The sequence below is a fragment of the Falco biarmicus genome, chromosome Z (assembly GCF_023638135.1).
Source record: "Falco biarmicus isolate bFalBia1 chromosome Z, bFalBia1.pri, whole genome shotgun sequence".
Lineage (NCBI taxonomy): Eukaryota > Metazoa > Chordata > Aves > Falconiformes > Falconidae > Falco > Falco biarmicus.
Window position 1 is genome coordinate 19,469,748 of NC_079311.1, and position 288,358 is coordinate 19,758,105.

At 38.7% G+C, this 288,358-nt stretch overlaps 3 protein-coding genes across 15 annotated transcripts; all 3 read left to right on the plus strand.

The window, feature by feature from the left end:
• The first annotated feature begins 20,324 nt into the window (after positions 1 to 20,324).
• Positions 20,325 to 105,746, plus strand: DMXL1 (Dmx like 1). 6 transcript variants are annotated; one of them, XM_056323721.1, is made up of 45 exons: positions 20,328 to 20,517; positions 29,658 to 29,783; positions 35,303 to 35,386; positions 37,378 to 37,456; positions 38,055 to 38,187; positions 42,025 to 42,091; positions 45,402 to 45,574; positions 47,051 to 47,240; positions 48,519 to 48,687; positions 52,071 to 52,283; positions 52,965 to 53,218; positions 53,314 to 53,998; positions 54,529 to 54,650; positions 55,208 to 55,297; positions 55,616 to 55,718; positions 57,779 to 57,895; positions 59,184 to 59,408; positions 60,063 to 61,754; positions 62,328 to 62,438; positions 63,811 to 63,980; positions 65,148 to 65,245; positions 65,915 to 66,080; positions 66,839 to 67,091; positions 68,717 to 69,807; positions 70,055 to 70,252; positions 71,496 to 71,572; positions 71,753 to 71,880; positions 73,633 to 73,881; positions 74,258 to 74,371; positions 82,538 to 82,701; positions 83,713 to 83,852; positions 84,158 to 84,243; positions 86,106 to 86,307; positions 87,321 to 87,438; positions 88,682 to 88,744; positions 90,394 to 90,480; positions 91,143 to 91,264; positions 91,377 to 91,518; positions 96,114 to 96,174; positions 96,733 to 96,860; positions 97,030 to 97,122; positions 97,581 to 97,672; positions 98,585 to 98,637; positions 101,474 to 101,691; positions 102,056 to 105,746. In XM_056323721.1, exons 1-45 carry the CDS (start codon positions 20,431 to 20,433, stop codon positions 102,278 to 102,280), a joined length of 9,258 nt encoding a protein of 3,085 aa, XP_056179696.1. In that variant the 5' UTR covers positions 20,328 to 20,430; the 3' UTR covers positions 102,281 to 105,746. The 6 variants fall into 6 exon arrangements, 5 of the variants coding, with proteins under 5 accessions (XP_056179696.1, XP_056179692.1, XP_056179693.1 ...); XM_056323717.1 differs by lacking the exon at positions 74,258 to 74,371; XM_056323718.1 differs by lacking the exon at positions 74,258 to 74,371 and having other exon boundaries at positions 59,250 to 59,408.
• Positions 105,747 to 106,722: 976 nt separating this feature from the next.
• On the plus strand, positions 106,723 to 172,977 carry TNFAIP8 (TNF alpha induced protein 8). Of its 8 annotated transcripts, none has more exons than XM_056324918.1 (4): positions 106,723 to 106,857; positions 107,387 to 107,610; positions 169,999 to 170,201; positions 171,122 to 172,977. In XM_056324918.1, exons 3-4 carry the CDS (start codon positions 170,195 to 170,197, stop codon positions 171,685 to 171,687), a joined length of 573 nt encoding a protein of 190 aa, XP_056180893.1. In that variant the 5' UTR covers positions 106,723 to 106,857; positions 107,387 to 107,610; positions 169,999 to 170,194; the 3' UTR covers positions 171,688 to 172,977. The 8 variants fall into 8 exon arrangements, with proteins under 8 accessions (XP_056180893.1, XP_056180896.1, XP_056180899.1 ...); XM_056324921.1 differs by having other exon boundaries at positions 106,748 to 106,857; positions 107,412 to 107,610; XM_056324920.1 differs by lacking the exon at positions 106,723 to 106,857 and having other exon boundaries at positions 106,869 to 107,610.
• An 11,943-nt stretch (positions 172,978 to 184,920) lies between these two features.
• Positions 184,921 to 252,930, plus strand: HSD17B4 (hydroxysteroid 17-beta dehydrogenase 4). The gene is made up of 24 exons (XM_056323996.1): positions 184,921 to 185,075; positions 188,027 to 188,080; positions 191,629 to 191,736; positions 192,263 to 192,322; positions 193,332 to 193,353; positions 193,467 to 193,513; positions 194,283 to 194,367; positions 197,235 to 197,422; positions 199,838 to 199,929; positions 200,544 to 200,568; positions 202,128 to 202,256; positions 210,687 to 210,793; positions 211,194 to 211,427; positions 211,854 to 211,905; positions 213,199 to 213,270; positions 214,771 to 214,874; positions 218,664 to 218,729; positions 231,524 to 231,593; positions 234,907 to 235,013; positions 235,327 to 235,413; positions 239,210 to 239,299; positions 241,268 to 241,406; positions 250,601 to 250,728; positions 252,511 to 252,930. Exons 1-24 carry the CDS (start codon positions 185,018 to 185,020, stop codon positions 252,598 to 252,600), a joined length of 2,214 nt encoding a protein of 737 aa, XP_056179971.1. The 5' UTR covers positions 184,921 to 185,017; the 3' UTR covers positions 252,601 to 252,930.
• The last annotated feature ends 35,428 nt before the right edge of the window (positions 252,931 to 288,358 follow it).

Consider the following 288,358-nt stretch of genomic DNA (forward strand, 5'->3'; position numbering starts at 1 on the left):
CTGTGAGGCTCAAGGGCAAAAGCTGTTTGTTACTGTCTCTGTTCTGGAAGGTGCCATACTGTAATTGATTTACAATGCAAAAGCTGGGAGTAAAACATAGTATCGTTTGCCTGGGCAGCTAAGGATTGCAGGTAAAAAAGAAAAAAAAAAGAAAAAAAGAAAAAAAAGAACAGGGAAACCCATACACACACCAAAAAAACCCAATGAAAAGTATTTAGCCATCCAGTACTGAAAAATTGATACTATGGTAAGAACAGTGTAACAATCATGTACGCTACATAATCTTACCTCCTATCTGTTGAACCAGTGGGCTTCAGACATTACCCTGTGGATAACTGGCTAGCTGAAAAGGGTCACATAGACATAGTCCAGCTGGCTGGACAAAAATGCACATCGCTCTCAGCTTATCTGAAGTAAAGCAAAAATACACCATCCTTGGCTGTCCTTGTTACGCAATAACAGGAAGATTTTGGTGGGAAAAGAATATTGCAGGTGGAACAGATAACTACAGAAGAGAAACTAGGGGCAGGCTTGGTATTTAGGCAACTAACCAATAATGAGCTTAACTTTTGTAATATGTATGAGCTAACTATAACAAGGCATAAAAGGTGACTGTAAGGTACAATAAACGAAGTCTGCTGATCACTCATATTGAGTGACTGTGTCTTCCCTCCGTCGCAACATTACCCGTTCTATTTGAAGCCTTTGGATTTATCTGTCATTCGTGATAACTCACTGCTTTGTAAAAAATGACAGCAAGTGACTTGAAAAACACAGAATTAATTTCAGGTATTTTAGTCACTACTGGGTGGTTGGCAATGTCCTTTACATAAACTAGAGAAACAGCAGCAGTGATAGAAACATCCTGTTTGTAACTTAATCTTAATCTGCATTTTTATCTGTTTACATAAGAACTAAAATTTGTGCAATCATGTCCAGAATGCTTTGCAGCACTGATTCTGTCTTTACTCTGTCTGATGAAAATTCTTCTGCAGAGCTGACTTGTTCTTTAGTGCCTCTCTTCTGTAGCATTTGCCAAAAGAGAAATACTTTCCATAACATGGTTTCCTTCTCAGAATTGCAGGATTGGAGTATAATAATGTTCATCCACTATAACTTCTTTCTCCACAGCCTAGAGATAAACCTGTAAAGAAGTGCTATTAAGAACTATTTCCATGTGAGGAAACAGCTCAAAATAACTATTCCATGCCAGCTGTCTTACGCTAACTCCTGTGTAGACACTTCTGCTTTTGGTTATAACAGCACAAATGAGTCACCATGAAATAAAGAGGGGTTTACTTTGCAAGGTAACTACTACAGCACAAAACTGTTAATGTGCATGTTTTCACATGCTGTTAATACTATTGTTCTTCCTCTTTCTCCCTTCCACTTAGGGATAATTACCTGCCATTTTGAAAAAGTAATAGTGTAAACAATACATATTATGAGTATATTCATATTTCTTTGCTCAGTCTTACAGCACTGAAACCTTTTGGGTAATACACTTTGGAATTTCAACTAAGTTATATAAAGGTACTCACATTGTAGTATTTTTGTTCCAAGAAGATGGAAAGTACTGGGGCAGGACAAGTATCGATACAGAACAGTTTTGGTTTCGAAGTGTCACCCAGGTTAGTCTAAGTGGCTTAGATAGTTTAGCCCCATTTTGAAGAGAGAATCCCTTAGGAGGCTGAAGATTGGTCTGCAGCTACATACTTCTACAGGCATCATTCATCACTTGCAAATATATTTTACCTAACACAGCTATACTAGCGGAGACCAAAGCCTCTGACATAGATACAATTGTGACAGCAGATATTATTCAGAGGCAGTTTTTGATCATTTTGGTGGCATTTTTTGCTATAAAATGTTACTAATTAGACAGAAAGATCACTACTCCAAATTAATTTAATAAATACTGCAGTACTTGCGTGGCTGTTTGCAGTCTATCCGCCCTTGGAGTTCATTCTGCATTTGGGGGGCAGATGCCAATGGCTGTGCAGGCAGTTGTGCCTGATAAGGTAGTCACTTTTAATGGTGGATTAATGATCCCTTCTCCTAATGAGAACTGTCAACAAACATTAGCATATTGAGATCTCATAAAATAATGTTTGCTTGTTCCAGCTCAGAAACTGGTAAGTGCTGGCAGTGTGGCAGGTGTCACACAATGCTGCTGTAGGCTGCCTCCAGCCAATTTCCACCAAGCTCAAATGAGCATGTTGTTCAAGCCTACATATATTTAGCAAACTTTAAAAGTCACAGCATATTTCTAAATGCAACAAATAATTTGAAGGCATACATAAATTGTCACTGCTGCTGAAGGAGATGATCTTGCCTTTTTTCCCACCCTCCCCATCTCCCCTGGATCTAACGCAAGTCATCATGTGCCCACACACAACCCTGCAAGTTTCTGTCTCTTGTTCATGTTCAGATAGACAAGCTTTGTTTACCTTGTGCCTAGCCAAGCACTAGTGCTGGCACAAGTGTACCAGCAGGAGGAATGAGGAGGAGAAAAATGTCCATCTTTCCACTGAGATCTCTAGTGTCATTAAAAAAGTAAAAGATCAGTAAAAATGTAAAAGCTGGGAGAAAATTACAGCTTTTCTGGTGTGCTGCTGGCCACAGGGGCTGGCCTCGGTACCCCATCACCGTCTCAAGTGTGGGCCAGCCCTGTGCAGGGTACAGTCATAATCTGCTAGAAGGGCAAATGGCAATATATCCAAGTATTGCCAGCTAAAACCAAGTCTTTGTGGCAGCTTCACTTGTAGTTTTTTTTTCTGTTACCCTTCCTTTTGCGAGCTGCCGTTTCCTCTCCTGTTGCTCTGCCACTGCTGCAGCGCCGGTCTTGTCTGTGCCATGGTATGCTATGAAGCAACACGCCAGCCTGCTGCTGAGGCTGCGCTCCCTGCCAGCATGCCACATCACGCGGTGCTGTGTGTCTGTGATGTAGAAAATTCTGTGTACACTAGTCATTGTTTTGCTGTTAGTGGTTAGTTGCAAAAGATGTGGAAGAGATTAATCTGGAAAAATACAATGAAGTACTATTTCAGTTGCTAAAGTTGGCCCATGAGTCTGGTTGTTTTTTATATTTGTAAAAACTAACTGCCTTCTCAGTTGCTTTCAGTTTTATCTACGCCAAGCAGATTTCACATTTTGCATAAGAAACTCACATGGAGTTTCATAAAGGTATTTTATGAGGTCACCTGCAAGCATCATCTCCCTTGCTGAAACAGCTTAGACCAAACATCTGAGATAAATGAAATACATTATGTGACAGATCATTCACTTCCATATCCTTCCTTTATAAAAGAAAAATTTGAACGTTTGTAAAATGTAAACACGTTTGCAAACAGTCTTTTCAGTGCTGATCTGAAATATTGGTAACAAGGCTTTTGATTGCATCATGTCCTCACGATACTGGGCTAGTAACAGCAGTAATTGTAATCACTAAACCTATAATTGCAGCCTGTGATTGCAACTCTTTTGTCCTGGAGCACATCACATGTGTAGAAACTACTCCCTGTTCTTTAACTAATCTCCCACAATAAGAATATTGCATTACTTTTGGTCTTAACAAGCAAACAAGCAGAAACCTTTAAGGATGAGAGAAGTCCAAACTGTACCTGTCTTGCAATGTAACATTCAGTTTGTTCACTGTTCCCTCTATCAGAATGGTATAGGCAACCAGCAGAGATAACCAGTGTGATTTATTCTTGGCCACAAGAATGCACATCCAAAAAGGAGAAGTACCTCTCTCTCCTTACGCCCAAGAGGATCTGGTCATTTGGAAAACATGGCAATGCTGAGGGGAAATGTCAGGGCAACTTTACTAATGCCCATGTGCTTAGCAACATGTTGCCATTGTTTAGTTGGGCAGTTGCACAGAACAGATGTACAATAGATTCCATACGATCTGTTTTCCTGGTTCCGTAAACAATTTCCTAGACAAGTCTACATCAAATAGAGTAAAAGCCTAAGGTTACAGCAATAGCACAGGAGATTCAGCTGATATTTTTTTTTTTAAGAAGAAGAAAATAACACTGTCAGTCTGTAAAATGTGAGCATCTTGCAGTTTCATCTCTAGACTGCTTAAGAAAATTATTGACAGATGTGAAAGTGCACAGCAAGCCACAAAAGCTGTCTTTCATGCAGTACAGTTGTCCTGGATTTATAGACCAAACCCTAAACTAGTATTAAATAATATATATTGCTATCTTCCACTCTACTGTAGAATAGGCTGTAGTTTGTAGACTGAGTAAAGTGTGAATGGGGCGATTATGGAACCAGAAGTTCATCCTGTGTGGTAAGAGAGCAGAAAACAGTATGTGACATGGAAAGAAAGGTGTATTTATGAGACACATATTTCCAGCAGAAGGAACTTTGAAAAAAATTATGCCTTAGACAGCAAAGTATACAGCACAGCAGATCGTTTTCTCCTCTGTGCTAGCAAGTCCTGGCAAATGCATTAAGAGCAATGGTTCTGGATGCCACCTGGGCATGGACGGGACCTTTCTTGGATGCCTCCTGCTCACTGTCACAGGGCAAATCAGCCCTCAGCATAGGTGTCCCAGACCTGCTGCTTTTATTAGGTACTGTTTCTTGTCCCTGTCTTCCACATTGAGACACACTGTATCTATCATGGCCATATCTTCAGTTTATATTTGTTCTTATGGGTAAGCCTGAATTGTTAAATGGATGCATATGAACAACAAAGATTATCTTTAGACAAAACTTTAGTGGTGATGCATGATGTAATTATATTGTCCCCCAGAGTTACTTCTGCTGAAACATCTTGGGCTTTGTGATTCTGTTTTTGCTTTGCTTCTGATCATTTTGCTTACTCTGGCAATATACTTGCTAATCCTTCATCATCCCAACAATATTGTTAATGGTATCAGGCATTTAAGGAAGTTAAGTTGAAGTTCATGAATATGTTTCTCCTACAAAGAGTTGTTTACATAATAAAAAGTACTGTCAGGCAAAATATGCTTTTTCTCCCAGTAGTTAGCAAATCAGAGGGAGTAAAAATAAACTGCCTTATCTATTTTAGAAATCCCTCTGTTTTGCCAAGCAGTCAGTTTCCTTTTTAATAGCCTAATTTGAATGCTTTCCCAGACCCCAACCAAATTCTTTTCCTTAGACTGGACTGATTCTCTTTTCCCAAGAAGTTTTAACTTCTAAGGAAGATTTTGAACAAAGCTAAATAAGTTAAGTACATAGTTAAGTGGCCTAGCATGGTAAATAGTTGTGGTAGTGCAGGTAATTTTGTATTACTGCAGCTCTACTGTCTGCTTGTTAGATAATGTAGTAGGCAAGATCAATGCCTAAAATAATTACGTCAGTAGAAACCTTGATGTAATGTAGACAAATGGCCCTACAATAGACTTCCTAGGGCAGTCCCCAGACAAAGACACAGCGTCTATATTGTCTTTCATTTGCAACCTCAACCTGTCTTTTGGCAGTCTACAAAACCCCTCTGGCCTTGCAACAACTCACAACAGGGATCTTCTGAAAAGAACGCTGGGATTATTTCTCCCTGACGTTGTCTCTGCAAGGACAGCAACCGGTGCAGAAGTTAAATGGAGTGATGGGCTGTGCTTAGACCCCTAAGCAGGGCGGCCTCTATGCAGGCATCCAATGTGTTCCTTCAAGCATGTAATGTAGGTAATTTTAGTCCGGCTGGGGGTGGGGTGGGGGGTGGGGATGTGGGAGACACAGAGGAGATATATAGCACTTGTAGGTGCCAGGCCATCAAAAACATTAAAAAATAACAGGGGCAGGGGGATATGTGGTCATTGTAAGGTAGGTCTCTGCTTCAGAAACACACAAGCTGTGAATGAAAGGTGTGTATTTGCATTTTATAGTGTTGTCTGGTAAGAGGGAGAGTGGTCACTCATGCTGTTGGGCAGACACTCCCGTAAGGAGCGTGTCCTCAGGCAAATCAGAGCCAGCTTTGAAATGAGTGGGAGCAGTGAATCCCAAAGAGCCTACTGGCATCATTTTCTTTCCAAGACCCAACATCTGATTTTGTCCTGAACGAGTCATCTGACATAGTCTGAAAAGCCACTCTCTCAAACCAGCGTAAAACCACTATGAGACGTGCATGTGTAAGGAACAGGCTGTTGTGGAACTGTCACAGGCCCTGTCACCTGTGTATATTTGGGGAAGGCTGGCAGTGGCCCACATGCACCACCCTCCTGTTTGAATATAATACTATTAAGCCTTCCCTAATCTGTATCCGATTTCAGCCCTCTGCCTCTGAGGAATCCCAGCCACTGTTCACCAGCAGCAGTGGGATCCTCCAAGAGGACTTTTGGCATTAAAAAAAAAAAAAAAAAAAAAAAAGGGTTGGGTCTTACTCAATGTTGTGAAATCCTGGGGAAAAGGTAACAAGGCTTTTAATAAGCTGGACAGAAGGAGAAAGAAGACTCACAGAAACTACTAATTTTGTTGAATATTGCTGGAGTTTTCAACAAATCACGATGAGAAGGCAAGTAGTGAGCTGTTACAGACAGTAAACTGAAGCATAACTGCATTCCTAAGAAAAGTTACTTTTGAAAAAAATGGAGATTTCACACCAGACTCCAGCAGGAAGGAGAATTTGCTAAAGAATTTTTTGACTGAACTTCAAATAATCATTCAGACACACTTCATCATATTCCTCATATTTGTCTTGATTACACTTATTTGTTTTCATACAGTAATGGAAATTAAGAATATGCAGTGTGGAAAAGACTGGTAGAAGATACAGACTAGCCTTTGTCAAGCTGTCTAGGTGTGTTAGATGAAATAAGGAAATTGGCTAGAAATAAAATGCTAGTGAGAAAAGATACAGCTACAGTAATTAGACTGTCCTCCAAAACAGGAGCTTGGAAAGCTGGAAGATGTTCCAAAACAGAGTCTAGAGCAAAAACAGGGGAGTACTCACAACTACTAACAATGAAACATCTGAAACAATGAAGCATCTGAAACATCATGCAACAGTTGCAGAAAGATGTAAACATTTTGCAAGAATTTGTTGTCAAGAGAAAAAGAATCAAAAGAAATAGTGTATCTTTATCCCTATATCTTTAATAGCAGAATAAAAGTGGCTGTGGACTCTGTGGAATACCAAGTAGCTGTCCAGGGACTCCTCATCCCAGAAGCATTCCTTTAGTCATGAGACACTCAAAGCACAGTGTAAACACCCTTTTACACTAGAGGTAATTAGCAAGAACAGAAGATCCTATTAATTATGGCATGTAAGAAAAAAGAATGACAGGTTCTGGCTGTAGTGCTTGGGGGTAATCAAATACATGACATTTATTTTAAGATATTCTTAGTGGTAGAAGCAAATTAGAAACTCACAATATCCACAGGAAAGGAGAAATAAACAGACGTGCCTCCCAAAATACAACATACTTTTTCCCTCCCAGATGTTACCCTATGTTTCAATAATAAAGTGTAAACAGGGAAATAAAGATTGATGAGACATCTGATAATATTAATGCTTTCAGAAGTATTTGACAACTGTATTTGAAAATGATTGGCTTTTATACCTAAGAAATTTTCATAGATTATCCAGTCTTAGAAACAATGAGGAATAAATTTGCAGCAATTGCTGCAAAAGATGAAACATTGCAGGAGCTCAGTAAGGTCATCCCAGTCACGCAGCCAGGGAAGTACAAGCTGAGCCCCTTATTACTAGCTCAATTCACAGATATACGTCATTGATGTCTACTTAAGGTAATAAAATCATGTCAGAACAGGTATTATAGCAGGCTTCAGAAAAATACGTGGAGGTCACATGGTATAACAAACCATAAAATAAAAGTCTGTAGAAAGAGAAAAATATATAAGAAGTATGAAACCTGTAAAAAACTGTGAAGTGGATGAATGCAGTTCTGAATGTGAGGAAGCCAAACCCTAAAGTACATTTTCTGGCAAAGGTGATGTTATAATGTTGTGTCAATAGCCTGAAATTACACTATCAGAGACTCTAATAACAAATCATGTTACAGAACACCATAAATCTGTGTTTGTCAAACAAAATTGATGTGTCTACTAAGAGTTCATCATAAATGGCCAGGATTTTAAAGAAATAGTCAAGGATTAAAGAGTTAAATGAGAAACATAAATTCCCAGATATTATCCACTAAACTGTTTATTGGGAAATGCAATAAAGAGCAAACAGATTTTCCAAAGTTTAGCCTTGACAAAGGATCCAAGCTTGGCTCTGCTGAACTTCAGAACAGTGCCTTAAAACACAGACAATCCCCAGGAGAGCTGTTAATTAACAAGAATCAGTAGCCAGAAATCTTACTTTAACCAAGACAGAAAAAAGCATCATTTTCCCCAATTAATTAAAACCATCATAAAAACACAAAGAACAGTAAAATGGCTGGGGTTCCAGGATGCTAAAGCCTCAGGATGGTATTTACACGCACAGTGGCATGTGGTATGATCAAAAGGCTATCGTAACTGAGAAAACTGTTCACATCCCTGTGAAATGTAACCTTTTTAATTACAAGCTTTCAGGAAAAAGCTGCCATTTCCCCTTTTCTTTATCATTAGTGGGAGATATGAAAGAGGAACATATAACAGTGAAGTAAAGATGAAGTGGAACAAGTGTAGAAATCTGTCTCTACCACCTCTCCCATTGAAAAAGGGCTCACCAGCTGCAGCAAGCAGGAGGGAGAAAGAAGTGCTCATTAGGGATCTGCTTCATCACTCTTGAAAGGGTTCCTAAGCACTTTCAAGACAGTTGATATTGAAAGTGCTTGTATTATAAAATGGCAAGGTTAAATATTTTTCTGTTAATGTCAAGGATAAGCTCGCCATCATTAAGAGCAAGCAAGGACTAGGTCAAGGGACCATGGTGCCAGAGGATAATCCAGGTGAGGAGGGAGCTTGGGACGTGCATTGCTCCCAGCAGGGTCAGCCATGGGGGTCAGCCCAGGCTGCTCAGGGAGGGAAGGAGCCTGCACAGCCCCTGGGCAGCCTGTGCCACTGCCCGCCTACCCTGTCCTGCAGAAAGGTTTCCTTACAGCTGTCCCTCATGGTGCCTTTCTGAGAGATCCCAAGCTCCCTGACGGCCCCTCATAGGCACTGGTGGCTCCTGGTAGGTGTTCCCAAGCCCCGCTTTGTGCAAGCTGAACCAGCCCTGCTGCTCCAGCCTCGGCTCACAGTGTTGGAGCAGGCTGGGAAGTGTGTCCTCCGTATGTCGCATCCATGGAGCCTCTCCCAGCTGCTGCATTGTGCTCAGTCACATTTGAACTGTGAGTCTGGCTATGGGTCTGCTCCTTTAAAAAGCTTGAAACATCCCCATATTCACCTTGTAAATGCTGAAAGTTTTGTGGGAAAAAAAAAATCCAAAGGATAAAAGTAATATAGAAGGCTGTATTTTTCCATTTTTTCAGGACTTGGAGCCATCTTGCTAAACAGACCTAAAATAATCACACTCTATCATTTCCTATGACAAGTATGATCTGGAGCACAGAGGTGTTCTGAGTCCCATGCTACAACACTGTGGCTCACAGAGTACTGAGAACCGCTGTGAGATAATAGGAAAAGATGGCTTGATGCTCTTCCACTGAGATCAGTAAAAAAAAATCAGCATGCACTTCAGTGATGAGTGGGAAATAGGCTGGAAGGAATAAACCTTCTGCACATTCAAGGCCAGCTAAGATGACATCTACATGGAAAAAAGATCACAACATCACTGTGTCTATGCAATGCTGAAAGAAAAGCCAATTAACATCCAAACAATACAAATACTGGAATTAGTGCATCTTGTGGCTGGACAGTATTATGCAAAGCTGCACATTTTAGTTTTCTGTCGTTTGAGCTGCATCTGACACCAATTTTGCTGTTGTGTATTTGTGTGATCATGTGCAGCAAAGGTCTTTGTTATGGTGCTGGCACCTAAAGTTATGAAACAGAGAAAGAAAGGGAAGACAGCTGTAGTATGTCAATTTTGTATACCCTTCTCAGGTGTAAAATTAGTAAAACAACCTCTATATTAAAAAGTCTGTGTTGATATGAACAAAGGTGACAAATTCTGAGGTAGCTTGTGACAAGGTGACAAATGTATAGGTTTATCTTCAGATTACCTTGATTTGTACCCAGCTTGTTTACCAGAGTGCAACAGAAATTGTGTTGGTGTGATATGTGTACTGCAAAGTCAGAAAGGTGTACAAACAAGTACATTAAGTTATTGCAAACATGCATTTACACCACCTGCAGGTGCTCAGTGTGTGCGCTGCACTGCATAAACTCCTTTCTGTACAGGTAGAGAAGTGTAGGCAGTTTTTAATGGAGAGTAGCTAATGGTAAAATAATCTAGTTTGTATCAATCTGTGTATCACCTGATTTGTCCCATGCCCACAGCCCATTTGTAAGGATATTGAAAGTGGCAGCAAAGGGACTTGCGCATGAGCCTGGACAGATGTGACAGGTTTATGCTGCTGACCGCTGCCGCAGTGAGGCCTGTCAGCAAAGCACTGGAAGGTATGTTTAAAAAAAACTTGTATCTCAATAATGGCACCTGTGAATAAATTTAGTGTCCCAACCATCTTAGGCCAAGAGGTCACATATTTCACTAAACAGTGGTAATGGAAAAGATGGGGCACACTTCTCTTTTTACTCAGTTAATTTATTCCTGTCACTGTACCTTGTGATAGTCTCCTCTGGGGGCTGTTTCCAAATATTTGCAGTAGATGGGCACAAACACCATCTTTAGAGGCACTAGTGACCTTCTCAACCCACTCCATTGGTGGGTTCCCAGGCATATTGCCTGGTAAGGTCTTTCACCAATATTTATATACTAAAATATTCTTCAATTTCACACCCCAAGTTCAATGTCACTTTTCTGATTTACATAAAAAAGGATCATGTTCTTATTTTGTATATATTTAATATCCATGAAAGAGTTTGGAAAATTCCCAGGTCATCTCTCAGTTCCTTCCTCTCATCAGTAAATAAAATCCGCATGAGTGAAAATAGGATCACTTGCCTTAGGAAGGAATGTAATTATTTGTAGACATTTTTCTCATTAAATTTCTCCCAAACTGATAAAATTAGCAGCTGATACTCTTAATGCATTATTTGCATTGTGCTTTAATTTCCATTCTCCTTCCTGTCATCTGACCAGTGGGCAATATACAATAGTGCAGCAAGTCTGCTCAGTTTTCATTCTTTTATGAAACTTTAAATTTCTTGTAATTAATTTATTTTATTTAATATTATGCAAAGTGGCCTTATAATGATTACTATTTCCCAAAGCTAAAATGCATTTGTGTTCTTTATGCAGTGTATCTTCATAAAAAAGAATGCAGTGATAGCATATAAGTTGGAACCCCATAAATTCAAAACTTTCATGACTAAAATCAGTTTAGAATTAACATGTAAGTTACGGAATATGAAATCTGAACACTTCATGTTTTCCCCCAGAAATATCTATATCCTTTGGTAAAATGGGTACATTGCTTTGTTAAAGTGTTCTAGTTTTTTGGTTGATTTTTTTAGGGGGTTTTTTGAGGCCTCTTTTGCTTATGGTTTTGTAAGTTGTAGAAGACAACAGGTTTAAACTGTTTAAACAAGCAGTACTGAAACCAAGACAATATACTTCACTGGCGCTTTCCTGACAGTTATTTTTACTTACATGTATATCAACCATTCAATGGAAAATGACAGCTGTCACAGTAAATTTCACCTAGCTATGACAAAAACCAAATTGGTGATTTTAATGGGTTTTACATCTTGTTTTGTATTTTAATGTTGCCTCTTATATAGCACATTAAAATAATGAAATATTGATTTGTCAAATAGTCATTTGGTGTTAATGCACAAACTGTAATCCTACATCTAGGAAAAAAATCACATTATATTAGACAGTACTTCTTACGTAGTATGAAAACACTGTGAATTTTTAGAATGGCAAAAATCTTGTAAACCAGAGTAATGAGCTCTTAGTTGAATCATCGAGCAGTAGAATAATTAAAAGATTCGTATCTTGTCATATTTCCAGTAATCACTGCTGATTGCTATGCATTCTGAAAATGTGCCAGGTAGCATGCATTAGTGATGATTCATACCCTCTGTCTCTTACACAAAAACATCCACATATCTGTATGGTTCAAGCAGATTTTGTGTTTTTAAATCACTGCCTGAAAACTGGGCAGAGCAAACTGCTTACAAAAAAATACACTCAACGTGGAAGAAAAGACTGGAACAGCCTTGCCTGGATCTCAGTCTGTATTTACAAAGTCATTTAGTGTATCAAAGCAGAGTAAGAGACCAGCTTCTTGATGGTGGTGTATTTCATTTCTCTCTTACTTCCTCTTTGTTTGGTTCCTTCTGAGGTGTATGCTTCTGGTACAACAGGGATCCCTTCTGTTCACACAAAATCCTATTACTTGCTCTGTAGGGGTAGAACAACACTGTTGAAAATACATCTTCCAGATTTTGTATGTGTCGTGCCTCACACAGTATTTCCCCATTGCTCAATCAAATCCTACAGGGCTATTGCAAGACAAGCAATAAACAGTAATAACGAAGGCCCAGGCAAATATAATACTGCCAGTGTCCTTCTCACCCACCCTCCATATATGAGAGGAAAACCTTTCCTGCTGTCATCCCCGCACAAGCTACCACACAGGCAGCTGCTTCTGCCTCTGGCACTTGCCCCAGTAAGCATGACAGTGTGTTTTCCCCCTTCCAGTGATGCTGTTGCTGCCTGCTCCACCAAATAGCTATTGATGTGTGCTTATCAGCAACATCAAATAGCCCTTTATCTTATCAAAATACCTGAGATAATTCTCTGCCATAGGTTTTCTGTAGTCATTTTTTTCCCCTCATATATTAATTTAAATGCACTTTTCCAATTCCACTTGCTAAGAGGAGCTAGGACATACAAAGAAATACTGGCATTATCTGTGCCAACTCTCATCTGTGAAATCAAGTGTTTTATTCAGCAAAAGTTTCCTGATGAGTCTCTGCAATAAAATACTAAAATCCACGTACAAATAAATAATGTTATGCTACAAGAAGAATCAAACTTTAAATGAAAAACTGTGATATTTCTTAGAGCAGCTCTGTTACACATGATTTCTGCAATCAGACTTTCATTCTAGCACTTCGGAGGGTTGAGCACCCTTAACTTTCACTAGAAACTCATTGAATATAACAGGATTAAAGCCTAAATGCTTTAAAAAGCTCCTGGTACTATTCATTTGCTCAGACAGGGATTAAAACTACTGCAGGCAGTAGCAAAGTGGTAAATATTGACTCAGCTGTAAATAAAATCAGTCCATTGAGGTGGAGTGTACAATACGTGGTGGAGGAAGAGTCATGAGAAAACATTGTTGCTCTTGGGCAGATTAAAAGGTTTACACTGAAAAACCACATGCTGTTTCAGGAAAGTTGCACATAAAACACAGTGACACTTTACACTTACAAAAAAATTTGAACACGTAAATTGCATGGGTATTTTTTTAATATAATTAGTTTAAAATTTATTTTATTTAGTTGCAAAACAGATTAAGTCTGGCACTGGTTGACAACCCACCACCCTTTAATGTCTTAAAATGTGCATGTGTAAATTTTAGATCCTGTCAAAACTATTTAAAAAATCCTACAATGTTATTTATAAAATGGAGGATGTTTCAATACCATTTTTCCTACAAAAACACAAACACTTTATTACCAGTTGAAGAAAAACAGATGACATACAGGTGATCAAGTGATGAGAAAGCAGGTTTAATAGCTCTTTTCAAGCGTTGTTAAGTGTGGTTAGTTCCACTCAAAATCAGTAACTGCAATGCCATTTTCTACCCAGCATATAACAGTCAACTATGCATCTACTACCAGGCCAAAATGTTACTGTTTCATTAGTCTGAGAAACATTATTAAAAAAAAATAAATAAAAAAATGTTTCTACAGAGCTATGAATATGCCATCAAATGATGGAAGGAATTTGCAGTAACACAAAGATGAGGTCTCCTTCATTGAGTTGCCTTTTCTTTCTCTTCTCTATTTTGGTGGATAAAACCAATATAAAGAAGGTAATACTAATATTAAAAAAGCAGGTATGCCTAACTAGTCAGGCACCCTGCTTATGTGTATATGAATGCCTGAGCCAAGGAACATGGCTCCATTACTGAAATGTAGCAAGCAGCAAAAGAAACAACGCAGGAGCTTTCACTGCATACCACTAAAACTGCTGGCAAAAGAACAGAGGCTCCCTCATGAAATGGCTGTGAGATAACAGGGGTAGTATGCATTTGAGGGGAAAATAGTTTTCTGTTTGAGGTATACTGCAACAGGAGAGAACAACAGCCTGGTGTGTTTCATAATTTCCTTTCCCAATACTCGAATGGGCATCTGCCCATAGGATAAGAATCAGTCCTCTGTCACAAACTCACACCATCCTCCTATGAGGTTCAAACGTAAACATCAAGAACCTTAAGAGGTAAAAGGTTGAAAAAAGTAGCATAAAATCACCTTCTTTTGTCAGGCTAGCCCTTGAGCATCTTAAGCCATTTTAAAGGCCTAAATGTAAGCATCCATATGCAATAGATTTCTGTTTTGATATGCTGACACTGAATTTGGAAACATATACATCCAAACACTTGATATAAACATGAAAAGAACTCTAAAGCGATTGCATTATACCTCACGTACATTTGTTAGGGACACCTGTAAAGGGTGCCACCCCTCTAAATATGATATGGAAAACATATGTGAAAGTTCAAAATATATGATGTAATATTCTTTAGTAGAATAGATTGGCAGTATGAATAGAATATTCATTACATGTGTGGAGTCTATGTATTTATTTACATATAATTTAACATTTCAGAGTAAACTATAAAATAAATACTTGGCAGTATACTCACCGTGAAATTGACAGTATCTTAGAGGAGAATAGACTTACTGAATAATTTAGGGTTTATATAAAAAGGACAAATACATTCTGGTAAATAGTACTGCATAATGCATATTTCAATAGCCTTTCATGTGAATTACAAGTAACAGACTATACATGAGCAGCCTAATCAGAGCTCAGTGCCAGCAGGTGAGTTGTCAGAGGAACTTCTCCAAGGCCAGATGGAGTCTCTCAGGTTTACACAAAGAACCTACCAATGAAAAGGGCATCTCTGTATGGGTGGAGAAAGCCTGGCTCAGTCATTTCCAGCATACTGACTATCGCACCGTGGCACAAAAAGTACCCTATGCACAATGAGACTGATCACATTTGAAAACTGACTGGTGCATCTGGAAATTGGCACGGTTCAGCATCTGCAGTAAGGCAGGACTACTACATACCATGCAAGTTCACTCTCAACCACATGCCAGAGTCCACCAACAGGTATCTTGCACAGCAGCTCCATGCCAAAGCAGCCTGCTTGGCTCTCATAGCCCTGCTGCGGTGCAGCCTTGTGGCCTGGCAGCAGCTTGCTGGGGAAGTGATGGGGGGATCCATGAGAAACCCCAGGGCCACCCCGCCACCCATGCTTGAAAGGCAGAGTCCAGCTCAGCATCATCAGGTGTTAGTGATCACTGATCCTTTATAAATAATACAGGGAAAGAGCAGACAGTTTGTGTATTATCCACCAGCCTTTCATGTTTTTCTTCAAACATAGCTTTAATCTCAGCCAGTGAAACAAATGTAAAACTGAAGATGAATGGCAATTTTAAAAGCTTGTTGGTTGTTAACTGCTAATTTGAAATCCTGAAGGATCTAATAATGGTTGGCTTTTACCTTGAAACAGCTACTGAAGATAGTGGGAGCTTGTAAAACAGAAGTATCAGGAAAAGCCAAATAAAAGATGAACTGAAGAAATCAAAACATCTTTACTAATCTCTTGTAAGAAACCATACCAGTCAGCATATATGTCCTTCACAAAGTAAACGTTATAATACATGCAGTGAAAGAGAATGTGCTGCACAGGACATATTAAGAGATGTGACAGCAACATGAGCTGTTAACAAAATGTCTTTCACCACATGGCAACAGTGGAAAAAAAAGAAGCAAATATCACTCTAACCTGCAGGCTACAGATACAAACCACTAGGTACAGAAGACATGAACAAAGCAAGCTTTTTGCAAAGAAAGGTTTTGCAAAGCAGTTAACTGTTTAGGAGTACTACTAAATGTTAGTGTTTATGTATTTATGCATTTCATGCTTTCCCAAGAGGTCATGCTGTGTTTTGACTCTTTTTACACTGCTAAAATTTACAAAAGCTCAAAAAGAAAATCAAGTGCTTCCTCAATTTATTCTCAATGTGGGCACAGAGGGGGATTTCCAGATCTTAGGGAGATCAATAGGGTTTTTTGTTCTTGCCCTCACCAAGGTCAGACTGTTGTCTTGGGTATTCACAAACCAAATAAGCCCTGCAGTAAGATCAAGGGCAGCAAAGACAAGGTCGAAGAGTATATGAGACAGAATAGTTGTTCCCAGTAGTAGTACATTGTTTTCAGACTAAGTAAGTTAAAATGTGCTAAACTGGGGGGGGGGGGGCAAATTCGAGGGGGGGCACTGCTGGGGGACGGCAGCAGGATTCCCTGCTTCTTGTTTATTATTACAAAATCAGGGAAGAAAATAAAATTTTTTAGTACTGTAGACAAACTATAAACATGCCACTTAAAATGCCAGCTTCTTTCAAAGCTGCCTGTGTATCCTTGACATAAGTGAGCTCACTGCTGTTAATGAGTGACTCATGGATGTTTGTTGTACAGAAAGAACACAAAGTATGCCATTGTACTTGTGCAAGTGAAATAATTTACAAATATACATCGATTTTCTACTGCACTACACTGAAGAATATTGTTAATATGGATTTGCTTTGCAGAGGTGAAATTCTGAATTTAGAAGAGACTTGTGGGAGTATGATTTAAAATTAGACTTTCCTTGGACATTATTAGGGAAATACAAACAGGATTTACTGATAAAAAAATAGTATGTATATACCTGATACTGCTTTTTGAAGTATTCAAAGGCATCATTGTTATTGAAAAAGTAATGCTTTGGTCAATAACCAAAAAGCAGTAAATCATTCACTTCCAAGCATGCACAAATGCTGAAATTCTGGCAGATTTTCAGAACAGCCACAGCCACGCTATGTTAAAATATTGGGAAGTGATAGTTTTTCCTGTCTTCTGCTATTCTGGTATTGAGAATATTTTGTATAGTGCCCCTTTAAAAAGCCAAATGCAAGGACTGAATGAGCATGTTAAGCAGCAGTTGTGAATGACAGGAGGCAGCAGCTTGTGAGAATTACAGCTCCTGGAGGACTCAAAGAAGATTTACTGAGGTTAGGGGGCTAAACAACGGAAAGGAGCTTGTGATGGATGGCATTTTGTAATCCTGTTGGGCAAACTCAATGCCTTTTCTGGTTTTTAGATACTTCTGAGTGAGAGGTGAAACAAAGGGTTTTTTGGAAAAAAATGTTTACTGAGAAGGTAAGGAAAATATGCAAAATGAACAAAAAGCACATGAAACATTTTTGTGGTGGTTATGAGCTTTCTGAGATTTTTTTTCTTTTTACCTTCCAATAACTGTCAGGTTTTGAAATTCCCAGCAAAACCAACCTCTGTGGTTTTGTCAACAAGACAGTGTATAAATATACCTTTAATCATACTGTATCATTTTAAGCTTTTTTTAAAAAATGCCTGCAGTATGAAATTGCACAGGCCGGATTTTAATTGTATCAGTGTCCAACAGCATATTCACTTTGATATTATAATAACATGTACAATGCATAATTTGTCTCTGGCTGAATTCACAGATGTTGCAAGAGAAGTGAGAAGGGGCACCAAACTGAAGGACATGTGCCCAAACCCCACTTCTGGTGGCTGCCCTTAAGAGGCACAGCAGCAGTGTTGGGAATCAGCAGCAAGGAGAGGTCCTGCAATACAGCTCACTGCCGGCAGCAAATGTGGGAAGGGGACGGGAGCCAGCCATATCATTACATAGGCTCTCACTCTATCCACAGAGGAGAAGATAAAAAGTACTGTCCCTTCTGTTACGAACTAAGCCAAACATATTAATCTGAATAGTCACAAAAGTCAAATTTACTTAGCAAGGAAAGGAGAACTTCCGTATTTCCTTACCATATCAGCAGGTTAGGGTGTGTCAGTTGTGAACATACCATATCGTGTTGTAATTAGATACAGATTAAAAAGCAGTTATCGTTAAAACTCTTCCTTTCATTATTTTACTGGGTGTCCAGAGATTCCCCTTCTTCCTGAATTCATCTTCCTTAGACTGGGGTCTCGGATTGCTTTCTAATGTTACCCTATCTTGTCATACTGCAAATCCTGTGTGCTTTATACCTGTGGAGTGAATAAGGCTTGAAGAACCAATACAGGATCTCTGACCTTTTCTGTCCAGCATATTCTCGAGCAGTCCCTGTGGGAAGAAGTATCAGCTGGCTGCAGCCAAAGCCAGAGCAGTTCACAGCCTCAGCCCAGAAGCAGACAGCTGTCCTGAAAATCACAGCTAAGGGCCTCTTACTGTTTTCTTTCATAATTCACTTTCTTCCTTAGAACCCAATGAAAACATTTTTTGTTAACTTAAACATCCACTGAAGATGCTTTATGAGATTCTGCAGCTGACAGAAGGATCAGCACTCCTGGCAAGGGTAAGATCACTATTCATTGATAGGATAATTTGATAAGCTTTTTGATCCTTTGCAAATCAAAAGTGGTTAGGGTGCTAGCAGTTTATAACCATCATGAGAAAACTATGGCTCTTTGAAGGAATGCCTTTACACACACAGTGATATTTCACACATCAGAAGGCTTTAGAAAATAGGAGGAATCTTTCATTTGCATGAATTACTGCAGCTATCGATGTTATGGCGAGATGCTTTCAATCTCACCATGATACTTTTCAAAGGATGTGAGGCTTATATTTACTAAAATGATGCGTGAGACACCATGTCCGAAAGGGTATGAGCTTGACCTTGCTTACACAAGGACTAGGCAAGTAAAATGGAGAAAAAGCATTGCCACATACAGATATGTACTATCACCTCCTAAATACTGTGAGATGTGACACACAAAGTTATGCCTATACATCATGAAATGATTTTGATTTTACACTCTTTCTTGGAACAGCTGGCAGGCAGAAGGAGGCTCTAATATTCAATACTGGGATAATTTAAGAATGAAAACCAATGTGGGAGCTGTGATTTACAAGAGAAAACACAAGTAATGCTAAAGTTTCTGTGAGAAATTGATGGAATACTAAAAACTAGTTGCAGTGGAAACAAATACTGATAAAAAGACGTGAAGTACTTTCAGTATAGCAGAGAAAATGGCCATGCCTTCTCACAGCTGGGAGACATCTTTCAGCGCATTTAGACGCAAATTGCTACTTAAACGGTGAGGTGCCCTGGTAAGATGGATCAGAAGACGTTCCTGTCATCCGAACATGCAGGTTACACATACTGCCTGTCACACTTGGGCCTGACTTGTCCTTATCTAATCTCGTTGGACCAAACAGGCCTCTACTATTCCCCTGCCTAAGTTGCGTGTAAAGCGATACCCATCCTAGATAGCTCTCATTTTCTTTTTTCTCGTGTTATGAGAAAGGTAAAAAATCCAGTTGCCTGCAGCTGGCCTGCTGTCCCAGGAAGGCCTCATCTTCATTTCCCAAACCTCAGGGAACTGCAGCTCCCACCACCAGATGCTGCCTCTTGTAACGGCCCGTGGAAAGGCTGCAGGTGAGTCCCTCCACCTGTGAAAATGCATGGACTACAGGCGGGCGTATTTGGGGCTACCGACTCCTGTGAGGGCTACCGACCCCTGGGTCGCTCCAGCGAGGCGGGAGGAGGCGCGGCTGGCTCTGACAGGTTTTGAGTCCCCCTCCTTCAGCCCACGCGCCACATCGACCCCCTTGCCACCCAACCCAGGCCGCGTCTCCCAAGGCTGTTGGAGCAAGCACATTAAAGCCGTCCCCGCGCCACACCGCCCCGCTGCCCGCCCTACCGGCCGCCAGCACTGCCGGAAAGCCCGGGCCACGCCGCCGGACAACAGCCCCGGCCACGCCGCCGGACAACAGCCCCGCCGCCCCCGGCCTGCCCTGAGGGGCGGCACCGCCTCCGCCCCACCCCCCGCGGCCCGGGCCGGCCGCGCATGCGCAGGCAGCGCCGGTCCCTGTCGCCCCGCTCCCTTGGCGGCGCGTGCGGCAGGCGCGCATGTGCGACGCTCGTGCCGTAGCCCGGTGTGCGGCGGCGGCTCCGCCGGGGCGTGCTCTCGCGAGAGCAGGCGCGGCGGCAGGGGGCAGGCGGGCGACGCGGCCGGTGGAAGGAGGCGCTGCGCTCCGCGCCCCGCCCGCCCGGCGAGGCTCCGCCCCTCAGTATGTGCCACCACCTCCTCCGCCGCCCGCGGAACGAGCGGCGGCCCAGCGGTGGGGGCCGGCGGCCCGGCTGCGCCCTGTCGACATGAACCTGCATCAGGTGCTGACGGGGGCCGTGAACCCCGGGGACAACTGCTTTTCCGTGGGGAACCTGCACGACCAGCCCTTCACGGTGAGGCCTCCGCCGGGGCCCGGGCGCCTCCGCTGGGGCCGCGCCTCTAGCGCCGCGCTCCCTCGGCGCCGACAGCGGCTGTGTCAGGCGCGGCGGCGGCTGCCGGCCCCTGGAGCGGGGCGGCTCGCCCCCAGTGACGGCAGCGGCCGGCAGCGGCAGCGCCCGCCGCCGGGGGAGGGCTTCCCCGCAGGGCCTGCAGCACACCTGCCCGCCACCAGCCCGCCGCCGGCGGCCGGGGAGGCGCGCAAAACTTTGCCGGCGCGGCGGCGGCGGCTGCCGAGCTGAGGGGCGCGGGCAGCGCCGGGGGGCGGGGCGGGGGGCGCGGGGCGGGCGCGCGCACACACATGCCGCTCCGGCGGCGTTGGCTGACGCGGGAACATGGTGGCTCGGGGGAGAGGTTACATAAACGCAGCCGGTACGTGCGCCGTTCTGTGGCGGGGCGTAGTTGGAGCCCTCACTGGTCACAGCTGAAGCAGATCTTGAAACACGGTGCCCCAGCGTTGAGGTTTTAAAACCATTTTCGAACTGCCCGTCGATGTTTATGCTTGGCGTGGAGGAAGAACACGCGCAGTATTTAGCGAACGTCAAAGCCCTTTATTAGTGTTTATTTTCTTCCCTTTCACTTCTGTTTTGTAAACCGACTTCTGTTGTGTTTTTCATCCCACCCTCCCTCCGAAGTATACCTTTCCCACCTTCCGTTTTGGGCTGAAGAGGACTGAAATAAAAACACAGCAAAGTTTATCGGTGCACTACATCTAAGTATTTCTAACCTTACTTTTTACGGCTGCCCCTAATTGCTGCATAGTGTGGTTTTGGGTTTGTAGGGGAACGACAGACAGAAGTGCAAGAATTCAGAAGCCTACCTTTTCCTGTCCTGTCTGGTGTACTCGGTTAAATCCAGCTGGGTGCTTGCAGCTTTGCTCTGCGGAGCGGTGCAGTGTGAGCGCGGGGAAGGTGAGGTACGGTCAGCGCTCGGGGCAAAGCACTCGAGAGCTGCTTTCCCAGAGTTAGGCTGTCTTTGCAACGTCTGTTTATCTGCAGCCTTGTCGGGTGATGTGCTTGCTTCCAAAAGATGAATGCTGTAAATAAGTTTGTGTTGGAAGATTTCTGCAGCAGCTGGGACTTCAAATTCCAGCTGTGGTCAACTTCCTGATTTTGCATATCCAGAAATGTTAAAGACCCATCACTGTTGGGAAACCATTTGGTAAGCGACGAGGAGATGTGCTTTGCAGTGAAGTACTAGTAAGCTCTCAAAGTATGTTCTTGTTAGGTCTCCCATTTTGAATCAATTCTTTTTCAAGGGAAATTGAAGTGTCCTCTCTCTCTGTTATGGTGTAACTTTTTATCAAAGGTGTTAAGAGGTCCCCAATGGATAAGAAGAGTCTCTATTTGAAGAGAAAGGGACTGCAGTTTTCAGAAACAGTTGCTGTGGTCCTTTTTTTACAAGCCCTATTTTGACATAAATATAGTAACAATGTTTCATATAGACACATTCATCATCCTTTGTCCTTTTCCCCAGAAGGTCGTTAATAAATTTCTTTTCCTCAGCTTTAAAACCACTAACAAAAATATCCTTAACTGCTTCAGTTTTTTTTGATTGTTGCTGTTACTCATTTTATAATGCTGAGTTCATGAGATGGCTCAGAAGGATTAAGAAGTGAAATATACTGAAGCTAACTTCTGCCTTGTTGGAAATAAATGGTGAGCTTAATCTTTAGAAGATCTGACAAGAAAAATGGACTGTTGTTTCCTCATATCTGAAGTTATGATGTAAGCATTAATACTGTTGAATGATATGTTTGAAATGGAGAAGAAAAATGTCTCGGCAAACACCTATGCTTCCAGTTTTTGTAGCTGAGAACTCGTAGGAGTTGGCATTTCAGGGTTATGTACTGTACAGGTAGGATGAGTTAGCTTTGTCTGACAAGAACTTGATCTGTAATATCTTGATATTTTTGGATACTGTATGATTCACAACATTGTCTGATAGGCTGTACTGGATATTTAAGGGGAAAAGTTTTAAAATATTACCATTTTAGGCCAGAAATAACAAGTGCTATTGTTATAAAGTGTTCCTAAGTGCTGAAAAATTGGAAGCAAAACTAATAAAAAGTGTGCATACCCACTAAACTGGTATGCATCTTTTGAGTTGGTGAGGTTCTGGTTTAAGGTGGTATTTGAGATACTTGTCCTAATGGTGTGCAGGTTTGTTGTTTGGGCCTTCTTTTTTGTATGATGTGAAGTGTCAAGTGGAGCATGAGCCTCCTTGAAGGGAACACTGATGAAGAGGGTTTGCCATACCTTTTATTTAGGTATTTATTTATATAGGAAAAGGCTCATAACCATCAAGACATCATAAGAAGCATGCCTGTTGTTTATCTGCTGAGAGCAGGCTTTAGTAACGTATGGCACACTAAATGAGTGAGAACTCAGCCCTCAAAAGTCACACTTCAACTGTTTACTCTGTGTGCTTCTCCTGAAATAGATTTTTTTTTTTTTTTTAATTTTCCCTCTACTTGTTCACGGGGGAATACATCCTTTGCTTTCTCATGTTGGTCTTCTGCTCAAATATTCCAGATCTGAAAACATTTGTTTAGTAAGTTCAGGGAGTTCATCACATGGGATACTACTGTACTAGTTATTACTTAAGTTGTATTTAAGGTATTGGGTAACCAGCACTGATACCACTTTTGTGATTGCTTCGCTTTGTGCATTTTTGTTTATTCAGTTCTGCTTTTGTCATATAATAATTTTTCTTTTTGTTTTTTTTCCAAAGTATCAGAAGGGAGTGGGGGTGGTGGAAATCACTGTAAGCAATAGCGACTTTACAACCACAGGTCCCAAGACTGGTAATGGAAGTGACAAAAGAGTGATTTGATTGTTTGTAGGGGTAAAAATTTGGAAAACAAATATAAATTGCATGGTTTATTTCAGTGCAACCAGAATATTTTCTGTGCAGACTTCCTCTCTGTGTGTGGTCAAACTCATCCTGGACTTTGTATGATTGATAAAACTGTGAAGTTCAAATGTTAAGTTGAAAAGCACTTGGAAAATGTGTTTTTTGGATAGCTTAGTCAAATTTTCCAAAGTTTGTGGGTTGTGATACAAAGATTTCCAGCTTAGTAAAATTTTTTTTGATAAATAAAAATAGATTCTGTGGCTCAGTAAAATTACTTGTCTGTATAGAAAATATTTAACATTTTCTTTATATTTAGAACTCCATGCAAATCTATAGTCAAGAAAATAAACTTAAGAGTCACTTAACTCAAGAAGTTACACTATTTATACCTGCTTCTTGGGAAAAAGGGAAGGAAACCTTTTTGATACTTCTTTATCCCCCGTGTTCTAGTTAACCTATTCTGAACTTAAGAAGTGGATTTAACTGAATAACAACAAGAACAATAAAGGTAAAACCTCTTTACACTTCAATGAAAAATGCAGTTAGTGAAACTCGAATGCAAGTGCGAGACTGACCAGTTTGCCACTTACAGGAGTAGATTAGTTCCAGTACTTTTGATAGATTAGAAAGTTGTTGTTTTTCCAAACATGAGGAAAGCATGATTTAAGTGTTTCTTAAAATTATTTAATCTTCTTGATTAAATATTATTTTTTTTTAAATAAGATGTTTACATGTAATACATGGATTGGTGTAAGTTTTGACACAAGGGGGTGGGGAGAGACCGTGCTAAAAAAAATACTGCAAGTTTATGTCTGCATGGGTGAGATTTTTTTTGTAATAGAGCAATTCAGTGAGGTACCATGTGTATCTGCTCAGTCCAGTGGAAGAAACAGGTACCTGATGTAATTTATAAAGATGAATTTTTCTGTATTTTTTGCTAGTAAGTTTTTGTTCATAGTTTACAATGCTTTTCTTTGGACTAGGTGGTTTTGTTTTTTTTAAACTGGGAAATGAATTTTCCCTAAGGTATAATGGTGGTAAAGGTCGTAAAAACAGCTATTGTAAACTTCCACTTTGAAACATTTGATGGAATTATTATTCAGCTGTTACAGAATTTAGAGAAAATATTTTTAATCTTTCAATTTGATTGTGATCCCTGGCACCCTGACCTTTGGGACTTGCTTGATTTCGTTTGCAAGGGACAAAAGAACCCTTGAGATCCATCAGTGATAAAATTGGCCTTGATGTGGCTTGAGAATTACTTCCAATACAGTAAATGAATCAGCGGCAAAACAAAAGAAGCAAAGTTAAATGTGGGTTCTTGTACCACTGAGCTTCCAGTGTAGCTATAGCACGGAGAGAACATTTCCAAGTTAGTTGCTGTGAACTGTTAAATGTAGTCCTTGATCTGCTTCAGCTAGTGGTTCTGTATGCCCTTGGGTCCAGGGCAGAGTTCTGCCTTGAATTTCTGGTCTGTGTGCTCATCCTATATATATTTGTGTGTGTGTTTATATATGTATTACTTTATAAATGCGTATGTGTGCATACACATACTACTGCATTCATCTGTGGATAATAGCTGGCCATTTGGTAGGTGTACTTATGCCCTTCATGTAAGAGATGTAGGTAAATAAACTGTGCAAGTTGTACAAGATAATGCGTCAGTCCTTATTTAACTGTAACAGAAACTATAGGAAAAAATTTGTATGTATGTACATGGAAGTATATAGAGAGGGTCAAGTGTAAGGGAAAGAATTGCTTTAGAGGTGCTATACTATGTAAGAGGTCAAGACTTCTGCTCATTTGCTTTTCTTCTGTTGAGAGTAGAGCAATTTGCCAGTACCATTCTGTTTAAGAGTTGTGTATATCTTGAGAAAGAAATTAGAATTGTTCATATAATTGTCTATACTAATTTCTGTTGAAACTAACATGCTTTTAAAGCAGTATTATTGTGAAAAATCTTTTCCGAATAAATATGATTTTTAGAAATAAGATCTGACATCCGAATAAAAGAATGGGTAGAAATTGTGGGGAAAAAACCCCATGCAAAGTCACATTTATTTTCACAGGTCTGAAACATCTTTCACTTCCTAATTTCAGGCTTGTTTTGCTATGTCACCAGCTAGTGAAATCCATGCTCTTGCTGCTTGAACTAGTTCTGTCTTGTTTATTTGTGTAACAGAAGAACAAAACATTGTTTAATAAACATTCCAAGAACATGATAACGTCAATATTATCTGCTTGTCCCATTGTGCAAAGACAACTTTCTTGTGAATACTCTAGGACATTCATAAGGTGAAAGGCTTTTACGGCTTGCCAAAATCAGCCTTAGAGGCTCTGGTTGCTTTGAAAGGCATCTTGAGGCTGGTTTTTTTAAAAATTTTAATATAATATTTATTTAGGAATTCTTTCCCAGTGGAACTGCATGGCACCATCTTGTGCCCCCCCTTCTTGTCCCCCTGCAAGGGCCAGGTAATGCAGACAAGTGTATAGATACGAGAAATACTTATTCTCTGAAATTGCTTCTTGCCCTACACATAATAAACACTTGAATTACCTTTTTTCCTAGTTTCCATAGCTTATAAAAATGCAATCTCAATAGCTTCTATCAAAATGAAAACTAATTACATATGAACTATTGTTGACAAGTCTTGCAGTATAAAGCAGGTAAAGTTGACTGGTAGGCAGAATTCATTTTTGTTATACCTGAGAGACTGTTAGGGTATAGAAAGTCTCTCTTACTCCTGAGTACTGACTTCCATTTTACTGTGCTAAAATAACTCATATGAATTTCTCAGGTGAAAAAAATGTAAGTGTAAAATTAGTCCAGCAGTAAGTTTTGTGCTCTTTTAGAGAATTGTCTTTATAGGATACTGCTACTTAGAAACCTCATTCAGAGCAGGAGGCTGGGTTGCAGTGAGCCTCTGTGAGAATCTGACTTCTCTGCACAGAGACAGCCTAATGGGGATGCAGTGGGGACAGCAAAGAACTGAAGGACGGACACCTTAGGAGGAGGGAAATGCTCAAACTTCCCTCCCAAAGTGTCTGGTCAGTGTGAGGTGTAATGGGATTTGGATGGTAGGCAACAGTAGAAAGGGAGCCTGTTGCAGTTTCGTTTGCCAGACAGCTTAGTTACCTTCCTTTCAGACACTTGTTTTTTCTTTGAATATATATAGCTTCCTTCCCCTCTGCATCCCTTCCCTTTTGTCTTTTAAATTTTTTCTTCTGCAGGCAAACATTGACTAAATGTCAAAAATAGCCTCCAAGTCATCATCCTTCTGCTTAGCTGCAGTTATATTTGGAAGCTCTTTGAAAATGGTTTTGGTGTTTTGGTTGTGGGTTGGGGTTTTTTTTTTCCTTCTTTCTACCTCTTTGGGGTCACATCAGCTCTACGGGCTTAGGAGCAAGTCAGTGGTTCTGCAGCTTATTGGGGATCGAGAAGTCAAAGTGACCAAGTATGATATAATCCATCTTAATAGATTGATGTCAGAAGTGATTCTTTTTTTTTCTGAATGTCAGTTTTTTCAGGTGATGTGGAGAATTACAAGAATGTAAGGATGGAATGAATGACTGTATCTTTCTTCCAAGTGTAAGATTTTAAAAGGGCACTCCTCTTACTCCCATCCTGGTCTGGATTCTTACAAGTGCAGTTACAATTACTTGTTAGAACTGAGAACTGCTAGGATGAGAAGATACTCCCCAGTTTTTCTTCAGAAGGTTCACCTGGATTTCACAAACTTATTTTTCAACACACAGCATATGAACTTGGGCAAGAAATGAGTATTAAAAATAATACTCAGGTTTAATTATAGCAAAAAGGAGGAGGAGCTACAGCTCTTAGGCATGAGCTTATATTCATAAAGGGTATGTTTTCAGGAAATGGCTAGTTACTGCTGTTTCTACAAGCACAGCCTGGTCTAGCAGGAGATAGCCTGAGTTCTGATACTATTACTGTTAAGTCCCTGTTCCTGATACATTGATGAATATAGCAGTTCCTAAAGACTCCATTGTGTAGTGTTTGGTTGTTACTTTAGAGTTCTTTCAGTACAAAATGCCAAGTGTACTCGGGACTTTTTGTATATGTTGAAACTGGTAAAGTTCTTGATTCATTTCGAATGCTTAGTTTATGAACTTCAGGATTGCTGCTAGTAGAATGTGGTACTATATATGCTAGTTCTTGCTCACCATGATGGAAATACTGCAGTGTTGTGGTGCTACATGATCTCAGGCGTGCCTCTGAAGCCGGAAATGGAAAGAACCAGATGGGAGAAATCTAAGTCTGTAAAGTGCTGATGAGGCCTTGAGGGGCATAGAAAAGAGCAGGTGGGCTTTGTGCAGTCTTTGACTCTTCAGTCTTCTAAAAACATTTTTAATAAAACCATGTTATGTCTTTAAAGTGAAGCACTTTCCCCACCCCCATCCCCCCTTTAAAGTTGCCTCCATATAGAACACTACATTCAACAAAATGGCTTTGGGAAAATTGTGTAAACTGTATATATGGTACTTCTGAATAACTTTTACCTGGTGGACCAAGGACATTAATCAGTAAGTCACCAGGTGAGATGGTTTTCAGCTAAAGAAAGAAGTGTTCTGTGAGGAACAGGCCAAAAGTTCATGTCATTGCAATATCAAAGTAATCACTTTAACATTTGAAGAAAGTACTACTTGTTCCAAAAGAGGAGATTGAGTTTTAAATGAGACTGCTTTGGAGCTGGTGGTTTAATATGTCAATTTGTACTAAATGCTGCTCTTTTGACAGGAGGAATTACACTGCTTGAACCTCTTCTTGAAGCTGAAAAGGTGACAGGACAGGAAGGGGCTCAAAAACCTGACATAATAAATGATCATAAATAAGTATATGGTTATATTTACTTTGCAGAGGCATTATAAGACAGCATTTTCGATTATCAGGTTGTTTTAAGAGTGGCTGGTGCTCTGCTGGTTGGAAGGTAGTAACTGGATATTGGCTGAGAACGATGATAGCAGTCTTCTTGGTAAATTGTTTAGTGAAGTATTACTGAACTCTGTGGGGAAGACTGTATTTGGTTGGAAATCTCCGTATTTTTTTTATTTATTTATTTTAATATATGTAATAGTATGGTAGTCTAAGTCAGGCTTGGTAAAATACGAAACGCCTGAAAACATATTCATTAGATTTTGAATTTTCACATCTAGCATTCAATTTTTCTTTTTTCGAAGTCAAAAGTTTTTAGTTAATACACTAGAAATTAGTAGGGTTAGTTCTAAGGCACAATCATTTATGTTAGTATACAGAAACCCTCTGTCGGCAGTCTTTGTAAGACTGTTCTGCTCTTGAATCTTTTGGCCAACTTAAAATGACACTTTTTGGCCTTTTATAGTTCTCTCACTCTCTACCAGAGTACTGTTGTGTTTGCTCTTAATTTTGTTGCTGGCTTCCTGGCTCTAACTTTCTAATGGATGTGGATTCCTTATTCTAGGACTTCCCTCCTTGAATACTATATTCTGTATGCTTGTTGGATCATTCTGCTCACTGTTGTTTCTGCAAGTTTCACCAGTGTTTAATCTTACTCTCCATTTTAATCTTTGCTCAATTTCTAACAAAACTTGGTAAAGACAGAAAGAAATTTTGTCTCAGATATTGCAGTCGTCAACCAGCTGGCTCTGTGAATGTGTTACATGTATCAAATTAAGTAGTGACAATATGAATTTGAGAGAATAAAACTAGTCCATGGAGTGCAAATAACAGACTCAACTAGTCTGAAAGCAGTTTTGTTTTTCTATAACTGAGCTTCAATGTCACCTGTTTGAATTTTTCATTTTCTGCATTCCTTATTAAATGCTTTGTACCATTTTAGCTCCTCAATTCTATTCCCCCTTTCCAAAAATTTATTTTTAAATGCCTCTGTCTCAAATCTAGGGAAGTATATTACTTTGTCCTAGTTTGTGTAAGCTTTGTTCTTCATGCTTTTTCTTTTCTCTTAGATGTTTTCATAACTCCATCTTTTTTGCCTCTTCTACGTTGAACCACTGTTGCTTGTTACATGGGTGTTGTGATGCACTTGTAAGCATGGAAAAGAGTAATTTGCCACCTCTGCTACTTGATTTTAATTGTAGACATCTATTTGATCTCTGCAAATACCTCTGTACTTGTAGTGCTATTCATGGATAGGATGTATGGACTACTATACTGTTTTGTACTTCACTGATATGCTGTAAGTAGATAAATCTACTTAATTCTTGTTTCTTTTTTCTTTTTTAGGCATATGCATCGGGATGTGATATTGTAGTACTGGGGACTGACTTTGAAAGATTACAGATAATCCCTGGAGCAAAACATGGAAACATTCAAGTGGGATGTGTGGACTGTTCAATGCAACAGGGGAAGGTATTTAGAACAGTGTTTCTAATGTTCTAGCAATGTCATGTTAAGCACCTTCTCAGATAGTGGGTACTTGCAAGTTAAGGCAAGTACACAGGAGTGAATAGTAAAATGGTTGATTGTTTAATGTCTATTTGTGGTAAGCAGCACAGTGAATGTGATATAATAACAGTAGATACCAGATTTTAGAAGATAATGGGGGCTGCACAGAAAGGTATAAATATGCACAGGGCTGCATAGATGAGATATTTGAAAGATGAGTAAGGAAGCAAAGGTAATTTATTCACTATGGCTTCACACTACTGGGCATGTGGTCGACATCCTTTGTCATGGTAGTGGCTGGCAGCAGATGAATGCTTCCACAAAAATCACTTTCAGGTCATCCAGAAAAACTGCATCCCTTTCAAGCAACTCATAAAGGCTTAAAATTGCTCTTGGACAGGGTTTTGTTTTCTTGAATTCTTAGCTTTTCTTTTTTCTTATGTAGGTGGACTGGATCAGAAATGTTGTAGTTTAGAAATTGTTAGGTTTCAAGTGCTTTTTACAGAGATCTGTCTTAATTGGTCTCTCACAGTAAAAAAGAAATAACCAGGTAACTATCCATTGGGATGTCATAGTGTGATTAAGCTATTCAGCAGCTGAGTGGGAGCTCTGTCTGGGTACATTCTGGGAAACAGAAAAGGTTTTTTCTACTTTCTTTAAGCTTGTGGTACTGAGAAGATAGTGTAAAACTTCTGCATATCACTACAAGCCTTATAAGTTGTTGAGAGCTTTGGTTAGATTCTGGTGTCCATTTTGAGACAAGACCTCTGTATGGAAGCCAGTTCATGTTTACATGTGAAGTCTATGATGATGATTCCCAGCCACTCTCTGTTCCTGCTTTTTAATGTTCAAGTGATGAACTCATTGTAATGGTAGTGAAGGAATATAAATGAAAATGAGGGAATGTTCTCCTCTGTCTCTGGTACCTTGCAGCTGTAAATACTGCATGTGTTTCTCCATTGACTACTGTTAAATAGAAAGGTTTTTTTTAGTTCATTGGCCTTATATTAACAGATGGTGAAATACACATGCAGGTCACATATCACAGTCAGTCTTGCATAATTTTTCTGCAGATATGTGAGGTTATCTTGACTGCACAATACCAGTTCTGTTTGCATCTAAATGACAGACTGTCCTTGAATTGTACATTAACACATACGAATATTATCAAACTTACAAAGCTTTAGAATTTTTTCATTTCTTGAGTGGACCTGTGTGGTCATTTTGATTCTGCAAGTTGATACTGTTTGCTGTTAGCAATTAGACTAGATGCATTTGCAGAGCGCTGAAATACTGAGTTACAAATGGCTAGGAATCTACTTATTGACCAGACTGATCAATACATTTCCAGTTCACTGTTGCAAGGATACAATTTCTTCTTACATATCTTCATCAGTATAGACACACAGATTACTCTCCCGTTTACCTTCAGATTATTCTTTGTTGTCTAAAATCTGTAAGAAGCAGAATGCAAATAATGCAGCTTATTTAGGTTGCAATTTTGAACCTTTCTGAGAAGCATCCAGTTATAATTGGTAGTATACAAATTACGTACCTTGTCAATCTTTTACTTTATGGAGAGCTGCTATCAAGCATGTTCTCCATAATAGCTGGCCTTTACTGTCTTTGAAGGATCTCCGTTATTGTTGCTTTGGATGACAGAATTGGTTTGTAAAAGAGTTATTTCTAGTTATGAAAGTAATGAGTTGCAATTTTTCTCCCCTCTTGTGCCCTAAATCTAATTCTAGTTTATAGGGAAGCTAGTGCCTTGTGAAGCTTCTTTGAAGTAGCAACAGCTTAGGAGTTCATTTGACCCACCCTCTCCCTTGGCTTTGAAGGGTGAGGGAACATGACACCATCTTTTCCTCTTTCTAGTATGGGTTTTGAGATAAATTTCTCTGTCTCCAAGGATGAGATAAGGGGGAAGAAATGGGTAAGGATTATTAAACATCCCAAGTAAATATGTATGTGTATATTTACATGTGTTCGTTGCATATGTATATAAACTTTCTAAAGAAGTCTCCCATAGATTTGCAAGGACTAGTTTCACAAACAGGACAACTGAATTTTAGGCCACTGAATGCAGTCTCTTGCCTCTGGTTGTGGGCAAGTTGATAATCAGCAATCTGTTCGTAAGTGGGTACAGTGCTTCATCTTACTCCACGTGATGTAAGCTACAAGCCTCTTTCCACTTTCTCTACTGAATGTAAAAATTAAGACCAAAACATCTAGTGATAACCTGACAAAACTTTTAATTGTTTTCATGGTTTGGCTCGTACAAATATCTGACAGGATACAAGAGGATGGTTCTAGCTTCAGATCATTTGAAATGTTTAATCAAAGTTGTTTACATAATGGCCGGTGACTGCACTGTTACAGTGTATATGAAGTGTTCTCTTTATGGAACAAATATTTTACTGATTTCAAAGAAAATTGTACTTAGTTTACATGCTAATAGGTTACCTGTAGAAAATTGGTAAGTAAAACCAGTAAGCTTGTTAAGTAAGGTATTTTTAAATAAGACCTTTTTTTTCATAAGTAAACCTACTAATTATGCAAAAGCTGTTTTGAATCCAGTGTTTATAATTTCATGAACTGTAGTATGGTGGGGTTTTTCGTTTGTGTTTTAGGAGGCAGTCTGTGCTTTCTTTTCAAAGGAACTGTCATTTTCTTTTCTGCTGTTTGGTAGTGAGCGTAGTGAGTGATAACGTAACTTAGTACAAGTTACAGACCTGATGAAAAAAATATTGAAGGACTTCTGTGCAATACGGAGACCTGGTGGGAAAAAATGTAAATGTATCAAAAGCCTATTTGGATTATACTAAAACTTCATAAAATAAGAACCTGATGCTGCCAGTTATATTTGTACTTGGAACAAAGCAGTGAGGGTAAACAAAGTTGTTGCCCCAGGGACTGATGCTTTTATTTTTACATAGTGGTGCATGAGTTATGGAAACATGAATGGTTTAGATTGGAAGGGACCCTTAAAAATGACCTAGTTCAACACTGGTCACTATATCACATTACTCAAAGCCCCATCCAGCCTGACCATGAATATTTCCATCGATGAGGCATCTACAGCCTCTGTGGGCAACCTGTTCCAGTGTCTCACCATCCTCGTTGTAAAAAATTTCTTCCTTGTATCTAATATATAGATATATCTAATATATCTATCCTCCTTTAGTTTACAATCATTGCCCTTTGTCCTGTCACTGCAGGCCCTGGTAAAATGTCTTTCTCCATCTGCAATAAGGTCTCCCCAGAGCCTTCTTCAGGATGAACAACCCCAGCCCTCAGACTTTCTTCATAGTGGAAGTGTTCCATTCCTGTGACCATTTTTATGGCTCTCCTCTGGGCATGCTTTAAATATGTATGTGTCTTTTGGTGCTGGGGGCCAAGCTGAATGTAGTGCTGCAGGTGGGGTCTCACTAGAGCAGGAGAATCACCTCCCTTGACCTGCTGGTCATGCTTCTTTTGATGCAGCCCAGGATGTGGTTGGCTTTCTGGGCTGACTCTGCATTGCTAGGTCATAAGCCTACCATCGTCCCTGAGTATTTCTTAGCAGTGCTGCTCTCAACCCATTCATCCCCCAGTCTGTATTGATCCTGGGTATGTGCAGAACCTTGCACTTGTCCTTGTTGAACTTGATGAGGTTCAGGTGGGCCTACTCCTCAAGCCTGTGAAGGTCCCTCTGGGTGGTATCCCTTCTCTCAAGCAAATCAGCAGCACTACTCATCTTGGTGTCGTGTAGACTTGCTGAGGGCGTACTTACTACCAGTCTATCACTAGGAATGACTATAACCTCTGTCTTACAATTTAATAAGACTTCTCTGCACATCTCATTTTTAACAGGACTTGGGACTGCAATAGACATTTGGCTGGTGTCTGGGTGATTATTGTGGTAGTTTGGGAAGTTCTTCATCACAAATTTGAATTATTCTTTTTGGTTGCATGCTGCTCGGTGAGAACTAGTCTGAGTGGCAGTGGAAGCCTGTGGAAACTTTGAGGGGGTAGCAGTTGCTCTGGATGCTTTAGCATTTTAGCATGCTAATGCTACTTTGTCTTAAAAACCCACTAATCAATAAAAAAATGAAAGAACTGTCCACGCTTGGAAAAAAGGAAAAATCTGATCAATATGAATTTATGTAAACTATTGCTTTGGGGTGTGGAATGGAATTATGAGAATAAAAGAGTAAGTGAGGTAGTTAAAGAGAATTTGAGAGGGCAAATATTAGTCTAAGATGTAAGGAAAAAGTTTCTTCAGGCACTTTGCAACTGTGACAAAATTATTCTTGGCATTTTTGGGTCAGGCTGATGTGTAGGCTTGTTAGTGTGATAGAAAGTTATTTAACTATCTGTTCTTTTTAATGCAGAGAGCTTTGAAGCCACAGATGGGGATTTTAGGATCTGTATGCTTCTGTACATTAGTACATCTGTAATTTATGGAACTGTAAATAATAACTTAGGTATGACAGTTTAGTGCTTTTATTTTGTTAAAGCTGTTGTGGCTGATACTAAAATAAAAATGTATTTTATAAAGTGACTCTGACTTTCTTTAATGTTAAAGGAAAACTTCTAAGCCAGAACTTCACAGAACTAGGAAATTGACTATTACAGCATATCAAAACTGTAAATGTGCTGCTCCTTCTAGGGTTGAGCTTCACTTCAGAATGCAGATTGTCCATTATGCATGACCTATGCAAACTCCTTCTTTTTTTATAAATCCTTATTTCAGGGTAGCTTAGGCAACACTGCCTTGTGAATGCTGTTTTCAGGCTCTCTGCCTGAGGTCTTTAACATACATTTGTCGTCTTTTGGCTCTTCCTAGCAAGTCTTTTAAGCTTGCTTTTATATAGATATCTTGAGGTAAAATACTCTTAATTTTGTCTTAATGCAGGTTTGGGGTGGCTGATACCACTGATGGAATAAAACTTTGGAATATTAATTAAAGCTGACCGTACTGTAACTTTTTTGAAAGTATTTGATGTTAGCGTTTAGTAGTGTTTCTGGTTTGCAGTTCTCTGCACTGGGTGTTCAGCTTGTGTAGCTCAAGTCTTCTGAATTAAGTTTTTATAATGTATCATGTTCTCATGCCAGGGAAGCCCACAAAAGTACCCTGAACTGGTTCCATTTTTGAGGATGTGAACTCTGTAGACTCCTTGAGTGTTTACCTCATTTGTTGTGGAAAGAATATTGATAATAGATCTGATTTAAAAACAAAAAAAAGCTCATGCCCACCTGTACTCTCAGTAGTTCATCAGGACTAACATGTAAATAAAGAACTATATTTCTGTTACTGTCAACGCTTGCTTCATGATTTTTGCTAGATTTCATTTTTCTGTTATTGAAAGGGGATGTGGGTGTGAGTTTCAAATTTATCTATGAAGAGGATTAAAAGTAAAATCAATAATTTGCATTTTATTCTTGTTTGTTCTATAGCTTGTTTCTTCTCTGTGTGTTTACATACGTATAAATTTCTTTAGATTGCAGCTTCTTACGGAAAGGTGATTTCTATCTTTGAGCCAGTTAGCCTCTTGAAGCAGAACAGCAGTCATAGTCATTGTAATGTAAGTAATTCATCACTCCTTAATTCACTTACCCAGTTATAAAGCCTGATTAATTTTTTTGGTGTCTTTAAAGTTGAAGGGTTTTTTTTTATGTCATCTTTTAATGCTAGAGTAAAATAGAGGCATAAGATGGCCCTTGGGAAGTCAAAACGGTAGAAGGAGGGCAGAGACATGTTATTTGAAATGGTTTTACTATAATACTTCATATTACTGATTCATCTGACCCTACAACTCATAACTGAAATATTCGAGAACCCAAAAAGAGATGCAGACCTCCATTCTCCAAAGAGTATAGCCATTACAGTAGGAACTCCTTTTTAACCATCCTGTGTAGCCTTCATGTCCTGATGTGTTTTACAGTTTCATAAACCAAAGTTAAAACAGTAATTGTATGCTCTTGGTTAAATCTGTAATAGTTTCAGAAAAGCTGTGACTTTTTTAGAATATCTGACTGGATGCTTATACTTCAGTGTTACAATGGTGAATAAGAACAATATTTATTCTCTTGATAGCGTAGCTTAGGTTCAGTGACAATGCATTAGTGAGTTAGTGTACAGATTCTTAATTTCTGGGTAATAATATGATTTAAAGCAAGTATTTAACCATGCTTCTTACATGGAGAGTATTACTTGTTTAATTAGAAGTGTTAGAGTCTAATTAAAGCCAGTTTGATGATATGAGAGCTTTGACAGCAGTTGCTCAGGGAACTTCTGTCTCCCTTTTCAGGGGTTTGGTCTGTCCATTTGTATTAATAAATCAGATATATATGGCTGTGTAGTGGATTACCTTCTTTATACTAGCCAGCTTAGTCATATGGTTCCAGGTGTTAACTGCAAACAAATGGTATTTTATATATAAATTAAATAGCTGGCATTGAATATATATATCACTAAAAAATAGTTAATACTACTGGAAAGCAGTGGAATAAAATAATGGTAAAATGGGACTTCCTATGCTTTTATGAACTTTTTAGAAGTACTACTGTCTTGTTTGGTTATTGGGGCTCTTGAATCCATCCTGAGTATTTTTCTGTACTAGTAAACAGTACACTGAGTTTGAAACTTTGAAGAAATAACTCTGTTACTTTGTTCTTGCAGTTAACTTCGATGCAATAATGTCTAGCATATTTAGGTTGCTGTAAGACTGACACTGTCTTCACTTTACTGGAATGTTCAGGATCTTAAAAAAAAAAAAAAAGTCAGCTGCAGAAATATTTCACTTAGATCCTTCTTAGATGCGGGTACTTCTTACTGTTTTCTACCAAACTTCTGAAGGGTTTAGTTGTCATATTTTAACTTCCATTTCTATTGGATTGATTTTTTTGAGTGAGGGATGATTACTTTAAAAAAATGTCTTTGTGAATTAAGAAAAAAACCTTTTTGCCCTTAATATTATTTTCAGTAGTGATTTCAGTTCCTTTTATAACTCAAAGCATCAAAAATTTGCAGTCTCATATGAGAACATACCAGATGAATATTTTGTGAATTTAATCCTCAGCTTGTTAGAGTGAATGAAGTAGTAATGCAAGATCTGAAGATAGTTGACACTGTTGTATATAAAAATAAAAAAGTAGCGTCAGGTATGTTATGCTGACCTTACTGAAAACCTTTAATTCAACAGTGCTACTGGTACCAAATACCAGATGCATTTAGTGTATTTAATTTCTGATACATCTTTTATTTTTTCCGAAGATAAGATTGGACTTGCCTTTAAAAAAAATCTTAGATTCCGATGGTGATTTTATATACTGAATTTTTTTCAGGCCACATTTTAAAAATAAGAAGCTTCTAAAATTAAAAATCTCTATTTGTATGGTCAGATTAATGGAAAACTCTTGTTCAAAATTTGAATGAATCAATTTTTATTAGATAAGCAGTAATTTATTCTGAATTTGGAGAATGCAGTGAGGATGTACTATTTCTATTACAAAATAGGAAGGGAGGGGAATTAAATGTTTTCTGGCTAATGTTTGTGAATACTTAAAATTTCAGACGTTACATTATCAGTGGCAGAAGAATGCTCAAATATTACTGGACACCATAGCACATAATCTAACATGGGATCCCACAGGTAAGAATAGAATAAAAGAAACACCTGTCTATTTCATACCGCAGCTAATTTTTTATTTACATTTCACTGTTCTTTGGTGTCAAGGAAGAGATTTTTGTTTTGTCTTAGCATAAGAGAACACCAAAGTGAGTGAAACCTACCTTTTGTCACTTCTGACAGGAGAGCCAAAATATTAGGTGCATTTGTATGGTCATAATCAATTACCCTAATCTCAGCAGTGTCTAATGTTTAAAAATATGGCTTAAATATTAGGTATTTGTTGTGAAAAAGGGATGTTTGCCGTAGCTCCAGCTGGCTTTTTTAGTGAATAACTTTGAATATTTGGTGAATTTTCACAGTTTGAACTGTAGATACTGAAATCATAATGTTTATAATATGTGAGAGTATCTTGCAATTCTGACCCAGTCTGTATCTATGTAGGGGAATGTGTAAAAGGCACACTGCTGTTATAATAACTTTGCTATAGAGAAGGTGTTAAGATAATATCTGCTATGTTTTGTTCTGCAGTTTCAGCTTTGTGAAACTTTTTTCTCTGGTCATAGAAATCTGTACTTTGCTACTTGTTTTGTAGTTATATTGTTACAAGTATTTGTTCTAGGCACTCGCCTTTTGACTGGTTCCAGCTGTCTTCAACTTTGGTCCAATGTTCCTTTGGAAAATCCTTCTGATGATGACAATACTGAAAGAACAGATGTTGGTCTTGGAGAATGGAGTTGCATCTGGCAATGCAAGTAAGAAACTTTTTTAAAAACAAGTAATTCCTTTTTCCGCGCTGATTTATATCTTTCAGATTAAATACTTGTTATAGTTCAATGAAATCCTATCGTATACCGTTATTTGATAAATATTATTGATGTGTGATAAACTTGAATCATACTTTCTTTGATTATGTGACATTTCTTTCTTCCTACAGGATCAATTTTAATTTTTTTGGGGGGTAGTTTTTATTCTCAGGAAGTTATTCAATGATATTGAACATCAGTGAAATACTGAGGGAAGGCAGCTATTGAGTCTCTCCCAGTAGATCCTTGTGCAAGAAGTAAGATGAAAGCTGCATATTTGAAAGTTACTGGGCTTGCAGGTCTGATTAAAGTAAACTTCCTTTTATGTCCAGTACTGCACCTTTTCATATACCTTTTACTTTCTCTGTGTTTCTTCTGGGTATTTAGTATAGTTACGCAGAGATTGATGCATTGTGTTTTACTGCATCTCTAAGTACTCTTGCATTCATGTTGATTTTGAGCTTTGTGTCTGTGTATTGGTACATTGAGAAGAGTTTTAGTTTACTATGTCAGTTTATGAGACAATTTAAATCACGGTCCTTTCTGCTAAAGGAAGACTTTTCTAATACATCAGGTGCACTGTTCACTTGGGACCAGTGTACCATATGGCAGTCATCTTAAAGAGTCTCCTGAAGTGGCTGGCTGGAGGGACCCACCTGAAATCATTATTTATGAAGCATTGTTGGGTAATTCCATGGATGTGCTTAAAAAACCGCTTTTTAATCCTTCAGTTGCTCCTTTTTCTGTGTACTTGCTAACTTTTATCAAGGATATGTTTAAAATCCCAAGATCATCCAAATGACAATTGAAAAATTTTCCTTTAATATGGTGAACTTTCTAAATAAATGAAGACTTAATTTTTTTGAAGACAAAACCTTTGGACCCTCATCTCTCAGCTTAGTAAGAGTAGTCAGCCTGTAGATAGAATGCCATTAATATGGTTTTAGAATCTGGGCGTGTGGTAACAGTAGTAAAAAATCATACAGATACTGCTTTTCCTCTGTCCCTCTAGCAATATGTTTTGCATTTGTATCATAAACCTTCCAGAAGTTTTCATAGCTCTCCATCTGTTTCCCTCTTTTTGTCACTTGAAGAAGAGGGGTTTCCTCAAACCCTTTATATTTGATCAGCCTGTCAGTTTCCCAAGCAAGACAAGCCCCTTGTGCCTGACCAGTCTGTCAGCCACCTGACTGCGTTTTGACAGCCCACTGTATCGGGGTGATTCGACTGACCTATTCAGGGACCCCTGCTGACAGTATCACTGAGTCACGTTCCTTACAACTTACACTCAGCTCTCCAGAGACTTACACAAAGTGAACTTCAGCTGAATATTTTTATTGTACAAAATGCAAGTTTGTAACAGAATAAGGTTTCAGACATTGCCAGTGATAATACACTGACTGCAAAACAAGCTTAAAACAATACACCCAATAATGGCTAGCACGAGTTAGTCATACAATAAAGTTCTTACCCAGTAGGCATTCCTATGGGGGAGGAGACAAGTTCAGCCCATCAACTGATCCCAGAAGTTACGGTGGAGTCTTCCCTAACTTCTCCCCAGCTTTGCTTACTTTTAATGCTTCATAGTACATTGCATATTCATTATCATACACAGGATTGGTTACAAGCTTCTCGCTTCTAATGCAAATTAGTATGCATCCTCAGATAGGACTGCTGAAGTTCTTCACTAACTACGCGTGCTCCACAAGTGGGGTTTTTTCCTTCTTTTGGGGGGGGCTATTTGAGTCGGAGGTCGCTATCTCCCACTACCACAATTATCTTTGTCCTATTTTCAACTATTTTTCTGTTGATGCTAGTGGATTGCAACACCGTATCAGCTTGTCAAGTTTTAAGGCAAGAGCATTCCTATTTGAAGGCTTCTTTCTGTGTAACTTAGGTAACACTGTTCTTTTGACTATCTGCTCTTGGTTTCTCATCCTTCCCAAGGCTGACTCACTTGATTAGAAGTCCTTTCGTTCTTAACAACTTTAGACAGTGGGTCAGCTTTACCTAGCTTTGTGCACAGATTTGTTTAACATATAATTAAACACTAAATCAGTGTGGTAATTCAGGAGTTTAGACAACAATTCCCCCCTCTTGGGCTTATTTCAGTCCAAGACCAGTCCATTTTCTTTACATTTAGGGGGAGCTTTAGTGACTCTAGTCATACATATTTTTGTTACTGATTGTTATCGCATGCCCAGTGAGGTGTGGTAGCACCTTTGAGGCAAGTAACTTTGGAATGGGGGTCTGAGTTGGTATTACAATGAGATCATTTAATCTGAGGAAAGTGATTTTGCCACAGTGGTTGGCTCAGCAGTGGACATCTTCTCACAGTCTCCATTTGGGAACTGCTGTGCAGCTTGTCAGCTGTGTGGTGCCATCAGGTCCCCCTTCCTGCAGGGAGTACCACAGAGCCTGGCCATGGGGTCTCCACTCGGCTCCACCCTCCGTTACTCCTATCAGCAGGTGCTGGGATGGCAGGGTGTGTTGCTTAGGGAGCTGTGGTAAAGTAGGTCCTGTGCACGCCAACCATCCTGAAAGTGATGGTTTACCCTAAAAACCTTCCTGTAAATTGCACTTCTGTTAGGTCCCAGTTTTCTCTAATTTCCCCCCAAAGTAATTTTCCCACAATTATAAACTCTCTTGTGGAGGAGAGAGAGCTGAGTGTTGTGTACTTCGAACTAATACAACCTGGAAAGGGTCAACAAAACTTGCTTTGTCAGTTTACCTTTTATGCCTGTATGTTTTCTGGCATTTGGCCTTCAGTTAGATTTAGAATAGATTTTTCTTAAGGAAAAGTTTGCAAGATAGTGATTTTGCAGTACTACTCTTTGCCAGAATAATCTTTAATGTCCAAAGGAGGGGTTCCCAAATGTCTTCATACTGGCTGTACTAGGAGAATGTTGCTTAGATCTAGGTGGAAATTTACTTTCTTTGGTGTATGTCTTTTGTAATTGACTTGTGGTTGCTACTGCACACACTAAATGCATCATGCTTTTGTTGACCTGATGGCTAACTTAATCCTTCCTGAAAGTCGGGCCTTTACAACCTGTTAGACATGTCTAATTAAGTCACATTGAAAATGTATACTGTACTTGTGCTGCAGAATTTAATTCTTGTATGTTCTTGTTGCCATTAATAAGACTGTCACTTAAGCAATAGCTTTGATGCTTCAAAACCTATGAAAAAAAAAGCTCATTTATTGGTATTTCCAATGAAAGTAAAACACAGCAAAAATGAACCACATACTTAGGGTTTAGATTGTTTTGGTGTGGCGTCTTTACCAGTGTGGCTAATAATGTGAAATTTCAGATATTACTTAACTACATTATTGGTTTTACACCTTTTTGTTTTCTTGAGTTACAACTGTAGGAAGTGTGAAAAATGGAGATGTCTTTCAGGTAAGTTGGAAGATAATATGGGACAGCAGAAATAAATTGAAATTTCAAATGATTGTGAAGTGGAAGTAGAGCATATCTGCGTACAGTTTAATCTGTTGGCAGCTGGTTTTGTCATATAATATTTTGGAATATTGAATATTGTAGCGCCCTCAGCTGTAGCTTTTTGGCTTTGTTTTTCCTGTGCGGCCACTACTATGTGTTGTACACAAGTTTGCCTACTAGTCCTGGACTTTGTTAAAGCTGAAGTTGTTCCACACAGTACGATGTACACTTGCATTTAAGAATTAAATCATTTTTATGAGTTCAAGGGCAAAAAAGGTTTAGAGTCCTGAAAAAGTTCTTAAAACTTATTTTCTGTTTTTAATTGTCTTTTATTTCATAGAACTGCTTCTCAAATTTGTTTAATGAAATTCTCACCAGATGGGGAGTTTTTTGCTACTGCTGGAAAGGTAAGCATTTTTTTCTAATTATTTTGCACTAACTCAAATAAGCTATTAAATGAACAAAACAAAAGACACAATTAAAAAAATAAAAAGCTTTTTAATGAAAATTTTCTTTTTTATACTTTTTGCTTAGTATTTCCTGTAATCCCTCTGTGCACATCTACGTTTTGGTAAATATCTATTTGGGAAAAAGGTAGTATGTGGCAGGGTGCCCAACAAATACTCAGTGCTTACACTTTTAAAATACCTATTTTTAATCAGTACCCAATTATAAGAAGTCAGAAAGAGAAGAGTTTTGGGGAATGGGGGAGACGTGTGGATAAGCTCACTGCTGGATATTCCTCTAGTGAGAAAATATATTCAGTGTTTGATTATTATTGTGACACTATTAATAAAAAATAGCCCTTTAATATATTTTTGCATAAATACCTGTATGCCTGTTTGTGTACATAGAAGATAATTCACATTCCCCGCCACAGGTATATTCACACATAATTAATGTCCATGTTTGTGGCCAGTTTTGGAGATCAGTTCTGTGTGCTCAGTATTGAGTGGTTTATCAGAAAAAGCAAAAGCATTGCCAAAAAAATGCAGGGGGGTGGGGTGGAGTGGGGGGAGACAAAATGTCACCATCATATCTTTTCACTTCATTAAACACTAATGAACTAATATTTTCTGTATACTACAAAACTTGTTGTTCAGGTTTTGTAAGAGAATATAACATAACAAGTCAAAGCAGAAAAAAAATCAAGATCATGTAGAGGGTTCAGTGAAAAGGTGTGACAAATCCATACAAGAATTTATATGACTTGTTAAGGGATATGAAATGAGTAGTTTTCTGCAGATAGCACTGTTGTCTTTGAGGGGAGAGTCTCATTGACATTGGTCAAAAAGTTCCCTTAAGAATGTCCAGATCCATCTTTGAGAATTTATGGCATTATCAAAGTAGATTGTAGGAAAAAAAAAAGGCTTTCAGATTACTATTTAAAAAACAAGTTTCCTGTTTGGGTTTTGTTTGTTTAACGGTATAAGCAGTTTTAATACAGATTAACAGATGCAGGTAAGCATAAAGTATGTGCTACCAACTAAAGAACCTAGCAGAGACTGCAGAATTATTACAAAGGAAACAAAATGCTAGTATGTAAGGTTATGTGGGACAATGCCGTTGATGAGACTAGTGAAAACCTGTTGTAAGTGTAACAGACTCCAGAACAGTGTTAACCTGACAGAATGAGTTTCAGACTTAAGAATGAAAGACAGTTGTGCAGTTTGGTCTAGTCTGCATCAGAAGTGTGATTGAAAATTTGGCACGTACACATAAAGATTGGTTAGAACAATGTTTGATTTGGTAATAGTGTGTGGAACTTTGCTGGTTAGATCATAATGTCCTGGTAATACATGCTTGAAGCTGTTCAATCTGCAAACAAGTCTTGCTTGTAAAAGGTAGTTGTCATCTATATTGTCATGATTCAGTTGTGTGCATCAAGAACAGATGAGTAACATACTTTGCTGAGTTGTAGGTGTTTAGTTTTTTCCTCTAAAGCTTGCCATTTCAGATAGTTATGCTTGCTTAGAAGGCTAAACTTTTAAGGCATCTCCTATCTTTAGGGAGGAGACAAAGATGTAACAAATCTGTAAAATAGTCTAAATTTCCTTTTTCTAAATGAAGTGTATTCTATAAACTAAACTGACTAGTTTCTAATACTTGAAGTGAAATACTAGATTTCCTTGATAAACTTGATTCAGAATAATAACTAAGCAACAAATTCTTACGCTCCATTACTTTTTTGCTTGTTTGGGATGCCATATTGCTTGCTAAATGTTCTGCGGTGTCTTTAGTGATTTACTGGCTGAAAGGAGATTTATTCCAGTCATGTTTAAGATAACTATTACTTAGAAAATTGTTTGATTACAGGTTTTATTTTTTAAAAAAAGTATTTTGTTATTGTTGGCAATATGTACTGTATGTATTTCACTGTATATTTTTTTTGTTCAAAACGAGTTTATTTTAAAGATCAGGTTTTAATGGAGTCTAATGTTACAATTGAATTGTAGGAAAATAAATTAATCTGAAAATAGCTTTTGTGGGGTAATATTCTTGCAGACTTTTTGACTGGAATATTTTATATCCTGTTGTGTCATCTTAGATTACAAACTCAGGCAAAGCACAATTACTAAGTAGGAAAATGAGTAATGGGTTTTTTTATCATAAATTACTAAGTTAATTACCTGTCTGCAGAATCTTTAAAATTAAAGAAATATGACACAGAAAAAAAAGTGCATTTTTTTATGAGAGAAGGTGCTGGTCAGCAAAACAACCTCCCCTCAAGAGGGTTATGTTAAGCATACCAAGGTTAATATAATATTTCACTACCATTCATATTTAATAGTTTATCAGCAACTTAGGAATCTAGATCCAGATTAATTTATCTAGTCACAGAATCACAGAATGGTCAGGGTTAGAAGGGACCTCTGGAGATCATCTAGTCCAGCCCCCTGCTAAAGCAGGTTCACCTGGAGCAGGTTGCACAGGATCACATCTGGGCGGGTTTTGAATGTCTCCAGAGAAGGAGACTCCACCAGCTCTCCGGGCAGCCTGGTCCAGTGCTCTGTCACCCTCAAGGTAAAAATGTTCTTCCTCATATGCAGATGGAAGTTCCTGTGTTGCAGGTTGTGCCCATTGCCCCTTGTCCTGTTGCTGGGCATCACTGAAAAGAGCCTGGCCCCATCCTCTTGGCACTTGCCCCAAAGCTATTTGTGGGCATTGAAAAGATGCCCTCTTGGTCGTCTTCTCCAGGAGAAACAGGACTAGTCCTTTAAAGGCATCAGAAGTAGAATACTGGGAATATGATGTTTTCAATTTATATATATACATATGTAAGAAAAGCAGGCTGAGTAGTACTGAGCTTGATTTTTTTGAGGTGTCTTCTTTGACCTTTGTTTATATTCCTAACACTTTAATATGTGTGTGTAGGTTTTGGGGGTTTTCTGTCAAAGTACAATTAATTGTATTAACATTTGAACACCAGCTCAAGCCAGCACAGCTTGCATTTTTGTGGTTAAAAACTGGCAGCTGTTCAGAAGGAGCAAAATTAAATCCAAGTTAATAATGGCAAGAGAGATTAAAAGAAAGCTCTGCTACCATGTTTTCTTTAAGATCAGCTTTTGAAGTTCTGTTTACTGAACTGACTTTCTGCTGCCAGAAAAGTTTTCTGCTTAAAAGAAAAAATACAAACCCAGGAGACGTACCTAGAAGTACATGAAGTGCATCATATTCTTATGCAAGGTAGTCTTACTGTCTTTTTACTTTCCCCAGGATGATTGTCTTGTGAAGGTATGGTACAATACAGACAGTTGGCGATCAGCCGTAACACCACCTGGCACAAGTCCAGAAAATGAAGCAAAAATTGATTTTTCATTTGTGTATTTGGCTCACCCTCGATCAGTAAACTCATTTTCATGGAGAAAGACCAGTAAATTCATGCCACGGTCAGTAGTTCTAATAATCTGATGTTTGTAAAATGCCCCAAAACCCCTAAACTGTACAGTCTTCCCAGCTGTGCAGTCAACAGTCACACAAGTTTTACAGTTTACTGAGGTTATTAGTGTTTGCAGACCTTGTTTATTGTTTGTGTGTGTTGGTCTTAATTCTTTTACACTGAAGTTCTTGGGAGATTGGTAAGTATCATTTTACCTGGGAAGGAACTGGAAAGATAGAAAGGGAGTCCCACAAACTAGCTTAGAGATTGGACTAAATGTAAAATTGGATATTGTAAAATTACCTCTCCTTGCATCTTTTTGGTTGCTCTGTCTTAAATGACCATACATGCATTTGATGTCAGCTTGTTCTGTCTTTTTGTGTCCTAATGGAATCAGAGCAGATTAAAACTGTCATTTCTCATCTTTCTCGTTTAATTGTTTCTGTCTTACTTCTCTACCTAGTGTAAAACCGGACCCCTGTCAGAAACAGTATCTGGAGATTTTATTAAAATGATCATTTGGAATTGATGTTTTGGGCCTGGTTCATTTTTTTTGCATGTATTTGGATGATTCCTAAATAACCTGTCCCTAGTTTTCAGTACTAACTGCGATCTCAAACTGGAGTAGTATTAGCAAGTTTGCAACCGTCTTTTTGCTGTATTATTCCAAATAGTAGCCATTTGAATTCTGCATACCTTAGTGTGTTTAAGCAAGTTTATCCTCTTATATAAGAACCTTTAAGTAGAAGACTCCTTATGAAGCCATTACTGTAATCCTTAAATCAGTTTTGGAAATTCACCTCCTCCATGATGCCTGAGGAAGTTTACTGCTGTATAGTCCAGTCAGATGATCCATATAGTTTTCAAGTCTTAGCTAAAATCAGTTTGCAAACTTACATGAACTGGAAACTGGATGATCTGCATAGGTTTTTGTAGTGCCTAGTTTAGGTTAATTTTTTTTTATGTATATGTAACACAAATTGCATTTAAAAAAATAGTTATTAAGAAAAGTTTGTAGTTTTAAATTGGCTGTTTTATTCCTGGTGTTACTGTGGTTTCTCTGGTTTGGCTATAGAATTTTGTAAGTGCTGTATAGCAGTAAGATCTGGAGAATTGAGAACAGGTATCCAGAATAGTTTTTTTTATGTGCTTTTTTTATGTGAAGGACTTCACAGAATTAGTCATAGCTGGAGTAGAAAAAGCCTACGTTTTTAATTTAGAATCAAGATCCATGATTTGGTGTTGCACAGTTGTGTAATGAAGTTTGCGGTAGTTCATATTCAGATATTGAATAGACAAGGAAGTAGTTCATACATAATTTGTTTTCCTAAGAATGGATTGTTGAGTTTTTGTTTGTGTACTGTCTTTAAATTACTTGGTGCAATTCTGGAAACTGATAAAGGAAAACTGGAACTGTTGCTTTATGTTGATATGTGACAGTAAGCAGCTAAGCAGCTTCTTCACGCCTTAAATTTTCTTTCATTAGTGGTGCTGTCTGCAATGTACTCCTGACTTGCTGTAAGGATAATGTTTGTCGTCTCTGGGCAGAGACTTTGTTACCCAATGACAGTCTGTTGTATGGTGGAGGATACAACAATTGGAGTGGATCAGTGAACTTCACAAATAACTTCAAAAGAAATACTTCAAGTAAGGAGAAAGTGCAAAACGCTTTAGAGGTAAGAAGTGAAACTGAACAGAGATATTGAACACATATACACACACATGTAATTTTAGACAGGATTGTAATTAATAGCTTGAACAGGTATATTAAGCTGAAATCCTTTATGCCATAGATATGCATAAAATGTTACAAAAGAGTGAATTTAATTGAAATCTTCCTTGGGAAGATTAATCTGATGGCCATCCTACTGAACTTTCACTTTAGAAGACACACTGTTCTTATGTCACTACTGCCTGTCTTGCTCTGGTGACTGAAGCAAAGTGCAATCCAATATGTAGTTCACAGGACTAGGAACAGTATGGAGCACATATTGTATATAGGTTATGTGAAACCCGCTAATGATACTGCTTTAAAATATATGGTAGGGGCTCAACTGTTACTTCTGAGGCTGAGATGTTCTCTGGCTTCTGCAACTGCAAAGACAGTGATAATACAGAGGGAAGAAAGGTAGCCTTTGTTGCCTTTCTGCTGTAGTCCTCCAGTAGAGCACAGTGCTTGTAAGCTGTATCTGTAAGGCAAATGATCCTTACCAGACACGTGTTTTCTAATCAGTGGGAAGCAGGGGGAAGGTGAAGCATTAGTGATCTCCTACAAAACTGTATGTGTGGGCATTGTGGGCTGAAAGGCAAAACACAAGGAAGAAAAAATATTCAGAGAGGGGAGAGGAAAGGAAGCTGGAGACGGTTCTGTGTTCCTGTTGAAAATAAGAGGCAACATTAGACATCAGAAATAACAATTACATGAAAATGGAGAGAAAACTATTCTATGTGAACATGTTGTGGTAAGATGCAAAGGATAGCAAGTAAAGAGGAATAGCAAGAGTGTAATACAGTCCTTAATATAAATTGTATACCACCTTGTATCTTTTGGTGCTTGTGTAGGTATCTACAGGTCAGTGGGCTTGAACTGTGCAGTATGTGGAGTGAGACAGTCTCTGAAATGAGATTATTCAATTTTGCTGCTTTGTTAGTTCCACATAGTATTTTCTGTCAAAGTATAAAAACTGCATGAGCATTGTCTGGAGACTGAAATATGAAGCAGTTACTATGTTGAGGTACTGTATGTGCCTTCATAAATGAATCTGAAGGCACTAGTATGTCTCTCCTGCAGACACAACCTGCACAGTGTAATTTTTCCGAGAAACTCCAACAATGGTTTAAAGTAGCTTTTAAACTGAAAAATTTCATTTACTAATATCTAGAAAACATCTTACAGTTTAAATCTGCTTTTTCTTTTTGAAAGGAATTAAAATGACACCTTATTCTTCATGCAGTTAAACCTGAGGCACTTTCGACGAGGAAGGAGGAGGTCGGGTGCTGTTGTAGCACATACTGGATATGCTCCACATCAGCAAGACCCCCACGAAGTTCACAGGAACATCCCTCCTCATGCGAATGCACTTTGTCACTTCCATATTGCTGCCAGTATCAATCCAGCCACAGGTAAGAACTGTGTTAAGTCTTTGCTACAGGGTGAGCCACAATTTCTTTTAGGTCTGTGTTGTCTGTGTAAGCTTGACTGGCTCAGATGTGTTTGTACAGTGTTTACATGATTATGCAAAATTACTAGCACGTTGGTTTCATTTAATGGATGACAGAACCTTCCTTCTACAGTCATAGAATTATTTGAGTAAATTTTCTCTACAGTAATCCTGTCTTTCATTTTTGATCATCTTTTAACTGAGATTGACAGTGGTCTGAGATGCAGAAGGCTAAGTATTTGTAACTGGAATTACAAATTCACTGGGAATTGTGTATGATACTGGGAGCATGCTGATAAATTAGTGTCCAAGCTTCTTAAAATGAGTACCTGACACTTAAGTGTCTGAAGTAGGCAGACATCCCTGTACTTCTGTCTCTAAACCAAGCAAAACACGCCTTCATCTTTTGTACCATGAACTTTATTAATAATAATCTCTTGCACTCAAGCAGTATCATGATAGGCATTAAGCAAAATCCCCTATACTTGCTAATATTTCTGTCTCTGTAATCATTTGTGTCTGCTGTAAATGAAGCACGTCTCCTCGTTGAAAAACTGAATAGAAGTGCAATATTGATGACCTTTCATTAAGGTTTTATTGCTGTGATGTGATTTCCTGCATCTAGACTTAATGAACAAACATATTACATAATCCTTTTCTTGAACTAGTTAAGCTCTGTCTTACAGTATTTTTAAATAGTTTAGGTTTTTTTGTTCCTGCTTACCCTTGTTTGAAAGGCCAATTTTGACCTAAAGCCATTCATGATTAATTCATATTTGTAGCTGTATAGTGTCTGGTATGATTATAAACAACTGTTGGTTTCCATTACCATTTCTGTGCTAAGCAAGCTGTAAACACTTCTTCCTGTAAGATTAATCTTCACCTTTTTTAGTGTTGTTTCATGGTTCTTTTAAAAGATATGACTAGAATCACATCAAGCCTATCAGAATCTTCTTGCAGTTTTGTGCTGTACCATCAATGTTATCCTATTTCTACAGGAAATGCCTCCAGTCATTACACATGTTACAGCCCAGTGTCATAGAGGAAGATTTCTCCAGATCATCTTGGAGTTTTGTAGTTCTCTGCTTTTCTGCATCTTAAAATTGCACAAGGAGCTAGCTAACCTTTTCATGTGCATAGCACATGATCTTTCACTGTCTTTCTCTTACCTGATCTTAATGCACTTCTTTCCTTGTTTGTTTGTACGTAGTAACTAAGTAAACTTTAATTTAGCTTTTAGTTTTTGCAATATAAATGTGCCCAACAGCAAATTCACAGAATGGGAATAAAAACATTTTGGAAAAGAATGGTAAAAGATTTTCCTAGGTGTCTAACACTTGTCTTCAGTCTTTTTAATCTTTTTTCCTTCTACATTATCTGTATTAATATTATCTATCTTGATACTGTCTGTTTCATCACTTGGTCTTTAACTTGGTGGCTTGAAGGGTAATGGATTGTTCTTACTTCAGAGGTTCTCCATGAAACTTTCCCATCTTAAATGTTAATTTGCAGAAATATCTGTCCTCGCTCACAGTCAAGTCCTTAAATACCTTGGTCTAACCATATTCTTTAAGTAGACCTTTTAGTTTGCCCTTTTAAAATGAAATTTAATCTGAAAACCTAATTGTATTTTCTTTCATTTATATCAGTTTATGATCTTTTACTTGAAAATTTGCCCTTAGACTATTCAGAGTACTTGATAAAAACTAAGGCCAAAGCAGCTTTATCTCTCATCCACTTGACTTTTTTAAGAATTAATGCTATCATATACAAGAATAGATGTCCTCTTAATTTTTACTGTATTTGTGTTCTGTTGTTTAATTTTGAAACTTACTTTCTTATAGCAACAAAATCCTTCAGACCTTCTTTTATACTGCAGTGTTACTTATACTGGTATTCAGCCTCGGTGGAGTTCTGTGAAAGGAATAAGCAATGGTTGCTAGGACAAAATTATCTGTAGGCAAATCTAGAAGAATGTATTGAATTTTAAGACCTTAGTTTCCTGGAAAGAGTGAATGTTGTTTATGAAGCAAATAGAAATTCACAAAGGATTTTGTCCAGACCTAAGCACCAGTTAGAAGTTGATAGTTTTGAGGCAGGAGAAGGGGGGGGCGAAGTGATTTCTTTAGTGATCTTTTGATACATATTCGAAGTACATAGATTTATAATCTAATCTGAAAATTATCTTTCTAGTTCACCTTCTTATTCACATCTGCTGTAGCTTTGACTTCCAAAGAGAGGTCAACAGAATTCTTCCCTCTGAAGTTCTGTTTTTGCCAAATGTATTACAGTATTTTTGAGACTGGCGTTAATTGGCCTTTTTAGGAAGACAGACTGTATTTATTAAATACTCTGTGGTCCTCTTGCCCCCTTCTGCTATTGCATTTCCTCCCTGCATTGCTGGTAAGCCCTGATGGTCCTTTCTTCTATCTGTGTGCTCTTGGTTATTGTTTTCTTAAGCTATGCTGGAGGGTAATTAATTCAAAGCCATTACTGCCTTTGAAAAAAAATCAAAATCCAGAACTGGGGTAAAAAGTATTTTGTCTCCCAGGGCATGGAATTTAAGTAATGCTGCATAAATAGGGAATAGAAGGGAATGAGAAGTCTGTATGGAGACTTCTAGGTGGGAATTAAATGCAGGTTGAACTTGTACAATGTTGCTGTATGGCTCATTTGAGGAAATTGCAGTAAATAATCTAAGCTGCTTTTTAGCACGCTTAATTGAGATGATGTTACTCTGCAGCAGTCTGGTACTTGCTTCCATCACTTACTTTGTGACTAGTGCTTTATTTTTCACAGCCACTTGGGACACCAAGTAGCATCATAGGGCAATGTAAAATAGTAATGGAATCTACAGGAATCAAATTCTGGCTTTTATGTGATGGTGTTAACAGGGGACCTCAGCTGGTCACTGTACTGCTTTTTTGCTGGTGTAAGCCCCTGTCATATGTGGTCCCTGATTACAGCGTATACCTACTGCAACCTCCATTGTAGACTAAATGTTGGGAAATTAATGCTTAAATTATTTGATTCACACTGAGATGTAGAAGCAAAAGACAAGGTAAATTAACCTGCAAGACAGTGTTACATCTTGAAGATGTTAACAGTGCAAGGCCATACGTAATCCTAATGCATACCCAAGAGCCTTCCTGTGGAACATGTCTTGTAGTAGCAGTCAAGCAATTTAATACTGAAGGTAGATGATGATGGTGGAAGGAATGACAAGTGGCAATACACTTAGTGTATTTTTGCATGGTAGGGTTTCTGCTTAAAAGCAGTTTATCTGAAATTATTTTTTGACCAAACTACTTGGTTTTCAAAAATGTAAGCATCTTTTTCTTATAGATATTCCTCTACTGCCTTCTATCACATCTCTGAGTCTTGGTGACAATGAAGAAAAAAGTGGACCTTTTGTTGTCCACTGGCTAAACAATAAAGAACTTCATTTTACCTTATCCATGGAAGTATTTTTGCAACAACTTCAAAAGAGTTTTGAGCATCATTCTCCTGAGACTAACACCGAAGAGTCTAATCAAATGGATGGCAGATCAGAAGAAGGTAGAAGTCTTATCATAGACAAATGGCTTTCATTTTATGAAGTAATTTGTAGTTTTCTTTCAGGTGAAGAAATGGGCAACTTCTCGTGTAAGGATATGGACAGATTACAGTAGCATTTCTATGCATTTCCTTCCCTTATGCTGGAAATACCTAAGTGACATTTAAAAATCTGTATCTAGAAATTCTGAATTTGTTTATGGTTGTTTCAGAGACTGAATTATTTGTGCTGAAAACTGTTATTTATATAAAACTCCAGGCTGACCTGGAGGCCTTTGCCTGAAAATGTGTACTTTTAACATTTTTAAGGAAGGAAGTGCAACCTTAGAAAGAACTTTTTTAATACCAATGTGCACCTAATTTAAATATCTTTATTCTATAATATAGTACAGTAAATTAATTTAAATATATAGAGTTTGGAGGTGACTGCTTTTGTTCTACCTATGCATGCAAAAATTTATATAAAATGGGGAAAAAAAAAGTATTTCAAATTAAGGTACAATATAAACTACTTTGTTTTTTTAGTTATTTAGGTCCACTAGAGGATTTCTGGTTAAAACTTTCATTATTTTAAATTTGTGCTTATATGAGTGGCTTATAAAAGGCCTGAAAGGTGCTCCAGTAACACTGCTTGTTATACTTCTGCTTTTGAATATAATAAATATATATCTCTATGTGTTCTAGAGGTTGATGAAAATGGAGATGAACAAAAAGGAAGTCAAGAAAAGAAGGAATCGGGGGATGAAAAAACTACTCCAAATTCAAGCCTTGTTCCTTTATCTTCTGCTATTATTGATCATGAAATTGAAGTACTACTTTCTGAATGGAGTAAAAATGCTGACATGCTATTCAGTATACATCCTATGGATGGTTCACTACTGGTATGGCATGTGGACTGGCTAGATGAATACCAGCCTGGCATGTTTCGCCAGGTGCAGGTACTTTTATTTTTTCTGGGTTATGCATTGTTAGTCAGTGAGAAGTATGGTGAGAAAATAACTTTACTTTTTTTCCCCCTTTCAAAAAATTCCAGGTGTCGTTTGTCTCGAGAATTCCTGTTGCATTTCCAACGGGTGATGCAAACTCCCTTTGCAGAAGTATAGTGATGTACGCTTGTACCAAAAATGTTGACTTAGCTATTCAACAAGGCAAACAAAAGCCTCCTGGCCTTACACGATCCTCATCTATGCTTATCTCTTCTGGACACAGTAAATCAACCAACAGTTTAAAACTAAGTATCTTCACGCCTAATGTTATGATGATTTCCAAACATGCAGATGGGTCATTGAACCAGTGGCTAGTGAGTTTTGCCGAGGAATCTGCTTTTTCAACTGTACTCAGTATTTCGCATAAATCGAGATATTGTGGTCACCGTTTTCATCTGAATGACTTGGCTTGCCACTCAGTATTACCACTGCTGCTTACAACCTCACATCACAATGCTCTAATTTCACCAGATGTTGAGAATGCAGAACAGGCAAATGATTCTTTAAAGTCTCATGAGTCACCAGTAAGACTTCAGAGTAGAGGCAATGCAAATGTAACATCTCAGGATCCCAATGTGGTTTACAGTGAACTTATTCTTTGGCGAGTTGACCCGGTTGGGCCTCTGTCCTTTTCTGGTGGAGTTTCTGAACTTGCCCGGATCAATTCTCTCCATGTTTCAGCTTTTTCTAATGTTGCATGGCTGCCCACACTTATACCCAGCTATTGCCTTGGTGAGTTTCATTTTCTGATTTGTGAAGTGTTCTGGAATAAAAGTAATGTAATGTAATAATGCCGTTAAATAGATAATTTAGATGTATTTTAATGCATTGGAAAGTTTTAAGCATGAGTCCTTTATTTCACAGATTTCCAAGCTGCTACTTGGAAATTATTTATTCCAGTGTGAAGAATTCCTGTGTTCTTCTGCCTTCGTTTATGTGTTTGGTATTTTAGAAGCTAATGCAATAAATTACTTGGATGTTAGTGCATACTACAGAGCATGTTGAACACTTCAAAAGCACAGGCAGATTTTGCTGTGGTTTGTAAATGGGATTTTTAATTCCTTTCCTATACTTTGACTTGCTTGCCGAGTGCAGCATTAAACTTCGTAGTTTTTGCTTGTGAACATAAACTAGGAAGAGAGAATTTTTCTTATGCTGTATTGCTTTCTTTCATAACTTCAAAATTGCCTTTTGCCAAAAAAAGAAGAGAGCAAGTTGGTGTTTGAATATTTTTAGCACTTCTTGCATTCTCATTTTTTCAGGTGCATACTGTAATTCTCCAAGTGCCTGCTTTGTGGCTAGTGATGGACTGCATTTGAGATTATATCAAGCTGTAATAGATGCTAAGAAACTTTTGTGTGAGCTCTCCAATCCAGAAATTTCTGTAAGTAAAAGGCTGAAGGTTGGAACTTCATTCAGTAGCACTAGTTTTAGACTTGCTGGCAACTAAGCTGATTGCTGAGGATTTTGCAGGTTATGATAGTTTAGTTTGGCTTGTAAAAACAGATATGGTAAAGATTTTTAGCATTGTAGCCATACTGCATTCCATTTAATCTCAAACTCTGCATATTGAGGCAGGTCAATGGTTGGGAAGTACCTCTGAAACCTTTGCACTACAAGGAGTAATAACAGCAACAAACTGTGTGTGTGCATTGTCCATCCTAAGGAAAAGTTGAGAAGACAATGCAGCTTGGGGAAGGGACAGTAAACGGCTGAATGTGAGTCTTTCCAAATGTTCTCATCATCTTTCAGCCATCGAAAGCAATGCGGCTCTTGATAAAACTGGGAATGTTACCTGTGTTCTTGGTGGATTGTAATCAGTGTATTTTTAATACTTTAGTTAATACTTGCTTAGTGGTATTGCACCTACCTCGAAGGCTGTGCCGCAGCAATGCACAAAACTGAGTTAACAAGACCACCCTCCTGACTCTTTTTAAACAGAAGTATGTTGGTGAAGTTTTTAACATCATAAGTCAGCAATCTACGGCTCGCCCAGGATGTATCATTGAACTGGATGCTATCACAGAGCTTGTAAGTTTCTTTCCCCCCTGCCCCCCATACTCATTTTATACCATAATTAACTTGTTTAAAAAGTTATAATAATAAATGCTATACCTGTAGCTCTGCATCAGGAAAAGATAAGGTATGTAAAGTTTGATTTTGACATACACCTGCGTTTGGTTTCATAGTACCTGTAAATTAGAAGGCTCTGAATAATGAAGGTATGTTTTCTTGAGAAATCTTTCATTGACGTGTATGATTTATCAAGTTAAAAGCTGCCATGTTCGAGAGCAATCTTAAACAGTACACTCCATGATGTTCTCTTGTTGTGTGTTTTTACTTTCATAGCATGGCAGGAAAACGCAGTTATTGCATGTTTTTCAAGAAGAGTTCATTTTACATCACCAGGAGAAGGAAGTACCTGAAAAGAAGAATAATTTATCAGATTGTGGTAAGTAATTCTTTTCATAGAACATTGAAGACAAAGTATATTTTTCATTCCACAGAGGAAACGGAACTTGTTTTATACATCTTAGCTTTTTAAGGTCAAACCCCTTACCTGATTTGAGATCTTTATATACCAAAGAAGAAAACCTAGTCTAATGAAACTCACAGGTGTTTCACTTCCTTTAAGAGTAGTGTGCAACCAAATTTTTGATAAAGTAGCTTAAATCATGAGATACCCATCCTGTAGTGTATTTTGCTGGTACCTTTCTTACATGTATGCAAAGGGTTTTAAATGTAGAGCCTGTAACTGTAGGGTATGACACAGACAAAGCTTATTGCATTCTTTCATGGTGAATGTTCATCCTTTACATCAGCTAAATACCATTTCTCAGTCCTTGTGCGGTATAATAAATTACAGGTCAAACAAATCCCCCCCAACCGAACTGTAAAACACAATACTGTGAGTCGTGTATGGATTTGTAGGTCAGATATGAATTGCTGTGGAATAAATGATCAGTTTTCCTTGAAGTGAGTCAGTGGTTGTGTTGCAGGCATCTCAGCTTTGTTTTGCTCTGTTCCAGTGAAATAATGTGGGAAAAAAAAGGGTCAGAGTAAAGTTTGTGATAACAAGTAATGCTGAATAAAAGGAAGCAGAACTGTGGAACAGTGTCAAAATGTTGCATAAGAACTTGGTACTCAACATTTGTTTTTGTTAAAAGGGAGACATCTAGGGAAGTATTACCTGAACTGTATATACATAGTGATCAATTCTGAATTAGCTATTTCTAGTCCAGAAAGAGATTTGGAGTAATGGACATAATGAAAATGTCAACTCAATTCTCAGTGAAAGTAAAAAAGTGCAAACAGGATGTTGAAAATTAGGAACAAAATAGAGAACAGAAAGAAGTGTAACTCCAGTGTAAATTTGTCATGTTTGCATCTTGAGTATGATATACAGAGAGGGCTTTAAGAGAACTATGGAAGCTATTTGATCTTAGAAAAGGACAACAGTTTATATATGCATGTGTTCTGAAGGTCTCTGTGGATTGTTCCATGTAAGAACTTGAGCTAAATGGACCGTTTGAAAAACTTTTAAATTAGAAGTGTATCATTTGCATACTTTGTAATTTGAAAATATTTTCTAGTACTTTAAAGCTTTTTAGTTTTAAAAGCTCCCACTCTTTCCTCTTTAATAAAGCATATAAGTATTCAACTCACATTGTTTTTAAAAAAGGAACATACGAAATTGTGTTTTTTCTACAGTACCATAAGCAACCCAATGTCAAACCCACGGGGCAAATACATCTTATTCTTGATGGTGTTTTATGTAGATGCACACCTAAAGAAGGGTTGAAAGAATCGTGGAGGGAAGATGGCCACTAAACAACTATTCCTCCTTGGCCGTAATGGGTTTACTTTGGTGCTGAGGAAGGAGAATGGCTTGGTGCATGCTCCAGAAATGGGCTTCTACTGATTATTGCAACTCATGTTGTCTTTTCTTGGGGTGGACCTATAGCGGATAATTTCTTAGGAAGAAACAGTGTACTGCTTGTGCATTCCAGGCTATGTAGTTGGTCTGCTGGGTTGTGATCAATGAGCCTGTTCATTAGAGCAGGCTGTAACTTCCTATCTGTTGAAATGGCATTTCTTCTCTGGATGTAGTTTGTATACTTTTTATACATTAAAGGACAAACCTCTATCTACCTCAAGGTTTTAACAGTTACAGTTGCCCGTAACAGGCATCTAAGGGACAAACATGTAAAAGACAAAGGTGTAGAGCTAAAAGTAAGTTCTGTGATTTAACCCTAAATATAGTCAATTCAGGCAGATATGTTGTTCTTTCTAAAAGAAAACATTGACAGTTCTTCATGTGAATACCTGTAATTGTAGTGGTTATTGCTTGTGATAAAACACTGAGAAAACTAATGTAGCAGAGTTGGATGCAGTCATACCATTGCATTTCAGTATGAGTTCATGATAATATGATTATTTTCAGGCTAGCAAAATTTAGTTCTGCTTTCAGGTGAATAACTTCTAAGATCTTCCTGTTCTGAATTTCATCAGGAAATCAGCAGAATGGATTCTCTGAAAAATTCTACTTAATAGTAATAGAGTATGCTCAGAACCATTCATTACTACATATGTGGCATTTACATTTGAAGTCAATTCCTGTTTCAGTAGGTAAGCCCTCTTCCTTATAGTTTTCTGTTTTAAGAAAAGTCACTATCTGATGAATATATTGTCTATTCAGCCTGTTCTAAATTGTATTTCAGCATTTTGAAAAGAATCTGTGATTCTTCGATTACAAGCTTTCATCACAGCCTATTCTTTCTTGATTACTTATTAATCTTCAGAATGCTGAAGCTTTTGAGTTCAGCCTGAGCTCAAAGTTTGGTATAATTTCTGCATTCTAAGGGCAAATACATTTATCTGGTTTTAATAAGGCCTACAAGTTCAGATCTTTCGCTTCTCAGAAGTTTTTGTTCTGCAATTTGCGTTTACACATGTTCTAAATAGGACTGTAGTCTGAAGCACCTAAACTTCAGAGATACTTTTACAATTATGAATAGTTTTGAAGTTCTGAAAGCTGCTGGTTCTCTTTCAGACTAGCAAACTACCATAAAACTATTAAACTTTTAAAGTAACCTATGATATACTTCAGTAGTTTTCTGTTAACATTTAAAGATTTTAAGAAAGTGTAAACCTGGCATTCACCACATAACAAAGGAATCTCTTACAACATTCCTGTCACTTAAACCAAACTGCTAGTTGTCTTACTCTTGCTTTCAAAGGCAGAATTTCTTCAGTTACTTTATTGCAATTAGTTTATAAGTTGATGAGAAGACTAAAGATGAAAATTTTCTGATCTGCTTATATGATGATGACGTTACTGATAAGGCTTTTCAGCCAACCTGTTGGCAATTTTCATGTTCCAGAACACATCAAATTTATATTTCAGTTGTTGAGTTTTGTTAAAAAAAAAAAACCCTAATAATGAAGCATTTGTGTCATATAATCTCAAAGATCCTACATTTTAAGCAAATATTAACAAAACATTTCTGAAAAAATAGTTTTCCACAATTTGTAAGGTAAGACATGGAGATCTTAATTTATTTTTCTCTAGCTCGGCTATTTTGTGCTTGATGAAGCATTATTTTCCATATATAACCACATACATACCTCTTTGTTCTGCAGTTTTGGTCTTTCTGGTTATAGTTTGATTTTCTTTTAATTCTGAAAAGTTTAAGCTTTAACTTCTCAGCAGTTCTAGAATTTCAGAAGTTTTCCATCTGTGGTGTGCTAGCATTTCTCCTTAAATCTGAATGTGGGAACACATTTCATTAAAATGAAAGTAAAATTTTAAGTCATGTTTTAGCTGTCTTTTTGGAACTTTTAAGGTGAGTAAAATTACTTCTTACTTTAAAAGACATAATTGACTTTTCTAAATTAACAATGCAAACTTTTTTAGGTGAAAAAATAGATTCAAATCCACCTGAAGCAGCAACACAAACAGAAAAATTGCATTCTTCACCAGATCCAGAGAAGATCCAATCACCTTTCACTCAAAAATACCAAGCCTGTAGAGCAAACCTTCAGAGCACCAGCTGGCTTAGTCTGTCTTCCAAAATGGTGTATAGTCAAGAGTTGAATTTACCAGAAGGAGTAGAGATAATAAGTGTAAAGCCATCAGCAGGTTTGTAATCTATTTTTTAAAGAATCAAATAAGGAATCTTTTCTTTTCTGACTTTGGTCTTAAAATAGAAACAAAATAATAAGAAGTTTGATACTTGTTAAAATTTAAACAAATTAGGTAGATTCAAAAGGTTTTTTAAAACTTGCTCTCCTGAGTTTATATCTCCATCTTGGAGTTAACATTAAGAGCTTTTGTTTTTTATAAGGTATAATATTTACTGAATTCCAGATTCTTGCAATAAAATGTGTTTTAGAAACACAAATTTGCTTTTGTAGCCATTCATGAATTTTTTCATAGTATCTGTACTTGAATTTTAAGGCTTCTATCAGCAGTCTTTCCAAAATATTTTATAAAGATTTTTAGATTTCTGAATGGGAAATGTTTGTTTGATGAAAGAGATGATAGATATAAATATTCAGGTTTAAGTCGTATAATTTGACTCCTCTCTAGAGTATGAAATGGAAACAAAGGATAAAACAGTTTCATAGTATTTTTATGTTGTCTCCTTTTGTGAGGACCTGCAAACAACCCTCTTTGTGAGGAAGTGACAATATTTTTTTTTGTTTCAAAATAGTAAAATAACTGAATAAAAATGTCTTTACTCTTTTACTTTTAATATTGCCCTAAGTAAAAGTGTATTTTATTTAATTTTAGGTCATCTAAGTTCTTCTTCCATATATCCTGTTTGTCGTGCACCATATCTGCTGGCCACTTTGTGTTCTGATGGGAAAGTTCGATTCTGGAGATGTAGAGTTACCACTGAATCATCAGCTTCTTCCATGCCAGGATATAACGCACACAGTGATGTTACATATGTATGGGAAGAGTGGCCATTATTGATTGAGGATGGACTTCTTAGTAGTAGTGCTATTAATGTTCCAGGAAGGCCAACTGAAGTTAGCTGTGCACACACAAACAGATTAGCAGTAGCGTACAAGCAGGTAACATCTAAAAATAGTAGTCTTTCTCAAGAATTTATAATGCATGTTAGTATTTTTGAATGTGAATCTACAGGGGGTTCTTCTTGGATTCTAGAACAGACTCTTCATTTAGATGAGATAGGCACCACGTTAGACTCTGGTGTTAGTATTGATAGTAATTTAATGGCATATAACCAACAAGATGTTTCTCTGTCTCATGGTGGAAATGTTATGCCCAACGCTAAGCACTTGGTACGCTTAGATTGGATGTCTAGAGAAGATGGTTCACATATTCTAACAGTGGGAATTGGGTCAAAACTTTATATGTTTGGCCAGGTGTCTGGGAAAGTGCAAGAACAAAATGATAAGGAGATTTTAGCAGTCTCTCACAGTGGCAGTATGAAGGCTACAACCCTTTCTGGGTTTGTTCTGCTGCGTTGTGTTGACTTGGTTTCATCTGTAGAGGGGTCACCTCCTTTTCCAGTCTCCTTGTCTTGGGTGCGTGATGGCATTCTTGTAGTTGGAATGGATTGTGAAATGCATGTTTACTCCCAGTGGCAATCTTCTTCCAAGCAGGAACTAGTTAGTACAGACTGCGGAAGTATGCCGTGTATAACTAGCTTAATGAAACAAAGCCAATCAGCTGCCTCAGCTCTGCATCCACCAAAGCGAACCTTGACCAGATCTATGACCAGCCTTGCACAGAAACTTAGTGGGAAAAGATCTGCCTGTGATCTGTCTCTGGAAATGGAAGATTCTGGTCTTTTTGAAGCAGCTCATACATTGTCTCCCACTTTACCTCAGTACCATCCATATCAACTGTTGGAACTCATGGATCTTGGTAAAGTACGTAGAGCAAAAGCCATTCTGTCCCATTTGGTGAAGTGCATTGCTGGAGAAGTTGTTGCTGTAAATGAATCTGAACCTAATCATGATAAGAGGCTTAGATCTCTGACCATCAGTGCTAGTGGAAGTACTGCAAGAGATCCCAAAACATTCAGCAAAACTGAGACCACAGACTATATTGAAATAGACTCTGTTCCACCGTTGCCTTTGCATGCTCTACTTGCTGCGGATGATGATTTATCTCATTCCTGTTCAGAGAAGTCTAATAATCAGAATAGTCAAAGTAAAAAAGATACACCCAATGAGAATTATGAAGATCTCTTTCAAAATACTGTTATAAGTACAGATGAACTTGTTACATTTGATGCAGATGAAGACAGTTCGAAACCAAAAGTCATTGATCTTTCTCAGTACAGCCCAACTTACTTTGGACCAGAGCATGCTCAGGTTCTTTCCTGTCACTTGCTTCATTCAAGCTTGCCAGGTCTGACTAGGATGGAGCAAATGTCGTTGATGGCCTTGGCAGATACAATTGCTACTACCAGTACTGACATAGGAGAAAGCAGAGACAGAAATCAGGGTAAGATGTCTCTTCCCAGTTAAACATACTGCTATGCTTCACAACCTTTTTTGGGAGTTTTTCCTATTTTGGAGTATTTTTGTGACCTGTGAAAAGACTTCATAGTTTCATAGTGTAGCTGGTATAATTTACTGTGCCGTTGCATTTACTGTTTTAACTAAAGTTTCAAGACTTCAGACTTTGATAAAATCAGATTTTGTATTGCTAACTGTTAATGCCAGTGTTAGTCTGTCAGTCCACGTACCATAATTGTTTCTAATTCATTTTTAGAGACAGCTTTCTTAATGGCCAGTGTTTGTTGCAATATGTAGAGAAACTGAGAAACGATTATGGAATTTTTTTTATATGATAACACTTTTTCTTGCATTAAGAACAAATAACTTGAAAACTTGTATTTGAAATTTTCCTCTTTCCCTTTCCTTAAAGGGAAGAATTATGGATTAAGCTATTATATGTATGAATTTAAAGCCTTACTTAGTAATCACAGAACAGTAAAATATTTCTTCTGTTAAAACACCCAATAGCTACTTCTAGTAGTTTATTTGAAGTGCATATAAAAATATTTAATTCCAGGTGGAGAAACTCTTGATGAATGTGGTTTAAAATTTTTATTGGCTGTTCGGCTTCATACATTTCTAACAACTTCACTTCCTCCTGTACATCGAGCTCAACTGCTTCACCAAGGTAACTGATAGGTTTTTTTAGATGAGGTGAATCTTTGTGATGTAGCTGTACATATGATCACTGTGCTGTTGACATGCCTCTGCAGAATCAATGAATTATTGTGTTGGGGTTTTTTGTGTGTTTGGTTTTTTTGGTTTTTTTAATTGTTCAATATGAATGTATGCCAAAGCAGAAAATGTCTGTTGTATTTTAGGTACAGGTCTTGGAACTAAAAGTGATTTTTTTAAAACACTTTTTTACTTTTAGTTTTTTTGTATTTCCCCAAAAGATCTGGCTTTTCTGTATTTCTAGGACCACGTTGTTTCAATAACCTTCTGCAGCAGTAATGCAGTAGGAAATATAGTATGTGTTTACTCAGTTTTTTAGTGCATATTTGGGAAAAAAATCTCATACAGTCTACTCAAGAGTGAAATGTTTTTTCATATGCTTACTGTAATTACCCAATGAACTATTTCAAATAGTTTTCTTTGGTATAGTTTTAAGTAGTTCCAACCTGATACTGCAGATGACAAAAGGGATGGATTACATTAGATTTGGATTGATTAGGCCTAGTCAAATCTGAAGGGCTGGCTGTGATTGCTTTGTTACCCTTTCATTAGTCATCATGACAGTCATGCACCCCTCAGCTGCATCACAGATAAGAATTTGCTCTGACTGCCGCAGCAGAGCCCTGCTGAGTTAGCTGTCTGATGGAATACTTCTAGTTGAGATACTTGTGCTTCTGGTGAGCTCAGAGATTGGTGAGAGTAAGAAGTGCCTCCAAGGGATCTGTAGAGCTGCAGCTGAGTGCACCTTTGTGCAAAGAAGCATCTCCTGGCCCTAACTAGAATTGCAATTATCTATAGCTGGCTGTGCTGCTGCTTAGTAATTGCTGTCTTCCTTATGTGTTTTTTTCATTTTTTCCAGTTTTTTTCTGTATCTCTATCCTCAAACCTGTTTCCTACTGTGATTATCTGAAACTTTGCATGTTTTAATCTAAGTCAAAATAGTGAACCTACCTTTCAAAACTTTGAAAAGTTTAATCAGTATGTTGCACTTCATCATGGCTAATCTTAACGCCACCCACTATAAGTGTATTTTGAGCTTCAGTCAGTAACTGTTCCTTGCAAGCTTACATAAAGAATTTGCAGGTGAAAAATGCTTTCAACGCAGTGAGCTTTCTTTAATATTTGGTATGCAGTGCTTACAAATATTCTTAAATTTCTATTGGCTTACCAGAAATGCATTTCAAAGTGTTTGTTTTGGATTTCTACCTTCTTCCCTTCTCCCTTTCCCACCTCTTTGACTTAAGATTCTGGATTATTTTATTAGTGAATCTTTCTTCTTCTTTTTTTTTTTTTTTTTTTTTTTTTTTTAATGGCTTATTACATAGGCTTATCTACTAGTCATTTTGCCTGGGCATTTCATTCAGTAGCAGAAGAAGAACTATTGAGCATGCTCCCTGCAGTGCAGAAAGGAGATCCATCGTGGTCAGAACTCAGAGCTATGGGTATAGGATGGTGGGTTCGAAATATCCATAGCCTACGGAAATGCATAGAAAAGGTAAACATAACATTCTGAAACAAAATTGCCAGACTTTTTTCAAGCACCTGTCCTCTGGTGTTTACCTTCTATTTATGTGTTTTAAATTTTCAGATATGTTCAGTGTTTCTGAATGTCTTGTGCTGTATTTTTTTGTACACTTGGTTTATGGTATGAATATGAACTTAGGTGTTTGATGTTTTTGTAGTACTTGAGGCTTCAGATTCCAGTGTGAAGTACATCTTGGGCTTTTAAATACTCCCATTTTAAAGGTGGCAGTGTACATTGCTTATTGTGGATGCTCAATATACAGATGAAGCATGTAGGGTTTTTTTATAGCAAAAATAGGAAACCAGTTACAAAGAAGATTCTCCTTTTACCCCACTTCTGATAGGTTTCTACGAAGATACTGTACATCTGTTCGCAAACCAATACATTTCAATGATAACAAACCCTTCTATTGTTATATTTTAGCTTGGATTTGGGTTTTTTTGTATGTATTTTAATCATCATAGGTGCAGCAATAAGCCTAGCCTCATTATCACTTGTTTTAAGCTCTTGGAAATGGCAGGTGCATTGAGCTAGAAAATGACATGCACAAGATACTTTGACTACAAAGCACCAAGTGCTAAAATGGATCTCTCTGCTGAAGATTGAAAAGTAAAAGTAATTAATTATCACTTTATGAAACTTACCTGCCTTGCAATTAAGAAATTCCAAATATTCTGGGCCTGCATTTAAGGTTACCTTACATGGGTCTTGGACTAGTCTTGCAGCCACTTACCCCTTTTTCCTTTCCAACCTCCAGAAGTAGTCTCCTGTAAACAACTTCTCCTGTTGTGACTAGTCCCAGCCTGTTCTTCAAGACTCCATCTGTCCTTTGATTACCAGAGCAACTAATGAATTAATTTTGTTACGATTTCAGATGTAGGCATTCCCATTAAATCTGCCAAAAAGCTTCTAGAACTGGAAAAGCATTAGCTAAATAATACCAAACAGAAATGAGGGATTGAAGCTGTGGTATCTTCATGCATTCTTATGTTAGACTTAGAGTGAGAGGAAAGATCCTGTATTAAAGAGACCTCCCAAGCACTTTGGGGCATGGGATACCAGAAGCAACAAGAATCTCAGAAATACTGTGAGTCATTTACATTTTGATTGGTTTTTGCTGTTGAACTGTCTTCACAGGTGGCTAAAGCAGCTTTTCAGCGAAACAATGATCCACTTGACGCAGCTATTTTTTACCTTGCAATGAAAAAGAAGGCTGTGATCTGGGGATTATACAGGTAGGAGACATGCAAGCTCTTACATGGAATTTCATAATGTCTGGTATAATTTCGGGAGAAAAATTGCATTTGGTGGTAATCCAAAAGAAGCACAAATTCTACCATTTTAACCTGAGATTCAATTTTTAAATTAATCACTAGATTTAACCAGTAGTTCTTGCATTTACTGAGGTAATTCGGTTGCTGTTTCTGAAGGTACATACTTCAAGTTTTAGTCTCAAATCTACTGTAATTGCAATCACTGCTTAATTCTTGGTTCTGAAGGACTGTCGGTGTATTGTATGGAATGGCATGTTATATTTTTGAAAAGTTTGTTACAAATTTTACTTCTAAGTTCAGAGGTCTGAATTATGTCTCTTTCAAACTGGCATTTTGTAATATAATCAACATTGCCAACTTTTAAAAAGTAGTATGCATTGTCACTCTTGAGAACTCACCTGAGAAAAATGAGCTTTTTATATTTGTATCTGCTTAGCTGAAAATACCATTAGTTTTTGTATACTAAAGTTTTTGTTACTTTAAAATATGAAGCTCCCAGTGTGGCTGAGAGCCTCTGTATTTCCTAATGAAAAGATCCGTGTAGAGTTCTACTGACATCTGAGACAAATAAGAGTTGTAATGTATCTATTAAAATATGTAAGATTTTTATCAATTATGTTCAATATGCAGGTCCCAAAAAGATACTAAAATGACACAGTTTTTTGGAAACAACTTTACTGAGGATAGATGGCGTAAAGCAGCATTAAAGAATGCTTTTTCTTTGCTTGGCAAACAACGTTTTGAACATTCTGCAGCATTTTTCTTGTTGGCCGGACACCTAAAGGATGCAGTGGAGGTAATAAAATGATAAACTTTTTTTTTAATGTTTCAGTCTGTTATATTGTCCCAAACTTACAAATGTTTTGAATGTTACTTGCATTTTGCTTTAATATGACCCCTGAAGATTCTGGGATTTTTTATTAATGACAAATATAAAGCCTTGATCTTTATGTTTTAATCCTGTTTTAGCTCTCATATTAGTGATAGTAAGAAGTCCCACAGTTGATTTCTCCATAACAGTGTTAAGATACCTACCTATCATTAACTTGCTTTCAGATTGTCTTGTCGTACATGAAAACAACATAGTTTTTCTTTAGGAGGTTCCAGATCTGAAAACGAAGGCTGTTTGGCAGTGATGTGGGTTGGCTATGAGAATACCTTCACAAAAAAAAAATATTTCCTGGGTTTGTTTGAATTGAAAAGTTGGGAGGAAATTATTTGCTTCACTAATGAAGGGTTTGTTCTATAAAGCTTCGTAACCAAAACATCTAGCTTCAAAAGGTAGTATGTGCACACTAAAAATGATTTATTGAAGCCATTTGATTTCAAAGATCTGTTGTCATGTCAGACTTCAAATGAGCAAATTGCAAATCAGATCTTGCATATAGTAGTTGGTCGCAGCTATTCTGAATAGTTCCTGCTGATTTATTATGGAACCGATAGACCTGTTTACATTGGTCTGAACAGATTCATGTCACTTCCTGTCTTGTGATCCTTTTAATTAAAGGAGAAATTATAGTGTTTGATCTTGTGAATATATTTATTTTCAATTAGGTCTGCCTTGAAAAACTGAATGATATTCAGTTGGCTCTTGTAATATCAAGACTTTATGAGTCGGAGTTTGAAGTATCTAGTACTTACAAATCTATACTACAGAAGAGAATTTTGGGAAATGTGTTTCTGGGAAAAGATTGCTCAGGAAACATGCATTGTGACCCTTTTCTGCGAAGTATGGCTTACTGGATTTTGGAAGACTATAGTAAGGCTCTTGACACCTTGATTAAACATTCTGTTGAAGATGAAGGAGGTAAGAATATGAGTATTTTGCCCGTTAGGTTTGGTTTAACTATTGTTCATTTAGGTAGCAGTTTCTTAAAGCACAATCTGAATTAAGACTAAGTTCTGCACAGTTGCTCACTGCTGCTAGTAAATAGTTTGCTGTTCTAATGTGTGTGGTTTTTTGTAGTAGATGTGGTAACTGTGTTCCTGTTTTCCTGTATCCCATGAATGCATACTTAATTTGGCCTTTACATATGTGAATATCAGGATAATGAGAATGACTCTGCAGTGATGCAGCTGTTTTTCCAGTAGCAGCTTAAATTTGAAGAGACAATTTAACTTAATTAGTTAATCTGACCCCATCACAACCTAGGAAGAAAATTCTGATTGCACAGTTATGTAGCAGAGTCTGGAAGACATGGTGTTTTGTAGCTTTTAGTCCTTTGGAAGAATGATTGATCACAATGATAAACTGTCACAGAAGAATTTTTGGTATTTACTATGATACAAGGATGTCCATGTGATGCCTGAAACAGTATGTAACTCTCCTAAAGTGATTCTTTTCCCTGATCATTTGCTAGCTTTATAGGCGTTCATAGAATCAGTTGTATTATTTCTGAAAGTTAATATTCTTAAGGAAGTTACATGATTCAACTCCCTAGTAGTTAGCACGCTAGCTGGTTTCAGTTCTGGATACTGAGAGAAACTTGATAGGGATAAATGAAGACTCAAGTCCCCAGAGTTGTGTAATTGATTTTAAAACCTGATTTCAGTAGAAGTTACATGCCTCAGGATAACTGAGCAGATGAGCAGTATAGTGTTCAGTTGTTTCCATCTTCGTCACACCCTTCTATGTAAAACAATTTTTAAATTTTACTAATTTTTCTTTAATCAGTTCAGTGGCTTGTTTGTGGTGTTTTGCTTTAATTTTATTACTTGAAAGGTAATCTTTCACGTACCTGTTTGGATTATCTGTAATTAGCTGTGCCATAACTCCTGATACAGTAAGGGTCTGTCTCAGCTAGCCTAGACTCATTGAAACCTGTGTGAATCATCCTTTGCTGATGCTCATACCTTTTCAGGGTTTTCCGATGTTGTGGTTTTGGGCATGGAGAAAAAATGTGTAGGTGGTTCATTGCTGTATAATAGATTTATTATTACATAATACTGATAACTATGTATTAATGTTGTGAATTCCCTAGTTTTATTAGAAGTTGCATTTAAGAGATAAACTAAAAATACTAATCCAGAATTTTTACAAAGACCTTTTTCTAAAGTAAAAATCTTTAGTAAGATGTAACATCTGATTGCCATTTAGCAATGGAGACTTTAGAAATCTAAACTGAACAGTAAATGTGGTCTTGTTGGACTGCAGTAGAACTGGCGTGACTGCAAGGAAAAGAAATGGCAGCTGGTTTAGATTAAAGGTCTTACCTACTCTCCCACTCAAACTTCTCTTTTTAGTAGTCATTAGGTTTGGCAATGTCCTCCCTCCTAGGATATTCAAATGATAAAAGTGAAAAGGAGGGTGCAATGAAGTAAACAATAGAATAAATATTAAGACAAAGTAGCCTTCTGATGAACTTAGAACTTTGCAGATGGATTATTTCATGCAGAATGGTAGATTTTCCTCATGATGCAATATCTTTTCAGATGAAAGAAGTGGCTCATCAAGTTGTAACCCTGCAGTGTTTAACTTCTATAACTACTTAAGAACACATCCTCTCTTGTTGAGACGTCATTTTGGCTCTTCTGATACATCTTCCACACATATTTGCCTAACAGTAGAAAATGGATTAGCTGACAAAATCAACCTAGGTGAAAGACGGCTGTTTTTTACCACTGCATATGCTCATCTAAAAGCCGGTTGTCCTATGTTGGCCTTAGAAGTGTTATCAAAGATGCCCAAAGTTGTCAAGAGGTCAAAGTCATTCTGTAGGTCCCCTAGTTTAATGGATACTAGCAAAGATTTCTCACCATCTTCTCCAGTTAAAGAGTTGGAAACAAAAGACCAGTCTTCCAGTGTTGATTGGTCACAGCCAGTACTGAATAGTCTAGGTTCATCTTCAGACGGTTCATCAGGAAAACATTCAAGTTCAACTATTTCCTTTGATTGGAGCCAGCCAAGTATGGTGTTCCAAGATGAGCACTTGAAACTACAGTCAGACAGTGATGACAGTGATGAGAGTGAAGATTCTTCCCTGGTAATGAAAGAACTAAAACCTCTGAAGAAAACTGAAAAATTGTATGAAACAAGTTCTAGCTACACAGAATCTTGTAGTGTAGTTGATGACAAAGATATTCTGAGTCCATCAGAAGACATAATTTCAGCACAGCTGAAGTTTAGAGCATGCCTGAAAATTCTTACTGTAGAGCTTCGTACGCTGTCCACAGGTTATGAGGTAGATGGTGGGAAGCTGAGGTATCAGCTTTATCAGTGGCTTGAAAGAGAAGTAGTAGCTCTTCAAAAGACTTGTGATTATAGTGTGGAAGTAGAAGAGATGCAATCAGGAGTTAGCGTGGTGTCAGAGGAAGCTACATTGCATGAAAACACTGAAGACTTTGCTGACCAACAAAAAAATATGCTACAGAAAGATGACTTCCAGAAAAGACGTCAATGGCTTCTGAAATACCAGTCTCTCCTAAGAATGTTCCTTAGTTACTGTATACTTCATGGCTCTCATGGTGGAGGTTTGGCATCTGTCAGAATGGAATTAATTCTGCTGTTGCAGGAATCTCAGCAGGTATGTGGGAGTACTGTCTCTGCTTCAGCTTTGTAGATTTTTTTTTTTGAATGTGTTTCATGTTATTGTTGAAATTTTCCTGTTATACCCTGAACCTGTTTTATAAGTGTAATGCTGTTTATAACATGTTACATATTCTGTAGGTTATGGGTTTTTTGTTGCTTAGAATCCCCTTCCCTGTTCAAAAATTCCTCTGTTCCCTTTAGGAAGCTGTACTATCACTTAGTTATATCTGTCTTGTTTTTAGGAGCAGTCGATACAGATACCTTCGAGCCCTAGCCCTCTACCAGAGCAAAGCTCCATACCTCTCCTATTTGCTTGCACAGCTAGTGCCAAAACAGTGGTGGCTAATCCGTTGCTACATCTTGGGAATTTAACTCATGATATATTACATGCCATAATAAACCTTGATTCACCACCTCATCCAGATACTCAGAACAACAAGGTGTGTATCTTTTTATAGTTGTTTGGGGTGGTTGTTGTTGTTATTGTCCAGTTTGCTGAATCTTTTTTTGACAGCGTGAAAGCTTTCTGATGTGCTTGCCTGTGACAAGTAATAAAACTGCGGAACACAAATATTTGCTGTAGTACTTATCTTGGGCTGAAATAATATCCACTGGTTATTACTTTACTGTTGAGGTGCTGAGCATCTGGCTCAACAAGCTGAAGTAGATTGGCATCTCTCAGGACTGGATCCTTGTCCAAGATGATACCTGTTATGGAGAACATGTACTACACTATCAGTGTCACATCTGTCTTTATGACAATATTAACATTACTTCTGTTACATTAATAGTAGACTCTCAATTGTATGTGCATCTCAATTGTAGACCTAAGTAAAATTAAGTTTTTAAAGTATAAAAACTGTCAGCAAAGTGCAGTAAATCCAGACCTTTTTTTTTGTGAAGTGGTATATATGTTCATATAATAAAATATAGTCTGTTAATGCAAGTTAAATTTCTGTAAGGTTTTATTTGTGTTTAACCTTGGACTGGAAACCAAACCTAGTGTTTGGTTATATCTTCCCTGAAGTTTTGTATGTGTTAGGTCCCAAATCATGTTTACTTTTACTAGGGTTTTCTAGAGAACACTCAGGAGATTGCTAGGTGTCTAGTTCAGACTTTGTTTCAGAGGGAGCAGGCAAATAAATACAGTAAACTAATTTTTTTAAACTGAACCTTTTTTGATCAACAGATTCTTTAGTTCTTGGTGATACATTGAGAAAAGCATCAGCTATGATAAAAGTACTGACCTATGTGATAGTGACTATATTTTGTGTGTGCCCAAGTAAACTAAGCTGCATTATAATTTTCATTCTGACCAAGGACTTTGTATTATGAGCCAATATATTGCTACTGTCTTAGGGTATAACCACTTACGACTGCTGTATAGAGGTTTAATATGTTGCTGTTTCTTCATTGAAAACATTGCAGCTAGCGTTGATCTGTGATTATTGGTTGGTAGGGTGAGTGAGTGCTTCCCCATCCCCTTCATTGCAAAGTGAATTGATTTATCTGAAGTGAATTCTGAAGAGACTGTGTCTTTGTAAGTTATTTTTGCCATCAAGTGCTTATACCTTCTATACTCAGTTCTTGTTCCACTGTTAGAAATCTGTATGCTTGAAAGGCTATGATACTAATCACTGTTTATCTTGAGTGTAATATATTCTATAAAACTTTGTCTTACAGATATATGTAATGCATACCTTAGCAGCGTCACTCTCTGCTTGCATCTACCAATGTCTTTGTGATGGCCACAGCTACAGGTAAATGTCTATACTTTTTAGAGAATGGTCAACACACTAATTCACTGCAGTGGTAGTATAATAGTGCACCAGAAGGCAGTGCGCACGCCTGACTACATCTATAAAAGGCTATAACTTAAGTAGTTTTAAACATAACTTTTTTTTTTAATAAATACAACATCCCACTTTTCTGTTTCACAGCTTACTTCAAGCAAATCAGTTTACTGGAACAGTGTATCAGACAGTGCTATTAACTCAGCGCCATTCTCTAAGAACAACAAGCTTAGAAGAAACAGCGACTCCTAATACATCACCTGCTCAGTGGCCAGGTATCTAGAGTTGATTTGTTTCTTCCCTCTTAAGGAAAACTTAATTGTTTGGTTCCACTGTAAGAGCATGTAGCTATGCTCTGAAATTTTCAGTAGTATTTGTAACAGCTGTGTGGTAAAAATAAGTTACTGTAATAAAATTTTATCTTTATTTTTTAAAAGCTGTAAGCTAGTGATTCTGGTTATGTACCAAGTCGATTTATATTGTTTTCTCTTGCTAGAAAATGTCAAGGGGGCTTGAGTGTAAAGTGCAAGTAAACAAAGTAGGATGAAGTGTTGTCCTGTGCTCACTTGCTCTCTCTGGAGGCAACAGATCAGTCTCACCATTATTCTACTTCTTATTCTTGAAAAGGAATTGAAAGGCTCTTAGTTTGTGCTCCATCTCAGAACAATTGTAACTTATATACAGCTTTTGGACTAACTTGAAACTATTGACGATGAGAAGTTTATAATTAATCATGTGGGTAATTCAGATAATTCTTGATGTGTGCTGGGATCTATGCTGTGAAGCTATACTGGTCACATTAGAGGGAGTGTAAGCTACTTAAGATATGTCTGTCTGAGCTTCAGTTTACAGCACCAACTTCAAGTGTAAAAAAACCCATGCTTTCATATTATAGGATTTCTTTTTCCAATAAGAAGATTCCAGATTAAAAAAAATCTTCTGGAGAACCTTAAGCAGTTTTTGTGTTTAATACTGTACTGGTTTTTTTTTCTTCTGCAAAATGCTCTGTCACTGGATCTACAGATTTTAGAGAGAAGCCAGATTTCTCCTTATTTCATTAGCTGCAGAATTAAACTTGTAATAAATGAGGCAAGGCGTTGTTAGCAGTTGTGCTTTTATAGGTAATGTCACCTTGAACTGATTTATATATATATTTTTTAATAGCTTCACATGCTTTATGTGCAAATGGGAGAGTATGATACAAAGGAGAACTTTCTGGCCACTGCTATTTGTATTTTCACTTGTGTGCAAAGTGCACAGTCTGTCACAGTCGGAGCCACACCTACAACTTTTTGTGGGAGCATAAAAACTGCAAGATGTTTAGTTCTTGGGTGAAAGAACACTTGTCAGACAATGAATAGTTCAAATTGATACCTGTGATTTTTGGTTGGCTCTACCAAGTGAGAATATAGCATTTCAACTTAGATTTATAACTCCTGCATAACACTAACTGGTACAACAGGCACCACAGGAAAGTCAGAGTAGATTAGTATTTTTGTTTTAACTGTAAGATTGGAAGCTATGTATTGAATATACTGTGCACTGAATTAAAAGGAGAAAGTAAAGACCTAACCTTTTGCAAGAACTGGAGTCAGAAAAGAGTGAGTTTGAGACATGGGGGGAAGAAAGGTTCATGTCAGTAACGTAACTAAATGTTGTATCATAGAGTTTCAGTACCAGGGAGTGGAATTAAAGCTGCCAGTAAGATATATCCCCCAAATTGAGTGCTTTTTGTAATTATTTTTGTTCCCCTTCTCATTCTTGAAAGAGTTGCTGTGTATTTCTTTAACTGTTAATCCAAAACATGAAGCTGAAAAGCTATAATAATCAGTTAAAAATAGATGCCATGCCATTTTCTCCTGAAGTTTTCAATTTCCTCATAGTCTTTTTCTACACTAGAAGGTACTAAATAACATAGGTTGCCAGTCAAAATACCCGTGATAATCCAGAGTAGATTCTCACACACATATGTGCTTTTTCTTTTTTTTTTTTTTTTTTCCTCTTCCCCCTCACCTCCCTATAAACAGGAATAACAGCTCTAATACGTCTCTTGAATTCTGCTGGTGAAGAAGCTCAGCCAGGTCTCACAGTTTTACTTTGTGAAATTCTAACTGCGGTCTATCTGAGCCTGTTCATCCATGGCCTAGCAACACATTCTAGCAATGAGTTGTATAGAATTATGGCTCATCCACTTAATAACAAAATGTGGTCTGCTATCTTTGGAGGAGGAGCTCATACGCCCAGCAGAGGACAGCTGCAATTAAAGACAAAAACTGGTTAGTTCTATTGTATTACTTACATTTGTCTTCTGGGATTTTTGACAAAATGGTGTGACTGCTGGAAGCTTGCGAGTAATTTCTTTAAATGCAGTGAGAATTCAGTATGGCTTTATATGTGCAAAAAACCCCAAGGATCTAAAATTATTGGTATAGATATTGTGTAGTAGACAGGAGGAAGCAGAAGTGAGTGGTATTGAAATAGTTTCCAAGTAGCACAACTGCTGTTAATGTGAGGGTCTTAAGTTCATCTTAAAGAGAAAATTTTCAGTACTATTACAGCCATTTTCAATGTTAATTTTAAAGCTTTCCATTTCTCTCATAATAAGAATATATTCCCATTTTACAACTACAGTATGTTTTCTCTCTTTGGCAGGTAGGCACTTCCCAATGCCTAGCCCACATCAGGTAGTAGTGTTCTCCATGGAATGTGTGGGATTTTCCAAATCCCTTACCGCCTTCAGTACTCATAGTCCTGCCAAACCTTCAGGCAAGATACTAGATTTAGTACTAGGCCTCTACATGCAGTTTGCTATGTGTGATTTTTTTGCGTATGTAGAAAGACAGAAAAACTTCTGTTTGCAAGCCATGACATCAAAATTTAAAGTGAAGTTCTGTAATTAAAGCAGCAATTGAATTGGGCCTTTTCAAAAAATCAGAAGTGCTGTTGTAATCTTACTATACTTCACTTGAAATCGATATTAAATATAAAATTACTTTGACCATGGTTTGAAAGGATCAGAAGTGTTTCATATCTTTGGAGAGCTGCTTGTTTTGCTTTTCGAATATAAGCATTATTATGCATGTGGATTTCTAAGTGTTCATTCTGTATGTTACAAAGAAAAGGTTTCTTGATGGTCAGTTTTGATAGTCTGAGAACCCTTTAGGAAAGCATTCAACCTTCAGGTGTTAAACTCTAATGATTATAAATTATCCCGAGGTCTAGAATGAATTCTGTGATGCTTTTCTTTCTGGAAGAGGTTTGTGCTCTGTAATTTAGTTGGACTGTTATAAAACCAAGAGCAGCAATCCTACAGATTATCTATTTTTTAAAAAAGAAAGATTATGTAAAGATAAATTTATTTAAACTATGCTGATTTTGTACGTTACATCTGAATATGTATATAAAAGTGTAACTAACTATATAATTTTTATTGTTATATTGTTATTATTGATATTAGATGAATGTTACATATAAGAATGCCTTGCCTTTCATTTAAGGACAACTGAAAATGTAGTCTAAGTACAGCCTTTGTCAGACATTATTTTCAGAGTAAAGATCAAGATTGATTTCTTATTCCAGATCTGATCCATTTTCTCTGTGGTATTGAATAAATACTTCATCACTTTATTAAGGCAAATATGTTCACCATATCAGAATTGTTGGAAGGCGTAACTGGCTTTTGTTGGCAATTATGTTTCTTAGGTGTTGGTAACTGAATTCTGAGGTGTGTTAATGCTGCTGCTGCTACTGTTTTAAAATTATAATAATTTTTACATAGAAATGTGTTCTGAAACATATACTAAATAGCTGTCTACTGCATGTTTTTCTTTAAAAAGGATGTTGGCTGTCTGATGGCAGAGATAGTAAAACTTGCTGGAAGAATCAAGACTAAAAATTCAAGGGAAGAAAGGTCCTTTTTAAATACTAATTTGTGGGGATAATCAAACACTGGGAAAGGGGCCTAGAGGGGTTATGGAGTCTCCATCTTTGGAGCTATCCAAAACTTGAAGGCCATCACTTCAGTAAGCCCTGATCTGATTAAGGGGTTGGACAAGTCCCTTCCAACCTACATAGTTCTAGGATTCTGTAGGTCTTTAATTTGTTTTCAATATGTATTTATCTGGAGCAAATTTCGTGGAAGAGAATTTTTGAGAAACATCTTTCTCTGTCACTTTAAATTAAAAAAAAAAAGGGGGGGGCGCGGGGAGAAAGGGGAAAAAATAGGCCCACATTGAAGCAGTGGAGTCAGGTTAAAATCAAATATATTTTTGAGCCTTTACTGTGATCCCTTACTTTTTTTTCTGACACCCAGAAACGAACACTGAGAAGTGACCGGAATGCTTGTTCCAGTCAGCTAAGGCATGCTATTCCATAATAAGATTTAGTTGTTTTTTTTATAGCTTCCCATTTTGTTATGCATAACTACACTCTTTTCTCTTCAGTTTATTTTTAGACTTTTGGAAAATGTCTTTACTCTCCAATGGAGATCAAAAGCCAAAAATTCTCAACATTAGAAGTTCTAATATAATAACACTATATGTCTGCATGTCTTCTCCTCCTTGCCTTTCCACCCCCAGTCCTTTAGCACTTTATCGTAATATGGATTTTGATCTTCAAGTTTCAAACTTGTTTTAAGAGATTATAGTATTATTTACAGAGCTGGCCAATAAAGTTAAGTGATTTCCCTTTCTGATCTTTGCTTTAGTTGACTTGAGCGTATAATAGTTTTGGATATAAAATTCCTCTTAAATAAATATGATCTTTTTTTAGACACAAACTAAGAATCAGGAACCAGAAAATAGTTCCTGGTAGTCTTGTAAAATCCTGGCCTCTGTTAAGAATTAGTTTGTATGAAAAACTATTGTTTTATTGCCTCTTTCATAGTAAAGATCAGACAAAGCATAGCAGTTCAAATGCTTTCTGGAGCTGCCTGATGTGTTACATTTTCCAGATGTGTTTCTTGGTTTTGCAGTTGCAGCAAATGATTTTGACAAACTGGGTTAGCATTTGAGAATTTAGATTGTGTCTTAAAATTATGGATAGGTTTTGTTTTCAAAGAGGCAATCAGCATATGAAAAATAATGCTATTGTTGATAATAGCAGACCTTTTCAAAATCATATTTACACAGTTTCTCTTCAAAACTGTTTCAGAAAACTGTTTTGTAATTTTGTAGATTATGTAGAGATGGTAAGTTATCTATAATCTAGAGGGTTCTTGAGGAAAAGTCTAAATTTTGCTTTAACAGTTAGAAATCCATAATTTCATTTCATATATTCAATTATTCCATGCTACCAGAGTAAATTAAATGCAAAATTACTTCCTAAATTTGAGTATTTTAGAAGTACACTTTATAGACCTAAAGTTGTCATTTTGGGTTTCAGATGTAGATAATCAAAAATCTGGTAATAATGAAGATGAGTTAGTTTTGTCCACTAATTGTTCTAACTTTCCAAGTAATTAAAGTTGTAACACAAATATTTATATCTGACTACTTTTGTAGGGAGAAACGATAAACTGTCAGCTCTTACTGTGGTGAGTTTTGTCTAACATGCCAGAGGTTTTGAGAAAAAGATGCCTTGAAAATGAGGATATGCAGTCTTATGTGTCAGTCTTACGCGTGCGTTCTCTTGTTACATCCTTGTGGTGGGTTGACCTTGGCTGGATGACAGCTGCCCACCAAGCTGCTTTGTCACTCCCTTCCTCAGCAGAACAAGGGGGAGAAAATAAGATGAAAAAAACTATGTGGCCATATGGTATGGAATACCCCTTTGGTCACTTTGGGTCAGCTGTCCTGGCTGTGTCCCCTCCCAAGGTCTTGCCCACCCCCAGCCCACTGGTGAAGGGGGGAAGGTCAGAGAACAGCCCTGCTGCTGTGGGACGCTGCCCAGCAGTGGTCAGAACACCGCTGTGTTATCAGCACCCTTCTAGCTACCAGTACAAGCACGGCCCTACAAGGGCTGCTGCGGGGCTCAGCCAGACCCTACACAATGCTCTGAATTAATTTGTAGCTTTTGCTTGCTTTCCACAAATTATTATTCATGTCATCCTAGAAGACATATCACCACTACAGGTTTTATAAATGTTTGACTTAAGAGTAACAGAGCATCTATGCAGAAGATGAATTTGGTGTTAGCCAAGTTTTGCTTAGGCAGTTATAAAGAATAAGCAAACTCTTAGAGCTTTTGCATTTATGTACTTGCTGTACCTACTGTGAGGTGGGTTTCATCCAGAATCTAAAATAAAACAAAAAACCATGAACTTGCATTAGTAGTGCTTCATGCTAGGAACACTCTGCTTCAGGATAGATCAAACAGTGCTATGTATCTACTACTCAATTGCAATGTCAAATCAGAAACAATAGTAAAAAGCCTTCGTATTTAGACTTCATCTCCAGGAATGGCTTAATCTCAGAACAGATAAAAGGACACAGATTCCTCAAGTTTTAAAGCCTTCCAGCTTGTGTAAGGAGCTACAACAGCCATGCCAAACTATTCTTTTTTTAATGCAGGACTCCCTGCAGTATTGTTAGAAATGGAAATGTTGATGTCAATGTGAGAACAATTACCTTGAATTCCAGCTCAGAATTAAATTGCAATGTTTGGCTTGTTTTCTAACGGTATTTCAGAGTACAGAGTATTTCATTACTTGTGTGGCCTTTCTATTCTATATTAAAGTCTTTATCTTCTCACTATTACTGTTATATTATTGGTTAAGTCAGCTATTAAAACAGATTAGAAGTTTAACTTGAAGTTTTTGCACTGTGAATGGTGGAGTTGTTTTGGTTAAGTAGAAGTCTTAGATGATCAGAACAAGAAATGTCAAAAAAAAGTTTGTGTATGTCACCAAGTATTTTGTTGTGCTTATCTAGTTTTTTTAGGAGATTTCCATTGACTGTTTATTGAAATGCCCACAAAGTATATAATGTCTTCAGAAACATCTGAGAGTTCAGTATAACTTGCTTTGAAGATTCATTAAATGATGCATAAATACAACAAAGAATTTACAGTCTTGCATACATATAGTAATGAAACTGCAGCCTATGGAACTTAATTGCAATTGGTACTGTTGAATGCGAATTTACTAATTTCGTCACCTTGGCCACACAAGCTATTGCTTGTGATTAAGCAGAATATCATGTTGAAAACTTAAGAATTTAGGATTTGTAACCTTGCAAATTGTTTTTAGGTTTGAAGTTGTAACGTCCAGCAGTGTAGACTTTTACCATGCTGCTGTTCCAGTTGGCTTTCATAGCTTCCCAAAATTACAGAAATCTGTGCAGGCCTTTACACTTGCTAAAGTAGTTTGAGGTGTTTCAAAAAAATCGGTATTTCTTTGTCCTGTTTCTTGTCATTCCACTCTTTTCTGGACTTCAGCAGTGCTGATACTTGTTGATGCCTGCCATCAAGGATGATTCTTCTGTGAGAGGACAACTATATAATTTTACAGCTCTTCATGAAGACTTGAATTTTTCATAGGGTTGTTGTGGTGTTGATGCTTCATGCCTGCACACAGTCTTCAATAAAATATAGTAACTCTGACTTGCATATTAGTTTTTTGGGGAATTGAGAGAGATCTGCCTTTTAGCTCTTCCTTGGAAAGTGGACAACAGGTCTTTTGAATATCATTGCATGTCTTGGATCTTGGCAGAAATAGAAGCATTTTCCTTGTCTGAAATATTCTAATATTCTTGGAAAATAACATAAGATTTATATTGGTCTTATGAGTAAAATGGGACCACAGATAAATGTTTTGAATGTAAAAGTTTTAACTAGAAACGTATGAGAAATTTGAAAGTGACTATAATTGATCTGAAATCCCAAATGACAGACTTTTAATGAATTTGTTAAAGATCTCTAGAATGCAAAAAAAAGTTGGCATTAGTACTATGTATTTCAAACCATTCTAGATGGTTGTGCTTTCATTTGCCTTAAATACTGACTTTTTGTCCTGATGGATAGCCTGCATAGTCTTAAAAATACAAAGAGTGATCCAACAGAATGGAAAAAGAAAGTACTGTTTTAATGTAAAGCATTTGCTTTTTGAATTCTGCTGAGAAAAAGAACTGCAAGCATATACTTGCTTATTTCTGTATCATGCAACATTTGCTCCTTATTTCATGCCTAGTTAATTTTTTTTAAACAATTGCTAAAAAGTCATAGTGATGCATGTGCATGCTCTTTCTTAGCTGATGAGCTTTAAATAATGAAATGAAAATGCATTGTACTGCAGCTATTGTATTTGCGACTTTTAGTACAGGTAAGTGGATTTCAAATAATATCTCTTAACAGGAAGAAAACCTGATACAGTATAGTAGTGCCACATGGACTGTTAAAATTTTCAGTTTCAAAATGAAAGATGAGATGTTGTCTTCAGATTTTATTAGATGCTATATATAAATTATTTTATAGTTCAGCTGGTTGTAATGGTAATGGTAGTCTTCTTACATGGTCAAAACTTTTTGAAAATCCTTGGAAAAACATGGGGTTTTCCTGGTCCAAAAATGACCAGAAATTAAGAAGAAATTCTGTCAGCTGCTGTGAATATAGAGGATTTGCCCATTAAAAAAAAACAAAACAAAAAAAACAAAACAAAAAAACCCAACCAAAAAAGATCATAGCTGTAAGGTATAAAAACCCCAAAGTGTGGTGGTGTGTTTTGTTTTTTTTTTTTTTAAATCAGCTTAAATCTTACCTCCCTTAGGGTTGACAGTTGGCTCAGTTTGTGTTAAGAGAATGCAAGTCTAGTACAACTGTTCTTAAATGAGCACTGATTTTCTTTTGTGCAGTGTTAGACCTTCTGTTTTCAAGTGATTGAAGTACCTGTAAGAGTTTTGAAGGAAATAGTCTTTCAAGCATCAGTGAAGAGCAGAAGTCTCCTGTGGATAAAACATGTCAACAACAAAAACAAAAACAAAAAAAAAAAAAAAAAAAAAAAAAAAGGGGGGGGGGGTATAGGAAATACTTCTTTGTAGTAGTTCACTCCAGGTGTGCATGGGGATGCTGGCTTTTTTTGTGCCATCCACACCATTATTAACAGGAGAAAGTTAATTTCAGAAGCTTCAGTGGAGTTTAGTTTTGTGGGCCCTTGGCAGCAGAAGTGATTAAGGAAGGTTAAAACAATAAAGAACTCATTTGTGTTCATGATGTTTGTATTAGTTCATCCTTGTAACCTGTCTGGCCCAATGTGTTGATGCTTGAACTCGATGACAGGGATATCTAATCTCTAGGTCAGCCCTTCTAGCCTGCAGATTGCTTTCTTGGAGTCTATTTATTACTGCTGTTAGATCAGCCAAGGACTCAAATTGCAAGGCAACCCATATTCCCCTTTACTTAAGAGATGAGTAGATGAGATCTTTTATGACTAGCTGCCTAGTCTCATTATTGCTTTGTGTGAAACAAAAAACCCACTTAAACAAGAAACAACCAAGAAATTTTTCTATACTTTTATTGCCCAACTGTGGGGTTTTTTGCATTTAAAAAAAAAAAAAAAAAGACTGTGGTGGGGTGGAACTTTTAGTGTGTTCTGCGATTCCTTTGGGTGGTGCTATAGTTTTCAAAGCTTCAATGGAGAAGGGAGATTTTGAAAAGCTTAAGAAAAAAATAAATGTTCCGTACTCGGTTAAATAGGTGTTGCAAGCTTTTGGGACTTCAAAGGATAGTTCAGAGAATCATCTCCCTTTCAGTCTTAGTGGTTTAGCTCTCTGTGTTTTACCTGTCTTGAACCTATTTAATTATTTTGTTATAGAAACTAATCTCCATGCATTACATGTATCTATCTAAAAATAAATAAAAAAACTGTAACAGATTAGGAAATGGATTCAAATGCATTTTGTCTTTAATGGAAGGTGAAAATGAAGGCCACCGTGTTGTAATAAACCTCCAAATATGATTCCATTTCTCCCTTGTCTCCACTTCAGAAGTGTTCCGGAGAGCCAGAACACTTAACTTACTGCTCAGGGCCTGTGACAATCTGTATGGTTCCCCCTCTACTAACAGAAAGGCTGTACTAGAATACAATTCACCTACCAAGATCCGGAATGATTTCAGGTTATCAGATGGCTATGTGAGCCTCTTTTTAAGTAAGCCATTACTTTTTCCGTATTTATGAACTTGATACTCTTCAATTAACAAGAAACTATAAGGGATCTGAAATGAGACTTGTTCATTAATTTATGACATAACTACACTAAGATATTTCTGATAGCTTGGATAAGCTGTTTCCTTAAGTACTCTAATCATCAAGAATGTAATTCAAATAAGTCTCTCAGACATCTCTTATTCTGACAAAAGTCAATGTTGGGGGAAGTGAGGGGACCCCTCAGCTTCTAGGAGTTAGTGTTAGTAGAAATAAGTAGTCCTTCCCTGTTTGATAAGGTATATATCAGATTGTATTAATTAAAGTGGGATCTTTTTTAATATGCTGGAGAAATATATTGTCAGGACATAGGGATTTATCAGAACTGTATCATTTAGAAAAGAGTACAGACCTCTGGAAGGAGGCAAAGTTAAAACTTGGAGTAGGAATGGCAAGCTTAGATATTTGCACTATATATTCTGAAAGAAGATACTTGGCTTGTGTTAAAAAACAAGCACAATCAGTGTCAGTGGTGCTTATTAAAGTAATTTAGTTTTGCAGTGTTGTTGCTTGAGCAACAGTATTTGCCATCTTTGTTATAGGAAGAAAGCTTCTAATGCAGTTACTAGGGTAGTTCTTTATTTGTGCAGGGGGGTTGCTGCCTCTGCAGTTCTAGTTATGTGTTAGTTTGGAATATTTGAGTATTAATGTTCTCTATGCTCATTTACTACAGATCAAATTTTAAAAACTTGTAATGAGGAAGACTTTTACTTTCTGTTATAAATCCTCTTATTTAAACCATCAGGGAAGTGAAGCAGACAGTTTAAAGCAACATACTGTATTTTCTTCCTGTGTAGATGATGGAGAGAAACAGCAAAAACGTTACAGGCTTTCACCAAAAACCTCTCCAAAAGAGAGTTCTGCATTGCCTGCATTGCCATTGGTAGACCAGGAATCTCCATCTTACAAAGAAAGATTTATTCCTCCTGAGCTTAGCATCTGGGATTATTTCATTGCAAAGGTAACTTTTTGCTATTATGACAGTTAAATATCTTCTTTAATTTCTGGAATGGTAATTTTTTTTTCATCTTAGTCTTTATTCTAGATACAGATTTAGATGTTTGAAAGAAGCTGCCTGGTGTTATTACTTATATTTAGCTTTTTCTAGAGCTAATAAATACCTCTACAGCCTGGAGGTATTTTTGAAACATTTTTCTTAAATAGTTGTTAAGAAAAAATTTTTTTTTCAGATAATAGCGTTAACAAAACATGTTGCTTTTTACATGTTGCAGGGTACAAATGTATAGGTGATTGTGGATCAGCCATTTAGGTGAACAAGGGAACTTGAGAAGCTTTTTATCATCTAATTCAAATGGGTTAAATGAACGTGTATACTTACTAGAAATTGTTATGTTGCCTTCTGTCAAGTCTCTGGCATATCATTGTGGAAAGTTATATAATTGTATGGAGCTGTACAGCACATTTCTATATTTAAAATCAGCTATATCATCAAAATAAATATATAAGCAGTATTTTATGAGCAAGGACAAAAAAGAAATTGTGAATACTGAATAACACAGTAAGGCATGAATGGCAGGCTTACCATAAATACTGAACTCTGTAGGCAAGGTTTAGGATTTTCTTGTTCTTTAGTCCTCTGAGCCCTTGGAAGAACTAGAGAGAATATACACTGGTGGTTTTGGCTTCTCTGACAAAGCTTGTGTGTCCTGTGTGTGGTTTGATATATCTGATATGAAAGTAAAGAAAATAATAATTGGAAAACTGCTAGTATTTTCATTTTCAGCATTAGAATATTGAATAATGTAAAAATTAAGTAAGCTGTTAAAATATGCAATGCTTATGGACAGTTAACCTTTTCATGAGGTACTCCATCTTACTCAATTTAGTAACATTTGATATGTCTTCTTTTTTATACAAAGCATTAAGTATGATATTGATGTATATTTTAAAAGATAATTTAAAACTAGCTGTTGGCTGGAAGATACTCAAGGAATGTTGTTTAAAATTTTAGCCTTTTCTTCCACCACAAAGTAGAGTGGAATATGATTCAGAAGAGAGTCAGGAAAGTGGTGAAGATGATGAAAATATTGATAGAGATGTGTTTGCATCAAATTCACATAATCAAGAGCATTCTAATTCAAATTCATACAGGTAAGTAACTCTTTAGAACACAAGATGGCTGGACTTGCATTTCTGGCCTTTTGAGATAATACACCAGTTACTTGATACTTTATGGCAGTATATTATCCAGACTTAGTTAACTTGCAATTATTATTTTACTCATTAATACATGACATAGTGATGTCTGAATTCAAAGTATCTATAATAATCTAAAATACTGTTTGTAGTTTTCAGCAGTTTATAGAGAGGATTTAAAAATCGAAAATTAAATCCTAATTGTGAATAAGTGAGAAAAATTTCCTATAGTAAATGACTTACTGGTGCTTTCTTGTTAGTTGGTCACTGATGAGATTGGCAATGGTTCAGCTGGTACTTCACAATTTGAAGATTTTCTACCCTTTGGCTGGACACGATCTTTCAGGTAATATGAAAACACAACTCTGCTGCTTACTTAATAACTACATGTAAATGTAATGTGTTGAATGATATATATGTTGAGGCTTTATTTTTAGTTTACTAATTTTTCGTGATCTAGGAATAATTGTTCTGATAGGGTTTATTTTATAGGTATATTTATGAAATAACATAATTAAAATAAAAAAGGTGGGTGGGTAAGATGAGTGGGTCAGAAGGAATGCTCAGTAGGTGGCAGAAATCTCTATAATTTTTTTATTGTTTGCCTCTTAGTCATACAAGAATGTTTACAACATCTACTTCTTGGTGGAAACCCTGTAGTTTTTTGTAATTCAAGTTACATCATTCCTACTCCTTGTTTTATAGAATCATGGAGTGTTTTGTGTTAGAAAGAACCTTTTAAAGATGATCTAGTTCCAACCCCCCTGTCATGGCAGGGGTGTCTTTCACTGGATTGTGTGGCTTAGAGCCCCATCTGACCTAACCTTGAGCACTTCCAGGGATGGGGCATCTACAGCTTCTCTGGCAACCTGTTTGAGTGTCTCACTATCCCAATCTTAAAAATTTCTTCCTTATGTCATCTCTCTTTTAGTTTAAAACCATTACTCCTTGTCCTATCACTACAAGCCTTGGTAAAAAGTCTTTCTTCGTCTTTCTTCTAAGTCCCCTTTGAGTATTGAAAGACTGCAGTAAGGTCTTCCTGGAGCTCCTCTTCTTTAGGCTGAACAACCCCAGTTCTCACAGACTTTCTTCACAGGAGGTGTTCCATCCCTCTAATTATTTATGCAGCCCTCCTATGGACCCACTCTAATAGGTCCATGTCTGTCTTGTACTGGGAGCCCCAGAGCTGGATGTACTCCAGTATGGGGTCTCATGAGAACAAATGAATTAGAGGGAGCAAATCACCTCCCTCACCATACTGGGCACCCTTCTTTTTATACAGCCCAGAATGCAACTGGCTTACTGGGCTGTGAGCAGACACTGTCAGCTCATGTCTAGCTGTTCACCAGTATCCCCAAGTCTTTCTTAGCAGGGCTGCTCTCAATCCATTTGCCCCTCAGTCTGTACTGATACTGGTGATTGCCCCAACCTAGGTGCAGGACCTTGCACTTGTCCTTGTTGAACTTTGACAATCGCATCAACCCACTCCTCAAGCATGTCACGGCCCCTCTGGATGGCATCCTTCTAGCAAATCAGTGGCACCACTCACTTGGTGCTGTCTGCAAACTTGCTGAGGGTGGGCTTACTACCACTGTATTAAATTATGAAAGATCCTGAACAGTAGGGGTCCCAATATTCACCCATGAGGGACACCACTCGTTACTGATCTCCATTTGGACATTGACGAGTTGACTGCAACTCTTTGGATGCAGTCGTTCAGCCAATTCCTTATCCATTGAATAGTCCATCCATCAAATCTGTATCACTCTAATTTAGAGGTAAGGATGTTGTGTTGGACAAACACCTTACAGAAGTCAAAAGTAGAGGACATCAGCTGCTTTTTCCCATGCCCACTAGTGCAGTCAGTCTGTCATAGAATGCCACCAGATTAGTCACGATTTGCATTTTGTGAAGCTATGTTGGCTTTCTCTCATTACCTGCCTGTCATATGCCTTGAAATAGCTTCCAGCAGAATCTGTTGAATGATACTTAATTTCTGTCAGCATCGGAGGAGTTTGTTCCTGTATTTAGCAGTGCTAGCATAAAGCAGTTCATCTTTTTATACTTGCAAGTACCAAGTTGAGCTTTTAATAGAGCTTATTTTTGGAGATATTTGAGATACACTTCAGCCTTCGGCTGTGGAATTATTGTAGTCAAGTTTATAATGTAGAAGGAAGGGTTTTCATTATTGTTTACTTGTCTTTCTAGAGCTTCCAGTGAGCTCCCCAATATGCCATGCAGTTTTGAAAACACTACAGCGCTGGGAACAAGTTCTTCTCCGACGTCTTCAGCTATATGGTGGTCCACCTCAACATTATATTTCAGTTCTTGCTTCTGAAGATGCCCTAGCTGCTGGGCCTGCATTGCTTCGCCATAAAACTTTACTTGAGCCTACAAACACTCCATTCAAGTGAGTCTAACTTCTATATACACTGACTATAGTACCTTTAATATACATCAAGCAAATATATACATCACCAAATATACAATATATTTGTATAACAAAATATACATTGTTAGTGCATGTGATAGACCATAATTTTGGTAACTACGTAATGCCAGTTTCTAGGTTTTCTCTAATCCGCTGTGAAATCGTATGTACATATCAAAATTTATGCATCTCTGATCCAAAGCAAGATTGGGGGTGGGGTGGGGGGAGGAAATTATTGCTTCTGATTTAAGTTCTTTTATTAAACCTTAACATACTGATTTTGAGTGTGTGTGTAAAATCTACAGGGGAAAATAAAATAAAGAATAATAGATTTGCCCTGAGAGATAATTAAGTATGAGTGACAATGAGTTAATGGCCTCATCTTTGGAGGGAATAAAATTATGTTCTTATCAGCATTTTTTCCTGAAATCAGAGAAGAAATATTTACTGTTTGATATTTGCATAGTTGTGACTCCACATAATTGCGTGTTTAGCCAGAAAAGTGTGCTCAGTTCTTGAACTGTTTTTAAATAGGTTTTAAATAATTTCTGCCTTTTTAATCTTACTATCACCTGTGGTTGCAGAAGCATCAGAAAGCTTGTATTTTTGTTGTAAAATACCTCACAATTTTCTTAGTTTCAGTAACTTGATTAAAAAGCATCCATGTTGTAAAAAATGAGGTGGCCTAATAAATAATCTGTATGCTGACCTTATTGTTGTCTAATCTCTTGAAAAGATTTTTCTTCCTAATCCCACAATAGGAGGTAAAAATTCTGCATTCTGTTCCTTCTTCCTTTTGCGCCTCTTCTCACATGTAGGTTTGTCAGGAAGATGGTACCAGAATGCTTCCAAATAGGTCTTGTGCATTGTTCAGAGAGCTGTAGTTTTGCTTCAGCATTTCTTCTGACTATAGTATGATTAGAATATTAGATATTGCTGTCTCGTTTAAGTATGGGCATGATTAAAATATTTATTTTAACTTTGTTCTGTAGATCTAACAGTCATGTTGCACTATCTGTGAAGAGGCTCTGGCAGTACTTGGTTAAACAGGAGGAAGTTCAGGAAACCTTTATCAGAAATATTTTTACAAAGAAGCAATGCCTAAATGAGGTTGGTGTGGTATATAAAACACATAAAATGTCAGTCAGTCTATGATCTTTTACTTAGGTTAGTTGGCTGGCTTGTTTACTTTCCGAAGCATGAATGGATAATATACTATAACTCTGAATCTACATTATTTCATAATAAAAATCTTTGTCCATTGCTTTATTGAAAACAAATAGTCTTTGACTGTAGGCTGACAGCTAACATCACTTAGATACAGTTAGCTTCTTTGTGAAGATCAGTATAAAATCTACCTGAAAAGAGTAACAGACATTTTAAAATGAAAAACAGTGATCCAACCAAAATTAAAAATGTTCGAGTCATAGCCATCCTGGGTTTATCAACTAGTTTTTATTATGTTATGATTCAATTTTAATAAGAAAATAGTCATACAACAGTTAATATTTCTGTCCCTGATAACTTGTGCCAGCATCTAGCTGGATTCCAGGTTCCGGGTTCTGTTAAATGTTTTAAAGTTGTGGTTCTGTAATGGAATTTTGGGGGTTTTCCTCCCTCTTCAGTTACTCCTTTTCTTTCCTACTCCCCCCAAAAATCTATTACAGAAAAATTAAGGAATAGCAGAAACAGGAGAAAGAAGATCCAAACAAATGAAATGTGCAGCAGAAAGAGTATTCATGTCTAGTAAAGCCATGGCAGCAAAGAGTTCTGTATGAGCTAATCTTTGTCGTGTCACAACTAGAATATTAACCTGTTGGAGTATTTGTGGCCAGTTGTGTTCACTACAGGCTGCACTTAAAAGGAAAATTGTTACTTTTGTCTTGTCCTTTGAAGATGCACCATTTCTGATCATGTCATGTTAATGCAGCCGTGTTGCTATGCTGTACAGAAAGGTATTTTGGAATATTTTAGATGTGTTTTTTATGTTTTGAAGTAGAATCACTGACAGCCTTACATGGCATAGGTTTGTTTGTTTTATTTTGTATTGTCTCATTACTGATAAATTATCAGTGGAGATCGCTTGTTTTCCAAGAAATTTGACTTTTGACATGGACAAGATTTTGCTACAGTACAGAATTGGTAAATCAGTGTCTTCTGTACTGAACTTAAGGTTTAGGATTTGATAATTAGTTACTACATAAAATACACATGTGTATGTGTGCAAACATGCTGTTGTGTTTCGGTTTTTCTTTGTTGGGGTAAACAACAAGGAATTAAGCATTTCCTTGATACTTGCATGTTATGTCTTATCTTTATTCTTTGTTCTGTGGTGGTTCTTTCCTTGGTGAAGTCGTTAGACGAGCACAATGAAACAATGAAGAATACTGTGGTGGAGGAGCCTATCATCAATAAGGTACACAGTAGTAATGCTCAAGTTAATTAGACCTTACATCATAATGAAAAAAATCCTTTTTGAAAAGATGCTGATCTCCCTGAAAAAAAATATTTGCTGACATAGCAAATAAACATAAAAATTCAGTTTTGCAAGAGACTGAGTTAAACTAGTATGTTTATACAGCCTATCTGAAACTAAACATATCTTAGAAAGCTGGATTAAACAACCAGGTAATAACAATATATATTATCAAATTCCTTAGCTATGCCAAATGAAGAGCTGAGGCTGAAATTTGCCCAAGTGACAAAAATTCAGTACTACTGTGGGAAAACAGTACATACAGGACCTTTCACCAGTATGAGATGGCTAGAATTGTTCCCTACAAGTAAAGGTAGTTAACTGAAGTTAAAAGTTAAGTTTATTGGCATGATACATACTAGTTTGCTACCCAGAATATTCACTGAGTCTTTTAAGATTGATACAAATGAACTGATATAACAACTTTGTAGCAACTTTCTTGAAAGATTGGTGTGAGACACTGGAAGGGTGTAATACTATGTCAAGTTCAGCAAACAAATACCGTACTCTTCAGGTCATCTTTTACAAAACTAGTGACAAGACAGAAATGAAAACACCCTGTGATGTGCTTGGACTACCTTGATATTAATTATGTGATAAAGCAGTATTAGCAAGTAGGTAATTTGAACTGACTGGGGAAAAAAGTAATCTGAAACCTTGTTTAAATCTTTTGAAGACAAGAGAATTTAGAAATTGATGGATAGCAGCTGGGCAATGGTGGTTCTGGAATAAATCTTTTAAGAAAATACAGAATTTTACATTTGTAATTCAGGTTTGAATTAGTATGTCATTTGTCTGGCATTGCTGTTTTTTTTCTGTAGAATTATTACAGCAGACCAGAGCCTAATCTATCAGTTTAATACTTGCAATGCTGAGATTAATTCTGAACAGGAGTACTACAGTGCTGGTAGAGTTTAGAATTTTGTTGTGTGCTGACATATGCGTGAATGCATTTCTAAAATACAAAAAGGTAGACAAGATTCAAATACAACATTAGATCACATTAAGAAAAAAAAAGAAAATGTGATAGTAAAAAGTTTGTGGTACTGGAATGTACAGGATTCCAGAGTTATTTAATTATGGAGAATGATGAGTAGATAAGCTGACAAAGTTCAAATCTATTTTCCTACTGAGAATCTTGGCTACGTGTTCTTTCAGGCTATTTCGTCAGTTTCAGTGGCAAAAAGCGTTTGCTAAGAGCATGAAAAGACTTAGCAAATTATTGTAAGAACAAAACATCAAGACTCAATTTTTTTACTATCAGTATCCCCCAAGTGTGCATGTGGCCTTGCTGTTTTCAGCATCCCTTAAAAACTTGAGAATGAACACAGTACTGTGACTTCTGTGACAAATACACACTTTCTGTGTTGCTGTCATAATCTCAGCATGGCAGTGGGAAGCTAGATTATTATACACGAAAGAGGTTTACTGTAAATATTACAGGTTATACTTGTCTCATTTTCTTAGAAACAAAATCAAGACAAAATGCATGACATCTCAAAATACTGTGTTTGGTCTCTGAACTTCCAATAAAAAGTAAGGTTTGCATAGAAATTTGCATTTAAATGTGCTTTACTTTTTGAATACAGATAGAAACTGATAGGGGATACCCAGGAGGCAAGGCAAGAATAATCCATAAAGAGTCTGACATCATTACTGCTTTTGCAGTCAATAAGGTGAGTATAACAGAGGTAGGATAATCTAATTGTTGTACTTCCACCTGATAAACAGGTGGTGGTCCCATTGTGAATGGGTGAGATATCCTTTGCCAGCCATCCTGCTACAACTTAACCTCATAGTGCTCCCTTCTATAAAGCACTTCATAATTATCTTTTCCTAATTAAATAGTTTTATTATAATTTTTTTTCTATTGTGCAGTGGCTTGAGGGACAGGAGGGGTGGCCTCCACTTGGTCTTTGAGCTTGTGTGTGGGAGTATTTTTTGTTCTCTGTCTAAGACAACCTGGAAGTCATCTTTTCTTCTGTTTAACTGTTTACACCTTAAGAAGCTGAGGAGGGGAACCTGTTTGCAAGCACTGTAGTATAGTTACCTCATGTTTATCCTTTGAGGAAAGCAAAGAAAAACTAGAGCTGCTTGAGAGAGGTATAAAATACAAATAGTGTGTCGTGCTGTCCCAGATGCAAAGAAACTTTTAACAGGGAAATGTCAAGTATAGACAGTTTAAGTATATAGATTTTTAGACATAAATGTTTGAGTTTTTTAAATTGATTGAAGTGTATGTTTTTGTGAACTGTACTATAACCAGAGAAAATTGTAAAACCTACCTTTTTGAGTATTCCTTTTTTATCTGCCTTTGTGTGTGTTACTTTTTTTCCAGGCAAATCGGAACTGCATTGCAATAGCATCAAGTCATGACATTCAAGAATTAGATGTTTCTGCGATTTTAGCTACACAGATCTATACCTGGGTTGATGATGATGTGGAAATAGAAAATAAAGGGTATACTTTCTGTGTTTCCAATATCACAGCTTGACTGTGTATAAATCAGTGTAACAAAGCATGGTGTTTAATATTGTTGTTTGGAATCTAACTTATATTGTTTCATTTATAGGGCTGATGATTTCTTAGTTATACACGCTCGTGATGATCTGGTAAATGTGCAGGGAACCACTCCTTATACTCATAGTAATCCCGGCACACCTATCAATATGCCTTGGCTTGGTAGTACACAAACTGGCAGGGGTGCATCTGTGGTAAGTCGCTTATCAAAGATTAGCCTTTCGTACTCGTATCTGCTTCTCTCCTTTTATCTGTTTATTGTTGCTGATTATATTTTACTGTTAGTGTGTAAGTAAATGTAGCTTTTCTGTGTAATTAAGGCGAGATGGATTTTTTTTTTGTAGGTTAAAATGCTGCACAGAATTTAAGATACCACCAACTAAGCAAGTGAAGTTTTTAGTCAAGCCATATATGCTTTCTTTACTTTAGATACATTGTTTAAAAATAAAGAATCAGAGTTCAGGTAAGAAGTTGCTGCTTAAATTGTTCTTGAATGACTTGAAGCCAAACCCTGTATCAAAGAAGCATATATTCAGGAGATTTCAAGATATAAATTGGTAAAGACTGGGTAGAGATACTCGTGTGAAATACCAACATAGCTTTTATTTTAAGCATAAGCTTAACTTTCATTCTGCATTCCAGACTATTCCAGTTTTTATTTGAAAATAAACATAAACAACTGTTCTAATAAAAATACCTTTGTAGTGCGCTGTATACTGGTATGAGCCTGTATTGTAGAAAGAAAAGCAAATGAACTCCCAAAGCAGATTTCTCTGGCAGGACAGAGGCTTCCAATGAAATCAATTAAACTCTGGAAACTGAGTGACTTAAACTTTGGGAAAATGGGGATTCTTTGTCTCATAAGAAAAATGAGGAGGGCAGGACTGCAGAAATAGGGCCCAACTACATAGATCATGCGTAGTTTGAACTACACGTCATGCTGATGTATGACTTTATCTCCAAAGCTGTTGTCAGCTATGTCTGTGAAGTGCTGTGCAGTTTTGCCATAACTCTGCTGAGCAGCATTATTAAATATCTTGCTTCTGAAGATGGTGTTTTCGAGGAAATAATGAGTTTCACTGTTAGGCATTTCTGAAATATGCTGGAGTGAGGGACATCCACTAAAGTGTGACTATGTCCATGTGAGCAGATTGATCCTTTTTATCATAGAGGTGACACCTGCGCAAGGGTAGGTCTTACTTTCAGAAATAGATTCTGTGTCTGGAGTGAAGCTTGACCCTGAGCAAAAAGCTGTTAACTCAGATTTAATTCAGATCAAATGATGATTCTAGTCTGGCCATTGACATACTTACTTTAGTTCCTGTGCGGCATAGATGCTCTCTAATAATGCAGATCTGTTGATTACTTAGCTAGGAGGTGCTTATTTGGAGCCAGTTAACTGGGCTGAAACGGTCATGCAATACACCCACATCTCTCATCCTGTCTGCACAGATGTGCAGTTTTCTTGGATAACTGAATGCATTAAGTCTTGTGACTTGGCTGGGCTTTGGGGCATTTAACAGGTCAGAACAAGTTATTAAGTGGTGGCAGAATGAAATAACCATGTGTTAATTCATATTGTAGTTGATTTTTTAGAAAATATTTGATTGTTAGGAGGAGTAAATAACAAACGAGCATTATAAGAACAATAATGTTATCCATACAGGGAAGTGCATATTGTTGCAGTACCTACACCTCTATCTTCTGTGTGCTGATCCTAGTCAAATGTTTTGCCGCTCTGGTATCACGATCAGGTCTCTTCTGCAAGTAGGCTTTGAATGCCTTTGCCACTTGCTTCTCTCACTTCCATTTATACATACATACACACACATTGTGTATTTCTCAACAAATTAATTACACAATCTATTAATGTAAACTATTCTTACGTGACTTTCCATTTTATATGTGGTAAAACTTTCTTACCTAAACATATATGTCTGTGCTTGTGTTGAATGCATTTGCTGTTAAACTTTGGACCTAAATTTTGTTTGTCATGCTGGTTGACTGTGGCAGAGTAGAGAACCAACCACAGCACAAAAAAACACCTGCCCACTAGGAAGGGGAGACAAAGGTATTGAATAAAGGCAAAGTAAATGAATGAAGAGATAGGGATTCTTGGGAGGAAATAGTGTTACTGTGGAAGGACTCAAATCTGGAGGAAAACCAGCCTCACCAAAATCTTTCTGTTGGTACTCTTTGTTAATTTGTTCCTTCACATACTGCTTTTGATCCTTGTTCTCATCTTTGCTTTTCCGTGATTTGCAGCCTATTTAGTAGGTAGTCCGCTGTTCTTCACGATTACTGGCTTTGCAGTCTTGTTGTCTCTGCTTCACTTCCATCAGCAAGGGATTCTATTGGACTTATGATACTCAGGCAGTTAATGTTTTATTAGCTCTAAGGTTTTTCTGTTACACTTCTTCACTGTTTCCTGTTACGCAGTTTATGCAAGGTAAGTAAGGAGGCGCTCCACCATATCCTTCAGTACAGTGCGTTTGCACAGTTCTTACAGGACGTGTTTGTAGAAGAGCACTGAAGTAAGTAGTATGTACTGTCAGCTTTGAAACTCAGGTAACATTCAACAGGTTGTCTTCCAAGCCAGTACGATTGACACCAATATTTACCAGTTTAATAACTGGTGGGTCATATCTTAAGCTTTTTTATTCTTCAGTATTAACTGTACTTCAGGCCCAAAGCACCCAGCTTTCCAACAAAGCAGTGTTCTAGCTGTCAGCTGTTGTTAAGGGGAAACTGAGGGATAGCAGTATCAAATGTCAGTTACATTGATAATGGAAGTGTTTGCGTTTAATAATGATACTTGGCTTCTAAATCAGAGACACTGCACCAGAGAGTTATGTTAGCATAGTCTTAAGCTTGCGTTTTTCCAAAGCACAATCCTGTAGAGGTGAGATCATGATGCATGCTTCTCTGTTGAATGAAGGAAGATGATTTCCACTGACTTCTGGGTAAAAGTTAATGCAGTCCTTCATTTTGGTGAAGAAATAGAATGAGCATGAATAATTTTCTTTTACTTAGACATAAAAGATAAACTGTTAAGTTTAGAGAGCAATGTATTGCAGTTATTTACTAATTGGTATATGCACTAATGTTTGAAGACTTACCCTCTATTGTCTTGTCCCAAGTCTTGTAATGTATATGTTGTTTTATTCACCAATGTTTACCAAACCGTTGAGCTTTTTTCTTTGTCATTTAAAGTACTTACAGGAAAAAAGGAAAGTCTGTATTTGAATTTTTTTTTTTTTTAATCTTCAGGGAAGTGTTTTGAAATAAACATGGGTAACTAAGAAGCATAATGCTTTGTCTTCAAAAATAATAAAGCTTTGATAACTGAAAGATCTAAATCTGCTTCCAGAATGTAATCAAGAGGATCGCAATTATTCCACTAATCCAAACTGTGGGAAATTGAAGAAAATCAATTATTTCCCTTCCAATTGCTGTGGGGGTTTTTTTTCCCTCCTTTGTATTTGCAAAGTGAAAATTGGAGAGCATTGCTTTTCAACTCTGGATCATATTTAGTCACATAAAGCAAGTAAAAGTTTAATTCCTATGTCCTTCCAGTTGACACCCTGATATGGTTGGAGTCCAGGGCAGAATAGCATACTTAAAATACGTGTTTCGCTGTCTGCAATTTCAGTGACAAAGCAGTGGCAAAATATCATGCAAAATCATAGCAGCTGAAAGTCATGGTTGGACATAATGACCTTAAAGATCTTTTCCAACCTAAATAATTCTATTTAGGCAGCTTGCTATGGATGTGTAGTAAGTGGTAAGCTGTTGTGTTGAAAGTGAGTGCTCTGGCAACAAACTTACGTCTTGCCATTTAAAATTAACACCTGGCATGAATATGAACTTATGCCCTCTTCTCTCTCAGGTGTTAGATAAAAAATACATGCATGAACAAACTGATTCCAAGAATTTTCAGAGGAAAGGCAGTCCTCAGTGTAGCCAGATGCTTTTGTGGAGAGCTAAGGAAAATACATACGCAATTTCCCTATCAAAAATCCCTACTGTTTCTTTCCTGTTGAGGGTTGGACTTACTATTTAATTAAATGAGGTTTTTATCTTAATTGTCAAATGTCTTCAGTCCTCTTCATGTATTGAACTCTTCCCACTTAGGGGTTAGTCAGCTAAGAAAACAGCATTCTTGGTCATGTACCTTGCTCCAAGCAGAGTTTGGAATTTAGGAGCAAAAGTACTACTAAAAGTCCATTGGATCTGCATTTGAACAATTATAAATGCTTTTGAAGAATTTTTTTATTTACTAGTTGCTAGGTGTATTGCTTATTTTGGATGGCCACAAATAATCACCTTTTAATCAATGACAATAAATTAACTAGACTTGAAAATAAATATATTCCTTCCTATTCTTTTACTTCTGTTAAAGTTGTTTACCTCTTTCTTTACATGCTTCTGCCTCTCTCTCTTGCTTATCTTACAATGTTCAGGAATATTCCAATAAATTTAATGGAATCAGAAAGGAATTGGCAAGAAAAGAGGTAAGACTGCAGTCTAAGGAGTGTTTATATTTGGATCCATAAATCTCTGAAGCAGAGAGTTAATATTTACCTAGATGTGTAAAGCTGCAAAAGCATTAACATCTACACTGGTCTTGGAAGAAACTGACTTCTATCTGACTTTCTAAACCTGGTACTTGCTTTCAGTAGGAATTTTGATAGGAAACAACTCTCTGCGATCACTATTTATTCTAGTTCAGTAACTTTTGTTCAGTAGTATTGTTTAATTAGTTTTTATTATTTTGTATGTTGAACAGATGCTCAAGAAGGCTATTAATAATGTAAGAAGAATGGCTTCTCACCCAACATTACCATATTGTAAGTTCAGTTTTGTTAAAAAAAGGAAGAAGTTACCTGAAGATTGTATCTTTACTTATTGGCCCTGTTTCTTAGTATGCTGCTGTTTTTTACTAGCACAATCTGTTAGAAGTTTGAGAAGTTGCTTATAAGCCCTATTTTACTGAAACTATTTGTCATTTTTCATTTAAAAAAAAAATACCGGGGGATACAGCCTTTGGAAACAGTAATTTATTTTTTATATATTTAGCAAAAAGTACTGTATTTCTGGTTTTTGTGACTTGGATGAAAAATAGTAGGAAAAACACATTATTATCTCCAAGCTTCATATTTCAGTACCATCTAAATACAGTTCTTAATTAAATAATGAGTAAGTGCAGTTCAATATTGGTTGAATAGCACAGGTTTAAGTTAAAGTGGTACCCACAACTCCTACACTATGCCAGATGTACTATGTCGCATATTGTGCCACTGGTTATTCTGAGGATGATGTGAGCTGGTGTGAGATTTCATAAAATTTTGGAAGCAACCTTCCTGCTACAACACCTGTGAAAGTTGTGTAAATATTTTCTGTTGCAGACCTGACAGGTGCTCAAGATGGTAGTGTGAGAATGTTTGAATGGGGTCATGCACAGCAAATCACATGTTTTCGGTCTGGTGGCAACTCAAGGGTAACTCGAATGAGATTCAATTACCAAGGAAATAAGGTAACTGACAGAATGCTTCTGTACTCTCTCCCCCACCCCACCCCTGCAGAAGCATCCCATTCTTCAAATCTAAAGCAGTTTCTCTGATCTGTAGATAATTTCTCTCTTTTACATACACGTGTGTGTATATATATATATATGTATCTACAATTACTATGTCTTTTTTCAGTTTGGAATTGTTGATGCTGATGGATACATAAGTTTATATCAGACAAATTGGAAATGTTGCCCACTTACTGGAACTTCACCTAAACCATATTTGGTAAGTCGAAGACTAAATTTGCTTCCATATGCTTGTGCTGTGCTCTTTTATTTCCTTCCTCCTTTATAATAGTTAGGAGAGGGTAGGGATTGTGCTGATAACCAGTATTAATGAAGATGTAATAATATTTTGTTGTTATCCTGTGAAAGGTGTGACAGACGAGGTCTTAAATCCTAATCATACTTACTAAGTTGGAGAGCAGAAAATGCAATGTTAGACTTGAAATAACTTTAATGTTCTTTGAGACTTGTCAATTGTTAATTAATTTTCAATAGCACAGGACTGGAAAATACACTTCCATGAAAAATTAAGTGTATCAGAAGGCATACACATAGCTTTGTATCCTGTGTTCTTTGAATTGTTTTTGAAACAGCTTACCTTCTCAAGGAAGTTTTAAGATTTCATGCTTATGCAAAATTTGTTTGTTTCTTAATAATTTCTAAACTGCAATTTTTCAGACTTGGCAGTGTCATAACAGAACGGCCAATGATTTTGTTTTCATCAGTTCATCGTCTTTGATAGCAACAGCAGGATTGTCTTCTGACAACAGGTAAGAACTGCTGCGATAATTCATAAAAATGAAGTGGTGCCCTATTTCCCCTCCTTTCCCCCCACCGGTGTATTTTTGAGGAGTCTCCTTAAGCAGTTTAAGAGCAATGTGCATACTTCTTTCTTTGTTTGTGAGAGGGGAAAAGAAGTAATGTTTGCAGCTGAATTCCATGTGCCTATTAAAGGAGGTTCCATAGGGAAGCCCAGATCCTCTGTTTATGTTCCATGTGGTGGTGGAGGTGAAGTGGAGGGAGAGATGCTGATCTCTTTGGTATCCAGTGTCAGGACACAGAGGAATGGCTCAAAGCCACATCAGGGAAGGATCAGGCTGGACATTAGGAAGCATTTCTTTATCAAGAGTGTGGTCAGGCATTGGAAGAGGCTTCCTAGAGAGGCAGTCAATGCCCCATGCGTGTCAGTGTTGAAGAGGTATTTGAACAGTGCCCTTAATAGCATGCTTTAACTTGGTCAGCCACTGAAGGGGTGAGGCAGTGGGTCTAGGTGTTCCTTGTAGTTCTAGATCTTTCTGTTCTATTCGTATAAGCCTGTCTTAAATTATTTTTATAGACTTAGGAAGTTGTGCATAGCTCTTAATTTAACATTTTTTTTCTTAAGTTTTGATCAAGAAATAGTAAGAATTGCTAACATTCAGATGTATTCAGCTACAAAAGACTGTAATCTCAATATGAATCTTTATGAGAATAGCCAGTAGTAGAATGATTGTCCAGAGGTCATGTTCTTGCAGTGTATGTATAACTGTGAAAGTAATTTGTCTGCTCAAAAGTAATTATTGAAAGTGTTTAGAAGTCCTTTTATGCCTGAAACGATCTTTCTAAGGTTAAGAAGACTTTTCAAGTGTTCAAAATACTGTAGAACAGTTGTTCCTGAATTAAAACATTTTTTTTTCCTACAGAAATATTTGTCTTTGGGATACTTTGGTTTCGCCTACAAATAGCTTGGTGCATGGTAAGTAAAAGACAACCAACAAAATAGTTGATCACATAAAAAAAAATATGTGTATGTCTCTGTTTTTCTGTGGAAGTTATTGTGGGAAGTAATTTTCATATTGGAAGTAAAGTACCTTTCACTGTCCTGTATGAGTGCATTAGCAGAAATATAAAAAATGATTCTTGAGAAATTATTTGCTGCTATATATATGAAAGGCTGGTTTCGTGGACATGAGCACCTTGCTTTTCATAGCTTGTATCTTTACACCGCAAGTGCAACCCTTGACAGCCAGACAACTGTAATTTCTGTTCTTTCTTAAAAGATTTTGAGCAACTCCCACTTGTAGTAGTGTTGTGTTAACCCTGGCTGGACATCAGGTGCCCACCAAAGCTGCTCTATCGCTTCCCTCAGCTGGATAGAGGAGAGAAAATATAATAAAAGGCTCGTGGGTCAAGATAAAGACAGGAAGATCACACAGCAGCTACCGTCACAGGCAAAACAGATTCGACTTAGGGAAATTAATTTATTACTATTCAAATCAGAGTAGGATAATGAGAACTAAAAACCAAAACTTAGAAACACCTTCGCCCCACCCCTCTGTTCTTCCTGGACCCAACTTCACTCCTGGTTTCTCTGCCTCCTCCCCCAAAGCTGCACAGGGGTGTGGGTAATGGGGGGTTACAGCCAGTTCACCACATGTTGTGTCTGCTGCTCCTTCCTCCTCACACTTTTCCCCTGCTTCAGTGTGGGGTTCCTTCCGTGGGAGACAGTCCTCCATGAACTTCTTCAGTGTGAGTCCTTCTCATAGGCTGCAGTCCACGAACTGGTCCAGCACGGGTCCATTCCACGGGGTGCAGTCCTTCAGGAACAGACTGCTCCAGCATAGGTCCCCTGCAGGTCCACAAGTCCTGCCAGCAAACTGCTCCAGCGCAGGCTTCCCATGGGTCACACCCTCCTTCAGGCATCCACCTGCTCCAGTGTGGGGTCCTCCACATGCTGCAGGTGGATATCTGCCTCACTATGGACTTACATGGGCTGCAGAGGAACAGCCTGCCTCACCATGGGCCTTCACCATGGGCTGGGGAGCGAGAATCTCTGCTCTGGTGCCCAGAGCACCTCCTGCCCCTCCTTCTGCATTGGCCTGGTGGTCTGCAGGGCTGTTGCTCTCAGACGTTCTCACTGTTCTCGTCCACCACAATTTGTGTGGTGCAGGGTTTTCTTTCCTCCTCTTAAATGTTATCACAGAGGCGCTACCACTCTCACTGATGGGCTCAGCCTTGGCCAGCAGTGGGTCCATCTTGGAGCCGTCTGGCGTTGGCTCTGTCAGACACAGGGGAAGCTTCCAGCAGCTTCTCACAGGAGCCACCTCTGTAGCCCCCCTGCTACCAAAACCTTGCCATGTAAACCCAGTACAGGTGACTAGCATATTGGGGAGACAATAGCTGTAACACTGTCAAAACTGCACTTTTCAGCACACTTAAGAGATACATACTTGCAGGATATGCATCCACACCCTTGAACTCAAGGTTCCTATGGCTATCTCCTCATAAATCAGAGGCGCCCCACTCCGAATTTGATCAATTACATGTTAGACCAAATAATGATACTGTGAAGATGGCATTGGGCACTTGCAGATACATTATCTGTTTGGCGAATATGAGAGGACATGTTGTTTATGAACTGCTAAGTACTTCATTGTCTCTGTGGAAATCCTGACCTTGGAGACTCCATGATTATGAAATGGTTCTCTGAAGATATGTATATGAATAAAAACTAAATTTTCTAGAAAATATTAATTGATTTTTTGTTAATGTATTGAATAACAGATACACAAATTAAGATCTCATAATTATATAGTAATTTCCAGAGTTTAACCAAAAGATGAACTTAACTGCTGCTATATTCGTAAAGTGGTGCATTTTTTGCTTTCAAAGATTGTCCAGGTCTGTGGCACTTTATGTATTATGCTAAATACTGTGGAATGATTTAAGTGCTTTCTCTATGTGTGTGTGCATGTATGGATTTTGACATACAGTATTACAAAAATACTTTAGAAGAATTATTCCCATAAATACGCTTTTTGAGATGTAATCAATATTTAGTGGGGTTCCATTAACTTTGTTACTAATGTTTTGTTGCAGTGGAAGAGAAATACAGTCTGAAATACAGAGTTAGGCTCAGAGAGAGTTGTGAAGTCCTTGTAATTGAAGTATGGTGAATGCTTAAGTTTATGTGTGAGATGTGTGAAATTTCTCAATGTAAATTTAGAAAACCCTTTGAACTGCGAGGACAATGTACTACGTGCCACCTGTTAGGATTCATAGTGTCTAGTCTCAGACATACTGAGCTTTGTCCTGGTAATGTTAATCTTCCTTCACTTCCTTCACTCATTTGAGGGAGTAGACATACACAAAAAAATGTGAAAAGCAGCAAATTAAAACAACCAGTGGAAACTTAGAGGTTATTTGGGCAAGTGATTTAGGAGGACATTTCTTCTGGCAAACATATGCCTTAAGGTAACAAGCATTAGAGAGTTTGAAAAGAATCTGTTTCTGGTCAAGGCTTAATAGTTTGTGATTACACAGGAACAGAAAAGAAGGATATAATTTTCTTTTCATACAGACTGTAATTGCTTAATATCAGAATACTGCCACTACAGAATGTCTGATGTGAACCTGGGCTTGCATATATATGGTACTGCAATAGACTGGTTGTGGTCACTTGGATTACAGCATCAAAGCCACTGTTGCTACTGTCTTGAACCATTAGAGGCTGACAGTAAATTAAAGTTAGTACTGTGAAATTGGTGTTAGTACTGTGTGTTTTATTTAAATTGCTTTACTTTGGCTTTCAGCTTTTATCTGTCATGATAGTGGAGCAACTGTGCTTGCATATGCTCCAAAACATCAGCTGTTAATATCTGGAGGCAGAAAAGGCTTTACATGTATAATTGATCTTCGCCAAAAACAGCAGCAACAGTTACTCCAGAGTCATGATTCTCCAGTCAAAGCAATTGCTGTTGATCCTACAGAAGAGTATTTTGTCACAGGATCTGCTGAAGGCAACATAAAGGTATTAATGAGGGGGAGGGGGCAGAGATGAAGATGGTGATGATGTGTAAATTCAAAAAGAATCTTGCATAGGAATCAGATGTGTCCTATATTCCATATTTGTTCTCAGCGCTGACTTTCACATTTACTAATCTAATTATGAAATGTTAGTCTTACCTTAGTCTCTGTATATATTCCTTTATTATAGAAAATTAATATTATATAACTGTGCCATTACAGATTGCTACATATCTTTTGTTTTACAGTTAGTGTCAGAAAAATGAATGCAAAATGTAGGCCAACTTCTCCATGAGTTATTACTGGTGAGTTTTAAGATCATGGTAATTACCCTTACAAGAGATTGATGGTTTTGATGCTTTTTCCAGGTGTGGAGTCTGTCTACATTTAATCTTCTTCACACATTCATCAATGAGCATGCTCGACAGTCTCTCTTCAGAAACATTGGGACAGGAGTTATGCAAATTGAGACAGGACCAGCAAATCACATATTTTCCTGTGGTGCTGATGGAACAGTGAAGATGAGAATCTTGCCTGATAGATTCAGCCCTTTAAATGATGTGTTAAAAAATGATGTGAAATTTATGATCTAAGATGTTTCTCAGAACAGTGTATAACATTCCCATTCTGCCAGCTCTGAAAATATTTTTTTCTTGAACTAGCCAACAAAGCAGATACACAATGATAGCTTGTGCCACAAAGATGCTTTCCACCCTCCCCCGCCTCTATGTACTACCTGGAGCTTTTAGTCCCTGATGCACTGATGCCTTAAAGATTAACAAGGTCCTTCAGATTTTGATCATTGCCTAAAATAAAAGCTATATATGACTCTGAATTACATAGTTACAATATTACTAAGATGTTGCTGAAGTGGTTTACCCTTCCTTTTGAAGTTGTTACACTCCCACCTGGAGTGTACCATCTGGGCATGGCCTCTGCCTATATTCAACACCTGGCCACCTTCTAAAAGCAGGGCTGTCCAGATGGAAACCATAGATAATGTTAGGCTTTCACTGTGGCAATCATAACTGTCTCTCTTCTCAACTTAAGTCAGTTGACAATAAAAAGGTATACCTAATGTATAAAGAATAGAATAAATTGTGTAGAAGAGAAACAAAGCCTGTATGAGTAGATACTTCTGGCCATGCAAGCATAACGAGCCACTGTCTGTCTCCATTCCTGGAATCCAGGCTGTTTACCTCTCTAACTTGCCTGATCTCCTTCCTCTGATCTAGGGTATAAGAAACTGAAGTATGTTCTGTCATTTGTCTTTTATTCTGTAGCTTGAACCACTGCCATCAGGATGGCAGGCTTACCTTTTGAAAAGAAATATATTTTTAACCCTGAACACTCCCTTTACAAAAATATGTAAATACTAATGGATATCTTCCTAGTAAGATAGTCAAGATTGTGTGAAGCTTTAGTCTTGATCAAAAAGATAGAGGAAGATACTGTTTTAGGATATGGCACTAGAATTTCTTCGAAGACTATTTATTTACCTGTCTGTAGAGGAAAAATAAAACCAAACCCCCACCTAATTTATTTGTACGTTTTTTCCAGTAAGACTTTTATTTAGCCCAAAGACACTCAGCTCATTTTTAGCACTTACGTTCTTGTTTTTCTGCTTTTCCTAAGTACTTTAAAAAAGGAAAAAGGAAAAATGTTCAACAGCAAAGTACTTTCATATTGAGTCTGTGTACTGTATGTTTACATCTGGTGTAAAATGAAAGAAAAAAATTTTGAAAAGGATAGATGGAATTTTTTTTTGCCAAAATAATAATTACGTAACTTAAATGTTTGACCAAATTATTAATGCACAAAGCCTTGACATTATTTTTTTTTAGTCTGCTAAAAACTGTTTCTGTAAGTATTTTGGTTTACTTACTTGAGAGCTTGACAGAGATTTAATTTGTAAATTAGATGTGAGGTTGAATTACTTGAATGCCAGTAGTGTACTTTTTGCTAAAAGATATTTTGTGAAATATAGCACCATGATATTAACTGTAAAATAAACTTGTCAAATTAGGAACTATGGGGATAAATAAAGCATAGCAGAAATGAAGGGCTTGCAAAATGAACTTTGTAACATTCTCAGGATGCCTTTATCTTAAGAATATAAAATTGTTTAAAAAGATTTTATAAAATGTATTAAGGTCATTTTAAATGTATGTTTTGCAAGTTGCAGTGCAAACACTATGAAGGTTTTCGTGCACATAACCTGAACCTACAATTTGTGCAATAAAAAGAATGTGAATATTTTGCCATGAAGAAACATGTGACAGCATTTCAAACTGGTACAGCTGTTCAGTGATTCAATTTTAATTTCTTCCACAACACTTAATTGAAATCAAAATTGATATCAAAACAGTTTAAGTACAGTGATGGACCAGAAAAGTGACTGACTAAAAGTGACACCACCTTACAAAACACACTTGCCCGATGCGTATGTTATATCTGTTCAGTGGCTGAGTTTCTAATATTCCTTATTCTTTTGAAAGAAGGAAAATGATCAAATTGACAGTAGCACACTCCTGGAGAATCAACTAAAACCCTGACTTTGTAGCTGCTTATATACACGCATTAGTTTTATGTACCAACTGAACTAACAAAGTTACATTCAGAAAAGGAAAATGTGCAAAAGTCATGGCAATGTTATATAATGATGTCCTTGATGTTTTGTCCTTAAATATTTATCTCTCATTAGCTTTAATATTTCAAGCTCAGTTTATTGTACTGGCAATCACAACTGTGAACTCAGCAGATTTTGTATGTAATTTGCCAAGACATACACTGTTGTCTTTTTTCAGAGTAGAGCTGCACTATGAATAATCCTGGCAAACTTACGCTTATACCAGAAAAGTACTGACTGTGAGCAGACATTTTCAATAATGTTTATAGTTACCGTAAGCTACTCTCAAAACTAAATTATGTAAAATCACCATGTATTTGCCACACCTTCATAATCTTCCCAATAAATCCTGCAGAAACTCAACCTTCTAGAATTCCATGTTGCTGCTACTTCATTTGCAAATCAGTTGTTTGCTTCTGTAATACTGTTTGTTGATGTTTAACAATTATTGTAAGTCAAATTATTGGTAGTTTTCTTGTAATGATGGAATCAAAATACATTAACTTTCTGTTGTATCTGAAACTTCTAAAGGGACATTCTCAACTTTGAAACTAGTCATTGGGAAAGAACTGAACTCAAAACTCTTCCAGCTGTTGCCCTTAACAACTACCACTGACTTTTGTCCTGCAGCAATTAATGCTTTCTCCCTGTTGCTACGCAAGTTACTCAAACAGAAGGGTAATAGTGGCTACCCAGGGTTCTGTGCTTGAAGCAGCCATGTGCACAAATTGAACTTAAAATTTGCATTTACCAGTGCATAACCAACAATAATTTCATGTCCAGGTGAAATAGCTTGTAGTTGATAATGTCCCTTTTAAATACCACAGACTAGCAGTTGTGACTTGTGTTTGTCTATGCAGCAATACATAATGCAATCAGAGTGTGTCATTCTTGTGTTGCTAATTGATTCAGTTACCTCGAACTGATAGGCAATCTAAGTTCTTTACTATTACTTTAGTAACTTGTGATCACGAGTTAAGACTCTGGCCATCTGGGTACTTAAACTGGCTTGTTGTGTGACTTTTACCAGAAAATTCTCAGCTGACAGCTGATGTTGCAGGATGTTTATGGAGAAAGATGGAGAGTGAAGTAGATGCAGGTTTTGTACCATGCTGCTGTGGCACAAGGTGAGCTTGTGAGTGTCCTACTGCATTTTAGGAACCTTGCTACCAGTTACAGGAAATGAACTGTTGAGCTATCCTACTTAGGTACCCACTCCCTTCCTCTTAAGAGCACCCAGTGTTAGGTTAGTTGCAATAGGTATGAAAAAGTAACAGTGATTAAAAGGAAATAAGCTTGGAGATGGTATATTCACCAAGGTGATTTTTTGAAATGTTTATTTTTACTAAAAATAGCAAAACCACCTCTAATGGCAGGTTCAGCACACTGATCAAACTTCTTTCTATAAAATAAAGATACTGATTTACCAAGCTTCTTGGTGTTTCTTATTCCTCCCCATTTCTAGCTCTAAAATCTGGATGGTTTTGATCTTTCTCCTTTCATGTCTTACACCCCTCAGTCGTCCCCGTGCCCCCCCCCCCCCTTCCTTCTTCATGCCTTCATTTTTCCTTGTATTAGCTTTCCAGTAGGGGGTGGGGGGTGTTTTTTGTCTGAGGGGTTCTGGGTGGGGTTGAGGTTTGTTTGTTTTGCCCGCCCCCCCCAGTGCAGAAGTGTCAGTTGTAATCAGTTCCAAGCCATTTCCCAGTGGGATGGAGCTGATGGTGCTTTTAGTCATTTTCTTCCACAACTAACTTTTTTAACCCTTTTTCTGTTTCATGTAAAATTGAAAGCCTGTGAAGATCTTAGGGAGCTTCACCTCCCTACTTTTCTCACCTCTAGAAGAGAGATGAAGATGAGTGCCCAAACTTTAGTCGTACAGGAGGCAGCTTAGCTGCTGCCAGAATTAAAAATAGCTCAGCGTGCAGCTCAGTAGAACGAAAGAACGGGTTGGTTTGGGGATTGTCCTTGCAATATTTGTAGCTCTTTCTTGGGCAGCAAGGCAAGAAGCAAAGAAAACTGTACCCCAGAGTCAGGCACTGGGACGGTGCTGCCCTTCGCAGGCGTGTGTACCCCCCCGAAGCTTTCCCCGGCCTGTGCCCTGCAGCAGGGCAGCCTCGCTGCGCCGCATGCCCGCCGCGACGGGCCGCTCGCCCAGGTGCGGGGCGGCGGCAGTTCGAGTGGGGCTGAGGGCCGGGGGGCTGCCCGGCCTTCCCGAGCCCGCCGCGGGGGGCTGCCCGGCCTATCGCCGGCCCGCCGCAGGGGGCTGCCCGGCCTTCCCCCGCCGCGGGGGGCTGCCCGGCCTTCCCGAGCCCGCCGCGGGGGGCTGCCCGGCCGTCCCCCGCCGCGGGGCTAGCGGCGGCGCCGGGCCGCGGAGGGCAGAGCCGCCCCTGTCCCGCCCGCCAAGGCCGCGCCCCGCCCCGCGGCGCGGGGAGCCGGGGTTGCCTCTGCCGCGCCCGCACCGCCCCGGCAGTGCCGCTCCCGCCGCCGCCGCCGCCGCCAGCCCTGAGGAGGCGCCGCCGTCCCCGTCCCGTGCGCACACAAGTAAGTGCCCGCGCTCCGCGCCGCGGGGTCCCGCTCCCGCCGCACCGGGCGGGCCCTGCCCCTGCGCGCCGCCGGCGGGAGCGGGCAGCAGCCTTGCCCGCGGACAAGGCGGGCCCGCGCCCGGCAGGGCGGGTAAGGCCTGGCCGCCCGGCGGCGCCCTGGCATCCTCCCCGCTGAGGGGGCGGCCGCGGGGGTCCGGCTGCCCGGCGGCTGCAGGTGCCCCTGGAGGGCAGAGTTGGGCTCCCGGTGCCGTCCCGGAGTTACTTCAGCGAGGGGGGCGAGCTGGGGCGGCCGGGGCGGGACTCGGGCAGCTCCCGCGGGGCCGGGGCAGGGGCCGGTGGCTGCCGCTCTCCTGCCCCGGCGGCGGCCGGCGCCGCGGAGCCCCGGAACCGGTGCGAGGCAGCTCCCCGTGGGAGCGGCCCCGGAGCGCTCGGCATGGAGCGCCGAGCAGAGCTGCGCTCGGTGAGAGCGGTACGCGTGCCTCTGCTCGGAGAGGCGCAGCGCCGGCCCCTGACGCCCGTCCCGGCAGCGGGGCAGCTTTCTCCTTTTTTCAGAGATACCCCTGCTTTCGCCCGGACCGAGCCGTCGCCCCCGTCAGGGTGTGCTGGGGCACACACGGAACAGATCTGCGGCTCTTGAGCAAAGGCGACAAGTGTGGTCACCCAGCCGAGCTCTGCGTGCTGCTGGTAAAAGGCAAACTTTCCTGAGATACGCGAGGCTGCTTCTGAAAGACTACCAGCGAAAATTCTGCTAGTAAGATCAGTTTGTGTCTTATTTACATCTAATTAAATAAGAAGGATCATAGTTCGTTGATTTAGATTTAATTAGGTTTTTTTCAAAAAAAAAAAAGCTTTTTGCTTTTAGAAGACTGGTTGGTCAAACTTTACGTGCTGAAGGTCTATGTGTCTCTAGGGGTGCACGTTTGCCATCTTACTTTATCACACATATGGATTGGTAAAGCAAAGTGCAGTCCAAACGGTGTGTTGCTCTGCACGTGCCTTGTTTCAGTTACACTCCTTTGCAAATTATTTCCTGTAACCGACTAGCAAAACTACTCCTGTTACAAACTGCCCAGTCAAAACTGCTCCAAGCAGTGGTATGCACCAGGTGAGGAGCTGTTAGTTACACTCACTGGCTGGGTTGACTGCTGCCAGCTCTGCTTATCTCTTCTCAGCTCTAAATAAGAATTTGCTTTGAAAGCGTGGTGATAGCAGAGCCAAGCACTTGCAGCCTTTGGGGTAGCAGATGAGCCTTCCAGGTACCACAAACCACAGGTCTGGTCTGAACCTAATCACTTGTGGGCATCACTGTGAGATCCAGCGTTACCATTCTTTACTGGCAGACCCAAGCTGGGTATAGCAGGGGCAGCACAGGTCATGCTGTGCCATATCTATAAAGGAGTCCCTGATCTCCTGATCCTGCACATCGTGGCTGTTCTGTGGTAAGCACATTAGGTTAGACAGATGTTGTTTAAAAACATAGGAAAATACATTGATGCTCTGTATTGCTTATAACGCTTCCGTTTAATGGCTTTCGGTGGGAATCTTTGTTTGTGGTAGCTTTTGATTATTATTTCTACCTCACAGTGATTAATGAGCATTTTGGTAAACTTTGTAGACCCTGGAAGTCTGAGCTTTTAAAACCTGAAACAAGGCTGAATGCCTTCCCTTCCTCATCATGCTACTTATATTGTTGATAGGCATGAATAGTGCAAAAATGTAACGTCATGAGTTTGCAGGCCTCAGGGTTTTAAATAGTGACCTGAAGTTGCACCAGGGGATATTTATATTGGGTATTAGGAAAAAAAATCTTCACTGAAGGGGTTTGAGCACTGGAACAGGCTGCCCAGGCAAGCGGTAGAGTCACCACCCCTGGAGTTATTTAAAAGACATGTAAGCGTGGCACTTAAGGACATTGTAGTGGTGGGCTTGGAAGCGCTAGGTGAATGGTGGAACTTGGTGAACTTAAAGGTCTTCTCCAAATTAATCAAATAATGTACTGAATGTTATATGTATGGGTACCTTTGCCTCATTTAAACAGTGATAATGAGGAGGGGAAAAAAACCCCAACCATCCTGTAGGGAATCAGCTTCTCAAGTATTAGGCTAAGAAGGTGTTTGGATGTTCCTCACTACTTCTTTCCAAAAGGCTTATTTTCTAAGAGGTGGGAATCATCTACTATCTCTCAAATAAACTGCATAAAATTTTGCTGAGGCTATAAACAGGAACTGGTAGGGGATAAAAATCCAGAGAGTGAGACTTTTGCAGGGGAAGGAGGTCTGAGACCTTTACTTGGAAGACAAAATTTGTTGAACTCGGTACATGCTTAGGAGCAGGAGGAAGTGACTAAGATGGTCTAGTGCATTTACATGCCTATTTTTATTTAACATGGAAGCAAATTTAATGTGGAATCTTATCAGAAGAAAAGTTGTGGCACAAATCTTTGTAGGAGGATGGAACACTGAGGCTTGCTGTAGACGTTACTTGCTGTTTGCCCTGACAACAGGAAGCTGCTCATTTCCGTTAAATAGTAACAAGCCTAATCTGACTAAACCTAGATTTCAGTGTACTTTGTGGCTTAATTGGCCTATTTTGAGTTTTCTTTAAATACTTGCTACTAGGTAAATAATAATTGCTGCTTGAAATGGCTGAGGAAATAATCGAATGGTTGAGAAATCTTAACGTTGGTCAACTTATTTCAGCATGTGAAGTCCTCCAAGTGATGGACAGTAAAATGCCTAGTAATCTTTAAAGCATATAATGCATCCCTACAGAGGTTTTTGTACAAATAAAAAAAATACTCAATAACAGAATATGGTATGTAAACATTAGCTGGTTCAAGAGAAGTTACATCTTTATGATGATTTTTCTTCCAGATTGCAGATGTTCCCTCTTGCGTTTACCTCTCAGTAGAGGTTTTGGCCTACAATTTCGCTTTAGTTGTTCTATTAATTCTCATACATGAACAGTAAAAAGATAAAAAGGGAAAAAAGTTACCAAGTTATATTTGTCAATATTTTAACATTGGATATATCTACTTGAATTGTCTGCCTAATCTAAATGGTTCATACTATGTTTTCCATAGTTTTTACTATATTGATTGCCTTCTAGCAGCTTTGACTACTCTCTGGGTAAATTGGGTTTATAGCTTCTTACCCCACTGAGATATAATACAAAGCATTTGGATTGTACTTTGCTTCGTTTCTGTCTTCATCACCACCACCACCTTCCCCCAGCCTTTGTAGGTATTTCTTGCTATTTCTTGTATTTTCCCACCATTAGGCAAATTGTTCAAGTTACTTTCATCTTCCCCCACTGACAGATTTCTTATGCTTTAAGTTAGGTTTTGTGGATCCGATTTGTCTGATGAACAAAACTAAATTTAACTGAAAATGAAGTATATAGGAAGAATTTTCTCACAGGGGAAGTACAGTGTGTCTACAATATATCCTGAACAGTGAAAAGACATATTCCAGTGATATGTATCTCAATTTAACAAATTCTAGTGCTTTTGTCTTTTGTATGAGGTATTGACACACAGAATGTGGTGCTACAAGAGTTGATGATTTAATGGGAAAGTAACTTAGGGACTTTTTAGAGTTGGGGGGGGGGGGGGGCTTGTGTCTATATACTCACAGGCATGAGCAGCTGTGTTGTGTATCTGATCTGTAATAGAAATGTTTGCAGCATTTTTCAACTGTGATGTAGCAGGAAATCCTCTTTATTTGAGACTGGCCTTATAATCAAAGAAAGTAAGTATGGCTTGAAATTAGTTATGGGTTATTTTTTTCCCATATGCCTCCAGCATCTCCAGATCATAAGACCCAGAATAAATGTTATTTGTGGTCAAGTAGAAGTTAAGATGGCATTTGATCAGTTAAGCAAGCAAGCAAGAAGTTTTACTTTGCATTTTTACACTCTCTTTCTCATGTAATGCTTTGCTTAAACAAGAATTTCCCTTTTTAACTTGAAGATAGGCTGACCTCACCCCCACTGAGAAGTGTGAACTCTGTGCCCTGAGACTGAGGTATGTAATTTGCAGACTAGTGGCACATGCCTGTTTCATTAGTGTCTCTAACAAGTCTCTAAGTAGGGGAATAGCACAGAATACATGATTTAAATTAGAAGCTGATTATCCTGTGCTTCAGGTGCTGTTTTCTGAACCAGTCGTTGCTGCTGTCGCTTGCAGCCAAAACATCAATTCTTTCTTTTTCTTTTCTTTCACTGTGGTGCTTCCTGGGATCTCTGCAGCAGCCCTGAATACAGTAAAGCAGGTGTGTGAGTCTGAGTATCAATCAAAACACATACCCTTTAAACAATGCAAGTTAAAGCTAATCCTTAATTTCAATTCTGTTTTTATTTAGAAACCCAGATGCTGAAAAGTAAGTGTCTTAGGTCTTGAGAAAACTTTACAGGAATTTTGCATGCCTTTTAAGTGACAGTTAGCTGTCATTGGTAAGTTAATAAGATCTATGTTGGAGGATTAAGTCCAGAAGATATCAGTACCAAAATCTGCATTTCTTTCAATGCTTCTCATTAACTAGAAGTGTATCTCCTAATAGGTGAGGTTTAGTATTAAATATGCCTGGCTTAATCCAAGGTCTCATTTTTCTCCAGAAATAGGGTTGGGTATTTTTAAATGTCTAGTTTTGAAGTTCAGTGTATGTTACAGGATCAACAGAACAAGACATGTTAAAACACGGCATTTTTTCCCAATTTATAGAATAATGCAGTAGTGTTATCCTGTGGAAGTCAGGCTAGATGCAGTCATTGGTGGTGGTAGTTTCTTGGATACATGTCTGACCATGAGTGATAGTTGTTAAATCATCTGGAGGAGGTGTGCGTGAGCAGTGGGCTGGGCTCTCTGCATCCACAGCAGAGTACGTGGCCTGTTTCGTGTCTGTGTCTGGAGGCCCCAGGATTCAGAATGAATTGGTGGAAATGATGTTTGCCTTATGAGTTTGATATTTATTACCTGGGTCAATAGCAAGGTGTTTATTGTGTGGTGTGCTTAAGCCTTCCTCAACTAATGGCTTATTTTTTGCTTTAGTGTCGCAGCTTTATGGGAGCATGTCTGAATACTGTGCCTTTGCTAAGGAGCTGGTCTTCAGAGATATTCAGGAAATGTAAGAGCCCAGCAAACTGTTTTAAACAAAAGTGGCTGGTGTTCAATAGTTGAAGACTTCACATGCTTACTTTCTTTTAGTGTCTTCATCTGATATTTATAAACTAACTTTCTGCTAATCAAATATTTCTATAAAGGCAATATAATTTTTCCTGTTTGGTGTTTTGTCAGCAAAAGTTACTGGGGCTTACATAAATATATTCAGGATTGGTTGTCCTAAATAGCTAAACTGATGAAAACCCCATAACTCTAGTCGATGTTCCTCCACTGGGTAGCAAATATGTGTATAAGGGTAGAATATATTAAACTGTAAGGTACTGACAATAGGGAAAATAAGGTCTAAACTGAGAAAGCATACCTGCATGTGGTTATCTTCAAACACGTTTGTCTCTTGAGCTTTGAAGTTAAATACCTAATTTGTGAAGGAAGTAAAAACCCTCTAGTTACCAGTAACTGATTTTCGAGCCCTTTATCTTCTCCAGCATACATACTACACACAGATAACATAATAAAATAGGCTGTCTTGAAAGGCATTTTAAGTAATAAGTGGTCCAGGAAGGCAAAGAAAATCTTTCATCTGATATGGAAAATGTATGTTCAATAAAAGGAGATAATAATTTTGTTCAAAGACATTCCAAAGTGGAGTTTATTAAAAAAAAAAAAAAATGCTACCACATTTCAGTGATGGATTAGGAAATATGATTTCTGTAACCATTCTTGATTCTCCATGAAGATTAATTTCTCTTTAGTTTCTAGCTGAAGTAAGTTGTTTTGGACCCAGTTCCCATACAGCAGTGCTGGCCACTTCCGACTTGATGGGGTCATACTGAGCTATCAGAAGTATGTTGGCATTACTGCAGAATATTATACTTGCTTGAAGAACTTCTTACCTACAAGTACAGCAGAAGTTCTGGAAGTTAATGTGGAAATCCTGAAAGGAAAAATATGAAAATGTAGATTTCAGGTGATGAGGAACGTTCTCTGTTAGAAGTCTGTTGGGTGGGTGTGATAGCTAGCACTCCGGGCATAAATATATTGTTTCTGTCACTCAGTCCTAAAAGAAACAAAACCTTAATTTCTGTCTTTCACCAGTTCTGTGGGAATCTCAAGAATCTCAGGTCACTGGTGTCACTAATATTGGGGTGGTGGTGTGTGTTTATAAAATAATCTGTACTGTTTTCTTATGGACATGGACATAGAAAATACCGATCTTTATATTGGAAGTTGGCCACTAAAAGAGAAAAGATTTGTCTGGGCTCATGGAACTGCTGTGCAGTTCTGATTTCAAAACATGTGTTACACAGCAGATCCTTTTTATCCATAAATGGTCCACTGTGTAGCAGAAGGCCTTATCCCTGCCGGACATAAATAGTGAAATGCTCCTAACGTATGATTCAACTTTTTTGCTACAGTGTCCGAAGTAAATAACTGTGTCTCGACTTACTGAAAGCATTCTAGTGTTACTGTTATAAAATAGTTACGAAAGGGGTTTTTGTGCTGCTTTGCTCTGAGGAATGAAGAGGAAGTTGCTGCTCTATTAATTACTATTAATAAAGCATCACAGTTCTATATGAAGCAGTCAGGTTTTAGAGCTTTCTTGGTATATTATGGTTAACTAATATGAAATAAGTTGCAAAACCATGCCACCATTTTTTGCAAAACATTTTGTAGATTTTTTTGATTATTTAGATACTGTGGTTTCAAAATGTAGAGAAATACTAGTTGGTACTGGAAGGTACCTGTGACTTTTTGACTCATCTTCTGCAGGAGGTACTCCAAGTGGTATGTATAGGCATAAAAAACATAGGCAAAGTAAGTCTAATTATACAGCCAGTAATTAAGCCCCAACTCTTGAGCCAATTTTGAGTATTCACAATTAGATATGTGGTTTTTTATGCTATCCTGCTACCTTCTGGTAGAAGAGTATTTGTTTTGTCTGTTTGCTTAGCCTATTTTCTTTTGTGTTTTAAAGTAATTTTCAAGTACAGCGGAGGAAGCTTTGCCCACCTTCAGCTCATTCCACGTCCTTCTTCCTCAACTGGGAATACAAACTCTGCATTTTATCAGCTGCTTTTCAGCTGAATTTTGTATTTCATGTTTCTTTACAAAGTGAAACAAAAATCATCAAAAATTGTTCAGCAAATACATTTTAAAAAATTTCCAGCTCATCTTCATGTATTATAGTTAATAAATGTTGATACTAAGATTTTATCTAATCCTGCTGTGTATAGTACTGTCTTTTATGACTACTAACAGCAGAATTGTTTGGGGTTTTTTGGGTTTGTTTTTTGGTTGGGTTTTTTTGTGGGTTTTTTGTTTTGTTTTGTTTTTTAATTTTGCTTCTGAGGATACTTTACCAACCTACTTAGAGCTTTATGTCCTTGATATATTTTAGTTGTCAAGTTTATGTTGAGGAAAATAATTTGCTGCTGTTGGGCCTTCAACCTGTAGTGTTTGGGATTCCAGACATAAAACCTGTCCTTCAACTAGTGTAGACTTGGTCTTACTTACAGTATTGCTAGCACTTCTAGCTCTGTTATCTTTCTGGCATGATTGGAATGATGTTGTAAACACCTACGGGGGTTTAGTGGCATGTGGAACTTCATTACGCTTTTTATGAAATAAAAAATTAGAAGCCTTGTGTGTAAGATACAGAGAAGAACAGAAGAATGTCAGTAGACGGTAGAGCAAGAGAGACAAAGCTGAGCTTATTTTAGGAGCCTTGAAGTTTGCTTAGCTGCCCAAAACTTTGCAAGTCAAGTTAGAAGAAAACAGATTAGAACCTGTATTTTTAGCTGTTTAATTATGGCTATTATTACAGTCAAATATGGAATAATACAGCTCAAGGACTTCTTATTGTGCTGTTCTTGAAATTTTTGTATAACAAAAATCATCACAGCATTTTTGTGTAACAATCAGGAAGTTGTGTTGTTTTATTTTGTTACCTTCGTAATGCAAACTGACTCTCTTGCATTTGAGCTACAGGACAGATCTACGTTGGTGGGATACTGGTTTAATACTTCTTATCCCCCCCCCCCCCCCCCAACTTCTAAGTTAATAAAATCAATTATATAAAATACATGAGGTTCATTTGTAGGGATATCTCCTGCTGAAGTCTCAAGTGGATTCAGAATGAGTGTAGCAAAGTTTTTCTGAACATCTATCTGTGCTTTCCAGTGGTTTCAGAATAACTTAAACACACTGAAGGGAAGCTAATTGGTTTTTCTCTGTTTGACTACAGTTTTCTTTTCTTGTAACACCCAGTAGTATTCAGTGTTAATAATAATGTGGATAAATGGCAGAATGATTTAGCTTCCTGTCTGATGAAATAATGAAATAAGATAATACAGATCTGTTACTATAACCTGTATAGTGGAAATCTTGATACTTTTTTTTTTTTTTTTTTTTTAAGCTGCCAGCCCTTTTTTTTCCCAGGAGGTTGACAACATATTGATAGATGGAAGTGTTTCTCATTTGAAGATGTCATTCTAGAAATGGTTTATACAATACTTCTGCATTTCCATGAATTTCCTATCAAGTTCTTATCTGCTACTCTGTGTGAATTCAATAGATTATTTCCAAGCACATCCACTTAATTTGTTATCCATTAAAATGTTTGTTCTAGTTTTTTGGTGTATTAGATTAGCCTCGTGCTGAAGAAAAAAAAAATCTGCAAATCCATTTTTGCTTGGAGCTCCTGAAAACATTAAAAGTTACATGTAGCATTGAATAATAGCAGAAATGTGATTAACCACTGAATTGTAGAGAAATTTGTGTAATCTAAGCTACGAATTTGTGTTGTACTGGTCTGCAAAACACCACAATGTTCAATGATGCAGAAAGTACGCTGATTGCATCCAAATGCTTTTGTGCAGATTTTCTAGCAGTATTTGCTGTACAAGTGGTTTTGAATATGCAGGTGGATAGTTTAAAGTCACTTGAAAGGTGAACTTTGTTGTTAATACCAGGAGGATAATTGGGGAATAGATGAGGAGTACTGAATGTGAAGTCAGCAGTAGGCATTAAAAGACTGTGTACATTTTTATTCATTTATCCCTGTAAGGGATTCAAATGTAATCTCAGATGACTGACAGTTTATACATTTCTTCCACTTCAGATATTAGGCTGGATAGGAGAGAGTACTGGAAGTCTGGGTTATTACAAAAAGATCCATCTGTTGAAAGCATGTTCTAGGTGACATACAAAGATGAAGGGCACAGGACATGGCCCTTGCTATTACGCGCAGTTTAGACAATTCTGTCCATCTCATCTGGCACCACTAAACACTGGCTGTTTGCCTGTGTTTTCCAATAAGCTTGTTGTATGTTGGTTTTTGTTACCTGTAGCTTTTTAGAAGTTTCTTAGTATTTCAGCATACTCATTTTCTAATCACTTGCTTTAAAATCTAAGATCTTTAAAAAAAAATAAACCCCGTATTTGTGTAAATGTCCTACTTTACAAGAAGTACCCAGTCCTATGTATCAAGCCAGGTATTTAGTTTTTGTGATTACAGAACATGGTTTGTTGAAAACATTTTTGGAGTGTTTGGGTCCAGCTGATGAATAGTCAGCATTTGAGATGGTAAAACCTGCAGGAGAGTAAAACCAGAGTATGTGCTGCTGCTACATACACAGGAAACTGTGTCACAAAACCAACCCTATTTTCTGCTCAAGCACAAGGGGTTGTATGTAGGTTACTGAGTTTGGGGAAGGAGACTGTATCATTGCAGTGTACTTTGAAATTTAGATTTAAAATGGCAGAAAACCAGACCTCTGTACTAGCCAAGCTTAAATGCAGCATGCACCATCTAACAATCAGTTTTGCAACTGTATATGAGAAAAGTATTGCAGGAGTCCATAGCTAAAAATGCAGTTATGACTGATTTCACCTTTATCTGCCTTACAACCATGTTTAAAAAGTGAATAGTTACAGCACAAATCTGAAAGTTGGTGTTCTGTATCTTGATGGCAATAAATACATTGATGGAGAAGAATGGCAATTAACAGATAGGCAAAGTAATAATAATTAAATGATTAGCTAGGAGGAGTAAATTCAGATCTTAATCAAATAGTGGGATAGATGTAAGGAGAACTCTCAAGAAGTTCATTTAACCTCCTCGAGACCAAAACCAAAAGACTGGAAATAAAAACTTCATGTATGTTTGAGGTTTTTATTTTCTTAATTTTAAGAGCTGGATAATAGCATAATGAAGTAACCTAAAGCTAATCAAAAGCATTTGACAACAGTGCCAGGAAGAAAAGAGGTCTTTTTCAAAGCCTCTTTATACTACAGAAGAAATGGCTTAGATACCCAGTGTGACAGTCCAAAACCATCTGACAGTGCAGGTTTTTTCTGTGCTCAGTGAACCAAGGGCTTCCTATGAGAAAGTGGTAGAATTGGTGAACTAAAACTTTTCTAGATTTTATTTCTGTTTTGGGTGGGTATGAGCTGAAAATATTTCAGGGAATTTCACCACAGTAAGATTGCATTGAAGGCTCAGTGGCTGTGAAGTGCACGCTTGCATCAATAAAAGCTGGCAGACCCCATCTGTACTGTTAATTGAAACTCACAGCTGGGGCTCGGCTCTTTGTACGTGTCAATAGCCGGCATGGTGCCTTGGACCACCAGGCCATGTGGAGCAGAAACACCTGATGGGCTGAGGCTGTGGTGCACAGCCCATGTCTTCTCGGGGTGGCCTGCAGGGGGGCGGCCACACCACATAATGTGCCTTGCAAAGCCCTCACAGATATCACAAGACTCTGGTTATCTACCAAAAGTAAACGTCCCTCAGCAATGCTCCATATTCAGAGAGGTATTTGTCTCCTGTATTCATTCGAACAGGTGAGAAAGTACAAATCTTCTGAGGCTACATGGCACAATTGAGGGAAACATTTGTCAATTGATGCTATGCAAATGGCGTGAAGAGTGGTGACCATTGCTTAATTTCCTCTGCTCAGGTAAATTCAACTGAAGTTCCCTCAAGGGCAGTGCTACTGTGCCTGACTAATTTGGAGGCAATTTGTTCATGTGCTTAGTGAGCTGCAGTGTAACTCTGAAAACAGCATGCCTTAAGCTTGTTTATACCTTGAACAAGACTATATTGTAATTACGATTTTCGAGCTATGGAGCGAGTGCTGCTTGCTGAAAGCTATTCATCCTGCTAGCAGAAGCCCCTCAGATTCAGGGCTGAGAATCCCCATCCCACTCTCAACCCCTTTTATTGAAATAATGTACAGTAAAACAGTAACTTTCTCCAAAATTAAACATACCAAGACCTGTTAGACCTTGCTAGAATTTTCAGTTAAAAAGCATGTTGTGACATTATCCACTCTGTGTGGCCACAGAGCATCTTTGACCACTTGTCCAAGTCACCAGTGCTGGTCACCTTAGTTTGGATTGTGGTCCTTTATGAACAGCTAAAGGCTGTATCACCTAAATGTATCTGCCTGAGGAAAAAATAGCTTGCAAAGGACAATTTGATGCTATGTCCTGACTGATACAGCCATTGCTGTGTCTGTCCAAATAGCATGATGGTAGAGAACTAGCTCTCAGAACTTGCCATACAGAAGTTGTATCCACATAGAGTTGATTTGAGAGCTGGAGCATTGATCTGTCTGATGATAGTTTTAGGAGATGTGCCACTGAACATAACCATGTGGGAGATGGTAGAGATACATGGTAGATGGTGGGAGGATGCTGGGGTATGTCTGAGCATGAGGGGCTCCTACAACTCCTGTTACTTCCAACTTAATGGGACTCTCAGCATGTGCCAAGCTGCAGTAGAGCACAATGCCAGGTAATTGTGTCCCAAAAGTTATGCTCCTGTATCTGAAAACTTCAGCTGAATACACTGAGGATTGAAATAGGAAATAGCTGTCTGTATGAGCGTGATTATTGCGCAGCAGTTATTCTGTCATACTTAATGTGTGGCAGCTTATAGCTAAACAAACGCCTATTTTGGATCTGAATCTTGAAAGGAAACTTTCAATGCAAGATTGTTTCGAGGGAATAAAAGTTGGTCAAATGCTTCAAAAAAGTAACCCCCTTTTTTTTTTTTTTCTCCTTTAAAATTATTTCAAGGTGTGGTATTGATGTGTAATTTCATTTTTAGCTATCGACGGGCATTGATGGAGTAATTCAGATACTTAAAATGGGAACCCTGAGACTATTCACAAATCTGTGTAGTTTAGGGAAAAAGTTAGAGCAATGATATTTTGGCAGCCCAGCTTAGCAACTGAGAGAAAATGAGCAGATAATTTAATGAAGTTATTCTAACTTAAATTAGTGAAATAAGATGAAATTCAAAAACTGTGGAAGGACTTCAGGCAATAACTTGCCTGCTCCCTTAGTACCCTCTTTTTTTTCAGCGCTGAAAAGGAAGTAAACTAATTTTATACCCATCTCTTCTTGTAGTGCCTCTGGCACTACACATGTGCATATGTACATCTAAAGGTTTACTCTGGCTAGCGAGTTTTGCAGTTCTTGTTTGTGTGATCCTTCCATACAGGACTTGTACTAAATTCTTCTTTCCCATGCTGCTCTTCTCCAGAAAACCCCTGGAGATATTTGAATAGTGTAAAATGAAAGCAGCCTGAGATGTTCCAGTAAGACATAATCATCACAAAAGGAAAATGGGTTCCTTTTTGAGTACAAAATCTTCTATTGACAGTAGAGGTGTGTAAGTGAATTATTGCTCGTGGCTATAGAGCTGGTTGTGTGATCCGGGGAAAATATGTTTATGGATGTTGAAGTGTTGTCTGTTTTGAGCAAATCTAAACTAAGCTGAAAAGAATCTGCTGGAGGAAAGCATTCTTAGAAATTTTAAGCTCCTTTTGCTCAACATGAGTTAGAAGAGTTCAGACTTCTCTATTTGGATAAAACTTCTTTCCACATTGCCCAATAGAAGTACTTGATTTTTATTGTGTTTTGCAATCATTTAGATTAGTTTTTAGTAACTGGTAATATTTGGTCATAAGTATAATTTGAGATAGTTTTCTTACATAACACACAACCATTTCTACACACAGTTTAAGAGGTGATTCATACAAAGCTAAACCTTGTTATACACAGAAACATTTCTCAGACACCTGGTTTTAATGCTTGTTTATTGAGTTGATTCATAAATGCAAGGTGTTTTAAAGTTGTCTTTCTCCCTATGATTTATATCTCTTCACTAAATTTCTCTGTAATGGCTGCATGTAGATACATGTACATCGAGTAAGTGTACTGTGTCTGAACAGTGTTCTCCTCTGCATTTATAACATACAGAAATTACTGTGATTAAAGCTTCTGAGTGCTTGGGACCACAATTTAAATTGCTTCTCAAAACCTCATTTTTTTCCCCCTTGTTCTTTCAATGTATCAACATAAGACTGAAGGAAGTGGCTCAAGATATTCAGACCTGCATGTTCCTTCTTAACTCTTTAAATTCTTGTTTTAGCAAAACTTTAACCCTGAATTTTCTTGGGAAATGCCTAGTATAGAGATAATTGCAGCATCATATCATTCTGATTTTTTCCTTGACAGTGTGTTCCTATTTTTATCAGAATCATACAATATTTTGGATTGGAAGGGCCCTTCAAAAGATCATCTAGGTCCAACCCCCCTGCCATGGGCAGGGACAACTTTGACTAGGTCAGGTTGCTTTCAAAGCCTCATCCACCCTGAGCCTGAACACTTCCGGGGATGGGGCATTCACAGGGGCAACCTGTCCCAGTGTTTCACCCTCACTGTAAAAATGTTCTTCTTTATGTCAAATTTAGACCTAACCTCTCGGCTTAGTGCTGCTACCCCTTGTCCAGTCCCTACAGGTTCTGGTAAAAACTTTGTCCCCATCTTTCTTATAAGGTCCCTTTAGGTATTGAGAGGCTGCCAAAAGTTCTGCCTGGAGCCTTCTCTTCTCCAGGCTGAACAACCCCAACTCTGTCAACCGTTCTTCGTAGCAGAGGTGTTACAGCCCACTGAGTTTTCAGGGCACTCCTCTGGACCTCCTCTAACAGGTCCACGTCGTCCTGTGTTGCAGGCCCCAGGGATGGACACAGTATTCCCGTGGCGTCTTAAGAGAGTGTAGTAGAGGGGGAGGTGATTCTCTAAAGGAATTCCCACCCTTAATCTTATTTAGTACTCTTAGGTTATTTATAACTCTTGTTATTTAGTATTTAGAAATCCAAATATCATTTTGGCATATTTCTAATACGTGTAAGTACAGAATATTACCTTTAAATCCTTTATTTTTGGTGACAGTATTAAGTGACACTTTAAGAGATGGTTTATTTATTCTGCAGTTGAAAATACAGCAGAACTGTCTGGTTGTTTAAGCTGTTTTCCTAGCTGCTTTATCATAATGAAGAAAGGACAAAAAAGCTTGCCTTTTGTAATTTTCCCTGTTTATCTTTTAGATTCCCTTGCACATGTGAAAACATATTTATTGTTCCCATCACAGTTCTTAACTGTGTGGCTAAAATGTTACAGATAGGCAATAACTGGTTCCAAACAGAAAGAAAGACCTTGTAATTACAGTCACAAGTTATTCTGCTTTAAAACTTGCCAGTCTGTATTATTTTCAGTATACTTAATTTTACAGAAAACAGTGCATGGCCTTAATCCTCTAGGAAAGGCAAGTAAGGTGAGAAAAATGAAAGCAGTCATTTAACTGGCAGGTGACAGTCTCAATGGCTTTGACTACATCCCAGTGCTTAAGAATTTTCAAGGAAAATTTGATTGTAATTATGGTTTCCCCTGGTTTAGCATGACGTATGTGCATGTGGAATAGAGTCCCATGTCCGAAAAGAGATATTCTTAGCTAATGCAAAAGAAGATGGAGGTTGTATGAGGCTTAATTCATTTAACATTTAGCAGCGTTTAGCTATGAAGCTTCCAGATTGTTGTGACATCATGTAAGTATTTAAGAATATTCTATTTTTGTGAAAAAATTCAAATCTAGATTAAGATTTCTAGAAGCTTTAAATAGAAGGGTGTCATCTATTGAGATCATTTAGAAGAAAAACAGTTCAGTGCAGAGTACTACACCTTTGAAAGGCACTTTTTAAAATTTATATTCAGAAAACTTATTTTTGGTCCAGTTCTATGTATTTTTACAAGTATTACTTATTCTGGTGGGGGTTTTTTTCCCCTACAATTCCTGTTTCTGTGTAAAGTACAGCTTGACTGCAGAAACACAGGCAGCAACTCCTGAAGTATGACCTTCACAGGTTCCCCTTTATAGGAAGGTGCTACTTCAGAGAATGCACCTCTCCTGTCTTGGGATAACACCTTTTTTGTTTGTCAGCCATGGGAAATGAGTGCTTTCAGCCCTTTCAAGCTTGCTTGGGTAGCATATGTAGATTGGGAACCTGTTTTTCAGAGGTAAAATTATGGAAATTTGTACCCCTGCTGAAGTTATTTGCATAGCCTAGAATGAAATTCTAACAATAGCTTAGAACAGCAATTAAAACACCTTCCTTGTGTTAACTACATCATCTTGCAAAAGATAGCTGTAAGGAAGCATACTTTGTCAATAGCCATATAATAAGGAAATCTTATAGTGTCCTTTGGCTAACGTCATCTTTTGTTTCAAATGCATAGAGCTTTGCTAATATTACCTGGCAGTAAAGATGACTAGTTACAGCACATTCCAGGAAGTGCAGCTGTTTGCCCTCTTGCAAAATAATGAATATATTTGTTGTAGCGACTGCGCAAGGAGATGAATCCCTTGGTGACAGATACTGCTTTCCTTACTGGAGAGCCTGAAGCCAGGAATCTGAACAGTTAAGAAACTGCTTCAGCTAATGCATGTTAAAACCAGCATAAACATTTCCAGTCAGAGTCTGAAACCAACTCTCATGCAACATTCATCAGCCTTTTTCACTCAGATTCTTCTCTTCCATTGTTTTTCAAATAGGAACTATAAAAAATGTCATTCCTCAACCTTCTTTCCTGAAAGAATAAACTAAACGTATAATATTTGAAGCCTGTTAAAATAATTTTTGACATGGCAGAAGTAGAAGAGTGTCTATGACTTTACTAAATGCTGATTTTTATTGTTTTAGGAAGATAAATTTGAAGAAATTTAACTTAAAATGTGAATTTGTAATATCAAGTGAATCAGAATAAAAATAACGATGGGCAACTTTGTTGGTTTTGCTGCCTGTGTAGTTTTTATGTTAGGTCTCTGACATAAATTTCACTGCTGTTCTTCAAATAATATTGAATACTATCCACTTTGATTCATAGAAAATATTTTCCAGTGTTTTATCACTAATCATGTTGGGATGCATGCTGTTTGCTAATCTTTATGCTGTTAGCTTGAAAAAAGGTGACACTTGCCACAGTTTTTGCCTTTAATTAAGACATCCCCTAATTGTTTTTTGTAAGATCACATTTAGAAGAAAGCGGGTTTTTTGCTTTTGTCCTGGTCCTGTATACATTCATAACAATTTCATTAGATTGGTGGTGGCTGTGTTTTAGGAAGAGGTAACTGGAAGAGGCCTGCCTTTTGAATCACGGGCTCCAGGTCCCCCTGCAGCAGGCGCTGTCTCGCATGTTGCGGTCAAACCTCTTTTTTAATTCTGCACAGGTGCTTACACCCTCTAGAGAGGTAAGTGGAGGATTGCTCCAGTACTGGAGGCTCCCAAGGTTTAAAGTTTTGCTTGTTTTTTGGGGCTGGTCTGTTCCTACTTGTTTTTGTTTCGGCCTGTGAGCTGAAATAATTCTTTCCCTTACCTGCTGTTCAGCCCCTGGATGTTTTTATAGACTAAGGTCTTCTGTAATGAACTTGATTGTTGAAGGAGTAAATATGTCAAACTCTTCTGTGAGCTACTGCAGAATGGGTGCTCCCTCCCCTTGACTGCTATGCTTTTCTTTTGTATTTCCTCTGGTTTGAATTCTGCTCTCCTGAACCATGTAGGTACATACATACATTTGTTTATATACATACATATATGTCATAAATAGCATCTTTACATAAGAGTTATGTCTCTGCTGGAATTACTTCTCATGACTTCCCCCCCCCCCCCCTTTTCTTATTGGACATAGACTGGTGGGCTCGTCTCTAAGGGTTTCATGGTGCCACAGGCATAGATACACCTTGGCATTAACTGTCATTGTATTGTGGCAGCATTTCTGGTACAGTTTGGAAGACTAATTGTCAACATGTAGGCTCGTCTGGCTGTGTTTCCCTTGGATTGTTATGCACATTATTAGCAAAACAGATGGCAAGATATGTTTTTTTTCTCCATCCTTAGCTGTGAAAGCTGCTCTGACCAGTGTGTGTGATGGTGTAGCAGATGCTTTTGGAGCTTAAGGGCATATGGGGCTGTGAGGTGCAGGGTGGATTCAGCCCTGGTGCATGCTCAAGGCTGTGAAGTTCTGACTGAAGCAAAGAGATGCAGAGTGTTTGACCTCTTCACTTTCTGCATGTGCAAAACAGTACAGACCGCTTCGCTAGCAAATGTTGGCAGGATTCATCCATTTAAGCTAATAGCTTAATTCACCTGTGGGCAAGTGAAGTTATCCTTGTTTCAAGTGAAGAAGGTTAAGCAGTATTTGTTTTGAGCGTGCACTGCCAGGGTAAGCTGCTCATCTAGAGTTGGCTGAGAGTGAAGGTGGCCCAGTTTAGTAAGATAAATACACAGTCAGCAGGAGAGAAGCTCAGTGATGTTTATTTGTATTGAAAAAATACATTTCAAGCATCAATAGGTGTCAGGATTGTGGGTATGTGAGCCTCAAAGGAAGCCTGTGGGGTGAACATTGCACTGGCATGATCCCAGGCTGTTGTGGGGAGTGGTTCTGGTGTCATCTTCCTGTCCACCTCCACCACGAGAATTAGGTGCTGTGCAATGAAAGAGGTGGTTGTTGAAATGAACAGGATCAGTCACTGATAAGGCAGGTATGATGCAATGATAGCTAGGCTAGGGATGTTGTCATGGCAGGCCTGAATTCAGGTCTTGAGATGGTCAAAATGCTGGCAGGCTGGGTGTAGGGTCAGTAGATAGAAAGAAATGTGGTGCACCTAGGAAAAGCTATTGAGGGCTGGTAATGTCTCTTACTTACCAAATATGCTTAATGCTTGAGTGAACGTAATGGAAATTTAGGCTGAGAAGTAGGCTATCCAAGAGCAGTATTTCTGTGAAAGTGAGTGTGTGAGTGTTACTTAAATGCAGGTGTTGCTGTGTAATCAATCAGTGAAGGATTGAGCATGAGAGATACAGCTTGAGCACGGGGCTGGTAGCTGTGCTCAGTAGCTGAATAACCAAAGGAACTACTGTAATGTCAGCTAATAAATTTTCAACCTTGAAACAAGAGACAAGAGATGACTGGAGCCATTTTTTTACCTATGTGGTCTCTTGTTAAAGGGATTATGATATTTCCTTATCATGGGGTATGGGGTAAGAAATAAGGCATCCTTAAGCCCACACAATTCGTGCCTTCTGTGAGTTTCTGTAGAAGAGCTGAAGCTGTAGTTTATTGTTTGTTTGCATACCAAGTGTCTGTGTCATCTTTTGTATGCAGGTAAGAGTGTGCATCCCACCATTGTTGTCTTATCTTTTTCGAAGCAGTAAGAGATTGTTTGATTTGTCATGATCTTGTGGTGCAGGACCTTTTCCTTTTGTTTCCAGTTGATGACATCTCTCTTTGCTGAAGGATTCAAGCGAGTAAGCACTAATTTTACACACATGTTTGCTGCCAAAATGGCATTCAGTCCTGCTCCCATGCCTCTATTATGTCCTTCCTGGTGTCAGCAGAAACATTCATGTTCATCAGACTGGGGAACTCGATCACAAGATAGGTTAGATTGCCGCACCCCCCCCCCCCCCCCCCCATTTTTTTCCCAGTGAATCAGTTCTGCAATCCAGTCTGCTATACAGCTAAACAGATGCTTACACTACCACAGGGAGCTCTTACGCTGGGGTGGGAGGGGAAGACAGAGCTGGTATAACGTGTCTGAGGGTTGGGAATTGTGCAACCACTTCATTTGGAGGCAATGCTTAAAAGTTTCTGTTCATGAAAGTGTCTCATTCTGACTTTGCACTTAGAAATACAGGTCTGTATCCTATTCCACTGAAACTAGTCCTGTTCAGGTTTGTTAACTTTTTCCTGCGTGTTTTGTCTTTCTGTGTTAAGGATGCCTCTCAGCTTTGTGGGGGGCATTGCACAAACGCTCACGTTCTTTTGAGCCAAGTTTTATTGATGAAGTTTTGGTTAAGTATGTTACAAGGTTTAGCCTTACCTAAGCTGCAGAAGAAACCTTCTTTTAGCCTGGTGTTTACCCTTCCAGTTCTCTGCGTTATCATTTTTCCTTTAGCAAGTCCTCTATCCAACTAATAGTCATCTGTTGTTCACTAGTAGTTGTCCATATAAGTCATCTAAATTGGGAAGTACAGTAGGTTACTTTGACAATGACCTACTTTTGAAATAACCATTTCTGGATTTTGTTTGTTTCATTGACATCTATTTCTTTAAAATGCTTTCCATAACCTGAAATGTTGCTGTAAACTAAAAGGCTTATAGTTGGTCAGGTCACTTTTTCCCTTTTTCCATTCCCCTTTGTTGTTTGCTGTTTTGCAGTTTTCCTGTGTTACGGTTGTAATTTATTAAGCCTTAAATCAATATAATCAACATCTGTGTATAACAGTTTTTTAGGAAATTTTGTGGAGTGTTTGGATTCTTAAATATTTCTAGGAAAGGTGTTTGATTCTATTGAAGGCAATTTTTAAAGTGTTTTGGGTTGGGTTGGTTTTTTTTTTGGTTGGAGCATTGAGTATTTGAATACAGCTTGGCTTTGTTTCTCAGATGTAAACTTGCACACCTGAAAAAGTTGCCTCTGAGTAGCGTTTATGATCCATAACATGTATGTTGTGCCACTGTAGTAGTGTTTGGCATTTATTAGTGCAACTTGCCAAGTCGAGTGGGAGGTTTACATTGGAATGCAGGGAAATTTGACCCAGAAGCATCTAAGTGCAATAGATGTACAGAAAACAAAAGATAGCAGACACTAAGATTTTTTTCATTAATCTTAGCCTTTCTTCATTTATGTACAGTGATATAATTTTGTAGTTACCTCTTATGAATATCTGTCTTCTCAGTGGCAGCAGTGGCACGGTTGCATTCCAGGATGTATATGAAAAGGGCTGATACAGCATCTGCAATCCACATGTGTATATACTGTGTTTCAGATAAACCTTTTGCTGTAGAAACAGCCCAGTAAATAAATGTTTAGCGACATATTATGCATGTCAAAATATTATGTTTATACTAGTAACCATACAGAGTTTTAAAAATATGATTCTTCAGCAGTTGTTTGTTTCTGTACAGGTTTTTTTCAATGCCAATGGCAAGTCAGTGTATGCAACAGAAGCAATGGAATTTTAAAAAACATTTTAAATGCCAACTAAGGGAGAAAAACTGGTGGTATTTAATCCTTATCTGCGTTCTCTTTTTCAAAATACATGAGAACGTTGAAATGATACAGTTTCTTAAACTGGTTAGACTGAACCTTGAGTTATTTGCTGCAATTCTTCTCTGCTTCGCTAAAACCCATAATACAGAAGATGAGTTAAAATAGCATTAGTTGTGACAGATATTTGAATGAATAAAGACAATGCATGGAAGCCAAGATGCTGTGACTTGCTTCCCTTTTACAATATTGTATTTTTGTATTTGTTCCTGTATTTTATTATCTGCTGAACCAGAATGGTGAAGGTTTGGAAGATGTAGATGATTTTACTGTTCAGGATTTTTTTTCAGCTTCTTCAAGAGACAGCTGAAGGGTACATTGTTTAGAATTTGTAACATGTCTTTATTGAGCAGGCTAAGGTATTTACTGATGATAGTTAAAAACAGGGGGACGGCACACATAGTTGTGGCTAGCAGTGAATATCTAGATCATGTAATCTGGAATCAAACTCAAAAATTCATGTTTTATGACCCGATATCCTCAGGTAGAAAAGTAGAAAGTATCTAATGTAGTTGGTGGGACATAAAACAGGAAGTGTGATTAATGCACATACTTTCTCATGCTGCTGTGTAGACTCACCCTACTAGTTTCCTCATCTGTCACCACTCAGGTAAAATAAAAAAATAAATGCCATAATAGAGATTCTTTTGGGTGATTGAAACAGCCTGGGTTTTTTGAGGTGTTTTCCTGTGGATTTTTTCATCCTAATTCTAAGAACAATTATCTGGTAGTACACAATATTGTGCTGAAGAATTTTTCCCTTCTTTATGTAAATTTTATTTGTCTTAACAGTCCTGATCTGCCCTGCCCCAAACTTTTGTAAAAAATGTGAAGGAGGACAAATGCAGTGGAAATCTGTTGGATGAATTTTGGCTTAGAAAGCAGAGCCCTGCAGAGCTGATCTGTAGTAGCTGAAGTGGATGGAGGTAGTAGTAATAAAATGAGTTCCTACTAATGAAGCTTTTTAGGCCACCTAGTCACTTGCTCACTTCCTACCAGCAGTAGGGGAGAGAATCAGGACAAAAGTGAGGAAAAAACCCTCAAGAGTCAAGATAAAGACAGTTTAGTAGGTGAAAGGGGTCGGGGGAGAAACAAGTAATGCAATCATTTACCACCAGCAGACCAAGGCTCAGCCAGTCCCAGAACAGTGGATACTTTGGAAAAACACCTGCCCTGGCCCCACTCGAGTTTTAATGCTGAGCACAGCATGGAAAATACCTTTGATCAGCTGGGGTCAGCTGTCTTGGCAGTGTCGCTTCCTGACCCCTACCTACATATGCAGAGCTGGACAGAGTGAGAGGCAGAGGAGACCTTGATGCCACTCAGCAATAGCCAAAACGTTGGTGTTATCAACAGTGTTTTTGTCACAAATTCACAATACCATAAGTGCTACTGTGAAGAAAGTTAACACCATGCCAGCCAGACCCAATACACTTCTATTGACTCACCTATAAGGCAGCAAGTACAGTAAATCTTAATAGGTTTATTAATTTTGCTTTGAAAATCCAAATATTCTACAAATTCATGGTAAAGGCAGCACTCTGTCAACATTTTAATTTTACTTTCCAAATTAAGGATTAAATTCTAATGCCCAAAATGGACTTCTCTAGAGCTTATATCAATTATCTGTTAATTCCTCATGAGCTCAAGCCTCCCATCTGATGTCTTATTAAATTAAAACAATGAAAGCTGCTGTGAATGAAGTATTTGAATCCTCTTTCTAACAATTAGACTTTCCATTTTCTTGCTCATTAGTTCATGGTTCTTGAGAATGAATTTTGGTAATGTAAATCAAAGTTAGCTGGTACTTTTTTTGGAGGGTGTGTGGGGTGAGTGTTTTGTTACTAAGAAGCTAACCTCTTTGGTTAAAATTATTCTTGAAAATGTTCAGTACATTCCATATGTCTGAATTTATTCATGTTTGTATGAGTAACTCATGATGTTCCAACATAGCATTCTGCTGAGGGCTTGAACTGTTTGCCTTCCATTACATACCCTGTACTGTACTGTTCTGTTAACAGCAGCAACTGAAATTTATTAAAATGCTCAAGAAAAGGAAAAATAATTCTTAGAGTGTGGAACCCTAAATCTTCTCCCAGACTGCAAAAACTTTGATTTAGATTGTCTCATAATTCAAAGAAAATGCAGAAATGCAAGTGAAACAATTAGCTTTGTGAATCGGATCTAGAATCTAGTTTTATCTATGGAAACTTGTATCTGATGGACAATATAAAACCTCCAGAAAATAGTTCTTACCCCTGTCTATTGTTGTGAAGGATTTCCATAGATGGATTCATTTGTAAGCAAACAAGCATGTGCCATCCTTCAACTGACAGGATGCGAGAGGCTGATTTGATTCAAAAGGTTGAATTAACAAGCCCTACAAAATGTGTCCTCCAACAGTACAGGCAGATTGTTTCATAAGCTTTTGACAGATTTTTGTGATTAACAGTTGCTCCTTATGAAAAGAATGTTTAAACACTCAGTCTGTGGGGACATGCGTTTTGGAGTCCTCAGTCCCAGTGCTAGCGGAAGCACCAAGTCGCTTTCATAAGAAATCTGGTGGTTTACTTGTCCATCAAAACACCTAGAAACTCATGATGAACAGAAGCTCTCAGTTCTTTGGTGAGAATATTTTGCTTGCAATTTTTAGCAACTGAAGATGTAGTTGGGGTGTCTGTCCGTGGTGCTTCTTCAGTGCACTTGTGGGGTAGGGTTGTTGCGCGTCTACATATCTGTTCCAGGAGTTCTGAAAGCCCTTTGGAGATCGCAGGAGATTTTCCAGTGAATTACCCTAAAGCCTTTGGGACACAGCATTATTTTGCAATGCTGTTTCTAAAAAGTAGATCTGAGCAGAATAGATTCAGGTTGGTTTGTTACCCATCAAAAGAGGTTGTTGGAGCCTTTGACAAGCATTTGCAAGATAAATGCTGTGAGGCTGTGGAGGTCCACAGTACTTAATCAGCAGTTAGGAGAGATGAGTAGATACAACAATTGCAGTACAGTCCCCTGGCAGACCGAGTTAATATATAGCATCATGATAGTGTCTAGACCAGTTTTCTTTTCTGATTTCAAGTTTATTTTTACAATATAGATAGATAGATAACTTCTGTTTTTTTTAGGACCCTTAATTTAAGTGCTAGTCCTTAAAGACTAAAAATAAATTTGGTCTGGTACTGTAATAGGTAGTTCTGCTTAATTCCACAGAGGAGCAATATATAAGAAATGTAGATAGGTTGATACTGAGACTGGATCCAGTAAATAAGAAATAAAGCATTTATAAGTTTAAAACATGAAAAATTTGCACAAATGTTTGAGTATATCCCATGTAAATCCTTTAAGTAAATGTTGACATTCTTAGTGATTGATATGATGTTGTCCTTTCTTATTTACATATTAGTTATACAAGCTAAAAGCTTTAATCTAATGAGTTATGAAATGCATTTCCCAAGTTACAGATTTATGAATGCTTAAATGTGTTCCTGATCCTGCCTGTTTATATTTTTCTCTATTTTTATTTATTAACTCCAATGCTTTCTCAAATTCTTTTGTGTTGCACATGGTTATATACAAGCCACCCAGTGGATCCCAAGCTGCAGATGGTCACCAGGGTGGCTAGTGGCAGTACTGCTATAGATGTCTTGTGCTTTTCCTGCTTTTCACCACTGAGTGTAGAGTTCTGGGACAAACAGACCTTTGGTCTGCTCTGGTGCAGCTGCTCCTTGTGTTTGCAAGTGATTTCTTAAAGCAAGGAAAACTTAGCTGCATTTTAAAAAATATGTAAGTTCATGGCGGAAAAGCCACTCATGCGTATGCTTCACTGGTAGCCTTATTTTTTGCAAACATCCAGCCAGACCTTCAAGTTTGAAACAGTGCATGAACTGGGAATTTTTTAGTGCTGTAGGCACTGTGTGTTTTGCCTAATGTGTTCTGAGGTTTAAAGGTAGGGTAAAGAAAGAGTCAGATACTGACTGACACATACCACTGGATCTTTCACTATTATGAGGAGAAAGAAAAAAAAAACCCAAAAAACCCAAACAACTATGAATTGTGACTTATGAGAAGATTCCCCAGCTCCTTCAGGGGTGGGTAAGATTAACTCAGATAGCAGATAGACTTGTCCCATCTCATAGACTGTATTATAGTATCTCCTTAAAAATCCTGGCAGTCCTGCCGATGATGATTGTAGAAAAGAACTATCTGAGAAACTGAAAAAGTCTGTGCAGCCAAAGGTCTCCGAGATCCTGACAAACCTCAGGGTATTAGATGTTCCCTTTTCACAGTCAGAGGCAGCTTTGGCTGCGGTGGCCATAAGATGGTGAAGTTCAGGATCTGAAGAAGAGAGAGCAGAGGAAAAAGTAGGACCATTGCTTTGTATTTCTGGAGAGCAAACTTCAACCTCTTCAGGGATCTGCTTGGAAGAATCCCATGGGATATGGCCTTGGATAGAAGATGGGTCCAGGACAGCTGGCTGATGTTCAAGTATCACCTCCTTGAAGCTCAGGAAAGACCCATTCCAACAAGCAGAAAACCTGCACAAGACAGCAGGAGGCCTGCATGGATAAGCCAGGAGCTCCTGACTGAACTCAGACTTAAAAAAATGTGCAAGAGATGGAAGCAGGGACGGCGACCTGGGAAGAGTACAGAGCTGCTTTCCAAGTGTGTAGGGATAGCATTAGGAAAGCCAAGGCTGACCTGGACTTCACTCTGTCAAGGGGTTGGAAAGGCAACCAGAAAGGCTTCTACATAAACAGTAAAAGGAAGGCGAGAGAAAATGAGCCAGCTGCTGAATGGGGCAGGGGAACTAGTGACAAATAAAAGACTGAGGTACCCTACCCTTGCTGCACACTTAAGCTTAGGGAGCACTTAAACAGATTGGATGTACAAAAGTCCATGAGGCCTGGGAAGTTGCATACACATGTGCTGAGGGAGCTGGCTGATGCCATTGTGAGGCCAATATCGTCTAAATTCTTTCATGGCAACTGAAAGAGGTTCCTACAGACAGGAAGAAAGCAAATGTCACTGCTTTTCTGCAAGAGGGGGGATATGGGCAAGTAGAGGCAGGTCAGCATCACCTCAGTTCCTGTGAAGATGATGGAACAAATCTTCCCAGAAAGCATTTTCAAACACATGAAGGATACGAAGGGCATCAGGAGCAGTCAGCATGGATTTACAGAGAGGAAACCATGCTTGCCCAACCTGGTGGCCTTCTACAGTGAGATAGCTTGGTGGATGAGCGGAAGGCAGTGGATGTGATTTACCTCAACTTTGTTAAGGCCTTTGACACTATCTCGTTCTCCCATAACATCCTTTTAGACAAGCTGACAGACAAAGTACTGCTTAGTTGAGTGCATAATGAGGAGGTTTGAAATCTGGCTGAACAGCCAGGCCCACTTTGTCAGTGGGACAAAGTCCAGCTGAAGGCAAGTCACTAGTGATGTACCATAGGGATTGATACTGAGGCCAGTACTGTTTAACCTCTTCATTAATGACCTAGATGCTGGGACAGAGTGAACCCTCAGCAAGTTCAGAGATGATAAAAACTGGGAGGAATGGTAGGTGCACCAGTCGGTTGTGCTGCCATTCACAGGGACTTTGACAGGCTGGAGAATTAGGCTGAGAGAAGTCTCATAAAGTTCAGCAAGGAGAAATGCCAAGTCCTGTATCTGGGGGGAAATAATCACATGCACAAGTACACACTGATGCCTGTTGGACTGGAAAGCAGCTCTATAGAGGAGGACCTGTGGGTCCTGGTGGACACCAAGCAGACCATGAGCCAGCAGTGTGCCCCTGTGGTGAAGGCTAGCAACCTTTTGGGCTGCATTAGGAAGACACTTGCTAGCAGATCAAGGGAGGTAGTAATTTTTCTTTTCTCAGCACTGGAGAGGCCACATGTGGAGTGTTGTGTCCACTTCTGGGCTTCCCTGTACAAGAAAGATATGAACTTACTGGAACAAGTCCAACAAAGAACCACAAAAAGTATTACAGGACTCTTCATGTGAGGAGAAGCTGAGAGCTTGTTAAACTTCAAGAAGAGAAGCTTTAGGGGAATCTTATTGATGAAGAAGAGGGACCCAGATTCTTCTCTGTAGTGCCAGTGACAGGACAATAGGCTTTGGACACAAATTGAAATGTATTAGGTTATCATCTGGACACAGGAACACACTTTTGTACTGTGGTCAAACAGTGGAATGGATTGCCCAAAGATGTTGCAGAGATATTAAAAACCCAACTGGATGCTGTCTTGGACAACCTGCTTTAGCAATGGCGTTGGTCTAGGTGATCTCAGCAGATGCCTTCCAGGCTTAACAAATCTGTGTTTCTTTGATTTTGGTGACTACTGCAGTAACAGTGGAACCAAATCTGATACTGTATTTTACCACAACTCATCTTAGAATTTCATCGGAACTTTATATTACCTCTCCTGCATCAAAGAGTATTATACTCATAAGAGGAGACCTTGGCTTTTTGAGCATCAGCACAAAAAACCTGTAGCCTCAGGAGACATTCAGGTCTCCCTGGTGATATGTTCAACAAGAGAACACAGCATCCAGAGTCAGTATGGTCCTTATTGATGTATGTCAGCCTCACTCTGCTTAAAAATAGTGTAAAAAATACTAATTTTTAGTTTATTTGTATTCATACAAACTCAAGGTGCTTCCCCTTTCACAGGGACAAGAAAAGATGTAACCACTTGTTGTTCTCAATCTGCTGCAGACATCTCAGATAGTGTCCTCCCTGCTGCCTCAGTCAAGGGTAGCATACTCCTCCAACATCTGCTGCTACCATGAAAGATCTTTGGCCTTTTCCCAAAGCTGTTGAAATGTGTAGTGACAAGTTTGAAGAATCTGACAAAAGCTCTGATGTTTTCTCCTGGTATCTGACTGCTATGGAAGTCAGCGTAGGCTACTGCCAGATGTCGGAAGCAATGAATAACACTGTATTTTACCTATACGAAGTTCTTGGGAAACACAAGTTTGGCATGGTTTTACTGCTTAACTCAGTGGCTTCTTCTTTATCCATCTTGAACTGACTTCCCTCATTACTGTTGGCTATGAAAAATAACTGACAGCTTTACTTTGCTGCTTTTTTTTTTTTTTTTTTTCATAAATCTGTGTATGTCCTGCTGCATGTGATAAAACTGGTATTTCCAAGCTACTCTACAGATTAGCACAGTAAGTTGAAATTGTTTCTGTCAGCATTAACAGTTTATGTTCACTAGACTTACATGTTTAAAATAATTCCATTTTCTCAAAGAAATAAGCTGATTGCATTACTATTCCAGAAGATCATCTTGCTTTGAATTTTCCCTACAAGAGCAGTCACAACAGCAAGGACTTAAAGATCTGCCATTTTTGGAGCTCCTCTTAATTTTCTTCCCTGTCTCTGAAAAAAGCTAAAACGTAATTTAGTCTTCTCTAGAACCCCACATTTAGCCTCTGTTATTCAACATTATGATCACTTGTACTCATCCATATATTCAGAAAAGGAAGCAGTGTTGTTGCTGATAAGGACTGTCTTTCTGTCTTTGCTTCCAACTGTGTCTCACTACATCATCTCTGAATTATGTGGGTTTTAGGTTTTTTTCTTCTTCCTCTCTTCTGCATTTGGACACAGACTGTACATTTTCCATTTTACTTACAACAGTGTCATCATTAACATTACGTATGTTTATGATATCCTGCCTAACTATGGTGGAATGTGTGATGTCATCAACTGACATAGAGTCTCATGCCATATTCCACATAAATTGATGCAAGGCATCAACATGAATACAGCAGTGATTGCAATCCTGAGAATTTTAAATTCTTTTTGAACGATGCAAGGCTAGACAAGGTTTTGGGGAACTGTCCATCCAGATTAAGATGACATGGAAGTCACTCTCCTCAGTGTGGTAGCACACTTGGATGGTTAAGGCACAGCATTTCCGTATACCTCTGCACAGCAGCTCAATGCAGTACAGAGGGCTGTCTAGCATTTTCCCACTGAGTCAACAGCTGTCATGCTTTAGTGTTGACAGTTAACAACCATAATGTATCACATAAACAGAAGTATGAGATCTTTCTCCTGTGTAAGGAAGTCATTGACTTTTGGGAGATCATCTTACAAGATAACTCAGTTTGGTTAAACATGTGGGCTGCTAGTGAGAGGCTTAGGACAAAAGTTCAAGGTAACACATGTTGAAGTAAGAATTCCCAAGTCATACCTGTCTTTTTACTTTAAGAAGTGATGGCTTTTCTGTTTCTGAGCCTATTGTTTCCCAACATTGCAATTGGATGCCTTCCTTCCCCCCTCAGTCTAAGGTACTCATTTCTACTGAGCATTTCTGCCACTTCAAAATCCCTAGAGTGCTGGGACAGCTTCCCTTCCCAAATCCTTCCCCTTCCCCTTTTGTCATCTGGATTGTTTCAGCCACATAAACATGTGGGCTTCTCAGCCCCCTGAGTTGCACTTCTCAATTTTAGATACAGTGTTAGTCTATGCAAATGATATTCTGTGTTTACTGTCAGGCTTCCATTGGGTTCCTTAGTATTTTCCATTGATCATCAGTTTCAGAGGGCGCCTTAATTAGGTATCAAAGTCTTTTGCAAATGAGCCTTTCAAGGCTGCAACCACGAGCGTTCTGGAGGAAAAGGAGGGTGAACATGAATAAGCACTGGCCTGAAAGAGACATGAAGGCTGTTTATTAATCATTAGAGGTTATTCCAGATATAGTCCATATTCAAATTCATAGTTTTCTGTCTTTCTGCCTCAAGTGCTGTCTGAGTTTGAGATTCAAAGATTGTAAGGAAGCTGAGAATGCAGCAACATGTTCCAGCTATTTGTGTCCTCCTGGAAGGAGGAGATGTGAGCACATCTCCAGTCCCGGCAGCTCTAGTCATGCTTAGTGATAATGTGAGTGGACAGTATCTCTGAAAGGAATTGGTTACTGGTAACACACATTTAAGTATATAGCAGAGTTGGATTTAGAAAGCACTATGGTTTGTGGGTGAAGTGTGTATGTCTTAGGAATATTTCTGAACCGCATACCAGGTAGGCAGTTGTTTAATATTGCTGTCTCATTTTATAATACATCAGGGTTTATAAAAAACAGAATGATAGCACAGGTTTGGGGTGGATGCTGAATATATTCACTGACTGTTAGCATGCAAAACAAGCATTTAGACTAAAAATAAATCCTTGATTTTTGTAATGAAACTGGTCCCCAAAACTTTCTAAACACTAAAATGCATATAAAAATAAAATACATATTTCATTTTGAGGGAATATCAGGTATCATAAATACAGTTAAACAAGAGCCTTGCAAGTGCCTTCACTGATGCTAACTGTTGATGTTTTTTGTTGCTACCTGGATTTTTATCTTTCACAATGTTACTAACCTTGTTTTTGATGGAGGCATATCAGACGTTTTCATCAATAGCTAGTCTCTGCTTCAGTGCAGAAACAGGTACTATTTGTTTGTTGGGGGCTGACAGTTTCGCTCAGATACAGAACATATAGTTTCATTTGTCTTATTTAGTCAAAATAACATTTATGTCTAGTTTGAGTTTTAGTATAAAACACCTGTGAATAATTAACTTCTCTGTACAGCCAATTTTAGTTATTTATAGTTACAGTGTTTGTACCCTAAGAAACCAGTACTATGTAAAATCAGAAATTTCTTGCTTTATACCTTGATGGCTTTGCCAGAAGAGACTAGGGGAGGAAAAAGCTACTGTCTTATTCACTAGGGATTTCAGCACACAGCCTGAGGTCAGATGTCAGGGACCCCTGAAAAGAGCTGGCCAACTGACTTGGGATTCACCAGTAGGTTAGGTGAGGACTTGCCTGAGCATCAGTAGGAGAAGCTGACATGCGTGATGTCCTAGTTCCTCTTTGGAGAGTGACACCCTACTTTGAAGGGAAAGGCAGTGTCTGTGTTGCTCCAGAATATGTATCCTGGAGCTTTCACCTCTGAAACAAGCCCTTTTGAAGCACGGAGATTGCTAATACATGAATCCAGACTAAATATCAGTTTTGGGGTTTGGGGTTTTTTTGTTTATGTTCTGAAATTAGGAACAGCTTCAAGATGATTAACAATTCTTATTTCAAGTCTTAGTCAAGGCTGAGCATCTCAAACGCAGTTCAGTTCTAGTTTAATTTAGAAAACATTTGGTGAAAAGCTGTAAGTATCTCTGAAGCTGAGATCAGATAAGAGGAACATAAATCTCTGTGGTCATCAAATATTTTACTGTTTTTCAGATCTTTGTTGCACAAACTTTACAAACTATGAGTGGTTTCTGTTTTTTATTGTGCACATTGGCCTGTGTGCACCTATAGTTCTGCAAAGAGTTTTAAAGCTATGTTTAAAGGAAGGAGGTGGTATTGATGTGGAACGCTTTTTGAAAGGTAAATAATCATAGATACCGTATTTCAAAGGATCTGGAAAAATAGATAGACAGTAGGTACCCCACAGGTGCTCTTGAGTGTGTGTGCATGGATGCATCATCAATGAAGGTTCCACAGAAACCTGTGTCACCCAGACTTGTGCAGGGGATACTGACATTTGCTATACCTTACCTCTTGAAAACACCATGTTTCATGCTGAGCGTACTTGGTTCTTAGAAACAAGAGAAATAAGAAAACACATCCACTTCACAACCCCAAGTCAAAGCAGCAGTGTTACCAATTGATCATTGCAAAATACCAGTTCTGATTAGCAATGTTTTTTAAAACTTTTTGACACTGATTTTCTCCAAACATTATATTAAGACAGATACCTTTATTGGTGTTAGATACATGCATGTTTTAGTGCAGTAGGTTCTTTTTTTTTTTCTTTTCATTAGTTCTCTATTCATTTACTATTAAAGTGTTTGTATTTCACCTATTTCTGATTAGTATTAGAAAAAATGCCAGGGACCCTCTATGACAAATAGGAATTTTTGTTTCTTCCTTGCAGTGCGTAGGGTCAGACCCCTGTAACTACAGATGAGATGGATGTCCTTGTCTTTTTTTGTCATGCCTGTGATTTTTACAGTGAAGTTTTTTCTTCTCTACCCTTGATTCACTTTGTTTGATAAACTGATACACTTACTTCTAGATTTCCAGGTATCTGCATGTGGAGTCTACTGTGTTTAAATTCCGTAAGAATTTTTAAAAGAAATTAGATTGTGTAACGACTGTTGAAGAGCTATCTTGAATTGGTCACAAGCTTGAAGGTCAGTCTGCATTTACACTGTAAACTGAAGTAAAAACCACAGAAGATTGTGAAACCAAACTCTCAGGAAATGGGGAAACATGATGGCTTTAGTATTATGTTGCCCAAACATGTTTGCTGTTTAGTGTCAGGTAAGCTTCTGCTGGCTTTTCCCTGATGTTAAAAATAAGTTATGTTATGTAGGTGTTGGAATGATCTGTTTTGGGAAGGCATTGTTTTAGCTTTGAGTCAAATATATTTGTAGCCTGGCCTCATAATGCTACATTCCACTTCGGCTTTTCTGTCCATCGTCTAGACTTGCTACTGTTTTCTACCCACAGTCAACTACGCTAAGATCAAGTAAGCCAGTTTATACAAAAATCCAATTTCAATGAGACAGCTGTATGGCCAAGTGAATGTACGAGCATTCTGCTGAATAGATGATGTTGTTCTGCTTTCAGTTAATGTGTTCTTTGGTACCATTCTTCTAGTTTCACAGTAAGACAATCATGTCATATCTGGTATTTGATAAAGAATAGAGATATATTTTTTCAATTTTACTTACAGAGATGAAAGGCTTGATAACTCTACATCGGCTTAAATATGGATCAAGATGTTGGTGAAAAATCTTACATGCTTAGATAGCATTGCTTAGAGTAATGGAAATGTTTTAAGTGGTGGCAATTCCTGCTTCATCTTTTTTCATGGGGAATGTGAATGCATTTTTACATACATTTAGGATTAAATGCTTTAAGGCAACCATGAAGTAGAAAACATAGATTCAGTATTTGTTTTATTTTCTTAGACTTCTGAAAACGTGATAGGCAAGTATCTCTTCCCAACACTGATTCAACTAGAATATCCTAATTTATCTTACTGCAGCTCTGTTAATATAATTTAAGTGCACTTTTTTTTACATGTCTGCTAAGGTTTTCATTGACATGCAGAAAAAATACAAGTGACTAATACTTGGGGGAAAAAAAATTGGGGGGGTGGTCCCCAGATAATTGCAGTTTTACAGCATACACAGAAATTATTACTGTTTTCTAAATTTCTGTAAACCGTCCTTTCTCCACCATTTAAGTGGCTTTTAATTTTCAAAGCGAAAAATTCTTTTGAATTTTTGAATTCTCACAGAATTACTGAGATTTTGCCTTTTTCTGGAAGTGATATAAAGGAAAAGATTAATGCTTGGAGATGTTTTGCAGGCTTAGTGAAGTGTGTATGTACAGTCTTTATGCATGGCATTCCTTGGTTATGATGGGCATTTTAATTCTGCCTAGTAGAGATACTTGCGACTTCTTGGCATCAGATCTTGTATCACTGCTGCACATCAGGTAAGAGGCCATCAGGATTCCCAGTGGTTAGATGGGGGCTCGGGCTCATTTCTCCTTTCCCATACCGACCTTCCCACTGCACTTTACCTCATCTGTATCTTGCTGGGGACCTAGGACCTGTTTTGGCATGACCTCTTCTTCACATAGGTGACTGCAGTGTGAAGAGTCCCCCTTCTCCTATTTTAATTACTGAAATAGGAGTGACCTGCCCCAGTCCAGACCCCTCTTTTATCCACTGTCCCCCTGAACATTATCTACTGGCTTCGCATGCACAACAGTCCTGTGCTTCAGGTGAGACTCCACTGACTTTGGAGCTGGGAAGGTGAGTTATAGCTATCTCAAAACCTCCCCTCCCAGGCGGACAAAAAAAAAAAAAAAAAGGTTGCATAATCTCATTTCTGGAAAGGCAATGGCAGGATGGCAGGATAGGGAGGGGAAAAACATGCAGGCAGAGCAGGGCTGAACTGGATTGTTGCAGGCAGAAACTGGGGGCTAGGGATGAGCAACAAGGGCTGCACAGTTGTGTCTGTACCTTGAAGTGATACTTGAAATTTTAGTATGTTTTTAAGTTCATGGAGCCAAGTTGTTACCGGTGTATCATCCATTATATTGCTGTCTTAATTTAAGCATTCTCAGATAAACGGAAGTCTTTTTTCAAACATACCTGTGATTTAGGTTGGAAAAAAATGATAGATGTTTGCTGCTGCTGCATGGTGTGTTGATGACCAATTTCAGGCAATGGCCACTGTGTCAGAAGCATTTAGTTCTCCAGATTTACCATTCCAGCATGTACAGATGAAACACAATTTCAGCCTTTTTCTGAGCGTCGCAATTTGAGATGTTAACGTGGGGCTGTACGTGAAGCCGCTCGACTTTTTTACCCGCCCTTTGCTTCTGGTCCAGCTCTGTCCCCTGAGGCTGATGCAAAACGCGATGCTGAAGACCTGCTGGTTTTTTCTCAGGGCGCTGTTGCCACCTCGTGGCATTCGTCAAAAACTGCATCAAACGCTCCGTGAGCTACATCAGTCAGCCTGACGGATGTTAGGAGTGAGATGGATGTGGAATGCACAGGGGGGAGTGGGTGGGTCGTTTTTGAGGCTTTAGTTCTGTGCAACACTCAAAGGTTGTTAACGTGGGATTTCTAATAAAAGAGCCCATCCCTTGTGTGCCAACAGTAGCAGAGCCGGTGGTAGTCTTTATTCTTTCCCTTGTTCCATTTAGTTTCTAAAGTAGGTAAAGATAGTAATTATTGTCCATATTGAACCTCAGATTTTGGAAATGCACTGTGAAGTCCTCACCCTTTAGGAAGAATAGCAGTAGCACAGCCCCAGCAGACTGGCTGCCTCAACAGTATATCTTATTAAGTATGTGCCATAATTCAGCTTTCAGCAAACAAAATGTTGAGCAAGAAGACTAGGAAGTCTTGTTCAGATCTTGTATGCACATCTCTCTTTTTTAAAAAAATCTGAATCCTTGAAATAGTTCATGAAAGACTTGCAGTAACCCTGTGAAGTGGTATTCAGTTTGGCCTAGCCCCAGAGAGCAAACTGTTATTGTTGCTAAAGCATTTCAAAGCTTAAGTATGAATTCCCTGTAAAGCAGATAAAATACTTGAAAGGTTAGACATGCTTCTACTAAATAAACTTATCTGGGCTCAAGCAAATGTTCAAAAATTCTGAGTTGTTTTTTTTTTAATTAGAACTCACAGCAATCCATAAAAATCTAATACTGAGTTTTTAATGTAATGCTAAAAACCTAAACAGAGTTTACACCTGGAATTTTCTTACATTGCTTACTAGCATAAGCCTCCTTAATATAGGGAAAAATGAGCAAGGTATGGATTTTCAATTGTCTTAACTAGGTTAGAAATCAACCAAGCCTTTCTTTTGTAAAAGAAGTATTATTTTCAGATGCAATAAATTTATTAGATATTTATTTTTGAAAAAGAGAGCTATTTTAGGTTAAAATTCTTCTAGGCCAAAAATAAATATTAAAGGTTAGCTGTAACCGGGATCTTCCTTAAGTGGATAGCACATGCCTATGCTGGCACGGTAGGTGGAAGAGGAAGGTGATGCTGCTGTGTTAGACACTCACTCTTACTTGGACCAGCCTACAGTGCTGATCTCCCAAGTGGGTTTTATTTATAAAAATGTCACCACAGGCCAGGGAAAGGAAGTCTAATGCTCCCATAAATAATGAGTTCTTAAATTTGTTTGGGTATTGGGAACTGACTTTTCACCACTTGTTCAGTATAGTCTTAGTTAAGATTTTCCCTGAAGAAATCCAGTTCTTGCAAGTATTTTTCCAGATTCTTAATGTGACTTCAGTCTAAGCCTTAGGCAAATAATAAACCGATTTAAAACTGATTTGGAACATGCAGAAATCAGTGTGGCCCTTTGAATGAACAGCACTTAATTAGGTACATCTGGCTTGTGATTGTAAACTATAGCTGAACTGAATTTTTAAAGAGCAAACTCAGCTTTGGTTTAATATCCATTTTAATCCCTGTTTTAATCTTTTTAAATTAGATTTCCACTAAAAGGAGATTATTCTCATACCTTGGTATTTTTTTGTTCTGTTTGATTTGCAATTTTATCTAGATAAGATTGTGTTTGATATGCAAGTGTTATTTTGACTTTTCGCATGATTAATGGCTTTGGCATCTACAAGAAAAAGGGCATAGTTTGATTGTTACGCATTAGCAAAACACTAGGATCATTCTTTTGGGACTGGAACACAGCCCTCGCAAACTGAGACACATGTGTTTTCCCATATGTACACTGCTTTTATATGAGCAAACCCCTTCCTTTTTTAAGGTAATAATTTTCTGTTCTCTCAGCATCACTGCCATACCTTTTAAAGAAAGGAAAAAATGTACCTTATTAGCCATACACTCCAGCAGCACTGTTTACAATGTAATGTATTGAACAGTAGTTCAGGCATTTTGTTTTCAAGCTCTTTTTTACTTTTGTCTATGTGATATCAGATTTTCTGGTTTTAATTAAAATATCCATTTCCAATAAAAATTGTTCAGGCACTGTGTTCTGATGCATAACTATCTGGCAATACTTCTTTTCTTATGTCTTGCTGAGAGTGGATCTGATGTAAGTGTCTCTTCTCACGGCCTGTGGTGACACTGTCAGTCTCTGTGTAGCACATTGACTCCCCACTCATATGGGGAATCTGAGACGCTTTGGTGTGATTTCTGTTTCTGATGCAGGGCTTTTTCATGTTTATGTTTTGGCATTCTGCCTCTCAGATTTCTTCTTAGACCTTTCATTTTTGCAAAGGCTGCAGTGCTATGTAATAATACAACCACTTTGTAAGAATTTTATCGTAAACTATGGAAGCTTATTTTTCTATGTGAAAAACTAGCTTAGATCTGCTGTACTCTTTACCAGACTGGAGGACTGCATCTTCCTACCTCTGTTAGTGCAGTTCTCTTCATCACTGTGTGCCTTCAGTGCTGCCTTTCGCTTGGCATAGCTGTATCAGCAGTAGCAATCTGTGTGTGCTCCTTCTAAAGGAAAAATTAAAATTATGAGGGAAATTTTTGGTATCTGGAGAAACAGCGCTATAAGCCTGTTGCAGTCCTTGGTGCAAGGCCCTCAAAAGACAGATAACCTTTAATTTCTGTCATGTCCTCTATGAACTCCTGAACTTTCAGCAACCATCATTGATTATCACCTCTTTGTGGATAGCAAACAAGTCATTGAATGTTACTTAGCTCTTGAGAAATTGTTTTATAGTTGCTCCTGCACTGAATCCTTGTCTTCAGTAACTGGTACCTGCTGGATAAATAAGAGCCTCTCAGAGCATGGTGTATCTACGTGGCTACGGTAAATTTATCATTATTATTAGTGGCTTTTTACAACATGATACCTATAGTCAAGGCTACAGAGTTACAGAGTTCACATTTCAGAATTCATGGTGTTGTTCTGTGTGTGAATTTGCAGAGTTGTTTTGAAAGAAAAAAGGCAAGCCAGTGAAACCTATTCTGAGGTGAGAGCAGCCTCATACCCCAGCAGTGTGCTGTTCGGTGACAAATGATGCTCATCTTGAGGCCAAGAGGTAGGGATCTGTCTAAGGCAGCATCCCAGTCTTATGCTGAGGCTGTGTTGTGGTTGAAATGTCTGATAATTAATGGCAGATGCAGACAAAGCTTATGAAGAAAGCTGCATTTTGAAGCTAAGTGAGGGTGTTTCCTCACCTTTTAACCACAGGGATTTTGAGTAGAGGCAACAGCCCCTGTTTTTAAAAACAACTGTTGTCACTAATTGGAAGCCAGCAATCTCAGCATGTTTGTAACAGGCAGACAGGTTCGGAAGATGCACACTGCACAGTAGTCCTGATATTTTGCAAGGTGGTTACTATTAGGTTGTCTTCTTCGGCTGTCGGCGCTGAAAGTACATAGACCTGATTGTGCAGATGAATGTTGTAAACTGTACTGATTAGACTAATGGGACTTTCAAATTGCATAGCAAAATTGTGTTCAATTTAAGCAGGTTCAACTTTATGCAGCCTTTCATGCATGTATCTTCCCACCATCTCTCTGTCCATTTTCTCTCTGGGAGAGAAGAGCTGAGGCGAGGAGCCTCTGTGATGCAAGTTCTACTGCATCCAAATGGAAACCAGGACCTGTCGCTTACATGCTGCTGCGTCTTATCCCTAACTTGGTGGGTTAATTGTGAATCGATTTGTCAAGTCGTACTGCTGCTTATTCTGTGAGTTCTTTATCAGAAAGGAGCTCTTTAGACATACTTTTGTGCGGCTTACTCTAAGGTGAAGCTCTGGGTTTGGCTTACTTTGACTGAAGGCCGCACCAGCAGCGTGGTGTGGGTTTGTATGACACTAGGTTTGCCATATATTGCTCTGGCTATTTGGAAATGGAAGAATGGACAATCCTCAATAAACCACAAGCAGGGTGGAGAATGGAAGCTGAACAGGAGGATATAGAAATATGTGAGGACAGCACAGGGGAAGGGAGGGGGAATAGGATGAAGTGCTGGATGCCAAGCATGGTGCAGAAGCTGTTGAGGTGTCACCTGATCTCTTGGAGCTCGACTTCTTATAATTTCTTAACCACATGGTAGAAACAAACACCCAGGTATCATTTGTGGGTCTGCCCAATAGGTGGAAGTATTGTGAGTGCTTCAGCAAGTGCCACAAGCATTATCTGAATTGGTCTGAAGTCTGTTGTGCAAAGGGGAAAAAATGAGTTCACAATAAGGAATAGAAAGCAGTGACAATGAGGCCAAAACCAGAAGTACCACTGCTCTTCAGATCTGGCTTATAGATCAACCTGCTAATGTTCTGGTTTAATCGTCTCTCTAGCTTTCAGTGGACTGAATTTTCCTAAGATATAAATAATACCTTGTATGTTGTTTATGCATGTGAGGACAAATTGCTTAAAAATTCTGCTCCATAGATCACTGAATCCTAAAATCGCTTAGGTTGGAAAAGACCTTTCAGATCATCAAGTCAAGTCCAGCCGTTAATCCAGGACTGCCAAGTTCATCATTAAACCAGGTCCCAAAGCACTGCATCTATGTGTTTTTTAAACTCCTCAAGGAATGGTGATTCCACCACCTTACCACCTCCCTGGGCAGCCTGTTCCAGTGCTTGACCATCCCTTTCCATGGAGAAATTTTTCCTAACATCCAGTCTAAACCCCTCCCTGGCACAACTTAAGGCTGATTCCGTTTGTCCTGAGACTTGTTATCTGGCAGAAGAGACTGACCCCCACCTGCCTACTATCTTCTTTCAGGTAGTTGTAGAAAGCAATAAGGTCCCTCCGGAGTCTCCTTTTCTCTGGGCTAAACACCCCCAGTTCCCTCAGCTGCTCCCCACAAGACCTGTGCCCCAGCCCCTTCCCCAGCCCCGCTGCCCGTCTCTGGACACGCTCCAGCCCCTCAATGTCCCCCTTGCAGTGAGGGGCCCAGACCTGAACACAGGGTTCGAGGGGCGGCCTCAGCAGTGCCCAGTGCAGGGGGACGGTCACTGCCCTGGTCCTGCTGGCCACACTGCTGGGGACACCAGCCAGGGTGCTGCTGGCCGCCTGGGCCCCCTGGGCACACTGCTGGCTCCTGCCCAGCCGGCCGTCACCCAGCACCCCCAGGCCCTTTCCCACCAGGCCCTTTCCAGCCGCTCTGCCCCAGCCTGTAGCGCTGCGTGGGGCTGGTGTGACCCAAGGGCAGGACCCGGCACTGAGCCCTGCTGAACCTCACACAACTGGCCTGGGCCCATCGCTCCAGCCTGCCCAGGTCCCTCTGCAGAGCCTCCTGCCCTCAGGCGGGTCAACACTCCCCACCTGAGTTGGTGTCACCTGCAAACTCACTGAGGGAGCACTTGATCCCCTTGTCCAGATTGTCAATAAAGATACTAAACAGAACTGGCCCCAGCGCTGAGCCCAGGGGAACACCACTTGTGACCAGCTGCCAGCTGGATGTAACTCCATTCACCACCACTCTTTGGGCTCGGACAGCCACCCAGCTTTTTACCCAGCACAGAGCACACCTGCCCAAGCCCTGAGCAGCCAGCTTCTCCGGGAGAATGCTGTGGGAGAGAGTGACAAAGGCTTCACTAAGGTCCACATAGACAACATGCACAGCCTTTCCCTCATCCTAGGGAGGTCATCTTGTCACACAAGGAGATCGGGAGATAACTGAGATGTTAAGAGTTGGGCTGTTGAGTGCTGTATGCTGAAAACAGTATTTCTGACATCAGTCAAAAACTGTCTAGGTTATCTTGATATATGTGTGTTTTATGATAGAAGATAATAAATAAAAAAAGGAGCGAAGTGTAGCTACAGCAACAACAGATGTGGTATTGTACCAAATCCTTTTAGTCACAGAATTGTATAAACAGTGCTTTTAAAATCACACAGCTAATCAAAACTCCTCTTTTTACTCTAAACTATTAAACCTCAAATTAACAAAATTGCATAAGAGTTGGCATTTGTTTTTGCTGTGCTCATGCTACACAGACAGTGCATATTGCACTGTCTTTTGCAATAACAGAAGTAACACAACTACAGATGGTGTTGCTCTACCTCTGGGTTAGGAAATAATCTTAAAATAGCTTATTGGTTTGCTAATTTGAATGTCTGTGCAACTGTTTAAGTGTATAACTGAAAGCAGAACAACTTTGATACAATGCAAGAAAACTGAAATTTTACTTTTTTCTGTGACTCTGTTCCCTTCTCTCCACATCTTTCTTCTCTCCTCCCTGTGCACCTTCATGTACTTGTGATGTCTGGGTGCACCTTCGCACACATGTGATGTCTGTGTGTGGCAACAGCAGAAAGCACAAGACAGCAGGTCAGGGCTGCACTGTTTGGCTCCTGGGAGGATGCCCGGTAGGTGGGTTTCTGCATCCTAGGAGATAGGTGGTGCTGGGGGAAGCATCGTCATCTTGCTTTATGCTGCAAGATCTCAGTGCTTGCATTATGTGCCTGTAATCCACACCCACTGAAGAGTGTCCGAAGTTGAAAATGTGTCAACATGAAACCCCTTGTAATCAGAAATAGGTACAACTTGGGGCTACAGGAGAGAGGTGGTGTCACCTTTCTGTATATTACTGCATGATTGCTAAATGGCAAAGTTTACATAATCCCTAGGTTAAATAAGTGTGGTATCATTGAGTTTACTCTGTGAAAACAGCTGGTTGAAAAACTCTGTTTGTGGTAGGACTGTAAAAGCCAGTACTTTGTTTAGCTATACAATCTTACATAGGACAGTGTAGTGCAACACTTCTACTTTCTCATCATTGATCCACACAACGTTCTCCATCTTTGCTACTTCATGGGTAGGAAAATCTCTACAGCATGGCTATTGGCATCGCATAAAGAAACCATAGCTGCAGTTATGTGTATTGTGATATTTCAGGGTACTTGTGTACCTCTGTCTTTTGTCTCACAGTTGGGAGTAGGGTGGGAAACCCAGATTTCCTCAGCCGCCGTCAGAGTTCTGTCATGTGGCTTCAAGTAACTCGGTGCAGTTACAGCCAGCAAAAGACATGTGGTTGTCTTGGAAAGAGACAATGATTGGTGGCTCTCATCTGTAGCAAGTTGGCATGGACATTATTTTTATTGTTTAAAGGTTTGCAACCCATTGAACATGACTTTTTCGAAGAGCAGAAGTTATCAGTTAACCAAACACGGGAGAGAAATTTTTTTACAAAAACCCACATGAATATGTAATACCTGAAGTGTTACATTACCACTTCCTTCTCTAGAACTGCTCTAGGGCTGTGCAGGGTTGTTTTTTGCAGTAGATTTAGTCTGGCTTCCATGGCAGCTGCCTCCTCTTGAAAGCTTCTTCCTGATACTTTCCATATAGTAGTGTTGCTTCCTCTTTTTTGTGAACCAAAACATTACAGTCTTTTTTGACATTTCGGCATCGAGCTTCAGAATCTTCTTGGCACTGATTTTAGCACCATTTTTGGGCTACTACGATTTTTATTATTTATTTTAAGTGTTTATAGAAGATGTGATAGGATTTGCCACCTGTGTCTCCATTAAGAAAATGCTTCTGTAAACAGAGCTGTCTCAGCATACATTCAGACACAAAACATGAACAAAGTTTTGAGCTGGGCTGGGGATGTGCTGACACAGCTACTCATCCTTTCACAATGCTCTGCGTGTTGCTGTAGTAAGCCAATGCCTGGCTACAGCCCATTCATTCTGTGGTAGCTCTGCCTTGGAGTTACCAGAAATAAGGACAATTTGCAAATGATGAGCTAAAACCCAAACTGAACCAAAACAAAACCAACTAAGTTTTTGGGGTTGTTTTGTTTTGGATTTTTTGTTTGGTTTTTTTTTTTTGGTTTGGTTTGGTTTGTTGTTTTTGGTTTTTGTTCTTTTTTTTAAAGTAAAACCAGAAGGTTTTTGTTTCAGCAGAGAAGGGTTTAAAGGACCATAGTTCACTGTACCCAGCTTTGTGGCTTTTAGACTTTTAGCCACTTAGTATGTAAACCCATTTTTTTGTCTGTGCTACACAAAAGATGTAATTTTTCTTTGGGAATTCTGGCCTTCACTCCAAGACACCATCTGTCCAAATGCGTGTTGGGTTTTCTGCCTTTCATTTTAGGAAGTTACTTTTCTTTTCCCTAACTGAATCTACCCTGTTAAATTTAGCTGTATCTATCGATTCTATTTTTAGAGGTTTTGTCATTCTTTGTTTTGGCCTTCCTACACTGCATTACATGCACAGTTTACTATGAAAGAAGGTTTTCCTTAAGCTTCCAGCCTGTTTACTCATCAAGGTATCAAAAAATCAGTCTGGATGCTTTGATAACTAACTGGTTCTTCCTGCAGGTAAGGTAGTGCCATCCCTTACCTGGGTTCCAGCATTGTCCATGGATTCTGTTTACTTTTTGCCTGCCTTATTCCATTACTTTTACTGGCCTGCTAAGTAAAATTATTGGAGTTCGCTGGGTGTAAACTCTGAAGAAGGTGATAATGTCCTCATGACTGAATGCCGGTACAATTCACCACTTAAACTAAGGTCAGAAAATTAGCTACTTAAGCACTCTTCAGTCTGGTTGGGATCTTTTCAGCCAATGCATGTGTTTTGAAGAAGCATAACAACCAAAATGAAACATCAAAAACATTTCTGGAGTCTTAGTTGAGACCTGTATGCAGGAGGAACAAGGCTGAATGAAGAGATGTGTTCTTGGCTCTAGGGGAGAAAGAAAAACCATTGGGGTTTTGTTATCTGTGCAGAGAGGTTTAAGTTTCTTAGATACTTGAGAAACCTTAATTTGCAGAACTTGCTGACATTTAACCACAAGGCTCATTATCTCTGTGTCTGCCCGTCATCTAAAATAACAAAAGGCATCCATTTATTGTGTAAGTCTATTCATGCAGGGCTCTTGATACTGGCTTATATTATGGCTATTTTATCTCTCTACCAACACTCCCTTTGATAAAAGGTCCCCAAAAGCTATTGCAGTTCATCTTGACTAACACCAGGTTTCTTCCTATTCCTCTTCTTATTCTGTGTGGGTTTTTTTGAGTGGTTTCAACCTCCTAAACAGTAATTACCCCAGATGAATAATTTAAAAAATACGTTGGCTTTTTTTTTTTTTACTTGAAAATGTGGCTTCTTTAGCTAGTCCAATGTTGTAATTAGTTTAATACTATTTTTTTTTAGTAAAATACTAATTAATAAACTAATAAAATAAAAATATTTCATTCTCTGTGCTTTGAGGGATGTAGCTGCTGTGCTTTGCCACACTGCAGGAAACGATGAGGCCTGTAGAAGACACCTAGCTTCTTGAAGAATGTCCTTCAGGAACCCATTGAGCTGTGGTATTGCAAAAGAACAAATCACCAGTGTCACCATGAGCCTTTAACTAAAATGAGATCTGCATTTCTGAGGCATGGGAAAAGTACCGAGGAAAGAACAGTCTTTATCATTAATAAAATCACTCAAAATAGGACAAAAGTTGCCCACATTCTTAAGTATTATTTACCCTGGTTCCACAGCAACTTTGCCGTGGCTGAAAAGTTCATACCGCCTTTCCTGATTCTGTACCTTTTACTTACGAGACCATCCTACCGATTTACAGTCTTCCCATAAGCTTTAATGAATACAGCTGAATGTTACAATCTGAAATGTTTACTTATTTTTTCTCCTATGTGCCCCAACTTTGTGCAGCTAACATCTTTGGCTCTTTCTGACTTCATCTTGAAATGCACATATTTCTTCTACTTGGCTCCAGTAACAGGCTTGCTAACTGTTAATAGTATTACTTTCACAAAGACCCTGACAACCCTTCAGGTACAAGCATTTAACCTCGTGAGGGGGAGGTAGGTGGGATTTTGGTTGCGTGTTGGAGCTGACAGCACCATCAGGACTTCTCCTGAGATCACACTTATCCTTTTGTCTGAGCAATCACGTTTCCGTTGAGGTTTTGTCCTGCTTGCTGTCCTAAAAATGTATTAAATGACTAAGTAGGAAGAGATGGTTCCTTTTGACAATGATTTTACTGGAGGCTGTGCCAACTGGAAAATAGGCTTCCAAGTAGTTCCCCCCGACTTTGCTCTGAAGGCATGCGTGATGCAAGTTGGGGGCTGGCTGCAAGAGACCCTGGTTCTCTTGCTGTGCTGTGAAAGTGTCATGTAATAGTTAAAAATAATGATCTTTTCTAGGACGAAGGAGGGTCTGTAGCACAAAGAAATAAGTTTTTCCAAGGAGAAAAGTTGAATTGTTTCTTTCAGGGCAGATGGCACCATGCACTGAGCACGCATGGAAGAAAAAATAACTATTTAACTTACACTACCTGAAAGATGCTGCTTCTCGTCTATTAAGTGTGTATTTAGTCGTCCTATATCAGCCAGTGTTAATTATGGAGGCTACAGAACTACTTCCAGCTAATAACCAGTGTTGGAATGTACAGTTCAGGCTTAAAAAAATAACTTATTTCGATAGATCTTCCCGCACGTTAAGAGAGCCCCACCCCGGCGGTCAGTCGCGCAGCCGGGCGCTGCCCGCTCGCAGGGCTCGGGCCTGTCGCGGTCGCTGTCGCGGTCGCTGTCGCGGTCGCTGTCGCGGTCGCTATCGCGGTCGCGGCGGGAGCCCGCCCTGCCCACGGGCCGGCGGCAGCTGCTCCCAGCGAGGCGCGGAGCCCGGGAGGCGCTGGCTCCCACACCGGCGCTGCTGTGCCGCTGAGAAAGGGGCGGGATCCTTTTCAAGTAGCTTAGTCGTGATTTGCTGAATTCATAGACTTTTCCCCTTAAAATCCCAACCCCCTCCACCCCCCCACCTTTTTTTTTTTTTTTCCTTCTTCTGTGAGAAGTTGACTTGCGGCTGCTTCCCAGCGCGCGCGCCGCGGTAGGCTGGCGCCCCGTGCCGCGCTGCCGCCATGAGCTCGGGGGCTGACGAGCCCAAGGAGGGTAGGTAGGGTGGCTGGGCGCCTGCTGCGCGCGGGCAGGCACCGCGCACCCCGCGCCGCCAGCCCGCTCCGGTGCGCGCGGAGGGGGGGCCCGGCGCCACGCAGCGTGCTCGGAGGGGAGGGGACGGTGCCCTGGCACAACGGCCCAGCCCCGCCGAGGTCCCTGGGCACGGAATGACCGCTGTTGGCACCCAGGGGTATCCGTCCGTCTGGGCAATGGCCATTTACTTGCATGCGGACGGCTGTTAGGCGGGGAGGAATGGTGTTTCAAAACACTGGTAGCAGAAGACCGAAAGAGGAAGATTTGTTTAATTTGGAAGCACTGTATTTTTCCACAGAAGAGGAAGTTGCATGGGGGAGAAGTGAAAGGTCATTATTTTGGGACTTGGTGCCACTTACTTCCCTGTCCGAGTGAGTGTGCATGCATGCATGCGTGTGCGTGTGTTAAAGCTGAGGAGAGTGTGCCAGAGCTATAGGGTTTCATTTACTGCTTCTGGAGTGGAACGTGTGGAAGAGCTGGAACTGCTCCAACAAAAATACAATTATTCCCTAGTGTTGATTGGGAGGGGGTGCGAGCCAGAGTAAGACAGTAGGGAGTAAGCGGGGGAGGAGGAGGGCAATTTCCTGAAAGTGCCAATATACAAAAGAGCATTTATACAGAAGAGGGAACAGGGCAGTGGTGGGGTTATACACTGGATTTCTTAGAACAGAATTGATGTTTCATGATTATGAATAGTGCTTAGGGAGATTCAAACTTACGGAGATCCATTATAGCTCAGAAAAATAATTTTAAAACCTCAACAGATAAGCAAGCAGCAGGGCAACCTGAGGAGTTTGCATTTGATGAAAACAATAACTTTTCAGAATATTTCAGATGGTTTTCCTCTCACACTCTGTACAACTTTTCTCACTTGAAGAGTAACGTTACCAGGGGCCTCTATCTCCTTACTTGCATAAAGCAACTCTGTTGTTTTGCAGAAGAGTCAGCTTGGACTGAATCAAACGTAACACTAATTATACTGATAGAACCTGGTTCGTAATGAAGCATGATAGCCTGTGTCTGATAAGAATTACAACAGTGCTGTTTTCTTTTTCTTCTTTCATCTCATTGAATGAGCAGGTGAACTAAAAGGCGTTTCTTTTTGTTTTCCCAAGAAGATTCTGTAGGACAGATTTATCAAAAAGCAGAGCTGCAAAAATATTTCTCTATAGAAACTGTTTGAAAAAGGGAATATGTGAATAAGAATATGAAAATGTGAGCATTCTCCCTCAGTTTTACAGTAGCAGAGATCAGCATGCATGCCGTAGCATGAAAGATCATCTAGTTTCATACAGGAAGCTGCAGCCAATTTTACCAAGTTGGCTTTGTTTGAAATGTAGATTTTTCTTGTTGAAAGAAACCTCTTACCTTTTTAGATGACTCATATTCTTAAAATCCTTTGAAAATATTTTTGCCTTTCTGTACATTTCTTTTGAAACAATTTGAGATGCCAGGATCTTCATGATGAAAAAAGCACTTGGAGCAGGTGGCTGAGACTGGAAAGAAAGGGTAGCTTTTGGTTTGTTATTTTTAGCTGGGAAAATACTTGGGTATTGCTGTCCTGTGATTTTAATAGGTTAGAATGGAAAATAAAAACAGTAGCCGTTGTGGGAAGATGAGGTACAGATGTCACTGAGGTGGTTTTTCAGTCAGTCCGTAAATGTATGGCTGGTAATACACTCCCACTTGTAAAGGAATAATTTAGAAGATGCAGAAGAAAAGGGGGGTTAGTGTGTCTGTGAATAAAGACTGGGACTAACAGGTAAATACGTAGAAGTGCAGCTTTTACACTGCTTTGCCTAGTCTGATTGAACATAGCATGAAAGGTCACTGATCAAAATACTGAAAAATACTGTCAAAATACCTGTGGATTTCTCATGGTCCAGTGTATGTGGCATAAAACAGGCATTCAGAGTCTTTAAAGTAGCTCTGTTTTGTCAAGAAACTGCTTTTTGCATGAAGCAAATTGATGCTTCACAAATTCAAACTGAATTTGGGGCTAAGGCTTTTGACACTGAACATAAATAATCTGAAGTGGTTTACTAAAGGGGTGGTGGGTAGTTTTTCCTTTAGGTGCAAGACTGAATGTCACTCTAGAGGAGAAATTCCGATTTACCCACAGATTATGAGGTTGAGCTAGGGAATTAGTAGGTGAAGGCCTGTGACACTATGGAAGGGGTAGAGGGTACACTTGGAAAATTATAAAGTAGTTACTTTACCAGATTCTGTACATTTCAAGGCCAGAGTTAGCGATGAAAGCATAGTGGTTAATCTGCTGCATGCTAAAAAGTGAAACAAGGACAAAGCTAGAGGAAAAATATTATTTTACTGTTGTTTGTAAACAAAGTCAGAATTTTTCTATTTTCCTTAAAGCAGACATGCTCTAGTGGCCCGGGCAGCATCACTGGCCAGGAGCTAGTGAAGGGATATGTGTAAGGAGCTCTGAAATTCGGTTGCAGCTTCCAGGCATGAATCTTAGACCATGTGTTGGAAGATCAGTCTGAACAAAAAGGAGGTTTGAGGGTACAGTAATAGCATCGAACATTGCGTGTGTTCTGACAGTGAACTGGTGCTGAAGTGAGCAATACTTCACTTCCAGCTACTTTATGCAATCGAATCACAGTATTTGGAGAACATTGGGATGTCTATAAAAGTAGGTCTAATGGGTTAATATAGATTTTTTTTTTTTAAATCTGCATAACAAGATCAAAGTTCATTTTTACAGTAATAAAACCTTTACCTATGTTACAGTGAAACGCAAGGTCAGGGTCAATTTTGAATGGTGAACACCTGAAGATTTTCTTTTTTATACTTAATTGAACAAAGATAGAATCTTTGACCTCAAGTTAAATCTTACGTTTTTAGCAGGAAATGTGAGAAAAAAGACTGTACTAGAAAGACAGTCATTACCACACTGTATTTCTTACTAATTGCTGGATATGGGCTATGTAGCAGTATATCTAAGCTTTCCAGCTTGTCTTTGATCTCTGCGTGGTCTGTATTAGAACAGTAACATGAAACAGGTTTTTTTTCTTCCATCATGCTGCTTAGTAACATTAGAACAGTCTTTGTATTCATCTGCATACCACAGTGCCGTGGTAAATGTATTTGTGTGTGTTGGTGTATGTATGGCATCAATCTGTACTGCATTTACAGATTCCAAGAACTGTCATGATGTGAATAACCCTGGGATATTTTCTTGTAGTTGCTTTTGCCCTGGATGAAACAAAGAGCATGGTAAAGAAGACTGTAGCATTTCAACTGCCAGGCATAATTTCAATCTGGTGTTGCATGGTGGCATGTCATGTACCAAGGAAGGTACCAAATGGTTTCAGGCTGTTGACTCAATTCCTTTTTGAGATACGAAGGCAACGTTCTTAATGCTGTCATCTTAAAAATATGTATCAAGAATAAACCTTTTCAAATATATGATAATGCCAGTTAAAATTACTGTGGTGTTAACGAATTTTTTACATGGTATTTTTCAATAGAAGGAAATAGTAATATATGTTATGCTCCAGAAAACTTCAGCTTCATTCTACAGGTTTTATGTTGTATATTTAGAAAACAACTGGGGATAAATCTAATGTCGAAAAGGAAAAATAAAATAATAACAGGTATCAGAGTGAATGTAATACATAGCCTATGAAATGATGGATATTCTGTTACAAACCTGGAAGCAGTGCATTGCACCTTTTATTGTGCTTAGTTTTAAGTACCGTGTTTCGTGGGAGAGAGAGATCTCTGCATTCCTGCAAGTGCTCACAGCTTTTTTAGACACAATTCGTGTTTTTTAATCCGAGGGAGATTACTGAGGAATGAGCTCACCTGTTTTGTTCCTTTTAGAGTGCAGCGCAGACACAGCGGTTATAAAATCACAGAGCGCTCACTGTTTTGAGAAGTCAGTACTCCCTCCCGTAGGTAGTCATGGATTTGCTTTGACATTTTGTAGTCACCTGTCATTGTGTCAGAGTTTTCCAGGGTAGAATTGTGTTCAGTTAGATAAGAGATTTTCTGCTCTTGTGCTCCTACAGGCCACTTACTCCATCCAGAACATAGATGGGAGTCCATAATGTATGATCCTCCATCTCACTGTCTTCAAAACTAGCATTTATTAGAATCTTTTATGCTTTTGTGACAGTGAATGGAGAGATCCAAACTGTGCAAGCAAAGCATTATCCATACAAGCAACTAGTACAGTACTCCCGTATATCAGACCCGCCTTCTCTCTCACCCCGAAGACTAAAAACGTGAGCTTCCTTTGTTTCACCTGCTCTTCGCCTACCCTCCCTTGTCAAAACAACAATCTCCATAAAATATACAGACCAGTGAAACAGGGAGCTTTTGTTGAGGGTAGTCTGAAAAATTCAGTTTGGGAGCAGGAAGAATCATCTGGCCCCAGTGAATGTGTCAGAGATCTGGGTTAGTCAATTTCAGGACATCTTTATTCCTCCGATAACTTTCCTACTGCCAGTGAAGAAATTAAAAGATTACAAGGGTCATACATGTGTACACAGCTCTGTAAAGCTGAGCAACGCTTAACAATTTGGCATGTCTTGTAACGCCTTCTATAGGCTATTAGAATTGAAGACTAATAGGACAAGCTAAAGGCAACATAGATCACTTTTAGCACAGAAAAGAAGGAAAAAAAGATGTAAGCTTCTGAGACATTGGAAAGAATTACTGCTAACCAGACCCTTTAATACCATATCACATATGCATGGGGAAAGCATTGCCAGAGGTAAAAATAGTGGGGGTGGAGCAAGATGATAACACCGTAATGAGGAAGGAGCAGTGGGAAATTTTGATGAAGTATACAGGCAAGTTAGAACTGCTAGATATTTAAAATGTAGTTTGGAGGATTGTACTTTTAATGAAGCAAGATACAGGGTTTTGACAGGAATACAACTGTCGTGGTTTGTAGTACAACTGCTGCAGCTCCATCTAGATGTAGGCACTAGAATCTGTCAGTAAGAGCACTGACTTAAAGCTGTTCAAGACCATTAGACTCTGGAAGCAGCTCTGCATCTCTCCCCTTAAAAATCGAAAGAATGGTTGGTTTTATTTTCCTGGGCAAATCAGAGTAACCTTTATGATAATCTATCCGGGAATGGGTTAGGTGGCCACTCTCATTGCTTCCTCTATGGACTCAATTGAATGGGTTGAACACCTGTTTTTTGTTGTATACCATGTTTGGAAGTCAATATGGAGTAGTTGTCTTCTGCAGAACCCTTTGTACTCCATGTATTTGGCTATCTTTTCCTTGTGCAGCTGGAGCAGATGAGGAAGCTAAGCTAGGTGATAATTTGAGCAGAGGCCATGGGATAAGCACTAGCTGTAGCTGGTAGGTTACTGCAGAGAATCACTGGAACTATTAACAGGTTAATAATTTAGCTGCAATTGTTGGGTTGAATGCTAGATTGCTTTGAGAAAATTCCATTAATATAATTATACTTATGCAATCAAATATTTTAATCCATTGCAAACTTCAAGACTCATACCTTTAACTTCAAACAAGATGCAGTCCTTTGAGCTGTCTGGTCAATAGAGAGAATCATAGACTAACTGAGGCTGCAGGGAGCTTCTGGAGCTCATCAGGCACAACCTTCCACTTCAGGCAGAGCCAGCTTCGACGTTGGATCCAAATTCAAAGTTAGATGAGGTTGCTTAGGCTTTCTCCAGTCAAGTTGGTAGCGTCTGCGAGAGTGGTGGTCCCACAGTTTCTCAAGCAACATGTTCCAGTGTTTGACCACCCTTGCTACAAAGGTGGTTATTCCTAATGCTTGTGTCTGTTGCCCCCCGTTCTTTTGCTGTATATCCTCAAAAAAAGCCTGGCTCTGTCTTCTCTGTAACTATTCAGTAACAGGTTAGGTGCAGTGGTTAGGTCCACATTAGCCTTCAGGTTGAGCAAACCTAGAGCTCTCAGCCTGTCCTCGGTATCATGCACTGCAGCTCCCTAACCATCCCAGTGGCTGTCTGCTGGACTCACTTCAGTTTGTCAGCTCCTTTTTTTGGGCGATATGGTGGACTCCAAAACTGGACACAGTACTCCACATATGCAAAGATAGTACTTTGTTTTGAAATTCTGTCAGTCTTTTCCATCATGCAGAATTGATTGTTGCACTGGAGACTTAGTTTCCCTGCCTTCCTTCCATTTATCAGTGGATGACAGCATGTGCTATATTATAGTACTTCTTAGACCCTTGGGTTATTTTTTTAAGGAATTTGCAAACTTTGCACTGTCATAAATGAGAGAGACTTTAGAGATCAGGGAGGAAAAGTCAGTGAATTCTGGAGAATCAAAAGAAATATCTGGGTAAGGGAAGGGCCTTGCACCTCCATTTCAAAAGGCTGTATTCTGTGTCAGGATTCTTTCTAAGTGTAGCAACGGGCCAAATCAATGGCTTCTAAGAATAATGAGATGTGCCAGGGCTAACATAAGGAAAATGTAACGCTCAAATACTAATTGTAATTTGTAATTTTTATTCAACAGCATACATCTTTCCTTTAATCAGTAATGATTTATCATTTGGTCAAGTCTTCTGTCAAATGTAACAGTTTCATAAGTGTTCTTAAATACTGCTTTTTGAGAAGCAAATTACTTCCCCTCTCCACTCTCTCCTCATGCATTTAAAGTCTCTATAAACACATTTGGGTAATAATTAAAGCAAATTAAAACTGTATTGCAGGTGTTATTTCAACCTTCTGGAGCAATTTTTTCTTACAATTAGATTGCAAAATGTGGTAAGAGGAGAACATATCATAAAGAGGTGTGAAAGAGCTACTGATTTTTCTGCTACTTTATGAAACAACTTCTGTTTTTCTGTACCTCACACTCAATAGAAGAAGTAGTGTTTCATCAGTTTCAGAAGAGAACAGTTTCATCAATTTCATAATGGCGTTAAAGCCAGAATGACTTGTTTTTCATGTTTAAGGCTTAATTTTTCATGTTTGCATATTAGGTAGATACTTCGTAGATCCGGTGGTAGCACTGTCAGTAGTAACAGTTGCTGTATATAACTCTGTGAAAGATTTTGAGTGCTTTGACTGTTTCTGCATTAATAAATAGCACCAATCTGATTGTTAGTCATACACGCATTGACCTTAACTTTTTTTTTTTTTGTATTGTGGGAAATCTGGAAGTTACAGGTTTTCATGTTTTCTCTGTCTGCATCTGTGGTTTTTAATGGTAGGTGTACACTTTTGTGGATGCATCTCCATCATGACAACTGAATACACTGTGGGTTAGCGGTGTAAATGCAACTGCCAGCAACTTGGTAATTTTAACCAGAACATCAGCAAAAGCACAAGCCTTAAATCTGCTGTCAGTTGTACACAGTCTTGTTTTGAGTGACGAGGAGAGAAACTGGGAAAGCTGTACTTTGAGAGTTTCATTCTACATTAATCTGTTTGGGATGTTTTTTCATGCATTTTGTTTTTCTTCATAAGATTCCCTGCCTGGTTTGGGGTCTGGTTTGATTCAGTTTCATCATGTGATTCTGTGTCGCACTTCTTTTTTGTGGTTCATTTCTAGTGCTTGGCTGGCTAGCAGTGAGAAGTAGAGAGCCTGCGTTTCTGCATGGCGTGGCAGATTCAGGCTGGGGAACTTGGGATCCAAAATCTTCACCACAGATCTGTTTCAGCAGAAGCAATGTAGAGGACTGAATAGACACTGTATAAACTAATGTATTTTTCCCTACCTTTTGCTGAATTCAGTATTGATATTTGTAACTATACAGATCAGTAATGAAAGATCAAATAGTCTGTTTTGCATTGCAATGGAGGAAACCTGCACTTCAGTTTGACATACGATATACAAATGCTAGGGTCTCTGCAGAGGGTCCTGTTCCTGCTGGCAGTTTACAATAATGAGGCTATAATGCTGTAAAGTGGCAGTTAGCATTTAGTTTATTTGAGAGCATTTATCCTTGAAAGGTTTGTAATTTGAAATCCAGGGACATACTCTGAGATGTATTTTGCATATCTATGAAGGTCAGTACTGGCAGGTTTCTCTAAGGCATTGGTAGCTGACTGGTGATTTCAGTGGACCTCTAAGAATGTGCTACCCTCAAGTCTTGATCCCAAAATGTTTACGTTTCACTTCATACAGGAATTAACAAAGCACTGAATCACTGCATGCACAGACAAGCTTCCACTTAATTAACTTCATTAAGGTGTGTAGAAAACTTTGACTTTGAAAAATGCAGAAATTCCATTGGTTTAAAACTTAAAGCTTTTGCTTTTACTATGTCCACCTTATGAAACTCCCCTACAAAGATAATTTTATTTATAGAAGGAAGAAAATTTTGCTTTAATATTCGCAAAAGCAAGTACACGACACTTGAGAACATTTCAGCTACTGATTCGAAGGGCTGCTTTTTCCTATGGGCAAAAGAGGAAATGAATGAATATTCCTGTTCACTTAAAAAAAAATTGTAATAAAAATATTCCCTTAGAAGTAGTGATTTAGACTTTACTTCAGAAACTAACAAAGAACGTGAAACAATGAATTGTGAGTTTGAGCAGCTGTGAACAGAAATAGTGGGTACTTCAGGAAGGGGTAAGAATAAAGTTCGGCTGTGATGTCTACATCTGTGGTAAGATGTCTTTGCCAAGCCCACAGCTTTGTCTTCGATGCTGGAGATCAGAGATTTAGAAGTCTGTAATGCAAGGTGTTATGTTTAAACTAACCTTTCTTTGCAACAAGCAGTTGTTTTTTTGTAGTCAATGGGAAGAGACGTAAATTGTGGTGGATTTTGATCAATGCGTTTTGGCTTGTTACGTAATGCCGTGCGGTATGGGAGATGAGGGTAGCAGTATCATGGCGGGGTGAAAAGAAGCTGTTATTTTTATTTCAGTGCAGAATTGGTGGTGTTTAACCACCTAAGGCCTTTCATTCTCCGAGTTCAATTCTGCATTCCCTCCTTCTTACTTGTTGGTTAATAATCATGAAAATCTCAAGCAAAACAACCTTTCCTGGTGGTGAAATCCCTTCATAGCTGATCAGTGCTGTTCGTCACCTACTTAAAAATGCCATTTGATGCCAGTGTACAGTACAGAAGCCAGACATTTAAATTCTGCAGTAGTCAACGGCTGTAAAAAAAGTACATTCAATCTCCGGCGCCATGCCCTAGGGAGTGAACTACAAAATAGATGCAGGTTTTACAGAATCACAGAACAGTTGAGGCTGAAAGGGACCTCTGGAGGCTATCTAGTTTTAGTCAGTCAATATATTTGCAACATTTACAATTAAATAGGTTTGCTAGTGCTCTGCTAAATATCAAATTTCTGTTTCCGACTAATACTACTTCCTGACATAAAAGAAAGTAACAGTGTCACACATAATGTTTAACAAGAAGATACAATTTATAAGAACAAGTTGCTAACATTAGTAAAAGACCTGTTTTTTTCTCTTATGCTTTAAATTCTACTAGGATTTAATGACATCAGTGAAAGCAAAACCAAACTCTTAAGGCACATGGGGAGGTGGACCTGTGCTTTGACAGTCTTAGTTTATGCTTGAGAGTTTAGATGTTGTTAAGGCAAAGATTTTAAAGGTGGGGTTTTTTTTTCCAAGTAAGTGTTACAGAAGTACTTTGCATACTTTATCAGATGTTCTGAGCATTGGTTTCAAATTGGAGATGCAAGGAATAAAGCAAACCAAGTAAAACAAACAGGAGTCAACGCAAAGCCTGCAAAAGATAGGTTGTGCATTTGAGCCCTGGGGAGCCTGTTCTGAACTGACAGCAAAGGGGGTAAGGGAATGAAGGAGATAAAATACTCTCAGCTTACATTCTGGCTTTTGTGTGAACCAGTGTGGCCAGCAGGACCAGGGCAGTGACCGTCCCCCTGCACTGGGCACTGCTGAGGCCGCCCCTCGAACCCTGTGTTCAGGTCTGGGCCCCTCTCTGCAAGAGGGACGTAGAGGGGCTGCAGCGTGTCCAGAGACGGGCAGCGGGGCTGGGGAAGGGGCTGGGGCACAGGGCTGATGAGGAGCGGCTGAGGGGGCTGGGGGTGTTTAGCCTGGAGGAGACTTCAGAGGGACCTTACTGCTCCCTACAGCTCCCTGCAAGGAGGCTGTAGGCAGGTGGGGGTCGGTCTCTTCTCCCAGATAAGTAGGAACAGGACAAGAGGAAGTGGCCTCAAGTTATGCCAGGGGAGTTTAGATTGGATATTATGAAAAATTTATTTATGGAAGGGGTGGTCAAGCACTGGAACAGGCTGCCCAGGCAGGTGGTGGAATCACCATCTCTGGAGGTGTTTCAAAAAGGCATAGATGTGGTGCTTGGGGACATGGTTTAGTGGTGGACTTGGCAGTCCTGGGTTAATGGTTGGACCTGGTGATCTCAAAGGTCTTTTCCAACATAAATGATTCTCTTATTCTATGATTTCATTGCTGGAAGTTTGCATGAAAGTCCTGGTAGATGTACTATGGATACAGAGGGAACAGGCTGCAGCTACTAAATACTGGGGGGGGCGGGCAGGGATTAAAACATAGAGGGTGCTTTATTTTGCCCTTTGTGGAAAAGGAAAATAAGGGAAATGCATGTTAGCAGTGGCAGCGGAAAAGACCACTATGGCCACCAAGTGTAGTCCTCCATAATCACAGGTATCATGACTGACTGGTGGAGAAGAGTAGACAAAGCATATATTGTATGTACAGTCATGCATGTAATGCCAGAAAACTTACCCTTCATGCTATAAAACAGGAAGGCAGGGAGTGAAAAATTTACAAACTGCAAGAGAGATAAAGGGTGTCACTAGCGTCCCAGGCCAGAAGAACAGTCAGTATCTGATAAGTAAAATTCTTAGATGGCATATTTTCTTGTTTTTTAGAATCTGTTTCAGTGTTGATACTGAAAAAAGAATATACTAACCAGACACCTGAGACTTGAGTGTCCTGGGAATGATTACTGGTTTTTTTTGTCTATCTGGCCTGTAGCTGTGGCAGTCTTCACCATCTCAGAGGTTTCTTTGGAAAGACAGAAATCAAATTATGTGCCTGTGGGGCACGTGTCACTTAGTGTCTCAGGGCAACCAGTGGAAGATACAAGACTAAAATATATATAAACAAAATGTAAGCTAGAAATCCAGCCTTTTTTCAACATTAAAATGAAAGAGGGATACTGGGGGACTCCCATGCCATCTGCAAGAAACAGACAGGGTGGCGTACAGGTCAACATTGAGAACAGAGAAGCCCAACTAGAAATGCATGGAAAACATTATTTTCGAAGCCTTTGCAAGATTATTCACAAACCTGTCATGTGAACTCTCTGAAGCCTCTGCTGTGGCTTCCTTTACATGCTATTGAAAATATATGCCCTTTGCATTTTGACAGTCAGGTTTTCTACCCGATGCTTGTAAATTGAGTTCCCCGTTCCTCTCCTGCCAGATTGCCATCTTGTCCCGACCTTCCAGTGAATTATATTTTTGCTACATATAACTTAAACTTCCTCTTAACTTCCTCTCCTGCCCCTTTGTCAAATTCAAGTCTCTGCAGTAGATTCAAAGTTCCCCAGGGCTGCTGGTCTCAGGACTTTCCCTTCTGCATTAAAGCCAGACGCTCTCCTGTTACACTCTAGTTCCTGTGTCTATAGTTAAGCGTTTTTTGTGAGAAGGCATTCTTTTTGCCAGGGTGGTTGTAAGAGCAATTAAATGCCTTTTTTAAAACTTTAACTTTTGATAAAACATTCAGTTCTAATGACCATATTATTTTATTGGAAGTGCCACTTGGGTTAGTAAGCTTGGCACTGTTGCCTTGCTGCAGTTTGGTACGTGTTTCTGCAGGCTGGATTAAAAAAACCCAAAACAGTACCTGTGCCATTTGCTCGATAAGAAGGACCTAATGATGCTTTATTTCCTATGAAAAGATTTGTGCAGTATTACTGTTGAGCGTGCAAGGACACCTGGTAGATACAGAGGAACTTGATATAACCCTGAAATAGCCAAAACTGAAATACACAGGCTGGGTGTTTAATACCACAGCACCTGTTGTTACATTCCAGCAAGGATAACAAATGGTGGCAAAGGAGTGAAATACCAAATTAAGTTCATGACCCCTCTCTGTGTGACTGTCATTTTCTCTGTTTAATGTCCAGCATATTTTAAATTCTGCTTCTCTTAAGAGCAATCATCAGAAGTTAATCTGATGTTTTTTCTTCTTGTTAAAGCTGCACTGTTCATTAAAATACATGCAGAAGCTCTAGGAAAAATGGCTTTTAAGAAAGCTTTTAATATTTCTAAATCAGCTACAGTATATGTATCATGTGATACACAGGGTGACTGTGGGAAGCACAGGCATGCAAAACCAGAATAACTTGTTGGCACAGACTGCTCTCATGGGACTGCAAAACTCTGCACATACATTCAAGTTGGATATAGCATCTTTCCTTGCCACACTACCCAGCCTTAACCTCTAGGTACTTTCTTTGGCAATTCTTCTCACCTCTTGATCAAAAAAGTATTTTGTTTTCCATTTTCTCATGGTTTGTTTTTGGTTTTGCAGCTAGAATGTGGGTCATCTTTTGCCATTGGTCAAATTTTGGACATTTTAGTACAATAAAGCTAGGATTAAATAGCAAAATCAGGAAGCATATATAACAATCTATGTGTTTTGCAAACCTACAGGCAATTACTTCTTCAGCACTTAATCTTGACTCGATCCCACAGGTGTTTGCTAGTTTTTCTTTTTTCTTGCCCATGTTCTTGCTGGTGAATGTATGCAGTATGATTACAGATTAGACATGCAGTGGATTTCAAAAAAATGCTTGATTAGCCAGATTTTTTCCAAAAATTGATTAAGTGTTGCTTCAGAGTGACTTGCAGCCTCAGAGCCGACTTCCAAATTCAGTCAGCCTGCTCATGCAATATTTGCTATGCATTAGGTGTGGCTTCAGATTGGGTATTTTTTCTTTTGAAGGTCTTCCAGTGTGAATGTTAAAATTGGTACACATTGTTTGATGTATTAACATTCTCATAGTATGCTCAGTTTGTAAAGGTTACGGTGAGTGAGAATTTAGTACAATTTACTTGTGCTCATTAAGAGAACTGTAGGCAAAGGTTACTTACCTTTATGAATGAATGCTTTGTATGCACTGAAAATTTGTTTCAACTGTTTTCTGGTTAAAATTGATACTGATATATAAATTGCCCTTTTTTAAAAACAAGGTGCCAAATAAAATATTTGCTCTTCAAATAAGGAACATGTGTACCAGACTCAAAAAAGTAGAGATGTTATGTGTAAGAATTAAGTACTGTATAGGGCCCTTGTTTGTTGGGTTGGGTTTTTTTCTACTTCTGCTGTTTGCCCTCTGGGTTTTCCACTGCCTGATCATGCTTGCCTGTGCTATCTGCCTTGTTGCAGTCCTTTTCACAATAAACTCTGTGGCTGGTCTCTTCTAACCCCTGCCATCAGTCAGCTTAGAAATTGCAATCCCAGTGTCTGAGGCTGAAGAGTGAAAGCTGTCAGAGCACTGTCTGGTCTTGCAGGTCTGGTACAACCTTCAGTTTTCATCAGCTTTTGAAAAGCCAACAAGTGAACAGATGCTTGCAAACGCAGAGACTGGCCAGTATGCTGAAGTGGCTGTCTGGGGACTGCTGTGTTTTTGGAATGATTTCTACATTGCATCTACTGTATCTGTGCTTTTAGAAAATGTAAATGTGTAATGCATCTTTCACCCAGGAAACTTTGAAGCACATGGATAAGAATCACAACACTGACTCTTCTGTTTAAAAAAAACCAACAAAACACACCACCAAAAAATGTTCTTTGAAACTGTGACTCACTCAGGTGGTTATTAAGAAGCAGCTACAAATCATGGTGGCAGCTAGAAAAATCAGCTTACCTTATTCATATCTGAAGAATTCATAGTCTATGTCCTATCGCTCGTTTTTTTTAAATCTTATTGTCACATAATAAGCACATTATGAAAATTGTTACAGCTCTGGTAATAGGCATATGACTCTATTTTAACTGCCTGTTCTGTGCTTCAGGACTTGTTCATTCACTGATGCTAGCTCTTGCAGTTTACCACCATTGGAGCTTTACCTTACTGAAGTCATGTGTTTATACATGAAGTCATATATTTATACACCTCAGCTTACTTACTTTTTTTGAGGTTTCTGGTCTTTATCATTCCTGAAAACAGGGGTAGCTCTGTAGAGACCCAGAAAGCAGAAGGCACAAGAAACAGTAAAAATTCAGTGATTATTTTTTTTTTTTTTTAATCCCTTGATATCTAGTTGATCTAATGACTTTGGAGGTGTATGACTCATGGTCACATACACTCAGAGAGAATAGCGCTGTCAAGTAAGCTTGATTTCAAGTTGCCTCCCTCAGGGAAATGATGCTTTCTCACTCCAGGAGTCTGACTGAACATGGAATTCATATGGCATGCGCGGGCTTTCAGCTGTTGTTCTCACCCACGGCCTGTAGAGAGGCAAACACACTTGTCCACACAGGATGCCTGGCAGGAAATGCGTTGCCACATTTCTCAAAAGCTACACGATACAGTCTTTTAAATGTTGCCTGAAGTGCTGTTGCTGCTCTTACCTCATAATCCCATGCAAGTGTCCTTTGTGCCTTGCCCAAAAAATCCTGTCATTTTTGGACCTTGCGCTCCCACGTACTGGTGCAGTACATGGTGTGCCAATCACTAAAATGAGAACTGGGTCACATGCAGCAGTGATTATTAATTGCTTCACAGTACATTTTCTGTTCCACAGGGACTGTTGTATCAACATACCAGGTACGTACACTAGAAATGCAACTCATGTCAGAAGGCTCAATTCTTGACTTGCCTGTGGAATGGAAGTTTTTACTGGGTGGTTTTTTCCTGGTCTTTCTGTATTACAACAAGCTTAAAAACAGTCAGTGACTCAAATATTCATTGTCAACGTACATGAGTTTGAATACACTCAACGGCAAGTGATGTTGAATCTACCATCAACTGTTATCTCGTGGAAGAAACACTCTGCCTTGATTTAAGGCAGTGAAATCATCTGAATCAACTTTTTTTCTTTTCCAAATACTTTTTTAGATCAAACAGAACCAAGATACAGGTGGTTTGGTAATAGGCATTTGCCTGAATACAATGGGAGGTGTACTAGCTTCCATGTCAGGGAAAAGTCAGCATCACAGCCTTAAGTAGTAGCGTTCTTGTACTTCTGTACCAGTCTGCTGAGAGTTTATTAACCCACAATTCTCAATTTTCACCAGAAGTTTATATTTCCACCACAGTTTTAAGGAAACTTAAAAAACACGTCAGGTAAAATATTTTGAGGAAAACACATCCGGAATGCTACATGCCCAATATTTATTGACTTCAACATGCAAGATACTGATGTTAAGCACCCTGCTGTTGGTTGCAAAAATTAAAAGTTTCAGAATTAATGACCTCCCAGCTTTCACAGGAGGCAGTCTCTAGCAACTTGTTCACTCCTCTGTACCATAAATCAGAAGACTTTGCAGATGTGCCCATTATCGCTAAGATCCTGTATATTTTGAAGTAAAGGAGGCAAAGTTTCCTCTGAGAGCCTTTCGCCTTGGACTGCACTCCCCTGTGGAGGGCAGCTCTACTGAAGATAGTCATGTTTATTTGTTTACATTGGACAAAAAATGACATCCCATTGATTTCAAAGGGGTATTTTTTGATGAAACACTTTTTAAAAGTGAAGTGTAAAACTGCACAAGAAAGAAATAGGAAATGTAAAGAGCGGTCATGAGGAAAAACTATCTGTGAGATAATGAAAATTAGTGGGATTACCTGCTTTCATTCTGGGTCTACTGCAGGCCACCAGAGAAGTGGCACGATTTGAGTTTAACGTGCAACGATAGGACCTGTCAGCACAATAGGTGTGGTCAGAGGTTTGTACATGCTGGCCAGCTACTGTGGTCACTCTTAAAAACTGACTGCGTACAGTCAACCCTAAGCAAATGAGGCTGGTTTAAGTAGTTCTCTGCATGTGGATTTACAGCCTTATTTTTTAGGTGCTCCGATCTGAAATTGTAGTTTGAAAGGTTTGAAAGGGGGTTCTGGGCTGTGCTCACGTTGGGAACAGGGGGCTGGTGACAGGTGCAGCCAGTGGCCACCCCTCCCCAGCACCCTGTGATCCATGAATCAGGCATCTTTGATACATGCAAGTGTCTGCATTTGCAGATACCAGGTTAATGTTTTAACCTCTTCTTGACACATCCCTTGCTCTTCCGAGCCACAGGACCTCCTTCTCCGCCATTTCTGCTAATTGTCCCGGCTGTCAGTTAGCAGTAACAGCTATTGGTGTTGCACTAGCTTGCTCAGCAGCGCAATTTCCTTTCAGCTCTCTTTTCAAGGAAGTGAAACCACTACGATGTATTTTTGCATTCTGAGGTACCAAAGCAGCATGAAGCACTGCAGGCGGGAGAGAAAGGTAGCTGAGAAGAGCTTCTGTTATGGTGAGGGGCAGAACCCCACGTTCACTCTGTGATAGCTTCTGACAGCATTTCAAAGCACATCATAAAGTGTGTGCTGGATTTAGCAGAATAAATAAGCCTCACACCTGAATAATAATTTAGCAGAATAAATAGACCTCAGCTGTTTTGCCTCTCTTTCTCCTGTGAGCGTTAACAATTGCAATTCCTTTTGATGAACAAGTAAGTAATAATTTTATTCATTTTTAAAGAAGTATGTATGTTCAGTCTGAAGGAGCTCCATAATCTTACTGATTAAACTCAGTTTTATTTAAGCAATTGACTGAAATACATTTTAGGTTTTTCTGCTGTTGATAATGAGGAAAAATTCTGATCATAAAATACACATTCCTTTTTGGATTGACTGAAATGCTCAAGTATGAAATGTACGTATTTAGCGACTGAATTAGAACTCATGTAGCAATATAGGGAAAATGAGGGTGACCTCTGGTGTAGATAGAAAATAGCCCATGCTGTGTAGTCCCAAATATTGGGACAGTTTTTAGAGACATACCGTTGAGTTTTAACACCTCTTGTAAGTGAACAGTTCCTGTTTTGCTTAGCGATGGTAATTAGATGTGGAGCTCTGCTTTGTCAAATGTTAAATTACATAATGTAAGGAGGTTTTGTTGAAAAACTGTAAAACTTTTAGAAAACTGTCATCATGTTTTCAGTTTCTTGAATTTGATACTTTGCAGGCTGTTACTTGTAAATTGTTAGAACCGTAGCTTGCATGACTCAGGAGGCAGGTTGCAGATTTCTGTTCAATTACAGTGGAGCTTCTGTGTGATACAGTTAGCACTTTATAAGAACATGTGCAGAACATTTTAAAATACGTATATATTGTAGGGGGGGGGTCTTTGCAGATTTATGGAAGGTACTTTGAAACAACTACTGCTATTAGTATGAACATCTGTATAACTTTGTGGACTGTCAGAAAGAAGATATCATGAGCAATTAGTAAATTGGAAGGCTTTGAGAAATAAAAGTTATGAAAGAACTATCAATATGCCTGTTTTGGAGGGAAAAAGCTTTTGTTCATCTATAGATTTTTGTAAAGCATTGGCAGTTGAGTTCTAGTATTTGACCACCCTTTGAAATACTTTGTTTTATTTGAATGGTAACAGTTGCAGGTTTATGTTTAAAAACACAAAAAGTGAATCAAGTATTTTCAGTTCTGATTGACTACTTAGCATCTTCAACGGCTTCCTGTATCTTTGTGGTTGAGAAACATGCCAGTCTTGTGATCTTGAGTGCTTTGCCCAAGATAGTTAACAATGGGTTCTTTGGTTTTTGAGTGTCCTCATGTAGTAAAGATTTTAAAAAATGTACTCAAACACTTCATGCTTCAAAACAAAATGCATGTATGCACTGAAAGTCTTTAGAAATAAATCCGCTTGAAAGTTTCTGAGGTAACAAAAAAGGAGCTTGTTGTTAAGTTTGTCAAAGCTATTTTTAAAGAAAAAAATACAGATTTGTTTTACATGTCCTGAAAGACAAGTTCCTTCTATTTGCTGGAACCCTAGAGGCACCCTGTGTCTCAACACGCCCAGCTGCCCAAATACAAACAGTTAGGAGAAAACCTTTTCCAAATTCAGGGGCTAACTGTTTGGCATCTGCATAGTTTTATGTTTTTATTAAAAGAAAAAAAAATGATGTTTCCAGGCGCTATGTTTTCAAAGCAAACCCTCCATATGTGAAGTAGATGTAAGCAGATGAAGCTGGAGGCTCCAGGAAAGCTGCAGTATAAAGGCAGCCATCTCCCACACCATTCAACCCCAAATATGAATTCACATGTGCCCTAGTGGAGAAGGAGCTGCAAAAGGAATGTGCTGTAAATAGTTGACACTGGCAACAGAACATGAGTGGTAACATTTCACAAAACAAGCTTCTGAAAGAACGTTCTGGGTCTTTTAAGTATTTAAAGAAATTACAAACTGGTCATTGGGTATATTGGTGCAAGCAAGCATAGTCTGGGAGGTGGAAATCTTTTCTAGGATCTACTTTATTGGTCTAATAAAAGGTCTAAAGGAGGATTTCTGTATAAGGTTATGCTAGCAAGTGTTAGGGCAGTACCTAGACTGTTCATTTTTGGCTATTTCTGCATTGAGTATAGGACATAGTGTTACTTTATACGTGCTTTCTTTCTGAAACGTAGCTTCTTTACATTGCATCCAGAGAATCTCGGTATTGTTTGCTGACAAAGGATTTTTGTGTTTGTATTATATTTTTAACATATATCTGTACATATGTAGAAATAGATAGATAAAAATATAATAGATATGTAGGATCTGAATTAAATCATGTAAAATGCTAATAAGGAAAAAATCTTACAATAGTTGATTCACTGAATTACTGTCTCTAATGGAGTAGCAGTGGTAATTGACATGACATTGGGATAGTCATGGCTTCAGATTTTGTTATGAATATGAGAATCAGATCAGACTTAAAACTCATTTGATCAAATATGGCAGGTTTATTCCCTCAATTTGAAATCACATGAATCCATACATAGGATATAAATACACAAAAAATATTTTTTAACATGTTCTATCTCATTATGTGTTTTCTCAGAAGTAAAACGCTCTAAAAGAATGTAAACCTAAAGACAACAGAATTTTGGGGATTGGAAAGATGGGGGTTTCTGCAACTATGTACATAAGTTTTGCATTACTTTTGTGCACTTAGTAGGACTAATACAAACAGATAGACATGCAAATATTCCTGAATTTACTGTCCATAATATGTCTAATATGAAGTATTGACTGCATACCTTTCCCCTCCGCAGTGGCCACAGATGTCTTCAACTCCAAAAGTCTGGCCATTCAGGCCCAGAAGAAGATCCTTGGAAAAATGGTGTCCAAATCAATAGCAACTACTTTGATCGATGATACAAGCAGTGATGTTTTAGATGAGCTCTACAGAGTGACAAAGGAATATACACAAAATAAAAAGGAAGCGGAGAAGATCATCAAAAACCTCATTAAAATAGTCCTGAAGTTGGCAATTCTCTACAGGAACAACCAATTTAATCATGATGAAATAGCGTTGATGGAGAAATTCAAGAAGAAAGTTCATCAGCTGGCTAAGACTGTGGTCAGTTTCCATCAGGTGGATTATACCTTCGACAGGAATTTTTTGTCCAAACTGTTGAACGATTGTAGAGAGCTACTTCATGAAATCATTCAGCGTCACCTAACTGCGAAGTCACATGGACGCATCAACAACGTGTTTGATCACTTCTCTGATTGTGAATTTTTGGCTGCCTTGTACAATCCTTTTGGACCTTATAAACTCCATTTGCAGAAACTTTGTGATGGTGTCAACAAAATGCTAGATGAGGGGAACATATAAGTATGCCTGTGCATTATTTGTAGATGGCACACTGTTGATTTATGAAGGAATAAGGGAGCATGCAAAAAAGGTTTTTTACATTATGAGAAATATTTCCAAAATATCTTTTATTAAATTGATTCCTTATTATGACCTATATGCACAGTCCATCTGGAAGAAAGGCTGCACATGACTTTTTTTACTGTGCTTTTCCTATAGAAACAGCTGAATAAAGAATAAAACAGAATAGTCCAAATAGAGTAACAGTCTGCAAGATAGATACACAGAACAATATGCTGTCAGACAATCCACATCTTTCATAGATGTACAGCATTATTTCTAAACTAACAGAGTCCACTAATGTTAGTAAGAGACTATCATGGTGATGGTACACTCTATAATTTCTTTATATGTGAAGTATGTATATTTGATTGATTTGTAGTCTTTTATGCTCTCTGCACAGATCATAGCTTCCTAGTGTTGCTCTTACGAAGCAGTCAGTTCTAAATATTATCAGTGATGCTGTCATGTGGAGTCTTCACAGCCTTGTTCATCTCTGGCTCGGTGGTGTCTCCTGTCTGCAAGGGAGAATCTGCCAGAGATCCTTATAGGCCCGCACAGATGCTTGCTTCTTTGATATTATGGGGATATTTGAGGAATAAGCTACAGTAAAATAGCCTAACTGGGGAAGAGTGTTCCCTAGAAACCACCTGTGGTACATAATTTTAACTCTGCCTATGATAAAGTAAACCATAGTGACTTATCTGTGCAATTCCTTAAGATACTAAGAATACTGCTAGTAGAATAGAATCAGTCTTTTGGGTTGGAAGGGTCACAATTCTTTTTTGGAAAGGTGTGAGTCAGTATATTTTATATACTAGGCTGATGTGTATGATGATGTGAATTCAGAAAGCTTGATCATCTGAAAATAAATTCCAAGCTTATTTGCTTTGTGTACAATGAAACTAGAAACAGAAATTAGTTTTATTGTTGTGTTAGATACTATTTAACTAATGGAAAAATGGAATCTTGAATAATCTTTTTTTCTTCTTTTCTCCTCTCCTACATTTCATCCTTCTTTTTCTCCCTCATCTTCTCCCTGTCTTACCTTTGGGGGATAAAAAAAAAAAATGTGACTTTCTAGACACTGTAATGTACTTAAAAGCATGAAGTTGATACATTTCAAATACCAGAAGGCTTTTTGTTAGGAAGCATATAAAGAATTTGCTGTTTATTTAATTGCCAGTGTTCTTGCTGTTTGCTGTGTCCTTTTGTTTTAATAAGTAAACCAAAGAATATTTGCACTCTGAACTTTTCATGCCTTTTTTTTTCCCCTTGTTGCATTTTAAATTATGAAAAGCAAACTGGGCCTGTGCAGGCAATGAAAGCATTGCAGCCTCTGACATATGGCTTAAGCATTACTTGTGATTTTTTGAGAGAGAAAATTCACTTTTATTCATGTATGTTTGGTCACTAGGCTCTGAATATTCCCAGGAAGGTGCCAGAAAGGTGCCAGAGAAATGTGTGTTCAAAATGTCAACTCATTTTATACAAGCCACTAGTGTCCAGCAGAGAGACAAGGTTAATGTACTACTAGGCTGGAACAACTGGGAATGTAAGGATAGTACACTGGAACTTGCCAAGAAACAGATTATTAGCTTGACATCTGAAGGAATACCATTTTAAGATCCCTTCCCTATGTTTTACTTAAAACAGTAAATATGTTGTACTTTTGTCCATCAGAAGTCATGTATAGGAATGCAACGTCATGAGGAAAATCCCACATATTGTAAAGTTTCTGATGTATTTGCTCCACCTATTTCTTTTATTTCCCACCTAGAAGGAGAAAGCTGTTTGTTTTCTTTCCAAAGTCTTCTCTGAGGTGAGAATAAGAAGGAACTTGACTTCTAGAAATTGGAACCATTTTCTTCACAAGTCCTGTTTCTAAATGGTGTTTTGATTCTCCAAAATAGCATAGTTTATAGTGAGTGGTAGCAGCGACTGAAAGTAGGACAGGATAGCACCTTGTTTAGAATCAGACATAATAATACGTGTAAATAATAAAATGGTGTAAACCATGACACATCTTCTTCAGCCATGACCCAGAATATTTTGACTGCTCAAATCGGAATTTTCTCTGAGACAAAAATTGCTTAAATGGTCTTTGTACATAGTTGGCGAACACCTACTTACATGTGTATGAGCCATATTGTATTCAAAACTATGTATATTTTCAGTAACACAGTAACTTCTTACTCAGCTGCATTATCTGGCCATTTACTTTCTAGAAAAAGTAAAAATTGTGCATGGAGATCTGACTATAAGCATAAAAATTTGACAACTAGTATTATATTTAGCTATCATTATATTTAGCTCGCAATTTAGTTGTATTCTTCTGAGATGCTGTAGGTATAGTTCTTGTCTGGCATTCATTTTCAGTTACAAAGAAGTGACTTCTGTAATCATGAAAGAAAAAAATTGTACTGGATTTCCAAAGACCTTTATAAATAACACAACATAGCACTCAAGCTGTGTACTTTTGCAGGTTTTTTTCCCCCTGCAATACACATAAGTAGTGGCTTTAATTATCAAAATTCAGAAATAAATTGATAGCATTTTTCCTTGTAATACACTTGTTGTATTAAAACATTGACCCTGTAGCAGAAAGTTAACATGAGTTTAGAAAAGGTTACAGTAGTACTGTTTAATTATGGGTAGCATAATGCCATTATGCTGTGTTGTAAAACTGATGCAACACTGTTTTAACAGGGTAAAAGTTACTAATATATTAAAATCCAATCATCATGGATTCATTTTACAATAGGCTTTTAAATCTTAGTACCCTAGGTGGTTTGTATTTGTAACATCCTTTCAATGTTTAGCTAATATGTAGGGCCTAATGCCAACAAAATGTATGTTGGTGAAGCTGTGGAAGTTAAAACTAATGTTACAAACTTGTAGATGCATTGAAAAAGTGGTAAGGCAGACCCGGGATACCTTTTGCAAGACATAACTGTGCTCTCAGCCATACAAAGAAAAGATACAGGGAGGTTGTCATGGCCATTTTGTGTGTACCACCTCAAAAGGGATTCACTAGAACTTTTGCCCACCCCTTAAGTTAGTGTGTATTTGTGTGTATGCACAGACAAACAAAAATATACAACTGGGTAAGTTACAAGCCTTACTCTTGAATTCCCTTGAGATTTATTTCCATTTAGAAGGTACAGAGATTATCAGGATTCTGGAAGCTTTTAGCAACTAGTGTGTTGTGGTTTTGTTTTTTTAGGGTTTTTTTTGTTTTTTATTCTTTAGGAAAATACCAAATCAGATCTCATGTAAAAAAAGATTCACCGCCACCCATAAAGGAAATTCCTGTAAAATAAAGGAGTGAGGAGATAGCTAATCGCTTTCTCACATCTCTCCCTAAAAAGATAGCATTATTTCATGGAAGCAGTGAGCTGATTTTGATGGCAGTTGGCTTCAGTTGCTTTCCAGCCCCTTGTTGTAGCTGTAACAGCTATAATGTGACTATTCAAATGTAAACGAGAATTCTGCATGAACTTATCAAGGGACCAGAATGTGTCATGATCTAGCAGAGGAATCCACACTACTCCCAAGTACATCATTGTCAAAGATGACAAGCGTTGTAAGGAGGACAGATAAACTGCACGTTGTATGGGTTTAGATAATAATCTCTGTGATGAGTGTTCACCATCTGGTGACTTGCTACCATAGCTTTCCTTTGGCCTTACACGGTTTTCCTGCCCTTCCAAGCAGAACTACTCTTCAGACAGGTCTATTCCTTCCCTACCATTTCACCCCAAGATTATATTGCAGTGCGTGTGCATCTAAGGAGACCAGTAGATAGAATATGTTACCCACTTAATGAAAAAAAAAAACCAAAACCAGCTTAATACCAGTTCCACTGGGTTTTTTTCCCCAATGTAACTTGAAATCTGAAAGAATAATCTACATCTTGATTCAGTTGTTAATGCTGTTTTGGATATAATTTATATACTCCTTAGTACAGTAAGCACTTAGCTGTGATTTCAGCACCTGCATATCTGAGCCTTTAAAAAAAAAGGTTGTGCATTTTAATGTTTTACAGAGGGTATACTTCAGCATGATCATGAAGATTCCTGTTTGCATAACCATTTGCAGAGAAGCTTTTTTACAACTGTTTTTCATTAAGATATGGGCAGGTCAGCCAACATTCATGGTTAAGTGGCAAACATCTGTGCTCTGGATAAAACAACTGTCAAAGGAGATTATCGTTGTCCAGAAAGGTTCTGTAATGTCTTGTTTTTATGTTTTGCACATAAATGGAACTTCTTTTGCAAGTGGAAAGTTTCCTATCTATCTAGGGAAAAAAATAATTGCTACCCAAAACCATGCTGTGGCTATTACTCAGAAAGTTTAGACTAAGTAATGTAGTTGTTATTTCCAATTTTTAAAAAAAACCCACCACCCTTGCATTCACTGTTACAGAGAACGAAGTTCTAAAAAATGAATGCATACTAAATTATTCAGACTGAAGTTTGTATACTGCTCTTGAAATTATATTGCAACTTTGTCACTTATATTTATAGTATTAAATATTTTAGGTTTACACATGATTTGTTTTCCCTCTATGAAAATAAAGGAGTAGCATTGCCTTACAGGCTATGTCTAAAAGATCCCTCTGTTACGGTAGCACTTGTTCTGTATTGCAAATGAAGGTTTTTTAATGTTTAAACCACAAACTGCTGAAGGGACTTACCTTCTCTTAGTATTCAGTTTTACTCTTTAATGTTCTTGTTCCCAGTTTTAAAGCTGGTATTTACAGGCAGGACATTTGCCAATCAATACCCGCTTTTCCTTGCAAGCTTGGAAATGAATGAAACTGACATAGATCCAAACAATCTGTAAATTTCTGCTTGCTGTCACAGTTTCTGGAGGAAGGTTCTTTACATCATTTCTTTCTATCAGGGAGAAAATTGAAAAGAGGTAGTTCATAGCTTTGCAATGTCACATAATTACCCGGTATCAAGCAAAGCAGCAGCCTATAATGATTAAGAATAATGGAATTAGGGAGGTAAATGACTTGCCCAGCTTTCCCAAGCAACCGAAACCTGTTTGCTATTTGTTGTTCTCCCCTGTGGGAAAGTCCTGGTATGGTAGGTGGAAGACAAAGGTGGAGTTTCCTACCGTTACTGTGATTTAGATATAAATTACTTTTGCCATCACATGTAAGACCTTCTTCCACTGTCTACTCTAAAAATCATTAACACTGGATTTTAAAATCATACTTTCCACTGGCTTCATGACAAATTAATTCCTATTTCAGTTTGTATTAAATACTTAGGTTTTAAGTATGCTTCTATTATGCACATAAATACAAGCTGAAACACAACAGAAGTCAGCCTTGTGTACTCTATCTGATTTTCCTAGGTACCTTCTTTTTTTCATCAGTCAGTAGATGTTCAGTGTGCTATAAAGAAACAACTTGGTCAATGTAATTCTGAAGGTTTTGAGAAAATTGTTCGTTTTTCACCCAGTTGTTGTACAGTTACTGCTGGCACCTTTTCAGAGTATCAACCCCACTGGTCTTTAAACATGGCAACCTAAAGCTTTTCATTTGCAACACATCTGTGGGGCATTTTGAATGAAGTTTTTCAGAATTCATTTACTGTTGATTGTTCTGGCCAAGCCACAAAAACATTGTTACATGTAAATCATGTAAGGTTTTTTAATACAAAGAGTATGATGGTGTAGATGGAATAAAACATCAGGGCCCGTATACCACCAACCCTTCTTTTCTTGCATGGGAATGGCAATGAACCAGTTCTACTCATTATGGAACAGTGTTGAAAAATTACTTGCCATTTGTGAGCAGAATTTAGTTTCCTTTCATTAGAGAAATCTATTTCAGTAGCCAGGCTTGGCTTGGGTCCTGAGAAGAAAGTCCCCTTGCTGTTTATAGACTGCTGTTAATTAAGGGTTCCTGTGACATGAAAGGGTTCCCGGGACAGCCTCTCCCCATTCCAGAAGCACTTAGATGATGCTTTCAGTTTATTTCACTGACTGGATTTGAGATACTGTGTGTTTTTGCTTTGTTTGTGGCTCAGTTTTATTTTGTGGAAAGTCAAGACCTGCAGCGTTATCATCTGCTAGGCCTGCTAAGAGATTGCAGAAATAAAAGACTTTGAGCCGGGGGGAGTAAGTGCTTTGGTCCAGGGACATGACATGAGATCAGCTGTTGGTTTCAAGAAAGCTGGTTCTGTATCTCAAGGATCTTGATAATTCAGCAACAGAAAAGTGATCTCATCCTTGGAACTAAACTGAGTGTCTTTGCCTAACTGAAAAGCTATCATCTCAGTTACAGGCTGCCTAACTTGATTTCAATGGTATGGACACTCCCAAAGGTACATTTGCTGTGCCATCATGTAAGAAACCATTACGGAAAAGTGGTAAGGAAAGCTCAGCAGTTTTCTGGGACAAAGGGCTGTGATCAGACAAAGATCTCATTAAGTTTGCTTTGCCATCTTCACCGTGATAAGGTCTACTGCCTGCTGTAAGCACAGGCATTTGACTTTGCCTAAGACAGTATGTTTAAACTTACAGTTCCAGTATCCTATGCCACTGCAACCCCAAAGCTAGAGTTGAGAACTCATGCTGCAAAATATGAAACAGGGAAGGACGCCCTTTACAAAACAGTATCAATGAAAACTAGTTTTTTGCTACTCTTTGGAGCTGCGAGAACCTTGGCTGAGGAATTCAGACCTCCCACCTCATTCCTGATAAGCAAAGCAAGTGCTGAAGGGGTGGGGCTCCTACAGGAAAAGGCATTGATGTTGCTACTTTCTTGACCAGCTGTTCTCCATCTACCCGTCTTGATTCTCAGTGGGCTATTGCATACTTCACGTATTCTTGACTAAAACTGCTCGTTACTGCAGGTTGGGGAGGAATTCTCACCACAGAATATAGTCAAGCTGAACCTGTGGTGTTTGGCTTTCATTTGCATTTTAAGATGGCAGAGTGGGTATTCCTGAGAGACAACTGGAAGTCTGCTATTTATCTGGGGCGAATGAATATGTGTGCTGTTGTGCGCACAGAAAGCTTCTGTAACATTGGGATTAAGACCTCTATAACGCCCTTGGTGGCAGCTTGAGCGAAGGGGCTGTTTTAGGAGGCACAGTTTAAAAGTGGCTTGTGTGTATGTTTTCTGTTTATTAAAGAAGCTGCCTGATTTATTCTATGAGCAGAACCTCTTGGAATTTTTGGCTGTTCTAAAGCTCAATATGGCTGTTAACTCAGGAAGCAACTGCACTGAATCAGTTTTCTCAGGAGGCATTTCAAGTCTTCCATCTATTCATCAAAGCTTCAGCTCATCTGCAGAGTCTATTTACCCGTAACTTGGTAGTGGTGCCAGTATCCATCTGATTTCTGCAGAATGCGACATATAGTTATATGCTAGTCTTTTTACCTCTTAATGTAGTCCATGTGGTTTTAATTCTCCTTTTTTTGCCTTCAAGGAGACCAAGTTAATGGATTTTTCATGAAGAAACATTTAGGATAAAATGGAGTGGTTGTGTTACAGGAGCAACACCATAACCTTTTGCTGGCACCTCTCTAACCTGCACAAGATGTATTTTCAAAGCTGTATATGTGCACAAGCAACTACTTTCTGCTTAGTGAGTTTGTTCTACTAATGTGTTCCTACATACCAGCTCAGCAGTCCACCAAGCCCTGACTGACCCAGGGCTTCAGAGTCCCTTAAACCCTAGGTCTCTGATGGAATAAAATGGAGAGTTTCCATAGTGCTCTGCTTGTGCCCCCAGCATGGATTTTCCACTTAATTGAGTGGTATGTGCAACAAATGCCAAAATTAACGTTTCTTGCCAAAACGGGGATGAGACCTCCTGTGATGTGGGTTGTTGACGAGAGCTACAAAAATGTTTGCATTTACATTTGCAGTTGGTTCATAAGAATATACCTGCTCTTAACTACAGAGTAGGCTGTTCTTAAACATCGCATCAGGCAAGCTGCTTTGCCGGTTCTAGGAGTGACATACAGTGGACTCAGTGGCAAGAAACCCCCCCACGTAATAACTGCTGTAGGCTCAGAGGAAAATAAAAGAACACGGAAGAATGCAAGTTGGAATGGAAATACTATTTGCTGTTCTACAGGTGAGAAGAACCAATAAAAACACTATATGCTAGCTATGATGAGTTCCTCGGGGGCGTGGGGGGTGGTTCTATCACCAGTGAGGGGGTCTATCACATAAAATACTACACCTAATCAAAGGAGTTTTCTCTAACCACTTTCACTGGGAGAGTAATTAGTCGGGTGAGCTGGGATATACGGTTGGTTTGTATGAGATGAACATTTGTGGCCAGCTCAGGGCTGCGACCTTTCAATGACCTCTCTGCACTGGCAGCCAGAGGATGGCTGCAGAGAGAAAGGAAATGGGGACAATGACCTGGCTGCACGTGAGGCCTCTCTGGTCACAGGAGAAAACTTGATGTCTTCAAAATCCAGGGCACTTCTACAGCACTAAGGCTGTGGGGAAGTACCATCTGTTGTAGGCCATACTTTTGTAGTGTTCAGGGATGGGTGGTACAGTTTCTAAAATGGATTCAATATCTAGTCGTCGGTCATGGCAATAAACATCTGTTTGCCCCCTTTCCTCACATTTGTAGATAAATCTTTGTTCCCAGGAAAAATGCCTCTAAAAATCTCTGTGAGCAAAACCATTCACAAAACAAATAAAATGAGCCTTGAAAAATGAGCCTTATGGTCCAAACAGATCTTTTAGCAATACTGAAAAATAGAGTAAAAGCAAGGCAGTCAATTCTTTCATTCACCCTGAAAAAAAGGTTCCAAGGTGCTCACCATCTATAGCAGCAGACAGTAGAAAACATTTCTTCAGTCAGATTAAGACTTCTACAGTATCCACAAAATATGCAAACCCAAGTTTATAAATGAGGCAAAGCCAAAAATACCCCCGATTACCTAACCTGTTAGTCAAAAAAGAATTACTTTAGAACATAAACCAAATTTATTTTACTGCACAACATGAAAATTCCCTGTTTATCGAAGAATTTACCTGCTCTAGGCATTGAAGCGTAACAGAAAAAACCATAATCATACTCAGTATTACAGGATTCTGCTTGGGGTTTTTGGCAAATATTTGCTGGTGTAAAAAGCCTGCTGTATAAGTGAGTTAATGACAATTGTATGTTAGGTCACACTGCTCACTAAAAGACCAAATAAAGTGACTTGATCTTCCTTTTTGACTCACTTATTTTGCTACCAGTTTCAACCACTTTAAGCCCTGTCTGGCTGAGTTTGTAATCTGGATATTCTGCTATTAATCTCCCATTATAGCTCACTCATTCAAAAGTTGGACACCTGCTATCAATGTGTGGCTTGACACCTACTCCATTCAAGTTTCCACCCAACCTCACCCCGCTTGGTTAACAGTAGTGGTGTTTTGCCCTCATACTTTGTTTCAGACTGATGCAAATATTTTCTGATAGCTGTATGACTTTGGGACCAATCAGTTCTGACTGTTAAAGTAACCCATCAAACCCCTTTCCATTCTGAGTGGTTCTGTTTTGGATCTGTTTAAAACCAGACAGGTTTAACTTTAAAAAAATAAAATATAAACATGATGTACTTTCACTCCAGTGCTCTTCCCGTTGTGTTTTCAAAAAAAAAAGTCTGTTGATGAAACTTCAATTTTATGTATTGTTTTGAAGTGTGGGCTCTTTGCTGATTCTAATCCCAGTCTATGCACAAAAATGAGGAAGCTATGAAAGATTCTGACTTGTTGAGAAGGCCTGTTTGTTAGCTACCTAATGAATAAATCGTGCCATAGAAATACCTCAGGGCCTGCTCAGGGTCTGATCTTACTTGGGGCACATGACTACTAGCTTCCAGACAAATTCAAGAGCAGAGCCTTTTCCCTGAAGAGCCCATCCTCTTAAAAAAAAAACAAAAAGAAAAAAAAAAAAAGGACAGGCAATACTACAGAACTTGAAAGTCTAAAGCTGAAATGGCCTGTTCAAGATCACTGAAGAGGCCATAACCAGCACCAAAAATGAACCAAGTTCTCCTAGGACTAATTTATAGCCATGTACACAGAGCTATACTGCTTTAGATAGATACAATTACATAAGGGATTAAGCAAATAAATTTGGTGGTGTAAGAATGACCACATTAGATCCTGTTTTTTGTCTGAACTAGATGTTTCCAGGAGTGTACGCACAGTTGACTGAGAATTTGTGCTGTTTGTTTGCGGGCATCCCCCTACCCTAACAAATTACATCCTAAACTTGCTGGACAGTACAGAAACATGCCCCTAACACTTCTAATAAACACGTGCGAGTAAGAGTACCCAACACTCAGCAGATAGCACGCTGGCTACACGCTGCATCAGTGCAAGGCTCTCTTCTGTGCACTGTACCTTTAAAGGTACACGGTGTGTCACGGCCCTGTGGCGGGGCCAAGCCGGGTGGCTCTCCTAGCAGCCAGCACTGCTCTTGTCCGGTAGACTTCCCTTCCTTTTCCCAGGTGCGAGCCCAATCCCACAGGGTAGCAACAATAAACAAAATATTCAGTGTCGAGGCTGAACTAAAGCTCACCGACGGTTATGAGCTCAATCTGTTACTTCCTCAGGAAGAGCAGTCGCGAACTGACTCACAGCTCCGCTTTCCCGGGAAACAGCTTCCTCTTACTGTGCAGCGCAGTACAGACACATGTTTTTTGTCTGTATTTGTCTGTGTATTGCAGTCTCTCTGCAATACACAGCGAACTGCACCGGGCCTCCTACTGTTGGGAAATAGCTCTTGAGTTCGGCTGCATTCAAATGAAATAGGTAAACTTTGGAAGCGTAACTAGTTATGAGGCTATTTTGTGCTGATTAATACAGTGCCAGAATAACACACATCCAGTGCAAGGGGTTGTTTCTGTGCACATTCAACAACACTTCCCACACTTAAAACTTACGATTTCTTGTAGACCATTTATTTGTCCTGTACCTGCCTCCAGAACAATTTCTTGTAGTTTCCTATATATATGAATAACGTGCCTATACAGCCGGAGGAATGCCACCACACCAGTGCAACTATTGGAGAAGTAAGACCACTGTGTGTTAAAAGCAGTGTCCCTTTGACTCCATCTGTGAGTGAGCCTTTTTAAGGTTCGTTGTATAAGAATTTCATTACTTGTGGTATGTAGATATATGTAGATAAATTTGTCAGTTTTACTGTAGCACAATGGTCCCTCTAGTGCCCAAACTGTAAATTGCAATTATAGTATTCAACCCAATTTCTCCGGTGAAACTGAACTCCATGTAATAAAATCACAGGCGATACATCTTGATTCCTAATACTTCTAAAGGAGTGAATGTTACAGACTATATGAGGTCAGAAACGCAAATTTCTTCTAGTTTAGAAGTCTCCAAATAGCTATCACTTGGTTACCTATCACCTTCCTTTAGTGCAGACAGTAAACCATTTGGCAGCCAAGGATATAATCTCCAGCAACACGAACAATTTTTCTTTCTACTAGCTCCAGAAATAATCTGAACTTTACAAACCTTACAAGAAAGGTTAATAAGGAATTAAAGTTCATCTGTGCAGAGGAAGTAGCCAGATGATTTCCCCAACCAAATAAGCTAGTCAGTTGCTCTGAATTCCGGGCACTCCTTACACCATCCTCTGGTGTTCCCCAAGCACCTCCTAAATTTAAGACAGACAATGCAAAGAAGCAGGGAGTTTGCAGCTCCCAGAGGCTCAGGCTTATGGTGCTCTCAGCCAGGAGAGTGAGCAAGTAAGAAGGAACAGCTGCATAAGATCCCTGCCCATAGTTCAGATAAAGTTTGTCATCACTTGAGTTGTGTGGGTATGACTGGGAAAATCTGAAATAAATCTACTGCCAAGATCCAGAGCAATGGCCCTATGAAACTCCAATACAATCACATTTTAAATGACACGGTCTCATATTAGACCGTGCCTGCAATGACACAATCAATAGTCATGTTCGTTCCTAAGTAATCCACCAGCTGGCTCCATGAGACACAATCACCCCTGCAAGCTTCCTTCTCACACCGTTCCCCTGCCTCACTGGGGTTTCGCCCCCATGGGCTGCAGCTTTTCCAAGAACTGCTCCAGCGTGGCTCCTCTCCATGGGGTGCAGCCCTTCAAGAACAGACTGCTCCAGCGTGGGTCCCCTGCGGGGTCGCACCTGCTGCCAGAAAACCTGCTCTGCTGTGGGCCTCTATGGACTGCAGGTGGAGAACTGCTCCAGCATGGGGTCCTCCACAGGCTGCAGCTGGGTATCTGCTCCACCGTGGGCCTCCACAGGCTGCAGCTGGGTACCTGCCCCACCACGGGCCTCCCTGGGCTGAGGGGCACAGCCTGCCTCACCGTGGGCTTCACCACAGGCTGGGGGGAACCTCTGCTGCGGCCCCTGGAGCCCCCCCTGCCCCTCCTGTGGCGCTGGCCTGGGGGGCTGCAGGGCCACTGCTCTGTTTTCTCAGGCTTCTCCCTCCCAGCTGCTGTGCAGTGTTTCTTACACTTTCTCAAGTATGTCCCCATGAAGGCACGGCCACCTTGCCTGCAGGGCCCGGCCGTGCTGCGGGTGGGTTGGAGCTGGCTGGAACTGGCTGCAGCCGGCACAGGGTGGGCCCAGCCTCTCCTCACAGGGCGGGCCGGAGGGCGGTGCAGCCTCCCACGCGGGGGGGGGGGGCCGCAAAAATCGGGGGGGCGAGAAGGAATGTATTTTGCGTTGTATCTTGCTCAACCTAAAGAACTCCCACACCCAGGGCTGCAACGGCTGAAAGCAGTGATCTGAATTGGGAAACGGTAAATAAAGCCAAAGAAAAGCAACCATAAACCAAACAAAAAACACCCTCAAACAAAAACCCAACAGAAAAACAAACCACCACACAAATAAAAGCCGTAAATAAAGATCAACTTTAAGCGGAGGCGTGATGTCTACATTCAGGCTGCCCGAGTTGAGATCCACCCTACTTAGCTGCAGCCTCTTCAGACACCTGCGGCGATGTGCCCGCCATGCAGCAGGGCAGACCGGCCCGCCTGCATTTCGCAATGCCTGTATTTCACAAGCAGCTCGCCTTGCCTGCCGAGGTGCGGGAGCACAGAGAGCGGGCGGGACCGGAGCCCCAACGCGGCCCCGCTCCCGCCCCGCCGCGGCCGCCGGGCCGACACCGCAGCCCAGACTACGTTTCCCAGGGGGCGGCGGCGGCGCATGCGCCGTGTCCCCTCGGCGCGGCCTCGCCCTGCCCTGCCCGCCGGTGCCGGGCCGGCGGGCTGCGCAGTCGGGCGCAGGGCGGCGGAGAGCCATGGCGGCGGGGCTGCGGTTTGACGGCCGGGTGGTGCTGGTGACGGGCGCCGGAGGAGGTGAGCGGCGCTGTCCTGTCCCGTCCCGGGGCGCGGCGCGGTGCGCGGGGGGGTTCGTCCCCCCGCAGGAGGCGGCTGGTTCCTAGGGGAGGCCGGGCGCCGCGCCAGCGCCGCTGCCCTCGGCCCTGACAGGTGCCGCCGTGCCCGCCGGTGGGACCCGGGGGGCTCTGTGAGGGCTTCGCCCCTTGGAAACGGGTTTTAGCCCGTGGCGAGGCGAGGCGCGGCGGCGGGAGAGGGGCGCCCGCCGCGGGGCAGGCCGGGCCGAGTGCCGCCCCCCGCCCGGCAGCGCCGAGGCTGTGCGGGGGTGACCGCCGTGCTGCCTGCCGTGCGCGGGGCTGCCGGCCTGAGCCCGGCGCTGCTGGAGGTCCGCGCGGGAGTACTGCCCCGTGCTGCGCTGTCCTTCAAATACACGGGAGGAGCCGCGCCGCTTCACACCGGTCCGTACCGGTGGTGTGCTCCGTGTACTGCTTTGATACCCTAATTCCTTACGGCTTTGCTTGGGCCTGGTGACTGACGCTTGTCGCCTGCGTGCCCTGGCACGGGGCTGTGCCGGGGGCCCGACTGTGCCAGCACCGCTGCCGAAAGCGGCCGCGGCCGGCTGCCTGCCCTGCCTGCCCTGCCTGCCCTGCCCGCCTGCGGGGGGCGGCCCGCCGCCGGGGGGATGGGGACGCACACGCCTCCCGGCGGCGGGGCTGGCCCGTGCTGTTGGTGGGCGCGGGCCCGGCCTCTCGAGGGAAGGCGGTTCTGCGGTGGAATGCTTGGTTTTGCCAAGAAATAGTTTTGTGTTTGTTGTTGCAGTGTGGGGTTGGTTGTTGATGTTTGGTGGTTTGGGTTTTTTTTCTTCTCTTGCTTTGTTTTGGGTTTGTTTGTTTGGTTTTTTTTTTCCTTCTTCCTCTGGATGCATGATTTGACCTTCGTCTTCTCTGGTATTTCCAGTGACCATCTAAGCTGAGTAGATGAGGGAGGCGCAAAGTTTGTAGTTGTCATGAGCTGCTAAAGCCGCTTGTTCTGCCACCCTCTAAGAAGGTTCTGCCTTCCTGCAGTAAAGTTTTGCTTTTTTTTGTGGAGCTGCGCATAGCCAGAGGAGTCATTTTGGGGGCCTGAGTTATGTGATGTCTTGTGGACTAAGAATATGAGATTTTGTGGAAAGCACTGAACAGTCCACTCGCATCACCTGGAGGTGACAAACCTGAGAATAATTGAGGCCAGATCTTTGTATGGTGCTTTTCAGCTTTTACCAGACCTTTATTTATATGCTTCACTGTATATAACAAGTCTCACCAAAGAACAGGTTAAAACCGTAGGTAACAGCAAAACAAAGACACTTTGACAGTAACAAAGCTTCTAAAAAGCACTGCATGGAGCAAAAATTGCTTGTTGTAAGTAGGTACAGTGACCCTTGTACTTCTAGTAGTAGGCTGCTCAAAAACTGCAGGCTCTCTGTTTGTTAACAGAGAAAACTGTCCTTGGATGTTTTATTTCACAATAGTTTTTTTTGATAAGTGGGTTGATAAAAATTAAACCAGGATAAAGGGAAACCCTGTTAACTTCAAGTTAGGTCTTGTCTTGTTTTTATTTAGTTTACAGCACTGTAGTTAGACTGTACTGCTAATAGCATGGTTTGTCAACATTGATTTTTGATTTGGATGCTGCTGAACAGATCAGAGCTTGGAATTTGTCTAAAACATCTGGATCACTAATTTGTTTTTTGACATACCTGGGCATCTAAAAATTCAGTAGCTTCTTTCCACTTTGAGCAAACCCCTCATGAAATTCTGTTTCTGCCTGTTCTGCAGTATCATAGTCTAAGCAATTCAAGCTGCTGCTTTTTTTTTTTTTTTTTAATTAGTTTTGATTCTTAGGCATGCAGTCCTTGCTTGCCAATTGAGAATGGTCTTGGTTTTGTTTGGCTTTGAGGAGGCCACAGTTCTAAGTTGTGTGGCTTTTCAAAACAAAAAAAAAGTTTTCTTGGACTTGGGTTACTTTAGGCAGTGGATGTATATGCACCTCACCTGTGATACTCTTGGTGTGAGATTTGTGTGTTTCAAAACAGTCTAAACAGTTCTGGCTTTCCCCCCCCCCCATTTTTTCTTTTAAGAGCTGGCTTTGAAAGTTTTGGTGAGGGGCAAAGTGATGCTGAAAAACTTTTTTCTGACTGATTGTCTTTTGATAATTCAAATTTCAGTTTCTTTTGGAAGAAAAAACTGATCATCATAATTGATTTCAATAGCTTTTGCCTGGTACAGTGGATAATATCTCTGTAAATCATTTGTCGTAACAATTAACTGATGTACAACATACCTAGAACCTAAGCCAGAGCAAAGGTGCAAGAGTCTTGTATGTGAGGCAAAAATCAGTCTTCCGTTATGATGGATAAACTGTGGATGCATCTGGTTAACTGTGGTATTAAGTGATTTCTTTGTGTGCAGATAGTTGGAGGGGTTTTGTCAGTACATCTTCAGTCGCAGTTAAATTTTGTTCAGTTTTTTCTTCAAATCTTAAAGACTGACTTTAACCAGGGAAGTATCTTATTCACTTAGAATGTAATTAATTAACTTGAAACATCCCCTCCTTAAAGGTTACATCAAGACATTAAACTTTCTGCCTTACGAATGTATTTTTCTGTCACAAATAGAAACTCTGCAGCAGACAGCTTTCCCTGATGGTTCTGTTGAGTGCAGTAAGAAAGAGTAAGAATAGGGATTATTTTTTTTCTCTTGACTGGTGGTTTTATCTACAGTTATCTATTTGTTTACTTTTGTGTTTTGAACTTACCTGGAACTTTGAACTTCTGGGGGAAATAGTAGTTTACTTTGAACTTTCAAGGTATTTGTGTTGATTTGGTGTGTTTTTCTTTAAGCAATTAATTTTTGTGTCGCTTTTTCTTATGAGTTGTGATTCAGGAGACAAACTGAGTTTTTTTTCTTTTTTTAACCTTTTTTTTATAATAGGTTTGGGCAGAGCGTATGCTCTGGCTTTTGCCGAAAGAGGAGCTTCAGTAGTTGGTAAGTTTCATGTTAACTAACTTGATCTAGACAATAACCTTTGCCTTTTCACATAAGGTGCATTCAACAGTCCATGCCCTTTGAGACAGTAACCTTTGTTATTTAATGGTTTTCTGTTTTATCTTTTGCTATTTAAATTTTGCTTCTAAGCTTTATTTTCTTATGAAATGAATTTGTCCAAGAGCTTATCTTTGCTGGAAGGCTAGTTTGAATCGGATCACTTCCTGGACTTTTGTCCATGCGTACCAGTCTTTACAGTGAGGCCGGAGAACGTGCTGTCTTAGGTGAATACTGTTCAGAAAGTTTTAATATGTCCATTTGAAAATGTGAATGTGTTATCTTCTAGTACCTTTCCCCAGGAAGGAAGTTATGGGAATGTTATGCAGTATCAGTAGCCCCCAGAAAACACAGAATGTGCTGACAGTACACTGTATTGTTTCTTTTTGCAGTGTGTCAACCAGAATAGCCATCTGGTATCAATGACAGTGCCGGATAGCTCCCAGTAAAAGTTTTCTGATAGTTTCGTAGTCATTTTGTTAAACCTTCTTCAGGGAATATTCAGCTGTGCAATATGCTGTATCACAGGCTAATTCTGAAGGTCAAATTATATTCTTGGACATTCTCCAGGAGCTTGCATTGCCATTTTTAGATTGGATGGATGTTAGGAAAAAGGTCTTGACCAAAAGGGTCATCAAACACTACAACAGGCTGCCCAGGGAAGTGGTGGAGTCACAGTCCCTGGGGGTATTTAAAAGGTGTGTGGATGTGGCACTTAGGGATCTGTTTTAGTGGTGGACTTGGCAGTGCTATGTTAATGGTTGGACTTAACGATCTTTAAGGTCTTTTCCAACCAAAATGATTCTATGATTTGACTGCCTAAGAATCAACTTTTACAGGTATTGTTGAGAAGTTTAAGGTTAAATGTTTTTAACAGATTACAGACAAGAACTCACTCACTGATTTTTAGCTTTCTAGTAAAAATCCCAATCTCAGTTTATAAAATTTCATAAAAATTGTTGGGTTTTGATTTATTGGTTAAACTGCGAAGCCTGTGTGTAGACAAAAAAAAATCTCAGTTTTTTTTTTCTGGTAGTTACCACCTTTGATAGTTACCTCATTTACTAAGAACATGAATACTTCATCTCAAGTTCTTACCAAAAATTAGGTCACTATAAGCAGCCCAAATGTTTAATTGTATTGACTGTGTGTAGCTAGTGGTGTTCTGCCTTTCCAGAATAATCTGAAAGAAATGCTGTATTGCCTGACACAGCTAATACTCTTTTTGTCATGGCCTTATTGCACAATAGCTAAATCAGTAAGTTAAGAACTGACTGTAAGGGAAACTTCTTATTGCCCTTTGGAAAATGCACCTCATTTTGCCCCTTCTTGTAGCAGTGCTTTGCGGTTACCTCTAAATACTTGTATTTATTTTTCTTACTTTTGTTCTCTTATGATTCTGACTTTAAAGAATTGAGAAGTTACTTGTGTTAAAATTTGAATTTTTTTCACTAAAGCAGATACAAGATGCAAGTCTCTTTAACAAGTTCCCTTTTTTTTAACATAGGAAATGAAGGTATGTTATAAGAAGGAGGAATACTAGTGGGTCCCAACATGGGAGCTTTTTCTGTCTACTTCCCCATTTCTTTCTGTGTATTTACGATTTTCAGTCCTAGAATAGCTCTGTTCTTTCTTGTGTACTCATTTTTGCTTCACAACTGTTAGCGCCTACACTCAGCCTAAGGTACTTTGCTGCCTCTGGAAAATTTTCCCTAATATTTAATAAAGCTTTTTATCAGCAAATTACTATTGAAGTGAACGTTAAACATATATAAGCATGTCTTTGGTAGAGAATTGTAATGTCCTAACAAGACTAACAATGTTTTTGTATAAATTTTTACCACAAAATTGCCTAATCTTCTTTCCCAGGACAGATGAGAAATCCTAGTACTGTTCCTGACTCCTTTTTCTTTGATGTCATGTTAAAGACCTTTGATGTTGCAGACTGAGCGGTCTGCCCATGTTGCCCATTCTAATGCTTAACTAAACTTGGAAATTTTCCTTAATATTTCACCTGAATTGTGCTAGCGGCATGTTGAAACTGTCAGATAATGATCTATTAGTGTGGAGATTTTTGTCTCTTCCTTTTGCATCAATCTGTTAATGTACTTGAGCATATCGTCGTGTTCTGTCTTAATTCTTCCTACTTCAGACTAGGTGGTTCTTTGGTTTGGTTTGTTGTTTATGTGGGTTTTTTCCCCCTGTATTCTTTACATGGTCCACTTCTGGGCTTTGGCATTTTCATTTACTCATATGGATTTTCTGCAGTCTTCTTGCATTTCTTTTGAAGTGCTGCACACAAAAATTGAATACAGGAGTCCAGATGAGATTTTCTTGGTCTGCGTAATGGAGAATGATTGTGTCATGTGTCCTGCAAGCAATGAAGTTATGTTCCCTTTCACATGGAGAGTTTTCTTTTTTTAATTCCCTTTTTAAAAAAACAAAACAAAAAAAAAAAAAAACAAAAAAAGAAAAAGGGCACAATATTGGTTTATTCCTTTGATACAGCAGACTTGCAGTTGCTGTTTGTCATCAAGACCAGCAAGAATATCTTGCTTATTTTGTGGATTTCACTATGGCTGGCTTCTTGAGGGCTTCAAAAAGTTGGAGGGCACAAAGCTGGAGTTTACCGCAGCAAAAGACTTCATAGCAAAATACCAGTGTTGCTGGTAAATGGTCAGTCAGTTCTGGTTTTCTTACAGTTTCATTTGGCACCCATTTAAACATACTTCTTACCATTTTTTTACATCTTTTGTCAAAATATAATGTGTGTATGGATTTTTTTGCGGTGTTTTTGTTCCTGTGATGAATTCCATGAAACTGTGGGACATGCAAATACCACAATGCAGCAGACTGTGGTGATGATACAAAGCAGCTACCACTAATGATGCCTGCCCCAGTATGGAGAGCAGCCTGGGAGCAAAGCGGCCATCTACGTCAGATGGACCTCTTATCCCACTGGAGCAGGATCTGAAGCTCCAGAACAGGCTCTTTTCCCTTTGTTCAGGTTCCTTGATCTGTTCTATAGGGAATTTTACTAGTAACATTTCAGCTACTCTATTAAACAGGAACAAAGTCTTCTCAGTCTTGTTTACGGTTCATGCAGTAGCTAAAACAGTTTGACAGGAGACCAGAATTAATCACCTGTGATTGGTATGTAGTCCTGATCTTAATCGCTGAACTACAGTAACACAATTGGAGGGGTGTGCTGGGCAAGGCAAGCAAGTTGAATGTATCTTGGAGAGAGGGGGAAAAAAACCAATGTTGTTTCCCTTGTTATTTTAAAAAGAGATACTGTATCGTACTACTTTTTTTAGAAAAAAATAATAGTATGACTTACTGTTCTTAAATCATGGGAGATTCTCAGTAGGATCCAGACGCATTGGGTTTTATTAGTAGTCCTTATGACCTTCACTGTGATAATAAGATAAGGAAAGACCATGAAGTCTGAGTGTTAACAAGAAAAAAATTCCTTTCTTTGTGATGCACAGTGAATGATCTTGGAAGTGATTTCAAGGGATATGGCAAGAGCATCTCAGCGGCTGACAAGGTTGTTGACGAAATCAGAGCAAAAGGAGGAAAAGCAGTACCCAATTATGGTATGTTATTTTTCCAGACTAGTGCAATGCTTTATCTGTAGGAATAGTGGACCTGCTGAATGAAGAGTTGACACTGCTTAATAAAGGACTACTGCCAGCTTGCCAATGTCATGTAAATTAAATAGGTGTAATGTAATGTGGAGTAGGGAGACAGAGATGCTAAAAGCAAGTGCATAAATTGCTTTTTTAATTTAAACTCATCTAGTAGTTACCTTTTCATATAGTTTCTAAACATTGAAATACTAAGGAACTGTCTGTCTGCAGTTGTTAGAGGCAAAATGGGAATGGATGATTCTTACTTGGTTTGCTTCTTGTCTTTCTTGCAATGGCAAACATTATGCCATTTAGACTTACTGTGTGGGATTTGCTTTAGGCCACATGCAAATAATGGCTGCATTTGAATTTCTTTTATATTGGGGTTGTACACAATTTATTTTTCTTAGCTCCATGGAATTAGTTGTTAATACCCTGGAACTGCAGTGTATCCAGTTAATTTTACTTGAAAATTCACACTTTTTTCCTACAGATTCGGTGGAAGATGGTGAAAAGCTTGTGAAGACAGCACTTGAAGCTTTTGGGAGGATAGGTACAGTTACTTAATTCTTGTTGGAACTTGTTTGCAAATGCAGAGCCATTATAAACAATGTAATTGACAAGTGTATGAAGACAGTGTGACCATAGTAGAACTGTAACCCTTGATGCCTTTAGTCATTGAAACCTAAATCAGGGACATTCCACTTTAAATTGGAAGGGGCAACTTCTCTGTCTTTTTTGGAATTTTTTAGTGGAAGTTTAAAGCTTAATATGTGATTCTTCTTTACGTGCCCTTCAGAATTCTGATAGTTCAGTAATGATTAACAATTTCTGTCCTAAAGCACAAGTAATCAAGTATTATAATGAGCTGCATAAAATTAGGATAAATAATGTTGCTGAAGAGTCAGAAGATTCTCTGTCGTGTTTTGGAAGCTCTTTTGTCTATGTGAAGATCAAAATGATTTAACACAAATAAAAAAAAAGCTTGAGCTATTTTATCTAACAGGGAATATTCCTCTTTACTATATGTTCACCACTGTTTAATTGTGAAGTTTATGTGATTTTTAACTCAGGGTTAAATGGCTGAAAGTACACATGATCAAAGCCATCAGGAACCAAATTAAATATTTGACAAAAAATTGTTATGGCCGCTTTAGCGGCTCTGTGACTCTGTGGTTCTTCCAGTTATCATTTGGGTGTACTGCAACAAAGATGGTGGCGCAAACTGTGTAGTTAGGAGCACTCTGGAATTCAAAGCAAGCTGCAGAACTGTGCAGGGTGGCTGCATCTTGCAGGTATTGTGTTCTAGGTGGCCAGCTCTTCTCAGCTATACTTCCCTGTCAGGCTTTGTTCTATTAGCAAGCTGAGACTTGCCTCTACTGAAGTAGTTTGTCTTGTAATTATTGTCCAATGGTAGAGTTCCACCGTTTGGGTCAAGGAGCTATAGAATAATAACAAGATATATGTGTACAGTGTTCTTGTCTATATATATATTTTTAGAAGTGGGAGAAGAATAGAAACAAGCTTGTACTTTATTAGTGCAATCTTATTTTTTTTTGCAGATATTGTTATAAACAATGCTGGGTGAGTAAACCTGATGATTTTTTCATGTTTGATTGTGGGCTGTCACTTTGCTGTAAACAGTTGTCTATCTTTTGCTTGTTTATTCTGTTTTTTTTTTTGATTATGCTTTTTAGGATCCTAAGAGACCGTTCATTTGTTCGGATAAGTAATGAAGATTGGGGTAAGTTGACAAACTCAAAAATGTACTTTCTGCGGGAGAGATGAAAAGTACATCCTTCCCATTGGTACAAGGAAGAAGAGAAGGTGGGGAAGGCTGTCTGTGCCAGATTAGAGAATTATCCTTTGCCCTGAAAGCTTAGTGATAACATGCTTGTGTTCAGCTTGCAAACCAGATCTGTGCTGCAATCATGGTAGGCATATGTAGTTACAATGGGGAAGAAAGGCTTTAGCTGCCGCTCCTTGTTGCTGAGTGGAATACAAAAAAGAGCCATGTGAAGCACACAGAATAGTTTTTGTGAGGACAACGTATTCCTAACACCAGCACTGACTGGCTGAATACTAAACAGGCTTAAAAGACCCAGAACTAACAACAGAGGGAAGGAAAGCTGGTGTGCCAAGGGACAGAAGAACTGAGGGAGCCTTCAGTGAGATGGTAGGTGATGATAAGCCAGTTGAGCAGACTTTTGCAAAGATGGACTAGCTTCTGTAGTCTTTATTTGGCTGTGCTTAAGTACAGGAATTTTGAGTGCTTGTCAGTTCTGTACAGGAGAGCCCCAACCACGAGGCAGGAGAGATAATCAATGTATGTTCAGGCAAGCACTTCAAAATGATCTATAAGAAAATAATAATAATAAAAAAGCCCTCTACTTTTTTAGTAATAGTTTAGTGTGAAGAGAGTGCCGTTTTTGTCACGTGGAAAAAAAAGTGGTGTATTTCAGGTTGAGAGACAAAGTCCTGAAATTACTAAACCAACATTACTTTTTTCCTAGATATAATTCATAGAATTCATTTGCGGGGATCATTCCTGGTCACCCGAGCTGCATGGAATCATATGAAAAATCAGAAATTTGGCAGGTAAAAGTTTGTCTTTTTTCATTTTTCAGTAGGGTATAACAGTTTGAAGCATGTCTTGACAGTGAGGGAGAAGTTTTGCATCCTTTTCTTTCACTACTACTGAGATGAAATAAAATCAGTCCAAATGTTTAAACCCTTCTGAGTTCTGCCCCCTTATGTGCCTCTCCAGCCAAATGTTGAAAAGATTTTTTCCATGTAGATGCAAATGCTGCAGACAGGAGCTGTCTTTAGGGAACTTACCATATCTTTTCATGAGGACTGGTTAGAAATGTTTGTTACTTGTATGTTACTGCAAACCTGAGGGATTCTTCTCCTCCTCGTTACTATTCAAATGACAGGTACATGCAGTTCTGCTTGTGGATCTTGGCTTTTTTGTTTGGGGTTGGGTTTGGATTTATTTTTTTTTCCCCTTTGGACAAAGGTACTTGTCTTAGAAGCTGTGGAAATGTTTCTAGGCTGTTTTTGTTTGTGTTACTGTAAACTGACAGAGTGCAGTGAGTTCAGACCTTTTAAGTTTTTTCACTTCTGTTGTTTTTCCTTACCGAAACACTGCCATGATGAAATTAATCTTAATAGCTATACCCAGATGTTGAAAGCTGTATGATCTTCTTTGTCATTCTGTGACCAAACTGACTGACGTTCTCATCCACGTAACTGAACTGTAGGGGTAGAGGAGGAGATCAGTAGGCAGAATTTACGGCTAAAGTCTAAGAGTTGCATCCATTTAGGAAAACACTTCCCTTGGTTCCTTTTCTGTATTTGCTCAGATAACAGTGCCAGTGGGTGCTTCTGCAGTTTTATGTATAGACATGTGCCATCTACAAAATGCCTGCTTTATACAGCTTTTGTAGCTTTCTTTATCATGATCATATTGAACCAGTACTTGTAACACATATCTCTATCTAGATTAAACCATTGTGTTATTGTCAGTATTATGTCCTACAAGCATTCATCAAATAGCAACATGAACGAAGTGGACACACCATAAATAAATGGAAACCAAAGTGCATCAGTGTCAAGATGATTCCTCATATACTTCAGCTGTCTTGTTCAGTAGTTCCTGAGGACCAAAATCAGGCCGCCAGCCATTGTATGCTCAGTTCATAGATTGTATTTACACGGTGCACTGGAGGGGCTGCCTGAAGCTGCCCCCACCCAAAAGGGAACCAAAAATGCTAAAACTAGGAAATGTCACAATCATGGACTGAAGAGTTGATAAATCACCTACCACATGACTCATTGAAAGACAAGGTTTAGGGAATAGTTAAGGTATGGCCCTGGCAGAGGAACCAGAGGTGCAAAAGAGCAAGTTGTGCTAAGGGTGTAGAGGAAAAGAATGATCCTGAAGTTAGACATGTAGAGCCTTATATGCCATGGCAGATGTGGATTTCATGTGAGAAGGACAATTAATAGATAACCTGATACCCAAACTCGGCCTGGTGGGAAGGAATAGAGGTATTATGATCAGAATATGGTTTGGAGCACTGTCATATCCAGCAGAGTCAGTAGTGTATAACTTATCATGGTTATAGGTTTTAGGTCAGGGGAGTGGAGGTATTAGGTGTGCCATTGCTTGATTATGCCTTGAAAGTGGAGCACATGAGAGAGGACATGCCTGATTGCACAGGAATGGACTTAGGCATGCATCAGATGTGTTGCTTAAGTGAGTTGTGATGTAATGGGGTAAGTAGGTGAATGCAATATTATACATCAGGGGATGGGGGCAGGTAGGGGAATCTGGGTTTAATGTGTCTTTTTTGTGGGTGTGGGGTGTTTTGGATTAGGGTTAGGAGGTAATCTGGTGCAGAAATGCCAGCTTGGCTGGTGGGGGTGGGTAAAGGAAGAGGAAAGCTCTAAGAAGAGGTGCCGTCTTCATTCTTTGGTTTATAAGACCGATGTTTTCATAAACTATTAGCGTATTTTTAGTAGTTGAGCATTTTGTTTTCTAGGGCTCCCATGGTGGGGAGGAGAATGAGGAGGGTTGTCAAATAGGCAAGGGGAGGCTAACTAACCAGTGATGATGAGGGGGTGTTCTAGTGGTTGGCTGTCTACTCATATTAGGATGAAGAAGGTGGCAACAAGGAGTCAAATTGAGGTGAATAAATAAAAATGATACAGATTTTGATCCCAGCTACGCAGTGTGTTTACAGTAGATTGGAACAGATTCTGATAAGGCTTTAAAAGTGAAGGTGTAGACCCTTCTCTCTGAATTCCAATTTATGAGAAGACATGCTGCACAGTGTTCTCTTGCCTCAAACCAGCTATGCACTGCAGTGGTTTTAGAGCTTTCTTGAGAGCAGTTCAGTCATCTCCACAGCAATAATATTAGGGGACAGCAAAGGGGAAGACTTCGCTGTCTTCTTCCTTCGTGTGTTTAACGCACATTAGGATTCTTTGAATGTGAATTCTGTAGGAATGCATCTTTACATATTACCAGGCAGATATTAAGGTGAAGTGATTTTCAATAAAATAATTTTCTTCTGACTGCTGAAGCTATTTGTTATTTATAAGAATAATGCCCCTTGAAGTGCAGTTAGAACATGAAACTAAAATACTTTTCTCTATGCCATACCGTGTTGTCATAAAATGTCTATTTTAGTTTTGTAGTATGACTCAAAAAGACTCATGACTTTGTTAGTTTTCTGCTACCATGACAACGCTTCAGGATTTGTGAGATGTTTGCTATCAATTAAATATAAAAACCCCATCTTTTTTAGTGAAAACAACAGACAACGTTTTCTTACTTGCAGGCTTTGGTTTTGTGGAATACAGAGACTGTGATGTGAAAGGTGGAAAACGTTTTGTGTAGAATTAAACAACTTGAAGAAATAATTGAATTTTTTTTCTCTCTTCTCCCCTGTCTTAAGAATAATTATGACTTCTTCAGCTGCTGGAATATATGGAAACTTTGGTCAGGCAAACTACAGTGCTGCAAAACTTGGCCTTTTGGGTCTTGCAAACACAATTGCAATTGAAGGTCGGAAGTATAACATCCACTGCAACACAATTGCTCCTACTGCTGGATCCAGACTGACCCAGACTGTCATGCCACAAGGTGAAACATTTAAGTTCTATGTGTACTGACATTTTTCAGTGGATTGAAGCACAGCTAACTTTCTCATCTCTTAGAAGATGCAAATCCTTTACATTTCATACACTGCTAATTCATTATTTCTACTGTCTTTTTGTCTCTGACCTGTCAACTTACTTTTTCTGTTGTAAAGAATTCTGAATTTCTGCCACAAGTTAAGAGCAATTTTTGTAATTCACAAAAACAGTTTCATGTAGCAAAGCTCTTTAATTACTGTCTTTTCTAAGATCCATCTACGCAGTGGAAAGGCTTATTTGTTTCATGAGATGTGGTATCAAGTATGTGCATAAAGTGTCTGCACTTGTAATATTGTCGAATTGCAAAATACCATTTTTTGCACAACATGTCATGTATGTACTTCTTCATTTCATGATCAGTGGGAGATAATAATGAACTGAGTTGCCTAATACATTATCATTTTCTTTATTGCACAATTACTAATCTTTGAATGCTTGAACAGGTTTTTAACAGTGCACTGCATTGGAAAGTCAGTATAAAGAACGTTGTAGGAGAAAGCTGTGTGTAAAGTGTAAATTTAGGATAGAGTGACTACTTTGGCAAATGACCAGAAGAAACAAAAAGAATTTGCAAAAGGAAGCCTGTTCAATTTGCCCTCTGAAAGTCTTCTACAATCAGCCGATTTCATTTCCCTCCTGCCCTTCTTTTCTATAGTGATAGGCAGTTTTCAAAGCCAGGGGAGTCATTATGTTAATCAGACTGATACACAAAATATTGAAGAGTAATATATTTTATACAGTTATGCATAGGTTGAATGCATAATTTTGTTTTTCTAAATATGTTCTGTGTATAGCGTCCTGGCTTTGGTCTAAATAATCCAAGTGATCAGGAAATCTAGCACCTCTTTGGGTTGTAGGTTCCAGGGATTTAATTGAACATACCAACAGAAGACTCAAATACATTAAACTTCCAGCCATGAGTTCCTGAAGCATAAAGTGGAGTTTAGTAGCTGGAAGTTCCTGAAGATATTTCTGTACAGTGATAAAACCACCTGCTAGTTTTCTTTCTTGTCATTTTAAGGCGAGTGAGATCCTTTGGTCTCCCTATAAGAGAGTTACAGCTCTGATCATTTATTTTTTACCTTTCTCCTTCCCTCCCTGTCCAGTTTTTTCAAATACTCTTAAAAGGTTTGGACACCAGAACTTCAAAAACATTTTCATATCTTGTATCAAATTATCAGTACTTTCCTGTTTATCTTTAGGTGTCTGCACACACCTGTGCTTTAGCACTGCCAGAGTTTCGTATGTTCAGCTTGGCCCACTTACTGATGTTCTTGCTAGAACTCTATATGTAGTTTGCATCTTTTGTGTATCTTTTTTTTAAATTCTGCCATGTATTTCTTAATTCAGCAGTGGATTAATAGCATAAGTGATAGCAGTCTAGCGCTAATTTTTGAGACTAAGTGGTGTGTGGCAGGAAGTGGAATACTTTAGAAAAGCCTAAGGCTTTTGTTAGGCACTTAGAAGATGCCATATTAAATGGGAGTTCAATTTCCTTTTACCTTTGGGGAACTTCTAGAAAGGAACTTCTGTTACTTCAGCTTCGCTATTCAAGAAGTACCTGTAATGCTCAACTTTGCTAGCTCTTCATCTGTCAAGGTGTGTCTGAAAATGCTTGCTGACCTTTAGCTGAGGAACAGCTATGTATCTATTGCTTTTGAAAGAATAATATTCTAAAAGCTGAAAAAGAAAACTAAACAAAGTTGTTTTTTCTTTTCAGACAGGGGATAGAATATGTGGTAAGAGCTGCCTGGACAACCATGCTCTGCTCCATGACAATATCTCCATTTTCAGATAGTTTTCTCTTGTGCCAGATAACAATGAAAATGTCAAAATACAATTGATATATAAATTTAGCAGGACTGATAATTCCCAGTATCTCATTTGGAAATATCAATGTTTCCAAATGGGAAGTTTCTCAAATATTCAGCTGCTGCAATTCTTTTTGTACTATCTTTTCTTTATAACTGACTAGCAGATTAAAAGGGAAATTGCTCAGGTACATCTTCATCAGGATTATGTCTAGCTGGCTTGTCCTTGTTTCAGGCTGCTTGTTGGATGGAAATTTAGGAAGGTACCTGGCTTTGCAGTCTGCACATGATAGTGTTCCCAATAGATAAGATGGTCTTTCATGTGTCTGGTGAGAACCGGTCATTAGGTTTGGAGGCATACACACATCTCACAAGCTGTTCGTATTTAATGAAACTTCAAATGTTTAATTTGCCCTTTCTTTTCATGGCAGAATGCTGTTGGTTAAGTTCTTCCTGGCTCCGCTTTTCATCAGAAGGTGTTTGAGTAAGAATAATTCGGTGAGATCACACAGTACTTCTATTTTGTGATTCCCTTCTTCAATTTGTTCTAGATCTGGTCGATGCCTTCAAACCAGAGTATGTTGCTCCCTTAGTTGTTTGGCTTTGCCATGAGAGCTGTTTGGAGAATGGCAGTCTGTTTGAGGTAATTGTTTTATTTTCTCTTTCTTTCTCCTTTTTCCCTCCCTTTACGCTGTTCCCTGAAATCAATAATTTGCTTTAGCCTGTCCAGCCTTAAACCTCTTTGCTGAAACTGAATTATCATGTGAGGTACTACATATTCGGCATAGGCAAAAGAAATGTTGACCCTGTATATGGCAGGTACATCAGGCAGTAACAACCTTGTCAGATTCTGGTGTGTGCTCAAAATACTACTGATTTGATTGTTACAATTCTTATTGTACATTTCTAAGTTTGAAAAGGTACCAAAGCCACTACTTCAGAAGTTTTTGTTTTGTAAATCATTCAAACGCAGAAAGCAACTTTCAGGAACGATGAATTACTTGGTTATGGAGTACATTACAAGTATTGTCATCAAACTGATAGCTCATATTGGATGGAAGCTGTTATCTTGTTGGCGTTTTATGTTGCCCATGTTCCAGTGCTTAACTAAACTGCTAAATACAACCAGCAGTAGTTCAGAGATTTTGTTACAATCTTCGGTTTGTTCTGAAGTATATTTTTGGGTCCCTACATTACCAGAAGTTTGCTTTGTGATATGGTAAGCCAATGTTGGTGTTTTCTTTTTTTCCTTGGCAGGTGGGAGCTGGATGGATTGGAAAATGTAAGTACTTTGTGTTGCAGGATTGATATTTTTATTTAGGGAGAGAAGGTCAGCAAAAGCCTAGGGTTCTGAGGAGACTCCTTATTTTAAGTGAAAGTCACAAATTTCACTATGCGTGGGGGAGCTGGTAACTTAGGTATGTGCTTTGTTTTGCTTTTGAGCTAATAGTAATTGAATATATGCTCAAATAACTTTACCTCTTGGGTCCTGAGGGTATAATTGAAGTCAAGAATAATCTCCATTTTTGGCACTAAGTATGCATTGCTGCCTTTTTTGGATAACTTTAATTCATTGTAGTATGAAAGTAGCACATGCTGGTAAACAGTCTACTTTTTAGTTACTTTCCACCTTTATTTGTACTTCTATAAAATAGCAGTGATAGGCATTAGCATGTTGAGACAATTCGCCTTCTTAATAACCAGAAGCTATGCTAGCTAAGTATTTTCTTGGAGTGACTCCAGTAACTAGCTTAAATATGAACATGAAGAAAACTTGCAGGCAACACTGAGGGCTTGCGAGATGGAAAACTTAATCCATTGTGTGAAATGTCTTAACCTTTTCTCCTGAATATGTTGAAATTAATACTGGTGTTATTTTCCTGAACTGTTCAAGGACTTTTCAGCCTATGTGAATATCACCAGTGGGTTGGAAGTAGGGTCATTAATTCAAGAAGTGTTCCCTCTTTTTCCAGAACATTTTTTTTCCACCAGTTGATAAAGATTTTGTACATTTCTAACTAACTGTGAATATTCTGGTGGCACTGGAATAGCTTTCCCCAGGTAGCGTATTAGACAGATGAAACAAATTGGGGCAGCGGCATAAAATGTCTTGCTGCCCTTCACAAAATGTTGATTTTTTAGTACAGCTGAAAATTTGTGGCTTCTCGTCTTTGGCCAAAAGAAAATACCATTTTTCATCATTTATAATGATGACTGTTCAAGTCTTTGAAGTACCAGTATGACCTTATTCATTGTCTCTTGCTAATGAAGAGCAAACCCAATATAACAAAGATTAGATGCAATACAAGAAGTTTGTATCCTCCCAGAACCGATTTCACATTAGCCTTACGCGTTTCTCTGAAGTTACAGTATTGAAATACAACTTCAGGGGCCATTTGGTGATTTTGGCTACTGGTATTAACATTCTTTCATAGATAAAAAAGTGGTTTTCACATTTTCCCTATAGTTTTCGTAGGCTTTCAGAAGATTCCTAAGCATTAGTAGCCAAAATCAGGTCAGAAAAGGATGTTTGTAGACAGATACTAGCTAAAGTTTTTCACTAGAAAGAATCCTAAAACTGTTGGAATATTTTCAGAGGGGAATTAGTCTCTTATGGCTTTAATGAAATGTAAACCCAGTGCTGTTCCTTTTCTAAATGTTAGTTAAAAGCAGTGAGCCCTTTTAGTCCCACCTGAAGTTATACCAGTGAGTTAAACTGAAGTACTTAAAACCTTTCCTTTCTTGCACTGTCTTGAAAGTAGTGGCCTAGATGAAAGTCATATAAAGAAACTAAAAGGTTTTTTCTTTGTTACTTTAACTCTGGCTCATGTTTCCCATTAGTACGCTGGGAGCGATCCTTGGGTGCTATTGTCAGAGGAAAGAATCAGCCAATGACACCTGAAGCTGTGAGAGATAAGTGGGAGAAGGTCTGTGACTTTGATAACGCCAGCAAACCCAGAAGTATCCAAGGTAAAGGAGACTTTGATAATGTGGATAGTTTGGGCCAGTAAAGATTAGAAGAGAATGCTTTCTTGTCAGACATTTGCTGAAACTTTACTTCAAAAGTCTATGGAACCAGTGAATTCTTTTGTAAACGCGTGATATTAATCATATACTGTTTCAATACAGTCAGATCTTTTTAAGGAACCTTTTGTGTTCTAACATGTAGAATTAAGACAGTTTTATCTTTCATAAGAGTTTTTAGGGAAGCAACATCACTATTATTTTATGTATTGCAGCCAGATTAATGGTAGTGTTTTATTTGATTGCGCCTACAGACGGGTAGTACTATTGTAATAGATTGTATTTTCCTTTAGGTCATCTAATCTTGTTTTTTGTAGACATTTCCATACCAAAAAGCTCTCTGGTTAAGTCATTTGGTATAGCACAGCAAAGTTCTTCCTTGATGCCTTGTGTTCCTGAGTAACATCACCTCCTTGGCTGGTGACCAAGATGACTGTCTGTTCCAATGCTTTGTGTACTTTCTTTATTCCTCCTCCCCCGCCCCACCCCCCTGGCCCCTTTCCAAAATTACTCTGATCTTTTCTGCTACTGTACTTGCTTCTCTTCCATCTTCCAAACTTTCTCTTTGTTTTTTTATGTCTCTCTTTATTTAGATTAATAGTTGTCATAATTCCTTAGTGAACCATAGAGACTAATTTTCCTGACTTCTTTCCAAGATTTCTGAAGATGTTTCCATTAGTTTGTGTGAGTTAGTATCACTGATAATTGTTTTTTTGTTATGCATGTGGTTATTTAGATCAAAGCAAGTTGTTTTTTAGGTCAGAGATTGAGTATTTGCCAAATTAGGAAATGCCAGCATTGAAGTATTTGGGTGAGGAGGGAGAGAGGCATCCTTATGTACAATCCCAGTTGAATTTCAAAGGTACTCACACAGTAGATATGTTTAAGCTGTTGGTGCTTAAATCCATTAGGCCATTTCATTAAAACCTTAGGCATATGTATTTAGATCCCAAAACTAAAACCAGAGCAGGACACTCTTACGTCCTTTCCCTCAGATCTTGGTGGAGGAGTGTAACCAGCCATAAAGCAGTTCTATATCATCTTATTGACTGTTTTCACTGATCCTTGGCTTGCAGTTATCCTATTTCCAAATGTCTGTCTGTTTATAAACGTTCTCTGTCCTGCTATGGAATGGTATTTGTGACAACGTAATTTCAGCTTTATAGCTTCTGATCTGTTCTCCAGCCTGTTGCATGTACAATGTTATTTTTATGGCTTGCTAGCAGAAAAATGTTGGGGGGGGGGGAAGTTGTAGATGGGAATTTCTTTTAAAAGTTGCATCAGCATTGCATGTGATATTCCACATCTGCCTCTTGATGCTATTGGGAGAAAAAAATTGACAAGATTTTGGATTTCAGAAGTAAATGTGCTTACAATACAACATAGCAGGTTTCTACAGTCAGGAAATTATAAATACTACATGAGTCTCCCATGCAGTGTACTTACCTTAGCTTCTGTTTTGGTATGAACTTGGTGAAAATACAGCATCTTTCTTTCAATTGCATCAATCCAGAGAGACTGCCAGGCTAAATGAAAATGCTTTCATTAGTTTGTTGCATGTGAGAATCAGCAGAAGGGTTGAGGAAAATTCTAAAGAAGTATAGCTGAATAGAATTTTCACCTCTATGTTAGAAGTTTTTTCTACGGCCAAACCCTCCACTTTGTTGCCTGAAGGTATTAATCTGTTAAATAAGGAGAAATAATTAGAGTACTTGCATTAAAAATTTGAAGATACAATACCAAATATCTGCAAGGTAAAACTCTCCCAGAAGAAATCATTAAAGTAATTGGGTGCTGTGAAGAGGAATCATGTACTAACCATTATGTGTAATTATAAAAAAATACCAATTATATAAAGAATTTGCATGCAATATAGTAGAAGATTTCATAATCAGAGTTGTTAATCTTGTTTCATAATTTGGGCATACTGATGAGATCAGTTTGACTTTATTCATTCTAGACTACAAAAAAGTAGGAGTGTAATCTGTTGGTTAGTTTGGTGTTTTTTTTAAAGGTAATTTTTGTTGTGTGTGTAACAATCATACATAACTGAATACTTGGATTCATGTACTTTTTTTTTATTATTTTGCTTAGAACTCTTTTTTGCAAGCATAGTGGGAGGTTGTTCTCTTAAATAAATGCCTGATATCTGCATGATCATGCATTTAGAGACTGCCTAGCAAAGCACTCATTTGATGTTTAACCAGAGCATGTTCATGGTTCTGTATTTTAGCCAAGGTAGGGTTGCTGGAGATGCTGAAACTCTTGAAGACTAAATGGAAGTACTGTCTCATCTTTACATTTTAGTGATGGCCTTTTAAGAAATGAAAATATTGAATATTTTTCTTAAAACCAGTTTAAGTAAAAAGATCCAAATTTTTCTTTATGCCTTTTTTTGATCTTTTTTTGAAGCGCTTCTTCAGTTTGTAAACTTTACTTGTTCTCTTGGCACAGAAACTAAATCAAGCTAAAAAACTCATACTTACGTACCAGAATATGGTTTTATAGGGTTTGTGCAATTTTAATTAATAGGAAATAGTTAATTGTCACTTGATTTGGCAATTGATGCTAATTCTGTAACTCACTGAAGTTTCTCAGGTGTCATGATAATGTGCTTGGTAAAGCAGTCTTTCTTGGTAGTTACCCTACCTCTTCCTAGACAAGCAGCTGCTCATTGTGCAGTCCAGTCTTCTGTCCAAACTCCTCCCCTTACCTCAAAAGCTGTGTGACACAGTCTGTGTAACTGACTGTGCTTGCCTTTTCACTTTCCTTTCAATACCTTAAGTGTCTTTTAATGTTCTTTGTAGTTATTCCATAAGCTTTACAGGCTTAGTCCTTAACGTACTTGGAGAAGTTCTGGCAGTTCCTCTGTACGCTCACACAATTTCAGGTACAATCCTGTTAAACTATCAAAAAATACGGTTACTTGTACATTCACTACATGATACCATTTTCAACAACAGAAGAATCTGAGAACAGACTTCTTTTTTTGAAGAAGCTATGCGACAATTTGGGCCTTAGGAAGTTGAAGTGGAAGATGTAGTTTTGCTGGCGAGTATTCTTCTGTATTCCTTTTACCTGGAGTGAAAGGTAACCATCTACTTAACACGAAAATGTTGCTGCCCCTGAGGCAGTAGTGAATCTGCAGTGACTTACACGTTAGAGCTCTTTCTTAATTTGCACAATGATGGTATTTTCTTACTAATGATTAAACGGAAATAATAGTTTCAGTGTACTTTATACCACTTCAGAACAAGCTAGAAATCTTTCAAGATGTGCAGGGCATGATCAGAGCCTTAAGGTTAGGTCCTGGAATCAACTTCCAGTGTACCATCAGCAAGTCATTGTAACCAGCTCCCTGTATGCCCTTAGGCAGTAACAATTGCAGAATAATGTGACTTGGCTTGACTAGTACTAGAAAAAAATTGCTCGGGCCCAGATTTGCAGCTGGATCTAGTGAGCTGACATATTTGTCATGGTAGCATGGTTCAGTGTTTTGAGATACTGAGAGGTCCTGGGCTCCTCTGCCTGTGCATAACCAGAAAGACCAAATTAAATGTGATACAGAAGCATCTGAATGTGCATGTGCAGTATGTCACAGTTGCACACTGCACAGCACATCAGCTTGTTATCTCCCCGTATTCCCTCTCAGACAAAGTGAGATACGGTAGCCCTTGCCTCCACAGTGCACTATTTGCTCATGTCCTCATCCAGTTCTTCCTGTTGCACAAAGGGAGAAATCAGATTGTCTTGTGACATAGGTGGAAGTCAACCATCCCTGTCTTGCAGATTGTATTCTGTAGTATGTAATTGTGTGGGTTAGTATGTTCACTTGTTATCTAGGAAAATAGAATTAATTAAGTCTGTCACCTATATGAGGCAATAGCTCTCTGTCTTGATTTCCTCCTAAGTTGTGAAGATATGAGACAGTTTCAGGTAAATCTAGTATTTTAGAGGTCTGTAATCTGCTGTAATCTGTAAAATGTGTCAAAATTCACATCCATTTTAAATTATCTTAGAAGCTGTCTAGGTACAGAAAACAACTTGAGTATTCTCAGTGGGTGACTTTTGGCACATTTCGAAAGCTTATCTCTAGTATAGAGGAAATTAATATTAAACACATAGGTGTGTATGTATGTATGTACACTTCATATGTATATAAAGAAAAAAAGTGTATTAGAAGAAAACTGTTCCAGCTTCAATTTCAACTTTCATATGTGTTTAAAAAGGGTTAAAATACTGGTGCTGTTTTCTCCATAGTTAAGGGATATGGTTCACGTGCAGTGTTCCCTAACTGGAAAGTTAAGAAGAATACTTTTGGAAGGAGGCAGACTTTGTCATGACTGTTCTCAGCCTTTGCTTTTCGGGTTAATCTTTCCCTGCTGTCTGCTAATCAGCTGCTCTGTAATAGCAGCCCATGCTGGGGTAGTGGACATTTAAGATTTCAGAGTTCACTGACAGTGTAACAACTTAAAAAATATCCCAAACCAATATTAAAACTAATTATATTAATGAAATGTATTCCTGCTGGGTTTGTTTCTGCCAAAATTATACCCTTTGAGCTCTTTCTTGGATCTTGTGAGAACCTTACTCAGCTTGTAGAGTCATGTATTAAAAAGTTCAAATTGTCACGCTAAGTCTACTGCTGAAACATTAATTTCAGGCATCCTTACGTGTTTACATGACTGAAAATTCATGTAGTGCTCTGTGCTTACCTCCCCCTCTCTTTTTACTTTCCCTACTCAAAATGAGTACAAAACAAAGACTGTTGAAACCATTCTTACTAGTGTCTGAACCTCACTTAGTGATTTTGTAATGCTTCATCTTTATTTTTCAGCAATCTCATATTGCTTTGTTAGCTCGTAACAATGTATTTGATTATAACTTTGTACTTCTTCATGCAGTAGTCTAATCTACTCTTTCTTTGAAGGTGTAACCCTGCCTCATGTGAAAGATTCGTATCTGGTCAACTGTTAGAATATTACTGTAAATCTAATGCTATACTAGTCCATTTTCTTATGCCAGGATGTAGAAGAGTGGTGAAAACTGAAACAATAAGTTGAGACATTTCTATTGCATGCTGCTCTAACAGTCCCGGGAAGGTGAAAGAACTATGTCAGCACTGGGATTCTTAACTGGAAAAGTAATTCTGGGGTCAAAAAAAGAGATTAACATTTTCCCCTCTGTCTTTATTAAAAAAAAGAAAAAAACCCTACTTTGCTGCCTGTATTTGGTGATATTCTAATAGCTCGCTTAAGCTTTTCAGGCACCCCAGAAAGGTGGCATTTTAAAAGTAGCTTTGATATTAAAGGGTGAAACCCACCTTGAAACACAGAGCATAACATATACTTTCTACTGATACATCTCAAGAAATTTGGGCCTAGAAGTGTAGACATATCTCATGTGGTTGATGTCTGTCATAGATATAAAGAAATAAATCCAGGAGTCCTTGAAAGAGCATTCTATCCTTAAAGACAGCTTTCTCTGCACACGTACACTTTGAAAATCAGTAAAGGTGTTATTAAATTATTCTGGTCAAGTGCTGTTTCTGATTACAAATATAACAGTAAGCCAAAGTTTAAAAAAAAGTTTAAAAAAATAATTTTGGTGAGGCTTGTGACATTAAAGGTGAACACCATTGCATCTCACTTTTTAAAAAGTGTAATAAGGGGGACCTTGGGAACTACTGACCTGTTAGCCTCACCTCTGTACCTGAGGAGAGTGTGGAACAGAAGCTCCTAGAAGTTATGCTAAGGCACGTGGCAGACAGGGAGCTGATTCGAGACAACCAGCATGACTTCACTGAGGGCAAGTCTTTCTTGATGAAACTAGTGGCTCTCTGTGATGGAGTGACTACATAAGTGGACAAGGGAAGAGATACAGCTGTCATCTCTGTGGAATTCTGTAAGGCTTTGGATGTGGTCCCCCGCAACATCGTTCCTGCAAGATAGAAAGAGAGGTGGATTTGATGGATGGACTGCTCAGTGGATGAGGAATTGGTTGGATGGTCGCATCCAGATGGTAGTGGTCAACAGCTCAATGTCCGGATGGAGATCAGTGACAATTTGTGTCCCTCAGGGGTCCATATTGAGACAGTATTGTTTAATATCTTCATCAGTGACATAGATGGTGGAATCAAGTGCACCCTCACAGGCTTGCAGAGGGCATCGAGCTGAGTGGTGCAGTTGACATGCCTGAGGGACAGGATGCCACCCAGAGAGACCTGGAAGAACTTCAGTGGTGGGCCCATGTGAACTTGATGAGGTTGAGCAAGGCTAAGTGAAAAGTCCTGCACCTGGGTCGGGGCAACCTCTGGTATCACTGCAAGCTGCGATATGAAGGGATTGAGAGCAGCCCTGCAGAGGAGGACATAGGGATAGCGGTGAGTGGGAAGCTGGACGTGAGCTGGCAGTGTGCGCTTGCAGCACAGAAACCCAGCTGTATCTTGGGCTGCATCAAAAGAAGTGTGGCCCCAGCTTGAGGAACGTGATTCTGCCCTTCTGCTCTCTGGTGAGGCCCCACCTGGAGTACTGTGTCCAGCTCTGGGGTCCTCAGTACAAAAAAGACATGGACCTGTTAGAACAGGTCCAGAGGAGGGCCACGAAAATGATCAGGGGGCTGGAACACCTGCCCTGTGACAAAAGACTGAGAGAGTTTGGGTTGTTCAGCCTGGAGAAAAGGCTCCAGGGAGAGGACCTTACTGCAGCCATTCAGTACTTAAAGTTTTTAAGGAAGATGGAGACAGACCTTTTAGCAGGACGTTGTGACAGGACAAAGGGTAATGGCTTTAATTTAAAAGAGAGTAGATTTTGACTAGATGTAAGGAAGAAATCTTTTTACGATGAGAGTGGTGAAACATTGGAACAGATTGCCCAGAGGTGATAGATACCCCATTCTTGGAAACATTCAAGGTCAGATTAGATGGGACTCAGCAACCTGATCTAGTTGAAGATGTCCCTGCTTATTGCAGGGGGGTTGGACTAGGTGACTTTCAAAGGTTGCTTCTGACCCGAACTGTTTTGTGATTCTGCTATCTCCTTAGTGTTCAGCCAGACACTAGCCAGCTCACCACTTTAAGAAGCCAGTCATATCATATATTCTGGAAGAAAAACTTGGAAATGGAGATTGTAGTATTCTGCACCATTATTAAATTACAGATTATAATGTGTCTTAATGATGTCATTGCATGTAAGATACATGTTGGTAATCTTTTTTGGATTTCACCATTAAGAATGATAGTTGTGTTCCTGCATGGAAATAGGTTATGAATGTGAAAAGTTGAGGAAACATTCAAGTTTACTTGGAGGTCAAAACTGTATTTTTGCTTGAGGCAATGTGAAAGTCTTTGGCTCATGTGAGAAAGGCGGAGACAGTCTGTTACTTCTCCCAGCAGCTCATTATTTCTTTTCCTTCATTCTTTTCATGAATGCAAAAAGGGATGAAGATTCTGGCAGTGAGACTAGGAAGGAAGAAATAGTTCAGGACATGGAGACTCTGCAGGAGAGTGTGTGGTTAACTTGCAGGATATTTAGGGGGATGCAGTGCAATAGAGCAACAACAGTGTTAGTCTGAGCAGCAGTGCAAGTCAGTATAAGTGTAGGGGTTTTGAAGTGGAGGGGATCAGCTCCAAGTTTAAGGTAGTTAAATAATGATTTTACACTCCTCCAATTTAATCACTTTTATTTTTCTGTGCATGATTCTCCCACTTTTTGTTTGGTACTTTCTAACACGTCAATGTTTAACATTGATTTTAGCCACACTGAGCTTCAAGGACCAAGCTGTTCTTGATGGCCTGCCTTTACCATAGCTGAGTTCTGTATCTCAGCCATGCAACATCTCACTTGTAATCTTGCCATTATTCAAGCTCAGATGTATTTATTTGCTTATCTGTGTGACTTGGGAAAGAGGGTAACTGCCAGATGAGATGTTTCTTTTATTGCAAATAATTTTCAAGATTAGAAAAGCAGTACTAATTTTCCAGTGTATACTTCTGAGTTGAAACGTAATGCACATTATCTTCTCCTTTCAACACTATGGTTCAGGGAATAAAACAAAGTATTTACTGACATACTCCTTTTGGCTTGAATGGTGGCATATAGCACCGGTTATGTTTCAGGCACTTGAATTAGATAGGTGTCATGGTTGACTGCTGGGTGCAGAACAGATGGAACTGGTGTAGAGATCACTTATCATCGACTATTGTGTAAATGCCTGTAAAATGCAGGGCTGTGCTCAATTTGCAATTGTATATTTATTGTGTTTAAGTTGAGAAGTACTGGGCTATATCTCATTTGCTGGCATGTTTGTTGTGTGTCTAACTGGAACGTCTCATTTATGGCTATTTGTAAGTGATTATTTTTCAATTCCTTTCTCTAGAGTCCATAAGTGTATTGAATGATGCTCTAAGTCACATAGAGTCTCAGGGGAATGTTTCTATGAATTCAACAAGCTCTGGATCAGTGGTCTCTTCATCTATTGACACGGCAAGTACCTATGTCTACCAGATGCACTCAGTTAGGTGAAAACCGTGAGCAGAGAGATTTGTGTTGCATGATCAGCTTCTACTCTGGCTTGCTGTCTGCAAGAGTAAATGTGGGTTTTAAACTGTGAAGTGAGGAAGAAAAATAAGAAACATCTCCAGGCTCCACTTTTTATTACTGATGATGGGAAAACTTAAGACTAAATAGACTGAATAATGCTGAATGCATGTTCTTGTAAGTGTCTTTAGTTAGGGTATTGTTCAGAAGAGGGGCAGGGGAACGGGTCTTGTTGGTCAGTGTGGTTTTGGCTTGGAATTCTGTCTAATATGAGAATTACAGGAAAAAGTCAAATGCAGTATTAACTATTGTGAAGGTTTATTTTATACTGACTTTTAATTTCCAGGCAAGCATTGTTGGCCGGGAATTGGCTACCAACGTGTATAAATATACTCGCTTAGAGCCTATTCTGTATGCTCTTGGTGTGGGAATGTCAACTAAGGATCCAGATCACCTAAAATTTCTTTTTGAAGGAAATGAAGAGTTCTGCTGTTTACCCAGCTTTGGAGTAATTCCTGCTCAGACTTCGATGTTTGATGGTATTCCTTCTCTTCCAGGACTAAATATTGATATAGCAAAGGTATGGAAGAGTCAAGTATCAAATGTTGTTGGGCTTTATATAAGATTACTTTTTTAGTGTGTTTGTGATATTAATAAGTTCCACTTATTTTAGAAAAGGAAGATTCAGTGTGTTGTATATATTCCAAGAAATTATTAATTTGCTTCACTTGTATAACCTGTATCAGCCCAAGGTGGTATGAATGATCAATTTTTTGTTTAATTTTAATTTGTGTTCACTATGCTTTTATTAAACCACAGAAGTTTGTAAGTTTCTTTGAAAATACTTTCTGCTGGGGATGAAATTGAAAATACAAAACAAACTTGCATTTTTTTAATCTGTTTGTTCTGAACACTTTCTAAAATAACTATGTATTTCCTTGCAATTGTGATGGGGGAAGCAATATAATATATATTGATTGTTACAGCACTGCCTTTCTTTACATAGATGCTGCATGGTGAGCAATATCTGGAACTGTATAAACCATTACCAGCCTCAGGTCAGTCCTTTAGTGTTGCTGATTTGCTTTTCACTATGAAACAGTTCCTGTAGCCATATTATAAACGGAACTAAGAAAGCTGTGTTTGCAGCTGGATTTTTTGCATATTCGTTTTACAAGGGGAAGGGGAGAAGAGAGGCAACCTATTGCATGATTGAAGGAATTTTGAAACTCTGTTCTTGGTATCAGATGCTGCTTTTCTAAAGTATAGTTAGTAAACTCACGCCTGATCTTTGGTATAGTGAGCAAATATACTACATTCTGGTGTATTGCTCAAATAATTTGATACTAAATGAGCAGAACTTACAATTCTTTCTGTAAAGTTGTATCGTAGAACTTTTGGGATGTTTATCTAAAAATTCTGTAACATTGGTTGCATCTGTGTGCCTGTAAATAGATAAGATTTAAATTATGGATGTAAAGGAGGAATAGACATCTTGATGAGGAGGTTAAAAAGCAATTAATTTTCTTCCTGTCAAAATTCTCAAGATACTAGTTACGGCAGTAGCAAACTCTTTTCATACATCTCAGTGTTTTCCTGGATAACAGCACTTGAGAGGTGCTTGTTAGGCTCATCCAGGATATGCATGCATGTGTCAGGATTTCTTCATTAGTAGTTGTTAAAAATTAACTTTTCTAGTGGGTAGAAGGAAAGAAATAATCTTGCAAGCCACAAATAAGTGGCCTAATTTCTTGTTGAAACAAAAAGGAGATGTGTGAGAGTTGTAGTAACTTCAAAGAAGTCTGATAATTAATAATGGATTGCCGGGACTTTATAAAGTTTTTTCCATTCCATAGGCTGATTATGTAAACATATATGTTTACATATCTCTCTAGAGCAATAACCTCTTTAGGGACAAACTTAGTAAACCCACAGGCCCAGGCCCTCAGCTGAGCTGAGCTTCTGTAGAACACTAACTGTTTCAACCCCCTTGGAATCTGTGGACAATCCTTAAGGGATTGGAGCTATCTGTGAAGTTAAGTGATGTGTTTGAGTCTGAAATGCAATTTGTGTTTAGTTCAAAGCATAAACTAGAGCAAGATTCTATTAAATAAACCCTCAAGACTTTAAAAAAAAAATAATAAAAAAAATTCTTACATCTACAAACGAAGATTTGCAAAGATTCCCAGACACTTTTATTATAATTGTGATGATTGTGATTACTGTGACTACCACTATGATTATTATTACCATTATTATTATTGTTAGTAAGGAAGCATAAAGAGTCATGTATCGACTTTGTTCCTGAAGCAAACCCTTACAACATGTATATGTTTCTTCTTTTCTTACAGGGCAATTAACTTCAGTTTCAACCGTTGCTGATATTCTCGACAAAGGATCAGGAGCAGTCTTGCTTATAGATGGTAAGAAGGTTTATAATTTTTCGAGGGAATGTGGTAAAATTTGACAGGCTCAGTTTTTAACTAGCTATACCAATACCTGCTAGCCTTATCCCAGTAAAGACTGCTAGCTTATTAAATCTCAGTGAAAGCTGAGAAGTGAGCTAGTTAGCAATAGCTGTGTAAACGTATAATGTAATTGTTCTTGGGCAGTTAACATACTGAAATAAGATTGGAAATTGGAAAAAGATTGCAGAGAACGTTTGAATTTTCCCTATGTAGGTGGAATAGTGCACTGTGCAAACGGAACAAAGTTCTTTAATAGTACTACTTAGTCCTATCTGAAGGCAGCCATTTTAGATTCTGGCAGCCTTCAGCAAGGGGGTGTGTGCATATGTTTTGTGGGGTGGGTTTCCAAAGGTTAGTCATGTGTATGTTGTGTAGACTCATCTGCAAACCAGCCATCTTTAAGAGCATGTCTTGTGTTCTTTTTTTATGTCTACATTATTCTTTTCTAAATAAAACCAAACCCCATTTCCTTCCTCTTGTAATCCAAGTTAAAGGATCAGAATGTCTCTGGATGTTGATGAATTGTTTTCAGAATGTTGGTATCTTCAGGTTTGGTTATACCAAGGTCCCTTGGGAAATTAGTTTGAGGGAATAGGTTAATAGGTAGTGAATCTCTAAACACTGTTGACCTTTTATTCCTTCAGTTTACAGATAAAAGTGTAAAAAGGGCTTTACTGTCCCCTTTGTTCCTTCTAGCTGTGTTTTGCTTCTATACTGGGTTAACATTAAGCTTGTCTGTTTCTGCAAGACACAGAATTTCTTTTTGTGAGCAGAGTCTTAGTGGTTTTTAAATTTCTTCCAGAACTGGAAATTAATATTATTAACAATACTGAAAATTTCAGTGTAAGGGAGGGGAATAGGCATGAACTGGAAGTAGGAAGCTGAATCTCAGTTCAGTGTAAGAAGTTTTAACTTCTTCAAAAGGAACAGGTGACCTTAAACTAAAGCTTGCTCTGAAGCTCTTTTTATAGTAGTACTAGTATGAAAAAACTACTAATGGCATGTTTTGTGTGAGTTGGTAATGTGCTTTGCACACTAGGGATTCTTAATAGCTTCTAAAACATCATATTTTATGGCACAATTGTATCATATTTAAATAAATTGCTAACACAGTGAGAGATGCCAAAATAAATACTAATTTCAGCACTCTGTTGTTGACTGTTTTTGGCACCTTGGATGTCATCAGTATTTTGATAGCTCATTTTTAAATTTTAATGCTTTCATGTAGATAAAGTTAATGATAATGTTATTTGAAAAAGATCTTTAGTCTTCACTAGTCAGGAAGTGACTTGCAACAGTGCAACATGAAAGCGTGACCATTGTCGTAGTTTTCAGTTGTTAAAATGAGCTTTGTCATATTTGCAGCTGGACTTTTCTCTTGTAACCACACATGCTAGCTATATGAAGAAGGGGACTGAAGACAATGTATGACCTTCCTCTTTTATTGTCTTTCAGTGAATACCTACTGTGGAAAGGACCTAGTGTGTTATAATCAGTTCTCTTTGTTTTTTGTTGGAGCTGGAGGATTTGGTGGAAAACGAACATCAGAAAAGGCCAAGGTATATTCACACATGTTCAAAGAAAACCTTAAAACTACTGACTGCACTGCAAGAAAAAGACTTGCTATATGAACTAGGAAGGATAAACTAGCATTTGAGCTGTGTGGCAGTACAGACTCAAATGGAATTTAAAGACTTTGGTTCATTGAAGAGCCTGAAATGGAAAGGTACTGTTCAGAGCCTTAGAGACCAATGGTTTTGTTTTGACAGTTAGGGAGGAAAGTTAATTGCTAAACATACAACTGATGAGATATTCCTACCTTCAAATATTTGAAATTACAGATACAGAATTTCCTAGTGGAAAACAGAATAGGATATTCTCTGGAAAACTTTTAGAATCTAAATTTTCAGGACTTGGACTTAGAAAACTATGTCTGAAGTTAAAATAAAATTGATATTCATATAAAATGCATGATATGGACAGAACACTCCTCTAGAGGATTTGTATTAGATTTTTTAGAAGAAGGTTTTTTGAAGTTGACTCTGTAGCAGTCTGTACTCGACCTGATTTGACCCAATTAATTCCACAGAAGTGGTAGAATCTATTACATGTTGTACTTTGGGCTGTGCTAATTTTCATAAAATCCTACTTCTGTAGGTCAGATGGAATATACTGTCAGTTCAACTGTCCAATTTGGCAAGTCTTATTGACTCTTGGTTTTAGCAAACCCAAATGTAGGCTTTGCAAACAAAAGAAACTTCATGTCCTTTGATTTTACGTACTTAGTTACTCCCAGTCACACTCTTCATAAATGAACAGATGAGGAAAGTTACTAATTGCTTGTTAAAAGTTAGCTTGGGAAAGGTTGTATTTTCTCAATCTACTTTTGATCTGAAAAAAATTTAGAGATCTTTTAGATCACAACAAGAACAGGTAAGTGGCTTTATTTGAAGTTTTGGTTTTCTCAAGTAGATTTAGTGAGCTTTACTTCTCTTATACATAGCTTTAAGTGCAGATTTTTTGGCTGGCCTAGTTGAGCATGGGCAGCAAAGAGAGTGACAAGCAGAGATTTTAGATACTTTTGTCTAAGGGCCTACTGCTGAGCTGTTGGTTTGTGCCAACTAGGCTCATAACCTGGTTTAAACCTGCCTCAGCTCTGCTGTCATGATCACATTTCAATTTCTGCCTCTCTGCTTACATTTCTGATCGGGAATATGTGATCCATGTGACGTCAGTTTAGCTTTACAGTGTGTTCTGCTGCTCCACCTCAGAGGTTTTCTTGGCTTATGTTTTAAGGCGGTAGAGGGACTTTTTATATTTAAACATAAATTGATACCTAGTGGTGGTTATGTGTGTACGTATACAGAGAGTCTTCATGTTTAGTGACTTGTTGTCATGCATTAAATTTGTGCTAATAGGTGTGATCATATATTAATATTGCAAGATGTGCTTTAGCAAAAAGACTAGCTTAGTAGAAAGCTGAGAAGTACTCAGATGTGTGGTATCATGTTTGAACTTGCAATTTTTAGAAAAGATCTGTAGGTGTAGCTCTTTATGAATGTTTGTGTTCATGTGAAAGAGGTTTGGAAATGATAAAGAGGAAAACAGAAGTAACATTAGAGTTTCTCACTTCCATTGGGGTGGAACTCCTGCATTGTGGGGAGAGAGTTGGCAAATGACAAGCAATGTCACATGAACACATGTGTGAATGTCCAAATCCATGAAGTAGCTATTGAGGTATCTGATATAAAAGTATTGTTTCCTTCAATACTATATATAAGGGTGGCGCCAGCTATGGCCAGATATTGTTACTGTGAACTGGGGGCTTGAGGCACTACAGTAATAAACAGTCAATTGAATAGAGGCTATTTTAGGCTCAGTATTTTTAAAAATTTATAATGAAACGTCTACTTTTTGCACATCTGTAATGCTGTAGGTAGTGTTCTTTGGGATTTTTTTAATCTAAATTTACAAGTTTTTTTATTAGATCTGTATCAGTTATATAACAGTTCTCCCATATGTAACTTTACAAACCAAATCTTGAAATGCCTGCTGCTTCAGAGAAATGGGAAAAGCCTCTGTGTACTATAACAAATTCACAGAATATTACTGCAAACAGTGTATAAAGGTCTTTGATGGAACACTTAATTCTTTTGTAATCAGATTTTATAATAATGCATTAAAAAAAAAATAGTGGTTCAAAGGAAGTGGTGACACAAGTGAGTCCAGTGTAGTGCCTTGACAATTTGTAGTTAAACATTGCATTTCTGGCAACTGCAATTTCTTCACTCTATTTAGTGAAGTATGAGAATGCTATATAAATGTTTTTACGTTTTGAAATATGAAGAATAACTGTTTCAGGCAGCAGTTCTTCCTGAGATGGAAGACCCCCAAATTTAGTGTAATTAAGGCATCACAGTGATAGCAAATTCAAGAGACGACTCTGCAGGCAAGAGGCCAGTTTCAAACAATAAATTTTCCTACTTTGTCTTTGCAGACCTTTCCAATTAAAAAGACTTTCATATCCTTCTGTGCCAAAAAGCCATTCCAGGCTGATCAGACATATTTTAGTATGTGTCTTTTTGTCACTTTACACATTTACTGTGTCTGCAAACTAAAGAGGACAAATTTCCAAGTGGAGGTCTGTGATGAGCAACCCCCTGTGTAAGTTGTCTGTCCCTTGAGTTGGGGTTTTCTTGCCCTACTGGTAGAGGGGTTTCCCTAGTTATATGTCATATGTCAGCTAGTTTTAATGTCTTAATGGCTTAGTAGGTTGGGTTGACTTTCTTTAAACCAACTGGAACCAGATTGGCAAGTCGTTCTTGTTTTGAAGATGTTATGTGGCACCCTTGTTATCAAACGGATTAATGTGTGGGTCCCTTGTGGGTCTGTAAAGTGACAGAAGCAACAGTGATGTTATCAAGTCTTCCACTGACGAGGTGGCTTTAGTCTGCTGTTAATACACAGGGAAAAGCCTTTCTTGTTATTAGATGTGAAACTACAAAGCACTCAGTTTCTTTTGATTTCCCTTTTATTTGGTAAAGAGCTTACATAAACTAAGAATTACTACAGGTAAGAGTCAAGTTACTTCCTTTCCTTATAGAACTTATGCCATTTTCTCTTTGTTTGGGCTTTTTCTTGTTTGTTTTGAAAACCCGAGAAGAAAAGGGGTGAAAAAAGATTTCAGCTACTTCAATAGCTTTGAATTGGTTGTGGTGTTCTTTGTGTTTATCATGATCTAGGGTGTTCTCTGTCAGTCTGTTGATAAAGTTTGTATCTTCAAAACTGCACAATGAACCTGTAGATTGCTCAAGGAACAGCTTTTTTTACAAAATTGTGCAGCATGTGATTGAAAAAAACCCACAAACAAACCAGTGCAAACTGAAAAAGAGCTGGAAGTTGATGTAGTCCATGAGTGAGGTAGTAAATAATTTTGTACTCCACTGTGCTTTCTAAATTTTGTTTTAAAAGCTTTGTTTCTGTTTCCGTGTTCCAAAACACTAATGTTGTATGAGACAGCTGTTTTTTCTGAGTGAATAATTCTTGCTTGAACTTTTTTGGATAGTTTGGAAGAAATGAAATCAAACAGATCAACTGTACAAGTGAACATGTTACTGGTTAGCCAGGTCTGCTGTCTCAGGATTGTGACCTTTTAAAGGTAACCTTGCTAAGAAACTTTTTGTGGCCTAGGTGTCTTTTTCTATTTGGCTGTAAATGTAGGAAGGATAAGAGGAACCTTAAAAGCTTTGTAAGTGCTGTTTCATTTTATACTTAATTTACATATTCTGGAATGGGTGTGTATACAAGATTTTTGCAGTGAAATATTAATGCTACTGCTTATGCTTTAGGTAACAGTGAATCCACCAAAGAGACCCCCTGATGCCGTAATTTCTGATGTCACAACTGCTGATCAGGTAAAATTTTGTGTGCTTTACGTGTGGAAATGTTTACTTTGGAGAAAGGAGTCTTACATGATGTTCACTGATAGTTCAAATTTTCCAGTATACCTCAGGTATTTATGTATAATATATACCATATAAATATATATTGTGTGTATATGTATATATGTGTGTGCCTGTATAAATAAATCTATGTATAAACATGAAGCTAAAATTTGTGCTAGGTTAAATTATGACAGTGTGTTCAATGTGCTATCTAAAGAATTCTTTCCGTAACGCTGATGCAATGTTATAATAATTCATTACAGAATTCTACATTGAATGATGAACATTTGTATTCTGTTGTAGTTAAAAAAAAAAAAAAAGATGTCCGAAATCTGAAATTTACGACAAATGGTACAAGCAAACACTTCGTGACAAAAAAAAGTGCTTAAAGTTCACAGTTTTGAAAAAGTTAAATTTCTGTAGTAGTAGTAGTCAGGGGAACCTGAAATTCTGACTGTCTAGCTATGTTTCCATCTGTCCACAGTCCCGCTGGTTCACAGGGATCTACTTTCCATAGGTAAAAACCTGAGTAAATAAATATAACCTTGCCTGAAGGTAAACATATGCAGGTGTCAGACAAGTAAGACAGGAAAGTCTGGAGCTACTAGACTGAGTCATATTCTGAAAAGCAGCTTAGTCATGGCAGGAGCCTATAGCTTTTGGAAATGCAATTAAAATGTTGAGCGTCAGCTGAATTGTGGTAACTGTAATGTCTGCTTAGCCTCTGATTATATACAAAGTAACTAAAGGTCTTACCCAGCTGATTCATGTGCTTGAAGTCCAAGTTAGCCCTACCCACTTAAACCAGGAAAGAGAGCTTAGACCAAGCATTTCTGTTCCTAGCGCTGATGTACTTGCTGCATCCTAAAATTCACAGCATTGGTCTAGGAGGTACAGATGTCTAATTCTTTAAAATAGGCTTCATCAAAAGTTCACAAGGTGAGCAAGGAGCAGGGAACAGTGAGAGAGTTGTTTCTGGGAGGTGGTTAAATGTAGTGGAAGGTGCTGTCTAGCAGCTGGCACTGTATTAGATAAGATAAAGCAACCCTAATGACCCCATACTTGAATGTTAGAACCCTAGCTGAGATTCTCCTCTGAATGATTGTATCAGAATTGATTCCAGGTCCATGTATTTTCAGATGACATTTATGATCCCCTTGTTCATATAGTAATCTTACTTTCTGAGCCTTAAACTCTTACACCTGGACTTGTTATTGTGCATAAAATGCTAAGTTCTTGAGATAAAAGATGGTAGTGACCCTGTAACACAGAAGTTGGGAAACTTTGCTACTGCAAAACTGATTTTAGGAAATAAAGGAAGTGGCACAGAATAGCCACCACGCTTGTCTTATTTTAAGATCCGTTTTGACAGGTAGATATATAAAGAGAATTCCCTTCCAATTAGATCTTGCAGGACCCACAGCCAGTGGACATTGAGAACTGCAAGTTTTATCTGCCAAATTATTCAGTAGCATCTGTGCTTAAGTGATGATGCCTGTGTACAAGAACGGGAATGTGTAGAACTTGGGAACGTTATGGGCAAGAATGCAGACTTTCATGGGAAAGACAGCTTGGGGAAATGTTACCAAGATTTTACATTTATGTGTCTGTGGAATGACACATAACTGCCTGAAATCCTGTTGAAAATGGAAGATGGCACACAAGTTGCATTGAAGTTTCTGAATATGGGGTTTTTTTTAGTGTTTAAATGAAAAAGGTGTTGGCAGAAATGACTGTTGCCATTCAGCTATTGAATTATTACAGAGTACGAGACAGACTGAGTCAGTTTGCAGATGACATTTGAGTTAACCTGACTGTATTAATTTCCAGTGATAGTTGTGACATTCAACATTTGGTTTCTGTATTACCACAATTACATGGCTAAACTGCACTTCATAATTAATATTTTTTCTGCCTTTAGCTTTCATAGCATGATCACGTATTAAGCTTGCAGATAATTAGACCATCATGCACATTTTAAAAATGTTTACTGTGATGACTTCTGTCTTTCACGGAAGTCAATGATTGTGGTTGTCTTAAAAGTTATATTCAGGTCTAACTCAGCTACACTGGTTTTTTTTCTGAGAGGAAGAATGTTTTTTACATGTGTTCAGACAGGAGGAAGTACTGCTTAGTGAAGAGGATAATGGGAACAGAGAGCTAAGAACCATTTTTGCCCTTTACCATGCGTTCAGCAGAATGGAGGGTACAGACACCTACAGTTCCTTGAAAAATGATTGTGTTATGCCAGTGACCATTGGCAGAACAAACTAGTCCTTTCGGTCAGTGGTATCAAAGACTACTAGCAGGTAGTATAATAAATGTTTAGCCCTTTCAGATCTGTACAACCCATTTCTGAGAAGTTCTTTAAACACCAGCCAGTGCTTATGTATGAGTTGCAGCATGATGGTGAAAGCTGCTTAAAGATGGAAAGTGGTTAAGAAAAATTTAGAAGTATCTGACCTTCTAAAAGGCTTTAAATTTATATCCTGTTCAAGAAGGACATGAAACATTTCTTCTCTGTGTTCAGGAATTTTTCTGCAAAGAACTAGGTGACATTTTTCCATCTTGCCCTGCAGAGATGTGCATGTGCTGTCGTATTTTTCTAGCTTGTTCTCTCTCTAATCTGAGCTATGCTTTACTAGATACACTGCTATAAATCTCTTGAATAAAACAGACTTTTTGACAGAAAACTGAGGAGTCTGGAGGGTGTTTGACTATTAGCTGTTTAGCAAGAAATTAATCATTCGATTTCAGTCTTGTAGGGAATGTTTAATGTAGTTACAGAGCTTTAGTATCTATAAGCTACTCTTGTCCTGCTGGTTTTTGAACCAGGGCCTTAAATTAATCAAACAGATTTTGGAGAATGGTTCCTAATGCAATGAACAGTCACAGGCAGTGAATGACCTGTGTCTCTGCAGAGTTTTCTTTTCACTTCCTTCCCAAATGTGTTGATTTCTTGGGAATTAATTTTCTGATGGCACACAAAATAAGCTGCAGTGGCTGTTAAAAGTTGGTGATGTCTGAGTGACTCAAGTCACTTTTGAGGAAGGAAGCAAATACGGAGTCTTGAGTTTGTTGAGTACTTTCTATGTATTTTTTTTCTCGTGGAAAAACTCACAGCGTTCAGATATTGTGCAGATTGCCTCCCAAGTAATAAATTGTTCTCTATCTTCAAATATGAGAATTAATATTCAGAATACACAATGTTGTTGAACAGTGTAACAGTAGCCCATAAACTGGAATTTTTCAAGAAGTCATTTCAGTTTTCATGTGTTTCCTCCTGCTTGATTCTGAAAGCTACCTGTCCTGGTTGTCTACATGGAAAAACTAAAGCTGTAATATGCAGAGTTTGTAGGACTTTGAAGTTGTTGTTAATGTCAGCTCATTTCAGTAAAATGTCTAATAATTTTAAGAAATGCTTGCCAGTTGAAAAATTATCCTGGCTTGCAACAGTATCATATATTTCACTAAAGCATTCTTATACTTTAAGTTCTGACTCTGTGTATTTGTTACTTACGTTGATAGAAATAGATGTGACAAAGAGGTAGAAAAGACCGTTTAGATATTTTCTTAAAAACACGATGTCTCAAGGCTACCATGTTTTTGGGACCTGCTGTGTAAATGCAGCTGTGCCCTCTTCAAGTCTCAATGTCATGTGAGCTATCACATATGAAGTTCTGTCAGAGGTACTTTTCCATGTAACTTTGGTATCTCAAGCACTGCCTTGTGGTTTTCAGGGTCAGGAAAACTGTCTTTGCTTTCAAGAATTTTTAAGATCCTTGTCAGAGCTGATGAAACTGAGACTACTAGTCTGCTGGGGGAACAGCTTCTTGATATCCTGTCATTTTTAAGTTGCTTTCATTTGGAAAACTACAATCATGTTTTAAATGTTGCAGTCTCTAAAAAGATAAAAATACCAAATAAAGCTTCCTTTGTTTCTAGTATCCCCTTTGTATGCAGTACTTTATGATGCAGTTTTCAGTCATGCGGGCAAAAATGGTGTGTTTGGTCCTTCACCTTCAAGAACTGCTTACACAGGCAGAGCGAGCTCTAGGCCTGAGCTGAGATAGCATAGGAAGTCAGTTTTCCTGTGTTACTTGTCGCAGGAAGTTGTGTTCAGAGGAGTAATGAAAGGAAAATGATCTCATGGTTGGTGACTGGTTGGAGCTGCAGTTCTTCAACACAGGATTTTCTTTGCTTTGTCCATAAAATTCTTATGGTCTGTGGGCAGCTGTTACTGAGCTATCCCAAAGCACTCAGATATGGGTGCTCCTTAATAAGTGTCTGATAGGAGATGATGAGATGATGGAATTTGGAAGATGAAATTTAGGAGTCAGACTAGGAGGAGGGTGTCCAAGCATCACTGGCTGAAATTGAAATTCATAGAAGCTCGCTTCTGAACTTGTACAATGTACTTCAAAAATGTGATGCTTTGAAGAATTAGGCCTTCAGATGTTAAATTGGAGAGCCAGAATTGGTTTGTGCTACTGACAGTTATGACCTTTCCTGCTGTCATATGGTTTCCAGTCTGTAAAGTAAGGATGTTTATAAATGTTTGAGCCATTTTAATTGTATAGAGAGTATTTAAAGGAGTGACATATAGCATCTGATGGTGGGGGTTTTTTGTGTGTGTGTGCGTGAATGTGATGCAGTGGCAAGGAAAAAAAAAACAACAAGCCAGTTTAGGGAATATAATGATTCTTTACTCATTCAGAGATTTTTAGAGAGATTTAGTAAATTCATATCTAGACTAATCTGATAGGATTTAAAATATGCAAGCTATGTAAACCCTTCTCTGTGCCAGGTATATCTAGATCAATCATTACCCAGTGCGTTGTGAGGAAATTACTGCTTTTTAGTGGTGTTGCTTTATTTTATTTTTAAAATACAGTTTCTTTTCCATTTTCCCTGAAAAAGAAGAACATAATTGGTGCCATGTTTCAAGTAGTGTCATTAGCATCATGTGACTGAGACTGACTCAGTAAGGGAAGGACACTGTGGCATTCTCAGTTATGCAGTCGTTTTGCTCATACTTGCTGTCCTCTAGCTACCTGAGTTTAGTCTTTCACCGTGTCGAGTTGAGCTAAATCTGCAGTTCTTCATGTAGCTGGAAACAGTTGTGAAGACAGTTACGCACAAATCTAGTTTGTTGTAAAAGACTGGACTTTGCAATAAAAACTTATTAAAGTCATCTTGGAAGGAAAGAGGTGCGTGAGAAAGATTTAACACCCTAATGAATTTTTAAACAACTTACTGTAAAATATTTTCTGCCAGTTGTCAACAGGTTCAGTACTATGAGTCAATGCTTTACTTTGAAGATAAGAGTGATAAGACCCTTACAAGCTTCTGTGTAATTGGGATGTGGATACTTACCTGTGGAAAGACACCTTTTACTCTACACAGATTTAATTTGTGTTTTCAAGTGTACATAAATATTTGTATGTGTTTTCAGAGAACTTAGGGAATGATGAGGGAAGAAACAGGAAGAGCCAGCACATCAATATGTGTCTCTGAGCCTGGTGTCACGGGCAGAATTTTGGGTTTTTTGATCATGGGTCAGTTTATACAACACCAGGCCCGCTGGCGACAGACAGGATATACCTGTCTCGAGGGGAAAAAGGGTCTTTGCACAAAAGTTAGCAGGGCTCATTGAAAGAGCTTTGAACTAGATTTGAAGGAGGAAAGGAATAAAACCAGGCTTACTAGAGATGAGCCGGGGGGCAGCATACCAATGTTTGTGGGATGTTGTGCTAGTGAGGTCTTGCAGTCTGCCATCTCACTGGAGGTAGGGGATGGAAATCCATGCAGTAGCAAAGCTGCAATGGTAGTTGATATGTTAGAAACCATAGAAACACCTGAGAATGGTCACACAGGAATTAAGGCTTCTCCCTGCAAAAAGGTGGCAGGATCAACTGACATGCATCTACACCAATGCATCCAACATGGGCAACAAACAGGAGGCACTGGAAGCCATTCTGCAGCAGGAAAGCTATGACATAGTTGCCATCATGGGAACGTGGTGGGATGACTTACGCAACTGGTGTGCTGCTATAAATGGATGCTATAAACTCTTCAGAAGGGATAGGCAAGGAAGGAGAGGTGGTAGGGTAACCCTGTATGTTAGGGAGTGTTTTCATTGTCGAGCTTAATGATGGTGATGGTAAGGTTGAGTGTTTATGTGTAGAAAGCAGGGGGAAGGCCAACATCATGGCAGGAGTCTGTTACAGACTTCTCAATCAGGATGAAGAGGCAGGCAAAATACTCTATAAGCACCTGGGAGAAGTCCCATGATCAGTAGCCCCTGTTCTTGTGGGGAATTTCAACCTTACCAGCTCTTTGATGGAAGTACAATAAGCAGAGAGGAAACCATCCTGGAGGTTCCTGGAGTCTTTGGAAGATAACTTCCTGATGCAGCTGGTGAGTCAGCCAACTAGGGAAGACACTCTGCCTGAAATGATAAGAGTTTTTGATTCTCAGAGAAGTAGGGATGGAGCTCAGCAGAACTGCTACCTTGGGCTTCTGGAGGGCTGACTTTGGCCTGTTGAGCAGCCTGGTTGAAGAGCCGCTTGGGAGGCAGCCCTGAAGGGCAGAGGGGTGCAGGAAGGCTGGACATTCCTCAGGAAGGGAATCTTAAAGACACAGGAGCCGGCTGTCCCCATGTACCAAAAGTCGAGCCAGTGGGAAGAAGACCTGCCTGGCTGAACAGAGAGCTTTGGCTGAAAGGTTGGTCAAGCATTGGAACAGGCTGCCCAGGAACGTGGCAGAATCACCATCCCTGGAGGTATTTAAACGGCATGTAGATGTGGCTCTTAGGAACATTGTTTAGTGGTGGTTTGGCAGTCCTGGGTTAATGGTTGGACTTGATGATCTTAAAGGTATTTTCCAACCTAAATGATTTTATGATTCTATGTGTATAGATAGAATAAGTAATCGTTAACGTTCTGTGGTGGTGGGGAAAAAAAATGTTGGTTATTTCCAGGTTATGTTTGCTTACTTGAAGGGATTTTATCCTTATTTTGAATAGATGAGAAGAAAAGAGTTATAAAAAGGTGAGTGTTTTAAGTTTCAGTTGGTTTTTTTTTTTTTTTGAATGAGTGCAATAAATCACGTGAGAGAGAAGATGAAAACGTGCATAGGTGGGGAAAATACAGTTAGTTACAGGATAAATGTTTGGGGTTTTTATGCTCTGCTCTGTAAATATATAGTATAGTGTTGCCTGATAACCTGTAAATTTAAGTTAACTTCAGAGAACTGAACAGGAGAGTCTCCTGAGAGACTCAGGTGATTTTTTTTTTTTTTTCTGTTTGTAGCATAAATAGTTTCCTGATAGAACAAATGAAGTGCTGAAGTAGGTTCACAGATACAGAGAGCATGCCAGGAAAAAGTGCTTAACAACAAATGGTAATACAAGTAGAACAAAGGGATGTGAAGCCATTGCAAGGATTTCGTAAAATTTTCATAATTTGTCTAGAGATTTCAGTATGTAGAGATGATACTCTCAAAACCCCTGAAACTGTATAGCGAGTGACCATTTGTATTAGTCATTTCCTTAAAAGGCTGGTACATGTTGTTACACTAATTTCAAGTTTTATACACACACACACCTGCCCATGTTTAGTCCTGTTGAGAAGATCAGAGCATACTCTAATCTTGACAATTTTGAAAAATAGTTGAGGGCTTGGATTATACTAGAATTTTGTTTTAGAATGTGGTGAGATGAGGAGATACTAGCTTGGCAGTCATTTTGTTTAAACAAGCAGCTCTCCATTACCAGGAGTCTGTTTCCTCCTCTTATTTATGCATTATATCCTTTAAAAATTGTTATTCCATTTGAAGTTCCCCAAACCAAAGTGGTTTATTCTTTTTGATTGAGAGGTATGGTTAAAGGAAGGCTTTCTTGTACATATGCCATGCTAATGAAAAACAGCTGAAATTCTGTGAAGTCTATGCCAGAATATATAAGTTGATTTTAAATTTGAAAATTATGTGGTAAGGGTAAAGACATGAATAATGTGGGGTGAGAAAGGAGAAAAGATGTAGTGCTGTTTTATAGCTGTTACACCTATTCCTGTAAATAGCTGTGTACGTGAAAGTGTTTTAATTCAACATTTTAGTAGTTCTTATTCCTGAGGCCAAAGTATGTAGGGAATAAGGTCATATTTGGATAGTCCAGACCACTAAGAACATAAAACTGCAAACCTTAGGTAGTCCAGGAAACCCTGCACTTGTATTTTGTAATTATAGTCTTGTTAAAAAATAGAATCATGTGTGATCCAGGCTTCCACAAAATGTATTTAGGCATTGGAAACTACTATGAGCAAGTTAAACTGTCTGTTTTGTTTATTTTCCACATACGCCTACTTTGAAAAAAGTAGTTGGTTATTTGGAGGGACAAATAAAACCCTTTTATCTTTATATGTGTTTGTTTCTACCAGTTGTTTTTTCCCATTACCTCTCCTTACCCTTACAGAGATAATCAATTAAAAAAGAAGGTATGGCAAATGGGGATCTCAGTCAAAGAGTAGCTGGCTCAATTGCTTAAGTACTGTGCTGAATTAGAGCCTTTGAAGCGTCAGCACTGCCGGTTCAACTGGAAGTATTCATTGTTCATTGAAATGTGTAGATGAGTTTTGGGATTGTTTTTTCTTCATGAGATTGCTTGACTGCTTACTCTTACACGAATAAGCTGTTAGGTAAAGTATACATGCATATATGTACACGCATATATGTCTGTGTATACATACATACACATATACTCGGTAAGATAAGCTCTTGGGCAGAGCTCTTTCTCTCCCCAGTTAGGAGGGAAAATATATGGCTTCCTTTTTTGTCAGCTTTACCACTGACCTTTATTGCAGTCTGCAGGCAAGACTGAAAACTTGGCACAGACAGGTTGGATATCGCCTTTTCTTTTGTGATCTGGCAGAAATCCTAAATTGTTAGGAAATTAGACTTGACAGTTTGTGTTATTAATTGGAGAACAGTCTAACCGTATTATGACTGACTTCAATCTAATGCCCCACATCAATTGACTGTTCTCATCCTCCAAGGATGCATCACTTTTTTTCTTTTTTTTTTGTTTGTTTTGTTTTGTTTGTTTTAATGCTATCACACTCACTCAAGACTTTAGGAAATGTCATTATTCGAGGAATATAGAAAGTAGAGCCAACAAAGCTTTAAACCAATTCTGTTCTCTTATGGAATGTAATTTAAATAATGAAGTAATACCAGAGACTGTGGTAAATGGAAAGAAATTTGTTGACTTACCTGACTTGGCTATATTGCATCTGAAATAACCTGCTCTGTAACTGTTCTGTTCAGTTCAGCCTAGTTTTCTAGCTGTGACCAGTCCCACTTATAGTTACTGAAAGTACAAAAAGGCAAGTATTGCCTCCCATATTCATGTGTCAGACTTCTAGTTAAATACATTGATCACATTTAATTTTCTGAACCTAAATTCTGAACCTAAATGTAACTTCCTAAATGTTACATCTGTTTTGTTAGTGAAGCACAAGTACTTTTTACTACAGTAATTTTGAAAAGTATTTGGTAGAAATATTGTCTCCCAAGTAGTGCTTATTATTACCCCCATTAAATGGCTAGTTCCTTTTACAACTTTAGTAAGGAACAGCTGCATAGCTAGAATGAAGTTGAGATTGAGCTTAAAACAGAAATTAGTCCTTATTTACCATAAATAAATAATTTTTTTAGTAATGCAAGTAAATGTTACTTAATTTGAGTTAAACTTTATTACAACAGCTTCTTTGTGAAAATAGCCTGACAGCTTTTGTAAAAGCTCCAATTAATAGAAGAACGAAAGTGAGACCGTAGAATTTTAATTTAGTTAAAAAGTCATTTAATTATTTGATTTAATTATTTTACATCTGGCAGTTTTTATTTTCTAGTTCTTGAGAGTGGTGATTTGCTGTTAGCTTTTGGACTCTCGAAAGAAAACCAGTAATGAAGGGTGGTACTCTGTAGAATTCTGTCAGGAGCAACTCTCTTTAAATTGTCCGTTTAAAAATTTTGTTTAAGGAACTAGGGGTCTATTCCTCACTGGAAGTTCCTTTCATAGTGTTACAACTTTGATATCGGTGGCATTAAGGCTTTAGACAGCTCTTAGCAAAGAAGCTAGTGGTACATCAGAGATGCTCATCTCTACCTTTTGACAGTGAAAACACAGTTTTAACAACTACCCAGGGGAATATCGGAGACAGTGAAGACACAGCAAGTCAGAAGAGCAGCACGTGCATGTTATTCTCTGAACCCCCGCTGCTGTGGGTTTTGTGTGTGTACGAGTGGGAATGTGGTTGCACTCAGTTGCCCATTTTTCTTCTATTTGTGTGAGAACTTGGAAGTAGTGAAGGGAGCAGGTAATCTCCATGGATGGTAATTGTCAGGCTGTTTCCGACTGTCCCTTCCCCACTCAGCACTTCAGCTGCCTTAGTGGTGTAGTAGAGTGTAGATATTTACATTATCTCAGTTTGCTTTCCTGTTCCACCCTGAACCAGCACTATGTGTTTCACCACACATTCCTTGGGTGCACCCTGTAGAATGGCGTCTGCGGTATAGGATCCCTTGTCAGTCCGTTGACTTGCTTTTTGGACTTGATTGGGCTTGTACATTGCTAGCTGGAGAGTCCTGCACTAGACAATACTGTCTTCAGGAGGTCTTGACTTTATTCTTCTCACCAGGTGAGATAACTTTGCTATTTCTACTTCTTGGTGAGGCTATAAGATTAATTTGGGTTATATGTTCCTTCAGCAAAACATTTGCCCTCTCCTTTGTCCCTTTTGGAAGGTCACACTTGGACCCATCTGAACTGTAGTGTTCTGTTAGTATGAAATTTCCAGTCTTTACTATATTCCTAAGAATTTATAGGATCAATTAGATGATAATTACAAAAAAAAACCCCAAAAACTATATGTTCTGGGCAAAAGTAGAATTTACAGTTACAAATTTCAGGTCCATTGATACTATCTTACTGATACATCTTTGTTTTCAAAAGAAAGAAGTGTTTCAAAAAGGGTAAACAACAATGTAAGCAGCCATGGAGAAATATTGTACTTATCTTTCTAAGACTTGCATACTTAAAGCTATGGTGCAGTTTAGTATTTTTTTTCTCACTGTTTTTAGCGCATGTATCCAACTCTCACACCAGAAAGAAGTGACAAGCTCTTCTACATTCCACCATAATTGAGACTCAGAACTCTTGCTGTATTGATGAAGGCTAGCAGGACATGTGAGAGAGCATTAGAGCTTAGTGTGAACGCTGTATGTACTTGAAGAAGTGGACCTGAATATTAACAGATTAAAAATAAACCAAATGGATTATGGATTAAAATGATAATATGAGTTCAGAACCCTTCTAGTTACACTGTCCTTTGCTTCAGATCTAACAGAAGAAACGACGTTAGAAATATATCAGAAAACGCTTCCTTTGGAGAATCTTTCTTTTCTTTTCTTTTCTTTTCTTTTATTTTATTTTATTTTATTTTATTGTTTCCTTTGAGAAATCTGTTAGCTTCTTTCCTCCAAACACAATTTAGTGCAGTTTACCCTTATTTGGATAAACATATGCCATTTTTTATGATCCCAGTCCAAAGTGCTGGGAGAAAATAATTAGTGACAAGGGGTTCCAAAGGCCAGTAATGTGCTTGAGTGAAATAAAATTTGTTTTCAGTTTAAAAGCTCCTTTCAATTAAATTCAGGTTCATCATGCCATCATATAAAACTACTAAACTTGTGAAATGTTCACTGGCATTAGTTAACGTGACACACTGATTTTCTCTGTACTTTTGGGGATGTCGTATTGCAGAGTACTTCACAATCATTTAGTCACTGGATTTCACTGAAAACTGATGATAAGGGAGTAAGTTTTTAGTTCAGAAAGGTGCACAGGCTGGCATGTCACAGCTCTCATGTTATGGACTGCTGGCCACTGTAAACATACAGCAAATACAAAATTTGGTAATGAAAATGCTAAGGCTACGCAGACAGAAAACTGAAGTACTGTAGCCATCTTCATGATTTCTCAGGTTTATTCACATTCACAGTATATGCAAACACTACATCTGTCTGTCTCTACTTTTTACTAGTATAAAAGATTATTTGACATGAAGCAAAAGTCTTCTAGAAAGCTTGGCATGTTACTCTGGGGTTTGTTTTAAATATTGGGACGAGCTACCCATGGAGCTGCTAAGAGGGAAGTATATCACAATCATGTTACTCTTAAAAGGGAAAGATAAGGATATTTCTGAACTCTGTAAGCTAAATCGAATGCTGAAAAAGCATGGTAATGTGTGTTTAAAAAGAGAAGTTTTCATATGCTTTTTTTTTAAAAAAAATTGTGGATGAATCTGTCATGGTGAAGACTCCTTTAAAATTACACTTCAAGCTGTAGAACCTAGGGACAAATTCTAGAAAATGCAGTATTTCCCTGTTGCCAAATTTTAGTGAAACTGGATCTGTATGTCGGCAGAGTAGGTTGTTTTTTCCTTCCTTCCTTTAAGCAATTACATGATTTTTTTAGGTACCAAGACCACACATAGTTCTTGGCACATTTCCCTGGAGCTTTGGCAGTTTGTCTGCACCATAACATTTAATTTCCATTTCACCTGCTTTTTTGTAGAGCATGTTATCGAAGGACTAGTAAAATAGAATGTGGTAAGTTTGTTAAACTGTGATAAATTTTTTACTAACTCCTGCTTGTTTCTACCAAGCATGGCTAGCCTCCCATTTCTCTTTCTCTGTTTCTGCAGGCTGCCTTATATCGGCTAAGTGGGGACTGGAATCCTTTACACATTGATCCAAGTTTTGCTGCTCTTGGAGGTGAGCTGAGAGATATCATTGTATTAATATTTGGACAAAGAATGATGTAAATGTATTTTTAATCTTTTTTTTCCCCACTTAGTCTGTAAGTCCAGCAAGCTGGAAAAAAGTGCTGCTTTTATAACTGTTCTTAGAGTCACCATTAGATGTCTTCAGAGTTCTGCATGACACTTCTCTTTAAAGCGTTGCTTTTTGGAGCTAGGAATATGGAACGATGCTTGGACTCTACCTACAATGGAAACCTGTCTGCTATCCTATTTACCTTTTAGAGCTTATTTGTTGCCACTATCCCATCTTTACAATTTCTGTTTCATAAGCAGAAATAATTGACTACCAAAAGCTTCTGAAGGAATTCCATAAATTCTTTGATAGATAATTCTTTCCATCTAATTAATTTTGAGATTATGTTGGCCTTGGTAGAATTTTTTGTGCTTCTGTGTAGTCTTCTCGATCCCAGTAAATCTCAGGAGAGCAGGGGAGAGGCAGTTTGCTAGCACTTCTTTGCTATAAAACTGCTAGTGCGGTAGTTTGTTCATTTATATAATGCTACGTGCCAAAGGAACAGACCATAGGCTATGTTAATGGATTCTTGCAGACATGAAATCCCTAAAGAAGGTTCTGTTTTCTTAAATCTATGTTGTAAAGGTATTTTTTGAAGTTTTTTTCAGGCCTTGCTAATGGTATAATGTGATTACTCCAGGCAGACAGCAATTTGATTTATGTAAGAAATTTTCTGGAATGTGTTCTATCATCATAAACTTTACAAGAAAATACTGGTCTGCAATGATTGGTCTTCAGTTTTCTGGTGACTTTTTAATATAGAACTATCATTGTGTGGTGTTCTTACAAAGATAAATAGAGCAGAGCTGTGCTTCTGTGTTCAAATTAGATTTAACATACTTCAACAGTGTCCTTTTGCAAGTACATCATAATTGTTTGGTTAACTGTGTTTTCTATGATTATCTGTAAATTCTTGTCAATAAATAACAGTAATCAAATACCGAAGTCCATAAAGAGATTTTCCCAGTTTATTAAACCATTGTGTGTGTTTGTTCAGCTCATGATTTTGGATAAATATTTAGATGGAATCACCCAATTACTCTTGAAGATGCTGGAGGAGAAAAATACATGTTTGTAATTGAAACTCCAGTGTTTAGAATAAACTATAAAAACCTTACAAAAGCAGAGGACTAGAAATCTTCCAGTGCTCTTTGTATGAGCAGGTAGCTCAGACACAGTGAAAAATGAAATTAACTCTGTAGATGAGGTAGTCCCTATGTCTGAGCTGAAAACCACTACGCTGGAATTTTGGAACTGGGCTACTCAAATACCTATACTAAATGCAGGTTCAAACAAAGAAGAAAATGAGTCTAAGTTTTTTCTTATTTTTTTCTAGTAATCAAAAGCTTTTTTCTTTTGGCATATTCGCACACCACTTTGTCTTTAATCTCTGTAAACGTGCTGTTTTACTCGCTGTCACCCAGCGTGCACTGGAAGCAAGCTTTCAGTGTAATGTGCTCAGGTCATTCCAGGATTATTGTCAAGCCTTCCTGTGGGTAATTTTTCAGAGGAGATATGCTACCTCCTGTATATATTCTTGTGCCTTTAGTCCTGTAGCTTGTATTTCCGAGATATCAGTAAGTGAAAGCAACATTTACTTTGTTTTCATTTTAGAGAAAAAGCAACTTGATAGCCTTATTGATTTGAGTATGCGTTAGTTTTATAAAGGAAATACTGGGGAGAATAGGACCATATATATTTGTCTGTTTCTGATTTCTGAAAATAGTGGTGGGTTTTTGTTCTTGCATAGTGAATTGAGCTAAACTTTTAAAGAGCTAAATGTCCCTATAAAATTCTGTGTGAGAGATACTGAGTACTGATATTGTTATAACGCCAGTAATGTGTTTTAGAGTTGACTGCATGCTATCTTTTTGCTTTCAGAAATAGTCGGTGCACAGTGTACAAAAAAGAAAGTGCTGTTAAGAGTGTACATACTCAAATATTTTACAGGAAAGAAATGTCAGAATGATCAGAGTGGAATACTTATAGCAAAAAAACAGACTCATGCTCCTTTTAGCCTGTCCTTCTGTCATATCTCGTCTCCTAACTTAACAAGTCAAAATTTCTGTTTCTCATCCTCACTCCTGATAGTCTTCCCTTTGGGCTGTGTCTCAGAATTCCCATCTTTCCAAGCATTGAGTCCCAGTGGCTTTTTTGTCTCTGTCTTGAAGGTGGTTTCTTTTTCTACATCTTTCGATTCTCTGCAGGCTAGACTTTCTCCTGTCCCCTCTTTTTTGTTTGGTTGTTTTGCTTTTGCTTTTTTCTTGCAGCTGTTGTCCCTTTGGGCAACTTTTCATGCTGTGTAGATGCTATGAAGAGTTGTTTAGAGCTCAGTAAAAACAGACTGGCAGCTGAGAGTGGCAGATGAGTTCCAGGCAAGGCAACTGCTTTCCCAGCCAAAGCTGGACAGACCTGTTTCGAATCCATGAGCTCTTGCAAGTATGATCTGTTACTGTTCATATGCCCTGTCAGGTCAGAGCAACCTGTTAAAGGGTCAGAACATACTCAGTACAAGCAGCATCTTTAAAACTTAACCGTTGCACTTCAGCAAATCTCAGGCCAGTTTTCAAAGCTTTGTTTTGTCAGACGTTGACAGGCCTGGAAAAAGATTCAGTGCTAATACAAAGATTATCCGCTGCCAAGGTTGAGCTCCTGCTCCAAACCATAGAAGTGTGAGGAAACCTGACCTAAAATGTCAGTATAAAAAAAAACACTGTAGGTTTTTTTTCTTCTTTTTTGTTAGATGCCTTCAAAATGAAATCTTTTCAGGGTTTTTTCCACTTGTAAATAAAGAAAAGTTAATCTTGAAATGTGTACTATATTTGAAGACATTTGGCAACCACGAGTAGGAATTACAAATGGGAAGCATCAAATAATCTTAGTATCACTTTTTAATCGTTAAAATACCTCTTACCCTTGATATCCATACTTTCATGTAACTGTGCGTCTGGTGTGCCTATACATGTATACTAAAAGAGCCAATCTCCTAGTTTTTAGTTTTGTCACCTCTACAGACAGGGACTAATTTTACTTGTCTTACATAGCATATGCGTTGTTGGAGTGCCAGTTCTCAGTGAGCACTTTCCCTTGCCTCAAAGTAGAGGAAACAATAAATGGTAACAGGCAGTTTTTCAGTGAGATAGGCTAAAAAGAAAAAAGGAGGAAAAATACTATGAATAAAATATAGATACTTATAGAAGCAACATGCAAACACGTAATATTATAAGTGCTAAAATGTTACTTTTTGAAATAGGATTTAAGAAGCCTATACTTCACGGACTATGTACCTTCGGGTTTGCTGCTAGAAACGTTTTGAAGCAGTTTGCAAATAATGATGTGAACAGATTCAAGGCGATCAAGGTCTGTGTGTTCATTCCTTGCAGTTAATTTTCTTGATTTTTCTGGTTTTAGTGCCAAAAAGCCACAACACTTTAGGGTGGGAAAAGGCTTTTGCACCATCTTTACTCCCACAATTGCTTCTACTTATTGCTGCATGCATTTTAATGCCTCAAGTGTGTTTACTTAAATATTTAGGCTTTCTACATTGCTAGGTGACTGTTTTTTCTCTTTGTTTTTTCTTGTTTCAGTAGACCCTATGCTTTTAAGTTTTGCATGTACATATCACAGATCTGTTCACACCCCTACTTCTTTTTTTTTTACTTTTTTTTTTTAGGTTCGCTTTGCAAAACCAGTCTATCCAGGGCAAACTTTACAGACGGACATGTGGAAGGAAGGAAATAGAATCCATTTTCAGACCAAGGTCAGAACGAACTCACTGTTGTGGGCTTTAGAGAAAGATGTGTTGGCTGAATGACTGGGTATATGAAGGGAAGTGGCTCATCAAGCACACTAGTGAAGAAGGTTTTGTAAAAAAAAAATATGCAAACAGAATGAAATATTCTTACATATTTTATGGTGTCATTAAGATTCCGATAAAGATACTATTATGTGCATAGGACTTAATACACTCCTTAAATAATATGAGAACTCATTTCGTTGTATTGCATTTTGTGTTTGTTCACTGTGGAAGAGCAAAAACCAGTCATTCCCAGGTCAGCATAGTTTGTACTTGTTTTCTGCAGCGAGTCATAAGCTTGTTTATACATCTTTTTTAACATTTATTTATCTTAAGTCAGCTCCTGAGAGTTAGTTTATGCAGGTAAACCTCCCCAGATTTAGCTTAAACTGAGTTAAATTTGAGCTGCATCTGTGGAGAATAGCTACAGTAAAACAGTTTGCACTGTTATAAATTCAGTTTTTGCATTATTCTGTTTTCTTTGGCATGTTAGCATTTTGTGTGGGTATCCTGTAATCTTCTCCTACACTTGGTAGGATACTTACTGGAAACTAAGAGTAAAATACTCCATGTGGAGGTGAAAAGTAAATCCCTATCACTTCTGTTGTAGCATCCTGTGATACTGTCACTTTCTTAAACTGTGATTTGCTACAGGTATTTGTCAATATATGTTGGTTTATGCAGATGCAATTTACAGTCCTTTGGCTGGCCGAAGTTTTGCAACCCCGTCTATGTAAAAAAGTGGCCTGCTATTGATTAGTGAGAACAGCAGCAGGGATAGTTGCAGCTGCGGAGGACTGGACAGGAAAATTCAAGTGAGGAGAGTCATCCTAAAGTTGTAGGATTGCACTTTCCACAGGAATACAGCTTTGTGGAATGAAAGTTGACTGAAGGAGGTAAATCTTGTTGGCACACACGATGACTGTTGGCAGCTATAGAATTTCTGAATAACAACATCAAGGTTACTATGTACAAACTCTCCATCTCTGGTTACTAGTAGGAAACAAGACAATTTGGTGCCTCAGATGAGCTCTAGAGATAACTGTATTGGAGATGGTGTAGCTATATTTAAAAAGTACTACCGCCCTGACCTGACAGACTTTTTCCAGACTTCAGGTTATTTACTTTTGAGGGTTTGCATGTAGAGTATAAATTAGCAGAATTTATTATGTACTTCCAAGTCCTTTGGAATTTGTAAATAGAGTGGGATGTTTTGTTGTGCTTAAAGGTTGGAATTTTTATTTTGCTTGATTTAGTAATTGCTAATGTGTAGAGTTTGGGGGAATTTTGCTACAGTTTTTTTTCCATAAGTGTGGAGTAACATTTTAGAGAGAAATTAAAATGTTTAACAGGATTATAGAAAACTATCTTGTTTCAACAATTAAAAATTATGCAGAATTCTTTTTCTTAGTGCGTATTGGATTAGTCTGAAACAAAGTATCGTCTTTGTAGTAAACTCTGGTTAAATCAAACTTTGATGTGCTGGTTTAAGTCCATTTTCAGCATTGTCTGCAGTAGCAGTGGGTGATAAGCTGTTAGGCATGATTTGAGTAATTGTTACTATGTAGTCTTTCTGAATTAATTTTACCTGTGCAATAAGCTAGGCTGTGATACTGGATATTCCTTCACTTTGGCTATTTATCATATAACTCTCTGTATGCATTGTCGGTGAGTCATTTTGCCATCTTCTGTTTGCTGCCCTAAGTCAGAATGGTTTGTCAGATCCCTTAAAGACTCAATGCTAAAGGAAACCCATTTTCTTCTCCGAGTTAACTATTTAAAAAAAATTAAGATAGAAGGATATCCAGGTGGTTTTTGTCTTTCTTCTTCCAAGCTTTCTGGTTTTACATGCTTAATTTTTTTTTTCTAGTTCAAGTTGCAGTGTAAGGCATGTGGAGGTAATGAAACTGTCTAGATGAACTCTTGACAACTGCGTATCTGGCTCAAGGAAAAACATTTTAGAACACTGCCTTTCTCAGAACTATTTATGAGGTAGCATTAACAGTAACTTATAACACTGAAGGTAAATTTTCAGATAAATTGAGATTTTTCAACCATTTTGTGAACAGAAAAACAGCCATATATTTTGGTATAGTTTATGAAGAAGCAAATAATTACTTTGTTTAAGGAGCTGTGTCATGTTAAAAGAGGTCCTTGAGCCCTTTATGTTTGATCAGCCTGTCAGTTTCCCAAGAAAGACAAGACCCCTGTGCCTGACCAGTCTGTCCACTACCTGTGTTTTGAGAGCCCACTGTATTGGAGGGTGAATCGACTGACCTATTCAGGGACCCACACTGACAGTGTCACTGAGTGAAATCCCTTATATCAACTACTCAGATCTCCAAAGACTTACACAAAATGAACTTCAGCTGAATGTTTTTATTATACAGAACACAAGTTTGTGACAGAATAAGGTTCAGACATTGTCAATGATAATACACTGACTGCAAAACAAGCTTAAAACAATACACCCAACAATGGCTAGCATGAGTTAGTCATACAATAAAGTTCTTACCCAGTAGACGTTCCTATGGGGGAGGAGACAAGTTCAGCCCATCAGCTGATCCCAGAAGTTACGGTGGAGTCTTCCCTAACTTCTCCCCAGCTTTGCTTACTTTTAATGCTTCATAGTACATTGCATATTCATTATCATACACAGGATTGGTTACAAGTTTCTTGCTTCTAATGCAAATTAGTACGCATCCTCAGATAGCACTGCTGAAGTTCTTCACTAACTACGCGTGCTCCACAAGTGGGGTTTTTTCCCTCTTTTGGGGGGGGGCTATTTGAGTCGGAGGTCACGATCTCTCACTACCACAATTAGCTTTGTTCTGCTTTCATCTAATTTTCGGTTGATGTCTGTGGACTGCAACACCTTATCAGCTTGTCTCCTTTTACAGCTAGAGGTTTCCTTGCTTGAAGTCTTCTATCTGCAACAACTCAGATCTTTTCATTATCTGCTCTTTGTTTCTCATCCTTACCAGGGCTGACTCCCTTGATTAGAAGTAACAACTTTAGAGCCACCCTTTTGGAGTTACTTCAGTCCAGGACCGCATTGAGGGGGAGCTTGAGTGACTCCAGTCATACATGTTTTTGTTACTTGTTGGTATCGCGTGCCCAGTGAGGTGTGGTAGTACTTTGGAGGCAGGTGACTCTGCGATGGGGGTGTGTGTTAGTGTAACAGTGAGATTATTTCATCTGAGGAAAGTAATTTTGCCACAGTGGTTGGCTCAGCAGTGAATATCTCACAGAGTCTCCATTTGGGAACTGCTGTGCAGCTTGTCAGCTGTGTGGTGCCATCAGGTCCCCCTTCCTGCAGGGAGTACCACAGAGCCTGGCCATGGGGTCTCCACTCGGCTCCACCCTCTGTTACTCCTATCAGCAGGTGCTGGGATGGCAGGGTGTGTTGCTTAGGGAGCTGTGGTAAAGTAGGTCCTGTGCACGCCAACCATCCTGAAAGTGATGGTTTACCCTAAAAACCTTCCTGTAACACTGCGCTTCTGTTAGGTCCCAGTTTTCTCTAATTCCCCCCCCGAAGTAATTTTCCCACAAGCTGTTTGCAAAACATAGTATGCTAGCTTGCCTGAAGGTTACAATGCATTTATAGCGTGGTTGTTTTGGTTTTTTTTTACTCTGGAACTCTTGTGTTTTTTCTTTAATCTTTGATTTTAAAATGTAAGGAGGACTCCTTGGTTGCCCTTCTGTTGTGACTTTTGCAAGTATGTTACTACTTTAATGTGTTTTTTTTCCCTCACCACAGATCAAAGAGACTGGAGAAATTGCTATTGCAGGGGGCTATGTGGATATAGTACCAGCCTTGGATAAGCCTTCTGCTCGGGAGCCTCTGAAGGTAAGGGGAAGCAGCAGAAGTCTTAACTTGCAAAGCAGCATAGTTAGGCTTTGTTTTTGTGAAAAACACAGGAAAAATACTTAGATCACTGACCAGTCTAATTTGCAGTACTTAGATGAGTGTATGAATTCAGAGATGTAAACACATTGTTTTTAAGATACAGAGGTTCATGGATCTATTTGAGGGGAAAAATACAGACATTTTAAGATACACAGGAAGGCTGATGAAATTCTATGTGCTTGCTGCCAGTCGAACTGTCAGGATAAACATCATGCTATATATTACTAAAAAAGCGAGGCATGCACCAGTGAGGGCCACAAGTTTTGAGCACTTGCATAACTTAAGATTGAAATTAGTTGCTATAATTTGGGGCTGTACTTCTAAGACGAACATTTTGTTTTCATTTTGTGGGTGTAAAAGATCAAACTCAGTGTAAGTTGTAAAATTGTGTGACCTTTCTTAGATTTTTCAGAGAGACATGGGGAAGGTGGCAGGAAGGCATTAGAATAGAAAAAAGGAAAATGAGATAGTGTACTTATAGAGAACAGTTTTTTCATTGAGTCATTTTGAAAGAATGCTTTCATGGCTATTTGTGCATGTCATTAGGCCTAACACGCAATATGTACTTTACATATTTTAAAAAATCCTATGCATGTATGCATTAAGCCTTGGGTACTGGACTTGCCACAAAAGATAGAACTGTACATGCAGTGCTGAGGATGTCTGGGGTTCTTAATGTCATCCAAAAGAAACAGGTGCACCAGTGCTTGCCTTAATAAACTATATCTTTTTTCCCCATTGATTCCTGCCTGCAAGGGATGAAACTTCAATGTTTCATTAAGTTTCATAAGTTCATTCAAAGTTTATTAAGTATTGAGATAGTTATATTCATATTAAGCTTGTGATATATTCCTGGAACTCGTTTCTTTTTGCTGGTAGTGTTTAGTCCTCTGATATTCTGCACTGTTGCCAGGTCTGCATTTGAAGTTCAAACATACAAGCATTAGAACTTTTCAGTGAAATAATTACAGAGTTTTTTGATTTTTTAGTTAATATGGGCAAAGCAGTTACTTTTCCTTAGGCTTACTCTGGTAAATTAAAGTGCTTTGGCAGAAGTTTGCTGACAGAGGCAGATATCCACCAGGGGAAAGTAGCTTGAATGAGTGAAGATTGGCAAATTCAGATGTCATCAGGAACTCTGTTATATAATGGAGAATGTTAGGCTTAACCGAAGAGGTGGCAAGACAGCAGCGTAAGGAGTATTGCATTTTGGTGAGCAGGTAGGTACAGCAGAACAGCTAAAGCTATGAGAGCTTCTTTGCTCCAAGTCCAGTTAGATGAAAAATGTCACGGAACATCTTCTTAAAGTGTAGCATTTTAACCAGTACGAATACTTGTTAAAGAAAAAAATGAAAGATTTGTAAAATAAGGCTTGTTTGGATAAGTTGAAAATGTAAATGTAGCTAGTCCCGCACTTAAATGATAAACACATTGTGTGTCTACACTGGAGGTCTGACTGTGTTCATAGTGCAGTATGTTTTGAATCTCTTCCATGTTAAGTTTAAGTAATGTACTTGTGAAAACATTTTTGTGTTCTAAAAACTAATATGCTGTTCACCATGGGGAAAGGGCCAGTGGTTATCCTCCAAGGGGAATAAAGGGCAGTTTAGAAGCCCTTAAGTCCCTAATTGTAAAACATATCTGAAATTGTAGTGATAAATGACAAAAACTGCACAAGCAGCATTTCAAATAATTCCTAAGGAAGAGTCCACGAAGCATTTTCTGCTTGAATGTACTCTTTAATGCTGACAGTTGCTAGAGGTGATTATTTGTGGTGGAAGAAATCTCAATTGCATTTAATAATTCTGGAGTAGAGACTCTCCTGGACACAATGCTTGAACTAACAGACATATTTAGAACTTTTTAAATGGAGTTCCAATTTTAAATTCTTATACTTCCTTTTTCAAGACTTCAGGGCTGCAGAGTGACCTTGTGTTTGAAGAAATTGGTCGTCGTGTAAAAGAGATTGGAAATGAATTGGTAAAGAAAGTAAATGCCATATTCCAATGGGACATCACTAAAGATGGAAGAACAGCAATGCAGTGGAGTAAGTTGTAGCTTTTATATTATACCCTGATGCATTTTTTAATGAGGTGTGATTAATTATACTTCTATTTTTAAATTAATTAAACTAGTACCTTGAAAGTAAGCATAAGCATAAGCATCACTGGGACCTAAAAATATGAATGCAAAAGTGACAAGGAGGTCAGATAGTGTTTGTAATGACATTTACTGACCGTTCTAGGAATGTAGTTCTGTAACTTGCCTATCTAGATATATGCATAGGCAAACCATCCTCTGGAAAGATCTTCAGTGCATTTCTGTTTACATTTCCGGAATGGATCACCACTGCACTTAGAAAGGCAGGCTAAATTAACCTACTAGGAGCTCTGTGTTACAGTAATTAATCTGCTGGTGATGTACACACTAATTGATCTAAACCAAGTGTTTATTTCTACTCTATTGTTCTTGTAATTTCAGTGAAAATATAGACCTATCTGTTTCCATTCAAATTTGCTGAGGTCAAGGTTTAATGAAGGTATAATGATGCTTACCCCTTCGTTTAAGCATGGGACTGGGTTAATGAAGAGAGGCTATAGCTTGTAATAGCAATGGGTCAGAGAGGAATTGTTTCCTGGTAAAGCGGATTATACAGATATGTGCATTTATCTGATGGGGGCAAAACTGCTTACTCAGGAAACCTGTCCTCTTAAATTCTTTTGTGCTAAGTTTCTAAGGACATGTGTTTTTACAAAAAGCGGTCTAATTTTAGTAATTAGATACAGTTTTTTGGAATTATTTAGGGTGGGTTTTTTTTGCTGAGGTGTCCTAAATCATTGTGTCTATTAGTAGAATGTAAAGTTTTTCTAAAGGAATAAACCATAGGCAGGTTGTAACTTCCATTTGCATTTTTCTGGAGAAATGCAAGTCTTGGGGTCAAGTCTGTCACGTAGACTGCTTCATTTTAATTGATCTTAATGGTTGGATCCAGTCAGAACAGTTGTGGTGGAGATACAGATGAAGTAGGCTGCCCTTTGACAGGCTGGGGAGAGAGACTGACATGCTGATAGGTCCGATCAGGTCTGCATTGTGCTTTGTCCCACACACTGTGACTTTTTTTGTCTTTGCAATGGCTGTTCTCCATAAATGGTTATTGTGGTTAAGAAACTGCTCATACTTTTACAGAGAGATTTAGAAACCTGTGATTTCACTTTCTCTTTTCCTAATGTTAACCAGCAGAGATTCCGAGTAGCGGTCTGGCAGGCTGCTGTTACATTTCAAGAAAAATATCGTACATAGATTGATCAAGATAGTTCTGTTCTACATGTACTACCTTTTAAGCTAATTTTGAGGGATAATGGGTGGTTTTCATTTGGATAGCAGTTAATCAATATGTTGTATACACCTGTATAAATTATGCAGGCTGAGTATCTATACATCAAAATGGGAGGGGTGGTAAATACTGCGTAATTCAACTCAAATCTGTCTTAAAACTCATTCCTGATCATTCTTACCGTCTGCAGTTTTCACTTTTGCACTCAGTCATTTGAATGATGGGCATTCTTACAACCTGGACAAAAGGCTCATGAAGTCTTTCATGTGTTCCTGCTTACATTTTTAGAAGATACATTAGGAGTGCTAAAACTCCAGAACACTTGAAGTGGATACTTGTGTTTGTTAAGAGAATCACTCTGCACATTACCTCAGTCATGTCTATTGTTTCATGTATAGCTAAACGTCATATAAGTGATGGTCACGTTTATAATAACAAGCAGAAAACTGTCTTCGAGATAATTTATCACTGTTTTTGATTTTGGAACAGCTTTGTTTGTCAACCAAACTCAGTATTACATATGGTCAAAGAATGGCAGGATAAATCAATGGAAGAAAAATCTGATGAGGAGTGTTCAAGACATGAATAGGATTTCTCATTTAGAAAGACCTTAAGGTGCAAACTGCTGAACACAAAACAGGCACACTTAAAGATTTAGGCTAGAGCAGTGGCCTTACATGCCTCCTGAGACCAGGTTTCATTAGTGGGGAAACAGGTGGATGTTTTTACTATTGTATCCAGAGTGAGAGAGTACCCCTGCTTTGAGTAAATCAAGAGTCAGCTTTTTCTGGTTTTCAGTCAAAGCTTGTCCTCTCTTGTTTTCTGCTGAAGCAGTTCCAGGAAAGTGGTGCCTTCTTCCACTGCTTATTTCCCTAGCTAAAGATAATAGATAATATATATTATATATATATAATTTATATTAATAATTTTCTTATATATTAATAATCTATATATAATAAAGAATAAATAGATAGAACTTCTGTTTGTCTTGTTTGCTCTGCTTCTGTTGCAGTGAACAATATCTTTACTTTTATACGAATTTGGAACTACTTAAAAAGCTCCCTGTGGGGTGGAGGGCGGTGGAGTTTAAACATCTTACTACTAGGAGCTTAAATTAAACATTTCCAAAATCTTGTAAAAGATAACTGCAAATCTTTATATAGTGTGGTGAGTTCCTTCAAGTTTAGGTGTCAAAACAGTGGCTAGCGTTACTGTAGTCTTTATGGTGTAGTAAACATGTAAGACTGGATGTAAGTATCTGGGTGAAAAGAAGGGTGCCTGTAGAAAGTCGTGCTTACTTTTCTCCTCAGGAATGTTGGTAGGCAAGTACTGCCTTTGTATATCACTTTTTCAAAGAACTTCCGGTGTCATCTGATGGTTTTCTGCATATTTTTGTATGTCTTTGAAATTTCAAGCCATTAAAAGATGAATAAAGTAGGAGTTGGTTAATATTAAAATAAAATAAATTAAAAATAAATGTTTATTATAATTGAAATATTAAACTAATTTAAAACATTTAAATAGTTACATGAACTCACTGGCAGTGTTAGCAGTTGTGACAACTGTAGTGTCATCTCTGACAATTTGTCCTTATGTGGATTAATAGCATAATACCATTGCTGTCAATTAACTATAATGATATATTTCTAATGACAAGGTATCTCTATCTGCATGATGGAATTTTTGTTTTGGGGATTTTTTTAAACACTATTCTGGTCATTAAAAAACAAACCCAAATAAGCACAAGGCAAAAAAAAACCTTCCAGAGGCAAGCATTCAAGATTTGTGAGCAATTGTCAGCTTTTTTTTTTTTTCTTGTTTGCATACATTATTATTCAGTATTCAAAAGCATCATTATGTGCTGTCTTTTCTACCAGATGCTAGCATAATTTATTTTGCATGGTGAATGTGGAAGAAGAGAGTAGTTTGTGGCTTTGCATTCAGAGGAAGACAGCTTTCTTACAGTTAAGGTATTGTCGATAAACTAAGAGATTTCTGACAGATTTTTGTATGGTCATCACCAAGACTTTTGTAATGCACACAAACAATGACAGCCAATTGAGAATATGTAACATTGACAATGCCATCTACTGACTCAAGTGCTTGACTTTTTCTGTTATTAATGGTTTGTAAGCTTCTGTACATAAATAAAAATTCTAGCCTTTGACAGTTTTTTTACTTTAAAAACTGAAGATGATTGTGAGATGTAACCTTTGCTGTAGCTTGAATTTAATTATGTGTCACTATTCTGAGTGGTTTCAAACCTACTTCAGATTTTAGTATTAGTAAACTCTGTTGGTAGAACTGCACTTCTTTATACTACATATAAATATGGTCCTCTGATTATTAGTTGATCTTCTGTGTACAATAATTCTAAATGTTTCTTAGGTGTTATGCTAAATTAGATTATAAAATTTTTTAATTATCTTTCTCTCTTTCCTAAAAGTAAAGTTGCTGTTTTGAGAGCTAGATCCCATAACATGCATAGTTAAAATAAAGCAAAGAACACAGTATTACATTGAAATTAATTTAGAAGACAGTTCCTGTGAAGAAATACTACATACTCCTTCAATGTATGGTCAAAATTCTTGACATATTATCTCTGAAACACCTGAAATGTGAGGAGATAGCATCAAAAAATCCCCCAGCATAACCTAATTGTTCTATTATTTATCTTATTTTTAGACCTCATTTTCAAAGGGCATCCCGGGCCTTTACAGGCAGTATTTATAGTTCTCTTGGACTACCTGCTAAGCCTCTTTCCCTTATGAAATTTGTTATGTAGTTGTGCTGGCCTGTCTCTTATTTTTTTGACTTGTCACTTTTGCACAGCTTTGTGCTGTTGTGAAAGCTGCAGCAATTGGCAGCGCTAGAAACAATCTGGGCCCTGCAGCTCATTGCTGTCTTACTCAATGATTGTAGCTCCAGCATCTTCTGCTAATGTCCTTGAGCCTTTTGAGATCTGGGAGGGAAGCAGATGAGAGAAAGCAGCAGTATTAGGGACTGCTCTGAAATTTGTTCTCATGTACACAGTTGTTCTAGTATTTTCCAAACTTTCAGGAACCAAAAGGGTTTTTCTAAATTTATATTTATACTCAGTGTTTTGTTTTAATTGCAACTGTAACCTTTTGATCTCTATTCTCTGCAGTAAGCCAAATTTTTGTTTATTACTTTCAATGAAGTGGGATTTCTGAATGGAAACTAGTTTTTATTGTTACAGAGACGCTTCTTGTTGGTAGCACTAGTACCGGTAATGCTAGTCTGTTTAATTAGCAAACTTCGTTAGAACTACTTTTAAGTAGTTCTCTCTGGATAGTGTGAAGCCATGGGGAGATACAGAACCATTGATCTTGCACTCAGTATAGGAAATTCTGGAGAGCTCATTCACTGTCTGAACAACATTCAACTGCAGCCACTGTCAACTGGTCTTAATTAGTGGTATTTCTTTATAGAAGCAAGCTGTTCTAATTTAAGAGGATGCTGAAAATTGCCTTAAGAAGGTAAAGCAATACAGATTTTGGCAGTATCAAACCCCAAGGAATAAGCTTAGCAGTACTGGAGGTATCTTTTCTTATTTTTTAATAAAATTCCTAATTGAGACACCCCCCCCCCCCCCAGCTTTGACTTCTCCAGTTGGCTTCACTACCTAAAGCATGCATTGCTCTCTCCTAAGTATTTATTACTGTACAACAATTGCCTTTGTTTTCAATGGTTATAAAATATGTTGGGGTTTTTTTGGGGGTGTGTGTTTACTTTATTTTGGCTTCTCTTTCCATAGAAAAAGACATGACCATTGATATTTGTTAGCTGATGGTTAATGGCTCTCTAGAGCAGTACTCAAAAGAGTTTACCCATCTGTTGCTTTTCATCATGCTTTTGAAGACACTGCTGATGGCAGAAGACACTTGTCTTCCTTTCCAGTTCTCAGAATAAAACTTTGTTAGGAGAACTGGGGAAAAATTGTTATATGCAGTTGATTGTGAATATCTGACGAATTACAGAGAAACTGCTTAATAATTTATGATACAGTATGACTTCAGGCAATGAAAAGTGGGTGACACTTTGTTCTGTTTGCATTGAGGTTGAGTCCTGTATTGCAGTTACGTACCCTCTGTAAAGCAGAATAAAAACTAAACCAAAACAAACAAAGAATAGTCTGACCCCTTAGTATTTCTGTCCTAGAAATGGTAAGGCATTCTTCGAAGGTAAAGCAAAACCTGAGACCCAAATCTTAGTTTTTTAGGCTATTTGGCTACCTGCTATAGAATGTCAGTGTCTAGTGGTTTAGCCTATATGTATATATTTATAGTATTTTTGACCTTTCTGTTAACGTCTCTGACAACAGCATGTTATGGATGATAATTATTCATAGAAATTTAGTTACTGCAATGTAACACATATACAAGTAAAAAAAAAATTGAATGATAACTGCTGTTTCATTCACTGAAACTGTTTGATTCTGCTTTTCTGCCAGGTGTGTAGTACTATAATTTTACATTGATTTTATTTAAAAGGGACTTCAGCTTTTAGTTTATGTCGCTACGCGCAGTATTGAGGAGTACTATGCCTGTGTTTCAGAGTTCTGTTTTTGTATGGAGTGGATCAGCCATGTGGATGGCTAGGAGAAGAGCTCTTTATCTGTAGCAACTATGGAAGGCTGCATGTTTGCAGGAGCAAAGAACACTGGGGACACCTTCAGACTACTCATCTCTTACTGCTAGCAGTGAAGCTGCAACAGCAGTGCAGGAGGTAGTTGCCTGGCCAGCTGCCCAGGACACCAGCCACCTGAGCACTGACAGCTACACCAGTACGATGTCATTATCAAGCTGGATGCTGCAATTGTAGTGCAGCATGCAGCCTGCAGGGTTGAGACTGTAGCTATGACCATGGAGACAGTATCCAGGAGATGTGTAGAAGTCACATGCAGGTCACTTGCATCAAGACCATTTCCTGCTACAGCAGGCAGCTGTTTTATATAGCCTTCTCTCATGAAGTTGTATTTTACAAGAAGGCACCCTGTCTGGCCATTTTGGAAAGCTAGAATTTTTCTGCTCTTACGGTTGGAATCTGTTCCGGTATTCAGCTCATTTCTTTCATTGCTAGTTTACATCCATGTGTCTGTGTGCCAGTGCTGTAGTTCAGTCTCTGTAGTCATCTGAATAGTCTAGGCTAGGTGTACATCAGGAGGTGAGAAAACTGATCACGTATGGTTCTAATTCTCATCCCCCCACACACACCCTGCATTTCAGCCCCACACAAAAAATGAATGAGCAAATTTTTGGGCTAGTTTTCCATTCTCTACGAGGAGGGGAGTTCCTTTCCCTCTTAAAAATACCAACATATGGTGTATTTTGGATCACACTTTCTCCAGTGTGATTCACCTGAATTCACCCGCTAGGGCTTACATATCAAGTTTCATGACTTCATTTCTTCCTGCTATTTCCTTTGAGGGTTTGGGTGCCTTTTTTTTTGTCTTTTTTTGACTGCTTGCATTGGAGATGTCATAACTCGTTTATGATAAAGCTTAAAAAAAAAAGGGGTGGGTTGAGTAACAGTAGAAGGTCCTTCGTGTTTTTGTGAAAAAGACAGTATATGTTGTTACAGAGCTCATCTCTTTTGTGGCTGCTCTGTTCTTTCTTTTTCTTTTTTTCTTCCTCAGCAAAAATCTTAATGTTCTTTAAAAAGAATAAAGAGGAAATGGAAAGGATATATTAATATTTTGGGGAAAAGGACATACTATTAGGTTGGTCTTGTTTTTTAATAAAATTTCTAACAAGTTTTGAGATTAGTTTTGCCCATGGAACCATGATTATGCAAGGTTTACAAGCATATTTGTGCTTTGAGAGCTTAAATTTAATTAAGACATGGATTGATAACTGATACCTTTGAGACTTGGATAGGAAATGGAGAGCAGGGATTGTAACAATGTTGTGTGGACTGTATCCAGAGTAAAATACAGCAGTTGTTAGAACTTGCCCGAGTCACTAAACCTTTTTAATTTTAACTTTTTGTTGTCTAAACATTACAGTGCGGAGGCTGATGAATGGGTATTATCAATGAGATATATCAAAACTGCTTTTCCAGCCAGTGCTTAGTGAGAGGAAGAAGAGGGTCTGTTGTGTCTTGGGAGATGTTATGTCAGGCTTTGAGCATGTGGGTCCTCTTCTGGAACAGTTTGGGAGAGGTGGCAACAGCCAAGAAAATGAATGCATGAAAAATGAAGCACAGGAATGGATTCATGCTCTTTTGATTTCTAAAGTCCAGAAGTAATTAAAAATACATAATTAAGAATTGTAAGCTTCCCTGAAAACCGTGTGTGTGGTTTGTGAATTTATATGTGGGGCTTGCTGCTGACCAGAGCTATTTGGCTCAAAGGGAGCTCAGTTTGTCTGCATTGGTATGGTTCGTAATATTGCTAGCATTTGAGTAGAGGTATATTTTAAAAGCATGTTGATAGTTAAACTTGTTTAACTTAATCTGAGGAGCTGGTATCCACTGTGAAGCTTGCATTTTATGATTCAATGATAATTATTTTTTTTTAAAAATAATAGTCTGTGCCTGCATAACCAACAGGAGCAATGTTTAAAGGCTTTGTTACAATTCTGGACTATGCAGTTTCTCTTTCAAATCAAAAAAAAGTGTTGCACAGCTCCTACCCACAAACATAGGAGGTATAGATTGTTCATCTGGTGCTCAGTAATTTATTTTCTTTCTTCTCCTCTTTTTGCATCAAGTTAGTGTTGTCCATTAAACCTGTCCCTGAAATTACAATTTACCTTAAATGAAGTGGGTAATTATAATGCAGTATGTCACTTCTCACTAAGCATCATTGTACACTTACTTCCCCTTCTAGTTTTGTTGTAACTGGGTAAATATTACTTAGATCAGATTTCAGAAAATCAAAGACTTAACTCAAACAGACAAAAGCTACTCCCAGTCTATAGTTCACCTTACTCTTTCAGAAAAAATATTTGGAAAAAAAATACACATGAGATAGTTTATGGAGAAATAATGTCTCCATAGTTAGGCCAGTTTGTTAAAAGTTGTCAGCTAAGAGAAACCAACTGGCGTTACTAGTATTGGCTAGGCAGCCATGATTCTGTGATTAGAGATGTCATGTCCTTATGGAAATGTCATGTTCATATGGGAACATCCACTTGAATAATGATTTTATTTTGTGCTTAAAAAACGGGGGGCGGGGGCGGGCCAAGATTAAAAGGTGTAAAGGGAAAGACTGGGAATTTGCAAAATCTGAGAATGATTTGGCAGAGCACATCCTGCCAAAACATTCCTGTAATATTCTTCTAAACAAATGATGCAATATGTGGTAGTGTTAGCCTTGTAATAGATTGTTTTGGCAGGTCGTTTGGTGTGGGAAAAGAACACTCTGAAGCTTCAGACACTGTAAGGAATTTTTGGCATTTCAGAAGAGAAAGACATTTTGGGCAAGGCTTTAAATGCTCTTTGCAAGAAGCAGAACAGGGAAAATGCAGCAGCATATTTGAACACCACCGCCTTTGCCTCCTTTGAATATAGGATGCTGGTTTAAAATGTTAGAGCTTTATCACCAACTTTAACATTTCTGCAGGAATTGCACTAATTAATACCTTGTGCATCTTAAGTGTTGTTTAGAAATGGTTTCTGCTATCTATGCAAGAATTTTCAGATGGTAATCCTTGCTGTAAACCCCCCCCCTTTAGTAGAAAAAGAATTCTTTCTATCATAATCTCAATTATTATCTTTCATTAAAGAAGAATTAAAACCCTTTCATTTTCTAAGTGGCTGTTAAACAAGATTTATATTTAGATTGGATGCTTTATAATAATAGATAAGGAGAGCAGTGTTCTTCAGACTGAAAGTTTTATCTTTATTTTTTAAATAAAACTATCTTTGCCACTTATTCTCAGCAATTGACTTAAAAAATGGCTCTGGAGCAGTGTATCAAGGACCTGCAAGAAGTTCTGCTGATACCACCTTCACTCTCTCGGATGAGGATTTCATGGATGTAATACAACAAAAGACCAACCCCCAAAAGGTAAAACCTGTGCGTCACACACATACTCATTTGCATGGGGACATATTATGTGCCTGAAGTCAAGCTCTGGTTAATGACTACATTCTGAAATCTGCAACACTGGATGTCTTCACAGTGCAAACCAGAGTCAGATGAGGTATAACTGCATCATTACGTTACACTGAACTAGTCAGAAGACATGATGAGGAATTTATGCCATCTTTATCATCTTGAGACAAAGATACCTCAAATGACATGGAGCCCAGCAGTAGAAAATTGGTTATTTGTTTCCTGACATTCACAATATATGATTTGTAAGGTTAGGGTTTGACAATTTGATCATTCAGGTTGTTTTGATTGGTCATGTTGCAGAAAGTTGGTATTTGTTGCAGTATTCTGATTTACTGCTACTGCTGCAGCAAAGAGAAATCTCAGTGCGTGCATGTAGATCCATTGAAACTGGTCAAAATTCACCACACTGGGTAGATTTCTTTAAAAAGGTGTGTAATCTAAGTCTGCACTTTTAGCTTCTTGGACTAATCAACTGTTTAAAACTACTAATTTTACTAATGAAAATTCCTTGTGTAAAAGTAAATTAAACTGTCATAAATTTAATATGTGAGCTTATAAATTAAAGACTGAACAAATTAAAACTTTAATTAAGGTCATTCTACATGAAATAGTTCCTTTTCTTTGATCCCAAGCAGTTATTGTTGGAGACTTTGATTGTAAATTTGGAGACTAGCAAGGATGGCACATGTTTATTATAAGTTCTGTATACCACATGAGTAAAATCCTTTGTGACCCTCTATATATAGCAGGCGTAAAGCATAAACAAACAAGATATTGATGTGTAATCTTCAGAATGCTAAAGAATAGTGGTTGCAATTCAGGAACATTATCTGTTCTCAGGCATTAGTATTTGAGTTTCTGTGAAGTTTTTCATCTAAAGAAGCTCAAAACATCTATTCAAATTCTTTTCTGCTGGCTCTCTTTTCTTATTTGAATGTATTTCAAGTTAATGGAACTATGCAAAAGCGTGCTGTTTCCGAACTTTCAAACAGCTTTCTAATTGCAAAGCCACAGCGAAGCAGAAGTAGTTTTAAAAAAATGGTAGAAAAACTAGATTGAAACAGCCTATACAGCTCTTTGAAGTAGGGACAATAAAAATGTAATATACCAGCATTTCAGTGAAAATACTGGTTGATCTATGATTCTGCAAACACATCAAAATCTTGTTTAGTTCCTATTTGTTGCAATATGCTATATATAAAACCAGTGCATTTCTTGGGAATGTGCATGTACATACATTGTGCAAGTTCCTGTTTGGATTTGTTCTGAATTTGAGTAGCTGACCTTTTCATTAGGCCTTTAATTTTCATTAAATGGCCTTCTCATTCCATTTTCTCATTTCATATGAAGATGTATAGATATATAGGGAGTGGGGGACTGCAGGCTTTATTTTTGTGCCCTGGTGAGGTATTTCCATGAGCTGCTGTGGAGAAGTTTGTCTTACACCAAGAGACTATAGCTGGTTTGTGTTTAGTTTTTTTTCCTGAGTGATAGACTTGGCCTTTGCCTGCACTCTAGACAGAAAACTGTGATTCTGGATGCTATTAAAATTTAACTTGGATGATGTTTTGTTAATAACTAATCACCAATATTCATTGTGCATTGAAGTGCTTTCTCTGGAGCACTAAACAACCACACTTACCTTTGGCTTATTGTTTGGTTCTAGCAGCTTTTTGAATTGTGGGCGGACAGTTGAATATTTTTTTTCTCCCCCTCCTCTGCTTTTTGTAGGCATTCTTTTCTGGTAAGCTGAAAGTGAAGGGGAACATCATGTTGAGCCAGAAATTAGAAATGATCCTGAAAGATTATGCCAAGCTCTGAACCGCTTGATCATCTACTACAGCAGTGAAGAACTTCAGAAGACACAAACTTAGTTCAGAACCAATGATTGAAGCATTTGCAGGCTACTTAATATCATGTACTGATTCATTATACTGCTAATATACAAGCTGTTTTAATTGCTGTAGACAGAAAGTAATGAAATGAACATAATTGTTAATATTGGCCCTTTTTTATTGCTCAGCAGTGGTAGGGAATCATACTTTTCTCATTGCATGCCTTTAAATAAAATGTATGTAGTTCTTACAAAGATGCATATATTTCTATATTAATTCTGATGAAAATTAAACCAATACACCTCTTAGATATCTCCTTCTATGTCTGTCAGTCTTCATTTATGTTGCATTAGGTAGGCTGTCTAATCTCTATGAATCTAGCTGGTTTATTATTAAAATTACCATTATTTTTTGTCTTAATTTGTCATGATCCCATTAAAACAACTGGAAGATGGAAGCCACTTTTTTTCATTTGCATCTTGTCACTATGTATTTTTTCTGTACAGGAAAAAAAATCTTGAACTTCAGCACTGCCCACCTTATTTAGACAGTCATTTTTATATGTTACTTTTATAAATTACATGGAAAGTGATAAGCATTAATTCTTTAGGGGAAACTTTTTAATCTGAGAGGTATTAACACTGCAGCAAAGGCTGTCACTGTAGCCAGATTGTTCTTCATGTAGATTCATTCTCATGAGGGGCAGCATCATGTCAGGAGGGAAAGAGTGAATTCCTCATTTTGTACCTATGGCCAGAAATAAGCTGTGGCTATATGTTTCCTTGAAGAAAGTATGCCCTTATACCAGTGATTGTCACATGGAAATTTGATTTCACCACTGTGACCAATGTTTTGTGTGCTCAGTATCTTTTTCTCTCGTTCAGACTTGTTTTATGTTGATACCTTTTGAAGAATTCAGGGCGTCTAAGACTTGTCTCCTTGGTCAGAATGACAAAATCATTTTGCTTTACCTTAGAGAATGGAAATTCTTTATCTTTCTTTTTTTTTTTTTTCCTCAAAACTGGGAGGTGCATCACTGCCTTGACTGTGTGAGTAGACTGTAGTGATTAAAGAGCGTTTTGGGGCTACAGATGAGTTTTGACAGTTTGAGGAGAAATTCTACGTTTTGTAATACTAAGTCAAATTCTGCACAAATGTATCTCTTCACAGCTGTACTATCAGTTATGCTTTGATTCAGGCAGAGAAATATGAATCTGAAGTATGTCAACAAGTATCTTACATGAATTAGATCATGAATAGAGCGGTAATGGAACAAGTGTGATGTTCACCACCTAAAAGAGACCATCTAATGGAAATGATTGAGGAAATGACCTTAAACCACTTAACATTTACCTTTTTCACAGCAGTCATTTCTGTTTATCAGTACAACATAATCATTGCCTGTACTGCCCAGCTTCTATTTACCATGCAGCTTTATGACAAGTAGGTAAAGGTGTCTTCTGTTACTTTCTCCTAAGAAATTGTATGAGAAAGGCAGATTGATTGCACCTTTTAATGTTTATGCATGCACATATTACACAAAAAAAAAAAATTTTTCTACATGTATCTTTCCTCTCTATAAATCTGTATATAGTGCCATAAAAATATGTGTATTAAGAAAAATGAACTGTGAGGAACTAACTTCGAGTCTAGGAAAGAATTATCAATATATCCATTTAAGAATACAGTATTTACTGTAGGTCACATGGTCTTGAAAATTTGCAACAGATTATTTTTATTTTTTTTTCACAGCTGCATAGGTTGTCTAAAACGTTCAAGCACTGATCTATGAGGAGGGATCAGACTGCTAATGCACTTTTTTTTCCCTCTGCTTTGGAAGTGGGAAGCAGAATTTTTTGGCAAGCAAAGTTGTTACTGTTGAAATCTGTTGCATTTTAACAGGTTGGAATTCATTCTACTGAAGAACATCAGTTTACTAAATGTGTGGGTTGAGGACAAAAGAACCGTATCAATTATAGGTACTCATGTGATGATTTCTATCCAGCATAGTTTCAGTTGGACACAAAATCCACGTGCTTCAGTTGTATCCCCAATACTGGCCTTAATTAAAAACACAGAAGGTACACCCCAAAGTTACACTGGTGTTTAGTGTATACATCCTACACTTTAGCCTGACTTCAGCTTTTTTCTGTGCCGTGACTTGGTCACAGCTGTTAACCTTGGGTGGAACGGAACGTCCTCCCTACTTTACTGCAAAAGGCTCTTCCCTTTGCTCTCCTTCGCAAGGCTAATTGAGCTCACCTCTCAGTGTTGTGGTAGACTCATTTTCTAGGAGCGTAATTCAGATGTTGAATTTCTTCATCTGCTTTGTGGCCTGAATAGTCATTATTAATGATTTTGGCATGTTGGTTTCATCTCTGCACCAGTGTATTTACCTTCAGAGTGTTCTGGTTAGCTCACGCAAACTAGTAACTTAACCTGTTACTGTTGAAGGTAAGGTCATTTTGCTATGCTGAATACGTGACTGAAGTGATTCGGAGGTTTTGGTTTCTCCATAGTATGTGAAAGCCTTCTATTTATGGTTGCTAGCTTTTAAGAGTGGTATTCTCAGAAACAAGTGATAAAACCAAGTGTCTGAATCCATGCAAGGGAATGCTAGGCAATTTGGCAGGTGGTTGATGCAGTCTGAATGATTCTTGGCTCCTTTCATCTGGAATGGTGTCATTCTGGTTTGGGGGCTCATGTTTCAAACCGACCTGTAGCTCTTTCATTTGGGGCGTTTTTGGAGACCTTTTCTGTCATCCAGCAGCAACAGTACTAGTACAGTGTTACATCCATTTTCACACAGGACCTAGAGAAGTGCAGCAGCAGCACACCACATGCCTTTTTTTTCAGGGTAGCTGCTTTGTAGAATTGTTTGGGTTGGAGGGAATCTTAAAGATCATCTGGTTCCAACACCCCTGCCATGGGCAAAGGACACCTTCTTTGAATGTTTTTTCTATGCCAGAGGTAAGCACCATTACCTTGGACTGCAAAACCCCACTTGTTTGCCAGACATCTCAGATAGCTCTTTAGGGATCTCGCTAAATTCTCTAGCAAATAAGGAGGCTTTATAATATACAAGTGCAATTCTTGACAGTGCATATACTCTATTTAATGTAGAAGAGAGCAAGATTGTCTGCTGTTTATTGCAATGTGTGCTTTATATGGTTTTAATTAATTCTATGTATATATATATATATATATAAGGTGCTGCCTGGACATGAGACTTTGTGGCAGTTGGAGGTAAGAATTCAGTTCTTTATCTTTCTGTAATAATTGAGTTAGCACTAAACCTGGTCATGTAAATTAGTGTGATTTTTAATCATGGCACAGTATTATTTTCTCTTCTTCTTTTTACAATCATTACAGTCTTCCTGCTGGCTTGCAATTATGTCCATCCTCCAAAAAGTAAATTGCAGTTCACTGACGTATGTCCCCTTCAGTCATTTATGTGTCTTCTAATTAAAGCACGAGAGCAGTAATAATGGATGGTGAAAGTTATATAAGCTTTCTGTCTATTAGTATTGGCTTTGGAGAAGTCTGTGCTGAATTTTATGCTTTCCAGTCACTGGAATTGTTCTTAATTAGTTTATGTCAGAGGAGTTCAATACACTTTCCAGCTGTCATCAATAATCACAGATAACAGCTTTTTAGATGTTGACAAGTGCATTCATAATCAGAGAATATAAAACCGAGTAAAATGTGGGAGGAGCAGAGGCAAGAGAGTAAAGGTAAACTCGAGCAACTTCGGACAGAGATACTTAAATGCTCTCTCTTCTAAGGCTTGTTCCCACCGCCCTACAAGCACCGCATTTCTAAGGGCTATTTGTATTCTGGCTAGCCTGTTGGGCTGCGCTGCTTGTAAAAACAACTGTCCTTCATCACTCAGGAGTCACCTTGGTAAATTAAAATGCTTTGTAAAATGGAAGAATGCAGTGATACAATAAAGTATTTTAAGCTGGATAAATAAGCATTTTACAATTGTTTCATGTACTTTTTTTTTTAATAAGACTTTGTAATAATAATGCAATATACCCTGACAGAGGTTAATGTCACTGAAATTGTATCTTCTATTACCCTCCACAAGCATTAGGGGCGGAGCAGCATTTGGAAAGTGTTGGCTTTACGTAACATTGTCTCCTTCTAGCATGAGTGAAGACCCGTGTGAAGAAAGGCTAAGTCTCATTGCAGTGTTTTCTTTCAGATAGTAATCTTTGAAAGGGTAAAGGGCGAAAGGAAATACTATTATATACCAATACCTGCAGTGGCTTTTTGTTCTACTTCAGTTGGTGCAGATACCTTTTCTGCTCACATGAGGATGAGTTCTCCATGATGATTCATCTGCAGTAAGAAATTCTGTCCTTTAGGCCATTGGCAGTATCTCCAGCAGACTGACCTAGACATTCGCAGATCTAAAGTCAATGAGGAAAAATATAGCAGAGTATGAATGTTTTTGTATGTATATTACTTGTAGATTACCCTCATGGCACAATTCAAATGTTTCATCCATCTAAAAATCAGTGTGTTGAGTTGGCGTTAATAGGATCTTTGGTGGGTGGATAGGCTGAGCTCTGTATGAAGTGGATGTGTTTATGCCTCACTGAGTACTATCAAAGTTTCCATAGTCTGCTAAACTATATCACATGTTCTAAGGTCACTGTGTCTCAAAAAGAATCAAGCAAGGTATAATAATATGTAAAGTTGTCCAAATTATGTGGTGTAAGATGTATACATCTTGCTGAGACCCATTTTAGACATTACTCCTTATGTTTCCCCATACTACATATGCCTTTATGTCAAGTGCCTTTTTTCACTAGAATTAATACTGTTTTAATCAAATATGGCCATCACGTAAGCTGGAAGAACAATTGAGACTATCCAAATTTTTAAAAAATATCTCATTTAGGTTAAGCTTAAACTTTTTTGAATTTCTAATTAGAGAAGCATATAATTTCACACAATCTTAAAATATTTTTTAAAAGTTGCAGCAAGTCAGTGTACTGAATTAATCATATTTTTTGACTAGTAAGTCCTCTTTCCCATTTCCTACGTTTGCCCTCTCCCATTTTGCCCGTTCTCTTGTGAGGGCATGTCAGAAGGAGCACAGGCATAGGTTACCGTAGCAATGTCGGTAGTTTTTGAGGAGTTGGATTTGGAATGGGAAAGAACAGTCTGTTGTGGCCCATAGATTTCATCTGCATCTCACTCAACCTTGAGACAGGATAGACATGAAGCTGCCATAAAAGTCTTGCATCTGGGATTCCAGGACTTCATGAACGAAGTAAAAAACGGATTAAGTAGATGAAAGCTTGTGTTTCTATCCAAGTTTATGTTTCTATCCACAGCCTACTCAAAGAAGCGTAGGTTACTATAAATGCTAAAAAAACAATCGGTGAATTGCTGAGGTTTGGTTGCATCCCCTGACTTTACCCAAATAATTTCCTCTTCCTGCAGGACTGAAAAAAGAAAAGAATGCATTAATTTCATAATAGAATCTAAAAGTCTACAATCTGCTTGTGTTTCCAATGTTATTAGGACAGCATGTTGCCATAGGAAATAGAAGCTGAATTGCTGCTTGCATCAATCAGTGTGCCTAGGTTGAATCTCAAAGCACTGTACAAGTATTTTTCTCTTACATTGCTTTTTTGTCTGCTGCTCTTCACTCGTACTAGTCTCTCCGTTGTGATGAAGCACGTGAGACTTGTGGAGCTGCCCAGCCTTTTCATGAAGCTAACAGATTCTCCTGTTTTCTGCTCCCCTATGTCTGTTTCATTTCTGGTCAAAACTGGTCTGTGCTCTGCACGGTTCAGCCTTTTGCTGTGTGGAGCTCAGCCTGATTGTTATGAACAACAGGCGATGCAATTCTGGATATCTGCTGTAACCTTATCAGAGCTCGTAATAGCTATGGTGCTGAGAGAATCGTAATCCTGTTAGGAAATGGTGATAAAAGGTAGCAGAGTTTTTGACTGTGTTTTTTTCAGGTGTTTCTTTTTTCATAAAGATAAAATGAGGCCACCTGAGGACTATATCAGGGAAAATACAATGTTCCTAGCTCAAAACGTGTTTTAAATGAATATTTGATTGTTTGGTTCAGTGCTGTTTTTTATGTGCGAGACCAAACACAGCAGGGAAAACTATAAATGTAGGAAAGAAGAAAAAACCAACCCCACTTTTCTGTTATTTTTTCATTTTCTGGGGGAAAAAAAGAAAAGTTTAACATGAGGAAATATGTTCCTTGTATGGTCTGTGACCCACATGACCAATTCATTTGGGCTAAGCAGATGCACAGAAGTCATGTATCTGTGAGATTGGTAAAGACCAGCACTGACTAAGCTGCGTTTTTTCTTTAGGAAATTCTTGTGACGGATGATACTGTTCACACCTGAAGTAAAATCAAATGTCTGGTAACTTGCAGTCATTCAAAGCTAGGGTGGGGTTTGGGATTTTTTTGTTTTGTTTTCAAAAGAGATTTGTTTATCTGCATGCCTTTTGCAACTTCAAGCTTGGTGGTCAATTTCAGCCCACTTAGTGAGTCTGCATGAGTTTTCGTGGTCAGCCTAAGATCAAAGGCCAATGTTGTTTATTATCAAAGTATCTTGTTTTGAAAGGACATACCAGTTTGCAGTCAGAATGCCATGGGTTTATTTATTTTTTTATTATTTCAGAAGGACTGATGAAACTGCTCTTCAGAGGTTGAATGCTGTTAAACAAGGAAGTGCCTGCTTGATAGTGTGAGATCATGCAATGGCCTTTTGCTATTCCCTAAGAGGACTGTGGTTAATGAAGGAATTTTCATGGTTATTTATGGCAGTTCCTGTAAGTGTAGTAGCTGGTCTTACTAGGCTGGGCTTTGAGAGTCTTCAGCACACAGGTATTTGGGGAAACTTTCTAATAAGGGTCAAGGAGACCTAAGAAAAATTAGCTTTTCTCTTTTTTGTCAGTGGCTTTGACACCAGAGGCTATAACGTTTCTGATATTATTTAATAGTGCTTATAAAACAGTGCCATGAAGTAGCTTTGAACCTAGAAGTTTGTAATAAAATATATTGAAGTGTGCTTCAACTTTTTAGAGCTGTTTTCAAAGCTCCTCTGGAAAGTGTCTTGCTACAGCCAGTTAGAAAGTGTTTTTTTTAAGTGCCTTCTCGATGTCAGAAGTCTTTAAGGAGCGTTTGTGTTTACTACGATTTTGTAGCTAGGGGAGAAATTACATAAGACATTGTTTTCTTGCACTGATAAAATACTATTTGTAAGTAGACTGACATGGAGGTGTTAGCCCATACTGAGCTGGGGAGAGCAGTACTCCCAAACAGTTCCCTTACCAAACCATTCCCCTTCAGAAGAGGCCAAAATTAAAAGCGGCAGTGAGGTCCTGGATTTTGAAACACTGCTGGGTGGTAGGTGCAGAGTCTGTTCTTTAACCATCATGACAACAGTCTGGCTGTAAACACTTTTACTATTCTCTGTACTCCAAGAGTTTTAATGTGTATTTAATGGAGCACTCTGTCAGTGTGTTGCTCAGTGATTGACAGAGACAACAACCAAAAGGCATGCTACATTAGGGCTTTTTCACTTATTCTTAAGTAATTCCTGAAGGAATTGGGCTGTGCTTTGACAGTGTAGTCACTGGTTGGATTGCCTTAGAGCTGTGTTATGAAGAGCAAATAAAAGTAGACCGCAAAAGATCATGATGATGCTAATGAATTTGCACATGGCTGATGATGGACTGAGGAGATATTTCTCTTGAAATCAGCTGTGTGGTTCCTGGATCCTTGGTCCTGCTCCCCCAGAGGGCCTTGCTCAGGCAGTACTTTGCACAGGCATGGTTGGAAGTGGAGAGCCTGACTCCAGCCAGACTGGAATGTAACCCTGGATACTGAAATTACAGATTTAAGAAAGGCACTGGTTTCATAATACATTGCCATTTCCCTCACAGTGTGTCTCAACCAGCTCCTCAGTGATCTGCAGGTAGTAATTACTTGTCTCTCTCCCTCCCACCAGAGATAATGACTTACCATGCTTGCTACTAGCACCCTTTTATGCCTTGGTAGTGCCAATCACCATTCTGTTTCAAGTGCTCTAATTATCATGGTTGCATTAACTCAGAATAATTATTCATGTTCTGCATTTAGCACGAAATTACTCCTGGTTCGTAGTAGCAAAATGTGTTTGGATGGGTTTCTGGCTTTTACTACAGGTACTAGTCGGCTAATGCAAGGTTTCTAGTAACCTTGATGTTAAATGCTGATTAATTTCTTATTTTGAGCTGTTCAGGTTTATTTTTTTCAACATAGATGGATTTGTGGAATTATTGCACCGTTTTTCTCATTGATGTCCTTTTTCACAAAAAGTAGTTGTCCTATGTTACATGCAACAAATAAGAAAATGTTATCGTTAATGAACAGTCATCTATGAATTTTAGCAATTGTGGCACATTTTGCCACAGACCTTAGTGCATGCCTTTTATAAAAACTGAAAGCTCTCATGGGAAAAAAATGATGCTATCCCTACACTGTGTCAACATAGTTGTTTCAGTAGTCCCTTCTATTCTTGGCTGTGAATTGGTGTTTGGAGCCCATGCTGTGTTTCCAGTTGTGCTGCTTATGTGTTCCAGCCTCCTTGGTTTTACTGTCAGTAAGTGTGACTTCCTGAGAGCAGCTTTGCAATGCCACTGCTTCCTGCCTGTAACCAGTGATTTCAGCAGACATAGGAGTTGTTCTGTTTGGTTTCCTTTTCATATTGGTACTTTGAAAGTTCTAATGCTTGGATTCTTAGCAGTGATGTGGGTTTTTAATGTCATTTTGAAGCAAGACAAATGTTGTGTCAGGTAGCTGAAGTCACCATGGCAGTACAAGCTGCACTCGAGAAACACTAATTTAAAACTTCAGTTGACAAATAATTCTGTAAGGTTATTAATATTGAGTGAAATTCTGCCGATACAAAGATGGACATGGATGTTATCAGTAAGTAATAAATTCAGTGCTATAAATAATGCTCAATTTGCACATCACAAACATTGTGTGATCACTCTAACTCCAAGGAACAATGCACCTTTAAACAATCTATTTTACTTTTTTGTGGTAATGAAGAAATATACAAATGTATGCATAGTTTGAAATTCTGATTTGATTAACAGGCGTTGTTATACAGACTGAAATTAATTAAACACTATATTAACTTTGTGTGCACTCTACATCTTGAAACTACTGATTCCTCCCTTTGCTGTTTGTAATACGAAGAAGTGGCATGCAGATATATCTGAAGAGTCCTGATAATCTCCGATGGTGATCTCCAATTTAGGCTGCCAGTTAAAACCAGTTCTAGTTTATCTATGCAGTGATCTGGGAGCTCCTCTGGGCATTTAAGGGAAGGGGAAGGAGCTGGCAAGAAGGAAGGTGTGTGCTTCCAACAAATGAAGCTGGAGTTTTAGTCGTTTCAGACACGAGTCTATTGTCTGTGGGAAATTAAGAGCCTCTGCTATGGTCCTGTCAGAGGTTTGTGATGTATGGAAAGCAACAAATACATTGCTTAAACTTTCAAGATCCATGTGGTAAAAACCACCACACAGGTGTTCTAAAACATAGATCTTTTAGATTAACATGCGTCTCAGCGCTGCCTTCTGTGTAACTGCTTGTTGACATTTAAATGAAGATGGAAAATATGTTGCTTGTCCAGAAATGTTATGTCACGTGCAATTTGAATATCAATATTTTCATAGTATTCTTTATGGTCAGATAATGAAAACAATCCTGTGATGAGACCAGAATTACAGGGACATTACTACCTGTTGCTACCCATCAGAAACCTGTTACTTGAAGGCAATGTTGTGTAATCCAAAAGGAGGAAAAGCCAGAAACTCCAGCTAGCCTGTCTGATTAGCACAGGAGTTGTTTAAGCACAATAGGACTGGTCAACAGTATAAATCATTAATATAGACAGAGAGTTTTAGCAATATTATTTAGCTACAAGAATAATTGAAGTTTTAAAGGGTTGTCAGATCTTGTGTTTCTCTGTGTACTCTATTATGACCATAATTGCTTTCATTGATCACTAATACTGTTACAAAATAAGTGGAGTGATGCTAATCAATCATTTCAGAGAACCAGAAGACTAGGCTTTGATAATAAATTCCTTGAAAGTTTTTGCTTAATTAAAAATCCAGCCAGACAGGAAGGAGAATGAAATCATCAGCAGTGCTGTAGAGCGCTTCTTTCAGATTCGTAGGTGAATAGTAACTCTGTTGTAGCAATGCAGTCAGATGGAACACTTTCCTTGGGAGGCTCAATCCTCAGTATCTTTCTCCAGTATTTCTATATGTGATTATGCTAAATTTCATTTTCATTCAAACACAACAAGAAAAACGTTCTAGAAAAGTAAAAAGGTTCCAGGTACATACCTCTTAAATTGAAGTGATCAAACCCACAATATTAGTTATTTTCCTAGGCTAAAGTTAAAACACTTAATTGCATCCTAAATTTTGTACAGTATTTGGTTTTAGAAGGTCTTAAGAAGGAGTGATGTTTAGGTGGTTTTGGTGGATTTTTTTAAAAAGTTTTTGCATGGGGATGCTCATTTTGATTCGGTACTGATACCTTCCTTGGAAAGTACTTGCCCCATACTTATCTTCCTACACTTATTGTTTACATAACCTCCATAACTTTTAAACTCATCAGAGCGGACAAATTTGGCACATGGAAGCTACTGGACTTGCTCATGGCCACATAGACAGATGAGTAGAGCAGGTTCTTAAACTTAAGTTTCCAAAGTCCTACTGTACTGTGTAAACAACTAGGAGTTTGTTTCCTCAGGAGAGCCATAGTCTAAAGATACCCAAACCAGAGCTGTGCAAGAACTGCAGTCTTTTATAAGTCTGAGGGTATGTGATAACTTCTACAAAACTGGGTCTAGGACACCTGAAATTATAAGGAATGCTTGGACTGGAATTTCTTTCTAATAATGAAAAAAACTAGTCTTTGGTTCCAGTGCTGTGTTTCTTCGTTCATTACTCTTGATCTTCTCTGTTGCATTAATAATACTCTCGTAAATATTTAAGATATTTCCCCAATATGCTGATGACATTTCCCTGCATGAATGTCTCTTTAAAGTCAAGCATAGACATCTGTCACAGAAGAACTAATTTAAAAAATAATCTTCAGCAGCAGAATGAGTGAAATCCGAGGGAAAGTGTTATAAATCATTAATAACATGAATACATCAAATCTGTAAGAGCTAAAATGGAAATTTCTGTGTTAGCCATGAATATAGTGTTTATTTAGCAAAGGCAAAGATAGCTACATTGTTGGAAAGACTAATTTGTTAACAATTCTAGAGTAATTTAAATGATAGATTAATTTGCAAAAATCTAATGTATTAGTCAAGATGACTGGTTTGTATTGTGTCACGGTCCACTCAGTGGACTCATGATGGTTTGTTTACTATGATCTCGAAGTGCAAAAAAAATCAAGGCAACCACGCCAAGGGGTTATGCTTTGATCAAAGAGCACAACTTTATTGTTTGCCCGTAAAGCGGCGTGCAATAGATAGAGTGACAGGAGGGGAAGAAAAGGTAAAGTAAACGGAGAAGGAAAGAGGATTATGGCTACCACCATGGGTCCAAAGCGTCCCTATGGACCCAGGTCCAGGCAGCATCCCGCCGGTCCTTCCAATCATAGTGATCCTTGCTGGGGAAGATCTCCAAAGTTGGGTTGCTAAGGACCCATCTTTTATGCCAAGCAACACACCTTTCTCCTCCTCTGGCCCATGGATTGTTGCCAGTCTCCACCTTCTCGAGCAAGGTTACCAGCATGTCCAAAGAGGGGTGCCCGAGGCATGGTTTGCCTTAAGAGGCGGATGGCTTCAGACCAGGAGGTTTGGTTTTGTATTACAATGATACTATAGTGAAGGAAGTTCACCTGAAGTTCAAGTTTTCTTCGTTCGTTGCTGCGACAGTGGTTGTGATCCATCTTCTGGACAGCGGTTATGCGGCCTTATTGTAGTTGTTCATTTCAGTACCAGGTAGCAGGGAACGGCATAGTACTCCTCATACCAGGCAGTTCTCTTTCCCAGGGTCTTTGTGTCTTGGTGTCCAGGAGGACCACATTCCATCTCCAGGACTTAGTTGGCAATGTTGAGACAATATCATTCTCTTTGAACCGACTCTTACATCTTGGTGCTAAAAAGCCCCAGGATTTCTTCCTGCTGCATGTATAATTGTTGGATTCTCCTCTCTTAAGTGGCATCATAGGTGCCACGCATAGATGACAACTTGTTCTGTTTTGTCAGTTTCTCACTGAAGCAGCCATTGTTTATTAATCGTTTTCCATTTTACAAGTGAACCCAGAGTTAGTGCACTGAAATGTGCATGTTGTATAAATTTTGCCTGGATCTTGGCAAGTCCGCCTGCGTATCGGCAGGGAATTTAACATTTCTCACTGTTCCCCAGACTTCAGTGAACAGTAGTAGTGCAGTGCCACCATCCACATTCACACAAAGCTGTCTCAAAAAAGCTCTGAAGTACTATACCAATATTTAACACTGCCCTTTTGAAGTGGTATTCATTCTTTCTGATAAAGGAAACAATGGTGCACTGTTTTGACCTGCTGACACATTTCTAGAGCAAAATCTAGGTTGGTAATTTTCAGATTTGTGAAGCTGCAAGCAACCTTTTAAATAATTACTTTTCTCATTGATGTAGCTTGAGAAAAGACTCCTGTGATCGTGATAAAAGCCAGGGATTAAGAAAATATGTTGATGACTTTAAAGTCATTGGAAGTTCATGGTTTCCAAAGGTCTGTAGTGAGCCAGTACTTTAAATTAGGGAGAGAAATCCAAATTTGGATCAAATTGGGAAACACTAAAAGTAGACTAGATGAGGATATAACAGTATTGAACTGTCCTAAGATAGTGTTTAGTTGCCAGGTGCAGCCACATCATATCATTTCTATCTGTACAATGCCACTTTTCTTACATGACAAGTATTAATATTCGCTGACTCCAGTAACATCCATTTAATTGACTTGGGTATTGAGCAAATGGAAACAATCAAGTTAAAACTGTTGTGTGGCTTTGTGGTGACAGTATCTGTGGTATTATCTTGCTGTTTTGCTATAATGACATTTACTAAAGGCACTACATTTCCCATAGCTAACCATATCAGAGGATAGAGAAATGATTATATCCACCTTTGAATCAGTGATGTATAGAACATTACTTTTATGTTAACTGTTAAATTACTTGAATTGTCATTGCTTTAAAGCAGACTTACCTGAAGGAGTAAGAAACCATGAAAATTCTATGCTCTGTTTTAATGCCTTTCCTCTTCATATTTGAAATACTTCCAATTAGGGAATTGTATTTTTCATCTGAAGTGTTAATGAACCTGCACCCTGGCTGATCTTGATGAACATTTCTTTACTGGACAAGACAAGATTTGTTTTACCGTGCATCATGGGCTAGATGGTATGATGAAAACATACTTGTATGAGCTCCTAACAGCTAATGGAAGATCAGCTTTTGGTTTTAGAAAAATGTATATGATTCATCATGCTGTGACAATCCAAGCAGCCATGAAGAAGACCTTAAAGTCTTTAAATGATAGACATATTTTTATTGCAGTATTATGCCTGCTTTTCTACTCTGACGTTTCAAAACTTCTGTGTAGTAGATCTTCTGTATTCAGTGCAGGAATTCTTTAAAACATTAGGTCATAGAAAATGATGATCTTTATGAATGAATCATTTCCAAATGCAATGCTTGACAACTGTTTCAGTGAAGAATTTTCCCCTAATATCCAATGTAAACCTTGCTTAGTGCAACTTGAGACCATTTCCTCATGTCCTGTCACTTTTTACCTAGGAGAAGAGACCGACCCCCACCTGCCTACATCTTCCTGTCAGGGAGCTGTAGAGAGCAATAAAGTCCCTCTGAGTCTCCTCCTCTCCAGACTCAAGAACCCCAGTTCCCTCAGCAGCTCCTCATAAGACTTGTGCTCTGGACCCTTCACCAGCTTCATTGCTCTTCCCTCAACCTGCTCCAGCGCCTCGATGTAGTGAGGGGCCCAAAACTGAACACAGTATTTGAGGTGCAGGCTCACCAGTGCCAAGTACAAAGGGATGATTGCTTCCCTTGTCCTGCTGGCCATGCCCTTTCTGATATAAGCATATGGGCATGTTAATCTTCTTACTGCCTGTGTTAAAATTAATGTTTTTAAATGCTTTGCAAGTCATGAAATCATAAAATCACAGAATGGTTTGGATTGGAAGGGACCTTAAAATCATCTAATTCCAACCCACTGTCATGGGTGGGGACACCTTCCACTAGACCAGGTTGCTCAAAGCCCCATCCAGCCTGGCCTTGAACACTTCCAGGGATGAGACATCCACAGCTTCGCTGGGCAGCCTGTTCCAGTGCCTTGCCATCCTCACAGTGTAGATTTTCTTCCTAAACAGCTAATTTAAATCTACCCTCTTTCAGTTTGAAGCCATTACCTCTTGTCCGATACCTACACAGCCTTGTAGAAGTCCCTCACCATCTTTCTTGCAGGCCCCCTTTAGGTACTGGAAGGCTGTAATAAGGTCTACCCAGAGCCTTCTCTTCTGCAGGCCGAACAATCTCAGCTCTCTCAGCTTGTATTCATAGGAGAGATGCTCCATGCTCCAGCCCTCTGATATCTTTGTGACCCTCCTCTGGACTCTCTCTGACAGGTCCATCATGTCCTCCTTACGTTGGGGGCCCCAGACCTGAATGCAGTGCTCCAGGTGGGGTCTCACAGGAGCAGAGTGGAGGGGGAGAATCACTTCCCTTGACTTGTTGGCCACACTTCATTTAATGCAGCCCAGGGTATGGTTGGCTTTCTGCGGTACAAGTGCACATTGCTGGATCATGTTGAGCTTCTCATGCACCAACACCCCCATGTCTTTCTCCTCAGGGCTGCTCTCAATCCATTCTCCACTCAGCCTGTATTTGTGCTTGGGATTGCTCTGACCCACATGCGGGACTTTGCATTTGGCCTTGCTGAACTTCATGAGGTTTGCATGGGCCCAGCTCTCAAGCCTGTCCTTTGGATGGTATCCCAGAAGTTGGAAGTTCCCAAGCTTGTAAGCCGACAAAGACAAAGTAAGTCTCCCTTTCATTAGTAATCTTTCTTTTCTCCTTGATATCTTTTCTGGATGTGGAAGAGTGTAATTGAAATCAGCTCAGAGCCAATTTTTAAATATCGTTTCTTAGACACATCTGTACGATGTGAACATTGAAGTGAAATTCTGTGAGTTGACTGAGAGTCAAAACCACCCCCCTGTGCTAGCCTAGTGCACAGTGACAGCTGTGTGGCGATGAAGTCTGGTATCTAATAGCAATGGCTAGCAATTTGTGCTGGTCTTTCTTTTCAGGGCACTCGTTGCAGGATCTAGCACAAACCTCCCGAGTTTTAGGATTCTTGTTCAGCTTGGCTCTGTACGTACAGAATTTATTTGTGCCTACCCTCTTTTGCTTACCTGGCAACGTCCTCCTCATCTGCCTTTCCTGCAAGTCTCAGCAGAGCAGCTGGGTATGTACAACAGGTGTATTGAATAGCTTTCATGTGCTGACTACTCTGGTTCTTTAGTCTAACTCTGAAGATGCATCTCCTCTGCCTGTAAGATGCGTTTCTTTCTTACGCGGATTGCTGCAGTCACACTGCACTGCCAAGGAGTTTGGTTCTTGCATTTACTTCAAAGATAACTCGGGTGACACAGACCAATTATTTCAGGACTGCTTTGCTCACTGGGTAGGAGGAAACTGTGGTATTTGAGTTAGGCCATTTGTAGAAAACGTCTTTGAAATTTTAATGCTATTTGATACTGGGAGGGAGCCTTAGTGAGGTTGGTGTTGGCTGCCCCAGACCTCCTTATGCCTTTTAAGATCTTTCACTCAGAGTAACCTTTTCTTCTGAGCTTTCTGTTTGAACTACTAGGGTTGCGGGAAGACCAGGTTCAGCTTTGGCGGGTGAAACTCTGCAGTGGTTCCCAGCGCCGCAGAGCTGCCTGGCAGAGGCACTTCCAGGGACTGCAGGGTGGCACAGGGCAGCTGGTGGGAGGCAGAGCTCAGAGGGCCACGCGGCTCATGCTGACCTCTGCGCTTCTGCCCACACCTGCGGCAGCGCGGTTAGAGCCAGCCGGGTGTCTTTTGGCAGACTGCGGCTGCTACGCTGGCTTCAGTGGAAGCTTGCTCTGAAAACGTGATGAAGCTTTTCTGTGTGGAGAGGGGTGACGGGGTTTACGTGCGTTAGCTGCGTGGTTTTGGCTCTGCTCTGATGCTGGCCTATGGAAACTGCAGTTTTGTCCATTCAGTGTTAGTGCGTGTGAGTCTGAGATACTACCCGCGTCCCCATGAACTGACAAAAGGCTTTAACCTGGTAACTGCGCCAAGCTTCTTGCTACTTGGAGGAGAGGATGGTCAACATGGTATCTGACAGTCAGGGATGTATTCAGAGACCTGGAAATAGGAAGAATGAGTTGTTTTTCATTATGCTAATTTTGTTATTTGTAATAATATTGTAACTGTCCAATTTTATTATTTCCTTGACATTAACTATTAAGAAGAGAGCCTTTGGAGGAAGCCTAGCTACATTCTGCTAACCAGATGAACCTAAAGGTCTCTTTTGGTCTTCTGATCTTTAAAAAATGGAGATGAAAACATTGCTTCTTAAAGAGCAGTAGGTGTAAAACATTCCAGCAGCACTGCTGCTGAGATAACTCATAAAAACCTTGTGCAGTGTCAAGAAGTGCTTAATTATGGAATAGCACTCTGGGAGACATTGATGTACTTGTTAAAACATTTGGGGCGTGGCCAGCAGATGTAATGACTAAGTCAACATTGATCACATTGTGAACATTGCCCCTTGGGTATTACTCAGATTAGTACAGTTCAGTGACAAGTATGTTGGCAATTTGTTTCCTCTAAATTAAAGAATTGATAGCATGTTGAATTCAATGTAATTTTCTGTAGGTTGGAGGTACTTAATAAAACCAAATAGCATATATTACTGTTGCTCTGTTGTAAACCTAAAAAATGTCTTTTGATTTAGAAACAATTAGAAATATTTCATAGAGCAGTGGCAATAATACGCAGTGTATTTTCCAGTTATTGGTTGATACACATTATCAGCAAACTGAGCGACACTATATTTGATCAGATAGCCAAAAAGCAATCTGACAATCTAAGTACCATCTGCCCTGAGAGTGAGCACTGCTTGAAAATCTCAGCCCTTTCCATTGTGGTGAAGCAGAGTAGACTGCTGACAGCTGCAGCTAGTGCCATCCCAGCTCCTTGCCGGGACTGCCGGCTCCTTTCCAGTTGTTCCACCTGGATCTGTTTGCTGCCTGTGTTTGTGTGATCTCATCTTACTTCCATGTTAGTCTGGCTAGATCTCATGACTAAATATAAGGTGTGGTCATACTATTGGGCCTTTTCTGTATGCCTTCTGTTGCTTTTGGTCTCAGGCTTGTGGTGCAGAGGCATCTGAACATGCCTGTATATAGCAACAGCTATTCCTGCCTGGGGATTGTGTGAAACCCAGCATAAACCAAAATGGATTACATTAATGGTATCTCAAGTTCTATGTTGGAATTTTTGATACGATTGTTTACTTTCTCCTTCTGTCCTCCAAACTGGTGTTCTCCAAAAATGTTTCTTTTTGTGTATTTGAGGGCAGGAGGTGTGGATGCTTTAGAGTATAGACCTTTGCCTCTGAGGTCAAATGAACATGAAAGCTGCTTAGAATAATTCATGAAGATTCAAGTCTTGTGAATCAGCTGCATTTATTTCAGTGCAGCTGTTTACCTCATGAAATTGTATAGCATTATGTAGTATTTCTGTCAATGGTATCTATATATATAAAACAATATAAATAGTTTCTGAGAAAGGAAGTGAGAAGCACTAAGTCATTTATCCAGTATATTTGACTGAGTTAAAGTTAAATGCATTGTGCAGGGATTGTAATTTATTATATACCTATGCCATGCCTACCACAATGAACTCATGGTTTTTGACAACATAAGTTTTAAACAGCAGTTAAACAGAGGTTTCTTGATTCTGACGTGCCTGTAAAAGCTTGTGGATTGATACAGTTATTTTGGTGCTCTGGCTGTCAAAGATACTTCAGAATTACCCAGACTGTGGTAATTGTTTACAAAGCAAAAGAATATGGAAAGCAGTTGAAGGTTTCAAACACTTTCAAAAGGAATTTGTCGTGATATGTAGGGTAAACTAGTATTTAAGTGATGTTTGGTAATGTGAATTGCTTAACAATAACTTAAATGCTTGGTGAAACAATTGAGCTGGGATCCTTTACATTTCTTAATAATTCATTTTTTACAATAGGATAGACAGTTTTTATAGCTGTGGTTTTCTCCTTTTTTTTTTCTTTTTTCTTTCCTTTTTTTTTTTTTTTTTCTTTTTTTTTAATGAGTAGGTACCTTAGTAGTTAAAGCTTTACATACAGTGTGAAAGACAACATCTAGTGACAGGAAAAACGTGCAGGTACTCTAACCTATTAGTGGAGGAAAGTCTACCTGCAGCCTGAACAGCCCATGTTTCACTTTATTCACAGCACAGAGGTTGTGGTGCTAGTTCACTTCTATGCCACTTATTGTTCAATTTGTCAAGCCCTCAGTGAAGCCAGGTATTTCAGCCTGGAGTAGGGATCTGAGTGCAGAGCTGAATACTAGATGCTTTCCTCATCTACCACTTTACCTTTTCTCGTATTTGGAATAGCTTGTACAAGGTTCAGATAATACAGCTTCTGCAAAAGCTTGGGCTCACACATCTTTCTCTGAGCACTCTTACACAGTTATGGAGGCTGTAGAAGTCATTCTGCAATGGATGCTAATCATGCCAGCTGCTACATTCACTTCTGTTGCCAGTTGCACAGCTGCTGAGGATGAAAACCTGTCTTATTTTTGCTGATTTTTCACTACTCACCCTCTAAAATACTTGTGGGTGGTTAGAGTTAATGTTGTATACAAATACAGTCATCCTAAATCTGTCTTACCTAGGAGCACTGGAACATGCAGTCATCATTTCCTTTGCAAGATAACCCAGGCAACAGGAGGCGAGAGGGGCTATTTCACCATCCCTGGCATACAGCCACAGCCAGCATTCCTCTGCTTTCCTGGTCTTTACAGTCAGCATCAGACAACCATACGGCAGAAAAGAAGTTGGATGTAATAGTCCATTAACCAAATATTGGCCAACAAGGGGATACTGCTGTAAAAAGGTGGCTAGGCACCCGGGATAGGTAAGCAGGACTGTTAGGCACTGCACAGCTCTATATTATCTTGACCCTTTTAAGGCCTCAGTAGGGCTAGTGTGTACATTTGTGCTGGCTGTAAGATTACTTTGATAGCTGTGACATAAAATGTGTTAACACATAGTTCCACCCATAATGGTCAATATTTTATTGAAAAGCTTAGCAAACTGATTATATATCAAGCAATATTTGAGGCATGTGTCTTAATGATAAAATACTGCTTTGAGGAGGAAAAGGTATTACTAGAGATTACTTTTAATGTTGACACATTGCCTAATGGCCAATAGCAATGAATACATTTGGGAGACAGGTATTTTTTCTGGTTGGGGCTGGTGTTTTTTTAAAAATTCTATATTCTTCATGTCTTCCACATTTTGCTCTTCCCTGAGCCTTTTTTCCCCTGAAATTTCTCTTACTCCCTCCCTCTTTGACAGTGCTATGATGTTCCATGTATACATCTGCTGAAATGCTAGCAGGTTTATTTCTCTGAACATGCTTGGTTTCCAGTTGTGAGGGAATGAGCAGTATTAGTACTTACCTAAGCAGTACACTGTTGAATCACAGAATGGTCAGGGATGGAAGGGACCTCTGAAGATCATCCAGTCCAAACCCCTGCTAAAGCAGGTTCACCTGGAGCAGGTTGCACAGGATCACATCCAGGTGGGTTTTGAATGTCTCCAGAGAAGGAGACACCACAAACTCTCTGGGCAGCCTGTTCCAGTGCTCTGTCACCCTCAAAGTAAAAATATTCTTCCTCATGTTCAGGTGGAAGTTCCTGTGTTGCAGTTTGTGCCCATTGCCCCTTGTCCTGTTGCTGGGCACCGCTGAAAAGAGCCTGGCTCCATCCTCTTGACACTTGCCCTTAAAATATTTGTGTACATTGATAAGATCATAGAATCATTTAGGTTTTAAAAGACCTTTAAGATCATCAAGTCCAACCATTAACCCAGGACTGTCAAATGCACTACTAAACCATGCCTCTAAGAACCACATCTGTGTTTTTTCAATAGTTGCAGGGATGGTGATTCTACCACCTCCCTGGGCAGCCTGTTCCAATGCTTCAGCACCCTTTCAGTGAAGAAATTTTTCCTAATATCCAGTCTAAACCTTCCCTGGTGTAACATGAAATCATTTCCTCTTGTCCTGTTGTTTGTTACTTGGGAGAATAGACCGACCCCGACTGCACTACAAATCCCTTTCAGGTAGTTGTAGAGAGCAATGGGAATCCCTGCTTAATCTCCTCCTCTCCAGACTAAACACCCCCAGTCCCCTCAGCCGCTCCTCATCAGCCCTGTGCCCCAGCCCCTTCCCCAGCCCCGCTGCCCGTCTCTGGACACGCTGCAGCCCCTCAATGTCCCTCTTGCAGAGAGGGGCCCAGACCTGAACACAGGGTTCGAGGGGCGGCCTCAGCAGTGCCCAGTGCAGGGGGACGGTCACTGCCCTGGTCCTGCTGGCCACACTGCTGGGGACACCAGCCAGGGTGCTGCTGGCCGCCTGGGCCCCCTGGGCACACTGCTGGCTCCTGCCCAGCCGGCCGTCACCCAGCACCCCCAGGCCCTTTCCCACCAGGCCCTTTCCAGCCGCTCTGCCCCAGCCTGTAGCGCTGCGTGGGGCTGGTGTGACCCAAGGGCAGGACCCGGCACTGAGCCCTGCTGAACCTCACACAACTGGCCTGGGCCCATCGCTCCAGCCTGCCCAGGTCCCTCTGCAGAGCCTCCTGCCCTCAGGCAGGTCAACACTCCCCACCTGAGTTGGTGTCACCTGCAAACTCACTGAGGGAGCACTTGATCCCCTTGTCCAGATTGTCAATAAAGATACTAAACAGAACTGGCCCCAGCGCTGAGCCCAGGGGAACACCACTTGTGACCAGCTGCCAGCTGGATGTAACTCCATTCACCACCACTCTTTGGGCTCGGACAGCCATCCAGCTTTTTACCCAGCACAGAGCACACCTGCCCAAGCCCTGAGCAGCCAGCTTCTCCATGAGGAGCGCATCCAGCCCCATAGACTTGTACGTGTCTAAGCAGAGCAGCAGGTCACTGCTTCCTCTTGGACTATGGGGACTTCATTCTGCTCCTCTGCTCCTCATGCCTGTCTTCCAGCTCAGGGAGCTGGGCATGTGGAGAACACCTGGTCTCACCATTAAAGATCGAGGCAAAGAAAGCATGAAGTACCTCAACCTTTCCCTCATCTTCTGTGGCAATGCTCCCCCCAACATCCCATAAAAGATGGAGACTCTCCTTGGCCCTCCTTTTATGGGTAATGGATTTCTAAAAACATTTTTTGTTATCTTTTACAGAAGCTCTAGCTGGGCTTTCACCTTTCTCTTTTTCTCCCTGCAAAACTTTGTGACGTCCTAGTATTCCCCTGAGCTGCCTTTCCCATTACCCAAAGGTCTCCTTTTCCCCCCTGAGTTACAGCCAAAGGTCTTCTTCCCCACTGGCTCATCTTTTGGTACATGGGGACAGCCGGCTCCTGCATCTTTAAGATTCCCTTCTTGAGGAGTGTCCAGCCTTCCTGCACCCCTCTGCCCTTCAGGGCTGCCTCCCAAGAGACTCTGTCAACCAGGCTCCTAAACAGGCCAAAGTTGGCCCTCCAGACATCTAAAGTAGTGTTTTAGCTGATTCCCATCCTTACTTTGTCCAGAATTGAAAATTCTATAATTTTTTGATTGCTGTGCCCAAGATGGCCTCCAACCACCACATCATCCACTGCTCAAGATCCCCTCTCAGTCTTCCCTCCTCCAGGAGAAGCAAACCCATCAATTTCAGCCTTTTCTCATAAAACAGATGCTGCAGTCCCCTAATAATCTTTGTAGCCCTTCACTGGACCATCTCCAGTAGTTTCCTGTCTAAAAAAAAATAATGGTTGAGGTCCATAATCATATTTCAGACTTGTTTTTCCTTCTGTGAACCCTGCCAAAATTCCCTGCAAATGTTTTATTGGGTGTACTTAAAGAAGATGATGACACAGAATAGTATCTGCACTTTCTGTTAAAATATTCTGTTTTCAGTGGAATGTCTGTGACAGCACCAAATATTGTCATGGGAAGCTTTCTTTTAATATAGGTCCAGTTGTAGATTTTTGAGGTTGAATCTGTATTCCTTTACACACATCACAGAAGTTTATAGATGATGCTATTACACTCTTTCAGTTGTTTTTTTCTCTCTCTCATGCTTTAGTTATTCCTGAGAGATTACATAAAAGGAGATTTTTCTATGTACAGTAAAATGTAAATGTAATCAGTTCTTTTTGAACAGTCTTTTAAGTTGGCTTTCTTCTGAATCTTTGGCAAGTCCAGTCTCTGCAACCATAATAGTGTTCTCCCTGCTGAGCTGAAAAATATGCAAGGTAGCTTGACTGTTACTGTGAATATTACTTCTTTTGGAGGAGAGAGAACAGTGAAAGGACAAGAGAACATCCACTCTTACATCTGTGTTGAAGTAAAACCAAGAAGCAAGTCCCTCCAGATTTCTCTTGGTGCAAGGACAAGAGAGAGACTGATAATCTGAGACACAGTCATTAGAGAAGGTGATTCCCAAGGAAAGACAGACTCAACATTTCAGTGAGGCAGACGGGAAAAATGCTTGATGGATGTAAGGTGGTTTGAATGGGACGTGCGGCACAGGCAGGAACAGGACGCTATTTCAAAGAGCAGTTAATTGTGCATGTATTCCTCAGGTTACTTTCTGCCATCCTAAAGGAACTGTTGTGTTTATTAAGGCAAAGGCAAGGGTTAATTCAGTGACTGAGGTGGGATGAGAGAGACTGTTAAACACCCTACTTGCCCTCAGGGTACCACTTCGAGGTCATAACCACCCCCAGTGCCAGGAGGCTGACCTGCTGGCTGTGTACCTCTGTGTGCAGGTATGCACATTGGATCTCATCAGTGGTCTGAGTTATGCTGTCTTCCACTACACATACTGTGTTTCTGTTACACAAATAACTCTGTCACCTTGAAAGAGTGGCTAGTTTCCTTTCCTTTATTATCTCTGCAGTAGAAAAGTAGAAAGCCAGAACACCCCAGTTCATCAGTTTTATGGCATCTCAACATGTCTGAGTTACTTAGTCACTGTTTTAACTCCATTGCAGGATGTATATACTGTATTCTGAGTTTCCCAACTCACAGGCATGTAATGCTTTTATCCCTAACAGCAGCATCATTATTCTTACCTTGTTTAGCTGAAACTTTGCATTTACTTGGGCTCATACCAGGTGAGAATCTTATTTCCAGCCATCCCTGCAGTGCTTCCTGGCAAAACTTTTGAATTCTTCAAACTTCCTTGACCATGGACAGCACTGTCAGTTAGAGATCCTCAGGAACTTTTGACTTCCCTAACCCTTTCATTAATCAGTTATTTTCCTCCATTATTTTTATCCATTAAATATTATCCATTATTTTTCCTAGGCAGTATTCTTTTGGTTTATGATTAATGTGAGTGATATGGTTTAGCTGAAAACAATTGAGAGGAGGAGAGCATGACTTGTGTCACAAGTGCAGTATTTAATTCAGCTTTGTTTCTTTACTAATTATCTCTGATGATGGATCTCAGAACTTTTTGTCATGTTTCATTCTTCTTTGTTATCATAGTTTACAGCCTGAAGCAGGTGAAAGGATGATTGTCTTCTCTTTACAAAGTTTTATCTTTTTTAAAGCTGTTATATTTGATTTTAAAAAAATCAATACGTGTGTTCTGACTTGAAGCTGTACTCATAATTGGGAATTGGGTTAAAACTATCAAGCTGCTGATATGAAAAATGACTGTCTCCTGGTTAGAGGTGAACCAAAATGTTTCCTTTAACAGTATTTTAAGAAATATAAATAGCTGTGGTAAAACTTCATGAAAGCAGAAATGAGTGATCTTGACCATATCTGTTTTCTCCCTCCTCTGCAATCTTTGGAAAGCTGCATTAGGCCAAGATTTTTGGTCTTCAGAAGACAGGAAATAATATTAATAAAAAATAATGGCAATAGGAGCAGCATACTTCCTGAACTGTATGTTGCCTGTTCCATAAGTGTCCAACATTCCAGACAGCTGGAAAAATGGCCTGTGATGTCTTCCAGGCCAGTTAATAGCAATCTCCATTGCCACTCTGCAACCTCATTCAGCATTTCAGACCCAATATTGTTCTTCCTTAGTACAGTGTCATGCAAGAGATCTTCTTTTGATAAGGTGCGGTAAATCCACTCACAGGAATTTAGTACTCTATTTGAAAATACTGGCATATTTTCTCACATTCCAGAGGGCCCTATAGTCATAGAATCATAGAATGGTTTGGGTTGGAAGGGACCTTAAAGAACCTACAGCTCTTAAAATCTGTTTCAAATATTTTTGGAGGGAGTCCTTTCTATTTTTATGATAACTTGTAAAAGTTAGTGTCTCATGCATGAATGCCTTTATGCCAGTAAGCTAAGGGATAATATGCATATGTAAGCCCATGTCAGCTGCTGTTAAAAGCTGCAGCTTAGGGTGTGAGACTTTTTTCCAAAGCTGGTGCCTGACCTTGATCTGTGATTATAGCTGAAGTGTTTAATCTCCCTGAACCTCATGACCCCTAGGTCATTCAGCACTAAGCAATGTTTTGTAGCACTGAAACGTTTTTCTGTAATCCACCAGATTTAATATATTTATGCTTTCCTCTAACTTAAAAGGAATGTTGATCAATGGCATTTATTTAGCAACAGAACAGGCTCACCTAGAGTCCTGGAGATTTACAAATACTGTAGTCATTCCCATTTCTAGGGTATTTATTGTTGTCAGGGATCAGTATAAATAATGCCTTTCTTAATTTATCCTTTTTTTTTACCCAATAAACCTCACTGCAGCCTCTCAACAGCACAAAGAGGATAATGCTGCCAGCAGAAACTCCAGATGTGGTAAGAAACACCTTTCTCTTTTAAGATGAAGTAATCGAATAAGCGAATGACAGAAAATGACAGAATGACCAGTATGGGGACCAACAACAGGAGGAGAATCTACACTGCCTCGATATAGCTGTGTCACTTCTGACTATCACTGCTAATGTTGACCTAGTCTTTTTCAGAGACCACCACGGGGAAAAATGTCTGTTGACTTTTCCTTGCTGCAATTTAGGTGCATCATTTAATTTCCCCTCTACCACGGATTTTTTGAAGTATTCTTCCGTAAGGGGACAGTGATTTAATTTAATATTTTTTCAGTTACATTTCTTTTCTAGGTAATTTTTAATTATAGAAGATGCTTGTGTTTAATGCAATTAGAGCAGCATCTTTTTTAACAGATTTTTTTTACTATACATACAATTCAATAATGCTGCTTTGATCAACAAAATGTCCAAGCAATTATTTAAAATAATAAACTTTTTTTATTAGTGAAACATTTTGATATTTTAATGTGAAAGTTTTAGTTTTGAAATTGCTTTGAAAAGTTGTAGTAATCCCATTTTATTTCATGTGTCTAAAGAATGTTTTCAGTAAGTACATTTGTTTGCGTATGTCATGTTATTACCACAAGATGTCCCTGTCCTTGCATTCCCGATAATGATCATGCTACGTTGTGAAGTCACATTTGTAAGAGGAAATTTAGTGGAACTTAAAAACAGAACCAATCTTCAGGTTTTAATAATCTCTTGATCAGTTTTGAGCTATAAATTAGCAGGAGTTTGTATACTTGGTGTGTTACTCCCTGAAATTATTATGTAACTATCTGTGAACTTTAAACATAATCTTGCTTTGGGTTTAAAAGCAGAAGGCTGTAGCTTGGTTTTAGCCTGCACTTTTATAACGGGAATTTCTAGCTCTGTGGTGCACCAACACTCTTTTGTTTAAACAAACTGAAATAAAGCAATCAGTGTAAGTTAACAGGAAACAAGACTGAAAGCATTAGAGACAAAAAAAGTGCCTGAAAAGAATAGTAAAAAACAGTGGGACAAAGAGAAGAAAACTGGTGAGATGCACAATAGAGTTCTGAGGATCAGTTTGGAGAAGGAGCATGATTGCATTTAGTTATCTCAAACATGAACTCTATCTCGCTGTGATAGCAAAGTCTTAAAATTAATATCTTCTCTCTTAAATGCTGTATTTTCTCTCTTTTTGCCCTTCCCTCTCAAACTTGATGTTTTATGACATATTCCTTCTCCCCTGGCTGTGACAAATACACTGTAATTAATGATCCCTGTGGGACTGTGCTTGGAGGAATATACTCGGGAGCAAACCAGAAAGTACAGCAGCTCCCACCATCCACACTTAGGGAAGCCAGCTTTGCATCCCTGCCTGTTTCAGATTGACTGTTAGTCCTGTTTTGGACATTACAGATTTACAATTCAGTGGGTGTAGTCTCATGAAACTTAATTTAACAATACCGACTAACAATTTGCGAAGCTTAAGAGATCTTCTTATTGAAAGCTTTTTTTCTTTAAATAGGTTGAAAATGCTTTCTATGCTACATAAAATAGATTTACAGCCACTGAAGAAAAATGACTATTCTTTTTTGAATGTCAATGCTGCAGGAAAAAAGCCTGACCTTTCTACTGCTGCCGCTGTCAGGGAAGCTACCTAAAGCCACATGAAAGAAAAGATGAAATTCCTGAAACTTAAAAAGGAGCCATGCAGTGTCTTCCCACTTCACCCGTGGCTCCTTTCCAAGTCTTAGATTTGACAGTGAAGTCCCGGAGTGAGAAGTGCTTCTTAGTGCTTGCCCTTTCAGACTGCTGTGCAGAGGGGGGAGATGTGGTTTGAATGCTGCAGCAATCAGTTTTCTTTTGTATAATAGGTGAGGCCTGGAATAGGTTAAGTGTGTTCAGAAGTTTTCAGAACATTGCTTTTCCTTCCTTTGCTAATCAGGCATTCAGAAAAAAAGAAAAAAAGAATCCCTATCTTACCAGAATTTGAGACTCAAAACTGCTCAAAACCTTAGCAATACCACAGTATGTGTGTAGTCTAAATGTCAGCCATATTCTTCTGGGCAGATTGGATTTTTGCAGTAGAGAGTGAAGAATGTCAATCAGCTATAGCCCAGTGACCCTTTACTCCTCAAGCTTAATAACGGATGTGTGGGTAGCTTTTGATCAATGGCAGAATGGGCTGCTTCAGGAATGATAACATCTCTGAACTATGGAAAACATTTTAGGAATCCAGAGCCTCCATCCTTATGCCTTTTTTTTATTTTGGCTTCATTGACTTATAAAGGAAACTTAATCTCCTTCCAGATATTTTTATGTATGTGTTTATTGGCTCTTGGGAACTTAAAAATTGACTGCAATCAGTTTCTTGCTAAGACTTCAAGTTTTTGTTAGTTTTCACCTTCTATTCAGTAGATATTAGTCTTCTCTGTCTGCAATCTCTGCCATCTTCTGGCTTGTCTTTAAAATTTTATCCTTGGGCAGCTTGAGCTGCTTTCTCCTTATCAGTGTTGATTCTCTAGACCTTATCTTGCAGGTAGTGCTTGTGAATATTCTCACTCATGTAAACAGATGCATCAAAGTTGATTTATTAGTTTTAGTGGGATTATAAGTATTAGTCCCAGACTATGTCTCCCATCAATATAATAAGGCAGGAAAAAAATCAGGGTTTTTTTTGAACTGCCCAGCAAGGTAATTGTCTTCTAAAGCCCTAAGAGCTTGAAAATCATCTATCTAGGCAACTGCAAGAGGGCAGGAGAGGACTGAAGTTGGACAGAATAGATCTGACCTACACGTACTTTTATCTCTGTCAGATTTGTCTTTTCAACTCCTAGGACCAAGCAGAGACTAATTTATTTTGTATGCTGACTTTAATCGTGGTGGAGCTGTTACAAGTTTGCTTTTCATTTAACTGCTTGACCCACACCAGATTCCTGTAATAATTCCCTTGTACTAGAGAGGGGGTGTTTTCTGCTTTATAATTCATTTTATAACTTTAAAAAGAGAATTCCAAGCTCGTGATGTAAATTTAAACACATTTAAAAGTGTACAAGAGGAACTATTAGTCTGTCAAGCTTTTTTTTTAAGATGCAATGAAGATACTTGCCTGGCAGAAAAGAGTCATTCATACCTTGGTTGAAACTAGGCGAATATTGTCGCATTGTGGTCCTGCATGCGTTTTATGCGTTTTATCAGTAGTCTGGTTGATATGCTAATGCCATATTCTGCCTACCCAGAGCAGCAGCAGGCTGTCCATGCCAAGGAGCATCTGAACAGGCCCAGAAGGAGTTTCATCCATTTCTGCTCTTTCTTATTTCCTTCAGAGCAACCTGCAGCTGGCACATTTCCCCTTTATTTCCAAATCTTTGCTCAACTGCCTCTCGCCAGTATAGAAACCATCACCTTCAAGTGCTTACTCTGACTGTTCTTCCCCTTTTCAGGGAGCAATAACTACAGGAGGGGGGAAAAAAACAAAGAAAAAAAAAAGAAAGTACAATATTCCACATTGAAATTTTAATATGCTCCTTCCAGAGACAAAATCATGGTTTTTTTATGCTTTAAGATGAGCAAGAACTGCACATGAAATGAAACACATTTAGTATTGCAAAAGCCTATGTTAAGTTTGTCTATAAGAAGGACAAGGGGGAAGATCTATTTTGTCAGACCTGCATGTAACATCCTTGAGAAAAGGTTATATGAAAATGTCTTGAAATAAATAGCTATTTTCTTAGCACATTCTTCCACTTTTCAGGGGATCCTAAATGTTAGCATATTGAAAACTCAAAGCTGCCCACACTGACACATGCATAATTTTGTAGATTTACAGTCTGTAAGACCTTGGGAAATTTCATCATCTGGTCTGAACAGTTGTTGGTGTAGACTAAAGTAATTTTCTGAATTAGAATTTAAATATTAGGGGGAAAGATCTGATCCTGAGTTAAAATGGCCAATAAGGGAGATTCTGTTACGATGTGTAATGCAGTTTTGTACTGTGTGATCTGACTTTAAACAGCTTCAGCTTCCATCCACTTGATGATTTGATGTTTATGTTGCTTATGCTATATGAAGATTACATAAGTTTTGTTAGGTACTTACCACATTTTACCCTTCTGTTTGAGAAGTAAAGGAGATTGAAATTCTGCAGTTTCTCATGAAGCATGCTTTACAACTTTTTTTTTTTTTTTTTTGTGGCTTTTTCAAGTTGTCTTTGATTTATCAAGTTTCATCTTAAAGCGTTGACACCAAACTTGAATGTAATTGTAGAGTTCTTGCAATGGGTGATTTAAGTCCTTGGGATTTCTCTGTTAATCCAATCAGAAAGAGCACTTGTCTTCTTGACCTAGGAACTGATGTTCAGCTTTTTACCTACGGTGATTCTCAAGTCCTCTTTGGAGTTGCAGCTGCCCAGGATGAAGCCCAATTCTGTCAATATTTGCTGTGTTCCCATATTTCTTCAGTTTGGGCTAACATAAAACGCACACTGTAGCAGTGGCCTCTGTGGCAGCAGAAAAATGCTCTGTGATTTTGTGCAATTCAGGATGAGGCATTCCTACATGATGATGTTTTCTCTGTGATTTATGAACTGTCATTTGTTTTTTCATCTATTTAATTTCTGTTATGGTATTTCATAGCCTTCTAGTTTCTTAATTTGGAATTTTTGTGTTGCTACGTTAGGTGTTTTACAAAGGTCTGATTATGTTACATTGGTATTATTTTATGGTGAGTTGACCTTGGCTGGCTGCCAGGTGCTCACAAACCCACTCTATAACTCCACCCCCATCAACAACACATTGGAGAAAAAAACAACAGAAGGCTCGTGGGTCAAGATAAGAACAGGGAGGTCACTTACCAATTACTGTCACAGGCAAAACAGACTTGACCCAAGGAAATTAATTTAATTTATTGCCAGTCAAAATCAGAATAGGATAATGAGAAATAAGGACAAGTCTGAAAGACTCCTTCTTCCCGCTCCTCCTTTCTTCCCAGGCTCAGCTTCACTGCCAATTCTTCTACCTCCTCCCCCTGAGTGGTGCAGGGGGATGGGGAATGGGGGCTGCAGTCAGTTCATCACATGTTGTCTATGCTGCTCCTTCTTCCTCATGCTCTTCCCCTGCTCCAGTGTTGGGTCCCTCCCAGGGGAGGCAGTCCTCCATGAACTACTCCAATATGGGTCCTTCCCACGGGCTGCAAGTGAAAGTCCCTTCCATGGGGTGCAGTCTTTCAGGAACAGACTGTTTCAGTGTGGGTCACAGTTCCTGCCAGAAAACCTGCTCCAGCATGGGCTCATCTCCACAGGCCACAAACCCTGGCAGGAGCTCCAGCACAAGTTCTCCATGGGGACAGCCTCCTTCAGGGCACATCCACCTATTATGACATGGGGTCCTCCATGGGCTGCAGGTGGGTATCTGCTCCACTGTGGTCCTCCATGGGCTCAGGAGCACAGCCTGCCTCATGGGCTGGGGGCGAACCTCTGCTCCGGCCCCTGGAGCCCCCCCTGCCCCTCCTGCGGCGCTGGCCTGGGGGGCTGCAGGGCTGTTCTCACAGTTCCTCTCACTCCTCTTTCCCAGCTGGTGTTGTGCAGAGTTTTTTACCCTTTCTTAAATATGTTATTACCAAGGTGCTACCAACGTTGCTGATGGACTCACTTTTGGCCAGCAGTGGCAGCTTCTGGCATCTTCTCACAGAAGCCATCCCTGTAGCTCCTCGCCCCCACCCCCAAAAAAAACCCCAAAACACACCAAAACAAAAAAAAAACAACCACCACCCACCTTGCAACAGAAACCCAATATGTACTTAATAGCAGCTCTGTGTGTCCTATTAGAAGATATTTATAGTTGGACAGGATTGGTTTTGGATAAACTCCAGTTAGGCTTAACAGTTCTTCCTTTTACCTCTTGATTAAGTGATGGCTAGATTAGTGAATCCACTATTTTGACTTCCGTTATATTTCTCACTTGCTTTAAGTATAATGTGCTCTCAGACTTGTAGGAATACAGCTGTAATCAGAACATTTGAATCCCTACTACAGGCAAAAAGAAAAAGACGATGTCATATTTCTGAGATTTTTCCTCCTCTCTTGTCTCTTGGCTTCAGAGCTACTTGGCAGCCCATGTTGCTAAGCCATTTTACTGTTGTTTATGCATCTTCAGTCACAGATGCTTTGAATTATCACATTATCATTTTTACAGCCTTCCATTTTCCACACTATTTTATCTGAGCTCTGTGAAGGATGCTCAAACCACTAGAATCAATTTGTACCAGGGGCACAGAAAGCTATAATATAATAGGGCTAGCAGTTAATGGGATACTAACTATTTGCATTTGTTGTACTAGTAGAACAATTTGTTCCTCTGGCTCCCTGTTAGCACTATACTGTGAATTCCTTTAATCATTTGTTGGTTTCACTCTTGAGTCCATTTCAGTTTTCTAGGTAATGCTTTTACTATCAACACATTTTTCTAGCCTTCTTTCACGAAATAGTTGTTACATTTAGTGTGCAAAATCAAAGTAGAATCTCATCTTTAGCTCTTGTCTGTTTCTTGCCTTTGTTGGAACTTGTCTCTGGTAGACTTTAATGATTACATGATGTTTATTGTATGATGACATGGGAAAACATTAGAAATATGTGTTCCATACAAATGTACTAATAAAACCAATATATAGTTCCAAGAAATGTTTGTGGGTTTCTTCTTACTGGTGTTTCAACATTGGCCTTAAAACAGCTGTAAATTAGAAAAGTAATGACATTGACTTATATTGTTGTAAAACTGTTCCGAGTTTAGTTTATTGGCACAGACAGTTCATTTCACTGATTTAATTCATTTTTGGTTGTGTTGTAATGCACAATATTGTGCAATGCTTTGCCACTGCATTTTGGTGTAAGGTTGGTGATACAGGCTACAATTCCATGCTTCTTAATACCAGGTCTGTGGATTAGTAAATCACCTGACTGCACTATTAGGTTTATATAAGTCATAATCCCACGACTATATTCCTGTAAGTTATGGGAGAATGCAAGTAATGCCATGGTGCTTGTGGGAGAATAGGCAATGTGCTGGAAGAAAGTACTTGTCAAGCAACGATTTTGCCAAAACCCTTTCAAAATATTTTGTACAAACTTGGATAGAGTGAGATCACACTGACCGAGCACTTAATTTGAGCTACTTAGGTCAGTGGTTTAAGCCTTTTGTGAAATAATGACCTTGTTGAAACATGGCAATGTGACCACAAGTGATCATCTGCTTTTAGTCTTAGTCATGGTCATAGCTTGTAGAAAAACAAGCTGACAATTCCAGGACTATATTTTTCATATAGTTAAGAACTGATTGCTTAGGCTTCTTTGGGCTTTTTAACAAAAGTATTCAGCAGGTTGTTTTTTTTTTTTAAGAGGAAGCACTGACCAGGATCAGGCTATTTGTGTCATATCACTGTCATTTTCTGGAAAAGTATATGCTGTGTTGTGGGAGAAAGATGATTGGAAATCAGCAGCAGGGTGTAGGAGTTCCTAGTGAGAGAAAGAAACAGGCAAAGGGGAAAAAAAAGTAAAGAAGGCATTTTGGGGCATGCTGGAGTGATGACTGCATGTTGAAAAGGCAGGCTAATGAAAAACTGCTGTGCTGAGAAGTTGGAGGGGATTTGAGCAAAGAATCTGACAGGAGAGATTAGAAATAGAGCACAAAGACCAAGTGCCACAAGATAAACTGGCTGCAGTTTACAGCATTCAGACCAAGCCTTGGAGCCTGTTAATGTCCATGCTCTTTTCCCTAACAGGAAACGCTGGGCACAGAAAGTCACTGTAAGGAATTGTACACAAAACAGACTTTTGTTGAGGGGTAAGATATATTGGTCTTTGCAGGAGAAGAAATGCATGAATGCATGAATGCCTTTGATTACTTGGCAGTAATTCCTTGTATCATGACAGAATGCACTTTACAGGAAGTTTGGAGGTTTCTAATCACAAAATCTGATCCATTGATGTACTGTTCTGTGCTGCATTGTGCCTGTGTAAGGAAAATCTGGTTTAGATCTTGAACTGCTGTGAACAATTGAAAATTTGTAATGTATTTCTAATGCACAGATTTGTTATCCTAAATGCTATTTCAAATTCCTAAAAGATTCTGCGTAACATTTCAGAGTTACAGTGTCATTCCCTCTAATACCCAAAATGGATTTGCTTGATTTTCACTTTCCTGGGGTTATATTGCACTTTTTTTTCTGTAATGGGATAATTTTATGCTTTGCATTTGTGAAAATGTGAAAACTTGCATCCTGTTTTTTCTTGTTTGTTAATTCTGGTCATCTCTTCCAGGCTAGCACTCTGGTCTCTGGAGAGGTTGCCCTTTCTGCTTTGGCACTTTTTCTGTGTTCTTCACACTATTACTTCTGGCTCATGAACATTGAAGAGTTAGGGAAGTGCTTGTCAGCTGTTGCTTTATGTGACTTGACCTTCACTTTGTTCCAGAGAGGGCCTTAAAAAGGATGACAAGAGGAGGCTTTTTAAAATTTGATCTCATGTATGGCCTAGAAGATGCCATCAAATACTTCCTTGGCTAAGAGGCATTGGTAATGTACTCAGCTATTAGATGCAATACTGTTAATTTGAAAAAATAAATGCATTTGAGTGCCTATAAATGTGTAGGAGGCAAACAATAGGAAACAATTAATAGTTCAATTTTTTTCAAAGTTCCCTGTCTAAGTCAACCTGTATTCAGCACCAGAACTCTTTTCTCGCTTTCCTCCGAGTTGGTCCACCTATCTTTTCTGATACGTCTTGTGCCTTATTCATTTCTTACTGCATCTCTTTCAGTTTCTATGCATATGTGCACAAATGTGAAAACTGAAATCAGGTCAGTCCTCCCACTTCGGCATTTAACATCAGCCCATATAATTCAAATTCCTGAAGGAATTCTAGTATGGCATATGGTTTGTGTGACTGCTTTTATTGTTTCACCATCTCTAATCAAAGGGACATTTCACTGTTCCCTTGGGCTTCAGATGAAAGGTGTTTCTGTTTACCAGTTTCAGTCTGGTTTCTCCCAAGCCATAATAACATTCTCATTTTCAAGACTTTATAAAACTGAAGATTGAGAATTGACCTGTCAGTGCTAATTATACAGATGTTGTGGGAAGAACAAAGTAAGGAAATGTATGTGCAAGTTTTTTAAAAATGAAAAAAGAATTCTTGGGGAAAGCACTTCTGTAGTCCTTTTGGTTTTCCTCAGAGCAGTAAACCAAGGAGAAAAAATGGTTTTGTTTAGTAGGAAGCCTATGAAGGCTTAGCTGCTAATCCAAGAGTAGAATTTGATGCATTAGAATGAATATTCTGCATAAGCAGGAATGAAATCTAAACTGTAGAAAGAAGTTTAGCTCTCAGATTAGCTTAACTACCACGTTCCTTGCTAAAAATTTTGTGTTAAACTCCATATATGCACTTCATGTCACTGGTGCTACATGATAGTTTGCACAACTCAAGTTCTAATTATAGTATATGGTTCTTCTGCATATAATGTAGGAAATTTTATGTATGCTGAATCAGGTTCTCCAAATAACATCTAGTATTTTGTGTGTTTACTGAGCCATCAAAGAGCAGTCATAACAGTGTATGTAAGAAATAATTTTTACTTCACTCTGGAAGAATTTCTATATTGCTTCTTTGTTCTTTTCCCCTCATAGAAGCCTATCTTAGTAATTAATTGTATGCTGAAAATATTTCTGGAAAAATTGGATAACTGGAGGTTACTTTGTTGTGCCCTTGGATAATGCACCCATTACAAACTGTGCTATGCTTAAGCAGGATTAACAAAGACTGCACGCTAGCCACAACACTTTATCCTAATTAACAGTAAAATACAACCAGGGTAACCTTACAAACACGAATTGCTTTATTTTTAAAAGACTAGGAAGTGTGGTATGAAGAACAGAGGGTCTTGGGAGGCTGTCATAATTTTTTTAAACCTTCAAAATAGTGTGAAATTGCGTATTTTTGCTGTTATCAATATTTCTTAATTTCCTTTAATAAGGATGCTACTAAGACAACTGGTTTACTGTCCTTTAAAACCCTAATGAAATTACTTAAAACAATCCCTAAAATGTCAAGCTGACATTAATTTTCATTATTGTCTAAGAACTTAAATTTGTCAGTATAACGTGCTGCTTTAATCTGTTGCTTCATTATCTTCTATATTTGCTTTGGTGCTCATTAATAACAAAAAAATGTAAAAAAATCTCTTTTATTACTCTTTGATTCTTATTTTTTCTTGGCCAGTAATGGAAATAAGCCTAATTTTATAATGCAGATTACAGCTTTTCTGCTGTATGTTCAGAATGTGAGAAACAACTCTCAACAGACTGGTATAAAAAATAAAACTGTGAAGGCAGAATGTTTAATGGAGAAATGTCTTCTGCTCATATATTGTTGTTGTCATCAGTAATGAGCAGATGGGCTTGAGGAGACCCTGCTAGCTTGCTATGTGAGGCTGGCTGTGACTTAGGCTTTCTGGAGCGTGGAACAGACTTGTTCCCTCATATGGTACTTTAAGGCCATGGTACTGTAGCTTGGAGAAAGTCTGAGCTTGTAAAAG

Coding starts and splice junctions, on each gene's coding strand:
- DMXL1 (XM_056323721.1), top strand. CDS start 20,431: ATGAACCTGCATCAGGTGCTGACGGGGGCCGTGAACCCCGGGGACAAC. Junction 59,409..60,062: donor AAGTGTAAAGCCATCAGCAG/GTTTGTAATCTA, acceptor ATTTAATTTTAG/GTCATCTAAGTTCTTCTTCC. Junction 61,755..62,327: donor AAGCAGAGACAGAAATCAGG/GTAAGATGTCTC, acceptor ATTTAATTCCAG/GTGGAGAAACTCTTGATGAA.
- TNFAIP8 (XM_056324917.1), top strand. CDS start 151,817: ATGAGCTCGGGGGCTGACGAGCCCAAGGAGG. Junction 151,848..171,121: donor GGCTGACGAGCCCAAGGAGG/GTAGGTAGGGTG, acceptor TCCCCTCCGCAG/TGGCCACAGATGTCTTCAAC.
- HSD17B4 (XM_056323996.1), top strand. CDS start 185,018: ATGGCGGCGGGGCTGCGGTTTGACGGCCGGGTGGTGCTGGTGACGGGC. Junction 193,514..194,282: donor GATAAGTAATGAAGATTGGG/GTAAGTTGACAA, acceptor CTTTTTTCCTAG/ATATAATTCATAGAATTCAT. Junction 239,300..241,267: donor CTGCTCGGGAGCCTCTGAAG/GTAAGGGGAAGC, acceptor TCCTTTTTCAAG/ACTTCAGGGCTGCAGAGTGA.